Below are 288,358 nucleotides of genomic sequence, written 5' to 3'. Positions count from 1 at the left end.
GCTGGTTTCCTCTTGGCTCTCACGTCCGGAGCCCTCCCGGGCTGAAGGACAGATAGCGCAGCGCTCCCACCCGGCCGGCCCCTACAGCAACTGCACGGAGGGCCGCTGCCGAACTCCTGTGACTCCCACAAGGAGTAGATCGCCTGGGGGCCCTCCAGAGCCTCTCACCAAGTCGTCGTGTTTAGGGGAGCCTCCCTGGCTCTGCTGGCATCTCCACTTCCCAGTGGGTGTTCGCTAGTGCTCCTTTTACGTGCTCGTCTGGAGCTTCCTGGGGCAGGTGTGGGGTCACTCCTTCCCACCCCCCACCCAAGCCTCTGGAGTCAAAGGGGCAACACTCCGCCAGCACCTCTGGGAGTTTTGGACTTCTCTTGTTCCAGCTCCTGTCGTCTCCTTGAAGGGCAGGGTCCGGACCTCACATCACAAAACGCTCAGTCCTCATCCTCTGAGACAGGCACCAATGATCCCCCTGCGTGGTCTGACAGCTGGGGGGGGGGGGGGTGTTTACAGGTGACAATAAAGGGCTCAACATGGGCTCCACTACAGGTGACTTTGGCAGGCCAGGGTACTCCAGTACAGGAAGATCAGAGTCCTCCCCTCGCAAAAGACAATGGGAAGAAGGGGGACCCACCACCCAGCGCCTGGGGAACACTGGCGGCCCAAAATCAGGGTCCAGACAGGCCACAAAAAAAAAAAAAAGAGGACAGCGCCCTAAAGGCCGAGAGGGGCAGTTCCTCCTGGCAGTCCAGCAGTGCCCAGGGGAACCCAAGTCAGGGAGCAGGCGGGGAAACAAGCAGGAAAGCAATCCAGATGAGTCCTTTGTATCACCCAGTAGGTACGAGGCAGCAGGGCAACAAACAGTAGAGCAGTCCAGATGAGCCCTTTGGTGCCGCCCAGCAGTCCTTCTGATGGAGGTTCAGTCCCAGTTCTAAAAGTGCTCTAAAAATGTGTGGGACCATCACCTGTACTAATACTCATTTTGCGCAGCCTCCACAAAAGTGAGAGAGGGTGTTCCAACCAGCACTAACCGGTTACAGGAATGTCCCTCCTTTCCTCCAGCACTGGCCCCAGACATCAGTGAGGAGGAAACAAGCGCTTAGTGTGAGGCAAGGGCGCAGCCTTTACAAGCCTTCTCCCAGCCCAGGAAGACCAATCAGTATGCAGATGCACTCTTGTGACACCTCCACACTCCCTGTGTACAGACTGTCTGAAAAGTATGCACAAAGCCCAACTGTAACTCTGCCCCTGACGTGGATAAGAGTCAGGCTGCAAAACACCAGAGTCATTAGCACAGAGAAATGCTCACTTTCTAAAAGTGGAATTTCTATAATAGTAATACAAAATCCACGTACACCAGTAAGCAGCATTTCTCACTACCATTACAACCATACCAAACATGCCTATGCCACCCCTCATAGTTCAGACAATACCACTTAGACATATGTTAGGGCATTTCCAATGCAGTCCTGTGAGAGAGACAGCATTCACAGTAGTTAGAAACCAAATAGGCTGTTTGTCACTACTAGGACTTGTAGTGCATAAAGACATATGTCATACCTTTTACATACACAGCACCCTGCCCATAGGGCTAGCTAGGGCTTACCTTCATGTAGTAAAAGGGGAGTTCCAGGCCTGGCAAGTAAATGTAGATGCCAGGTCCCTGTGGCAGTAAACTGCGCATGAAGGCCTTGTGGTAGCAGGCATGAGACAGGTTTGAAAGGCTGCTTCTTTGGGTGGTGCAAGCTGCGCTGCGGTTCCACTAGTATCATTTAATTTACAGACCCTGGGTATAGGGATACCACTGTACAAGGGACTTATAGGTTAATTAAAAGTGCCAATCAGGTGTAAGCCAATCATACCAAGTTTAGAAGGGAGAGCACATGCACTTTAGCACTGATCAGTAATGGTAAAGTGCCAAGAGTCCTAACATCAACAAAAAGAGTCAGAAAAAAATAGGAGGAAGGTAAAAGGTTTGGGATGACCCTGTAAAAAGGCCAGGGCCAACATGTGGTAACACTAGTTCCTGTATTTTTGCCTATTACTTGGCCAAGCAGCACAGGATAATTCTACCACTCCTCAGTGACTAATGTTGCCTCTGTGGGATCACTGACATGGTCAGGCCACACCTCTGATCCCTTCTGGAGATTAGCAACTGTATTTACCGCAGGTTGGTTAGAGGCATTCTTTTTGTTTTTACAGCTAGGATCTCCAGTTTGGTGCCCTCTACTTTTGTAATCATAGCACCAAGCCTTGTTGGAATCAACGTTCTTTTCTTTGTACCCACCTCTAGGATATGAGAAGTCTTGGGGCACACATTCCTGTGCAAGTTTTTGAGACCCTTGAGAAGAATATTTTTGTTTTGGCTCCCATCTTTCCCTTAGGGGGGCTTTTTGCCCTTCCTCTTTTGGTCTCCCCCACCAGTGGTAGTTTTGGTTACCCTTGTTTTGACCCAGTGATCTGCCTTCCTCCCCAACGTTTGAGGGGAAGTGTACCTTGGTCTACCAGGTATTGATGTAGCCTTTCATTGTAACAATTACTTAGCAGATGCTCTTTCATGAACAGGTTATGCAGCCTATCATAATCTTGTAACTTGTTACAAGCTAACCAACCACCCAGCATTTTTACTGAATAATCCACACTCTACCCAAGTTTGGCTCTGGGTTTTTCAAGCTGCGCTGAACTTTATGCAGTACTCTTCAGTTGTAAATCTAAGGTCCTCAATCAGGGTATCCTTGATGAGGTCACAGGATTTAGAATCTACCTCATTCAGTACCAGGAGCCTATGACTGCACTTTGCTGAGAATAACTCCCATAAGAGTGTACCCCAGTGTTTTACCTCAATATCTCACCCAATGCAAGCTCTTTCAACAGCAGAAAACTATTTCACTACATCACGCCTGTTGTAAAATGCCCCATTTTGGATGGTCACCCCCCACCTCTTGCTGTTTGATGCTGTTGTTTTTGACCTGCCAGTATACTGAGGCCTTCTAACCAGGCCACAGTACAAATGCTCTTTCCCTTAAATTGTATGTTGAAATGCATTGGCCAATTGGCAAGGACCTTACTACTCCTGGAGGTCCCTTGTAAATTGTACCCAGGGCAAGGGTGGTAAAGGGGGTCACCAGGGCTGAAGCACTGATTATGCCATCCTGAGTAACCCAAGTACAAGAGAGACTGCAGAGCTACCATGTAAGCCTGCACGAGAAGCCTGCTGCTCGAGTGAGTCTCTGCCCACACCAGGTGCAGGCAGAGTCCCTGTTACTGCCCATGGAAAGGTCAGTCACCCCTCAGCCAGGTACCCTCTAGCCCGGGAGGCAGGGTGCACTGTCCCATGAGTGAGGACATATGTGTAGGAGCAAATATCCTCCTGAGTAACCGTCGGTCCACTGGATAACAGGGGCTGGCACAGAGCAGCGTCAGGATTGGTTGGGAGCGCCCAGCCAGGGCACTCCAAGGCAGACTGGGAGCCTGTGCAGGCTCTCTCCAGCCCAGACCCTATTGCGCATGCGTGTTTGGCCGGCCCAAGACAGCTGGCTGAACATACATGCGCATCGCTGCTCGTCACTACCGTGGCCGCCCCTTTCAGGTAAAGGTTCCGCAGCTACCGCTTCTGGCGGGGGGCAATGCTCTTCCGCCCTAACGGAGGAGCCACCTCTGCCTGCCAAGCCAGTGGCAAAGCAGGTGGACACTTAAAGGCCCCCTCCTTAATGCCACTACCTATGGTTGGGGTTCCCTTTGAAACACTTGGGGTTGATATTGTTGGCCCCCTTGACCCTCAAACAGCATCAGGACACAGATATATCCTAGTGGAAGTGGATCATGCCACTAGATATCCTGAGGCTATACCCCTTAGGATCATCACTGCTCATGGCAAAAGCCCTTCTGGGTATTTTTACCAGAATAAGGGTCTCTAAGGAGGTAGAATCAAACAGAGGTTGTAATACTGCATACTTAAAACACATGTGGAAGGAATGTGGCGTGACTTATAAGTTTCCTACCCCCTGCCATCCACAAACAAATGGGCTGGCTGAAAGGTTTAACCAAACCCTAAAAGGTATGATTGGAGGGCTCCCTGAAAAATGCAGAAGGAGATGGGATGTCTTACTTGCATGTCTGTTTTTTGCCTACAGGGAAGTGCCACAAAAGGGAGTAGGATTCTCTCAATTTTAGCTTTTGTTTGGGCATCCTGTTAGGGACCTCTAAGTCTTGATAGGGAAGGCTGCAAGAAACCTCTCAAAGAGCGCAAGCAAGACATTGTGAACTATAGCACATGGAGAAAGTAAAGCCAAAATCTTCAGGAGCTGCCAAAGCTCTGGAATAACCAAAACGCTGCTATGGTGGAGTTCCAACCAGGGCAGAAGTTTGGGCGTTGGAGCCTGTTGCTCCAAGGGCATTCCAGGACAAATGGTCTAGGCCCTATCCCATTCTTGAAAAGAAAGGGGAAGTCACCTATTTGGTGGACTTAGGCAGTTGCAAAACCCCCAAAAGAATCATAAATGTCAACCACCTAAAACCCTATGATGACAGAGCTGATGTGACCATGCTCATGGTTACAGATGAGGGACAGGAAGAAGAGAGTGAGCATCTCCCTGATCTCATCTCCAGCAACCCACAAGATGGTTCTGTGGATGAAGTGGTCTTGCCAGACACCCTTTCAGAACAACAGCAAGCTGAATGCAGGCTAGTCATCTACCAGTATGCTTAGTTATTCTACCTGATCCCTGGGAAGACTGATTGGTGCACCCATGATGTGGACACTGGTGACAGCTTCCCTGCCAAAGACATAATTTACCGACAGTCATATCAGGCCAGGGAGAGCATACAAGCTAAAGTCAAAAAGATGTTGGATTTGGATGTCATTGAACCCTCAGAGAGTCCCTGGGCTAGCTCAGTAGTTTTAGTCCCCAAACTTCACTCTAAAGGAAAGAAAAAGGAGATGGAGATGAGGTTTGGTTTTAACTACAGGGTCCCCAATTCTGTGACAAAATCTGATGCACACCCAATCCCACGAGCTGATGAGTTCAGTGAAAGACTAGGGGCAGACAAATATCTGAGTACTTTTGATTTAACATCAGCATACTGGAAGATTAGCCTGACCCCAGGAGCAAAAGAGGTCAGCATTCTCCACTCTCAATTTACTGTTATGCCCTTTGGGCTAAAGAATGCACCTGCCACCTTCCAAAGGTTGGTAAACCAAGTCTTTGCTGGGCTGGAATACTTTAGTTCAGCTTACAAGATGGCTATAGCTCCACCTGGCAGGATCACCTGATCCACATAGGGAAGTTTCTTGAGGCTCTTCAGAAGGTAGTCCTCACCACCAAGACCAGTAGGTACCAGATAGGGCAAGGTAAAGTTGTTTACTTGGGCCACCTGATTGGTGGAGGCCATGTTCAACCCCTCCAACCCAAGATTCAGACCATTCTGGCCGAGGAAGCTCCCACACCCCAGACACAGGTCAGCACATTCCTTGGCTTGACTGGGCATTATAGATTTGTGAAGATTGTGGCACCATTGTTTCCCCCTCACAGAGTTAACCTCCAAGAAAATGCTCAAAAAGTTTAACTGGACAGTGAGTTGTCAAAAGCCTTTTACGCTCTAAAGAATTCTACGTGCTCTGCTCCAGCTTTACAAGCTCCAGACGATTCCAGGCAGTTTATTGTCCAAACAGATGCCTCGGAACTGTGGGTTGGAACGGTTGTAGCCAAGAAAAATGATGATGGACATGACCAGACTTTTGCTTTTATAAGCAAAACACTACCCCCTAGGGAACAAAAGTGTGTCATAGGGAGGGAAGCCTTTGCTGTAGTTTGGGCCCTGAAGAAGCTGAGGCCACACTTGTTTGGCTCTCACTTCATAGTTTGGACTGACCACAGGCCTCTCAGGTGGCTACAACAAATGAAGGGTGAAAACCCCAAACTGCTTAGGTGATACATCTCCCTCCAGGGAATGGACTTTCGAGTGGAACCACAGACCTGGTACTACTCATGCAGATGGCCTTTCCAGGTTCTTCCACTTAGATGATTGAAGACTCAGTAGGGAAAGCGTAGTCTCATCCTCTTTCGTTTGAGAGGGCGGACAGTGTGAGAAAAGGCCTCTTTTGTCATGGTTAGCCCCCACTTTTGCCTGGTATTTGATATGGCCTTAAAGTTGTTAGTGCCCAGGGTCCCTGCTAACCAGGTTTCCTGGACCAGATTTCTTTCCCTAAAACTGTTGTGATGCATTGGCACAATTTTAATGCATGTGCTGGACACTGGTCAGTATGAGTTTCACAGCTATATGACGGCTACTCTGAACCCTGGGTTGTTTGGTATCAAACAACTCAGAATGATAAACCCAAACTGGTATCAGCATTGGGTTTATCTAAAAATTTATCAATGGGACACCTTAGAGGTGCCCTCTGACAAAGTTATCTACCCTGGCATGGTTGCAGGCCGGTCACCAGACAAGATTCTGGAACCCTAGGGTGAGAGATCCTGCTCCCTGAGTAGAGGTCAGGAGCGTCGCCCCATCCCCCCACCAGTAGCAGCAGCTGCAAAGCCTTCACCAGAAATGATCATAAACTTATGATCATTTTCGGGTAAAGGAGGTGGGGCCACAGGGGTGAAGAGCAGCGAGGGGGAGTGCCAAGCACTCCACATCACTGCGCATGTATGTTTGGCTGGCCGTCTCGGGCAGGCCAAACACACATGCGCAGTAGGCTCTCTAAAGCCCAGCAACATGGTTGCTGGGCTTAAGAGAGCCTGCACAGGCTCCCAGTCTGCCTGGGAGCACCATGGCGTGGCGCTCTCAGCCAAACCTGACGCTGCTCTGAGCAGCATCAGGATTGGTGCAGGGCAAGCTGGGAGCCTGTGCCTGCAGCATCCGGCGACAGAGAGGAGCGACGTGGCTGCGGTGAAAGGTAAGTTTTTTAAAAATTACAATACATAAATGTTTATACCAAAGTGTAACACCCCCTACCCCCCCCCCCCGCGCAGCCCTGACCCTTAAGCGCCACGTGAGCCGCTACTGGTAGAGGTGCTATCACACCTCCCCTCAGGAATATGCACTGCCCCACTAGCAAACTTCAAAGGGCTTACCGCCCGTGGAAGTCTACCCCCAAGCCTGCTGCTAGCAGCAGATGGACGCCCCCATTGCAAAACACACTTTTGGCAGGAGTAAAAGCGGGAAAACGCATAAAGGACAGGAGGAGTGGTCAGCTACAACTTGCCCCACCCCTCCATTTCATTTCCTTCCATCTTACATGGAAGGAAAATAGCCAATTAGGTGTAGGGAAGTGACCTCTGCCCACAGGAAGTGGTCACTTAGTAGGTGTAGCCACCATAAGGCAGATAAACCCATTGGTCACTACTAGGTACTTCCCTAAACGCCCACTAAATACAGAATTTAGTGGGCATCCCTAGACAAGAAAATCAGATTCCAAGCACAAACGAAGACCAGCAACAAAGAAGACCCAAGGCTCGAGAACGTAAGTCCTGCTGCACCAAGAGAAAGGCACCAAACCCTCCTTGCTGCACCTAAGACTCAACAATCAGCGCAGAGGCATATCTTGGACATTGGATGGACTCTACAAACCCCCAGAGGACCTCCACACATCAACAATCGCCAAAGATCTCCTTCCAGAGTGAAGGCATCACTCTCCTGCAAACAAAGACCAAAGACCCAGTGAATGCCACTTCACTGACCACCTGCTGACCAAGGCACCGGACACCGCAGCTGGACCAAATTTCACCTGACATACTGTGAGGACAAACCCTGCAAGTGTGCCAAATGTGGTGGCATTGCACCCTCCAGCGGCCATACTGCACCATTACCCCAGGTAGTGTCACCTAACGTCCGACAACCAGAAGGACAATCCACTCTGGACTGAAAAAGGGTCGGGGGAAGCCCTAGTTAAGGGACATAGAAACCACCAGGACCTCCCACCAGAGTGCCCCTGCTGCCCTGCAAGGGACTCTTAAAAGTGACCTACCTCCTGCTTCCAAGGGCACCTTTGTGCACAGCTCCTGGTTCACTGTTTCGATTTGCACCCAACTGTGCCCTAAGGGTCCCCCACCCCTTGCGGCCTCGACACTCCAAGGGGACCCTCCGGACTTACTTTTAAGTCTACATGTGCAGTGCTTTTCCAAGTGGTCCCCCGCAGTGGCCTGGCACCAGCTCTGACGGCCTTCTGCAACTTCTCCAGCCAAAACTGGAAACCGTCTGAACTTCTCCAGTAGGTCCATAGTGCCCACCTGTAGGAAAGTAGCTTCTTTCTAGCTTGGTTTCCCCCACTTTTGGCCTATTTGTCAGTGTGTTTGACTGTATTGACTGGGATCCTGCTGACCAGGACCCCAGTGACTGTGCTCTCCCCTCTAAATTTGGTTACTAATAACTTTTTATCCCCACAATTGGCATACCGTGCCCCCATGTAAGTCCCTAGTATATGGTACCTAGGTACCCAGGGCATTGGGGTTCAAGGGTATTCTTATGGGCTGCAGCAGTTATTCTACCACCCATAGGGAGGCCATGCAAAGGGTTCTGCAGGCCTGCCATTGCAGCCTGCGTGAACCGGGTGCACGCACCCGGTTTCACTACAGGTCACTGCACCAGGTCACTGTAAGTCACCCCTATAGTAGGCCCTCTCAGCCCAGAGGGCAGGGTGCAGGTACCTGTGTCTGAGGGCACCCCAGCACTAGAAAAGGTGCCCCCACAAACTCCAGCTCAATTTACTGGACTTCGTGAGTGTTAGGATGCTACTTTATATATGTACTGGACATAGGTCACTACCTATGCCCAGCTACATAATGGTAACTCCGAACCTGGGCATGTTTGGTATTAAACATGTCGGAATCATACCCCAATACTATTGGAAGTATGATTCCATGCACCCTGGGGTCTCCTTAGAGGACCCCCAGCATTGCTACCACCAGTCTTACAGGGTTTTCATGGGCAGCCCGGCTGCTGCCACACATCAGATGGGTTTCTGCCCTCCTGCTGCTTGATCTGATCAGGCCCAGGAAGGTACAACAAAGGATTTCCTTTGGGAGAGGAGGTAACACCCTCTCCTTTTGGAAATAGGTGTGACTGGTTTGGGAGGGGTAGCCTCCCCAAGCCACTGGAATTGCTTTGAAGGGCACATTTAGTGCCCTCCTTGCACAAACCAGTCCACACCAGTTCAGGGACCCCCAGTCCCTGCTCTGGCGCAAAACTGGACAATGGAAAGGGGAGTGACCACTCCCCGTCCATCACCACCCCAGGGGTGGTGTCCAGAGCTCCTCCAGAGGGTCCCTGGGTTCTGTCATCTTGATTCAAAGGTTGGTAGGGAACTCTGGGAGAATCTGAGTGGCCAGGCCAGGCAGGTGACGTCAGAAGCACCCTCTGATAGGTAGTTATCTGGTTAGGTGACCAGGCCCCCTCTTTGGACTATATAGGGTCTTCCACGGGGGGTCCTCAGATTCGGTTTGCAAGACGCCAGCAGAACTTCTCTGTAACCTTGACTTCGACTTCTGGCCTCAGGAACCGCGACTGGACCCTCCAGGAACCTACAAGCTGCAGATCCACGAGGAAGACTCTTCTGCAACATTGTATTCCGAACTCCTACCAGCTTTGCAACATTTCCCCAGCTGTGCATCCTAAGAAGACTGCAACTCTTTAGCCTGCACAAGAAGAAGGAATCTCCCTTGGGGTGAAGGCATCCCTCCCCTGTAACAGGTACCTGGTTGAATCGACGACCGGCTGCGTGGCTGTCCCCTCATCCTGAGTGGCGTGGGGCCTGCATCACGGATGGTGGTCCGGAGTGTCACCCTTGGTCCTCTCTACCAACTATTGCACTGTGGTGGTGGTAAGTCCTTTCCACTCCAAGCAAGACTGTACCCCGTGCACCGCATCCTTTGCAGCTAACAAGGCTTTTTGCTTCACCTCCAAGGGGAACTTCAGGCAACGTGTAGCTCCAGCCCCCAGCACTCTCCCTCCTGCAACTTCTGCACCACTGTGTGGTGATACAGCGACGTGGGAGCAACTTCTGTGGTGCTGCGTGGGCTGCTTCAACAACTTCTGTGTCCCTGTCCTGTGGGACACCTGTGGGTGCTGCCTCTGCTCCTGTGGGCTTTCTGCAACATGGAGGCTCCCCTGTGACTTCCCCCGTCTGGGTAGAGTCCTCCTGGATCTTGCTGGTCCCCGGCAGCACCTCTTTTCCTCCAACCACGAGTTTGCCTTTGCCAAGGCTTGTTGGTGGAAATCCCTCCCTGACACCCATCTGCAATCCAGCGTGGGACACCCTTTGCATGCATCAGGAACTCTTCTCTGGCTTTTGTGCTGCGGTGCTGACCTGTCTTCCTTCTTCTTCAACCAACTCCAAAAGGTACCTTCTGGGTGGGTAGTATCTCCTACTCCCCCCTGGACTCCACAGACACTTCTGGACTTGGTCCCCTCACTCCACAGGTCTACATTTTCGTTTTTTCCACTGCTGGTTCCTTGCAGTCTGTTCTGGGTGTCTTCATTTTCTTTTCATCCTTTGGGGTGTTTTTGGGGGAAACCAGTATTTTACTTCTGCATACAGGGTCGCTGGGGTGTACTCCGTTACTCACCTGTGTGGTTTCCTAGTACCCCCAGCTCCCCTCTACATGATTTACTTACCTAGGTGGGGGCCCTGTGTTTGCATTCCACTTTCTTAGTATATGGTTTGGGCTCCCCCTAGGGCTACTATTACATATTGCTATTTTACACTGTTTTCTAACCTTTTTATGCCTCTTACTGTGTACTAGTGTGTGGGTGCACATATATATATATATATATATATATATATATATATATATATATATATATTGTATATACTTACCTCCTATTGGACGGTTACATCTCTAGGATTTTCTGATATTGTGTTCCAAAAATAAAGTACCTTTATTTTTGTACAACTAGGTGTTTTCCTTCTTGTGTAAGTAGTGTGTGACAGTAGTCGTTCTGGATGAGCTTTGCGTGCCTCATAGATATGCCTTGGTTGCTCATCCACAGCTACTTCTATAAAGCCTGGCTTCCTGGACCTGGTATAAAGTGTAAGCACCGTAAGTACCCACCACACACACCACACACCACACACCAGCTTCGTACATCACCAATGACCTCGACGTGCCTGCAAAGGGAGACGCTGGCAAACGCATTGCCTGATTTTATATACATTTTTTAAGTATTTCTCCATTGATTCCTATGGTGCATAATTACACACTAAAAAGACTATTTTTGCCAAACTTCAAAGAATAATATCTTAAAAAGTACTTACCTGATTTTAATTATCTTGGCCTTAAACATTTTATTAAAATCTGAAGTATGTTTGTAAATGGGTCTTGAGTTATTCTTTTGAGTGTGTCTTGCTTTATTGATACTGTGAGTACAACAAATGCTTTGCATTTCTCCAAGATTAACCTAACTGCTCAACCAACCTACCACAAAAATTAGAGCACTAGGTGGTCTAGTGTTTACCTCTGTAAACCAACGTGTGGGTGCCTGGATTCTCTACACAGTGTGCCTAGCTTTGCACACTACATAGCGAGCACTCCTCTTTCGCCTTCATTGATATTTAGTCGCGTAATAGGGTTACCAGACGTCATGGATTTGCCGAGACAGTGCTGGTTTCTTTTTACCAGCTGTCCCAGCAGATTTTGCCAAATTTCACACACTGTTTTTGGGGAAGGTTGACTGAAAAAAGAGTTAGGGAGGTTTATTAGAAATTAGGCTATTGGTTGACTGAGGTATAAACCTTAGTCAAATAGCAAGCACAAAAAAAACATTTCTAGCTAACGCGTCAAGAGTTTTCAATTCTATTAAGGACACGGAGGTGAGGATTATGCTTCTCCTCCTTTGCTGTTTATTAAACATCAAACCACTGCAAACAATGAAAATAAACGTTTTCATAGAAACTACATTTCCCGTAACAACAGTGTAACATCATGTCCTTTGCACCAATCACAACACAAAACTCATCTGTGCCATTATACATCCTCTTTCTTTGCCCATCATGTAATGAACAACTTTGTGATCTGTGCTGGAACACTCAGTAATGTTATCCACAGAAATCGCCACAGAAACGGGGGGATTTTGAACATTAAGTCATTGAAAGACCAACCGGGTCCGGAAGAAGATGGTTTAAAGAAACCTGTGCTTCATTTACCCATTCTTCTGGTCAGAGTCTAGGGAAGGGAGATACAATGCATCATAATGTCCAGAAGACTGATATTGAAAGCATCAACAGTCATTCCAAGAAAAATGGGACAGAAACCGTAACAGAATCAAATACCATATAAATACATAACATTGTATTTTGTAGAGTAAAGGGTGGGATAATCCTTGCCTCAGTGGCCTTCATAGAAATGAAAATTCTTGACGTGTTAGCTAGAATTAATTTTATTCTATACGAGGACCAGAGGCTTCAGATAATACTTGTTTAAAGCTGTTGGAGTACTATGGAGGCCACATCTAAAATTGGCTTGTAATAGAAGGTTTTAAAAGTAGAATCGGCAGACCAGTCCGCCACTCTCATAATGTCCTGAAGATGGGACCTAAAGCTAAAGTAAGTAGATGCCATGGCACCCCTCACAGAATGGATTCCAAATTTGGAAGTGTCTGTGCCTGCATCAGAGAGAATCCATTCACCCAGCGGGCTAGAGTGGCAGTTCACACAGGATTAAACCGTTTCTGAAAGACAATCAAAGGTTGGCTATCATTGGAGTGACAGTACGCCCTGATACGGTCTTCATATTCTTTCAAACACTGAACAATACACCGTTGGATTATCTGGGAAACGTGGATAAGTAATTTGTCTAGAAAATGTCTTAGTTCTCCTTGATATAGAAAAGGTGACGCCATTTGGTGAGTACACTCTGCCCGAAATGTATAAATCTTTGACATCTGACTCCCTTCCACATGAAGCCAAACATAGTAAGATAATAAATTTAGCTAACAGCTATTTCTTAGATAGGTCAGAGTTGGCAGGCCATCTTTGAAGAATCCCATAGGTTTAGAGTATTTTGGGAGAGGAGGATTAAACAGACGAATGCCTCTCATGACCCTATTTACCAACGGATATTCAGCGATCGGTTTCCCTTCAATACCACAATGCCCTGCAGAGATTGCCAATCTGTATTTATTGATGGAAAAGTATCCCAAACCACTGGATGCCATTTCTTCTAGGAAGTTGGTTACAGATGTAAAGGGGTCCCACAGGGGACTGAAACCCAATGAGTTGCAAAAACCAACCATTTTTGCCAGACCAGGATGTTGCAAGGAATGAGAGACACTGTCTCAAAAGGTCTGGCACAAACCAGCTTGCCATGAAAAATCGGTAGGCCATGAGTCAGAGTTTGTCCTGAAGAAGAGGATCGGTCAGGCCCACCGGGTCTGTCAAGAGATCCAGAATCAGGGGAATCTGGATCAGAAAGTCTGGAGCTATCTCCAACAGAACTGGGAACCAGGGCTGAGCTCTCTATAGAGGTGTAATCAGGATGAGCTTTGGTCGTTGCCGAAGAGTCTGAGAAGCGACCCTCAGGATCATGAGGAAACGAGGAAAAGCAAAATGAAGAGGGCCTCCTTCAATGCTGGAGAAAGGAGTCTGTGACAATAGCCATGGGATTTGGTCTCCAGGACTAAAAGCGGTTCAGCTGGTGAAACGGACGAGACGCGAAGAGGTCCATGTGACATCAGCCCCACTGCTTCTGAAGAGCTTGGAAGAATGTGCGATGGAGCTTCCATTTGCTGGCATCCCTGAGAAACCTCAAAATCCAGTCAGCAACTACGCTGCATTGACCCAGGAGATATTCTGCTGTCACCAAAATGCAGTTCTGGAGACAGTGGCAAAACATTTGTGCAATATCCGCTAGAACCTGGGATTTCATACCCCTAACTTGTTTATGTAACAAACTGCTGTCCATTCGCAGCAGTATGCAACAACTGGAGCGGGGTGGGCGGGGGAGTGGGGTGATGGTGGCTATGGCCTGTATTGCGAAGGACCTGGCCAAGAGTTCTAAATATTTGAAGCATAGGAGGGATTCTTCTATGGACCAACATCCTCCAGTGGACAGCTTGCCACATCTGGCACCCCAACCCTACCAACTGGCGTCGGATTCCAAGACTATGTCCGGACAGGAGCTCATTATGGGTTTGCCATTCCAGGCTGACATGTGAACCAACCACCATTGTAGCACGCTCCTTGTCTCGGGGTGAGAGCTATGGACTAGAATGAGGAATAAGGGTTTGTACATCTAGGGCCTTGAGAAGGATATCGTCTAGATAGACAATCAGGCGTACTCCTCTGGAACGGAGATTCTCCACTACCGGGCCCATGACCTTGGTGAAACACCATGGGGCTGAGGACAGCCTGAAGGGGAGAACTTTGAAATGGAACCACTGGCCGTTTCAGACAAACTGAAAGAACATGCGGTGATGAGAAAATATTGGGATAGAAAGGTAGGCATCTTTTAAATCTAGGCAGACCGTCCAGTCGCCCTCTTGAAGGATGGCCTCAAGGAGATGGATCCCTTCCATTTTGAAATGATGGTAAAGGATCAAGCTGTTGAAATCTCTCAGATTGATCACCAAGTAGGAACCTCTCCCTCTCTTGGTCACCACAAAGATGTTGCTGCAGAAACCTGGAGGGTCCATGTGACAAGGGCTTGCTGCATGCTTGGCCAGGAGTTGTCCATTTCTTGCTGACTAAAAGACCTGTTGAGTTGGGAAAAATGAAATGGAGTTGAAAGAGATGTTTGTTGAGGAACTCCAAAGAACTCCAGTTTGAATTCTGAAATCATGGCCAACACCCATGGGTCAGAGGTCAGGGAGGACCAGTTGTTCAGAAAGAATTGAGTTCTGCCCCCCAGCATGTCTGAGGAAGGATAGACTTACCTTGGGTTTAGATAATGTGGTGTAGGTGTTCTGTGAGCAGAAAGATCCTCTTCTGTCGCGATTGTGGCACCTTGTGCTCTGCTGGGATAGGAGTTCCTATTTTGGGAGTATCATCCTCGGCCTCTGGCAGTTGTGGTATACTGGGGGCTGTAGGAACAGGATGAGTTGGACTGGGACCATTGGTACTGACTGACCCTGGTAAAAAGGTACTGGTGGAAGACCTTAGTGAAAGAGGCTTGGGCTTTGTCAAGGGCTGGATAAGAATGCTCAAATTTCCCCAGGTCCTTTACAAATTTATCTCCAAAGACTAATCGGTTAGCCAAGGGACATGGTTCTGCAGAGGCTAGCTTCATTAGCTTGGGTCAATGCACAGCAATATTGAATGCAGTCTGTCCATGGATACTGCGTGATTGGCATTGCCCATTAGGCATTATGCACATTGCACCCATCCAGCCAAGGTGTTGAGATGAACTGGGATGTCACTTTCTTTGATGATGACCGCCATGTACAAGATTTTACAGAGTAAGCCAGTCAAGTTGAGGAGCTTATCCTGGCAGGACTTTGAGGACCGGTCAATTCCTCTTTTGGGGTCTATGGGTGACCTTTTAAAGAAGGTAGCAATGTTGGTGTCCAGTTGTAGGGTGAAAGCTACCTAGTCTGGGATGTCTGGTCAGAGACATTCAGAGCTGAGGCGGCTGCGGACATCTTTATCAAAACTTTTCCTGAGCCGGTTGGGGGTATAGTCAGAAACTGAGGGAAGAGGGGTCTTGTCTGAAGAATGGGGGTGGACAATAATGTCAGGATCAAAATTCAAGGTGGATTGAGGGTCAGGGAAATTACCAGGAGGCGCAGCAGTGTCTTGGTCAGGGTTGGCAGTGTGACGACATTCAAGGCCAAAAATGGAGTCGTTGTCTGAGTCTTAGGGGAGCAGATTGGTTTCATTAGAGACATCGTCTGGAAAGGCACTAGGACCAGAGTGGACACTAGTATATGGGTGAGCCGCAGAATAGTTGTGGTCAGTGGATAGGGACTGGGTCAATCATACCATTGCTAATGAGTGGGGCCGGACAGGGGGCTGTGAAGGGCTGACGTTGCGTCATGGGGTTAGAGGACTCGGACCATAGGGAGGGACAGACAAGGGTGTGTCTTTTAAGCTGCTGAGAAATGGGTTGAAGGGCCACAACTAGATCTCTTTTGACATACTGAGTGACTGAAGCGTCCAAGGCGTGGATGATATTCCCTGACAGGAGGAGGTCCTCTTGCTCTTCATTGAAGGGCAAGGGAGTGGAGTCATGTGGTTTGGCCATTGCTCCTCAAAAGATAGGTAATAGGCAAAAGGCAGAGTACAACTTAACTGGGGAGGGGCAGCCTTGAGAAAAGGCTATGTGATTAGGCTCAGAAATGAGAATGAACCCATGCAGCAGAAAAACTGCTTATGGAAGGTTCCAACCCCTCAGTATGAACCTGTGTTAGCCAATTGTCTTGCCCAGACAGGCGTAGGGGAGACGTTCGTTTTCACAACTGAAAGGGAAAGGAGCCGACTCAATGCGCTGAGTCAGGACTTGAGCTCGTTGGTCTGATACAGGTTGAAGAAATCAAATGCCCGACGTCACGAAGAGCAGTTGGGCAATGAGCGAGAGAGAGGACTAGAGTCCTTGCGCTATCGCACTCCGTCTCCCTGCCTCCGGGCACCCCCGTCAGGTGCCTAAGTGTAATGAAACAGACTCAAAAAGCTGGATAGTGGGGAATTGAAATGAGAAAAACAGTCAGGTGAATAATGGCCCAAAATAACAATTACAATGAAGAAAGACAAAAACTCACAGTACTCCGCTTGTTGCAAAAAGCAGCAAAGAAAGAGGACGTATAATGGATCCAACAAGTTTTATAAAGGATTTTTGTTGTGATTGGTGCAAAGAACATTATGTCACACTGTTCTGAGAAACGTAGTTTCTATAAAAAGTTTATTTTCATTGGCTGCTGTGGTTTGATGTTTAATAGACAGAAAAGAAGGAGAAGCATAATCTGAGGCCTCTGGTCCTGACATAGAATTTCCAATTTTATTACAAGAACGGAGGCTCCTATTATGCTTCCTTTTCTTGCTTTATTCTGAATAGCAGCCAAGATAACATACACAACAAGAACTACATATCCCATGAATCAAGAAAAAATAGATGTCATACATGAAGTCATAACAAATAACCAATAGAAAGCGCCCAACCCCAATAATTATCTTAACTGCGAACAACAAGCCCTCTTTTCTTGCTGCTCGCAGTCAAGATAAGTTCTATTTCCCTCATTACATAATATTTGTGTTGTTTTTGTATATTAACTATACTATATGTATTTTAGGTGTTTTATTATATATTCTTTATGTTTTAAATTGTCTTACTGTGTCTGCCGGTTTAAAAAATGAGCGCTTTGTTCGCGCTTCGCTGGGTGAACCGAACGCTCTTCAGAACGTTCGGCTCTCCCGCCTCGCTCTTCTGAGGTACGCGTCTCATTCGAGCGCTTACCTCAGGAGAGCTCGGTTCGCGGCGGCAACGCGTCTCCACAGGAGTTTCCCCTTTGAAGATTTTTCTTCGTTCGCTCCACGGCTGATCGCACCGCGCGCCTGGAGCGTCTGTCAGCAAACAGTTCCTGCTTCGGTGAAGAAGAGGAGCGAGTCACGCCTCCTCAAACCTTTTTTGGTTGTTGGAGGAGTGTCATCCATTTTTACACTCCTCTTCCACACGCCCACAATATTTTAACCCTTTTTTTACTGGTTTATTCTTAGTCCTCTGACTACCTTTTCAATTTGTGAGCTTTTCTGTCTAGCGCTTTCTTAATATTTTCAGACAATGTCTAAAAAAGTTTCTGAAGACTCTAGTCAGGTTGACATTGATAATTTACGTGCTGATTTGAATTCTTTTATTCAAGATACTGTTCAGCAGGCTGTGTCAACATCTATGTTGCATATGTCTAAAAAACTGGAATTATCTTTTAAAAAGTTGACCTCCCAGAATACCAATGTTTCTGAACCAATCAAAAGGAAGAAGCGCACTATTTCTAAGGTACAAGCAAGGTCGAGCGCTGACGAGTCTCCCCAAGTTGCTGGTCCTTCCCCCCGTAAGGAGTTTAATACGGTGGAAAAGGGTCTCTCTCCTCTTAATATCACACAGTTGAGGGACACTGATGATGATATGGAGTATGATGATGGGGAAAATGACGATACTCAGGGTCTTGATGATCCCTGGCAAGGGCCTCTAGAGAAAAGGCAAAAAAATTATCTTTCTGATTCAGACCCGTCTTCATTTATTAATGATTTTACTGTTCTTGATGCTCTGGGGGAACCAATGTTTTATCCCACTTTGATACACCATCCAAACTCCACTGAATGGTTCCCGTCTGAACATGTGGCGGAATATGTTTCGCTTCATTTAAGACACTCTTTGGACAAATCCACGAGAAATAAATTGCGCTCTGAATGTCCCCGTCCCTCCCTTCCTCACAGCATCACTTCCACGCCCGTTATTGATCCTAATATGGTTTTATTTTTCTCCAAGTATGGTAAGGATCCTAAGAAAGGGGTCGACAGAGCATGGTCCATTTGCCAAGACAGACTTTTAGAGTTGGTTGGTCCTCTGACCAGAATTCTTGATTCGGCTGAAGAGGCCAGGTTGGAAGGCTCACAAATTGATCCTGATACCCTTTCTAACTGGGCCCAGCGGGCAATTTGCATTTTGGGCAATGCGAACACAGCTATTTCCCAGGAGAGACGAAAGAGTCTTTTGCTTAAAATGGATCCTAAATTGGGCAGCCTGGCCGCCAGGGAAGAAGGACAGCAAGCTAACGGTCTTCTTTTTGGGGACTCGGTTATTAAGGAACTCAGTAGATACGTTTCTACCTTTGCAACCTTGGATAAAGCTCAGGTCTCAATGAAGAAGCTCAAGGGTTTTTGGCAGGACCGGTAAAGGAAGGAGCCTCTTTACTGGCTGCTTCATCTCCTGTGGTGGCAGTTCCTTCCAAGGCTCCTCCTTCTACTCCCCTGATTTCAGACCGCAGTTCTATCCTCAAAGAGGGAGAGGGTTCAGGAGCAGAGGTTACCGCCAGAGAGAAGGACAAGTCTCAGGTAAGAGATTACAATTTTGGCCCTCTTCCTGTGGAAGGTCAATTAGCTCATTTTCTTTCAAATTTGGATCAAATTACTGCAGATGCTTGGGTTCTTCAGACCATTCAGGGGTACTGCATAGATCTGTATCAGGTTCCCAGCCAATCTTGTCCGCCTCCCCCTGTAAAGTTTTCCCAGGAATAATCTTGTTTGATAAAATTAGAGATTTTATCTTTGATTTCAAAAAATGTAATAGAAGAAACATGCTTTCACCCCTCGGGTTTTCTCAGTACCATTTTTCTGGTCCAAAAGAAAAACAAAAAGTTTCGGCCAGTGATAAATCTAAAATTGTTCAACAACTATGTTGTTTACAACCATTTCAAAATGGAGACGATTCTCCATCTCGGGGACATCTTGATGGAAGGCGATTGGTTAGTTCTGCTGGATCTCCAGGACGCTTATTTTGCGATTCCTGTCCATCCTTTTTACAGGAAATTCCTACAGTTTCAATGGGAAGGTTTGATTTTCCAGTTCAAGGCTCTCCCTTTTGGCCTCGCTTCCACTCCATGGTGTTTCACAAAGGTGATGAAGCCAGTGGTAGCTTATTTAAGAGCTCAGGGAATAAGATTGATCATCTATCTAGACGATTTTCTCATTATGGCTCAGAACAAGGACACCCTGTTAGAGCATTTACACATTTTCCTTCATCTTCTACAGTCCCTAGGTGTTCTGGTAAACATGGAAAAGTCTTCTCTGGTCCCCTCGACTCAGGTGGAATTTCTGGGGTTCCTTATAGATTCCAAAACTACATCTCTGTCTCTACCCCAACAGAAGGTGAGTCAGATAAAACACGAGCTTCGGCAAGTCCTCAATCTTTCCCATCTTTCTCTTCGATCTCTGGCAGGAATTGTAGGTGTCTTGGCCTCATCCATTCAGGCCATATTTCCAGGTCCGTTACATTACAGAGCTCTTCAGGGGCTAAAGATTAGTCATCTCCTCAGAGGTCTTCGGTACTCGGATGTCATTCAGTTGGATCAGGACTCTCGTGCAGAGATACAGTGGTGGCTCGCCCATTTAGAAGCTTGGAACGGAAGAGCAATTTTCTCTTCGGCCCCAGATCTAGTATTAGAATCCGATGCAAGTCAGACAGGTTGGGGCGCAAGATGTGGCAACATCTCGACTGGGGGCGTATGGTCAGAGAGGGAGTCTGCTCTGCACATCAATTGTTTAGAGATGCTTGCAGGCTCCTTTGCACTAAAGACTTTCGCAAAGGACAAGGTAAGTTGTTCTATTCTTTTAAAGATTGACATACTTTACTGCGGAAATATTGTCCATCATCTTGGAGGAACGAAATCCAAGCCTCTTGCGGATCTAGCCAAAAGCTTTTGGGAGTTTTGTCTTCTTCGAAAATTGTCGGTCACAGCACAATATCTACCGGGCAAAATGAACACAATAGCGGATTGGTGTTCAGCCACCTAAAAGATTCCAGTGATTGGCGGCTTCATTAGTGTTCAACAAAATTTCTTCGAAATTCGGTGCCATGTCGATAGATCTGTTCGCTTCTCAATTGAATTCTCACCTCCCAAAGTTTTACAGCTGGAGACTGGATCCACAAGCTCTTGCCATGGACGCTTTTCTCCAGGACTGATCTTGCCATCTCAATTATGCCTTTCCTCCTTTCATGATGATAGGCAGAGTCCTGGCCCAGGTTCGTCGTCAACGAGCCTCCCTGGTATTAGTGACTCCCTTTTGGCAAACCCAGCCTTGGTTCCCTTCGGTTCTGGAACTGTCAATCGACTTTCCGGTCCTGATTCCTCTTTTTCCAGAGCTCCTTCCCAATCCAGAGGGTCGTCCTCACGATATGGTTCTCAACCACACCTTAACTCTGATAGCATGGAAGATTTCAGGTCAGCCTGGAGAACCCCCGGAATTTCGGAGGAAGCTGCCCAGTACATCCACCACTCTTGGGCTCCAGGAACGACTAAGGCTTACAAGTCTGCCTGGTTGGTCTGGTGTGGCTGGTGCTTGGACAGGAATTCAGATCCCTTTTCAGCCGGTGTGACTTTAGTCATTAATTTTTTAGCGTCTCTAGCCTCCCAGGGGAAAGCATACAGAACAGTGAATACTTATAGATCTGCTATTTCTGCAGAACATATTCAGATTGATAGGAAACCTGTTGGGGAACATCCTTTGGTGTGCCGTCTTTTGAAGGGAGTAAGATTTTCCAATCCCCCTGCATCTAGATATACTCATTTATGGGATGTGAATTTGGTTTTGAATTTATTCAACTCTTGGCTCGATAATGAATTGCTCTCTCTGAAATGTCTTTCAGCAAATATAACTATGTTGTTATGCTTAGTTTCTTTGAAACGTGTTTCTGATGTTAGAGCTTTAGATGTATCCTCTGTCCAGTTTTCTCCTTCTGATGTGTCTTTCAGGGTTCTTAGAAGAACTAAGACTAACATTTCTGTGATTCAGTACCCGTATTTTCCTTTGCATCCTAAACTCTGTGTTGGTAACTGTTTAAAAGTTTACATTGCTAAAACCGCAGATTTAAGAACGTCCTCCTCTCCCCAGTTACTTATTTCTTTCTCTAAACCTCATAAACCCGCCTCTTCCCCTACCCTTGCTCGATGGGTTAAATGGGTTATGACCCTTGCGGGTACTGACACCAGTTCCATTGGAGCACATTCCACCAGAGGTGCTATGGCTTCTAAGGCCCTTTGGGCTGGAGCTTGCTTGGAGGACATTCTTAGATCAGCAGATTGGTCTAATGTTTCCACTTTTAGGACTTTTTATTGCAAACCAATTTCTTCTGTGGCCGATTCGGTTATTAACATGCTTTAAACAAGCATAATAGGAGCCTCCGTTCTTGTAATAAAATTCAGATTTTCCTAGGTTTAGTGAAGGAAAGTATAGATTTTATTAAAGACACAGAGGCAAGTATTATCCCACCGCTTTTTATTAACACACCCATTTCTATTTCAGTGCCGGCTCCCCCTGCACCACTCGCTTCATCTTGAAGATACTTGTTCGGTGTCTAAGACCCATCCTCAGGAAGCCTTTCCTTCTGGCACTTTCCACGATCATCGGTTAATGCTTTCCAGATGTTATGAAGACCACCTGAGGCCAATTCCTCCGTCAACCCTAGACTTTGCAAAGGACTTCTTTACGTTATTGATGTCTTTTTCCAATTTTTTGGTTATTATCCCTTTGTTTCGTCCACCTTGATCTGCTCTTGCAAGAAAAGAGGGCTTGTTGTTCGCAGTTAAGATAATTATTGGGGTTGGGCACTTTCTATTGGTTATTTGTTATGCCTTCATGTATGACATCTATTTTTTCTTGATTCATGGGATATGTAGTTCTTGTTGTGTATGTTATCTTGGCTGCTATTCAGAATAAAGCAAGAAAAGGAAGCATAATACTCGCCTACGTGTCTTTAATAAAATCTAGACTTTCCTTCACTAAAGCTAGGAAAATCAGAATTCTATCAATGCATCATGGCTCCCACCCGCTCCTCTCTCTCGGTCTCCGCCAGCGTACAGTAGTACATCAGCCAGTCACACTGCCGATCTGTAGCTTCAAGGGGCATCTTCTTTTCTCCAATTTGCCCCAGTGGAGATCTCCTTACAGCCAACAGCATCAGAGATCAGTAAGCCGCCATTCTCGTCAGCGCCTCGCTTCGCTTCGCTCCGCTCCGCTCCGCTCCGCTCCGCTCCCCCCATATTACATGCTAGGTTTCTATCTGCTGGTGGGTGGTAATGGAATAGTGTCACCAATGTCTTTACTATAATAGCACAAGGCTGGACACACAGCGCTGCGTGTTCCACTCACATGCTGAGCTCAACATGCTTGACTGTTAATCTCCAAGGTATTCCTGTATAAATTCAAGAGCCATTTTCAAATTGATTGTTTGCAATGCTCTCTATATAAATGATTGTTTTAATAATGTTCTTTCTACTTCCTGCAAGAGGGTTTTTGACAGGCTTTTATTATAGGTATTGAAAAATTCCAGTTCAGCCTGGTCATCCCAGCCATTCAGTTGTAAACTTTTAAAACTCATACTCTGAAAGTATTTTGCTTTCATCAACAATTTCTTCCAGTTGCCTCCTTTCTCTGGCATGCGTGCTTTCTCTATAATGTGGAATGCTAGCTGGTTAGGGGTGTGTCATGCTTTTATCTGGTGTACAGCAACTGACACAGGTACAGTTGTTGCTTTTGTGTTATTTGAACCATAGCTTTTAGTTGTCTCTTGGCTTTACCACATTGGCATTTAATCAAATAAAATACACACTGTCACAAGGTATTTGATCATGATTGGTTCACTCATAGCATTATGGCGTTAATCCTTGATTATATTTGAACAGTTGTTACAAATTTCACATGAGTAACAGCCATTTTTTTTTTTTTTTTTTCCTGATTGGCTGCATTTTTGGGGTATGGAGATTCACTTCAGATTTGTATTTCTTTTGCATGAAAGTAAAGGTTTGTTTGGAAACAGCTTCTTTAATTCTACATCCCAGTGTGCATTTTCTTGCTGTATAATTTAGTCAGCCCTGCTGCATAATTTGGTGCTCCCCTGTAGCATCAGGGATGTATCTCGACCCAGAAATTAGTCCTGGCAGACGGTCGCTCAGGTGACTATTATACATCTGTACTGATACCTACATTCTATACCCCACGTTTTGCAGTTAATTATTCTATTATCATTTATAGTAAAAACTAAAAGAGCATATCTACTCCCAGCCCTCTTGGTTTGCAGGGCCTGCTCTCTCTTTTTTAACTTCATAATCAAACAGGAACATTAACCATCACTTAAGCCCAGTTGCAGGGACTGGCATTGCTCACTCCATCGTTTTGGCCACACAATGAATACCTAATGCTTATTTCTTTATAAAAAAATTGTAAATCATGGTACAATTGGTCAGAAACTGCACCTAATGTATCTCCTGCACACTTGAGCAGTGTAAAACACACCTTGATTTTATGTCAGGCCTGGCCAGTATCCAGGAGCTGCCGTTCCCACCCTTGGTCTCGAACAAGTTACTTTCCTTCAGTAATGCTTCTTCTGGTAGAAACATTATTCAGCCGCAGATTCTGCACCATTTGGATATTAACTAGGCGTCAGACAGGATCCCAAAACATTTACACAGTACCTCCGCGCATGGGAAGGCGGCGTAGTGAGGCTCTCACTGTCACCATTCCGTTCCAGAAGGAACATGCAGGGCCTATATAGGCGCAACTCCCACGTGCTGGTATCAGTTGCTTTCAAGAGTATTCACTCCCCTAGATGCGGAGCCTCAAAAAACATTGATAGATTAGTGTGCAGACCACTAGACTTTTTGATGGGTAGAGTCCAGTAACAGAATGGGGTGGATGGGAGGGTCGGTGAGGAATCTGCAGCTAGAGTCTTTACCAGAAAGTGGTACCAATGATAAGTAACTTTTTCTTGTGCCAGAGTCTTCTGAGATTCCTCACCTTTTGAATAGATACCAAAGCAGTCCTTTGGTGGAGGTCAGCTAGGAATGGGCTCAAACCAGAATGTCCTTCAGGAACCAAGCGGGCAAAGCGTCTTTCTCTGCAGGCTTGTCAGTCCAGACAACAGTGCTTCGTGAACGTATGGAGGAATACTCACATAGCAGCCTGGCAGATGCCTAGGACAGGGACTCTGCATGCCAACACAATGGTAGCCACTTTGGCTCTGGTGGAAAAGGCACGCAATCCTTTTGAAGACTGCTTCTTTGCCATTGCGTGGCAGATCTTAATGGAGAGTATGATACAGCGCAAGCTGGTATGCTTCTGCCCAGCCTTGCCCTTTTTTTGCTCCAGCGAACCCCACAAAGAGCGGATTGTCCACACGGAGACGTTTGGTATGATCGATGTTGAAGCAGAGTACTCTTTTGGGGTTGAAACAATGAAGTCTCTTCTCCTCCTTAGAAGGGTGAGGGGGAGCATATAATGCCAGCAGCGGGGTGGTTTGCCCGACGTGGAACGGCAGTGACCACTTCGTAGAAAGGTTGCCGTAGTCACCTGGTGAGCTTGACCAGCAGGATGCAGAAGGCCACCAGACCCAGGAGCCTCAGTTGACCTTGCTAAAAATCCAGCACTGAGGCTGAAAGATCAGGATCATAGCCCGAATATCCTGAGCTCTCTTTCCTGGCGGAAAGACACAAACCCAACCATGTCCATAATGGCTACAGTGAAGAGATTCTGGGAAGGAGTCGGATATGACTTTGGCATGTTGACAGCAGTTGACGACTGCCTTCAACAGCCAGTTAGTGGTAGGGGAGGTCTGGTACCCCTGACCTCAGAAAATGCTACTACCACTGGCATCAGTTTTGTGAACACTCAAAGGGTACTGGTGACACCAAAAGGGAGCACAGCAAAATTAAAATTTTCTTCTCCCACCATAAAGTGCAGGTACCACTGATGGGACGGCAGGATGAGGCTATGGAAATAGGCATCCTGCCGGTCCAACACCCTAATCCAGGCTCTGTGGTCGCGGTACACAAAACCTGACCAGGAGGAGCACTTTGAATTTCTTCTTCCAGAAGCGATGTCAAGGGTGCAGATCTAACATAGGGCAAATACTTCCATCCTACTTCTGTACCAAAAATTTGTGAAATAACAACCACATCCTACTTCTAGTGCTGGCACACTCGAGAGCCCGGTTGTTCAAAAGGGCTTGCAATTCCTGCTGCAAATTTCCGACATTGGATGAGTGGTAGACAGTGTGGCAGGGATGAAAGGAAGAGTTAGGCATATTCTATGCAAAGGATTTGAAGGACCCACTTGCCTGATGTGATCACTTGCAAACCCAGATGGAATCGGTGGATTCTTCCTCCTTCGGGTAGCTGTGACCCTGTAACAGTACACTAAAGACATTTGGCAGGTGAGGCTGCAGGTGGGCGGTGGACTGAGTGGCAGAATCAGCTTTGTCCCTGATCAAAATAGTCTCATTGAACAGCATGTCCATCAAGGAGGCCTGGACATCTCCCTAGAACCCAGTAGATCGCAGCCAAGCCTGGTGACGAATGGAAGCAATGGTGTCTACAGCTCACCCAACGAAGTCAGGGGTGTCCAAGCCACAATGAATTGTGAACTCAGCAGCATCATGACCATCCTGAATTGCCTCTGAAAGAACAGGAGAAAAGTCTTCTGGAACACCGGAGAGTACCTGTGCCGCAGAGTTCCAAAGGTAATGTGTATATTGACTCAAACAGGAGTTGTTGGTTGATGGCAAGGTCAAACTGGCTGACGACAATAAGGGTTTCCCAAAAGTCTCCTCTCTCTTTGATTACCTGTCAGGGGGAGTGGTAGGGAAATTGTTGGGGTTGGCCGCCTGGAGAAAGCTTGCACCACGATACTCTCCGGTGACAAAAAAGGCTGGCTCTCCTGGAGCAGGTCAGTATTGTCTGCCACTTTGCTGGTTAACTGGAGAGCTGGAACAAGGTTTAGTACAAGCCTCTAGGAAGTTTATCAGTCAGTGCTTCATTGAAGGGAAGGAGAGGCTCAGAAGCAGTCTTGCCAAGCTGCAAGATTTCAGTTAAAACGTCAGTTTTCACCTCAGAAGTGGACGTCAAGGACTTCAGCCACTATAAGGAAAAGCCTCATTTTGCATGTTCACCCCCACATTTCTGGACTGATGCTGCTGGTTTTTCACTGTGAGAGTGCACTAAGGCCTTCTAACCAGATCTCAGTCCTGATATCTTAACCCCATACAAATTGGAAACACCCAATTGGCAAGGCTTTGCTTACCAATAAGTCCCTAGTATTTAATACCTAGCGCATGGAAGACAGTGTTTCCATTCAGGGCTGCAGCACTGGTTGTACCATGCTTCGTGTGACAACGTACAAAGTGGCTCCCAGCCTGCCACTGCAGAGTAGAAGGGAAGTGCTTTCACTGCCAGTTCGACTTTGCCATTTAAACCTATGGCAAAGCCACCCTATACCTTATCATTACATGTAAGTCTCCCTTAAAGAAAGCCCACAGAGTGCTATGGCTGGGAGCAATATTTTGCAAAGACAGACATATTGTAGAAGATATGTCTTAGCAATAACACTTGCAAATTGTTAGTTTGCTGCAGGTAACGTTTGTAGCCCCGTTGGCTAGTTAGGGTTACTGCATGGCATCCCCACCGGCTAACTTTTGATGAAGACAAGGTATCACATTAATCGTGGCATTCAATGTGACCTGAAACCCAGGTCGAAATTAATGTCACTATTAATAGTAGGCAGCTTTTAGAAAGTTATCCCTCTGTGCTCTGCTTGTCCAGCAGCCTCACTAATCCAGATACACTCAGACAGGTTTCTGACCACCAGGGGAGACGAGTCCCAGGCCTGAGAACAAATGACAGTTCTGCAGTAGCGAGGTGTCACCTCCTCTGCCCAGATGGCCACTCATAGGGTTTGCCCAGACGAGAGCATCAGAGGGAAGCCCCCTTTGATGGGCCACCTGGCCCAACACCCATGAGCAGAATTACTTTAGTTCCTGTAGACAGCATGGAGACAGGGCCAGAAAGGGTAAACTCACCCCCAAATCGGTTTTACCGTAGGCAGGTTACCCTCAGGTAGTCACACCTCTAGGGTGGGCTACCACGTTTCTCACAACCAAGAAAAGGACGTGTCATCTTGAAAAGTGTAAAATGTGGCATTCTAGGATAGCCAGATGCCACACATCACATGAACTTCATTACTAGGTAGGAGGGGACACAGTAGCCCATTGGCTAGTGACGTGTTTTCCTTTACGGCACTTTCATGAGATAAGTATGGCACTCCTGCCCAGTACTCGCTGGACTTTGAAGGAGAATGAGAAGAAGACCATGTTGCACCCATTGGAAGTGCACAAAGAGGCTGCAACACCAGAACAACTGGACCCGTTGCACTTTGGGCTAACAGAGTTTGGACCCTGCTCTGTATGCCTGGCTTGGGGAAAAGTTGATTCCTATCCCCAGTCCAAAGCAGAGACTTCTGGAGGCCATTGGCTGGCATATCTCCTCCTCCTCCTCCCCCCCCCCCCCCCCCAAAAAAAACAAAAAAAAAAAAACACAACATTAAAGCTGGAAGAGCCCAAGTCACCTCTCTGGTAGTCACTGTAACAAGTGGCCTGGGATGCCAAATGACAAATCAGAGATGGCCAAAAGGTGCACCTGTGTCTGCTGGACTCATGACTGTTGGTTGGGACAGGATTCATCACACAAGACCGGCACCAGCCTCCACCAAAGATTTGCATTGTGACTGCTGTGTTGCAAAAAGTACAAGGTCTGCATTAGCAGCCCTTGGAACCCTCCAAAGAGGACTTTGATGGAACCCAAATCCATGGAGAGTGTCACCCCCTACTCACCTGTGGACTGAGGACTCAAGCAGACTTCACCCCCATGGACCGCACAGCATCAAGAGCATCCTTGAGCACCTTTAAGTTTGCTTTCCTCAGCATCCAAACCACTACATTGTCATCTAAGGTGGTCACCCTGTAAAGTTTTGATCTTGCTTTAAAAACACTCTGGTGGCCAGGTAGCTGTCCAAAGTGTCCACTTTGGACCCCTAGACCTCTGTCCTGCTGGACTTGGTCACCCATCTCAGGCCAGTTTTGTCAAACTGTTTCAAACTTTTCAAAAGTTTCCAAACTTTTGTTTGACCAATGCTTGTTTGCGGATCGTTTAAAAATGTATTCTAAAATCTGTATCTCCAGAACCCTCCAGTGGATTTAAATGATTAAGGTTCCTAAAAATTAATAAATATAAGCTCTATGTTTATAAATTGGTGTCTTGTTTCTTTCCTGTCATGTGACTATCTTATTTTGTTGTTTGGTGCTGTTAAATGCTTTACACATTGATCCTTCGCTAAGCCTAACTGCTCCAGCCACAGCTACCCAGGGTTGAGCTTAAGGTTAAGTTTACGTACCTGATTGGACCCAAGACGGCATTTGAGAGTGAAGCACAATAAGGCTTCCCAGCCATATCATGTAGTATACCCAAATCCTCACAGACGCCCTATACATAATCATGGAGTAGGAAGCATAAATATCCATGGCTGGGCCAGGAGTAGAAAAAAGGGATGTCCCAGGGGACGTATCTAGCACACTAGCCTCTTACATCTGATCCCTATATATACCACCCCAGACTGCACGCATTGCTGCTCACCATGCTAGGTGTCCTATTCGTTGAGATAACCACTGGAGACACTAATTGTGTGTGGGGTGGGGGGGTGGATGGGTGAATGATGTGGACGACCCAGACATACATAGGAGTACCAAGAATGCATCCACAAGGGTATCAGGCCCACTGTGGGACTTTAAGGTGGCTATGGGCCTAGCAGACATCTGGCGCAAACATAACCCTAAGATGTGACAATTTACACATTTGTCTGCATCACATGGTAGCATAGCCCGCCTGGATTATCTCCTCACTCGATAAATGTAGGCAACTTTAGAGCTACAACACAAAGCCTGAGGTATCTCTGATCACTCACTGGTGGAGCTGACATTCTGTGGCCCTGTTAAGGACCACATGCTACTCTCCAGAATCGATCCTTGTCACTTAAAGAACAGAACATTAAGAACTCAAATATGCAACTGGACAGACCTATATTTTCAAGGCAAATAAAGTCTGTTGCATCAGCCTGCGTGCTATGTGAGGCCTTTAAGGCGGTTATTTGAGGCCACACAAGCTTTGATTGGGGGACAAAGGAAGGAACGTAAACTGAAATGTGAGGCTCTGGAGGGTGAAAGTGCCTCGTTGGAGGCTCGTTTTGTGGTTTGGGATTCAGACACTTCCCCCACCTCAGCAACAACTTAATTTAAAACAACACAGGCTGAGGGAACTGGCAGAAGAAAGGGAGAGCACTCATGCACTAGCTATCCAGCATCACTTATATGATGTTGGAGAAAAAGCTAATAAGCTGCTTGTGTGACTAGAGAAACAAGATTGTAGTGTCCCTCTCGCTGTCAAGAATCTCAATGACCCAGTTCTCTCCCAGACGATGGGTGCAGCCATTGCTGACATATTTGCTGCATATTATTAGGCTCTATACACCTCCTCAACCACTGTGTTGGATGTGGATTGCACGGACTTCCTGAGAGATCTTACTCTTCTGACACTCGCTGATGACAGAAATACACTAGATCAGGACCAGACGGTGGAAGAAATAACTAGGGCAACAAGAGCCTTACAGTCAGGGAAGGGGGCAGGCCGAACAGCCTGCCTGTGGAACTCTATAATTGTATGACTGACAAAATCATGGAAAATTTGTTGAACATGTTTTAGGCAGCTAGAGCGAAAGGGAGTCTCCCGGAGGATCAAAGAACTGCTACAATGGAAGTCATCCCTTACAAGAATAAGCCAGCGGCAGAGTGTGGGTCGTATAGACCCTTTACACTGCTCAATTTCGAGGCTAAGGTCCTGGCGAAAGCCTTGATGACAGATTGTGGGGGTAATTGATACTGTTGTCCATCTGGACCAATCTGGCTTAATGCTGCATAGAGGAACGAGGCTGAGTCTATGACATCTCTAGAGGGTACTACATATAACCAAAGCTCCATTCGCTGAACAAGCCGCACTGTTGTCACTAGACGCCAAGATGGCGTTTGACAGTGTTGAATAGAACTGTTTGCCAAGCTCGAAAAAATGGGCATTGGACCCCAATTTATTGGCTGGGTCAAACTCCTCTCACAGGCTCTCTGGCGCGAGCCTGAGTTATTAATACACTGTCTCAAGTCTCTGCCCTCCAGAAGGGCATGAGACAAAAGGTGCCCACTGTCCACCATGATCATTACACTGGAGCTTGAACCCTTGGCTTCCTTGGTTCGCCAGGATACCCTCATATGGGGCACTGAGGTTGACCGGGGATGGGACGAGCGAATCTCCCTATATGCAGATGACATCTTGCTATAAGTCATACAGCTGGTGCTCTTGATTGATGGAATTTTGCAAATATTCGGAGATCACTTTGGATATCGCATTAACTGGGAGAAATCCTTAATATTCCTATTAGCAGGGACAGGGGGGATTCCACAGCTGCCCTGGAGATGCACAACCCCAATAGCAGTGCGTGACTTTAAGTACACAGGTGTCCATGTCATGAGAGCCCCAGGAATTTTTGGACAGGAACCTACTCCGTGCAGCTGGATTGTTCCACAGAGACACTCCACATTGATGGGCACGTCCACTATCCCTAGCCGCGCAGACCTCTTTAAAATGACAACTCGACCGCGCTTACTGTATATTGTACAAAACACACTTTATAGAATCCCCCCAGATGTCTTCAAAAAGATTGATCATGAGCTACAGAAACTGCTATAGAATGGAGGAAGCTCATGTATAGCTTTGCACAAGCTACAAAGGAGCATCTATGAAGGAGGTCTGGCAGTTCCTGACACACAAATACTACTGAGCCACCCAATTTGTGACTGTCAACGATTGGGTGTTTACTGACCGCATTGAACCCGCTTATCGAGTGGACAGAATGGCCATGGGCACTAGGGGCTACCTTCCTGTTCTCTATCAAAGGAGGCTAGAACGAGACTTGCCTACCCATACTCAGACTGTGGTGAGAATGGGGAGGGAGGCCACAATATACCCAGGGGATTTCTTGTCACTCCTGTCCGATTATGGACAATACAGTTGTGAATGGGTAAGTTTAAACTATGAATGTATTGTAGCCAGGAGCCAATAATTTTAATTGCTGGACGCGCGAGCCACACAGCCTGGTGAAGGGACTTTGAGTCCCAGGAGCAGAGGAGGCAGGGGGTGGAGCCAACCATCTGTGAGCGCTATAAAGCTTTAAGCTCTGATTTTGACTCCACCGCACGGGACGCATGAGCTACGCAGCCTGGTGAAGGGACTCCGAGTCCCAGGAGCAGAGAAGGAAGGGGGCAGAGGCAACCACCTGTGAGCGCTATAAAGCTTTAAGCTCTGATTTTGACTCCACCGCACGGGACGCATGAGCTACGCAGCCTGGTGAAGGGACTCCGAGTCCCAGGAGCAGAGGCGGCAGGGGGCGAAGCCAACCATCTGTGAGCACTATTAAGCGCTGATTTCTACACCGCCACACGGGACATGCACAGGCCAAGGGCGGGCCTGTCCTTTGCCTGTCATAGACTGATAGAGGCCGGGCTGGATTACCCCTCTTAATTCCTGCACAGAGGGTGATTGTGTGAACATCGTTTTGACATTTAAAGGCATTCGTGCCATGTTTTAGTGCCTTCTGGCTCCCTCCCCAGCTAGAAACCATTATCCTAACTTTTATTTTTGACTGTAGTTGACTTGCCGTCCTATAAAAAAAAAAAGCTATCCCCTGTATATTGTGAGGATGGGCAGGAGAAGGGGCCTACAAACTGGGGATCAAAGTGGTGGAGGGCAGGGAAGCTAAAAAACAACTCTGGACTACTTTCTTGCCAGAGCTGTTGGGGTAGTGACCAAGGAGATTGACCTTGCCGAGAGGAGGCTGTCTCTGGAAATGGGTGACTGGCCCCAAGCTTCTATAGCAAGTGAGGCTCTGGGGGTTCTGGAAGATGGGGCGGTTTCTTCCGGGAGAGCGCAAGGTACTGTTTCTGAAATACCCCTACCCGCACAAACCGGGGCTAGTGGTGGGTCTGGGCCTTCAAGGAAAAGTGAGATGCCCTTGATGGTCACTCCCCCGGTTTGCCACCTGGATAGCTGTGGCCCCCCTTGAAAAAAAAAAGGCATTGAAATTCTGCAAATTCTGTGGGCCTAATGGATGGCACGTACTTTAGCCAGCCCCCGGGTTGTGGTGGGAATATCTTACTGACTAAGTTCAAGGAGATGATTGAGGCCAGTTTGGCCAAAGTTTTGGCAAAACTGCTGGTACTTGAAAAAGCAGTCTCCCGGTTGTGTGAGCAGGAGAGGCTCAGCCCAGTCACAGAGGAGGGCGGCCCCTCGGACCTTAGTTGTCAAAACCAACCGTGCGAGGGGGCATTCCTATGTGAGGGCACTCCCAGGGCACTGGAGAGAGCGACGCAGCAGCCTGCTAACTTTGTAAATCCAGGTGCTTAGGGTTTTTGTGTGGAGGCTGTTCCGGCTGCACCAGCTGACCTATTGACAGGAGCTAGTGGGGGGGGGAAACAGGCTAAGAGGTGGGAGGCAACTTGACAGTGGGCCTGTGGAGAATGGGAGGGAGTCTCAACATAGTGGCAGAATATAAGACCTGCACTTGAAGAAAAGTTCCCCACTTGATTGTCTGGAGCTCCCTCCGGCTTGTGCCCCCCTATGTGGTGGTGCTGACGGACGTTCCTGCTCTTGCTCCAGGCTCCAGCGAATCTACGGATCAATTAAAAAATAAGACTGGCCATTGGCTGAGTAAAAACGGTGATTTTGCTTGCAAGGACCTTAGGGATATCTTGTTTGTCAGAAGAATTGAGTAGGTTGGGCCCCAAGAAAAAGTGGGAAACGTGGATTGTATCATTATAAATTGTAGATATTCCAGTTTGGCCCAACCGCTCCTCTCAACACAGTTTGGCTTCCCAGGGAAAGGGAAAGATTGGTATGGTCCCTTTGGGTTTCTTTTATGATCATACTTAGCAGTGTTCTGAGTCTCCACTAAGGAATCGTAGGAATCCCCATCAAGGCCAGAGTGTTCCACCGCTAACTAGTTGGAGGAATTATATTGTTAGCACTCCTGACTTGGAGGGGGTGGACTGACGCTACGTAAGGCGCCATATAGAGGGCTTAGCGGTACCCCCAAATGCTGTTATGTCCAGGGAAGACCAGGGTGGGAAGACCACAAAGTGCTGTCTTACTTCATGGAACGTTGCAGGGTATGACACAAAGTTATTAGACCAGGAATGGATAAGGTGTCTGGCTCAGTATGATTTTATTTTGCTTCAACAAACCTGGTCAGATGGGCTGGCAGCCTGGGATGGATATCAAAGGTTTGCAGTCCCGTCTGCTCGGCCCCATAGAAGCCGCCCCAAAGGTGGTCTTGTTACCCTAATCGATTCTCTAAAACAGCCAGAGTGTACCAAATTATTTGTAACCATTAGGGTATACTGATTGTCTGGGTAGTTTTTCCTAATAAATGTAATGTCCTCCTGGTAAATTACTATACCGCTGTCTGGGGCTCGGGGTGACAAATTAGGGTCCTTTTTTCAGTTCTCCAGATACTGAAGTGCAGAATGGAGGAGGCAGAGATGGAATTCTGTGCTGCTCTGTTAAGAGATAGTAATGCCAAGATAGGATGGCAGAGCACAGTGGTAAATCCTTTAGAGTTGGATCGCAAGGTTTGTTCAGCTGAGGGAACACAGGATCCCAGGGGCAGGGTCTTGATTAAGGGCCTACGGAATATGGGTCTTCTGAATATTTGTGATATTGAAGTGGTGCGCACATATCAGTTCCCAACCTTTGTAGGCAGAGGGGCTGGTACAACAATTGATTATATTTTTGTTTCCCCACCTTTAAAAATGTGGTGAGAGGTGGTAGAGAAGCATCTTAGTGACCATAACCACCTCACGGTCCACTTCAATTTTCCAGAGGCTTTATATAAACCCGGACGGGGGAGGGCCAGTTTCGGTGAGGATAAAAGACCAGGGCAGGAGAGTTGTTTGGCGGCAGGTCAATATCGAGCAAGTAGTAGTAAGGGCGGTGAGTGATTACAGGTATACTTCTGGCAGACTCCCAGTCCAGAGGAAGTTATGGATGCGATGCTTAGAATCAATGAAGATTTTAAAGATTGCTTGACTCTAGCTGCTCAGTCCTCCCGTAAGCATAAGGGTGGATGGTTTAGTAAGCCCTGCTGTAAGGCTAAGAAAAAACTCTGAGGAAGGCCTTAAATGAGCACCCCAGAGATAAGGACCATGTTAGAGATGCGAGGGCTCAGTATATATGGTCTGAGGGCAAGCAAGCTAAAGCTCAAGGTGCTAGCCTGGGAGAAATTGGAGCGTGCAGTAGATCACAAGAACCCTGGCCTGTTTTGGAAGGTTGTAAACAGGGGTCTCTTTGAAACAAACATCTGAGGGCCTGGGCTGTAACATTGCTCCTGAGGTTTGGGTGAATCATTTTTGTAGAATCTTTCAGGAGAGTTCTTTTCGGAAATAATCAAGTTGAACAACATGATGATCACCCCAATTTAGCCATCATGTCCACACTCCACGAGGTAAGGGAGGCGCTTCATGACTGTGCTAGCAATAAAGCTCCGGGCCCGGACACAATTCCTATGGGTCTTTATAAATCGTGTCCCCAGCTATGGGCGCCCATCCTGCTAAATGTCCTTAATGCAGCAGTTAGTGTGGGAATCCCTGCCACTTGGAGATCAGCTTGTATTTTTCCTGTGTTCAAAAAGGGGGACCAAATGATCCCAAGTCATATATGTAGAAAAGTACCATCTTGCCTGGCATGTTACCCCCATATTTCACTGTATATATGTTGTTTTAGTCTATGTGTCACTGGGACCCTGCCAGGCAGGGCCCCAGTGCTCAAAAGTATGTTCCCTGTATGTGTTCCCTGTGTGATGCCTAACAGTCTCACTGAGGCTCTGCTAACCAGAACCTCAGTGGTTAAGCTCTCTTTGCTTTCCAAATTTGTCACTAACAGGCTAGTGACTAAATTTACCAATTCACATTGGCATACTGGTACACCCATATAATTCCCTAGTATATGGTACTGAGGTACCCAGGGTGTTGGGGTTCCAGGAGATCCCTATGGGCTGCAGCATTTCTTTTGCCACCCCTGGGGAGCTCCGACAATTCTTACACAGGCCTGCCAGTGCAGCCTGAGTGAAATAACGCCCCCGTTATTTCACAGCCATTTACCACTGCACTTAAGTAACTTATAAGTTACCTATATGTCTAACCTTCACCTGGTGAAGGTTGGGTACAAAGTTAGTGTGTGGGCACCCTGGCACTAGCCAAGGTGCCCCCACATTGTTCAGGGCAAATTCCCCGGACTTTGTGAGTGCGGGGACACCATTACACACGTGCACTGTACATAGGTCACTACCTATGTACAGCGTCAAAATGGTAACTCCGAACATGGCCATGTAACATGTCTAAGATCTGAGATCATGGAATTGTCCCCCCAATGCCATTCTGGCATTGGGGGGACAATTCCATGATCCCCCGGGTCTCTAGAACAGTACCCGGGTACTGCCAAACTGCCTTTCCGGAGTCTCCACTGCAGCTGCTGCCAACCCCTCAGACAGGTTTCTGCCCTCCTGGGGTCTGGGCAGCCCTGGCCCAAGAAGGCAGAACAAAGGATTTCCTCAGAGAGGGTGTCACACCCTCTCCCTTTGGAAATAGGTGTCAGGGCTGGGGAGGAGTAGCCTCCCCCAGCCTCTGGAAATGCTTTGATGGGCACAGATGGTGCCCATCTCTGCATAAGCCAGTCTACACCGGTTTAGGGATCCCCCAGCCCTTCTCTGGCGCGAAACTGGACAAAGGAAAGGGGAGTGACCACTCCCCTGACCTGCACCTCCCAGGGGAGGTGCCCAGAGCTCCTCCAGTGTGTCCCAGACCTCTGCCATCTTGGATTTAGAGGTGCTGGGGACACACTGGACTGCTCTGAGTGGCCAATGCCAGCAGGTGATGTCAGAGGCTCCTTCTGATAGGCTCTTACCTCTCTTGGTAGCCAATACTCCTTCCTTGGTAGCCAAACCTCCTTTTCTGGCTATTTAGGGTCTCTGCTTTGGGGAATTCTTTAGATAACGAATGCAAGAGCTCATCAGAGTTCCTCTGCATCTCCCTCTTCACCTTCTGCCAAAGGATCGACCGCTGACTGCTCAGGACACCTGCAAAACCGTAACAAAGTAGCAAGACGACTAGTAGCAACCTTGTATCGCCTCATCCTGCCGGCCTTCTCGACTGTTTCCAGGTGGTGCATGCTCTGGGGGCAGCCTGCCTCCTCTCTGCACCAGGAGCTCTGAAGAAATCTCCCGTGGGTCGATGGAATCTTCCCCCTGCAACCACAGGCACCAAAAGACTGCATCACTGGTCCTCTGGGTTCCCTCTCAGCACGACGAGCGTGGTCCCTGGAACTCAGCATCTCTGTCCAAGTGACTCCCACAGTCCAGTGACTCTTGCCTCCCCACGCTAGACTGCATTGCTGGGTACCGTGTGATTTGCAGCTGCTCCGGCTCCTGTGCACTCTTCCATGATTTCCTTTGTGCACAGCCAAGCCTGGGTCCCCGACACTCTATCCTGCAGTGCACAACCTGCTGAGTGGGACTCCCTTTTGTGACTTCGCGTGGACTCCGGATCACTTTCCTTCCAAGTGCCTGTTCAGGTACTTCTGCGGGTGCTGTGCTTCTGTGAGGGCTCTCTGACTTGCTGGGCGCCCCCTCTGACTCCTCATCCAAGTGGCGACATCCTGGTCCCTCCTGGGCCACAGCAGCATCCAAAAACCATAACCGCCACCCTTGCAGCTAGCAAGGCTTGTTTGCGGTCTTTCTGCGTGGAACACCTCTGCAAGCTTCTTCACGACGTGGGACATCCATCCTCCAAAGGGGAAGTTCTGGGGTTCTTGCAGAACACCAAGCTTCTTCCACCCGGTGGCAGCTTCCTTGCACCTTCATCTGGCATTTCCTGGGCTCCTGCCCACTCTCGACACAGTCGCAACTCTTGGATTTGGTCCCCTTGTCTTACAGGTACTCAGGTCCGGAAATCCACCGTTGCATTGCTGGTGTTTGTTCTCCTTGCAGAATCCCCCTATCACGACTTCTGTGCTCTCTGGGGGTTGTAGGTGCACTTTACACCCTTTCAGGGTCTTGGGGTGGGCTATTTTTCTAACCCTCACTGTTTTCTTACAGTCCCAGCGACCCTCTACAAGCTCACATAGGTTTGGGGGTCCATTTGTGGTTCACATTCCACTTTTAGAGTATATGGTTTGTGTTGCCCCTATACCTATGTGCTCCTATTGCAATTCTACACTGTTTGCATTACTTTTCTTGCTATTACTTACCTAATTTTGGTTTGTGTACATATATCTTGTGTATATAAAACGTATCCTCATACTGAGGGTACTCACTGAGATACTTTTGGCATATTGTCATAAAAATAAAGTACCTTTATTTTAATACTTCTGGGTATTGTGTTTTCTTATGATATTGTGCATATGACACCAGTGGTATAGTAGGAGCGTTACATGTCTCCTAGTTCAGCCTAAGCTGCTTTTCCATAGCTACCTTCTATCAGCCTAAGCTGCTAGAAGCACCTCTTCTACACTAGTAAGGGATAACTGGACCTGGCACAAGGTATAAGTACCTCTGGTACCCACTACAAGCCAGGCCAGCCTCCTACAATATAGCCCTATTTCTCCAAAATTCAGGGCCGGATTATTTTAAGGCCCATTGAGGCATGGATGGCTGAAAATTCAATCTTGCGCCGGGTACAGGATGGCTTTAGGGAAGGGCTTGGTACCCAGGAACAGTGTCTAAACCTGTTGATGGTGATTGGGAAATATACACAAGCCAGGAAAGGCACCTTATATCTTGCATTTATGGATCTTAGCTGTGCCTTTGATAAGGTAAATCGGACTAAGCTGTGGGAGAGGTTAAACCGGTTGGGTATGGATCCCTAAATTGTGGAATTGCTTTGGTACCTCCACTTAGGAACTAATGCAAATGTGAGAATTGGGACAAATGGGGAATGCTCAGATGCATTTGAGCTTAACAGGTGTGTGCGCCAGGGTGTCCTGGCCCCCACCTTTTTCTTTTGTATACTAATGGATTGTTTGATTTTCTAGTGGAACGCGGTGCTCATGGCCCGTACAATGAATGGCCTTTGTGAGGCAGTTAGAGCCTATGAATCTTTTATGTCAGCCTTAGACCTAGAGATAAACTGCACGAAATCACATTTTATGGTCTTTGGGAAACCACTCAACAGGGTGGGGGGGGCTGAAGATAAATGAGCAAGTAATTAGCAAGGTTCAGGAATTCCCCTACTTAACGGGGTTAATTCTGATCATAAAGGCACCTGGAAACCTTGTATTTCCAGGAGAGGGGTGCTTTTCAGTGCTACAGTTGGTGCTACATTCGACTTTGCCACAAGGTTGGGAAATAAACCTATTACGCCCTTGCTAGAAGTTTATAGGCACAAATGCCTCCCAGTCCTGCTGTATGGGGCTCCACTCTATGGGTACACAGATATTAGGGCCCCAGCTAAAGAGGAAAATCGTTTTTACAGAAGGCTGCTAGGAGTTGGTCAAAATACCTCCAGCTTTTGCCTGCATGATGAATTGGATCTAGTTTGTACAAGATATCATCCAGATTGCTCCCTTCTTGTTAGGATCCCTATTTGGACTACTGAGTGTGCCTCTTTTAATAGTGAGATCCTGCGGGACTGCTTGGCATGCAAAGGATATTCCCCGGCTGATGTGTATAAGAAAGGTAACCTATGTATTGGGGCGGCCGAATATGTTAGAGACTCCAGAGGGTCTAACCAGCTCTGATAAACGTTGGGCAAAGGTGAATTTCCTGACAATCCTGGGGGCTAAGAGGGAGGAGGAGGATTTAAGGAAAAAATCTGTAAGGGATTTTTTTTTTTTTTTTAAATGCTAAAGATGGAGGTGGGTCCTGAGCCCTATCTCTTGGAGATAAGAAATGTGAGGGAAAGGACTCATCTTGCGATTCCGTCTAGGGGTTATCAAAAGCAACTTACGTTTCCATGAGCTCAGTATGATGAAAAATCCATAAAACTATGCCCCTGTGATGGAGTGTCTCTGCAGACTTTAATTCATTTTATTTTGTTCTGTGACTTTTCTTCCCCCTTTTGAGGCCTATGGGTTTTGTGCAATATCGCCCAGCTTTTTTGTGGCTGCGTATGGCTTCTGATGCGATGGTGTCGCGGGGGGATGTATTTTCTTACGGGAGCTATAACCTGGCGGAACAATCTAGAGTATTTTTAAATGATCTTAAGGTTTTAACTTTATTGAATTATTCTTTTAATGAATTTTGGATTGCAATTTTTTATATGTGTAAATTTGCTTAGTAGGGCATGAGGGGATATACATATTGGCCTAATGAATCTTGTTTTTATATGATGTGTTGTTTATTTATTTATATGGTTGATAATTTTCATACCGAATAAAGCGTTTTGATGATGAATCTCCTTGCCTTTGAAATGTTCCAGAACCTCTTCCTTGAGGCTCATGTGTTTCATGGTCTCCTTCCCCTTTCAAGGATTCACACCCACTTCGGTTGCATGGCTTCTATGTTAATCCTATAAAACAATAGCATGCCCGATGTCAATTAACAGGCTCAATAGGAGTGAACTCAATTGTGATGATGGTTCATAACTAGATCAATGTTCCTCACCTATTTCAGTCTTGTGTAAAGACAGAAGATGTATGTTTTTATCTTATAGGTATGTAAACGATACTTTGTTCTAAGATGTGAATATGTATTTTTAAACATTTTTATTAGAATAAATGTATATATTTTTGTTAAAGAAATTTGGTATTCACATTAGTCTTGCATATTGTTCACATAAGTAATATGTAATGGATACGAGAAGGGAGATTGAGAGGGGATTCCCCCCTTTTTCTACAATATACCCAGGGGATTTCTTGTCACTCCTGTCTGATTACGTACAATACAGTTGTGAATGGGTAAGTTTAAACTATGAGTGTATGGTAGCCAGGAGCCATTAATTTTAATTGCGTAAGTATGGGATTCAGAATAACCATGTTACAAGAATCACATTGTTAATGCTTTTAAATTGGGGACAGAGACACTTATTTAGTTAATAATTTAAAAATGTGAAATAAGATTTTTCGATAATAAATGGGCAGGTCACACAAAAATGTTACCTAGTCAGCAAATATATTCATGTACGCACCATGAAGTATATACATTTACATTGCTAGCTTATTTTCGTTTGTACTAACAGTTATCAGGATGACAATCCCAAAACAGCAGAGTTGTGCTACAGGTATTCAAAAAGGTACACAAGGCCCCACAGTGTGATAGAGAAGTTTCCAGACGAACGAGTTGATTCATTTACACCTAAAATCAGACTACTACAAACAGTTACTCAACCTGCAAAAGACTTCAGCACTGGAAGTCTGAAAGCTCCTCACATATCCCACACAAGGTGGAAGTCAGCAAATCTGCCTTGCTTTGCCAATACTTGTTGTTTGCTGCTATTTGCTTTGCCAGAGCTGATTTTAATGTACAAGTACTGGCAAAGCCAATAGCAGTGGCACTCCATCTTGGATTACTATACCTCTAGTAAAAATGTGGAAGCGTTTTTGATTGGTTCAGTGACGCTGCTGAGCCAATCAAAACTGAAGAAAAAACCTGCACGTTCCAAGAACAGAGGAAAGCTAAACCATTGAATCAGGAGCAAAGAATGTACGGAGAAACAAATCTTGCATTTACTAGGAGGTAGCAGCTCTGAAACCTACCAATAGGTAAAGTGGTTTGTAGCAAGACAGTAGAAAACCATGCATCTATTCCTCCAACGGAGCAGAAGTCTTCCATATTAGGGGAAATACTTTGTTAATGCTCTTAAGGATGTCCTTAATGGTAGGGATCGGGATGAGGGTGTTGGTGAAGGACATTTTCATCACGCAGTAAAAGTTGCTGGTGAACTGTGATGGATGAAAATTGTAAACCTGACCAAGGTAAGTGAAAATTATATGGTAGTAGAGCCTCTTAATAGGTAATAGGATCAGATCTGTTTCGCGAACACCAGATGCAGAAGCTCTTCTGTTTGCAAGGATAAGAAGCTCTTGTAGAAGCTTCTTCCATAATGGCCATAATGGGGGAGAAAAAAGGTACATCATCTCAACATCTGATGAGGGATGTCTGTTTTCTTTACGTAATTTTTTTTTTGGGGGGGAGGGGGAGCTCCCTCTATGGAAGTACTCTGAGTTAGCATAAGGCCCAACTCCATTTTTTTTTTTAAAAAAATTTGCAGAACTATCAACATGTCTGCCTGTGATGCAGATGTCAGTCCTTAGCTTGCCCAGAATTGTGAGTGTCAAGTCATTTAGATATAGACATCAGCAAGACACGTGATGCACCAGTCTGGAACAAGTGCCTTGTTATCTCAATGTTAAGGTTGAATAAGAACAGCTAATACATAGTGTGAACTAGTTTATTTCGGAAGCTTTCTGTTGCGACAGGCAATTTTTGATAAAGCCTGTTCTCGCGCCAAGCTGTAATGGTCATTCTTTTTTTTTGTTTGCCCAGATTTCTGTCATGCTACAGTGGAGAGTGGCAGCAGAGGCAACTTATTAAGGTTATTCAAGATTGGGGAAGACAAGCTTTTTGCTAAATCCAGCTTGTTTGGAGATTTTTTTTGATGGCAAGACGCAGACATTCTCTTCAGAGATAAAAGCTTTAGGGTTATGGTGTGGAACTGGACTTTTGAGCGGACATTACTTTTGGATGAAGACTATATACAGCACATGAGGGGCTGAATGTCAGATTTTTTGGAGATCAATCGAGGGAGTTTTTCCTAGGGTTCGGTCTGGGAGGTTTTGAATTGGGAAGGGGGTACATAGGGAAATACTGAGCTTTGGTCTGAACCACCAAAAGAACAAAAAGTTGCTACTCAGAGCTCTTGGGGAAGCTAAATCCCAGTTAGTCTTAGCAGCCTGTGAATGGGTTGATTATAGATGGGGCTCAAAACAGGGTAGTACCGACTACGGCAGCAATTACAGATAGCTCAGGTAGGAAAGCCTCTGAGAAATACAGGACCTGGAAAAAGGGAGTGCTATGAATATAGTGAGCAGGTGGGTCACATGCTGGCCGTCCGTGCAGGCAAAATAACACTTAGTCTGAGATAAGGGACTCCCGTGGTAGTCTGGTCTCCGATCCCAGTGGCATCCAGGAGGCATTTCGTTTTTATTAAATACACAAGAGGTTGTATGAAAAAGAAAATGACAGTCTAGAAGATGACATAATGTGTTTCCTTGTTCCCTTAGGGAGACTTAGGGCCTCATTATGATCTCAGCAATGAGACCACCAAAACAATGGTGGGGAGGTGGCTGCCTCCCCACCTCCATATTATGATGTTTCCACCAGGCTGGCCGGCAGAAACAGTGCAACAGCATTGGCTTCAGCTCTCAGAGAGGCCCTCAGCCAATGCTACTGCACACTCTGAATGCGCACTGTCCTCCATAGCAGACAGTGCGCATTCAGTGTGCTGACAGCGCGCGCGCGCGCACACACACACACACACACACACTCAGAAGTGGCAGACATTGTGCATTCAGAGTATGCTAATAGGCCCACAACCCTGCCTTTCTGCCAGCCTTTTCATGGCAGTGGCACCGCCATGAAAAGGCTGGCAGAAAGGCAGGGTTGTGGCCATGGCTGACCACGACTTGCACCTCTGCCAACCCACCAGGATCTCGGATACTGGCAGTGGCAACGGTGTGCTGGCGGTCTGACACATCATAATGTGGAGGTCAGACCGCCACTGTGGGTACGACCGTCCACAGACCACCATACTCCTAATGAGGCCCTTAGTGTGGAGAACAGGGTCCTACTTGAGGTCCATTTCTCGCTAGAGGAACTGTTATATCAGACTTGCCTTCTGGAAAAGCAGTAGGAGCGGACAATAACGCGCTAAAGTTTTTTTTTTTTTTTTTTTTTAAACAAATAAAATTACATTAGTCTCTACATTCCTGCAGATCCAAAAGGGTCTGCCAGCTCCACACTCATGGTCTTCTTTAAATATTATTGTTTTTCTGAAAAATGGTAAACCAGAGCCAGGGTCATATAGGCCGATAAACCTCATTAACAGCAATACCAAAATCTATTCTAAAATCTTAGCCTCACACTTGAGCCGAGTGAAAGGTAAATTAGTCTCGCCAAGAAAGCATGTGTTTATACCCGGGAGCGGAACTACAGATCACTTTGGGTATCATTCTTTTAGATGAGGAAAAGGCATTTGATAGGGTTTCCTGGAAATTTCTATGGGCAGATTCAGACTAGTACCTGGGTATAGTAAGGCAGTGAGTGCAGTGTATCAAAGTCCAACTGCTAGATTGCAACTGATAAGGGGGGGGGGGGGATAGCAGTCACGGTAAATTTAAATCAAAAGAGCCACAAGGCAGGGGTGTCCTTGTTCCCCTTTATTATTCGCGCTCTATAGAAAATCTTACATTTGGAAATTAGAGCAGAATCCTTTGATAGTACCCATAAAAGAAAAGAAAAAAAAAAAAATCAGGCCTGGGATACTAAGGTGCTCTCTTATGCATACTTATACCTAGCACTGCAGAGGTCTTAACACAAATTGAATGAGAAGCATTAGGGCACCTCTCAGGTTGCCTGCTCCATCAAAGTAAAACTCTGGTAGTAATAGAGCTCTACAATTTAGTGATGATAGAGTAGTTGGGAGCTCTGTGTACTTAGGCGTTACCATAACAGCTGAGCCATTTGGCTGAAGTGTATCGAAGTCCAATTGCTAGATTGCAACTGATTTGGTGGGTGGGTGGGTGGGTGTGGGTGTGGGTGTGGGTGTGTGTGTGTGTGTGTGTGTGTGTGTGTGTGTGTGTGTGTGTGTGTGTGTGTGTGTGGGGGGGGGGGGGGGGGGGGGATTCAAATCCAAAGGTCAATTGGTTGAATTCAGTCTACCCCCAGCTATCAGGAAGGCAAATAGGGATTTGCATAGATTGGATAATTTACATCTACAGTAGGCCGTAGCAATAATATTAAGATGATCTTTTTGACGAAAGTGTTATACCTGTTAGGGCAATCCCTCTTAAATTTAATCATTGTCGGTTTAAGGCCATAAACAACATGATCACACGGTTTATTTGGGCATACTCCAAGACCAGAAGAGCCCTCAAATAGTTAACCTTTCCTAGGGACAGAGGTGGGTGGGCAGTACTGAATTTAAAACTATTATTGGGCATCTCTTCAACATGGATGCTCACTTTTTTAGGGCTCAGCACGTAGATGGCAGGACCTCCATTTATACACAAGGGTTTGCTTGGGAATTAAGCCAGAGGATGGTTTTTTACAAGTTGAACACAGCTACTTTAAGAAAACTCGGTTCAAGGCCTTAAAGGGAGCATATGGGAGTATTGTCTTTCTCTGTAAAAGATCGGTGCTTGGGTGCTTTCATCATAGACCCCCCTACAAAGAAACCAGTTACTACCAAACATTCTCCAGGGTTTTCCAGTATTGGACTGGGAGCTGTGCTTAATTTGTAAATAAAAAAAAAAGGTGCTGGTGCTCAAAGCCCTCCTCTTAAACACCTGGCTGCTGCAATTAAATGTGTGAACATGGAATACTGAGGCCACGCAATCCTGGCGCCATCTCAGGCCTCTTTAATCCATACAAAAAGCCACTCCCTGCCCCTTCAGCTCACTCTTGCAGCTTTCTACTTTCTCCTTTTGTGACGCTTTTTCATTTTTTCCTTCATCCATCTTTCTCATGTCTCTTTTGCTCACGGCAAATGCTTGAGGCAGAAGAATAAGAAAAAATATTACACACAAATATGCTTTAACTAAATAAAGAGGAAGGAAAGGACAGTGTAGCTATATATATATATATATATATATATATATATATATATATTGGATTGTAGTCAAAACACTGTTACAATTTGGTAAATATGTATATAGAAAAACGTTAAATTTTTCTTTGTTAAAGTATATATATTTAGTGATGTTATGGAGTAACTCTTGATAAGTGGTGTAACTTGAGTATTTTTTCTGTTACTTTGGAGTACTTTATTTTAAGCTCCGAAATTAGCACACAGGAAACACCTGTGAACAAGGTCTGGTGAGACCGAAACGAGTCAGGGGATTCCGGTTTGTTTGTTTATGATCTCACTAATGTATTAAAAGTTAAGGTATTTTTGGCACAACGACAGTGCGGTTTTATCTTGCTAAAACAGAAAGAGAATCTTGTTTTTAAAAAAAAAAAAAAAATATATATATATATATATATATATATATATATATATATATATATATATATATATATATATATATATATATATATATATATATATATATATATAGAGCGCGCTAGAGAGAGATCTCTCACAGCTGGGCTTGCAGAGGGTCTGCCCTGCAGACACCACACCAGGCCACAAACTTGTCCCAGCATAAATCAGCTTTGTGGAAAGGTGCCTGGCGGTCAGGATGACCTCTACAGTTTTTATCAGGTCAAACATTCACTTGCTGGCACTCACGCTCCAAGCATGGAGGCATAGCCTGTGCAGGTTCAGATGGGAAACCCTGCCCCACAACAGATCTTCCCAAAGCTGGAGCCCGATTGGAGGGTATACACCAGTTTTCAAAAGTTCCAGGTATCACAATCTCCTGGCCTAATCCAAGCCACTAGGATAACAGCCAAGTCATTCCTGATCTTCAGAACTCTGGACAGGAACGCTGGAGTTGGGAAGGCATACAGGAAACCTGGGTCCCACCAAAGCACAACTCCTAGAGAGTTCCATCACAGGAACTCCAACACACAAAAGTGTGGACACTACACATTCTAAGAAGTGGTGAAAAGATTTAGCCAGGGTTTCATTGCCAGACGACCCCCTGTACCACCTCAGGATGCAGCTTTCACTCATGATCTGTGGCAGCCTCCGCTTGATGGGAGTGATGACAAATGCTAGATGAATGCCCCCCCCTCCCCCCCTCCCCCCCCCCCCCCCCAACTCCAACAGATTCATATGGAGGCGTTTTTTTTACCAGAGCCCTCATCTCCACCTCTCCCAGTTGAGCTCACATCCTGCACTGATGTATCAGATGTCACCCTTTTAGCTTTGGGTTGTGAAAGGAGAGTGATCTGCCACTGCACAAGAGCTGCAGAAAGGCTCGACTGCAATCCATTCATTCTCTTCTGAAACCTAGGACAGGTGTCTTTGGTGCCAGGCCCCACTGAGGCTTCAAATACCACTGCAGAGCCCATATATGCCACCAGCTGAAGGTAACAGAGGAATGCACAAGACCAAGAAGCCTCAGAACTGCTCTCACAGATCCACAGCAGAGGATTCGCTGGCCATAGGGTTCTTAACCCAAATGTCCTGGACTTTCTGTGACAGAGAAAAGGCCATGAACTGCACCATGTCCTGAAAAGCTCCTACTAATATAAAAAATTTTTTTTTTTAAAAAAAAGCATCTGTGAAGTAGTCCGGTATGGCTTCGGCTCATTAGTCAACCCCCAACAAGGTCAGTTGTCCTACAACTGACTGTGGCAAGCATGCCACCAGCCACTTGTCAAGCTAAGGGGGGGGGGGGGGGGGGGGGGGGGGGGAAGGGGGGTGTCAACTGGTGTCCCCCAACACCTGATGATGGGCAGTGATCACTGCCATTGCTTGAGGCACTAAGGTTGAAAGGCGGCACTACAAGCTTAAAATGTGCTTGGCCAACCTTAAACTGTAGGTAATGTCTGTGGGAGTGCAGGACAGGCACATGAAGTTACACAAAGTAGATCCGAAGCTAACATCCCCTAGGCCAGTGTGAGCCACAGATAGGTGCTCCTCTGAAAGTCACTGAGGTGAGGAAGCTGTAGTGGGTCGTAAAGCAATGGAAGATCATAGCCCCACTGAACGATCTGTAGAATTCAACTGTCCTGTGTGATGGTTTGTATCTTGGTACAAAGAGTTTGATCCTGCCTCCCAGTGTGGTTGTGTGCCTTTAGGCCAAATTATGGCAGTTTGAAGGCTGATTGATAGCAGGGAGACTTGGAAGATCAGTGCCCCTAGACACGACATTGCATGCCAGATGGACAAGTTACTTACAATCCATAACAACTTTTCTGATAGAGACTCAAACCACATATTTCCTTATATCATTCCACCAGGTGCCAGAAAATCTTGATTAGTACCTCTGCACACCAACACAGAGGTACTGAGTCAACACTAGTCAGGCCAGATGTGATGTACGCAGTGCCTATATAGGTGCAACACCAGAGTGATGACATCAGTAGCTTTCATGACAAATTCTGCACCCACAGATACAGAGCCACTTCAGAAGTGTTGTGACCAGTGTGCTAAAACTAAGGCAGACCTTCCAGAGGAGGAAGTTCAGTTCACAAATCGTCAAGGACGGGAGGGCAAGGAGGGACTCTAATTGTAGAGTCTCTACCAGAAACATGTGTTACAATAAGGTAAGTAACTTGTTCTGGGAGAGACTTCTAACCACAGATTCCTTCCTTTAGAATAGACACCACATTGATAACCTCCCCGGAGGAAGGTCTGCAAATTAGCTTAAAACAAAGTCCTACAGCACCGTGCAAGCAAAATGCCCATCTTGATGGACCAGACTGTCCACACAATAGTGCTTTGTTACCATGGTGTGACATTCACATGGCCACCTGGCAGATTAAAGGCCTAGTGCCCCATTCGCTAACGCACTAGTAGCAGCCCTTTGCTCTGCTGGAGCAAACCTTGGTACAATCAGTAAAAAAAAAAAAAACTTGTTTTTAAATTGAGGGATCTTGTATCCAAAAGAGGACACCTCTTTTACACCTTACAAAAGGTGAGGGGAAGCAAAGAACATTGAAGAGAGGGCGGGGCAAAGGGGTGAAAGGGGAGGGCCGGGGTTTCACCACTTTGGATAGAAAGGAGGCACGCATTCTGAGAACCCATTTGTCCTGGTAGAAGGAAGTATACGGTGGACAAACAGGGACCCCCCCTGAGGCTCACTCTCCCTGTGGGCTGATGTAATGGCCACCAAGAAGACCGTCGTAAGTGTCAAAGTCTGAGATAACAATTGTGCATGGGTTTAAAAGGGGGAACACATCAGATAAGACAACAGCAAATTAAAGTCTCAATGGGAAGGATAAAACATGCTGCACAACTTTCAAGGAACAAGTCACAACAGGTGACACACAGGGAAAGCTCAACCAGCAACCACAGAAAGGCAGATCGAGTTGACAAAGAACCCTTAAGTTTGCCAGGCAAACAATACAAAACAGCAACACCTCACAGTTTTGCATCAAGTGGGTCAACATGCTTGTCTGATCACCAACCACAAATGTGTTCCAGTGGCAGGTGTACACAATATTTGAAGAACACCTGGCTGCCAGAACATACACGACCTCAGGAGGAAGATCAAAAACTCAGTTGCTGCCACCCAATCACCAAGCATGACAATGGAGGGTGCACAAATTCAGGTATATAACCTGGGGCCCTGCTTCTGCGACAGGAGATTCTCTCAAAGGGGCAGCCTGATTGGAGGTCAGATGCTCATGCCCAGGAGTTCAGGATACCAAACTCTGCCAAATCCAGAGCCACTCAGATGACTTGGGCCCAGTCAGTCATGATCCTTTTTGAGAATTTAGGGAAGAAGTGGTATCGGCTGAAAGGTATACAGGAGTCCAGAGTTACACTCCAAGCTGAACACATCTCTGAGCAAGAGCTGCTTTAGAAATTCCAACACCCAGAAGAGCAGACATGGAGTACTCAGGAGTGGAAATAGATAGACCCAAGGCTCTACCCATTCACAGAAGAGACCTTGCACCACCTTCAAGTGTGGATGCCATTCATAGTCCACAAGGTGTCAGATGAGTCTGTCTGCCCTGCTGTTCAAATATCCAGCCATGTGTTGCATTATCAAGAATATGTTCAAACATACCTGCAACAACCCCAGATGCAGAGCATCTTGGCACACAGGGGCCACAACACTGTCCCACCTTGCTGCTTGTAACAGTGGTGTGGTCCATGAACACCTGCACCATCGTCCCTTTGATAAATGGCAGGAAGGATGGCCCTCAACTCAATCAGGTTGATGTGGGACCAGGTCCCTGCCGGAGACCAGACTGCTCAGTTCCCCACCTCCCCAAGGTGGCCACCATATACCAGGAGCATTGTATCAGTTACCAGTCAGCTCTGGATGTGCCACTGAGCAGATTGCAATTCAGAAGCCACCACTGCATAGCTCTTGCAATCTGGATGTGATCAGAGAGATTGCCCTGATGCTTTACCAACAGACTTAAGACCAAAAGGCTTTCCCTGGCCTAGTCTTTCCTCAGGAAGACATGAGGGAGGAGGGAAAAAAAAAAATGTCTAGAATAGGGCAGAGACCTTCATTTTATTGGCACCAGGAAGTAGAAGTAGTCGTAACCATGACCTACTTCTGTTGTTGGAATTCTCTCAATTGTTGCCCCCTCGCTCCTCCTCTCCCCCTTTTTGAAGGAGGGGGGGGGGGGGGGGGGGGAAATAGCAAGAAAGGTGGAGGACTGGGTAGTATGGTGTCAGAGGTCTGCAGGACACTGCCATGAAAAGGGTGGTGCTACTGGTATTGACAGGGCTGAAGTCAGCTACTGTAGCCACAGGGGGACCAAAAGGAGAAATGTAGTCGGCGAGGGGCAGCAGTCACATCCAAACAGCAAGCAGTGACCCAATAGCCTTAAAGATCTGCAGTGCTGTATCTGCCTGGTTGCCAAACAGGTGAGAGCCATCAGAGGGCATGTCCATAAGGCTCCCCTGGACATCCATAAAAAAATCTAGTTGAGTGAAGCCAAGCATTGGTTTCGGAGTAGACCTGTCCCTAGCACACTGGGAACTATTAAAGAAAAGCCTTAACAAATTTATAGAAAAAGTTTATTAAAAAGGACTGAGGTAGCTCTCCAGAACAGTGACTGTTAGCACAGACTGAAAGGAACTGATGTTAGCAAGCTGGGTTGGCACCAGTGTAGGCACTGTGGAGGTCACATTCAGCGTGGAGCCATTGGCCCCCCATCTGCCAGCACACAGAGGTACTGCATGAGGTTTTCCAGATTCAGTCTCACATCAGGTAGATATGGTAAGTTCAGGAATCTGCAGTCCTTCAAGAACACCAGCCACGAAAGGGCTGAAGTGACTGCAGGCGTTGCCTAAACACCAAACCTCTGGAGGATCCTTAAAAGGGCAAAAATTGAGAAGGAAACCCTGCCAGAGGTGGCGCGAGCCAAAGAACCTGCAGAAGTCTGGCTTTCCTTGTAGTGCTCTAGGGTAGAATCAGCCTTTTCTGTTTATAATAAAAGAAATAGGATCCTTCTGGATCCCTGCACAATTACAATTAAAAAAAAAAACAACCTGTGGATCAAATCCACATATGGCAAAGGCATACCTTACAAGTGATAACTGCTACCCCCACAAGCAATCAATAGTATTCAGACCACCCCAAATCACATATTTGGCTGCATTCTGAATGGTTTGAGACAAGGAGGCCCTAAACTCTTCCAGGAGTGGCAGCAGGATCACTGGCCATGTGCCAGAGTGCATACTTTTAACAGTCTAGTAGGCAAACTATATCAATCAACTGTAGGGCTAAAATGGTAAAGGAGGACATCCATTTTCCAAACACTTTAATCCTGTTAGACTTCCCATCTGTGGCAGAAGTTGTGGGGAAAGAATAAAGATTGCCTACTCCTGAGTTTGGTCCAGGTTTTCATTAGCAGTCTTACAAGAAAATCAGGGGCACCAGTCTATGGCATTAGGGCACCTGCCTATTCACCAATGGTTAAGAGCAAGGCTTAGACCAAGTGACCATTAAAGTGTCAGTTAGGGAGTCATTGAACTGGAGCAAGGGCTCTGGCAGCAGGTACATGCTGCATAACGTTTGTAATGAGGTTGGTCTCAATTTCAGCAGACGGTAGTTAATAGGCCTGGGAGATGAAATGCTGAATTCACATGGAATTCTGCTATGATTTTCAGGAGGAAGCGTGTATTGATCTGCATGACTATTTTGTCCTTGAGTATTTGCAGATAGGGCTCCTGTGAGGTTAACGTTTGCTATTACATTGCTGTGCAGGGTGAGCAGCAATCAGGAAAGCTGTCACTACAGGTAAAAAAAAAAAAAAAAAAAAAAAAAAAAAAAAAAACACATACTGCTTGCCTTGTGGAGCAGTTCAGAGGGTTCCTTCTTTGCCAGGTCAGCACCAAGTTGATTCCATATGGGGTGTGGATGCAGATCTGTGTAGGAGCTGTTCTTTGCTCCTTCAAGCAACTTTTTAATAACTGGTGCAGTAAAGCATGTTCTCCCTATAGGTATTCTTGTGAAGGTTACTACTGCTAATAAATGTACTTTTAATGAAGCATCAGTTAAACTTTTATTTATGAAGTAGTTGGGTACCCGACTCAATATTCCCTGTGCCTCAAGGTCTTTTTACTTGAAGAACATATCTTATGGCTGGGAGGCGCAAGCTTAATCTGCTCTGCCTCCTCTCTTTTTACCCCCAAACACTGAGATCTGAAACTCTTGAACGGATGCATCAAAAATAACTTTCTGTAGGATTGCCAGTGTTTCTGCACAGATGAGTCTCTTCCACTCGACTTAGACGTCAAAGCTCCCATTCCAAAGAAGAGGCCACAAGCGACACTGAAGAGAGGAGGTTCCATTTTTTCCCCCGCTCATCCTTCAATGTTAAGCATTTCTCCAAGGAATTCCCTCCACTAGGACATATGGGGCTTCTTGGGTTGAGTCTTTCCTTCAGTCAACAATACTTCAGGTGCTGAGGAACTGTGCAATTTGGAGTAGACTTTTGTTCAACTCCCCCTTGTTTTTTTTGGATGTTCTCCAACAGTGTTTTGTGGGGGTCCTTCCTCGTTTTTAGGTTGAGCGCACAGGCACTGACGTGCTGTAATCTGAGCTTTTAACCACACCCATCGCCATCACTCCTTCATTGGCTTGCCTTTCAAAAAACCTTTATCATCTTTGGTAAATGCGTTACGTTTGTCCCTCCTTGGGGGAGTTTTGTTACTGCCTTTGCCATCAACCCTGTTACATGGATAATTGCACACTTGCCGATAGGTTGGACTGGGAGCGAACTTCATTTTCCTTTTGTATCTCTCCTTCACACTCATGGCAGCCATGTCTCTCTGAATCAGCTCGCTTACATCAACCGTTTTCATTTTCAAATTATGTGGCAAGAAAAGTCCAGTTATGCATTTACAACACTAATAGCGCTAACACAACACCCAATGCAAATGCTTGTTCTTTCATGGAACCTCTAACTCCTTACTCTGCCTGCGCCACCTCTAGGCCTACATTGTGGGCTTCTTCACTTAGCTATGCGCTGTGGTATCTGGCAGAGGTTGTAGAGCTAGTGGGTGTCCTGGGTGAAATTTGGTTGGCACTTGGGACACAACCTAAAAGGAATATTCTCCATTTCCCTCAACAGTTCCTACCACTGCATTCTCCACCCACGTGGTTGGCCACTCACATGGTCCACCTCCTTTTAGTGATCCTCTGTGGCTTCTCTCTCTTCACAGGTGTCTTTCATGGTGGATTTTTTTTTTACCCCCTGCGGTCTGACAATTTGACAAATTTCTTGCCCTTTTTTCACCCCGATGTCCACAGAGCTGCAGCTGAAAAAACCCAAAACAAAAACATGCTGCTAAAAGAAATAACTATTTACCAGTAGTAATTTTGCAGCTGGAAGAATGTTCTGTATTCACATGCAACCCACCCACCTCCCAACAAAAGAGATGCAAAGCGAAGACTTCCATGACTTTCAAATAAAATGGAAACCAAAAAGGACAAGACATGGGGTGGGGGCTTCTGGGCGTTTGCCTGACTCCGCACCAAATGGCCACAGACCATGGCAAACAGTAAATATAAATAAGAAAAGAGTTCCAAACTGAATTACTAGGTGGCAGAATAATTCATAGAATGTGAATCCAGAAAAGGTCTTCAAACTGAAAAACTACTCCTAATAAGGAACCATTTAGTTACTTGACTTACCTAGAACTGCTTGATCAGTGGTTTGGATTTCAAAAGGCTACATTTTAATTGACATTGTCACTCAACTTTATCACTTCACCCTGGTTATGTTTTTTTTTTTTCATTATTATACATCTCCCTTCTGGCCCATGTTAATACCATAACACTCCTGGTCAGCACCAAGTTTTAGCTTAATCATCTGACACTCCTACAGGTTTGGTCCATGTCTCACTCTTTTGTACAAGAGAAATAGGCCATCACCAACTGATCAGGCATTGAATAACTGAAAAGATCTGTCACATACCGACACTCAACAGGAGTAATCCCATCTAGTCCACCACTTAGGTCCCAACTAGCTACATACTATGACCGTTTCTTTACACCACAGTGACATTGACAATCACAAAACAACTTTCACAGCAGATCATTGCTCTCTACAACCATGCCTCCTCGGGTCCATAACTTAAGAGGGGAAAAAAAATAAATCCGGTTGGAGAAGCCAGTGCACTATGCAGCTAAGTAGACTACAATCAAACACCATAAAGGGACCTGCAGAACTGCTCAAAGCAAGCAAGGATGCTCAATTTACAGTTTTCAAACACCTCCTTATCAACCGCACTAAGTGCTGCATCCCATAACAGACTAACACCTCAGCGCTGATCACTCACCACAAGGAAACACTTTATATATGATCTCAAAGATGGCACCCTTTCAACCACACCATACGTGGCATAGCTTGCTGCCAATGTAGGCAAGCTTTTCCACTGATCCCATATAGGAGTAGTAAGCACAATATGACTGCAGTAAAATAGTGCAATCTTCTTTGCTTTGATGTTTGGAGGCCTTCGCAGCAATTCTGTACAGTATCCAGGTTTATTAGTATTTAGACTCCTCTCCTCCATTCCTAAAAGAATCCTTAGATCTAACATACTCTATTTCACATCTCACATTCTTATTGCCCTGGTGTTGGTCCGGGTGGGTGCACCAGCTCTTTTGCATTCCATGAGCGAATTTGCTGGCCTTGATGTAGGCAGGATGCAAGAATGCCTGCGCTTCTCCACCTTGGCTGAGGCTGGCTCTATAAAGGCCTCGCACCCTTGGCCCAGGATGCAGGGAAGCATTGGATGAGGTTTCTTCCTTTGGGAAGAAAGCAACTTTGCATGTTCCTATAGTTACACCCCTTGAGTGTCAACTGGACAGTTTACTAGGGCTTTGTACATCAAGATGTCAGGGGTTGCTGAAGATCTGGCAGGGTATTTGTCGACCCTTTTTTCATGTGAGTTTGTTTACACGTCCTGCAATCCCCCTTCTCTGCTGACCCACGTCACGAAGTGAGCCCTGTTCAAATGGACCTCCTTGCGGGATACCCTTCTCCATGAAAAGGGTTCTTATTCCTACTCTCCTTGGGTAAGGACCCTAGCTCCACGTGTTTTCTTCAGATCCCTCACTCCAAGGGTTCAGTGGGATGTGAAGCCCTTTAAGAAGTAGTTAAGTCCTAACTTTTCATGAGAGCTACATCTTAGCCTCTACTCCACATTTTTATCCACTAAACACCAACTTCTCTAAAGGCTTTGTACCTGCCTTACACTGGACCATTAAATTAGATGCCAGTTTTGATATTTACCAAAAACAGTGACTTTCTGCCAGGTTTTGTGCTTGCCCTTGATCACCATATGGGGAGGGGGGGTTGGTGGCTTGGTAGACTGAGTCTAAACACTTTAGTGCACCCCCATGCATCCCTGTGATAATACAAGTCACTTTTCAATCTCACGATCCTTGGATCTATTTCTCTGTTTCAGCAACCTCCTCAACGTCAGAGCCTTTTCCCGATATTATCCGTTTCCTTTTGGTTCTCCTTATAGCCAAATGTCATTGTGATGTCTGCTACAACTGTCATGCATAGTGGCCACACCTCAGTTTCTGCCTTGTCTTCAGGGTCTTAGGCAGGCACTCCGTACGAGTCATTGCCTTCCAAACTGTAGACCTTTGGCAGACAAAGGCTGCAAACCTCATGGTGGTCCTTTCAGGTGAACTTCTGGTGGCAATTCAAGCAGAACCCATGAGGGTATATTCCATCTCAGATGTCCATTTTGTCCCCCATGCATGACGTCCTTCCAACAAGCTCCAAAAGAAACTGATTTTCTTCACTGAAAACGGTTCCTTTGAGGTCTTCAGTTTAGGTTGGCAATTCCTTGAAACAGTTTCTCCAATGGCTTCAGCACTCCTCATTGCGCAGACACACAAAAACAGGCATGACAAGTAAAGGTTGCAGTGTGAATGGGCAGAAGAAAAAATAAAAATAAAAATAAAAAGTCCTTTGAGGAACGGTCAGAGTTGCTCTTAATCTGTTGTCATTTACTAGGGTACCCAAGGTAGCATAGCCTTTCAGGAACAGCCACAAAGGAAATGGTCCACAGATAGTTGTTGGCCCAGCCAGGTAATAAAGCAGTCACCTCTTGCATGTAGAGCAAAGTGTCAGAGCAGGGCCCAAGAGGTGCCCTCTATTCAAGGAGGGACACCGATCCAACAGTGTAGTAAAGTACTATGCAATTGACACAATAGGCACATTTTTAAAAATTTATTATAAGTATACAAGGTTAAAACACCTGCAAATAATAGTAAGATAACACACACTATCAATTCTGCATACTTATAAGAGTGCATGAGATCCAAAATCAAGCTGAGTATTAGTGATGATGCGCTCATCAGTTCAGAATGGCCTTTCAGGGGATTTAGATGCCTCAGCCAGCTACATATGAATTACCTATATACAGAGCTTGTAGATGGTCCCCACTCCATCCTCCAGCCCAACTATGTACACAAAATAAAAATCCGCTCCAGATCCATTGTGGAGCACCCAGAGCTCAACTGAAACAAGTAATGTCCTTAGTAGTAAAAGTGCCGAGATACTAAAAGTTGAAAGAAAGAAAGAAAAAAAAAAAAAAAGAAAAAAAAAAAAAATCTATTACTCAGCACTGGAATCGGTCTGAAAAGTTGGGTGATTTGGGAACAGTCAATGGCACCACACTGGCCTTCACTTCCACAGTCTTGTACTTTCTCACTGGTTGAGCTTTGTGTACCTGTAAGAGAAGAGTAGGCAATATGAAATGATGCAGTCATTACTTTACAGTCCATCCCAAACACACACACACAACTATAGCACTCAAAGATCCTTTAATTAAAGGCAGTCCAGATTTAGATCATGGAAATGAAGGCTGGACTTTTACCGCCCCTCTCCCCATCACCACCACCCACCCAAGAAGACAAAGCAGAATCAACAATAAGCTTATGAAACCGGCACCCTGGCAATCTTTGCTCAGCGTACAATGTGTGGCAATGGGGGAAGCCACAATTAGAATTTTGGGCACAGCAGTATATGCATTGAGGTTGTGGGTGGAGGACTGCAGTAAGAGGCACAGCTCTACCCTTGCATTTTTTCCAGACTGTAAAGTTTACCACTTCACATTGGAAAGGCGAGGCCACATATCCTGACCAGAGCCTCCCCTTTTGCTATACAGCTGGCATAGTGGAAACATCCAAGTCTATGAAAGCTGGCGCCTCCAGGGCATAAACATCCCCCAATGCCGCCTCCAAACAGCCATCTAGCTCACTGCCCTTGTCCCTAGCAAAAGCCAAAACCACGAACCTTGAAGGTTATGTTGGGAAATCATAGGAAGGGATTCACTGCTCAAGTTGGGAAATCGCTAAGTAAACATGCATCCAAAAGCCAGATTTTTATTTTTTTCTTCTCTTTTTTTTTTTTTTTTTTTTTAAGTGATAATTCTATATTCAAACTTTTGGCCAAACATTCAGTTTGCTGGAGCCTTTGTAAATGCATAACATTTGCACTAAAAAGCTCAAACAGCAACCTTTCAAACAATGCTCCTATATGAGAGACTGGCACCAACCGATTTGGCAAAGCTTACATAAACAAGCAAGAGGCAGAGAAGTTAGGATTAGCTCCCGGGGCAGCAGGAGAAGAAAACCAGGTGTAGCAATGCCCAGAAAGCCAGCTTTCAAGGATAGGTTCCACCACGTGGCTCGGAGACGGACCATGAACTGACGATCACTGTAGTCTCAAGTTAACACAACATTTCAAAAGTACCGTAAGAGCGTCTGTAACCTTAGAGGAAGCACAGTTCAGGCAATACACTCCAAGCAAGTCTCGGAAAAAGCCTGTATTTTAATGTTTGGGTCTCGATGTCAACCTAAAGAAAAAGTAAGCTCTCCCACGAAACAAACTGGTTACTTTCCTGTAATAGATGTTAGATAAACATTTCGTTCTAGTATTGCATTCTACCTCTAGCCACTGACCTCAAACATTAGAACGGTTCCCACTCTGTAACTTTTAATTCACACCATCTAAAGAGGAAGTACAAATTAAACAGGTCCAATAAAATCAGACACTTTGAATCCCATGACCGACCAGCTCTGATGGGTTTTAAACTTCTCTAATAAATGCGCCATTCCAAAACTACACTGGAGCACCCAAAGACTAAACTACTCCTAAAACAAATTTACTGAAGGTAAAAGGAAGGAAGATTGCCTTTTATTTTAACCCCCTATATTATGGCTGTCTCTGGGCCTTTAAAAAGGTCTAGATACGTCCAGCTGCAGAATGCAAGTTTAAAAATTGTGTTACTTCGTTATTTCATAATTACAAAAATGTGCTTCATGATGCCACATAACTTGGCTTTTCTTGCAGCATAATTTACTCATCCCTGCCACATAGTTTGGCCCTCTCCTGCCACTTAATTTTAGTGACCTTAGTTATAGATGTAAGTTCTCACGGACCAGGAACTAGAGGTACGCAGTGTGTGTAGATCAAAGTTGTAGGGTCTCAATCCACTAGGAGCACCTCCTACTGCTGTCAGTATGGTGTTCGCAGTTGCTTCAAACAATTCTTTTTGATGGATATTTAGTGCCGCACCAAAGTAGTTTACGGACATTTATCATCATGGCAGAGAAAAACCTGTGGAGGATTGTCATTTAATCTAACTTTAGAGTAGCAAGCAAATTCCTAAAAATCTATGGCGCCAAGTAATTAAGAGATCAGAAAATGTACAAGGCTACCAAGACTATATTGGACATAGTACAACCAGACTTTGGCGGGCATCTTGATCAATTAGTCAGCTTATGTCTAAATCAAGACAATGGTGCATTGTAACTAAAAAGTTTTCATGGGGCTGCTTTACAAATTTCAGCAGAATGTTTAACCAGGTCATACTGGCAGCTTTCTCTATAGTTGAACGTGCTTCACATGCAGTGGTTTATTTGCCAATTGGAGGCGTTTTTTTTTTGGGGGGGGGGGGGGGGGGGGGGGGGGGGAGGGGGGGTAAGGACTTAAACAGATGAGGCAAAATTTGATACGCTGCTAGCATAAACAATTTCTCGACTAACTGTAGGAGTAGGGTGGGCCTAGAGTCGTTTTCTAGTCATTTTGCTCTGTCTCAGTGGGGAAAAAACCTCTATTCAAGGTACTTTCTGATCAAACTGGTTCTTATTGGGGTGGACTATGTGAGCTGTGGCAGTGATCTTAAGTATACATATTGAAATATTAATGGCCATTTGGCACGTGTAATGCTTCAGCTAGTCTTCGAGATTTTTATTAAAAATAAACATACAGCCTCGCACTGAATTAGTGTCCAGAAGGTGGAAGGGTGAAAACAGCCAGGTCTCTGGCCTTAGACAGGGCTGTTCAAGCTAATTCATCAATTAATGCAGACAGGAGGACTTTGTAGATAGCAGCTTTAGGTATCGCTAGGGACACTGGAATTATGAGATTATACGGCAGCTGTAATTATTTTTTTTAATGTAAATACCTGTAAACTATATACATTTATTAGTTATGAAGGCAAAAATGAAGCACTTCTTCTAAAGTGTGATGAAAGCAAATATTTTAATAGCATCAAGACACTTGGTGATGCACAAACTATTAGTAACAAACCCAATGTCATCACATCATTTGTATCTCATCTAGTTGCTCTTTTCTAAGAATTTAGTGTAGTAAAATAATTTACTTCTTGTTTTGCTCAACCTTGGCTGTGATGGTCTCCTGGGGTAGCAGCCCCATCTCTTCTCTACCCTGGTCACCTTGAAATTCAAATGAAGTGAACTGGTTGTACAGAGTGCTATAAGAAATGGAGTCTCAGAAAGAGATCTGTTTAATATTAGAGCTTCAATATCTTCTGCAGAATGTCTTACTGAGAGTTTCTCATGTGGCAGACGGGCAAGGGGATCCGAGATCCATCGTTAAAGTATAACGAACTAGAGTGCATTCAATTAGGCACAACACTTTGGTAGCACTAAAGGTGAGAGCAAATGGGAGTGTTCAGATTGAATCACATCAAGTTTCACTTACCAGCTCATGCTTCCTCCTTTGGGCCAGCTCTTCCCTCTCTTGCTCTTCTTTTCTAAGGCGATCCTCTTCTTCCATCTTCTCCTTTATGGCCTCAAGCTCAGCAATCCGCTTTTCAAATTCCTGTCTCTCCTTTGCACGTTTTTCAGTCGCCAGTTCAAAACTTTCCTGAACTATTGAACCAGAAAGGCCCTCTAAGTTTGGAGACAGATGAACAGATTGGTGCAACACAGAAAAACACACAAAAGTGATAGAGTCACTCTGCAGGTACAGGTAGTATCTGATTCAATCTCAAATCCAACCATGTTCATACTATGAAGAAAGAGGGAAAGGCATCAAAAGGGCACACAGAGTGCAAGGAACACTAATGAAAATAGGGAATAGCAACATACAGCAAGCTCCCTAGTAGTTCATACGCCCTACCCACCTCAACAAGCCTAAATAAATGGTCAACTGCTCACCAGTCAAAACTCTGCTTTCCCTCTTTGGCACAAAAGGCTCCTGGTGGATGACTGTGTTGGGACGAGCTTTAAAGCAGGCTGCTTCTTTCTGCTGTTTCAGCTCTTCTTCAATCTGCAGACAAAGGTTTCTTATCACTACTTACTTAGTCACCACCTCTACTCCGTAAACCAGCTAACACAGGGAGAGACCTGGGAAACCCAACATGCAAAGCACTGTCCCTGTGAAATCGCAGACACCAGAATCGTGACTAGTGATGCGTAACAAGAAGGCATTTTGATGCATTTTAAATTCCACATTTATGACTCAAATATATGTACACACCTGCTGCTTCCAGCGCTGGGATTTAACTGCTGCTCTCTCTTCTATCTGTAGGTGAAATGGTTCTGGGTTTGTTGGACCCTTAACCTTTTTCTCAGGCAAAGATATTTGATCGAAGTGGGGCAGAGGCAAGGCTTTGAATACAGGAACCTAAAAAAAAAAAAAAAAGGAAAAAAGTTAAGCCCCATGCTGCCTCAACTAGGGTTGCCACCAAGCATTGCATGTTGGGTTAAACTAGGACTGTAGAAGATACGTTTGTTATTAGCCAGTAATACCATAGATAAACCACTGCTTAGATAAATATTGCTGCAACATGGAAAGACTCACCTCCTCTTTCCTTAGTTCTTCCAATTTCTTCTCTTTCTGTGCCAGACGTTCTTTATCTCTAGAGTCAAAGGAGAAGGGCGCAGGTTCGACCACCCTTTGCTCTGGCACTTTGGGTTTAAATGGCACACCATAATGTGGCATTGGATTTGCCTTGATTACTGGCAGCTCTTCCTAGAAGAACCAAAACAGAGTTAAAAATGTATTGTGTTGTGTTGTAAAGTCTTAAAGCACTAAAGCGACCGATTTATATTGCACCTGCTCTTCTTCATGGGCGGGTCTACGAACTCGGTTCTTCAGAGCAAATGCAGGAGACTTTGGGACGGTTGGTGCAAGACATTTTCTCTCTGGAACACCCTATTAATGAAAAGGAGTACAGTTACTAGAGGAATGTAAACGATAAAAATACCTAATCATGGAAAGAGATTGCTAGAGGAAATTTCCCTATTTATCATAAACCAGGTACTTTCTACCCTGGCCGCAGATTGATGTAGTTAAATTTAATCTCTAGCACAGGACTGTGCCCATTAATTACCACTATAAAACTGGAAGCGAGGGAATCCAGACAACTGCGCGGAAACCGACGAGGAGCAATAAAGCCTGATCATAAATTTGGTTTATTGGTTGGTTACTGTGTCAATGGGCTCTTCAGTGCTTACGCCAAGGAGGCCGGATATTCATAAAACAGGATATATCAAATTGGCATTATCCCTTTTAAAGCCTTAGTCCTGGAAACTGGTAAATGACCCAAGAAAGCCATTACATCTTACCACAACTTCTTCAAGCATTTTAGTCGGACAAGGTCTTGAATGAAAAGTGAATTTTTCCTCCTCTGGCTCCTCTCTCTTCGCCTCACGCTCTTGGATCCGCTTTTCAAGTTCCAAATTAAAGCCTACAGCCTTGGTGGGCTCCTTCACACACTGCTTCTTTGGGAGGATCAGTGCCCCATCCAGGACCCTGTGATCCAATTCCTGGGCTCGAAACTTGTATCTGTAAATTGAGATCACAACTGCAGTGATCAACAGTATTGTAGGATTTAACTATACAGCATAAAATCAAGCCAGAGCATTTAGCCAGCAAATAAAACTATAAGTCACTGCTGCGATGTATCAGACACTTACTGTTGCAACTTTTCCAGTTCCTCAGCCTCTATTTCAACTGTACTTTTGCAGGTCACTGGGCGGTGACGCTTTTTTGTCTCCAGCTGTGGTGTTTTAGGATTAGTCAGCTTAGGTTTCATGCATTTCAGTGGTGATGGGCCTTCACAGAAAACAGCAGTTTGTAAAGATCAGTAAGAACTGCAGAATACAGACTTCAAAAACAGTAGCCCCACCCAAGCACCCAGCAAAACAGACGTTTGACCAAGTTTTAATGCAGCTGCTTACTTTGGGGCTTAAGTGCCAATGTAGGAAAATGGATTTATATGCAGTGTGGTTGTAAGTCCTCACTATGTAATAATGTCAATCTCATCAGGTTCAGTTACGTTCTTTAATGAAACCTTTGGCTCAGTCATGAGTAGCTGTGGCACGGAGCAGTCCGGTTTAATCTAAGGAACATGTGTAAAGCATATAGAAGTCCCAACACAGTCAACAAGTAACAAACAAAACAAAAACAAAAAAACACAAAACAAAAAAAACTCAGACACCAACTAGTGTGTGTGTGTATATATATATATATATTTTAATCTTTAGATGGACACTAATGACAAGTCCATGAAGGGAAACCTGATAAGAGTTTTCAAAATTAAAATAAATTAATCACTGTAGTTCAATCATAATGCAGTGAATCATTGCAAGTAGCTTGGTAGTCTTTCTATCTTGTTGCCCTAAAACAGCTAAAACGTGCATATGGGCCACAATGGGCTGGAAACCAGCCACAGGAACCAGTCCAGGGGTGGGGACAGTTACTTGCCAGTCACACAGCCTCGGGGTCTTTCCCAGGATATTTATCACAGTCCAGCAAAGAAGTGATCCGGATGCTGTGGAGAGCGGAGAGTCTTCCTGTAGCCACACTAGGCTTTACTAGCGTCTGGTATTGTCTCCACTCTCAGGACTATCTTCCACAATGCACCAGTGGAGTCAGTGCAAATCCAGTCACAACTGGTCTCCAAGTTATAGCTGTTCCTTGCAGGTAAAGAATTTTTTTCTTCTTGTGGGTCCAGTGTCAACTCAGACTTCTGTCATGATTCCAGCGACCTTGGGGGTACCTTGCAACAGTCAACTGTGTTCCTGGGCACTTCAGCTCACAAGGGTGCTGGTTTCTTTAAAGTTCGTATTTCTGATGCTTAACAGGGAGTTAGCAATTTATCCCTTGGAGTCCCTTCTATCCTGGCACAAGGAGAGTTTTGTTTCAATAACTCGGCACAGCAAGCACAGTCCACTTAGCGGGTCACTAGGGTGTAGCCCAGTCTTTGCTGGGTCCAGGGAGTGGAAGGGAAGTCCTTCTCCAGTCTTCTTTCTAGTAGTGATGTGAGGACTGGGTGCCACTTTTATGACAACTTAGGGTTTGTGGGAGGAGAAGACCAACCAATGGGGCAACAATTCCCAAGAGGTAACCCTGTCCCACTTTACATCACTTCCTGGGGGTGTTTGGCAAGGAACAATGCCATATGGCTTAAGCCTTCTTTCCCTGTGGGGAATTCTTGGTACATCCCTTGTTAAACAGCCCCTGCCACGGGTCCCAGCCCCTGCCCCTCCCAGCAGAAATGCCTGCCTGTGTGTCTACAAAAAGGAGCTGGCAGGCTAAGGTGCAACTGGCATTCACTTCACCGAGGCTGTAGCCTCTTTGAAGCTGGGCCATCTGTGGCCACTGCCTGCAGCCATACTGATGGAGGTATCACACCTCCTCCTACCAGTAATTCTCTGTCGCTGATTTCTGAGACAACGGAACACTTCCTAGCAGGGGAGGCAGTATACAGTCTCAGGTGACAACTGCTGCAGAGAGCAGGAAAGGGTGACCAGTGGCCTGGACAACTAAGTTGTGACTCAAGTCACCTTCCTACTTTAAACCCAACTCATTTCAGAAATCTGATGTAATGAGACAAATAATTTGATACCTTGGAGTACCTAAAGACTAATTTTCATCTAGTCACTGCAGTGGTGGCACAATTAAGCGCTACAGTCAAGTAGTGACTTACTTTACCATCCCTGGTTACCTCTTGAATCATATAGTAGGGACCTATAGGCAAGTTAAGTATGCCAATCAGATATTAGGCAACTGTACACATACATTGTGGAGTAGCAATTCGGGACAGCAAGGCCCAGTGCACTTGAGAGTCAAAATAACAGCATCATCACTCCACAACTTGGGGTGATAATACTGAAAGAAGATCTTTCTTATAAGCCAGGTAAACAAAACAATGTACACATTAACTGACCTTCATTCTGCTGCAGACGACTACGTAGGTGATAGCGAGATGGTGTCTGCTTTTGGAAAGCCTCAACCTGTTCAGCTGTTGACACAAACTTGTTTGGTCCAGTTTCTTCCTCCAGTTTCCGCTTGTTTCCCTGGGACAAGTTGAAAGGTTTTGGAACAGTGTGGCCTCCTTTTGGAATACGAGCCTACAAGGGGGTGGAGAAAATATTTTTAAAAAGGGAAGGACTAGCAGTGCCAAATTCCTTTCACATCACATGATCCTCTTGCTTTTGTATTTGTGATCCAGCACAAGTCAGTCAATTTTTGCAACCCCTCCCCTGCAGAAGAGTGGAGGTGATCAGGATGGAACAAAAGGCACTGCTGTAGCACCCAGAAGACACAGAATATAGCATGGACAAATGGAGCCAGCAAGCAGGCCTCAAGAACTCTGCAATATAATAAGTCATTTGAGACCTGGCAAGGATTACAGTGCAGCAATCCCAGTCAAGTTATATTTCGCCATAGGACAGAGGAACTCCATACGCTACAGCTAACCACCTCTCTAGTTATCATGGATAACTAAGCACATTGCAGGTGGTCATGACCAGGCCATTGGCATTATGCACCCTCTGTGTTTTTCACATAATTCTAGGTTTGCCACATTATCCATCTGCTGCACACACTGAACTAGAAACAGTTGAGTTAAAATCTGCAAACGGTTAAAAAATGAGTAACGTAGAGACATGCTGCTGCGCAATGGAAACCCCTTTGCAAAGGCTCACTGTTCACCTTTCTGATGCGTATTGCCATACTGGGGTGTAAAACAGGTGCGACCAATGCCAAAACAGTAAAAGTGACAAAATAATGAAGTATTATTTTATGAGGTGCAATGCGGCACATTTGCTAATTTGCCTTTGTTACATAGCTTACCCCTCCCTGCCTCTGGATTTGGTCCTTGCCTGCCACATAATTCCAGTGGCCTAGGTCATGACTGACTAAGGGACAATCGATGCTGATCCTACCAGTTACCCTCACCTGACCCTATTCTCTGGCTTCTGGACAACCACTGCAACACAAGTAGCATCACCACATCCCGGCATTAGAGTGAGAAAAGAGAAATCACATGCCAGCACCCCCATGACTGGGTTACAAAGCATAAATGCTAACATTAAAGACGGGCTTCAACAGGGAGCAATTTGAAAGAAGTGTTAAAAATCTTGGAAGGGGAGGGAGTGTTAACCTTCCACTTCTTCAAACGCTATACATATCAGGGACTACAGACATACCAGACAATACATCTAAACCAGGTGTCTCCAACTTTCCCATAATAAGAGCTATTTATGTTCAGTGAAAAATCACCCAGAGCTACTAATAGAACTAGTGTTGTAATAATGGCCGTATCAAACAAGACTATATTACGGGTCACCAGTGGCTAGCAGTGATCCTCAACGCATCAGGCAGGGATGTCAGCAGCAATATAAAAAAGGCTTTTTCAATTTGGAATGTGTGCGCATGGGTACTGCATAACGACCATGGCAGCAATACCTCATGTACCAAGTTCATAATATTAGTATCGTCTCCCTAGCGCCACACGATTTATTACTCGAACTATCAGCTTTAAATTTAATTTTGAAAATTTTGAGGTCTGAAAAATAAAAGTTTGTCCAGAATACACACCATTGGCTTTTGGCCAACATAATAATTCAACTAATCAAAAGCTAATTTAGTAGGCTTGGCTCCACACAGGAGAGCTACCAGTAGCCCACAAGCTACTTATTGGAGAAGCGCGATCTAGACAAACGTAGCAAAACTGACGTAGCGAGCCGATTTAAGGTCTTTTATCCCTAAACATAAAACTTTTCTTGGCTTCTGCCATGCAGCTTTCCAGACATATTCGACCTTTGTTCTGTAAAGAGTTGTTGGACCGCAATCTCCAACATGTTTACTATGTCTCAGGGTTGAACCAGTGACAGGTGTGGATCGTCAACTCCTAAACTCAGCTAAAGCCACATGCTTTGTACCTCATACTACTCAATATCACTGCTTAACAAAAAAAATCTGATATAGCCAGGAAGTTGAGATGCTCCCCGCGTTATGACCTGTGAGCAGTTGCTACAGGGCTGGAATTATTTTTTATTTAGGCTCTGCCTACACAATTTTTACCTCTAGGCAGGGCTCCATCCATGCTCCACACAGACCAATAGAGTTTCACTTCTTCCTGCCAGAGATCGAATTGTAACTAGTGCTATTTTAGTCTATTATCAAGGCCCATAATTAATGGGGAAGAAGCTGGAGTGTTTATAAAAAATAAAAATAAATAAAAAATGGGGACCCTGCAGGGCCATTTGAGCACAACCATGCCTATGCATTTAATTCATGGGTGTGCCCTACAGTTGAAGCCTTGGTTTAGGCCATCAGGCATTGCCTAATGGGGTTTGCCAAGCACCAGTATTTTGCTTTAGGTTCTCTTTTGGAGGACATTAAGAGCGGCCGATTGGTCTTCTGAGTGGACTTTCAAGTCCTTTTATTGTAACCTATTATGGACATTGCATCTGCTGTGGTGATGCCACTTTGAACAAGCCAAATCAAAGCCTCCGGCCCCGACATAGAACTAAATATTTTCTAGCATTTGCGTCAAGAATTTTTCAATTCTATAAAGGACACAGTGGCAAGGATTATCCAACCTGCACTTTGGTTATTTATATAACCAAAATACATCTATTGTCAAGTCTTTTCCTGCTAAGAATTATTACTGCTAATGTGCATTTTTCAGTGCTCCCTTCTCTTTTGAGGACTGGTGAATTGTTTTTTCTTTGATTTGGAGCACCTTTTATGACTGGCTTTGGTCACTCCTTAAGGAAAGGACAAGTAAGCCTTCTCTGAGGGGTGTTCTGAGCAGAGCTGCGTTCCTGGTCCCTCTCTAGACATTCACCTTCTGGTCGGTGTGGAGCTGCAGAGTTCTGCGAAGTCTATCTCTGAAGTCTATTGTTCAAGGACTTGGAAGTTTATCTATGGATGGTTATTACTGCACAGCAAATGAGACTGTTCAGTTTCGCTTTGTGCAAAGAAAGAGGAGTGGTTTATGCGGTTAGTATGTTATATAGGACTGCGGTCTCTATTGTTAAAATTATACCTATGATTAATGGGATTTGTAGTGTTTTGTTTTACTTGCTTCTAATTGGCTGAGGAGTAATTAAAAGGCAAAGAAAGAAGCATAATCCTTGCCTCCATAGAATCGAAAAATTCTCAATGTGAATGCTTGAATGTTTTTATCCTCCCCCCACTTTCCCCGACAACTACCAGCACCATACATTTTTGGTACTGCTAGATTCTTATGGGAAGTGCTACCTGCCCATCCATGACCAATCATGGCACTATTACCCAAGGGCTGGTCAGGGGCCAAGTCCAAGATTGTCAAAGACTAATTCCACATGCATCAACAGGGATCATGAAAATAATTTGGAGAAGTGAAAAGAGTTCTCTATATGAAAGAACGGCTGTGCCTTTCAATGTTCCAATCCGAGGTGAAGGTGGAAATAAGGAGGCCTATCTTTCACAAGTCATAACCCTCCAAAGCACCTGGCCCATAGATTCTGATTTATAAGTCTCAGCAGCCATATTGCAGACTCTTAATGCAATTATGACGGGAGAGGTAACCTGGCACCACTCGATACAACGCAATGGAAGATCTTTCAAATGGCCAAACAACTTACTAGTCACACCCAGGGTTAAGTGGTGGTCTATAAGAATTATAGAGCTGGAACTAGAGATGTGCTTAACTACATACAACAAATAAGATGAAATCCAAGGGCTGTGTCAAAGCAGGGATTTGGGAGGAGGCAGGGTGTCCTGTCAGACAATTACATATATTCATTTCCCAAAACTAGCTACATCTAGTGCAATATCATAGAATAGAGTAAATAAGTGAAAATTAGGACTATTGTAAGGAGTCTCTCTCTTCTTCCTCCCCCCCCCCAAAAAAAAAGGAAGTAGGGAGAGTCAATCAAGTGCATGTCAGTGGTCTTGACATAGGTCAAAGAAGCATGGCAGATGTGTCAAGGCAACTAATGCGGAGCTAGTCTCAAAGCAGGACTATAAAACACCAGTAGGGTTGGGGAGAAACCCCTTATGTTAAGCGCACTTCTGTTAGCGAGGAGGAGTCATCCATTTGTGTACTGTGCACCTCCAAAAGTCAAGTACGGCCTTCCTATAAATATGGTGCCCGGGGTTTTTTCTACTCGGTTGTTGTGTCTTAAGCACTGACAAAGACAACATTTCTTGACCTTAGCCTCAAGTGCATATATACAGCATAGCAAGATAATGACAGGCGTTCATGTGCACAAGCAGAACACCCTATGAACAGGCACACACACACTCTTCATCAAGCAAAAGGGGACACAGATGGCCAGAGGGGAAACTGTGGCAATAACAGTTCAGTTCTGCATGCAATCTAATAGTACCTTCCCTGGCCATTCAGAAACTGCAGTGTAAGCAACTATGGTTGATGAATGTGGAATAACAGTACAAAAATATTTCTTATACAAGGTCAAACAAAAATACTAGGCAGGATTGTCAGTTCTTACTTTGGGGTTCACCTCTGAAGGGAGATCTATTACTAAAACTACAACTTCTGCTGCATAGAACTGAACGTGGCTCTTAAATCTAGTTAAATATGGAAGGCTTTGGCAGAGAGCTACCCCGACTATAAGCTCACCAAGGCTGCATGGAAGGAGGAGAAAGACCACACAAAGCTTATATTCCCAAATATAATTTAATTTCCTCATGCTATTTATAAAAAAAAAAAAATCAGTTTGTCGTACAAAACGTTCCTAGATTGTTTCCAGTAGGACTAATAAAATGTGTCTAATGTATATTTCTAAACAGAGGCACTGGTAGGGCAGATGCACTGGTTAAGCAGCGCCCATTTCTATAAAGCACACATTCTACTTCTTGGCATGGAGTGACAGACGGTTAATGTTCAAGTAACCATGGAAACTGCACACCCTGAGCTGTAGCTGCAATGAAAAGTAAATGTTTTCAGCCTAATGGAGTAAAATGATACAGAAGCCGGCGCGCAAGCATCCCAAAGGTGAGGTGGTGCAAATGCCTTACTGGGCTTCTCTCCCTTGGGCTCTTCCAAATTAATATTTGGAGAGAAGTAGCACTTCAGTTTTAGCACAATGGACCGCCTCCCACCAAAAAAAAAAAAAAAAAAAAAAAAAAAAAAAAAAAAAATTGCATCTACTCACTGGGGACGGAGGATGCTTCCTTAGCACTGCAGTGAAGTCAACCTCTTTAAATCCATCACCTGGCTGGGACTCCGGAAGGCGTTTCAGCCTGTCATCAGTGCGGAAGTGAAAATCAACAGGTTTTGTTATTTGGGACGTGGTTTTCTTCACAGGTTGGCCTGAAGAGTTTAGAGGGGAAAAAAAAAAAAAAAACACACAATGTAAACAGTACTTGGCAGGCGTAATGCTTCCTTCTATACCTTCATGTTCTTGGCTAACCTGCGCCTGCAATAGCAGCTCTCAAGCTCTCCTCATTCTTCCGACGCTGCTCAACTACTTCCTGCTGCAACTGCTGCATCTTCTCTAACTCCTGTTCTTCTGTGCTCTTCAGTTTTGTGTTTAGAGGTTTGCGCCTGCAAGAACATCACAAAACACTGGTTCAAAATAGATGGACTACAAAAACAGAAAAAACAATCAATTCCAGAAACGTTCACCTGCAGCATGTCCCCAAATCAGCAAGTAATTGCACAGATTTCTAATCATATTAATAGATTTACACGTTGTAGTTTGACAGACTGCAAAGAAAGCAATACCAAAAATAAAATACCGCTAGCTGCTTCTAGATGCCCATCCTTCATTAATCAGAATACAAAACTGGTAGAAGTTTGAACATGCTACAACATGGCTGATGAGCATATTCACCCTTCTGGGATGATCCTGTCCCTTTTGTACTACTTAAAAACCTTGAAGACCACCCTGCCTCATCCAGTCACCCCTTAATCCTCACCTTTGAGACAGTGATCACATTTCCTTGTACGTCACAGCTTTTTGCACAGGAAAACTGAAGCTCTAAAGGCATCAAAAATGTGTTCATCCCTCACCAGGAAGTAGGGACTTGGTTTACCCTGCATTTTAGTGACAACAAGAGATCACTTTGTAATTGATTGAGGGCCAAGGGAGTTTCGAGGCAATGTTGTCTTACTGAGCAGGAGAAAGTGAGGGTGTGAACATATCCTGCTATAGCAAGCCTTCATTCAATGTTCTTTAAGTGAGCAAAGCGAGTTAACCAATATCCTCCTTCTGGCAAGATAGCTGCCCAGTTTATCATTTCCCTTATCAACTTAATCCAGTCATATGTAGCCACCACTATACATCCAATACCCTTCATGCAGGGAAGGAATGAAAGTGAATGCAGTAGATTTCCACATTGCGCAATGTGTAAGACATGGGGATTCTTAGCATAAGAGGACGATCTATCCAATAAGACTGGAAAATGAACCTGCAATAGTAAATATGGAAAATTGTACATGAACTTCTGAAACCGCAAGCGGTGGCACAGACAGACTTGTGCCTGCAAGACTATGGGCATGATAAAGAAACTGGCTGTCCAAGGACTGCCAGCCTCCAGTGACGGTCGGACCTCCGAAACTGTGGCGGTCCGACTGCCACATTACAACCCTGGCGGGCGGACCCACCTAGAGATAGCCATCCCCATTAGGAACATGGTCCAGACTTGGTGACGGCAGTCTGAGTTGTACTCAGCCAGGGCAGTGCTGAACTCCCCACTGCCTGGCTGATTATAACTTTGCTTTACTGCCAGCCTTTCCATGACAGGGACCCCACAAGGGAAAGCCAGTGCTGGGGCCATACAGGGCCCCCCTGCATTGCTTATGGCATTGGCAGCACCAGGCACCATCGGAACACGCACTGTCTGCTTGGATGGTGGCTTCCTCCCTTCAAATTGGTACATCCTAATCTGCAGCAGGGATTACAGAAAGGATGGGAAAACAAATGAGACTAAAGGGGTAGCCAAATACACGCACTCCTATTAAGTACTCAGAACAGACTGAATACCAATGAACTGGCCCAATGATCAAGTCTATTTCCTTTGAAGGGAGGCCACAATTAAAATCCTTCTCAGAGAGAACTACCAATTATTTGACAAATGTAGAATTTCTCAAAAGGTAAAAGAACCAGCGGCATGCTGTGTAGGAGACAAAAAGTACCTCAACTCCAGTTTTATATTCACTTGGAGATGAACTGCGTGAAAAACACAAACATCTGATATGCTCAAAACTAAAGGCTCCCCCTTCTAAAGAGGCCCAATGATCCACGGGACATCTGTAGACTCTCTCCCCATGCAGTTTTAAACATGCACACTACTATTTATCACCCCTTCTCCACATCGTAAACTGTTCCAATACTCTTCATTAGCAAGACCAAGAGGCAGGACAGTCTACCTATTTTACTCTAGGTTTCATGGATACTAGAACAGCCCCAAGACTTGAAACAAAATTATGTTCATTTGAAACCCTCAGGTTAGGGAAGCCAATTACACTTTCAATACTGCATTGCAAACCATATGCTTCAGCCAGTCCTCTAAGGCAGCCTGGTGTTCCTCAGGAATTTCTCTTGACTAGAGCATCAAACCTCAAGGGCCAAGATATTGCAGACTTGCCACCTTATTAATTATTATTATTATTATTATTATTAATTAGAGCCACACTGAAAGGTCATGCACCGACTTAACTACTACTCTTGAAATCTCCACCTCCTGCAAAAATAATCTCCTTGATTCTACTACAGCTCTTGCATTTTGTACACCCCCCTCCCCTTTCACTTTAGTTGCCAGGCCCTACTCTAGTAGGAGATGCCTCACCTACAATATGCTACACATCCATTTCCCAGCTCACCCTCATGGGAAAACAGGTCATGCACAAACTATAGTGGAGCTGCTACTTGGTTTTAGTTGGCATGTGACTTGCTGGATCAAGTTTCCCCACACAAGACTCCTCCTCTAAACCACAATCATGCATATACCACCCCCCCCCCTCAAAGCTACTTGCAAGTTGCACTTAAATACTTCAAGCTAGTAGACAGTTAATCAGGCACCAAAACATCAAGGCAAAGCAGACCCAAGGATTGCATTTGTTGGACACCATCAGCAGACCATGCAATCACTTACTTCATGACCATTGGTGTGACTGGGATAGGTATGCGAGCCTTGGACTTCAGACCATCAGCATCATCTCCAGCCACTCTGTTCATGGACACTTCTGTCAGCTTCCCCCTGCTCTGTGTACTTTTACGGGAGAAAAGCAAATGTTAAAAAAAAAAAAAAAAAACACACTTCAACATGCTAGACCACACCAAGTGCCACCATCACACCAGAGATTGTTTGTTATTTACTCTAGTGACTTCAAGTAATTGTTACTCCGTGACACGAAAAGCCTAACCTTTTCTGTTAAGTGGGTCACCCAGTGAGCGTATCCAGTTCACTCACCTTATGAGCAACACTTACCAGGGAACACGGTGAGGCCTACAACCCTTCTTTTGCTCACTTCTTTTAAACACACTGTAGAAATGAAGCTCTTGTTATGTTTTTGCAGCTCACCAGTAAGCAAAGCCCTGAAATATTAGTTTGGCTCCTGCTATGCCTTGAACCATTTTTGTAATGAATTTGGCATTTGATAGAAGTACAGTTTCAGCACATAATCACTAATAGGCAACGTGAAGGTAGAAGCTCTGCCACATCAGGACCGCTTACACTGCGTAATCAACAGCCTTGATCTAATTTACATGCACTGGGTCGGATTTTTCAAAGTGGGAAACCTTGAAAAGTTGGCTGGGGCCTTGCTGTTATTGCTCATCATCAAGTATGTGATGAGAGCAATAGTAATCACTGTGGGGCAAATGTATGGTCATTAGAATTATGCAATTCTGTAGCTACAGCTTTGTCTACATAAGCAGTTTACCCACACAATCCCATCAATCTGAAGATTTGTTTAAGTTTGTTTCTAGCTCAAACGGATCACAAGTTATTTTAACATGGCCATGTGCGTTTGCGCACAGTGGAAGGCCCTTTGCAAAAGTGACTAATCATCTTTCAGTTGATCATTTCTTTGTTAGTTATACATGTACTAATGAGGTGAAATGGCTGCAGAGACAGTATCATGAATGAAAATTGCAAAATAATGAAGTAATAGTATCAAAATGTGCCGCCTAATTTGCCTCACTTTGCCACATACTTTAGTCAATCCTGCCCCATAATTTAGTGCTATCCTACTGCATAATTCCAGTGGACCTCGGTATAACCTACAGCAGTATTCCAAATCGCATAGCAAGGAATTTTTATACAATTAAGACTGAAACATTATTCAACACTAAAAGTGTGGGTCTATTTGCAAAGTATCTATTTCAGCAGGTATTGTTGCAACCAGTGCCCAAAACTTTCAAATAGGGCCAGTAAACAAAAAGTACCAGCAGTGTACTCTGAAATCATAGCATTTTCAGCAGCTTATGACAGAATTCCCTCTTGAAAAGTCACCTCGGGAAATAACCTAGAAACCGCAATAAAGAATTACTGTATCTTTTAGGAACTAGGTATTTAAGCAGCACCAGTATCGCAAAACAGTGCAGTGGTTCCCAGTCTGTGGTCTGGCAACCCCTGGGGTCAGCAGAGCCTCCTCAGGGGGTCTGCCATTGCTTAGAAAATTAAAGTTAAATGGATTAGGTCCCCAACTTTCCGGAATGACTCAGTTGGGGTCCCAGGAACCCAATAAAGATTCAGTGGTGGTCCCCAGGCTCCTGTAACGATAAGTCAAAAAGGTTGGGAACCACTGCCTTACATCAAATATCACTAAACATAGAAGATACAGGAACCACTCAAATATGTGTCCGCAATCTAAACTATTTTAAAGTTAAACCACCCTCACAAGCATATTTAACAAAGGTTGCATATTGGGCTTCTGCTTGCATCGGAGCAGGCAGAGGACTGCCTCCAAAAAGGTTTGGCCCCATTTGAAACCTTGGCTTGTGCGCACCTTTTTACCTGACTTCCAGAACTATGTCCAACAACAGAAACCTCAACCCCCAGTTCACAGACCCCATCCATGCGAACAACGTACAGTTTCTGTTTCTTTATGGGTGGGTGTCCTTCAGCAGTCTGATGAGGATGTGCTTCAGAAGTTGGAGTGTTGACAGTGCGTCTACCCTCTCGAATCTTAGCCAACTGTTTCTTCTTCTGTTCAAGAGAAAGTCTCTTCGATGTCCTGTTAAGATAATTTAATTTCCAATAATAATTAAAAACAAAAATCTGACATAACCAGCAACTTAAGGAGAAATCAAACTTGGTGGGTTACAACATCTTCACCTCTTTGGCTGAGTCCCGACAACTGAAGTTCCTGCTGCAGGAGCCCTTTGTGAAGTGGCACGCCACCCTTCAAGTGATGTAGCTATGTTGTCCGATTGCTTGGTTATCTTCACATCGGAATTGCTTTTCTCTTCTGTAGGGTAAGAGACAAGAGCAGAATATGCAGCATGTGAAGCGGACTTTACATTAAAATCAGAAACGTACACTATACCAGGACCTTTAAAGATTTGGTTAAGCCATTTAAAAACTAATTTCACATATCTATCTATCGGACAGCTATAAGCCAGTAGCTGACAAAGTGAGAGAGATCTATCTATTTATCTGTGCTTCACAAATACACTATGAAGAAAAACCGATCTTTTGTAATTTCATTGCTCTTAAGAGGGGCAATGCAATATTTTAGACCCTGGTGTCAGTGCCAATAGTATTCTGTCTGTCCCCCATGACACCCCGTTTTGCAATTGCACGTTTAATCCAGAGGAACCTCTCCCCACTGCACTTCAATGGACTTTACATGAAACAAGTAAACAAAAAGATAGAGACTGAATAACATATGTACCAGACTTCATAATGGGCGTGACAACAGCTCGTGGAACATTTCCCTTAGTCCCAGGGGTCCTGCCAGGATGCTGAAATGATCGATCCTGTGGAGGAATATTCTCTCCATCTGTCACGTTATCTGCAAAATAAATACAAAATAAAAACAAAGTCACAGTAGTAGATCCTTCTCTGCGAGCATCTAGGGGCAATATGTATATTTGGTTAACATGTATTTAAAATAAAATAAGGAGAGGGAATCAGTTTTATATAGGTGTTTGTTTTTTATGGGTTGGCAGGTTCACAACTGCTGCAGGATGCTAAGTTACCAACCAACAGCTGCTAACGAACAGAAGGCCTAGAGGGGCTAAGACAATCAGTCCAAGAACGGTCTCAGGACAAGCGTTTAATGTATGGGTTAGGAGGTTTTGTCTTCCAAAGACAAAACCCATTCCTCATAATTTCGCCTCGGGGACTCTAAAGCAGCCAAATTAATGTAAACTCTGGACATGCAAGAGAACAAATAGATTACCTCTACAAGAATAGTGCCCATTCCTGGATATGGCCATTGTTAGATCAGTTTTCATTTTGATCACAAAGGCTTGGGTTAGATCTCAAACTACTTCAGCTACACTTCCATCTAGAGTGTTAAAGGACACCTGAGGTAATATACTTCTCCCACCTTAACAAAAATACTTAATATGTGCAGGGTGTGTTAAGCAGCCATGCTATTTTAGATTCTTTCATCAGAATTCCAAGTGTTTTGTAATACATTCTCGTGCATTTACCTTCTTTGGAAAAGGGGTGGACTTAGGAAGTTTGTGAAGTATAAGACTCAGCCTTCCCTCAGGGCAGGTGTTTCTCCCAAAAGGGTTGTCAAACTATGCATTTAATATTCTATTCGCTACAAGGATAATCTAAGCCAACTTCACTGGCTTAGTCATTGCAGCCACCAAAGACTCAGACCAAACTGATGAAAGGGTCCTGGCAGACGGACTATTACGTGCCTTGTCTTGACTCTGTTGAGTCCGTGTTGGATGTGTCAAGTCAGAGCCACCACACCCAAAAGGATTGCACTCTCTCGGGGAGAGAGGCAGAGGGTACAGGAGCAATGGTGAAATAATCTATAATTGCCAGTTGGAAGGCCTTGATCTGTGCAAAATCAGCTAATGGGTTTGGAGGCTCAATGTCAGGACTGTATCCATCTAAAAGGGAACAGTCTAGTTTTGTACAAAGGCATCAAGGCTCCAAATGATTTTAGGAAGCCTTTTGTTGATAAGAGAATCACTCCTTTCTATGGCACTGTTGCTTTTCTTAAAGCAAACCTTTTTGGCGACACTTTCTATCATGATACTTAACTGAAGGTGAATGAAGTGCTTAAGTGTATTCGGGCATGCCTGTTTCTGCGTGACTTTTTTGGTGCAGCAAAGTGCAGAAGTCACAAGCTACAGCATCATGTTGAAGCCTAAAAGCCACGTGCAGCCAGGACGTTATGCAGGTCAAATCAGAACATTTTCTTAGTTCTAAGATGGGGGAATTGTACCAGGTTTGTGTCAAAAAGCTGGGGAATTCCACCATGAACACTCTGGACCCATTTTAAGGCATGAATACATGAAATGACATTAGCTGGTACCCAATATACTCTGATGTCATATCCAAAATGGTAGTCAGCTCATGGTGGCACTGCAAAGATAGTGCCAGGAAAAAGGTTTTCAAGGCCAGTCTGATGCTTGGAAGGACATTCGCAATGCGACAATCCTGCTGCAGCAGAGCTCAAGGTACCTGACAAGCTACAGTAAGAGTTAACAAATATTTGTAACTACTACAAAGCCATTTTGCTCTTTCACAGACCACTAGCCGGAGTTGAATACATCAGTTACTGTACTCCATTACAGATGATGTAGCTTAATGCCTTAGAACAAGCACTGAACAACCCTAATTTCCTAAGTGTCAACAGTTAATTAAGCATTTTTTCAAGTGCACCCCTGGAAAACACCTGCCTCACGATGCCACAATTGTGAAAAGAAGTCATATCTTGGAAATTCAGTGGTGCATTTTAAAAGTAGAAAAGGCTTCGATGACTAAGATGTCTTCCGCAAGGGAGTACACTTCAGAGTGGACACTACTGTAGACAGTCGTTACTAGATCCAATTTTTTTTTTATTAAAGCAAATACCATTAAAAAACAATTAAAAAAAACAATTCACTACAGCAAACTTACCAAACCAGGAATCTGCATTGTTGTCATACTGTTCATTCAATGCTTCAAAGTTGACAAAGTTTGGTGCATCGAAGGAATATACTGGCTCCGACATAGTCATAAGTGAAAAGCCAGGGACAATAAGATGGCCACAATCGAAATGTTCTGTTGACAAAAAGAAACAAAACATGTATTTTCAAAGGAAAACAAGTTACTAGCACAACATAAGCTGCATTAGAGGGCAGACACTTCACATAAAGGCTACTCTAATTTTGTTTCACACGGGCTCTACATTATACAGCATGGCCTGACAGTTCATTCTAGAACCAGAGTCAAATTATGCACACAACCTTAAAGTGATTTGTACACCGTAGGCATAAGATGGATAACTACAGATAGCAGCAGTTACAGTCGTAAGTGATGACCAAATGTCTTGGATTCAAGAAGGGAACAGCCAGAAGAAACAGGACATTAAGTGAAGCAAAAAACAGCAGCATGTTACACAGTTATGATCTAAGCTAGGCCTGGGAGTTAAGGGATAGCATACGATTAATAGCCAGGAATTATATATATATATATATATATATATATATATATATATATATATAAATAAATGCTTAGGTTTATTAGAAGGGCACTCCGTCTCACTTCAGTAGCATCTGAGCCGAAGTAGCAGTGGCTAAACCCCTGAGGTGCAATGGTAACAGACTGTATACATCCCAAAAAGGATATTTCAAACCCTACGGATTTAGTGACTGATAAAAGAGGAACAGCAATTGACAAATAAGTTACCTTGAAATACACTATACGAAACTGGGTTATAGGTTGCTGAGGGAAAGTACCCACATCATGCAGTAATCAATTATAAAAAAAAAAAAAAAAAAAAAAAAAAAAAAAAAAAAAAAAAAAAAAAAAAAAACACACAACACACACCTTTCAAAATTACTCCTTTAGTGATTTGGTTTTTTTCCTAAACATTTCAAAACGCCCAAAAATCAATTTGCAGCCGTTTCCTAGGCAGATGCAGCTTTTAACTTCATATTGTATCCTAAGGCTTTCCTGTGGATTAGCCAACCCTGCTACAGTGAAAATAGCTGTTTCACTGTAAGGACCCAACATTCAACTTTTACACATTCTACTCTTAATTACAATGAGCCCTTCCTTATGGGCAATAAAGGTATACTTAAGAGGTGCTTAAAATATTTAAAAGGAAGGTTGAGGCCTGTCTAAAGAGGTGAATTTTACAGGTCGATTTTGCAGTTAAAATCTGCCCAGCAAGAAGAGGCAGACTGAAGAAGTGCTTGTGTGGCCTCACACCATAGCCATTCCAGTGTGCCTACCACGACTGACCCAATCAAGTTATTACACATAACCCAAGTCACACCCGTGCAGATCTGGAAATCTGGCAAACGCTCATCAACTGCTGCCGGTGTCTTAACCTAGAGGTGGAAGTTTTTCCATGTGGTTTAGTCTTGCCCGATAATAGCAAAATACTGGGACAACAGACGTTTTGGGGAGGCCAGCAGAACTCATCCCAAAAGTAGCCGTGCTAGGCATTTTGCAGGACCTGGGTCTCTCCCAGTACAAAGGGAAACTACTAGTTACTGCCACACTCCTAGCGAAGAGGGATATAGATTGCTATTGGACTACCACTTCGGCTCCAAGCACTGAAAAGCGGACCTCCGCCACGGACTGGTGTGCTAAACTCAAATAACCCATATACAGAGCCAGATGTCTGTGGAAACATAAGAAATTGGGACAGTGGTGGAACTACTCTGGTATACTAAACAATCACTGATTGGGAGGAGGGAAGGAAGGAACTGCCAGGAGCAGCAGTTGTGTGGGCCAGTGGAAGCGTGGAAAACAAGTAGTGCGTCACCGTCAAAAAAGGGTTGTCCTGGTGTATGTTTAAACTTGGTTATGGGAAAAACCAAACCTGGAAAGTTTAGTACGAGTCTACATACAGTGCTCCCAAAATGCAAACATGTGCGCAGAAGCTTGTAAGCAATGTTCACAAAAAAAAAAAAAAAAAAAAAAAAAAAAAGTTTTGCAAAATTACTGTGCAATTTTAGGTACCATTTCTTTGCAGCATTATTTAGTAAAGTGTGTTGATGCATGGCAGTAATTCCAAAAAAATAATTGAAAACCAGTTTCAACAAGATTATGGGAAACACGAAAATAAACAAGCATTGGCAACAATCAATAGGCACGACATTGTAAGTCAGTTATGGTCAGTGACACTGGAATTATGCGATTGCGCTGAGATTTTCGTACAATTCGAGATTTTCCACATAATCCACCAACGTCCAAAATCTGAGGTTAAAAAAAAAATGTTGTTGTTGAATTCTACAAACGATTCAAAAGTTACTAATGTGAATACGTGTTGACACTCAGTGGAAAGACCTTTTCAAAGCTTGATTAGTCACTTTTCTATTGCTCTTTTTGGGCGTTAAACTGGTACTAATGAGGTGCAACAAATGCCCAGAGTGTTATAATGAAGTAATATTACAAAACGTGGCACATTATGTAGCATCATTTTCCTTTTCTTGCTGCGTAATTTACTCAACCCTGACACGTAATTAGACTCTCCTGCCGCATAATTCCAGTGGCCCTGCTTATGGCTTTGTCCATGCAGGTCTTATTTCTAAATGGATTTTGTATATATATATAAAAAAAAAAAAAAAAAAAAAAAAAAAAAAAAAACTTTGGGGGTGGGGGGAGAGGCTATGCCCCACCATTGTCACAAAGCAAAAACACACATTGCCACAGTAGTTCCTGGCACTGAACACAATTATTCTGTGTGCCGCTATGCTCCTTGTGAAAGAGCAGGTTGCTGTCACACAGTGAGAAGATTTTTATAAAAACATTTATTGGTTATAGGGGCCCAATTATTAAAGAAAAATCACAAAGTGCACTCATGGTACATTTTCTTGTATTAGTACAGTTTTCCATATTTCATGAATTCACAGTTTACAGAATTAGGCCAGTAAATCATAGTCTCAGAATGAGACAACAACCCCCCCCCCCCCGAATCCTGGAAGAAGTTTGACTTTTGCTCTTGTCAGGAGTATATTTCCAACCTGTCTCAGTATGGGAAAAAGGTTAGAAGAGCAGGTGAAAACCCTTAGAACATGCAAGTTAGTAGATTTGCAAAGACTCAAAAGGCAATTTCAACCCTGAAACGTTTGCTTGCCTCTACCTCCAACACCAGTTTGTAGATCTTCAGAAAGGTGGAAAACCAAGGAAATTGCTAGTATTTAAGCCCTATTATAGCATTAGCCCTGGCATAATCAGAGAGGCTAATATCAGAGCTCTTATATGAGACTGTTGTCATAATTGGTTGCTTCACAACGGAAGAGCAGATTTTTTTATTTTTTTTATTTAAACATGCAAGTAGATTTATGAAACAGCCTCTCCTATGGAGAGGTAGATATTAAATCCACACCCCTGGGAGACCTCTGAATTTATACAGTAATGTCTGGCAAATACATGGACGTTGGTTGATTTCTAAGACAGGAGCTACAGCTGCAGGGTTTTCTTCATCTGAACTGGAGTAAGCACCCCACTCATGTACACCAAAACCTTGTGCAAAGAGGATAGAGTCAGACTTCATCATACAAATATACAAAAGGGGGTTGTATATTGTACCGGCTACATAACAGGGGTATTTGTGAAGATCATATTCACCCTCATGCATATCAACACTGAACTAACAGACGTTTAGTGTTATCCATTTCAATGCTGGATATTTTATTGACCTCTAAATGATGAAAGGCTGAGTGAACCATCTAGGCTTCAAACCTGGGAACAAGAGATTGAACAGTTCCCTGGAGTGGATACATTATACACTTAACACTAACACACTGATGGCCCACAAAGCACACCAGAATTGCTCAGGGACATACTACAGCATAAGAAATCCTTTATCTACACTCTGCACACTAGGTCTTTAATTTTGTTCACCCTGCAGGTCTGGACCACCATATCATCCAAACATCTGTCTGAAAGGATGCCCGAGTGTAGACTATCAAGCTAAATTTGCACTTTTTCCTTACTCCCATATTCAAAAGATATTTGGATTGACCCAACTGCTGCATTTAGTACAGGGATGAACCTAAAATAACGTCTGATAATTTGCTTTGCCCTGACCTTCAATGAGTATGAGGCGCTCTATAAGTACTACAACAACAATTAGTTATTATGAGGCCTGTACAGGGAGACTATCCTCCCCTCTGTATAAAGGGTTCCACTTTGGCTTGATGACAATCCCAGTAGTTAAGTATACTGCTGCAGGCACCTCACTTAAGATCATAAATTAGGTTTTAACTGCTCTACGGTATTTCTAGTTGGTAGAACTTGCAGCAGTCATCCAAATCAGACAGTCCAGCTTCATCTTCTTGGGCAAGCCTTTCCATGTCAGCACTTGGGGGATTTGAAGGGCAAGGTAATAGCAGGATGCGAGTTAAAGATGTGCCACATACTCTGTGGAATGAGTGTAGAGCATCTCACTTGTGCACAAGTTAAGTGACCTCTCGTAGAACCTGCCTTACCTTTTCACGTCTTGCCTATAGACAGCTCGTGGATCATAACTAAAACTTATTAGACTTTGGGCCTACCCATTCCTTACCATTGGTTGGCTTCCTCCCAGTTCATCTGGGAAAGTACAGCAACCAGTATATTTGACAGGATATAAACTAAACTTGACAGACTTGGAGGTTTGTTTCATCTTCTAAACTCCACAAGTTGCGAAAGCTTCTGGGTGGGCAGGATGGTGGGGGCAGGGGGGAAATGACTGGTGCTGCACTCAAGTGAATAGTGTTTTATTTTTTTTCCAAAGGCCAGATTCAAAATATTTAGTTCAATGTAAAGTTCTGAAATACAAGTTGACATTTTCTCTAACTTTTTTTTAAATGTTTTTTTCAAGTCAATGCAGTACTACCCACTATTAGTAACACTGGAGGGCCATTAATATTGTATAGGTGCAGTATACAGCAGGAATTCCCAAAGTGTGGTCCCGGGACCCATGAGAATCTGCAAAGCCTCCTCAGGAGGTCCATGACCACTTAGAAAATGTACTAATATTAAACAGATTAATGCATTGTATCTAAGTAAAGTGGCTAATTGTATAATTGACAATTTTAAAATATACTGTAAACTGCAACGAATTTGAAATTGGAGGCTAAAAATTAAACTATCCTCAGATTGATGCACCTGCACTGCTCACACAAATCAAACAATATAGTAAGGGTGATGTGCGGCTTCAATTGAATTTAGAAAAGCTCCAACCTTCCTATTTAAATGTAGTGTTTTATTTGCTAGCAAGTTAAATAAAATGTGTAATCACTTGTGTATGTGTTTGATGGAATAATTGTTTTTATTAAATATATTGTTTTGTGGTTCAAATCATCAACAGTGTTTAGGCCTGAGGTCCCAGCTTCCAGTAATGACTCGGAGGGTGGACCTCAGATTCCAACACGGATTCAGTGGGGGTCCCCAGTAATGAGAAAGTTAGGGTCCACAGAAGTCAAAAGGTTGGGAAACACTGCTGTACAGAATGCAACACTGCAAGAAATTGGATTATTTGAGGTGGGGGGGGAGGAGGGGGGGGGAAGGAACTACCCACCTCAAAGAAGAATATCAAACCTTTTCAGGGTGAACCCTCAAAGCCACTAAATTAACCTGAGCACCCCCTTTGATAGAGCAGACAGGCTTAACCAAGAGCAATGTGTAAACCATCTATGCAGTACCAGAAGATTAATAAAGTCAAAATGAAAAAAAAATAACTATTAAGCAAAACGTCACCAAAATTACACAAATTCATGCAACCTAGCCTGATGAGTACTTAAGAAACATTTGAATCCCAAATTCTCAATTAATGCCCAAGTGGACAAAATAGTAACAGCAAGCTTAATTACTGTGAAGACTCAGCAACACATTTTCCCCCACAAGGTCCAGACTACTCTCTCTTGTAGTGTCTAAACTGGATTATGCCAATGCCTCTACCACGGATCATTTTTTATCAACCATGAAAAGACTACAACGGATTCAGAACTCTGCTGTCAGACTATTCCTACATGTGAAGGAACAAGCCCACATCGCCCCTGCCTTGAAGGCCCTACACAGGGTACCAGTTGCCAAAAGAGCCACCTTCAGACTGCTTTATATCACCCACAAAAAAAAAAAAAAAAAAAAAAAAAAAAAAAAAAAAACACAGCCACACACACACACCCCCCTTAGGTAGCACATCTGTCTCCATTCAACCAGCAAAACTATGGAATTTATTACCCCAAAACATAAGATTCACGGATTGACTATCTTACCTTCAGAAGACTACTCAAAAGATGGCTTTCCCACATAACCACCATACTCAAAAAGCAGTGCACAACATCTGTGTACATAAACATTTACAGTTTGACTATGTGTGTCTCTAGATAGGTGTATTTCTTTGTACAGATATGTATAAAGACGTATTCTTAAAAATATACAGATACTCTTTAGGACTGCTCAACAAAAGTATATATTACTAATGGCTAAATACAGATTCTGCTATCATGTGTTACCCCACACAATGAAAAGGTTTAAGAAAATGTAATGTGGGAAACATTTATTCTTTGAACTAGTTTCATGTGTGATGAAAGCTGCTGAAATTCACAAAAAAAAAAAAAAAAAAAAAAAAAAAAAAAAAAGGCAGTGAGGCGTTCCATACGGTTTTCATGCATGCTAGCAACGGCTGAATCACTCACCAAGAGCCTGTTGTGGGACGACATGGCACTTAAACAGCCATGCTACTTGACTTTTGGAAAACTACAAGGCCACAGTATTACAATAGACCCCACTGAGGTGAGGACTAGGTCTGTTCTCCCAGAGAACCTCTGGTGAAAAACTCAAGACTGCCAACAGACAAGCGGTTTTGGGCACAAGTTACAGCTATCAGTCATTATAGACTATTCAGGTACATTACAGTGAAAGATAATGAAGCCAACTTCTAGGGAAGCACAGATGGAACCCAAAATATAGAGAAGTCTTTGGTACGTTTCAGCCTCAACCAAGGGGGAGGAGCTAAGACTTGGTGCCACAAATGTAATTATGGGTCTTTTACTTTAAGCTTGCAAACAGACATCAATTAGGACGTATTGGAAATGGCCTTCTTTGCGGGGTCATCCCTTAACGTTCTGCCTCCTTCCTCCAATTTTTTCTGACCAGTTTGTTGGCTTTAGGACTCTAGGCACTTTACCACTACTAACCAGTTATCAAGTGCATATGCCCTCTGTGGAAATTGTATTGTTGATTAGTTTATCCACGAATGGCATATTTGATTTACTAGTAAGTCACTCGTAAAGTGCACTAGAGGTGGCCAGGGCCTGTAAATCAAATGCTACTAGTGGGCCTGCAGTACTGGTGGTGCCACCCACGAGTAGCCCTGTAAACATTGCTCAGAGCTGCCACTACAGTGTGTGTGCAGTCTTGCAATGCCAATTCAACTTGGCAAGTGTACCCACTTGCCAGGCCTCAACCTTCCCTTTTCATACATGTAAGGCACTCCTAAGGTAAGCCCTAGGTAGCCCCATGGGCAGGGTGCAGTGTATGTTAAAGGTGGGGCATGTACTGATGTGTGTTACATAACGGTGAAATACTGCTAAATTCAGTCTTCACTGTTGCAAGGCCCATCTCTCTCATAGGTTAACATGGGGGCTGCCTTTAAATATTATTAAAGTGGAGATTGCCTTTGAGAGCAGACAAATATGGAGTTTGGGGTCTCTGAACTCACAATTTAAAATACATCTTGTAATGAAGTTGGTTTGAAAATGCCACTTTTAGAAAATGGGCATTTTCTTGCTTTAACCATTTTGTGACTGACTGTTTGTGGATTGCCTGTCTGGGTCAGTTTGACAGTTGGGCTATTTGTGAATCCCTTCTAGACAGTGAGACAAAAGGGAGCTGGGGTGTAGCCTGCATATCCTAATGTGCCATCTGTGCTAGAGTGGAGGGAGGGGTGGTCACTAACATATGAATGGACTGTGTGCCTGCCGTCTCACAATGCAGACTCCAACCCCCTGGTGTGTGTCTGGGACCTGGCCAGGGCAAGGCAGGATCTTGGGAACAAGAGACTCCCCTTTGAGGTTTGCCAACTTCAAAAAAGGTATAAAGGGGTAAAAGTATTGGACCTAAAACCCCTGAAAATCAGATTACTTCTGGAACCAAGAGGGACCTCTGCCAAGGAGAAGAGCAGGAGGAGGAGGAGTACTGCCACTTTGCTTTGCTGGGTTGGCCTGCAATAGCTGCTTCCGCCTGAAGGACAAAGACCGACTTGTGTGACTTCCCACTGGTGAACAATCTCCAAGGGCTTGAACTGAGCTTGTTGAAGTCTCAAGGACAAAGATGCTTTCCGCCAGCACCTAGACTCTCTGCGGAGACTCCTGCCTTGCCAAAGTGATGCCCCCACTTGTCTCTGGGCCCTTGAAAGGTGAAGTAGGTGGAAAAGGACAGAAGTCAACGCACAGACCACCATGCAGGGAAACTTTCAATTGATAAACAACTTACCGCGGCATCGCAGCTGGAGACACATCACAGCTGGAGAAACGACACGCTAGCGGTTGCTGATAACGCAAGCCACACTGTTTACTGACACTGTGCAACCGGATTTTGGAATGCAACATCGCTGAGTGCGAAAAATCAATACAAAGCCTGGCCAGACCCGAGGTGTCCCATCTGGGAATGGAGGCATTGCTCTCTTGCGGGAGAAAAGAAATGATGCACACCTACCTGACTGGAGAAGGAACAGTGCATGGTCTCGCTTGTGAGCATTGCTGGCCTTTGACTGTGCGGCTTTATTTTTTACACTAACCATGTACATTGTATAACAGCATTCTCACAGTTTTCTAAGGATTAAGACTTATTCTTTTAAAATTCATATCTTGACATTGGATTTGTTTTGGTCTAGTCTCGTTTGATTTAGATAAATATTACCTACTTTCTAAACTGGTGTGGTGTCCATTATGTAGTGTTCTCACTGTATTACTGTGTGTTGGTACAAATACTTTACACATTGCTTCTGAAGTTAAGCCTGCCTGCTTGTGCCAAGCTACTAAGGGGGTGAGCGGGGGTTAACCGAGGGAGATTCTCCTTTACCCCAACTAGAGTGACGGTCCTTGCTTGGACAGGGGGTAGCCCGACTGCCAACCAAAGATCCCATTTCTAACAAGATTACATTAAAAGGCAGAAGAGACTGCACCAATCGGTCTCGGCTGCTATACCTAGGCTGCACACGCATATACTTAAGAGGGCAATAGGTCCACAGGGGTGTGGAATTCCTATAGCCCGACACCCAGGACATACTGTTTGGGGTCAAGGACAACAAGTTTACATATTTTGTCTGTGGGACAAGTGAGTCCCACTCCCTGCAGCACAAGCCCTTTGGCTGCCAGTTTACAGGGAGGAGAACGGTCTGTAGTTGAAGTAATATTTGTGTCTGTATATTGATGCTGTTAGAACTTGTATTTTTGCTTCATTAATGCAAAGCCTTCATTACTAAGGTGAGCAGTCTAAATAAATGTGAGGTCACACTGCACTACCGACAGTGGTTGCAGTATTTAAAAAAAAATAAGTATGTACGCACAAAATGAAATGTTAATACGAGGCTTCTAGAATGCTCTTCGATTAGATGCAAGTGTTTGCAGAAGCTTGTAAGGAAGACTAATGATTCTTTGCTTTCAAAATAAAATGTACAGAACAAAAATCCAAGTAGAAAAAAACATTTTGCTAAATGACTGACATTTTAGGTACTATTTCTTTGAAGCATTTAGTAAACTGTTAATGCATGCTAGTATTTCCAAAAATATTCAAAATGGAAAAACAGTGTAACAATTTGTCAAGATTATGGGAAATCTGAAAATAAATAAGCCAACCGATCAGTCATTGGTGGTTACTTTTTTGGTTTTGTCTTCTGTCTTGACATGGCTTTTGTTTAAAAAAAAAATAAAAATTATAATAACAATAATCTTTGTTGTGGGAGCTGCCAGGCCCTCGCCATTGTAACAAAGTTAGGCAAAAAAAAAAAAAAAAAAAAAAAACAACAAGTCTCAAAAAGCACACATTACCTGGCACCAAACAAAACTACTGTGTGTGCCAATATGCTCTTTGTGGAAGAACAGAATGCTATCACTCACAGTAAAGCCATCAGATAGATGGATAGAGAGAAACAGAAGTCTAGTGTAAAACAAAAACAAAAAAAACAAAAAAACAAACACACACACTTGGTTAGTGCCAGACCTAACCGAGGGCCCAATTCTTAAAGAAAATCACAAAAGTGTGCATGTGGTACATGTCTTTGTATTAGTGGCTTTCATTAATTCACAAAGGTAGATCAGGAAACCATTCTCCTTGAACATATTTGTGAACTGTATTTTAGCAGGAGCAAATATGCATGTGTAGATTTGCTCATGAGAAAATCTATTGAGCGTTTACAAGTTCACTTTTCCTCCAACCACTTTTTCCCCCCCTCCCCAAACCCTGGAAGAACTTATACTGTCATCAGGAGTACATTTCCAACTTCTCAGTACAGGAAAATATTAAAGAAGAGCTGGTAAAAGTCCCTAATACAAGCATTTTGGTAGGTTTGCACAAACCCAAAGGCATTCCAGCCCTGGAACTTTGCTTACTGCTAGCCCCAGTATGTAGATCTGCGGAAAGGTGACACAATAAGGAAATTGCTAGTATTTAAGCCCTACCGTATATTATTAGCCCTCGCATAATCAAAGAGGCTATTATCAGAGCTCTTACATACTGAGATTGCTCTCAGTTTGTTGCAGCACTACATAGCACCAAAGGGACCAGTAGATTTATGAACTAACCCGTCCCATTGACAAGTAGATATTTTATTGAATTCCACACCCCTGGGTCCATGACTGATTCTCTGTACTAGAATAGAAATAAGGAGACGTTTTGATCCTAAAATGTACCTCATTTATTGTCAAGAGTGTTGGGCATCAAGGTGCGACATCATCCACATCCGACCCAGCTTCCGAACTTGGAGATTTTTGCAGAAACACTCACCACAGGGGCCAATACTTATTAAAGGCCTCAGTCTTCAGTGACATTGCCTAAATACACACAGAAGTTACAGGCCCTCAACTGCAAAGTTGTTCTAAAGGGATGCAAGTATTAAATTCCCCCTGCTATTTTATCATGCCAGCGGATCTGATGATGCCAGATTAGATTTCAAAACACTGGCATATTGATTCCTCAACCAGCTGTCTATGGAACCACCTCAGGAATCTACTGGTACAGACAGTAGGAGTCTTCCAGTAGAATAAACGAGCTGAAGATTGATTAATCTCCTGTTGAAGGAGTTGAAAACCATTCCTGTTCAACATCCAGCACTACCTCAACCACTTCATGCTCTTTGGGGGAAAGTGTTTATAAGGGAACTAATTAGTGATGCCGGTAGCAGTTATTTCCAGTGCCAGCAAGCTGTTTGGTACACGGGTATCTGGGGTTCTCTAGACCAGAACTATCTTGAGACAGTGTGGAGATGGGACAACTGTTCATATAGCAGGTAGGCTGGCAGAACCCTATCTGAACTCCCCTTTCTGCTCCATTAGGTGGTGCCAGAAAAAGTCAAATAAAGCGGCACTGCAGTGTTTCACTACCTTGCCAACAATCTTCATGCAGGAAAGGCCAATTGCCAAAGAGTACAAGGTTCCATTTTTTTTTATTTATTATTATTTTTTTATCAGTACTCTACATGAGGAATCTGAACCACAATAGATTTGGGACCTGACCTACCTAGACTCCTCAAGGTCACTCCAGTTAACTTGCTTCTAACAGCTGTTAACATACTTTGTGTGCAAGAAACATGGCTCATGAACCCTTTGGCAATGCTTGGATTTATTGAAATTCACAAGTCAGTGACGGCCTTTCGAGCTACCTTAATATTAGCCTTGACTTAAAGGAGACACTTGTAGGTGACAATGACATGTTTCAGTCAATCAAGATAGAACCAAAGATCACGCAATAAGAATTCTATTAATAAACCTATACCTCAATTTCTTTGAACCAGGGAGGCTGGAGAAAACGCATCATTTAGCCTAAGTCCTAGAGGGGGTGTTATGTGATCATCCTGGGTACAGTGTGATTCTCTGTGGTGATTTTAAGCTCAAGTTCCTTGGAACGGCCACCCAGTTTGTCCAACAAAGCTACTGCAAACTTCCTCGCCAGGCACGGCTTAGTTTCTATTCAACATACTCTGGAAGGGAACTCCACTGATGTAAATTACCCATGCACTATTCTGTGGAAACACACTCTGGACTACATCTTAGTCTCTCCTTACTGACTGTGGGAGTCAAATGAAGATTAGCATCTACAGGCCATATGTCGCATAAAATGGGGGCCACTTCCTTCCGCAAAAAAAAAAAAAAAAAAAAATATTTGGAAATCAGCTAAGGGCTCCACCCTCTTGGCACAGTCGGGTGAAAGCTTGCTGAACAACTGATTGGAAATAGTCAACAATCTACTGAATAATTTAAGTTCCGCTCTTCCCCCTCAAAAACCAAAACCATATCCCTTTCAGTCATCTTTGATAAGGGACAGCAAGCAGCGCATCCAGAAGCTACAAAGCTGACCCCACAGAAGTAATCATCTGTAGTGTAATTCTGAACACCTGGCACAACTTCAAGCTGCAAAGAAACATAATAAACTGGTCTGGTCCTTCAAACGCACACAGGCAGAAAAAGACTGGTTACACATTTACTCTCTTGCGCAAGCATAACCAAGCAGACTTATGGAAGTTCATTAAAAACAGGATAAATGCCATCCAATATGATCAATGAGGAAAACTGGCTACGCAATGTAAGTAAGTTATACGTAACTAACACCTTTTCCCCTGCTAGTTCAAGGAACCAGGGGAGCCAACAAGTGCAGCAACAACTTTTTGTAACTGCTCTTACGCCTTGTCTGCAAAAAAAAATAAGGGCTTTGTGTGTGCTGGGCCCAATGTCATCCCTGCCCATTTGTTCAAAGATGATATCACTTTGTGGTCAGCTACTCTTTCGACTTTGTACAATGCCTGCCTGCTATCCCAATCGATTCTAAACAGTTGGAGGGGCTACATCCAATTTATAGGAAAGGGAATAGAGAAGATCGCCTCATCACCCTTCTTAATATTGAGACTTAAGTGTTTGCCTCTCTGCTGTTAAGAGCTGGAATGCTGGGAAGAAGCTAATATTATAATTCCTGCTTCTCAGACAGGGTTCGGGGCAAAAGCAGACAACATGCAATATAGTGGCCCTTTCTTATTTAATACAACAAGCCTCTAATAATAATAATAATTAAAAAAAACTCCACCACTCTGCTTGTTTTGTGGGCTATTCCGCTGCATTCAATTCTGTTGCTAGAAACCACGTATGGGCAAAAGACCAGCGTTGGGGTTTACCAAGTAATCTGTTATGGTCGACAGAAGTACTTTCTACAGAGTCTTCTGTAAGAGTAAAGCAGTCTACAACTGCCTTATGCAGGAATATCTCTACAGACAATGGCCTAAAACAAGGATATGTCCTTGCCCCGCTCCTCTAACTTGTATACCGCAGGCATGTCGTCAGCTCTAAAGCTACAACTTGATCCCACCTAAAACTGGGAAATTAAGAATACAGTATGCTGACAACATTGTCTTGCTGGATCACTCTAGAGTAGGATTTCAAAAAGCACTATGTGTTCTTCATAAATACAACGTGGCAAATAAGAGGACTGTGAATGCTTCTAAAACAAAGGTAATTGTCTTCAGGAAAGCTTCTAAACCCAAATCGTTATTGGTCTATGGGCCCCCTTAAGATCACTGGGGCAAAGTCATACAAATACTTAGGACAGTGGCTGACAGCGAATGGGAGGGCTAAAGTTCACCTTTGCCATCTTAAAACCGAGGCTAACTGGATAATTCCAAGAGTGTCAGCTTAACAACTTGATCGAGAGCCCTTCAATTCCCATTTGACGAGTGCTTGCAGCTACTCTTCTGCCAACATTAAATTACAGTCACAAAGTATATACAGGGCAGCTCACTAATTTAGCAGACTAAGCTCAAGTTAAAGCCTATAAAAGGGTGTCTAAGCTCTCACGGCATGTAAGGGGTTGCCTAGTAAGATTAGAGCTGGGAGTAGAAAGTCAGAAATGGGACCATTTGGGTGCTTTTCTAAAGTACTATTTGGGTTGCCACAGCTCCACCTAATACATTGAAATCAGCAAATCGCTGAACCTTCACTCTAAACAATCCCTGGGCGAACTTTCTAGGCACCTCACTGCACTCCTCACACGTTAACCATTCAGCCTTAGACTCGCTGCTTCTCGTGCAATCCACCCTCAAAGCTGCTCTGAAGAAGCAGATTAGACATATTTCAATGACAACAGATCTTGAAAAATTAAATACTTCTCTTGTGGTAGGTGCCCTGAAACCACCCTATGAGTCTAGCTGGGATATGCGGACAGTGTGGCAATACTGAAAGTGTGCGGATGGAAAAGTCTGCTTATCGCGAATTATAACCACAAGGATGATGGCTCTGGTGATTAAAGAGATGAACGCAAAATGGCAATCCCTCTCCATGATAACCAATTGCAGGCTTTGTGAGTATAAATATGAGTTGTTTAGCCATCTTCTCTGCTGTTGCCCCTCTCTGAGGATTGCACGTTGCTCAAACTTTTTAAGTCAAGGCATAAGGGCGTGCGCAAAAGCAATTAACTTAGTTTTTTACTAAGTAAGTACCGACTGATTTAGGAAAATTCATCCATCAACTACAAAACCTGCTGGACGCAAGTAGAAAAGTTGGCCAGTCTTCACTATACTTATGCTTACATTGCACTTATGTCAGTAACTTTTGAATTCCTGCCAGTCTAACTAGTTTGTCACATTTGGCTATATATATATATATAAATAAATAAATAGATAAATCTTAGGACAGTGCTAATTTTTATAGGCTGCAGTACAAGATTTGCTGGACAGATATCCTTACCTGCACCCGTTCACAACATGATCAGACTGACTTGGTGAACCCTTGCATTTTTTACTGTAATGTAAAATATTTTAATTATTCGATATTTATTGATTCATTTTAAATTGCTATAATCGGAAGATTCTTCTTTGTAAGATTTTTATTAATCATACAATAAACATTTTTTTATCGTTAGATTTGGGAGGCTTACTGGTACAGGCGGGCAGCATAAGCTCGCACGTTTCTTGCACATGCACGGTTTACTAGACTGCCCAGTGCAACATACTCAGTTTATCCAAGCAAGTTTCATTACAAAGTAAGCAGTGGCGCGGGGGGGGGGGGGGGGACACCTGAATCTCAAAGTTCGTAAACGGAGAAAACGGCATTTTTGGAAGTGTATGTTTTTTTTCTTCCTACAACCGCACAATGAAGTTACCCAGGGGTTGAATACAAAAAAAAATAATATGAACAGGTTTAGCAGCCAGAGAATGCACTGTGTAACAAAGTGATACATTAGCTTACTCTCAGAGCAGATACCAGTACCAAACGCAAAACAGCAGAGAGCATAAACATCGATGTCATCTGCACGTCCACCAAATAGTACTTTAGAAAAGCACCATTGCAAAAGATAGGTTGTTTGCGGTCAGGTTAATAAAAAAATAAACACACAAAGTAAGGCAAAGAAACAGGCGTGGACTGGATCAAGTCAACGCTAACCTTTTCAAAAGTCTGAAGCAGCGAGAAAACGGTTAACTTCTCTAAACGCATCTAAGAGAAAATATTGAACTTGTGATGAATAGATGTACTTCTGAGATGCGCTGAGTTCCGACACGTCAGGGCCGTTGGATTGGTACACAAAAAAGCCAATAACATTAGGTGCGGGAAAATATACTTCGTTGGGCGGAGTCATGGTCCACACTCTATACTTTCAAGAATCGTTAACTATAGGCCAAACAGACACACGATGGGCAGGCACACCTGAAGCGTACGGTCTTTAGCTTCTCGTAAACAGACAATGGGCACGGGGGGGACTTTACCCTAAAACACATCATTTAAAGTCTGTAGGAGGAATTTGCACTCCAATAGGGAGCTGCACCTCCAGCCCCCGAAGCGATAACCTCTTACACAAGCTCTAAAAGCAACTAATTTAAAATAGAAGGGGGGTGGGCGTTATCACGTGAACATTTAGCTACATCTGTCCTGCATGGAAGCAAACTATATATATCCACCTATTACTACATCGCCCTGAACTGCGACGTAGGACCCGCTGAAGGACCTATTGTGTCGTCTGCGGACTAAGAGGCAACTACAAGCACGACCACCCAATCTGGACTCCCTGTGGCTGATCCACGCCAGCGACTCTGACGTTAACTCACTGGCCTGGCTGGGGCTCGCTGACGCTGTCTGGGACGCCACAGCACCCCTACCCACCGCGAAATTATCTTGAGGCCAGGAACTTAATTCAAAACATTACCCAGCCCACCGCTCTCCGGGAGGCTCCTCTGAACGTCAGACACTCGGTCCTCGCTAGTCGTCTACCGAATTTCTGCGCCGGTTAAATTTGAAGTCCTTACTGCATCTCAACTGACCAATCGTTGCACGCTAAGTCACCATTGGGCGGTGTCGCTCTCTAGCGCCTTTGGGAGATGTAGTTCACCAATCGCACTGCTGCCGCTAGTGGCGTCGAACGAAACTACAAGTCCCAACACACAACGGGACAGATGGACTGAAAGCTTTCACCCCGGCCAGTAGCGGCGCCTTCGATAGTTTTGAAAACAGACTAATATATGTAGATTACTGACTATAGGACTATAAAAACTTCAAGCTGCTTTAGACTTTCAAAAAACATACTACGTACATCACTGCGCATTCTGTGAGTAGAGGAAATACGAAATCTATGTTTCAAAAGAAGGAACTTATAAGGGGCGTAGGAGACATTACATTTTGGGGGAGCGGGCGGAGATGTGCAGACTGCAATGGGAAGAGCTGATCCTGCAGTCTGTCTTGGTTCTAAAAGCATTAGCCGAACCATAAAAAGTCAGAAAATGTCCTGGAAAAATTATGATCCAGTACGGATTTATAGTGCTGTGTGGTTAGTGCACGTGTGCATGTCTGCTGGGAATTAATTTCATGTGAGATTTAGTGCATTGGAGTTCGTGCTCAATGGAATCATGTGCTGAGTGTGTGTGCTTGTGTGAAGTACTATACATAAAGGCTGGGCGTGTTGTGCAGTGAACACACTCTGAGTGTGTGTGTGTGTGCTGGCAGTGTCTGTGTAAATAGCACACCCTAGCACAATAGAGAAAGGCTGCAGCGCTAACGCATACAGACTGTGTGTGCTGTATGCATGTATGTAATGGCACAAAGCATCAAGTTAACAGTACTGGAGTGTGTGTGCTGTTGAAGTACACTGAGTGAAAGTGTGCATGCAGTGGCACATACATGGAGGACACTGGGTTCCATTTTGGGAAGCCCAGGCCTGCCTGGTGAAGTCAAGAGGAGGGTAGGATTGGGCCTAGACAAAGTTGTGTATTGCTGCATTCCTGTGAACTAGATGGGGCATACTGAAGGTTAGCAGGAAGAGACTCTCTTTACATTTCAAAAGGTTGCTTTTTGATTCAAGGACAGATCACAAGGAAGGGACCTGGACACATCTCAGGAAGGGAGAAGGGGCTGGTAAGGGGACCATAAAGAGTAGGGCTGGGAGCCCAGGATTAACCTTTTGATGCACATATCACTGTGGCTGACCACCAGGTGTAAACTCTGGTCACTCCCATGTATTGTTTTGTGGGTCCATCAGCTTCAAAATCTTGCCTTTCAGGAGGAAAGAAGAAAAAGAAAAATGGACACTTCAGAAGAAGCAGAACCCCAACATAAAACTTCAAAGACTCAGGCCATAAATCACATTTGGTGTCTGGAAAAGGAGTATAGGAAGGGGAGGTTGAGATCCAAGAAAATGTCAAGTGACCAGCAGCTAGATGGGCTGTGTGAGAAGGGAAAGATTTGCAAGACTTCTGCCTTTAACCAGGACTGGTGTCCAAGGCCTGCTAGTTTCTTATCTGGGTGGGGAGACATCACCCAAGAAAACGAAGAGCACTTGCCTGGAGCACCAGTGCCTGCCTGCTTGCCAATACTGTGGGGAAGAGGGGAGTGTTTGAGGGAGCAAGGTTCAGTGGGGAGCCCTAGTGTGAGGACCCTCTACACAAGGTGTGATAATTCAGCTGTGCATCCTGATCGGGCCGTAGCCTGTGTGAAGGATTGTTTTGGTGAACCTGTATGCCAGGAGAGGGCAGCCTTAGACTGATCAGTGTTTTAAACACCTTGCAGATCTTGCTAAGCCTGTATCGCCCCTTGCAGTGACTATGTATGCCAGGACGGGCCACTGGTAAAGTTGCTCTGGAAGAACACTAAGACTTGTAACTGCTGTTGTGGAGGTGTTTTCACTCGATGAGTCTGCGACCAAATTACCAAGTACCTTGGCAACCCCGTATGCTAGGAGGGCATAGGGGGCTGCTGAGGTACCTACATTTCCAAGAAGTATGGTCTGTCACCTGTTAAAAAGACTGAGGTGTGCGTTTGGATGGTCAAGCCCGCACAGTGAGAGAACTGCCCTTAACTGTCCCCGAGGACTGCAGAGGACACCGTGGACGACGACGCATCCATGCTTGGCTCAGTAAGGAGCTGAAGGAAGGATTCCCCCTGATGAGCTGCTCCAATAACTGGAGAAGTCGTCAGTGCCGCTCAAGAGGGAGAGCCTGGGCCTATGGGTGCTGCTGCGTGGGCCACAAGCAGCCCAACGTCTCCAAGCTGGATCAGAACTCGCGGGTGCCCTCGCAGAGTACGGCTGCTGCAGCACTGAACTCTCCTGTGCTAAAGGTGCAGATAAGACATGAACTTGGCCTGTTGAGCCCTTGGGACTCACTACTAAAGGTGCTACAGCTCCCTAGACACTTTTGGCTAATTTCTGAAGATTTAAAGGAGAACTCTTGAGCACAGCCTACTAGTTAGCATTCCCTGGTTGCCGCAAAAAGTGAATGGGGAATAACCCCAATCATATTACAAGGAAGAGGGTGGGACAGTAATTTGCCTGACAACTTCTAAAGCCCAGACCTCAAGGAGACTGTGTTATTGCTTGTGCATATCATTATTCCTTTGTATATGCAGAGTTACAAATAAAGTACTTCTTTTTCTTATAAGAGCTAATATTTGACCTGACATTGATTTATTTTTCGTACTGTGTACAGTTTGAGTTATGAGTCTTGTTCACTTGACTGTATCTACACTTTCGGCCCAAGGAAAGCCTTTGACTGCTCATCCATAGCTATTACTGAGATTCAAGTGCAGATGGGCTACTTGGCGCTGTTGCTCAGGATCCACAGTAGGTCGGCCCCATGGACATCAGGTGTAAAAGACGTCAACCACCACAGATGGGCCCAGTAACTGTGTGCCCCGTGGCCCGCCGAAAGGAGTTCTGGCAATGTGAAACAAGATTCATTTATAATACCCATACATGAGTGAGGTTTTTGTGGGGCACATCCGGTACTGAGCTTTGTGCTCAAATTGGATGGTTAAGGAAAATGATCTCTAGTGAAGTAAAGCGATGTCCAGGATTTCTTATTTTCCAGTTCAGAAACTGTATGGTTACATCATTCTCTCTTTCATTTAACGCCAAAGATCAGTGCTTTGTGTTCACTTATTCAATTATTGTTATTCAATGAATGTTAATTTATGAAGTTCAATAAATACACTTATCACACCTTAAATCACATTGACACTCTGCATATATGTATACAATTGTGCAGTCATAAGATCCAAAGGCGTGATTTTCTGTGTTGGAATTTTGTACCAACAATGAAGTTCAAACACAGTGACAGAACACACCTGTCTGAAATCATGCTGTTCATCAAAAGTGTCTCTTTGAAGAGCTCTAACTCAAGGTCAAAATCCTGTGGGGGCTCAGAGGCCTCTTTGTTTTTTGCTGATTATTTAACTGAGGTGGTTGGGGTGTTGAGTGTCTCCTAAAATTATGTTATTTGATATCAGCCACGTCAGCAGTAACATTAATATAAAGTAGCATCTCCTCACTCACTTAGTCTGATGGCTCACCTGAGTTGATAAATACAGCGAATTAGGAGAGGCTCAACTCCTCAATGTCTGCATTTTATTATTTCAAAAGAAAAAAGAGGCCTAGGGACCCCTACACAGTTGCTTCAAGGAGATTTAGGTGTTGTGCATAATTTCTTCAGACAGCCATGCTTTGCCTGCCACTGTTCTTCACTTTCCACTTTATAAAATCAGGGGGGAGGGTGTGTATTGTCCCCTCACTCCTTCCACTCCAACAAAATCTTGTTGGGGGGGGGTTGGGTAAATTTCCCCTGTTCTCCTTGGATCCTAGCTTGTGTCCTGAAGTGCGATGTGCAAGGATGAGGGAGACACTAAGGAGCTTATTTACATGCCCCTTGCACCACTGTTGCATCATTTTATTTGACACAGCGGTGTCCCCTACACTCTGCCACATTTACAAACTGGCGCAGTGGGACCATTGCACCAGTTTGTAAAGCCTTGCATCAAATTATACCTGCGCCAGGTATAGTATATGCAAGGTAGGCGTTCCTGGGCAAAAAGCCACACAGAACTGGCAGGGTGAAATTGACATTTCACTGCTCCGTTCTGCAACTTCACTGTATCAAAAATAAACACCTTCTCAGAGCAGGGCTTTTTCCTATAGGAACCTTCCTTGCATTGCTGGAGTAGCGTCATTTTTTTATGGTAGTCCAGCAATGCATGAGTTTAGCGCCACAGATGCATACACATTTCTGATGCATCTGTGGAAACGTGTGCCATGGAGCGCTGTATTGTAAATGCAGCACATCCATGGCATCGTTAGAGGGTTGCAGGGCAGCGCAAGAAATCTGATGCATCCAAGCCAATGCGTCAGGCTCTTGTAAATGAGGCCCTACATTTTTTTAAGGGCACGTGGGCAGCCTGAGGGAGATCTGGACAGGGGTCTGGTTTGGATCAAAGAGTCAAAGCACTAGCAGAGACATCACAAATTGTAACCCCGGAAACAAATGCCTTGAAAAATATGACAGACTCTTCAAAAACAAGTTTTTTAATTTTTTAAGTGTTTCAGGTATATACAGTTATATAGTATTAATATTTGGGAGGAGATGTGACCTATGGCTTGAGGTTTTGATGTTGGAACCGGAGTACCAGGTTCAAGTCCTAGCGATGCCTCAACTCCTGTGATTCTGGACAGATCACTCAGTCTCCCTGTGCCGGAAAAAAATAATCTGAGCTTGTGTACTGTAACATGATGCTCATGATAAGCGCTTTAAGTTCGTGCTATGTAGAAATGCAAAAAAACAAAACACAATTGACATTTGTTGAAAGTAGTATTTTTAAAAACATAATCATTCAAAGCTGGCCCAAGCCCTGACAACATTGCAGTGAGTTACCAAAGAGGTGTCAGTTTGTCGTGCTTGCTGTTTTTATAGCTTGTATTACTAATGAATGTTGTTAGACCTGTCAGTACTTGTAGTGGTTTCCCCTGTACTTTTTGCTTCTGACCTGTTTTTTAATGTGTACTGAATTTCTTTTTCTCTGGCTTTAGGACTCTGGGCACTTTACCACTGCTGACCAGTTCCAAAATGCAAGTGCTTTCTATCTAAATTGGATTGGTGATTGTTTTTCTCCTGATTGGCATATTGGATTTACTAGTAAGTTTGTTCCTAATAAAGTGCACTAGAGGTGCCCAGGACTTGTAAATAAGATGTTACTTGTGGGCATGCAGCACTGATTCTGCCACCCACATGACTAGCCCTGCAAACATGTCTCGGACCTGCCACTGTAGTGTCTGTGTGTGCAGTTTTAAACTGCCAGTTCGAACTTTCAAGTGTACCCACTTGCCAGGCCCAAACCTTCCATTCTTCTACATGTACGTCACCCCTAAGGTAGGCTCATGCAGCCCCATGGGCAGGGTGCAGTGTATCTGAAAGGTAGGACATGTACTGATGTGTTTTACATGTCTGGATAGTGAAATACTGCTAAATTTGGTTTGCACTATTGCAGGGCCTAGCTGTCTCCCATAGGATAACACGGGGATTCCTTGAAATATCTTTTAAAGTGCAATTTCCCATTGGAAGCAGATAGAGTGTGGAGTTTGGGGTCTCTGAACTCGCAATTTAAAAATACATATTTTGGTAAAGTTTTTTTTTAGATTATAAGTTTGAAAATGCCACTTTTAGAAAGTGGGCATTTCTTTGCCTCTGCTTGGTTACTGAATCCACGTCTGGTCAGACTGACAGTTGGGCTGTTTGAGAATTCACTCTAGACAGTAGCACAAAGGGAGCTGAGGTGTATCCTGCATATCCTGATGGATTTTCCTGGGCTAGAGTGGGAGGGAGCAGCTGACACCTGCCCTTGAAATGGCTGTGCCTGACCTCACACAATAGTGTCTCCAACCCCATAGCGTGTGGCTGGGGCAGGACAAGGAAGAGGCAGCGTCTTATGCACTACAAAGACTTTCCTTTGAAATTTGCCTACTTCAAAGGCAGAAATGAGTATAAGTATTGGACTGCTGACCCCACAACTTCAGAACACGTCTGGATTAAGAGGGGACTCTGCCAGAGAGAAGAGCTAGATGCTTGTGGAGGACCTGACACTCTCCCTGTTGCTTTGCTGTGTTGGCCTGCCGCTGCCGCTTTTGCCCCAGGAGTGAAAGGACTGGACTTTGCTTTCTACATCCTGCTTGTGAAGTTTCTCCAAGGGCTTGGACTGAACATTCCTCCTGTTGTGAAGTCTTAAGAGACATCAAAGACTTTATCTACCAGTGCCTCGGCTCTTCTGCTGAGAGTCCTGACTTGCTAAATGGTACCAAATCCAGTCCCTGGGCCCTTAAAAGTGGACCCTGAGTGAAAATCCACGCACCGGAGCTGTTGTGGCAGAAAAATCAACACAGTGCCGGTTACGCGACTGAAAAATCGATGCAGCGTGTATTCATCGTTGCTGTGCTTCTGGAATTTCCATGCATCGTTCATGGGTGTCAAATCTGCGACATCATTGCTTAAATACAAGGCTACGCGTCTAGAAATCAACGCATTGCCCTCCTGCGGGGAAAGAAACAATGCATTGCCTGCCCAGCGGGGAAAGAACCGATGCACTGCCTTACTTGAGAGTAAGGAATTGACATATCACTTGCTTTTCTGACGCATCACCTCCCTGGCTGCTTTATTTTTGACACTTACCAGGTACTTTGTGCTAAAACAACGCAACCATTGACTTTTATGGATTAAGGCTCTTTTAACTTTTAAAAGTAATATCTTTTCTTGTGTGTGTTGGATTTTTGTCGTTTTGGTCTTGTTTGGTTTAGATAAATGTTTGCTATTTTTTTTAACTGGTGTGGAGTCTTTTTGTTGTGTTTTCACTGTGTTACTGTGTGTTTATGTACAAGTACTTCACACATTTCCTCTGAGATAAGCCTGACTGCTTGTGCAAAGCTACCAAGGGGGTGAGCAGGGATTATCTGAGCTGTGTATCTACCTTACCCTGACCAGAATGAGGGTCCTTACTTGGACTGGGTGTAAACTGACTGCCAACTGGAGACTCCATTTCTAACAAACGTGTAGTAAGATGTTACCCGTGTAAAAGTGCTTATGCAAGTGAGGTTTTTGCAGGGCACAGATCCTGAACTGAAATGCTTCAATGTGTTCTCAAATTTGTTGGTTAAGGAAATGATACACAGTGAAGTAAAGTGATGTGCTGAGGATCACACTTTGCTCAATCAGAGAAGCTGGAATTTGAGGCCAGGTTTCCTTGTTGTAAATTGTCCATTTGAGCCACTGTAGGGTTACAACATTCGGTCTTGCCTTAGAACCAAAAGTTCAATACTTTGTATTCATTTATTTCATGTTTTACTGCACAGAGTTCAATATATACACTTATCACACTTTAAGTAAAACTTCCAATATACTCAGGTTTATGTGTCCATAGTCATGGGATTTACCACATGATTTTCTGCTTGGAATATTTCCACAGAACTGAAGATCAAATGCTTTTACAGGGCATGCCTTTCTGAAGCCATGCTGCACATCTCCTTGAAGTTGTGTAACATAAACAGCAAACTCCACGGGTCTTCACGACGTCTTCATTTTGTTAATTATGGTCACTGAGGCGTTAAGCCTCACCTTAAATTGTTCTGTTTGTTGAGTCAAACAAGGGGCAGTAACATTAACCCAACAAAGTCAAATCCTGTCTTGCTTTACACTATATATTTGAAAAAAATACCATTGCCACACAGGCTGCACCACATCAACTGATTTTCCGATAGCTGATATACTGAATAAAATTACTTGGGATTACATTTTGAATACAGATATATACAAAGCAACAAAGTAGTCACGGAGCTTCCACAAAGTCTCCTCCTCAGATTACATATGCGTTGTGCAGCATGGCTTCAAAGAGACATGTTCTGCCGCTGTTGAAACTTTAATTTGTACTTCATTCGAAATCTGAGAGGATAGTATCCCCTATAGCCACCACTCCTGAATCCGGAGAGAGGGTTTGTATCCCCATGCCGCCTTATTAAACTGCCTAAGGTGTGGTGCCTGTATTGTTTGACGTGAGATTCTTGTCATGCTGTTCAAGCATCAAGCAATGCAGTGATCCACTACTGGCAAGACAGCTACATGTACAAGAAAAGTTGCAGATTGTATATTTACAAATGTTCTTTGAACTTGAGGATTTTTATATTACTGAAAGGACAGATGTACAAAGCCAGTTTGCATATCTTAACGGTCCGGATCACTATTTCGAGCTGCTAAGAAATGCAAAATGGGCTTTTCTGATGAACAAAAACCCTTTTTGGGAATCGCAAATTGTGATTTCTACCAAGTAGAAATCGCAGTTTTCCATCCTCTGAATAGGAAATCGCAAATAGGGATTACCTATTTGTGATTCCAATTCAGATGTGCAAAGCATCTCCTAAATGTGAATTGAGCATTTAGGAAATGCAATTACCATCATCTTCAAGTCGATGGTAACTATGTGCAATTTAAAAAAGCACGCCAAAATGCATTTTTTTGAAAATTGCAATAGAGCACACATAAGCCCCTTGCTCTACATGTGCACCACTATTTTGGCCTCTAACAATTTTTAAGAGAACAATAACAAATAACCACTGGATTAGCCACTAACTATGGGTTATGGAGTAGCTTGCTACCTGCCATAAAATGCGTCAAAGCCTCATCAAGGGTAGGAAGTGCTATATAGAGGAAGTGCTATATAGATCTGATTACACTGTAAAAGTAAAATAAGCATTTAGGACCCCCTTCCTGTAGCCCCCAGCCCTGGCTTTCCACCAGTCTTTCAGTGGCGGGTAGATCACTATGTAAAGGCTGGGGGAAAGTGGAGTCGTGATCAGTACGGCGGCACTGACTTCAGCGCCTCCATGGCTGACCACGAATCCGATCGCTGTCAGCCCATCGGGTACCATGCTCCTTGTGAGGATGGTGGTCTTTCAGCGGTACCGCCCGCCGAAGTTGTAATGTGCCAGAGTGAGGGGGGTCGGTCACCGCGAGGCTGGCTGTATCATGATCGGCAGCCTTGTAATCAGGTCCCAAGTGTAGGCCTGAAGTCTAACTTAAGACCTGGGTCTAAACTTAGACTTCAGGTCGAACTTAGACTTCAGGACCAAGACTTCAGGTCTAAACTTAGAATTCAGGTATAAGGCTTCAGATCTAAAGTTAGACATTCAGGTCTAACTTCTGTGCAATAAATTTGAGGTGCTTAAAAATTGGGTTGAGTAATGTTTTTGTAGATTATTCTGCAGAAGTGAGGCAAGAGGGAATGCAATCACCCACACACTTAGTAAAATGCTCCCAGATGTTCCAAAGTTTTGAGAGTGGTTAATAATTTTAACCTTCAATGACATCACAGAAAGTTACATCATGGAATGTTTATATACTAAAATTGTAACAATAGTAGGAGAGGATCCTAGGTACAATAGTATATAACAAGGACCAATGACATTCATCTGTCTCTTACATTGACTCTTGCTCCCAATCTAACCAGAAGACTCCTATCATGTCCTCTTCTCTAAGTGGGTATCACATCAGGTGTCAAAAGCAACTGTAGCAGCCAAGGAGGGTCATGATGTTAAATGCTGATGGCCATCTCTTAAGTTCATTAATTACTCCAAGTTGGAGGAGCCAAAGGCTGACTTCCATGCTCTCCGGTCTATCAGCAAGAATATGCAGCTAATGCCATACTATTAAGAACTGACAATTTAGAAAATCAGGCTAAGTATATTTACAGATGGGGAATACTATATCATCATCTGGTACTGTTGGTGTTTCCCCTCAATCATTGTAATGAGAAAGAAGATCTACACTCTCCAAATGAATGGATAACCCTGAAACTGGGATGCTGAACAGGATGTTCCCCCACCAGTGACATAGTACTGGGTACCCTACTGGTGTAATAAATTTGCTGGGCATTGATGACTTTGGCTATAGAAGTGTTTGCCTCTCACATAACAACTAAGGACCTGATGGACAAAGGATGAAATAGCGCTTTTCAAATTGTGATTGTGAACCACAATTAGAAAATCACTATTGTTAATATATCATAGTGACTAGTCTTCAATGTGTGACTCTGTAGGATTCACATTTACAATTTTGTGATTTCCTAATTCCAATTCAGTAAAGAGCAAATCCCAGGTTTGGAAATCGCAAATTGTGAAGGTTGCGTTTAAGAGCAGCTTGATGACCTCACAATGAGGAAGTGTTTTCACACATGCTCTATAGAGCACTGTAATTCACAGGGGAATGCAGGCTGTGTGAGCAGAGTACCTTTCTGAGTGGAGAGTTTTGCAGAACATATCCCAAGAGGATACTGACAAGGAAGCAGCAGAGCACATATGAAACTCAAGTTCAACGAGAAGGAGCTGGAGATGTATATTGAAAAATGCGTGATACATCACAATTCGTTTTTATGATCATTCCTTTTTCCAGAAACCTAGAAAAGGAAAGTCTAAAATTACATCTAACATGAAATACGTCCTCTTGGAGTGACACAGCATACCACTGAAGAAATAATGAACTGCTGGTATAATCTGCGTTCATGCCCCGGAGATAAGGAGCTGAACCCACTGATTCAGGGCCATGCCGCAGGTGATAATCCCTCAACCATCCCACCTCAAACACCCTTGAAAGACCTCATTGAAAACAGCTTTCAGCCAAAAAGTATTTTGGGGCTTTCTAAATTCATACCCGTGTTCCGCAGGCTACATACACAGGTAGGACAACATTGTTACTCTAATTTCTTGTCCTCTCTAATAGTTATCCTTTTTGCGAATTTAAATGACACCAACAAAGAAGGCGTCCTGAGCAATGTTTATTATTACCTTCCTGAAGCCTTTTAAGAATTGTAACCCTAGACTTTACATTAGGTTTAACATTAGTTTGTGACATTTTTGACATCTTTGATAAACATTTATTAATGAAATTAAAGAAGTAGGGAAGTAGGAAGATTTAAAAAAAAAAAAAAACAGTAAAAACAAAACATGAATTTAATATTTGGATAAAAATCAAAATCTTATATGTCCCACAGATGTCCCATCCACACGAGTTGAGAAATCTAAAAATGAGGCAACTCAGGACACTCTCCCAGACATGTAGGAAGATAAAGCTACCACACCCACACCAACACCACCTGTGTCACCCAATTGCACAGTAGCAGTTGCTCCACTGCCTGATTTTCCGTAAGAGTCAGAGAACCAAACAATAGGCGGCCTAGAGCCCATTCTGCTACAAGAGATAGACAAATGCGTGAGACCCTTTTCTTTGCTGACACAACGCAACCAGGAGGCAAGGTTTAGGTGTTGGTATATCTACAGATACGGTGTTAAAATCCAGGAAAGCAAAGCATAAGCACAGTCTCCAATAATGTTAGAGTAAATATTAAATCTGAAAGAGACATCTAGCCGCAGATTCCTTACTTTAAAATCTTCCCCAGGTGCAAGACTGGATCAGGAAACTTTTTTCCCATAGCACGTCTGCACGTAGGAAGAGTGCATTGCGTGATTCTGTATCAACATCGTCCACCAGATGTGACGTCAATGGAGTCCATAAAACCCATACTTGCAATTCAGATCCAGGACCGGTTGGTCAGGTCGTTTTCAGCCTACTTCGATGTTTTCATTGACGGAACAGTGTGCTTTTTCCTATCCATGTCTTCGGGTTCAAACCCTGTGGGTCCTGTGAACGACAAATGTTGGCTACGGACCCCACTCGATTTGTATGTGGTGCCTGGGTGAGTACCTTGATGCCAAAGAGTTCGACTCCTGTCGTCAGCTTTGGCCGAAAGCTCTGCAGGAGCATCGTATAAAGCTCCATGGTGCCACGGAAGTCAGAGCCGTCCAGGACTTGATGTCGACCATGGTCACCTTCTCGTAGTGAGGTCCGTTCACGGGCCCATTCAAGGAGTCATTCTCATGGACATCATTCTCCATCAGCTTCATGAGGTAAATCACGAAGCAAGCGGTCGAAGTCACAGAAGTTGCCGACTTCACCGCATTGATTGATATGCCTTTTGATGGTGAGCATTTATTTGTTGCACAAGTTGACTTTGCTTTAAGGCGATTTCGTACAGGAAGGGTGGAACAGCAAATTAGCTTGGTTCCTCTCTACCCTTTTGCCTAGCTAATACCTCTTGTACTGGCTTGTAGGGGGTTATTAGTCTTCACTTATTTCACAAATGAACCATGCTTTGGCAGTGCTGTGAGGCTTTTGCAGTTTTATGTCTGTTCCACCTAATGGTGGCACCCAGTGGGTGTTCCTGCTTTTGGAAGGTGTTATTTTCCTTAAACTAACCAGAATAGATTATTGGGGTGTATATTACCCTGGGACTGTTTGGAGATTTCATGCCTGATGCTTCAAGGCTACATTTGTTATTATTAGTGGTGTAAAAGTGGTAGTTGTCCACTTCAAGTTTGTCAATGACCACTTCTTAGTTGTTTATCTCTTTTTGATTCTTTACAATACCTGATATACAAGTGATGTAGTTTACCTTACTCTGAAGAAGAGCTGGTGCTCAAGAGTTGATACCTTCATGGTATGTACCTCAATCTAAGTGGAGCATTGTTTTATCTGCCAAGTGAGCATTTATACATATATGCACAGTCGGGATTCTTTAGCTTGTGGGCTATTATACCTTCATTTGGGGGCACAGAGTTGCTCACTCTGCATGAAGTTCATTTGCTAACTTGTGCAGACGTATTTAAGATAATCTGCTTATTACTCATGGTCGTTGTGGAGACGTGCTTCTTCTTCTTCTTCTAATTGGTAATGGGTGACCTTAGGTTTCTTAATAAGGATTATACAGCACTAAGGGTATCTGTTTGCTAAGTCCTTTTTGTAATGTCAAACAAGGTAGCACCATTTGTTAGGTACATTCTACTTTTACCTACTATATGGTAATATCAGTTTTGTACTTTTGCTAGATTTGATACATTAGAAACCAGAAAGTATCATTTTGGGACTTTAAGACTTTCTTTGTTTTGCTCTTAAAGATTTTATATCAGATAGCCATCACATTTAGTGTAGACATTTGTATGGTTTCGACATGTTCTTTGAACATTATTGCTTCTTTTTCCTGGCATATATCAGATTATCATGGGTCTCCATTGAAACATATTTTTCTCTGTAGACTCTGTTCACTCTTTTGTATAAAATAATTCATATTATTGACTCTTTAGTTGTTCTGTGCTTTTGCATTTACAGCTTTACCCTCTTAAGGGGTACTTCTTCTTCTCTATGAAGATGTTCATATCTGTTGTGCATGGGGAGGTTAGGTGTTTGCCTCATCTAGGTACAACTGTTTTCATCGTTTACATGACTCTAGGTTGTAGTTTGGGTTCACACTTTGTGATGTGTTGTCCTAAAACAGAATATACAAAATTGGATGGATTATTTTTATTTCAGAATCCCTTAAACTGTTTGTTAAGTATTTGAGACCCTTTCTAGCTCATCTGTAGATAAGTCTTATTCATGTTTCTTTTTCATTCTTGCTATTTTATTCAGCTTTTATATATATATATATATATATATATATATATATATATATATATATATATATATATATAAAAAAAATAAAGATAAAAATATATATTTTTTGTTTGTTACTCCATAGGCGTTTGTTTATTTTACTGCTATGCCGGTATATATATTAGGAATATCTTGACGATATTTTATCATCTTTAGGTACTTTTCCTGGGGAAAAGTCTATTTCAATGCCAAATGGTTGCTATTGTTGTCTTCGGCTTTCTTTTAAAAAGGGCAATTTTATGTTTTTTCTACAAGAGTTAGACATTCTCTGTGTTTATTATAGAGTAGGTCTGGTTAGGATATACATGTACATGGCAAGAGGTATTGCTCAATGGCATGTTATGCTGCTCTGTGTTCCAACAGTGTAGAACCTGCAGTTCAAGTCTACATACAAGAAAAAATAGATTTATCTTCACTAGGTCATTTGGCAATACTGTCATGAATAGTGTTTTTACCCATGTTTTCTTTGTCTATATGACTTTTATTGCTGTGGTCCTTTCCAAAGTACTTATGGGGTGCTTGTGCATGTGTTCAAATTCCATTAAGGAAGCGAATAGTTTTATATTCATTTTGTTAGTTCGCCTCTGACAAGGTCAGACTAACATGAATATTTTTTAGTCCATTTTTTTTTTGTTTTAAACTATTTTTATTGAGGTTGAAAATTATAATCAACAATAAACATAAAATGCAGTGCAGGTTATTGCAAGACATGTCAGTATCATTATATCACAGTACCAAATGGTATTATTCAATGAAGTCCAAGCCAAGAAACAGTTGCAACCACTGCAATAGAATAGCCCTCCAGCCCGCCGTCGCATCAAAGATCCCCATGAGACCAGACATGATATAGCTTGTGGAAAACAGAAACATGTTGAAACCATGGTTGGCCGTCACCTGCTCAGTAGGTTCAATGGGTAGCCTCACCCCCCTCATCCTTTGTACTACCTGCAGAGCTTAAGTCCTCCACACCAGTAAACCGTTCCAGTAAGGTTCCCCAAGCCGCCACATCAGTGAGTGCCCTCTCATCCCTTCGTGCCAGGTGCATATGTTGTTCCTCGGCTGCACCCCATTCCATAAAGCCCCGTATCCAACCAGAAATCAATGGATTCCGGGTGCTCATCCAACCAATTGCTACCCTGCGCCTAGCCAACACCAGCGCTAGCTGTGCCAGTTTATATGGAATACTCCGGCCACGTGGTCTCTGCACCACTCCCAAGAGACAGGTCATTGGCGTTGCCTCCAACCCCAGTCCCGTAATCTCAACTTTCGCTGCCACTTCCTGCCAGAAGTCATACACCGTCCTGCAAGTCCAAGCCAAATGCAGGAAGGAAGCACCAAGTGTACCACACCTAGGATATCCCGCTCTTCTTCTCGGGTCAATCTTGTTTAGTCAACTGGGTGTGAGATACGTTCTGTGTACAAAGTTAAAGTGTAATAACTTAAACCTATCATTACAAGACACCGTACGCACCAGAGACAGAGCCAAATCCCAATCAGCATCTGCTATGGGTTCCCCCAGGTCATACTCTTATGCCCTGCGCCCCACACTTATCACACCCGGTTGATCCTCCCCAAGGGCTTTATAAAACCGGGTAATTAAGTGCGTCCCCCTCACCCCAGTTAATCAAGCCATTCAGCACCACAGAGGCCCTAGGGGCTACCAGAAAACCACTCCAAATCTCACGTGCCACACTTTCCATTTTTGCGTATTGCAAGCATTAACCAGGGCCCAGACCAAACGAATCCTTAGCTTCAGTAAAATAAATGAACTATCTATTGGGGTAGAGATACCCATCCACCTCACATCCTCCCAATCTCCAAGCCTCCACAGACATCAACTTTTCCATGTCCCGAAAGGGTGCTAAATTCCATATTCTCAGCTCTCTGTCGAAAGGGGCTCGTCGGAGCACAAGTTTAACTGCCTGCTCCCAGATCCCAGCAGTGGTCTTGATCAAGTAGAGAGCGGAGTGGTCAGATCAACCCTCCAACATCAATATATGCACCAATGTCCGCCCATCCAACATTCCTGGAAGCAATCTCTTCTCCCAGTTATCGGTATCCGTCATCCACTTGGCAGCATATTGCAAATGTGCAGCATAATAATATTGTCTATTAGGAATCGCCAACCCTCCCCCCTCAAAACCCCTTTGCAACACCGGCAGAGGCATTCTGCTTTGTCACCCGACCCACACCAAAGAGATCAGCAGACTAACCAAATGACGGAAGAGCCGAACAGCCAACGTATATAGAGAGTTCTGGACCAGGTATAGACACAGCGGCAAGAACACCATCTTTGCCCCAGCGGCCCTGCCCATTACAGAAAGAGGTAATCTGTTCCTGAACGATACCAAACGTACGCAGCCTGTGGAACACCACTATGGGACCCCAAGGGGAACAGGAGCGATTTTTTCCTATTTACCTTGAGACCAGAGACGACCCCAAAAACATCCAACCTCTGTAGAAGCATCAGCACCGAGACATGGGGTTCCCGAAGATAAACCAATGTATCATCTCCATACAGGGTGAACCACATGTTTGGTCTGCCCCACCTGGATACCCTGCGGTCCCAGCTCCTCTTGAAGCCAGATCGCTAATGGCTCCACCGCCAGAGCAAAGAGGAGAGGCGAAAGCGGGCATCCCTGTCTCGTGCCCCTACTAATCTCCCAGGAGTCCGATAGCTCTCCCCCACCCGTACTTGTGCCGTGGGGGCAGTATACAGTAACCGCACCCAAGCGCAGGTACCGGGGCCAAACCCCATGCCCTGCAAAACCTCTAAAAGATAGCCCCTGTCAAAGGCTTTCTCCAGATCCAAGGACACTAGCGCCAATTCAGTTTCCTCACCTTCAGTCTCGTGCAGAACATGTGTCAAACGATGCAAGTTGCAGGACGTGCTGCATCCAGGAGTAAACTTACATTGATCCTCGTGCACCAAACCCTGAATCACCCCGCGGACCTGAGTGGCCAAAATCTTACAAAGTATCTTGACATCGCTAGTTAACATGGTAAGCGGGCGATACAAGGAAGGGTCACTAGGATAACCTCCCAGTTTGAGCATCAAGCACCCAATGCCCTGACGCATAGTTTCTGGCAACATGCCACGCACTCGGGCTTCCTCAAACACCTCCAGGAGCCTCTCCCACAGAGACAAGGAAAACGTCTGATACAACTCAACAGGAAAACCATCACCACCCAGGGACCTAGACTTGGTCTTCGCAGCAACTGCCTAACTCACCTCCTCCACAGTAATTGCAGTCTCCAAAGCATCCCTACTCTCTAATTCCAATCCCGGAAGCCGCATCCACTTCAGGAACCCCCCCTACCATCCTCTAGGTGTGCAGCACAATCCCTAGACACCCCTTGCAGATACTCCGCCAACACCCACAGAATGTCTGTGCGCTTTGTGAGCATTTCACCGCAATTATATTCCTAATGTGCACAATAGGAGGAGCCTCCACCTCCCGTTTCAGAATCCACGCCAAAAGTTTGCCAGATTTATCCCCTCTCGATGCAGTCGCTGTCTGTATGCTCTAAGTGTGACCCGACTCTGGGTATCCAAAGAACTGTTAACCTCCCTTTATAACCTGAGTTCCTCCCTTTCAGCCATTCTCGTGTCTGGTAACTGCTGCTGCAAATCCCCTAATTTCTCCTCCAGAACTCTGAGTTCCTGCTCCATTTGTCTGCATACCCCGCACGCCGTACCTATACACACCTGCACTACCACCTTCATAGCCTCCCACTCCAGACCCCTAGACGCTGTCGTGTTCCACTTCAAATCCATGTAACCTTTGATGGCCTCACCCACCCTCTCCCAACACACCACATCAGTGAGGAAATCAGCAGGCAACCGCCAACTACGTGCCAAAGTGGCAGCTGCCCCCCATTGCAATTGCATCAGCACTGGAGTGTGATCGGACAAGCATCTACCCAGATGTGAAACGTGTGGCACCTGCAAGCTGTTAAGACCGCCCAGAAGAAACCTATCAAATCGAGTATGTGTATTACGTGTTCTGGAATGACAAGTGTATTCCCTGCCCTCAGGGTGCAGCCTCCTCCAACTGTCCCATAACCCTAAATGGGTCATCACCTCCGCAAGAGATTTCACCATGAAAGGGTTAGTCCCCAGCTTCGGCGGGAGGCAATACAGTTCCCCATTCAATATACAGTTATAATCCCCCACCCAAACAATAGGCCTATCCACACTTTCCCCCAAGATCTCTGGTATTTTGGTATAAAAGGAGTGATCATCAGTATTAGGTGCGTAAGTGATAAGGATAATGATAGGTGATCAATCCAACATACCTTCAGCTAGAACATATCTACCCTCGACATCTACTTCACTATACATGTGGGTGAATGGAACCCCTGGAGCCACCCATATAGACACACCCCTCGCACAAGAGGAGAAGGAGGATGAGAACATTTGACCCCGCCACTTCTTGGACAGTTTTTGTTCTTCCTCCTCGGTCATGTGCGTTTCCTGAAGACAGGCAATATGAACCTTATGTCTCTTTAAAAAGGAGTGTCCCCTATAGTGCTTGGTGTATCTCTTCAACCCCCTGACATTTCACGTCAACATATTAATCTGATGATCCATATTAGTACTGAGCTTCCATCCCTCCCACTTTATCGTCACCCCTGACCTCCCACCCCACCATGGGAAGACAAGGAAGGTACACATTGCATATCTCGCCATTATAACTGCACTGTTGGAACAACTTCAAATATTGATGAACTTTGCCAATCAAACCCCTCGAACCCCCACCCTGGATATGCAGTAAAACAACTGTAACAAACTATACTGTGAATCCATGCTACAGACGCTGCCAGAACAATAGCCTAAACCCCAACTACCCAGATCTGAAATCCTACCACAGCTGCGGAGTGACCACCCCCCACCCCGGCATTAATCTGCGAATTGCCTGAATACCACCCCAACGTAGCTCACTTTTGTCATAAGCCCCCCGATGTCCAATATATTCCAACGCTTAGGTGAGGCCCTATCAGGACCTTATCCATGTTCTAGTCGCATCTCTCCTCCAGAGAGGTACTCCCACTTTAACACAAGCCCCACAAGCAAGGGCGAAACAGCCATCCTGGTTTATTAAGGACATAATCAGGCTTGTGCGGAGACCCTCTCAGCTCCCTACTCCAGCCCCATATTCAAATCCCCAGCCATCCCGGAAGGCACCACCGCCATTGTCCCATCTTGTTGTATCTCAACTCTACGAGTAGAGTCCGTAGCCGACCCGCAAGCCCCAGTATCCTCCAGCTGACCATCGTCACAAGACCTCTAGTCCACCCATCCACTACAGAGGCCCCTCCAGTTATTTCCGGTCTCCCCAGCGTCACCTTATTCCACATTTCCAGCCATCTCTATACCTCCTCCGCTCAAAGAAGTGTGATCTCCCACCTGAAAGCACCTTTAAGCGTGCTGGATACAGGAGCATATGTCTGATGTTCATGGCACAAAGCATCACCTCCATGAATCCCTTTCGAGAACTCTGCACCTTGTTCGTGTAATCAGGATAGATGGTTATTTTGCAGTTCTCAAGTATTGCCCTGTCGGTTTTGCAGGCAGCCCGCAACACACAGTCTCGGTCTTTATAGTTCAGAAGACGGGCAATGATAGCCCTCGGCCATGCCCCAGGCCGAGGAGGTGCAACAAGGGACCTATTGGCATGCTCCACTACAATTACCCTGGAGAGCCTGGCTGGTTGCAGTACATATCTAATCCAATTCTCCACAAAAGTTTCTGCTGCGGACCCCTCCGCACACTCTGGGAAACCCAACAATCTGACATAATTCCTCCGGGACCTCCCCTCTGTGTCCTCCAGCCTCACCTCCAGCCATCCGACTGCGGTGTTGGCCTGCACCATTTGTTTCCGCAGGACCTCCACCTCCGTTTGCAGCTCCACAATAGAGCCCTCTGCCATTTTGACCTTGTCAGACACCTTCCTAAGGTCTGCCCGGAGTAGGTTAACTTCTACTGCCACCATTTCTATCTTGCCCTGCAGGGCCACCCTAGAGCCCTGGATGGCTGCAAGAAGCTCTGCTTGCGAAGGCTCCTCAGATTCTCTACACGCTCAAAGCGTCTCCGTTCCCCTCCCCTCTAATCTGGTCTGATGTTGTGGCAAGGGCTCCGGAGTGGTATATTGCTCCATGATGTTACCTTGTGACGCTTCTGTCCGCGTATGCCGCCCCATGTCACTGCATTCCTGGATCAAAATGATGTCCCAGTTTCAGCTGTTGCAGTGAGATGGCAAAAGTGTCCGGATCACAAGGCACCCCAAGGCACCGCACCCGCTGTAGCGCACCACTGTACACTGCTACTCCGAAGTGTTATCAAAGCAGAGGTCTTAGATACCCCTGATAAGAGAGAACCACTCTCAGTGAGTCCAGAGCCAAGATGCTCAGAAAGTAAAAAAATCAAGGCCCAGGGTCCGCCGCGCGTGCACCCGTTCAAGTGTGCGCCGACCAGCAGCCTCACCCAGTCAGGCCTCAGCGCGGCTCTCCAGAGCGGGCCCAGCCAATCCTACTGGTGCCCTCCCAGGACACTGCCCCCGTTCCAAGGCCCGGGGAACCTCCACTGTGGACCGGGGGCTGCACAACCAGCAGGCCCACCACCAGCCCGGCCAGACCAGATCGGCAGCGTGGCCACGCCGCCTGCACACCGCCACCACACACGCCCTTGGGGCCTGGCAGCTGCTCCGCGCGCGGTCCAGGAGAGGCCCGCAGGCATGGCCTCGGCATCTGCCTCCACAGCCTCCAAAAGGGGACTGTGCCGCACCCGAACACTCAGTGTGCCATCCCACAGCGGGGGGGGGGCACTGTTAACCTCAGGCTCCCCAGGATGACCAAAGGATTCAGCCGGGAAGCGGGAGCTCACTAGGAGGGCGTCCCGCCGGCCATGTTGCTTGGCCACACCCCCTATTACATGTTTTTTTAATGTTTATGATTTTCTTACCCATGGTTCCTTCCACAAGTTTTACATTGTGGAATATGTTATGGCTCACCTGCATTATTATGAATGTCCGGTCTTTTTGAATTGTTCTAGATTGGTTTTGTCCTAGTGAGAGATTTTTGTTGGTCTTGATCATGGGTGCTGTTATCTCCATGCTCTCAATGTTTTATGACTTTTTCTTACTTTGGTCTTTTACCCAGTTGTTTTAGTTAGTAAACACTCATGGGTATTCTTATGAACGCCTGGTCTCTTTCTTTTGTGCTAGATGGGTTTTTCGTCAGGTTAGAGACTCAATATGGTTGGCTCGCTTCTAACACACATTTGTCATACTAACATGGATGAGCTTATTCCCATGTTTTTAATGTCTTATGGTTTTATTTATCTGTGGTTCCATCCGCAGGTTTTTATGTTGTAGAGTATTTTAATACTCATCTAAATTATTAGGATTGTCTGGTCTTTTTCTGTTGTTCTAGACCAGTTTTGTTATACTTAGAGACTTTTTATAAAGGTCTCAGTATGCAGTCCCTCCTCCGGGTAGTATGATTTTGGTATTTGATTCTAAAGTAAGGAATCTGCGGTTAGATGTCTCTATCAGATGAACAAGTTACTTACCTTTGGTAACACATTGTCTGGTGGAAACATGATCTAGCCGCAGATTACTTAATGATCCTCCCTGCTCTACGAGCTAAGGGCCTTATTACGAGTTACAATACGTCAAGCTGGCGGCCTCCCCACCGTCGTGTTACGATCGGTGGAAGCAGTGCAGCGACATCAATGCCGTTGCACACAGCACCCTCGCAATGCGCACTGTCTGCCATTGTGCATTCTGAGGGTTCTGACAGGGGGCCACTGCACTGCCCACAACATGGTCGTGGGCAGTGCAGGGGCCCCCCTGTGGCCCCAAATCTGCCTTTCTGCCAGCCTTTTCGTGGCAGAGACCCCACCATGCAAGGGCTGGTGGAAAGTTGAGATCACCAAGGCTGTGCCGAACTCAGCACCATCGTGGCTGTCTACTGCCACCAACCCGTCGGGATCACTGATGCTAGCGGTGGTGCCGGTCTCTTGGCAGTCTGACTGCGGTATCGTAATCAGGCAGTCAGACCACCATGATTGTGGCAGTAAGACCGCCACCACGAGTTTGGCGGTCTTAGGATTGCCAAACTCATAATCAGGCCCTGAGTCCTTCTTTGTCTCAATTTTTTTTATGGAAATTGAATTGAGAATTTAGTAGCTATTTGACACAAGGGTGTCTCTTATTTTAGCACACTGTTTCCATAGGCAGTTTCTATATGTGGCTCCATGTTTTGAGCCTGGAAAATAGTCACAGAAGAAACTGATGTCAGCGCGACGGTGTGGTGATTATATAGACTACATTTGACGCAACATCCTGTGGACGGCGTTGATAGGAAATAGCGCAACGCTCCCTTCCGACATGCAGACGTGCAATTGGAATAAGGTTTCCAGATCCAGTCTTGTGCCTGGGGAAGATTTTAACGTAGGAATCTGTGGCAAGGTCCTGTCTCTAACAGATAATGTGTTACCGAAGGTAAGTAACGTGTTCTTTAGGAACAAAATTCATGTACATCTTCACCAAATACTTATGCAAATATCTAAATAGTTGCCAAGTAAATGTCCAGCACCCAATTCTCCTCTAAGAAGACCTGTGTGAATCCCACTATGCAAAAAAATAAAGGAATTATGTGTACCTTCTTGAAATCTGGCCACTATATCATCAATTATGTTCCAGGCATTGAAAACAACTTGGAAGTTTAAAGAATTAGTATTTTTTATTAAATCACAATTTCAACTCATTCTCATATGAAGGACATATTTAGGCATGAGTCCAATCAATATAGCCTGTGTCATAAGAAAACTGACCCATCTAAGAAAAGCGAATTTTGTTAACAGTGGTTTCCGCTGAGCCAGTGAGAAATTCGTAATGGGCCTGGCGGGGAGGCAGCCACAATGGCGGCAACCTTCCTGTTGGGATTTCGGGGGAAGGCTTTTCCGTCCGCCGAAATCGTAATGATCCCCTAATTGTTAAGGGATGTGTGATGAAATATGAGTAGGCATATCTAACATTTGCCATAAAGTACATATTACTTTCTGAACTGTTCCTAATATTTACATTCTTATTCAAGTAATCTGTATAATAATCAGTTAGTATAAAATGCAATTAGTGGTGTGCGTCTACTGATTTCAGCAATCGGGATGGAGCATTATGGTATCACCTGCAGAGAAAAAATTATTTGACAGGTTTTGCCTGACCACCAACACTCTAGTCTACATGAGCATAACTCAGAGGGGAAGGGTAAGGCACCTGCCAGTTTTCCTTTTCTCCTAAAATTTTGTGGTTTCTGATTGAACATTAACCATTAATTTAAGTGTACCAAAACATTAGTGGGGGCATTATCTGTGGACCTTATAATGGTCAGTTTAGAGTTTGAATGAGAAGAGTTGCAGATAGGGAGGGAGCCTGTTAGGACAAAGGTTGGCCATAAAGCAGTCACAACGCCCTTCTTCTTTGAAGGCTCACAGGAAGCATTTGGAGGTTTTTGCAAATGTGGTGACCAGTGCAGGTATTAGACCTCACTTATGTTTCACAGTGATTAATATTTCCCCCTGTCCTCTCTCTTCCTGGTAGTGCTTAGTATTGGCCACTGACCTCCTCAGCCATTGCGAGCTGTGCTATGTGTTGGCACTGTCCACCTCACACGTTTCCTGCAGTGCAGTTTTTAGTACTTGCCACTCTCCTCATTCACCCCCTGCTTAGTATTGCCCACTGCCTTCCGGACCCAACCCATACAATGCTTTGTAATCCTCCTTCATCAACCTCCTTTCTCACTAGTCCTGCTCTGCCTTCAGGTGAACTCCACACTCACTCCCACCTAACTTAAACTCCTCCCTCCTGTTATTCACACCTCACTCATCTTTCCTCACTTTTCGGTGTGTGCTCATGCAGTTTAGCTTTTATGCTCTTCATGAGTCATTCTCCACACTCCTCTGTCATCTTCCTTCTTCCTGTGACATTTAAGGTTAAGTATTTTTTTAAAGTTGCAGACATGTTTAATTTATTTTTGTGGGTTATTGGTGTTTATTGGGTGATTTGGTGGGTCTTTTTTAAGTATATGTTAATTAATGTTGATTTATATATTCATTATAAATTTTTTTAATTATTGCTCTTGTTTACGTGTTTAATTATTGTTTTAATGTAAGTTATTTTTGAGTTGTAGGGCTTATTACGGATTTGGTGGGTAATATTTAATTGAGACATATATTAATTGATAGCAATTGCTTAGTTCATTAACAATGTTAATTTGTAAATAGCTGGCTAATTTAAGTTGTTTAATACTTTTTTCCTTTCACATTGTTGGGTTTATTGGGGGATTGGGTGGGTAGTGGTTTTTAAATATATAAACGTTAATTGATGAATATGTTAATTCTATGTTTTAATTTGTTATTTCATTTTACTTGTTTATTTCATTTTAGTTTTGGATTGTGGGTTTTCTTGGGGTATAGTGTGGGAAATATTTTAATTGAAATATATATTGCTCAATAATGAATTAGAATACTGATTATTATATAAATTATGTACCTTTTAATTTATACAGCAGTTATTCATTTGCATATATAATTATTTTATTAAGTTATTCAATTATTTTTTCATTTTGGGTTGTGTGGTTTATTGAGGTAAATGAATAGTTAAAAGAAATATTAATAATAATTATTATTGTTTAACAGTTGTACATTTATTAAATTGTTTTGGTTGTGCAATTTATTTTACATTGTTATAACTATTTTTTAATAATATTTCACTTTTCACAATTTTTGGGGGGCTTGATTTAGAACAGTGAATTTGCCCTGCCCCACCCGATGCACCCGATGCCCCCAGTCCCTAATCAATACACTTTTGAAAATATTAGCTTGGACCTGATTTAGAAGAGTTAATCTGATGCCCTCCCGCACTCCCCGCCCCCAATTAAATGCACTTTCTTCAGTTTTTGTTGGAGTGCAGTTAGAAGAGTAAATCTGAGCCCACAAAATACATACATTATCCCCAGTATTATTTGGTCTGGAAGTAATATTAAACCTGATCCCACTAAAATATTAATATATGTGATTTTCTTTTTAATTTATATATTACGATTGTATTTAAAAAATAAACACACTACGAGGCAAGGTGGATTCAAGGAGAAGGTGACCACATACACATACATTCAGCTGGACATGGTGTCTGTTCTGTTGGAGTGCTCTTCAGGTTCAGGAACCTTTCAAACCAGGCACTGAATGAGTGACAAACCTGGCACTGAATATACTAATGGTTACTGCAATGTGTCTATATTAATTGCCTTGTTATATTTTCAAGTTGATGGATGTTTACAAACATTTTTTATAATATATTGTTAATGGTGCACATAATTTGCATGAACTCCCAATACTTTATAGTAGTATAGTATTTAATATGGAGCAATGGGTATCTAAAAAGATGCACTTATTTGTTGCACTGTGCTTCCTTTTTTACTGTGAGAAGTATCTTTAAATGAAACTATTTCTTTCAACAGGTTTCCATCCACAAATTGCACACAAAAATTCTCAAACTGTTGTATCCCTTGAACTCCTGCATGAAAACTGACCTTCCAATAACTTGCTTTTTAAATCGACCTCTGCTTCTTTCTACCTTGTGTCCCTCATCTGTGTACAAGTTAAAATCTCATAACTATCTGCCTTAAAGCTCTTTTGAAACCATAACAATATTAATTCCAGATAGTAATTGTGCCTCATGTAGCCCCTCTAATAATCACATCAAACGAAACAAGCCCCCACACAGCAAACTGCAAACTAACCCTAATAACCAATTGACTGACAACTAACTAAGCTCTGAGCAGCGTGCTACTCACCGTAAAGCGCTTTGACGCCTCATCAGGGGTAGTAAGAGCTATACAAATACAATATATATAATATATATAACATATATATATATATATATATATATATATATATATATATATATATATATATATATATTCCTATTCCCCCTCCCGTTGCACTAATTGCACTTTATGGAGGAATTAATTGAACAAAAAATAACATGAAATGGAAAATCAAGGACGAGTCTGCGGTGCAGTGTTTCTGCCCTGGAGGTAGGACGGACATTAATGCATATATTTATTTATTTATAATGTAAATTATGTTTTATATTAAGGGCTGATTAGGAGTTTGGCAGTTGAAAAACCCGCCCGCCAGACCCATGATGAGGAGACCGCTGTCGAGTTGGCAGTCTCCCCACCGGCCCTATTACAACTTTCCCAGTGGGAAAGGTGCGGCAGCATTGTTTCCGGCTCATAATTCAGCCGTCGGCAGGTTTTAGACAGTGCGCATTTCAAGGGTGTTTGTCAGGGGCCCCCCTGCACTGCCCATGCCAAGCGTCTGGGCAGTGCAAGGGCCCCTCGTGCCCCCCTGCAGCTGTCCTCTGTCAGCTTTTTCGTGGGGGTAAAACCACCATGAAAAGGGTGGCGGAGAACGAGGTCATAATAAGAAGGGAGGTGCTGCATGCAGCTCCACTCTGGCTGGTTGTGACCTCCACCAGCCGTCAACCCAGCGAGATCTCCAATCCCAGTGGAGACGGCGGAACTCTGGTGGTCTGACCGCCACGGTCTTAATGTGAAGGTCGGACCGCCACAGCAGTGGCGGTCCTGACCCCCATCGCAAGTCTATCGGCCTCAAGACCGCCAGCCTTGTAATGAGGCCCTAAATGTTTAAAGGGTTTAACTAAATTAAAATGACTATTCATTTATATAATGCTTTTGAAGTCAATTACGTCCCTACTGTTGCTGAGACAAGAGTGGGAACAATACATCTAATCCTTTCTCTACTGTTGCTTAGACTGGAGTAGGAATAGTAGATCTAACCCCTCCAAAGTTCAATACTTTCCCTACAGTTGCGTAGACTGGAGTGAGAATAGTAAATGTATCCCCCCAAAATCCAACACTTTCCCTACTGTTGCTTAGAGAGGAGTAGAGGTGGAACAGCAAATGTAACCCCTCTGAAGGCTAACAGTTTCTCTACTGCTAATTAGATTGGAGTGGGAATAGTAGTTTTATCCCCTCAAATGTCAAACACCTTCACTACTGTTGCTTAGACCAGAATGAGAATAGTCAAAACTAACGCCTCAGAAGTCCAATGCTTATCCTGCTGTTCCACAGACTGGAGTGGGAAAAGTAAATGTAACCCCTACAACATCCAACAGTTTTCCTACCGTTGCTTAAACTGGAGTTAGAACTGGGGGTGTGGCTAGCCGTTGAGCAAGATGGCTGCATAAATAAGCAACTCTTGCATCGCTGGGGATATCGCCTCTGAAATACATCCAACAAATCCAGCATAGTCAAAGGCTAACATCGGTTAACGTCGCAGAGGTGGTCCACACTCCTAGGAACCTGGTTGGCGAGAGACGGGGGAGCCACCAGAGAAAGATCTGTAAGCTGCGCCTGAGGAGAAGTTCGAGGCCGGAGGAGGAGCGCCTTACTAAATGAGTGTAGCGGCCCGGGGACTGCAACTGTCTCCCCGCGTGGCACAGCTGGAAGGGGGGAGAATTCAGACGCTGGGCGCTGGACCAGAGGTGAGAGCTGTTGTGCCCGCCTCACTGCGCTGTCTCCCTCCTGGGCGTGAAGGAAAATCAGAAGACGGAACGGTAGGGCGGGCCTGGGGAGTAGGGAGGCCGGGCAAGTGTAAGGGGGCTTGGGTAGCATTTGGGCCCCAGAAATAGTGAAAAGGACCTAAGGAGCACTACAAGTAACACGCCGAGGGCCCAGTGAAGGCGCCCACAAGAAGAAAGAGGATGACTGGGCTGCCCGGAATTTGGGGGCAGACTCTCTGACGGTCGGCTAATGCGACGACCGTGGAAGGGGGGTTCCTTGAGGGCCCTTGGGGGGCCCCAGTGTGTGTCACAAGTAGTGGAACAGGAGCCATGGGATGCAATAAGTGTCTGGGAGGAGCACAGGCCAACATCGTGGATGAATACACTGTCCCGCTGCGCACAACGAAGGTTGAGAAAGACTCACATGCACAGGGCTTAATGACTGAAGGGGGGCAAATGGAGTGGGATCCATCACTCTGCAAGATCTTGAACTCCATACAAACGCTCAGAAGCACTTTGGGGCCGAAAATCAGACGCAGTAATGGAGGACTTCAATCTCCTTAGAACAGAGCTGCGGAAAGTTACAGACAATGGCACCATGCAGAGACGCAAATTCATGGACTACAGGCGGCGTCCAGAAGGCTGAAAGACCAGGTGAAGGTGCTCACGAAACAGCACGCCGCTTTCGCAGTGACACTGGAGGACCAAAAAGGCCGGACTCAATGCAACAACATTTGAGTTACGGGAATTCCGGAGGGGGCAGAAGGGCCCAGTGCAAAACTGTTCTTGGATGACTTCATCCTGCACATTCTGTGCCCAAAGAGATTTCATAGAAAGGGCCCACAGAGTGCCGGCGCGAACACTTATTGTCAGAGTCTTTAACCACAGGGAACGGAATGGAATCCTGCAAACCGCCCGCATGAAAAGGGACCTCCAGGATGAAAGTGCAACTGTCCGATTATTCCCTGACTTTAAATTACAGGTCCAAAGATATTGTCGCAACTTTGATGAGGTGAAAAAAGCATTGCCAGCCAAGGAAATCAAATATATGATGCTCTTTCCAGCCAAACTGTGGATGGTGGCAAATGGTAAGGCCTGGCTCTTCACCTCCTCCTTGGAGGTGTGGGACTGGCTTGAGGGATGGCGCAAGGTGGGATGAGAAGGCCAGGGTAAACAAGGGAAGTGAAGATCCCTTGGGTCTGATGCTACGGGATGGAAAAACCAACGGGGAACAGAGGTGGCAGGTGCGAAATGCCAGACCCAGCACTCATTTGACTCCGAGATGAGACCGGTTCCTGGAGGGTCCAGAGAGGACTAGGAGAGACCAAGGCGACATGGGAAGGAGAGAGTGATAACCTAGGCGAGACACAAAGATGTGCCTCGATGCCTACCTGTGAACTTGTGATACATTCTCCTGATAACAAGGGAAGTGTAACACCGAGAACGGAAGACTATCACATATGTTGCCTTGGCGATGTTAGCCCACCTACGGTTGTGCTTCCAAGTTATGGGGCGACAGGCGCTCTGTAAATTTACGCAGTGGGTTGTTGGGGACCCATGAAGCAGGGTAGCTGGGAGGGGGATAGAAGTTGTTTGGGTAGTTTGTTTGAGTTATAAAGTTTGTGGCCGGGGACTTGCAGTGGCATGCATTAAGCAGGTGAAGTATGATGGGACGAAGCGTCTGAGCGAGGTATGAATGGTCCCTCTGGGAGTTGGGTCCAGGGAAAAGAGAACGGGCACTTAATTTTAGGTGTACTGCATGGAAACAGTGACACAGAGGCAGGTGCGGGTCTGATCTGGTCCTGGAATGAGCAAGATTAAACATACAGTAACGTTGCAGTGTCTCCAGTGCCACTCTCAGGATTTGGTCCTGTTGCAGGAAACTCACCTGCGAGGCAATTAATATAAGGCACTAGACAGGTTTTGATACACCCTGGTGGCAAATGTGGGATACTCGACGGACGCCAGAGTGGTACGGATCCTGCTAAAAAAATCTTGGCCTTACAGGCTCACCCACACATGGGCGGACGCCGTCAGCTGCTAGATGGCGGTCACAGGGAGCTGGGAGGGTATGACTATTAACTTAGGTTCACTTTACATCCCACCAAGCCTGCACAGAACGACAATTCCGGACATTGGTGCCCAGCTTTTGGAGTTTAGCTCTGGGCATTGATTTGAATGCAGTGAGTAGCCGGTTGTCCTCAAAAGAGGTGGGTGAGTTGCAGTCCTTTGTAGACGCTTTGGGCCTGTTGAACGTGTGGCGCACCCAACATCCACACCTCCAGGGATACATGTACTACTCAGCTCCGTACAGGAGTTTCTCCTGCATCAATCATATTTACACACACCATCATCATGAGGGCCTATTCTGTGATGTGAGTCACAGAAATAGGGGGATGTAGGCTTATCAGAGGGCAGTGCAAAGCATTTGTTGTACACACACAGTCAATGAATGATGTACACACTCAATGACTAACTCCATGCCAATATATTTATATTGGGAAAATATATTTTGTTTTATTTCCAGAACCAAAAGGATCTTATTGCAGGTAAGTACATTTGCAAGTAAGAATCGAATAGATGTACCAATAACACTTTGTTTAGATGTGGCAAAGAAAACGATTTACAGGCAAGTAACACTTTTAACTTTTAAAAGTTGACACTGCAATGTTCAGAGCAGGTCTGGGGTGAGGGGAGTGTTAGTGCAGTTTGGAGGTAAGTCCTCGACTTACAGTTCCAGTCTCCGAGGGTTAGGATGTCCACTGGACGAGGTTAAGGATGACCACAAACTTACACCGCCAGCTACACGGGTCCAGCCAGGTGCAGAGGTCAAAGTTGAAGTTAGATATAGAATGGGATCCTAAGGAGACTGGGGACACTCGGAAACAGATCTGCTAGCAGGTAAGTACCCGCGACTTCAGAGGGCAGACCTGGGGGTTTAGGTGAGCACCTGGGGGGCACAGGTCAGTACCAAACACACACCCTCAGCGGCACAAGGGCAGCTGGGTGCAGGGTGCAAACAGCGTTGGGCTCCCAATGCTTATTAATTGGGGGGCCCCAGGGTCACAAAGATGCTGCAGGCTGGGTCCAGGGGGTCGGTTCCAGAAAACCACAGGCTGGACAAGGAGGAGGGCCACCTGTTGAACGTTGCTGGACCAGTGGTCGGATTCCCCAAGGCCTAGAGGCTGCGGGTGCAGGGGTACCTTTCAGGCATTGGGAATCTTCGTCTGGTTCTTTTGCTGTCAGGGGGGTCCTCTGGATTTAGGCCGCAGGCATTGTCTTGTTGGCCAGGAGAAATCAACTGAGCGTGGACACAAGGTCAGAATCGCTTGGGGACCTGCTGTGGACTGGTGGGCCACCTGGACACAGGCCGTGGGCGTCAGGTGCAGAGTGGGCAGGACTCGCGGATCCGGGGCAGCTCTGGAGTCCTTCTTAGTGTTTCTTGTGGACAGGGCCACTGTCTTCAGGAGTTCTTAGTCCTCTGGTGGGTAGGCAGTCCTCTGGTGGTTTGAAGAGGTCGCTGGTTCTGCAGGATATGTTGCATTTTTGTAGCAGGGCTCCAGAAGCTGTTGCGGGCCGGTAGGGCTGGGGCCAAGTCATTTGGGGTCTGGAGTCTTCTCTGCTGGGGTTGGTTTAGCAGTCCTTCTTCTTGCTTCTTTTATCTTCTTGTTGAAGATACCAGGGTAACGGTGAGCTAGGTTCAGGGGAGCCCTTAAAACCTAGATTTACGGGAGTTATAGGTGTCAGAGGGCAGTAGACAATGGCAACCGTCCTGAGGGTGGCTACACCCTTGCTTTGCCAACTCCCCTTAGGGAGAAGGCACATTCCTAACCCTATTGGTCGCTGTCCTCCAAACCAAGATTGAGGATTCTGCAGGGAAGGGGGTCACTTCAGGTCTGGAAACCATAGGGGTAGTCCTAGTTGGAGTGGTCACTCCTCATTGTTTTTCCTAATTTTCCCACCGGAATTGCTGCCAAAAGTGGGGCTTCAACCGGGGGCAGAGATCTCCACTAGCTGGAGTACACTGGGGCACTGTAACAGGAAGCCTGAGCCTTTGAGGCTCACCACCAAGTGTTACAGTTCCTGCAGTGGGGACGTGTGAAGCACCTCCACCCAGAGCAGGCTTTGATTCTGACTCCAGAGGGCACAAAGGCCCTCACCTCATGGGGGTCAGAAACTCGTCTTTTAGTGGCAGGCTTACACAGAATGGTCAGCCTTACACTAAAGGGTTGGTTAAAATACAGGGGGCATCTCTAAGGTTCCCTCTGCGAGCACTGTACAATAAATCCAACACTGGCATCAGTGTGGGCTTATTGCGCTGAGACGTTTGATACCAAACTTCTCCGTTTTCAGTGAAGCCACCATGGAGCTTGGAGTTCATAATGACAAACTCCCATCCCATACTGCACATACAATGTCTAAGAATGGACTTAGACACTGTAGGGGCATATTGCTCATGCAGCTATGCCCTCACCTGTGGTGTAATGCACCCTGCCTTGGGACTGTAAGGCCTGCTAGAGGGGTGACTTACCTATGCCACAGGCAGTGGTTTGTGGGCATGGCATCCTAAAAGGGATGCCTTGTTGACTTTACCTTTTTCACCCCACCAGCACACAAAATCTTCAATGGCAGTGTGCATGTGCTTGGTGAGTGGTCCCTTTGGGTGGCACAATACATACTGCAGCCCTTATGGACCCTCCCTGGTCACAGAGCTCTTGGTACCACTGGAACCTTTTACAAGGGACTTAGCTGTGTGCCAGGGGTGTGCCAATTGTCTGATCAATGATACAGTTTTAGGGAAAGAACACTGGTGCTGGGACTTGGTTAGCAGGATCACAGCACACTCTCAGTAAAGCTAGCATCAATATCAGGCAAAAGGTGTGTGTGTGGGGGGGGGGGGTAACCATGCCAAAAAGGCCACTTTCTACAGTAACTCTGATGGGGCCGATACTGGACCAGGCGTTACCACCCAGGTTGGACACATGGTATTTGAAGGAGGGTGTGGTTCAGAAGAGGCTCAGGGAGGGGACTGACCTGTACTTCCAAGAAAATAAGGGCACAGCAGCCTCTTGTTGTGTCCTTTGGGAGGCATTTAAGACAGTGATCAGAAGGCAGACTCAGGCTCTGATTGTGGGCAAGAAGAAAGAAAAGAAAATACAATTTGATGCCCTAGAAAGAGATATACGGGTCCTTACGGACCGTCTCCCAACTGATACTAGCCTAGAGCTACGGCGTAGCCTGCAGGCGGAGCTGAGGGACACCCAAGCTACACAAAGGTGGTTATATGACATCTGTGACAAAGCAAACAGGCTCTTAGCATGGTTGGGCAGGAGGGATCAGAACCAGAGGTGGGTTTGAGAGGTAGAGAATGAGGAGAGAGATACAGTGGACTAGTGTGGACATAGCAGAAACCTTTGCCTCCTACTATGAGTGCCTATATGCTTCTGGGACGACGGTGAAAGACTCGGACTATGAAGATTTCCTAAGAGACATCGACTTAGCGACTCTTACGACAGATGATAGGTTGGCCCTGGAGGAAGACCTGACAAGAGAGGAGGTAGGGCAGACACTTAGGGCACTGCAGTCTGGCAAGGCCCTGGGGCCCAACGGGCTCCCAGTCAAACTGTATAAGGGGATGGTGGGCACAGTAGTGGAACACCTGACTGACATGTACCATGACGCACCGACTGTCCACAGCCTCCTGGTGGACCAACATATAGCCACAATTGTAGTCACCCACAAGAAAGTTAAACTGCCAGTAGAGTGTGAGTCTTTCAGGCTGATATTCCTCCTGAACGTGGAGGCAAAGGTGTTGGCCAAAGTCCTGGCAAATAGATTACAGAGGGTCATCTCCTCGATTGTCCATCCTGATTAATCGGGCTGGATGCCCCACAGAAGCACCCAGCTCATCTTGTGGTGCCTTTATGGGGTGCTCCACATAACGCAGCCCCTGTGGAGTGCCCCAGCGTCTCTCCAAGTGTTAAATGTCTGAATGGCATTCGACAGCATCGAATGGAGCGACATGTTTGGGGTGTTGCGGAGACTGGGCTTCAGACCTCAATTCTGCGGGTGGGTGCAACTCCTATATCAGGAACCCCTGGAGAGAGTGAGAGTCAATGGTGCAGTTTCTTGCACATTTGCCCTTTAAAAGGGCATGCAGCAGGGGTGCCTTTAATCCCTGATGTTGTTTGCGCTGTCACTAGGGCTATCGGCGGCATGGGTGCGGCAGGATCCCTTAATCCGAGGGATTCCGGCCCAGAGGGATGGGAGGAGCGTTTCTCACTGTACACTGACAATGTGATACTATATGCTATGGATCTGTCCCTTTTGATTGACAGACTCCTGTAAATGTTCTGAATCTTTGGGGAACATTCAGGCAACTGCATTAATTCGGACAAGTCCCACCTCTACCCTGCGTGATTCTGGTTGAAACAGAGGGATTTAAATATCTTGGGATATATGTCACACAAGATCCCAGTGAATTCCTCTGTTGGACTCTGGTACCACAGCTGGAGAGACTGCAAACAGATGTGGCCCATTGGAGGATGCTTCCGCTCACGCTCATGGTCAGAGCGGCGTTGTATAAAAGAATGACTGTGCCTCGCCTGTTGTCCCTTTTCAGAATGCACCTTTCCGACTGCCAGCCGAGACATTTTTGAAAATGAATCAAGCAGTATGTACACTGTTACGAGCTGGTGTGCCCCATGGATTGCGTTGTGGATGCTCCAGAGGGGAGTTTATGACGGAGGCCTAACAGTCTTAGATGTACTCTTGTATTATTGAGCGACGCACACGGTAGTGATAAACGACTGGGCATTTGCAAACCAAGCACAGCCAGCCTACCAAACTGATAAAGTAACCATGGGTGCCAGGGCCTTATACAGCAGCAGAGGAGACAGGGCTCTACCAACACACACTTGGATGGTGATACAAGCCTGGACAGATGCTAATCGTCACTTGGATGCGAAGGGAACACTCACGGCACGAACCCCACTCTGGGACATCATCTTCTGCGGGAGGTGGGTAGTCTGAGCGGTTTCTCTAAATGGACGTTGATCGGTATAGAACACCTTGGAGACATACGGAGAAACAACGCTCTTGTCTTTTTTGAGACATTGCAGCAGGAATATGAACTGACGGGGACTGAACAGTATATTTACAATTGGGCCACGCGCTCCGGAGACACATATTGGAGGGGAAACAACTCCCAGAGGCGAGGACAGGGTTCTTGCGGAACCACTACAAGCACATGCAGTCTCGACCATCTACAGAAAATTGATCAATAATTCACCAGACCCCATGGGGAAATTGAGGGAAGCATGGGTGGAGGGTGTGGGACCCTTGGATGATGAGGACTAGGCAGACACCAAGATGAGTGCACGTGAAATAGCTATACGGGCCCGCTTACAAATACTACAGCTCAGATTCCTGCATAGATCGTATCTCTCCTGTGTGAGACTCCAGAAGATGGGTCGGGCTGCCACAGAGCAGTGTGTGAAAGGGTGAGGGATGGTGGGTACATTCCACTATATGCTCTGAGAGTGTCCCCAAATACATCTCTTCTGGGGATCAGGGGTGCGTCAGATGTCCCAGGTGCAGGGGGTATCATTCCTTTGTGAACCCAGATGGCTTATCCTGTCAATAACAGGGTAATCCATATGAACAGGACACCAAAGCACATGGCTGTGGCTGGCAGCTGGGGTCGCCAAAAGTAATGTGGCCAGGGCATGGGGGGGCCCCCAACCTCCAAGTGTGGCAGAGTGGAGCTCAGACATGGATTTGTGCCAACTGACAGAACAAGTAGTTTATCAAAGTAGAGGATGCCCCCAAAAATGGGAGAAATTGCAATTGATGGGACTTGAGTGAGGGTGGGGTGGGATTCGATTGGATGCTCCCTGTGCTAGGGCGGAAAGGCTATAGGCTTTCGGGAGCCGAGACCAATTTCCTAACACTTAAGCACCCTTGGGATGCGCACTGCCTGCAAAGCACACAGTGCTCTTTCCGACAGTGCTTGGCAGGGACCTGCACTGCCCACAACATGGTTGTGGGCAGTGCATATCCCCCGTGCCCCCCAGCACTTCCTTTCAACCAGACTTTTCATGACGGGCTCCCCGCCATGAAAAGGATGATGGAAAAAGGGGTTGTAATCAGCCAGACGGTGCTGAGTTCAGCGTCGCCATTGCTGGTTGCAAGCCAGACCGCCGTCATGCGATCGGGAACCATGTTCCCAGTGGGGACGGTGGTCCTTTGGCAGCTCGACCACCAAAGTTGTAATTTGGCAGTCGACCACCACTGCGAGTTTGGCGATCTCATGACCGCCAAACTCGTAATGAGGTTCTATCTCTAATTTTTCTGGAGTCCAACAGATTTCCTAATATTGATGAAATAGAATTTGTAGCATCTTTTGATGATATTATTTTCAGCAATATTTTTTTTAATATTTTTGTAATTTCCATTATAAGTATAGGAACACAATATAGTGATAAACAAAGTTTTTGACACAATATTTTTGTAAATAGTATTGTATCCCACTATATTGTGTCATTGATGCCCACTAAATATATCCATTTTCTCCAATGTTTAATGGATAGGAGGTAGTTTAGTAAATCTGGCCCCCAAAATGTATGCCCGTCACCTATTGCTAGTGTTATATAGAGTTAGAATAGTAAACATGAACCCCTAAAGAGAACCTCCTATCCCAATGTTTGATGGACTGAATTAGAATAGCAGACCCAGAGACATCACCCCTTCCCAAACATGTGCACTTTGCCCAGGGTTTGTTGGATTGGAGTTAGAATAATAAATGTGAACCCCATTGAATACATCCATTTTCCCCAGTGTTAGTTGGACTGGAGTTAGAATAGTAAATCTGGATGCCCCACATATATCTCCAATGTAAGTTTCACTAGTGTTGGAATAGTACATCTAACCTTCTTAAAAATATGCACTTTCCACAAAGTTTGTTGGGCTGGAGGTAGGCTATTCAATCTCTCACCTCCAAGAGAATATATGTTTTCCTCAAGGTAGTTGAACTGAAGATAGAATAGTAGATTAGAGTGTTGCATAGTAGACTGCAGTGGTGAGAGTGGAGTGTCACAGAGTACAGTAGCACACAGCAGAATAGAGTGACGTAGAGTGCAGGGGCATAGAATGGAGTTGTGTAGAGTAGATTGGAGTGGCCTAGACCGACGTGGCGTAGAGAGCATTGGCTTAGAGTACAGTGGTATAGGGTGTAAGAAAGTGCCCCTTTTTGGCATGGTTACCTGCCCACTTTTTGCCTCATATTGCTGCTGATTTGACTGAGAGTGTGCTGGGATCCTGCTAACCAAGCCCTAGCGCAAGTGTTCTTTCCCTAAAGCTGTCCCATTGTTCCCACAATTGGCACATCCCTGGCACACAGCTAAGTCCCCTGTAAAAGGTACCAGTGGTACCAAGGGCTCTGTGACCAGGGAGGATCCTTAAGGGCTGCAGCATATTTTGTGCCACCCTAAGGGACCCCTAGCCAAGCACATGCACACTGCCATATTGATTGTGTGTGCTGGTGGAGAGAAAAAGGTAAAGTCGACATGGCATCCCTCTCAGGGTGCTATGCCCACCAACCACTGCTTTGGCATATGTAAGTCACCCCTCTAGCAGGCCTTACACCCCAAAGACAGGGTACACTATACCACAGGTGAGGGCATAGTTGCATGAGCAATATGCCCCTATAGTGTCTAAGTCTATTCTTAGACATTGTAAGTACAGTGTTGACATATTAAGTACATGGACTAGGAGGAGTTTGTAATTACAAACTGCACAGCTCCATGATGGCTTCACAGAAGGCTGGGAAGTTTTGTATCAAACTTCCCAGCACAATAAACCCACACTGATGCCAGTGTTGGCTTTATTGTACAATGCACCCAGAGGGCAACTCAGAGATGCCCCCTGTATTTTAACCAACCTTTTAGTAAGGCTGACCAGTCTGTGCCAGCCTGCCACTAAAATACGAGTTTCTGACCCCATGGGATGAGGGCCTTTGCGCCCTCTGAGTCAGAAACAAAGCCTGCTCTGGGTGGAGGTGCTTTACACCTCCCCCCTGCAGGAACTGCACCACTTGGTGGTGAGCTTCAAAGACTCAGGTCTCCTGTTACAGAGCCCCAGGGCACTCCAGCTAGTTGAGTTGCCTGCCCCCGGACGAAGCCCCACGTTTGGTGGCAAGTCTAGCAAGAAAATTGGGAAAAACAGGGAGGAGTGACCACTCCAGCTAGGACCAACCTTAAGGTGTCCAGAGCTGAAGTGACCCCCTCCCTGCAGAATCCTCCATTTTGGTTTGGAGGACAGTGATCGTTAGAGTTAGAAATGTGCTCCTACCCAAAAGAAGGGTGTAGCCACCCTCCTTGATAGTAGCCATTGACTACTGCCCTCTGACCCTTATAATGCTCCTAAATCTAGTATTTAGGGTCACCCCTGAACCTAGCTCACCAGATTCTTGGTGACCTCAACAAGAAGAAGAAAGGAGCTAGAAGAAGGATTGCTAAGTCGACCCCAGCAGAGAAGACTCCAACCACCAACTGATTTGGCCCCAGCCCTTCCAGCCTGTCTGCAGCTTCAGAAGCCCTGCTACAAAAAAGGCAATGCATCCTGCAGAACCAGTGCCCTCTACAAACCCCCAGAGGACTGCCTGCCCACCAGAGGACCAAGAACCTCTTAGGACAGTGGTCCTGTCCACAAGAAACCCCAAGAAGGACTCCAGAACTGCACCAGATCTGCAAGTCCTGCACACTCTGCACCCGACTCCCATGGCCCGAGTCCAGGTGGCCCACCGGTCCAGAGCAGGTCCCCAGGCGATTCTGACCTTGTGTTCACCCTGGGTTGACCCCTACTGGCCAACACAACAACGCCTGCAGCCTAAATCCAGAGGACCCCATGGACCGCGAGAGAACGGATGAAGATACCCGATGCCCAAAAGTACCCCTGCACCCGCAGCTCCCTGGCACTGGGGAATCCGATCGATGGTTCAGCAACGGTCAGCAGGCGGTCCTTCTCCTTGACCAGCCTTTGGTTTTCTGGAACCGACCCCCTGGACGAAGCCTGCAGCATCTTTGTGACCCCGGGGTCCTCCTATTGAAAAGCATTGGGAGACCAATGCTGTGTTTGCACCCTGAACCCAGCCATCCCTGTGCCGCTGAGGGTGTGTGTTTGGTGCTAATCTGTGCCCCCCAAACCCCAGTGCTCACCTAAACCCCCCAGGTCTGCCCTCCGAAGTCGCGGGTACTTACATGCCTTCAGATCTGTTTCCGAGTGTCCCCAGTCTCCAGAGGATCCCATTCTAAATCCAGCACCAACTTTGACCTCTTCCCCTGGCCGGCTCCGTGGTGCTAGTGATACATGTTTGGGGTAATCTTGAACCCTGACCAGTGGACATCTTAACACCTAGAGATTGGAACTATAAGTCAAGAACTTACCTCAAAAGTGCACTAACACTCCCACCCCCCTGGACTGTTCTGAAAATTGCAGTGTGAACTTTTGAAAGGGAAAAGTGTTACTTGCCCGTAAACAGTTTTATTTGCCAAACGCAAAAAGTACAATTGATACATATGTTTGCTACTTACTTGCAAATTTACTTACCTGCAGCAAGATCCTTTTAGTTCTAGAAATAAAGTAACAAAATATATTTTCCCAATATAAATACATTAGCCTGGAGTTAGTCATTGAGTGTGTGCCTCATTTCTTGACTGTGTGTGTACAACAAATGCTCTGCACTACCCTCTGATAAGCCTAATTGCTCGTCCACACTACCACAAAAGAGAGCATTAGTGTTATCTACTTTAGCCTCTGTTAAGCCTCGGTTAAGCCTCTGGGGAACTCCTGGACTCTGTGCACACTATATCTCATTTTGATGTAGTATATACAGAGCCAACTTCCTACACAGGGTAGAGTAGAGAGGCGTGGTGTGAAGTGACATAGAGTGCAGTGGCGCAGAGTGAAGTGGTGCAGAGTGCAGTGGTGTGGAGTGGTGCAGAGTAGAGAGCAATGATGTGGAGTGGTGCAGAGTAGAGTGGAATATTTATGGTGTGGTAGCACACTGCTTTTACAGACAATGCATTTTCAATCGAAATGACCATTACATTTGCACAAACTTACAGTTTTACTATTAAAACTATACAGTGTATAGACAAAAACGGGTGGAAATTGCATCACCTAGTGTAAGGATTTGTTTTGATCATAATAAAGTATTTGTTTCCAACACACTTCAGAAACAACAAAAAATTGCTTCAGTTTTGTTACTAATTCTGATATATTCTGAAATACTTACACAGTTCATTTAAACGTTGTCATGTGCTATAAAAAATCTATTTCCTACCCCCAATATGCAGCAGGATTGTCACATAAATCCTCATACTTTAAAGTCAGAGAAAGAAAAATAAACACCAAGCTCCCTGGAAGAGAGTGCCTGACATTTGACCTCTGTCTATGATTACACAGTAAACGTGACAAAATAAGAACAAGATTTAAGGGCCTATTTACAGAAAGCGAGTTTGTGGAACAATACAGAAAACACGGTTTAAGCTATAGAAAGGATGACCTGAACCTGAAGAGCTTAAAGCAAATGAAGACAGCAAATTACAAGTCAGATAATGTGAGTTACAAATTACAAAGCCAGTGGCAAGCAATGACCGGAATTCATTCCTAGGTCAACTTTCTGAAAGTCCCCAAGATGTCTTTAGCAAACCAGAAAGCTGTGCTGTCTGGTAGGCTGCGACCTAAAAAGAAAGGGGAGGCAATAGACATCTCCCTGTTGCCCCACCAAAGATGCGCAGCAGAATTTTGACACTGCTCAGCAGACCAATCAAGATGACAGTTCGAGCCCAGAGTGTAGTGATGTCATCCCGCCATAATAGAGAGCCATCCGCCATAATAGAGCAGTGCATAACCGCAACCTTTGGCAACAACACGCAAGCGACCTCTAGCCATGATCAATCAATCAATACAAATAAGCACAAAGGAATCAACAGAAAGTATCCCAACTAATACCTGACCCTAAAAGGAACACTGGCAATATAATTGCACCAGCATAGTTTCCAAACTTGGGAAGTCATGCCCATCTCTACCAACAACCCAACTGCACGGCACACAAGCACGAGCCATTCAGCTTGACAACACATTGCACAGCCTGTGCTTCATAACATCCAATGAAGTGATGTAGCTTAGCAATGTGTTAGTCTGACCACCAGAGACTAAAGCCAAATGAACCAGAATGGAGCGGTGGTTGTCCACAACGCTCTCCAGGAGCCAGTCCCTGGTGTGTCCCCAGACATTCTGCAATGGGTAGTCAATCGCAACCAACAGGTGAAGTGGCAAACCCTATGCTGCCATTCAGTGATCTAAGGACCCCTGCGACGGCAGCGTCCACATGATGCATCTGTGCCGCTCGTCTTAACAATTACTTCAGGGCGACAAAAAAATGGATACAAAAGTCAAGAAATCCCTGCTATTACACAATGCTGGAGAAGACATATTCAAACTCTTCAAGAGCCTGCCCTCATAGGTGGTGATGAGGACTAGGATGGTGTGAAATCCATTTTGATTCAGTTTCCATTTTGTGACAATCAGTAGGAGTGAGCCTGCAGAGCATGCACGGGCCTGTTGGCCTCTAATTAAACATGGACGCTCTGTAACACTGCTGGAAGTGTAAGGTCTTGAGAAATAAGGTACATCATGAGTTATATGTGTGTAATTCTGCTGCCTTACTAGAGTTGCACATTTATAAATATGCCAAAATATAGTTTGAAGTCTGCAGTCTACTTATGATTGGATAAATGAGCAAAAAACTATTGTTTGACTGAGCAACTGGCTCTCATTGGTTGTGTATCATTTGTGCAATGTGCATTGAATTCTATCAACTCCCATGTTAACTTCTGTAAATTGAGTAAGTCCACTCTGGTATTTAGCTCCCTTCAGCTGTTGAATGATAAAGACACATTTTGATTCTCACTGTTGTGTGTCTTTATTAATTTTAGGCTACTATAATGGTTCTACCACTGCTCTGAATATGTACTTTGACCCCCAGATGAATCCAGACTTCAAGTGCTTCAAGCTTCACCCAGAGCTCCAACAGGAAGGGGACTCCTTTGCAGTCGCGGCTTGCCAGAGTTACAGGGGGCAGGGAGAATTTTAATAAACTTTTTTTTAAAAAAAATTTAAAACATACCCCTGCTTTGCTTCTTACTGCGCCGCTCCTCTCCTGCAGGCTGCAAGCACAGGCTCCCAGCCTGCCCTGCGGCCAATCCTGATGCTGCTCAAAGCAGCGAGAGGATTGGCTGGGAGTGCCCAGCCAGGGCACTCCCAGGCAGACTTGGAGCCTGTGCAGGCTCTCTCCAGCCCAGCAACACAGTACCGGGCTTGAGAGAGCACAGTGCGCATGTGTGTTTAGCCAGCCCAAGACAGCCAGCCAAATATACATGTGCACTGAGGAGAGTACTCTGTACACTCCCCTCCATGGCTGTCATCCCCAATTCCCAGCCCCTTTTACTACAAAACGATAATAAACATAATTTATTATCGTTTTGTAGTAAAAGGTTTGGAGCTGCTGCTGCTGGCGGGGGGCGACGCTCCACTGTCATAGCAGAAGAGCCACTACTGGTCCTTTCATGTGTTCTGTGCTTGACTATGTGAACTTGCTTGCATGTGTACAGATGATGACACCCAAAAGGAAGTGAGGGCGCAACTAATATAGGGTTGCGGGTCAGCTGCTCTCAAACCAGTGCTTAATTTGTGCTTGTTGTTTCCGGTGCTGAGCACCGGCACTTATTTTTGAGGGCTGGGGCTTATTCTTCGGCCTCAAGCATTTGCTGCGAGCAAAAGACACATATGGGAAAGACGGATGAAGGGAAAAATGAAAAAGCGTCACAAAGGGAGAAAGTAGAAAGCTGCAAGAGTGAGCTGAAGGGGCAGGGAGTGGCTTTATAGGGTTTGAAGAGGCCCGAGATGGCTTCAGGATTACGCCACCTCAGTATTCCATGTTCACACATTTATTTGCAGCAGCCGCGTGTTTAAGAGGAAGGCTTTGGGCACCAGCACCTTTTTATTTACAAATTAAGCACTGTCTCAAACCACACATTCTCAGAAAAGCCAACATGACCCTAGATGCAATCCTCATACTTTCTCTCATACATGAACTGTCAAACGAACAAGTGGAGCAAATGGAGCTGTCCTTTAGCAATCTAACCGCTCAAAGCTGATCAAGACAAAAGCTGGCTTTTCTATTACTACGGGACATATACCACAAGCACCACCTAGACCGATGGCCACTGACACTCTGACATGGAATGCATGCAGGTTATCAACACACCCACACCAGGAATGCCCTGCAGAGGGCAAGAAATGCTCCAATTGTCACCACCTCAATCCCTTTGCAAGTGTCTGTAGATAGGGCTGCTGTCTTTCGAATGTACCAAGTGCAAGATGTGCCACTCAGCACCAAGGAGCATGTGACCTCATGATATCTATCAACAAGGTGGTTCCAGTATGGGACTTCCACTGCACAGCTGCCAACTAGAAAATGAAAATGAAATAGAGATATTTCTCAACTCCTTCACAGTAGGGAACCAAGAATAATTTTAGGAATCATAAGCAAAATGCTGAATCCAGATAGTCGGTACAACAGTAAGATTGCTAACAGATATCGGTGTCTTAGTCAATGTAATAAGCAAGCACCCGTTTGAGACACTGTAACCCCAGTCAGCCCACCCACCCACTCGAGTCAAAATATTTGCCTAGGGAGAGACTGCCCCTTTCCCCTAGAAGGCATCCTCTAATGCTTTGGATCCCACATCAACACAATGTTACCCCAGGAGAGTTAGAGCTTTACTCAGGTGCTCCACTGCCAAGGAGCTCAAACTTGGCCAATGCTCAACCACCATGCAGATAAGAAGTGTAGTGTAGATGAAGTAATAGTGAAATTCCAACACCTTTTCAAAGAGCTTGGTAGACTACAGGCACGTCTTGTGTCACTCTACATTGATATGACAATCAAACTGAGAGCTCTTCGACTTTTCAGAAGGATCACTTTCCTCCCTCATCCACAGGTGGAAGCATAACTGCAAAATATCTGAGGACTCAGGAGGCATCGAAAAAGTCTCTGGCTACACCCTGGGTAACATCAAAATCTGCATTAATATGTGACTACCCAACAGAGCAATTAGGAGGCAGCAACACATCATCCTAACAATACACATTGTCATTAATGATCTCAGTGAGGTTTGAGGGTTCTCCAAATGCAATATGAACTGAGGCCACCACCAGCTCGAGCTCAGAGAATACTGCAACTACATAACCACTTTCTTGATCCATGCCGGTCTCAGGTGATATTGCTGCCTCCATTTTGACATCTCGTCAGTGAGAGAAAGCTCCCAAATTGAGATTCGAGAAGTCTTATCTAGGGTGGAATGTGTCATAAATGTCAGTGAAGACATCATGATTTATGCGCCCACCATCTAGGATCATCAGAAAAGGCTGAAAGCCACCTGCAGAGGATCAGCAACGGGGCACCCAATCCTCAACAAATCAAAAAGCCAATTCTTGCTACAAGAAGTAGAATTACTTGCCTACATTTTCTCTGTAGGAGGGATTAGGGTGGCTATGACAAAAGGGCCTGACATTAAGGACTTTAAACTCGAGCAGTCCCCCTCAGAAGTCAAGAGTTTCTTGGGCCTAGACTTCTTACTGTGAAAGATTCATCCCCAGCCTGGCGACACTGCGCAGCCCACTCACGGACCTAAAAAAAACATCAACACCCTGGGGAAAGCAGGAAGATGCTCTCCATGGCATGACAGGTGCCCTACTCCATAATGGCATCCTTCAACCCAGCCCAGGAGACCGAACTCATCACTGATGCCAGACCTATCGGGCTTGGTGCCATCCTGACGAAACACACCAGAGCAGACAAGTGGCAGGCGATTGCCTTCATGAGTAGGGCATTCACAAATACAGAAAAGCGATATGGGAAGCACAAGCAAATAAATCGGGCTGCGCCCATTTTCATCTCTCCCTGTATGGGCAGCCCTATAACATCATGATGGACCACAAGCCACTAATTTCTGTGTTCTCAGGGACATCACCACATCCCCCACCGCGAATAGAGAACTGGGTATTGCAACTGCAAAAATATCAATTCACACTTGGCTACCACCAGGCTGCAATAATCCTGCTGACTATCTCTCTCGACGTCTTCGGACGCCGGGTTCTGCGGATAACAGTGGGATTGCTAGAACTGCAACTACATAAACTGCTTGCCTTCATAAATTTCCCCAGAACCACCAGACTATCCGAAATTGCAGAGGCAACAAGGAATAACCTCTGTCTTCAGCTGCAAGTGCAGCAGCATGCTATAACCAATGGAAAGACTCTCTGCACAGTGTAGGCGGGCGAGAAAACAAAGCAACTGAGAACTGAAGGCACCATGGAATGTGCGCTACAAACTCAGCACCACAAACAATGGTGTTCTCGTGCACCGGCCAAGACTCATCATCCCCCAAATCCAAAGACATCAAATAATACGTGTAGCGCACACCAGGCATCAAGGTGCAACCAGAACCAAAGCCTGGCTCAGAGAGAAAGTGTGTTTTTCGCCCATGGATATCTATATATACGAAGTAATTGCAAGATGTAATAGTGTTAAACAAATAGTGCACTCAACAGGCCTGCACCCGTTATCACCGAAGATCCCAGCGGCAGTCTATGACACAACATCAGTGTGGATTTCGGGTCTTTACGTGATGGGGGTGCCACATGTTCGCAGTACCAGATGCATACTCCAAGTTCCTGGTCGTAGAGACAATAGTCAGCACCAACTTTGAACAAACTAAGGGGCATATTTATACTCTGTTTGCGCCGGAATTGCGTCGTTTTTTTGACGCAATTCCGACGCAAAACGAACTCCATATTTATACTTTGGCGTTAGACGCGTCTAGCGCCAAAGTCCATGGAGTTTGCGTCATTTTTTTGCGTGGACACCTACTTTGCGTTAATGATATGCAAGGTAGGCGTTCCCGTCTAAAAAATTGACTCTGAGGCATGTGCGCCGTATTTACACTCCCGGGCACAATTCACGCCCGGGAGTGGGCGGGTCAAAAAAAATGACGTACGGCCGTTTTTTAGCGCCTGGACAAGGCAGGCGTTAAGGGACCTGTGGGCTCGGAAGGAGCCCAGAGGTGCCCTCCCATGCCCCCAGGGAAAACCCCCTGTCACCCTTGCCCACCCCAGGAGGACACCCAAGGCTGGAGGGACCCATCCCAGGGACATTAAGGTAAGTTCCGGTAAGTATTATTATTATTATTTTTTTTGTGGCATAGGGGGGCCTGATTTGTGCCCCCCTACATGCCACTATGCCCAATGACCATGCCCAGGGGACAGAAGTCCCCTGGGCATGGCCATTGGGCAAGGGGGCATGACTCCTGTCTTTGCTAAGACAGGAGTCATTTCTATGGGGGTTGGGAGTCGAAAAAAATGGCGCAAATCGGGTTGAGGCGAAAAAGTTGCCTCAGCCTGACTTGCCCCATTTTTTGGCGCCCAAGCTCCATATCCCCCTACGTTGGCGCTGCCTGGTGTACGTCATTTTTTTCCACGCACACCAGGCAGCGCCGGCGGCTAATGCCGGCTAACGTCATTGATTAAATACAGCGCCCGCATAGCGCTTCAGAATGGCGTTAGCCGGCGCTAATTTTTTTGACGCAAAACTGCGTTAGCGCAGTTTTGCATCAAAAAGTATAAATATGGCCCTAAGAGTAGGCTGGACAAGATCTTCGTAATGTTGGGACCTCCAATAATGCTAAAGACAGATAAGGTCCAACCATTTTAGGGGAGTGATTTTGGAGAACACCTAAATTCCGTAGGTATTGCACATCAGAGAATCACATCAAAGTGGCCCTATGCCAATGGGGAAGGCAAAAGACCCATGAGAACATTAACAAACCAATCAGGATCAGTGTTGAACGGCAGGATGAAATCACGAAATGTTTCATATGTTTCTGGGAGCCTGCAGGCACCACTCATCGAGCACCTGCTGACATCATGTTAGGCCGAGCTGTGAAAGATGTGCTTCCTCAGGTGGAATTGTGGTCCCCAGCACCACTGGACATGCTTGCCAGCCAATGGGTAAGGGCGAGGAACAATTCCTGTGTGAGCCAGGCATGCCACTTGTGTGAATCTGACATTGCTGTCAGTGACTGGGTATTAGTTTGCATCAGAATCATCTGTATGAAGTTCTTTTTCTTTTTTGAGAGACACAATCTCCCAGGGACCAAAAGATAGGGCACAATAACAATGGCGAAAAAAGGGTTACAAACTAAGTTACTAAGAACGGATCTACCTTTCGGAAATGGAGAGTCGACCAAGGTGGAAGAAAAAATTACCATCACCACATGGGGGGATGAATGGGCAAGCGACCTGGACCAGTCCTGAAATACTGAGACCCTGGTGTGCCAAGGACTGCTCCCTTTCAGGTGCGACTGAGTCCTAGTTCCACCCAGAGAGTGCAAGTGTACAAGTGGAACCAGCGACCACATCCCATGTGCAGCCATATCACCTGGGACCACAAATTTGGTGACCACACAAGCTGAAAGGGGCATAAGCTATATGCTAGATTTTAGCTATGTTTTTTCTTTTTAGAAAAGTTGGAGTTGGCAGGGGTAAAGTGGTTCTAATGAAAATGCATAATTGTATTAACAGAGTATGATGAACCTAATGAGCTTGAGATATTTTACTGATAAATGGTTGTTATTTTAGCATGGAAACTATAGACCTTGATTTCAAGGTGGTTGTTGCTGTTTGGTTCCATCTCATCCTTTGTATGCAGTCAATTGTTTGCCCTTTTCCCCACTATGTATTCAGCACACGATTGTGCCCTTTCCTGGCCACTCAGTCAGCATTATTGCTAATTTGTAAATAATGTTTTGAAAAGCAATACAATTCTCTCATGTATAACATGATGCTTGGTTCCCAAGCAATGGTTTCCGGTTGTGTTAGCTTGGTAAATGCCTTCCCAAGGTCTCACGTCCTGGGACCACATAGTGATTCTCATAAGAACTTACCTTGACTGTAACATAATTTATACTAACAATACGGTGGGTAACAAACTGTGCTCTAATAATAAGGTGTCACAGGAGCACCGTGGATGGGAACTATGCTATATGAATCTATAGGACACTGCTGACAAATGTGATTTTAAACTGTATCATACTTTGTTTGACATGATTGAGTGAGATTTGTGTATTTTTGCATGTTCACACCAAATGTCTAAGCCTTGCTGTTTTTACCCTATAAAATGAACCTTACCCTGAAGGTATTGGGTTCACTCTCCTCTGATCTTCAGAAGGTGACACTCTGCCAGTCTGATATCTGATTTATTTACTGGGCTCAATGATACTGTGTTCTGCTATTTAATTTTTTTCACCTTATTCTGAGCTTCATGCTTGTATAGGGCAACTAACTAACTGGCTGACACTTTGCCATTGATTTTACTTTCTGTAATGCTTTTCATTTTTCAAAAAAAAATTCATGGTTTTCATTATTATGCTTGGCAGTCTTTATTGTGAAGTCTAATGCACATTACATTTAATTCTGGAAACTTATTTGATACTGAATTTACATGTCGAACTAATCCAATTGTAGAGCAACAAAATCCTTAGAGGATTAGCACCGATCATGGTTCATCAGTAGTGCTTCAGAATGGAGACCAGAGAAAAAGTGCTACATCGGCAACAAACCAAATCTGGGGAGGAATGTAGTGTGCCACATGACACACTGGTGATGGGAACTTGCACACACGAATGCCTACATCCTGACACTGCTGAATTAAAGAAGTGTGCAAGACAGTGCATGGACATCGCTAGCTCTTGCACCAGATTTGCCTGTGTTCATCCCATTTCTGGACCCAACCCAGCCTGCTCCTGCTTGATTTCCAATTAAAGTGACAATGAGAAACATATTTGAAGCCGGAAGGCGCACTTCCATGTTTAATGTAACACACAGAAGAGATGATAAATAAATGTATTTGATTACATGGGAATGAAAATGGAAACAACAGACTGTACACGGGATTGAGGGTATTGGAACTATATTTTTTTGATATTGAATTTAGAGCATTTCATATCCCACGGAGCCCCAGCCCAACTGCTTCCTCTAAGTAACTGCACGGTCAGAGCACCACTCTCTTTCAGTGTCGCGGAACTAACTGAAAGTAGCACTCAGAGAAGGGCAGCGAATGAGGAGGATCCCGGTTCCGGCATGCACTTCTAAGCTGGATATGGGATCCGCCCTACCCGGTAAAATATGCTGAATAAGCCATGGTGTCATTTTCCAACACCAGGACACAATTCAGCATCACCTTTATCTGCTTTCGGTTTGGAGCAACAACCTACTGCCATGGAAGGAACTCTCTTATCTTCTCTTCCAGCTGGGCCCAAAACAAAAGCTTGATTTAAAGGGCCATTAGTTTTTCTTTTGTTCAAGTATCATGTGGGTTAGGGGCTATCTATAACCTATCACCCAGGAGCCAATGCCATGGAAGGAAACCAAAAGCCCACTGCTTGTTATCACTTCATAAGCACTTAAGTGAAACTTTGATTTCAGGGCTGGGTTTTTACTTTCTTCACAACTCCCCATCTAAAAGATATGCATGTACTGTAGGAATGCCAGCTGTATCTGCGTGTATGAGCAATTACACAAATAATGATTTGGATGGCACTTACTCATTTTGGCTTTTAGTTTTTTATGGTGCTCACTCACTGTAAGGTGTCAGAGCTGTATCCATCACATACATAGAGACCAGAGATCACACAAGTGTGTGAGTCGAGTTATAGGAAATGTTACATAAAACAATGAGGATTGTGAGTTGAAGGAGTACCCATACTTGTAGAGATTATTTGTTAAAAGTGCATTGGGGAAACACAAAGTTAGGATTTAAAACATAATGCAACGATGGGGGGTCCATAGAAGACCTTATTACCAGTGCTTAATTTGTGCTTGTTGTTTCCGGTGCTGAGCACCGGCACTTATTTTTGAGGGCTGGCGCTTAGTTTTCTGCCTCAAACATTTACTGTGACCAAAAGACACATATGGGAAAGACGGAGGAACAGAAAAAACAAAAAGCGTCACAAAGGAAGAAAGCAGAAAGCTGCAAGAGTAAGCTGAAGGGTAATGGAGTGGCTGTAAATGGATTAAAGACGGCCGAGATTCAGGATTACGCTGCCTCAGTAATCAGTGCTCGCACATTTAATTGCAGCAGCTGGTGTTTAAGAAGAGTGCTTTCAGCACCAGAATGTTCTTATTTACAAATTAAGCACTGCTTATTTCCAAACTTAGAATAACAGCAGATTGGGAAAAAACAATAAGGATTTAAACCCATGACTGGGCAGGTCGCATGCAGAATTCTTGATGCTGGTACATAGCTCACTGTGGTATCACTGAAGGGTTACAATTTATGAACTGGGAGTAACAAAAGAATCTGTGTCAAAAGAAATAACCTACATACCTGGCCACATAAAATACAAATCTGTGATCTGCTTGTTACACCATGTGTTTTTAGAAGGCACATTAACCCCCATGCTAATTTAAGAGTCAAAACTGGACAAAACACAAAACTCTTCCAGAATTGCCAACATTAACCACCACAGTTATCTAACTATAATCCCTTGAAGTTTGCTGGACACGGAAAGATCACTGCAGGAGGTGTGTTAACCCCGTAAGCAGTTCCTTTGTGGCCAACCACGCCAGAACGGATTGACTGTAAAGTTTGCCAATTTCTTTGCAGCAGATTCGTTAAACATAAATGTGTAAATTGACTGCCAGGTTCCGCTTTCCATGACTGCACCCCTCGTGACAGCTGCATTTGCTCTGCCACACCATGACCCCCAATTTATGGGTTTCCGGAGTGCATTTTTCCAATTCCCGCACTGACTCAAAAGAACGCAGTCTTTGTGAACGAAGCACACAGTAAATAGAAACTTGGCAGCCTCCACCTCACATCTCGGAAAAAGAATCGCTGGGAACGTCAGGGAAAGTCCAGCGGACTTCCAGAACTGGACTTTTAGCGCTCCGACTGACTTCCCACGCGCGGGGCGCACTGGTATATATTCCCGCTCCCTTCACAGGCTCTCGCAGACACTTGGCTAGGAAAGGTTGGTGCCTTTTCTCAGCCGCTGTGGTCGGATCCGCGAGAAGAAGGGGCGCCCCTGGTGTGGAAGATGCGGATTATACGGCAGACTGAGTCGAGAGCGAGCTAAACTCTCCAACGTCGGCGTGGCCAGCTTCCACACCAGCCACCACCACTTCCGCTCCGTGGCATCCACCATCGCTTTTTGTTCCCCAGGCTGCTCCACGTGTACTGGTAAGACTCGGGCGGCCACCAGCCGATTACCCCCATTCGCAGCCTCATTTTCTTGGGAAAATGCTCACCTTCTGCAGTCCTCACCCGCCAGAGGAGAGAAAGGGAATGCACAAACACGCGTACAACTTTCTAGTTAGAGAGAGTCTACGTGTCTAGCCATTTATGTATACATAAGTGCAGTGCTTTAAATGGGCAGGTACTGTCCGGTACGGAGTACCTGCACTTCTTTAATTTAACAGAAAGAGTACCCGCACTTCTTTAATTTAAAAGAAAGAGTACCTGCACTTCTTTAATTTAACAGAAAGAGTACCTGCACTTCTTTAATTTAAAAGGAAGAGTACCTGCACTTCTTTAATTTAACAGAAAGAGTACCTGCACTTCTTTAATTTAAAAGAAAGAGTACCTGCACTTCTTTAATTTAACAGAAAGAGTACCTGCACTTCTTTAATTTAACAGAAAGAGTACCTGCACTTCTTTAATTTAACAGAAAGAGTACCTGCACTTCTTTAATTTAAAAGGAAGAGTACCTGCACTTCTTTAATTTAAAAGGAAGAGTACCTGCACTTCTCAGCACTGCTGCAATACATTTAGTGGGAGAGTATTGGCACTTCTCAGGAGCAAAGAGGTATCCTAAAGACCGAATATCTGCACTTCTATATTTCCATTAAAAGCACTACGTAAGAGTACACACATACAAACCAGACAAGACAGAAAAATCGGTTTGCCTAAGGTAAACGCAAACCAGAGCATACGTATGAACCAGAGTTCAGAACCAGATGAATGGTCTATGTTGGTGCCAAGGAGGGAAGTGTAAGAGAAATGAGTCCTTGCAGAATGGCCGCAGACCAGTAGGGTGAAGGACGTCTTAAATCAGTCCCTTTGATGGTTGCTCCCACTGTGGTCTTTAGGGCAAAATGAAAGGAGTGGTGCAACTTGACCATAGTTGCTCCAAACCGCTAACCTAGTTTAGGCAAATTATGACTGTACCACAGCGCTCAATTTGTAAAAGGGAGGGTTCCAGCGCCCAAAGCTTTTCCTAAAAATCTGGGGCCAAAGCTACTCCATGTTGGCGCACAGAATACTAGGGCTGCAAAGCCTTGGCTCCACATCATGACTCTTTAACCCATTACCAACACTCCCTGCTCCTTTTATCCCACTCTTGTAGGTTTTTACTTTGTCCCTTTATGATGTTCTCTCAGTCTTTCTCTTCCTCCCTCTTTCCACTTTGTTTTTTCCTCTCTTGCGCTCTGTAAATGTCTGATTCAGATAAATAAGTGCTGGTCTCCAAAAAAGAGTGCCACTGGCCCCTGGCAACCACTGGTTCAAATTAAGAACAGCTGTAATAATTAACCTTCCGAAGTAGTGCTTGCTCTATCAGTAGCGGATAGACACACTGAGGCTTAGAGCCAAGGATCCCTTCCAATATCTCACATTTCCTGGTGATGAACAGAGGGAAAAAATCACAAAGGACAGCATCAAATGTATACATTTACTAATTTAAATCTCTTATTCGACTCAGTAGTAACTTTACACTTTTTTGCCACCTACTATGTTCTGGTAAAAGTTACTCCAAGGTACAGAGTTACATGTGTGTACTCCTTGGTGGAGCCTCCTCCATCAGGAATTACAAGTGTAAAGTTACTACTTGTAACTTTTCACATATAGGAGGAGGCTTCCGCACTGTGGTGGTGATCTTCCTATGGGAAAGCATAAATAAAATGTTTAGTTTATTAATTTTTTTAAATGTATTTACATTTTTGTAACATTAAATATTAATGTAAAATATCTTTCTATATTTATTTTACATTTAGAATTAATACAACAAAATGCTACAGCACTTTTACCTAAATGTGTGATAAATAAACACAATGTATGTATTTCAATTCTAAATAATAATAATAAAATCTCTTCTACAGTACATTTTTTATGTTTAATAAGTATTACATGATAAATAAAGTTACGGTAATGTAAAGGTGGTAGTGTAGAGTGGAGTGGCGCACATTGGAGTGGCGTACACTGGAGTGGCAAAGAGTGGTGTGGCGTACTGTGTAGCGTTGTACATTGGAATAGCATAGAGTGGAGTGCTGAAGACTGGAGATGGGTAGAGTGTAGTGATGTACAGTGTAATAGTGTAGACTGGAGGGTAGAGTAGAGTGGTGAAGTGTGGAATAGCATTGAGTGTAGTGGCACATTGGAGTGGTGTTGAGTGGAGTGGCATACAGTGAAATGGAGTGTAGCGGTGTATAGTGAAATAGCGTAGAGTGGAGTAGCGTAGAGTGAAGTGGTATACATTGGAGTGGGGGTAGAGTGGAGTACAGTGTAATAGCGTAGAGTAGAGTCTCATATAGTGGAGTGACAAAGAATGGTGTGGCTTATAGTAGAATTGCATACAGTGGAATGGTGTACAGTGGAGTGGCACAGACTGGAATCGCGTAGAGTGGAGTGGCATACAGTAGATTTGTGTACAGTGAAATAGTGTAGAGTGGAGTCCTGTATAGTGTAGTGGCACACAGTGGAATAGAATACAGTGGAGCGGTGTAGATTGGAGGGCGTAGAGGAAAGAGGTAGAATTAAGTGGCGTACAGTGGAATAGCATACCTGGGAGTAGGGTAGAGTGCAGTGGCATAGAGTGCAATAGTATACAGTAGACTAAAGTAGAGTAGAATGATGGACAGCTGTGTGGCGTAGTGTGGAGTAGTACAGTATAGTGACATATAGTGGAATAGCATAGATGGAGTCGTGTACAGTGAAGTGGCGTAGACTGGAGTAGCGTAGAGTGGAATAGCAGAGATTGAAGTGGCATAATGGGGAGTGGTGTATCGTGGAGTCGTGTGGAGTGGGGTAGGGAGAGTGGCGTACAGTGGAGTGGCACAGTTGAATAGCATACAGTGGAAAAGTGTAGATAGGAGTGTCGTACAGTGGAATAGCATACAGTGAAGTGGCGTAGAATGTAGTTGCGTACAGTGGAATAGCATACAATGGAGAGGCGTAGAGTGTAGTTTTGGACAGTGAATACCGTATAGAGTAGTGGCGTACAATGGGCTAGGGTACAGTGGAATGGCCTAGACTAGAGTGGTGAATAGTGAAGTGCCATAGAGTGGAGTGTCATAGAGTGAAGTGTCGTAGAGGGGAGTGGCATAGAGTGGAACAGCATAGAATGGAGTGGCGTAGAGTGTATTTCCATACACTGGAATAGCGTATAGTGGAGTGGCATCTAGTAGAGTGGTTTAGACTAAAATGCAGTACAGTGTAGCGGTGTAGAGTGGAGTGGTGTAGAGTTCAGTAGAGTACAGTCGAGTTTCATAGAGTGGAGTAGCGTACAGTGGAGTGAGCTAGACTAGTGTGGCGTGGACTGGGATAGCATAGAGTGTAGTGGCAGAGAGAAGATTTGCATACAGTGGAGTGGTGTGTCGTAGAATGGAATGGCATAGGATGTAATAGTGCACATTGCAGTGGTGTAGAGTGGAGTGATGCACAGTGGAGTGGGGTAAAGTGAAATGGCTTACAGTGAATTAGTGTGGATTGGAATGACACACAGTGTAGTGATGTAGAGTGGAGTAGTGTAGAGTGGAATAACATCAGTGGAGTGGAGTACAGTGGAGTGGCATACCGTGGAGTGGTGTAGAGTGGAGTGTAGTAGTTTAAACAGAAGTACCATGAATATGTGTGGCTGGATATAGATGTAATGTGGCAGGAATTTAGATTATGGTGTGTAAATTATGGTATGCATAGTAATATTTGGTAGTAGGTGTAAATAGTTTAAGTAGTGTAAAAGTTCTAAGTGTCAAAACTACTTAGTTATATATTGTGCTGAGGTATACCACAGTAACTTTTAATTGTTATTGTATTTATATAGCGCTCACTACCCCTGTCAAGGCGTCCAAGAGTTTTTCAGCGAGTAGCATGCTACCCCGGAACCCAAAAAGGATCAGTGGTAGATTAGTATAGGGAAATATGAGTTAATTTGAGTGGTGTCTGTTTGTTGGATGGAACACAATAATGGAGTCTAGTTTAGTGTTATTTGGGAGATCGTAGTATGAAGATGAGGCCTGGGATGAGTAAAGGAAGGATTTAGGAGGGAAGAGTCTCTAAAAATGGATTAGGGAGATCATACTAGTGAAATGAGGTTTGGGATGAGTCAAAGGGGGGACATATAAGGGAACAATTTAGAAAGAGTTGTTCGGGAGATCATAGTAGTAAAATGAGGTTTGGGGTGATCCAAGGAGGGAAGAACCTAAAAGAATCTTAGGGGAGGTCATAGTAGTAAAATGGGGTTTGGGATGAGTCAGAGAGTGGAGGCAGAGGCTATATTGAGAGAGGTATAGGGTGAGACATAGAGTAGTGCATTGCAGAGAGTCAATGTTTTTTTTCTAGAGTAGAAGTAAAGTAATAAATATATAGGTACATAAGTACATAGAGAGGGTATACATGTATAAGGAAGAGGTTATATAGTAATATTTAAAGTAGTATTTTATAAACATAGACTTTCAAGTTTTGCTGTAATTTAAGCCATTTTGTTTGGGAATTCTTCTAACTAATATTTTTTGTATTTCTATTTTTAATTTTATATTTCCTCAATATTTCAATAGGTAAGCACTTGCAAATAAAACAGTTATGATACTATTTACATATTGTGATATATATATATATAACAGAGGCCCATGAGCATGTATTCAAATAACTTATATGTCAATTATGCAGTGACCTATATACGTCAAGCAAAGCATAGAATTATATATATATATATATATATATATATATATATATATATATACACTGAAAAAGCAAAGGTTACAGGGACGTTATAGTTAGGTTCTGTATTTACTCGTACAAAACCATAGAAGTTCAGCAGTTATAGTTAGAAATCTTTTAAGGAACTATAACTTGGACCCTAAGGTAAGAATAACTCACGCCTTCGCCATGCCTTCGGCAGCTAATTACGCCACATATTATATCATTGAGGAGATATTGTATGGCATCTTTGATATTAATTCAAAACACAAGGGGGGGGGGGGAAAAAAAAGGAGAATTGGGCGGTCCAGTGTACGTTCTCCCAATAGTATGCAAATATAAAGTGGTACACTGTTCCGAATAAGAGGAAAGAAAAGGAGTCCTGAAATTCAGGAGCAATGGTCCTCACACACCTTGGTTGGTGTCATGCTTCATCATCGGACAGCTCCTCGTCAGACCGGCGCTGCAATGTCTGACGGGCACCCCCCGAGGGGGGGCTCTTTGCCGGAGATCTTTTTATATATTCGATGATGCCGTGGGACCTAATATGGATCTGAGAAAAGAACAAATCCACAAGAGAGAGAAAGATAAGGATAAAATTGGCTCAAATCCCTCACTCAATGATTTATTGTTTGCTATTGGGAGATGGTCAAAAATAAAAAAATGTAGGGAGTGGAAACAGAGGTAATGCTCGGACACTCACACAAAACATTTAAGAAACGAGGATAGTGGAAATAATCCACTCCTCATTAGTATGCGGTCGACATGTTTCGCGTCTGTGATGGTCCAACAGGATCCAGCGACGCTTCTTCAGGACCTACTAAATCAAGAAATCACTCTCAAAATATCAATATACCTATACTCCTGCTGACTATCATACACAGTCAAGGCGTCATCAGTCACTTACTGAGGTCAAGCCGGACTGGCTTCTCTTTCCTACTAGTCACCCCTCTTTACTGAAAGAACAGGTTCCATGGGATCACGTTGGCCTCTTGCCTGGCTTACCGAAAATTTTTCAAGTAGCCGAAGTCCTCCGTAGCACCTACCCTGGGGTTCGCGGTAGTAGGAAAGAGAAGCCAGTCCGGCTTGACCTCAGTAAGTGACTGATGACGCCTTGACTGTGTATGATAGTCAGCAGGAGTATAGGTATATTGATATTTTGAGAGTGATTTCTTGATTTAGTAGGTCCTGAAGAAGCGTCGCTGGATCCTGTTGGACCATCACAGACGCGAAACATGTCGACCGCATACTAATGAGGAGTGGATTATTTCCACTATCCTCGTTTCTTAAATGTTTTGTGTGAGTGTCCGAGCATTACCTCTGTTTCCACTCCCTACATTTTTTTATTTTTGACCATCTCCCAATAGCAAACAATAAATCATTGAGTGAGGGATTTGAGCCAATTTTATCCTTATCTTTCTCTCTCTTGTGGATTTGTTCTTTTCTCAGATCCATATTAGGTCCCACGGCATCATCGAATATATAAAAAGATCTCCGGCAAAGAGCCCCCCCTCGGGGGGTGCCCGTCAGACATTGCAGCGCCGGTCTGACGAGGAGCTGTCCGATGATGAAGCATGACACCAACCAAGGTGTGTGAGGACCATTGCTCCTGAATTTCAGGACTCCTTTTCTTTCCTCTTATTCGGAACAGTGTACCACTTTATATTTGCATCTTTGATATTAACACTGCAACATTTGAAAAAAAAATATTTATTATTTATTTATTTATATTTATAGTTGCCTTAGGGCCCAAGTTATAGTTACTGTTAGAATGGCATCCTTGGCGTGGTCTCCCCTAACTTTTTGGCTCTGGTTCCCAGGTTGCTGATGTGTGCTGGACTTTGTTTTTGTTACTCTGGGCACATTACCACTGCTATCCAGTGCTAAAGTGCAAGTGCTCCTATGTAAAATGTATGTGTAATTGGCTTTGCATGATTGGCATATTTGATTTACTAGTAAGTCCCTAGTAGAGTGCACTAGAGGTGCCCAGGGCTTGTAGATCAAATGCTACTAGTGGGCCTGCAGCACTAAGTTTTTCACCCACATGAGTAGCCCTGTAAACATGTCTCAGACCTGCTACTGCAGTGTCTGTGTGTGCAGTCTTGCACTGCCAGTTCAACTTGGCAAGTGTACCCACTTGCCAGGCCTAAACCTTCCCTTTTTATTCATGTAAGGCACCCTTAAGATAGGCTGTGGGTAGCCCCATGACCAGGGTGCCGTGTATGTTAAAGGTGGGACATGTAGTTATGTGTTTTACATGTCAGGACAGTGAAATACTGCTAAATTCGGTTTTCACTGTTGCAAGGCCTATCTCTCTCGTAGGTTAGCATGGGGGCTGCTTTTAAATGTTATGAAATCACAGATTCCCTTTGGGAGCAGAAAGAAATATGGAGTTTAGGATCTCTGAGCTCACAATTTAAAAATACATCTTTTAGTGAAGTTGTTTTATAGATTGTGTGTTTGAAAATGCCACTTTTAGAGAGTAGGCATTCTGTTGCATAAACCATTCTGTGACTCTGCCTGTTTGTGGATTCCCTGTCTGGGTCAGTTTAACAGTTGGGCTGTTTGCACCTCCCTTTAGGCTACAACCCAGCCCCCTAATGACACAAAGGGGGCTGGGGTGTAGCCTGCATATCCTGATGAGCCATCTTTGCTGGAAGGGAGGGGAGGAGTGGTCACTCACACCTGAATGGGCTGTGCCTGCCCTCACACAATGCAGTCTCCAGCCTTCTTGTGTTTGGCTGGGGCCTGGCCTGAACAAGAAAGGATCTTACAAACACTTGAGGCTTTAATTTGAAGTTTGCCAACTTCAAAGGCAGAAAGGGGTATAAGTATTGGACCCAGAACCCCAGTCTTTAGATTACTTCAAGGATTCAAGAGGAATCTCTGCCTGGAGAAGGGATGGAGAGCTGAGGGGAAGTGCTGACCTGGCCTGTGACTGTGCTGTGTTCAGCCATCCTGCAGTTGTTGCTTTTGCCTGTGCAAGGGGACAGAGACTGGACTTTGTTGAATTCCTGCTTGAGAGGTAACTCCATGGGCTTGGAGTACAGCTTGCCTCCTGTTTTGAAGCCTCAGGGACAGCAAAGGCTTCACCAACCAGACCTGCGTCTACTTGCTGTGGACTCTAGCTCACCAGAGGGTGCCATTCCAGTTCCTGGAGAAAAAACAGTCTAACAGCGCCAGATGACGCTGTGCGACTTCGCAAAGGACGCTGCTGCCCGGAATCGCAACGCCGCTTGCCCTGCGGCCGTGGACCTTGCTGAGTGTGACGAATCCGATGACCCTGTGAGCTGACCCTGGAACCGCTACGCCACCTGCCCTGAGCCGTGGACCTCATAGAAGTCTGACGACCCTGGAGGCCTCACATCACTGCAGCCGCTGATCCCACCCGACTTCATTGACACCGTAGTGCCGTAAGTCCAACGTCCGTGATGATCTAACACCATTGCGGTGCATGCGTACCTGTGACATCATCGCGACCCAGTGAGGTTGCCCGCAGCATCGTGACTCCGCCGGACTTCGCATCTGCCGGAGCCCAGGGACCGAATGCGCACCTGACGCTGCTTCACCTCTACCGCCATGTAGTGAAGACGCGACGCCGCTGCATGATGCCACAGTCGTCCTGCCCGTGGCACCAGAACCAACGTCTCACCGGACCCAGCGAAGTTGCTCTCCCCGACTCCATGCACAGGCCTGTTTTCTACTTGTTTTTTAAGGTACTGTACCTGGGGGTCGAACGACTCCGTAAACGGCACCATTGGCGTCGCATTGTAGGAAACGACTCTGACACGACACCGCATAATACCAACTTGCAGTATTTGTGCCTCAAGGCACTGTTTTCTTGCATTTAAGTGCTAAATTCGTATTATTTTTTTTTAATTATTTATTATTAATTAGTACATATTGCACAACAATAAAACAACAAGACTGGCCCACCAAGTGTAAGTACAAGTTATATCGAAATGCAGCTCTCTCCTGATTTCAAAATACAATTTATACAGCAAGGCACAAATTCCCACCGCACGGGTGCATCATAGGTAGAACTGGTAGTGTTGGCAGAGTTCACCAGCCTCCTCGATTAGTATGGTCCAAGCAAAAAGTCCAGGAGAGGGGCCCTTTACCAAATACCGTGGAGCTAACAACAGAAAATAAATAATAAGAAGAAGAAAAACAGAAGGCAGGCAGGATATGCGCCCAGAAGCGCCCAACCACAAACATCCATACACAATACACAACTTAGGAGGAGGACTGTGGGAGATAGAACCACCTGAGACGCGAGCAGTCACACATCTCTCACACCCCCCCACCCGAGGCCGCCAAGTAAACTCGCAGCGGAGCCCAGATATCCTTTGGGCGGGAGCCCTCAGGAGTCAACTCCCAAAAAAGCATCAGCTGTTCCTTGCAATAGGAGGCCTCGCGCAGCCATTCAGACCCACGAGGGGCCCGCCCCCTACCCCAACACATGGCAACTCTGCACTTAGCCAGCAAAAGAAGCCTTCTATGAGTCCGGCAGACCTCGTTCACACACCCAAGCAGTGCGATTTTTGGGGATATAGGTAGCTCCGACCCAGTCATCTCAGTAATCATACACATTACCTTCACCCAAAAAGCATGGACATCAACGCATTCCCACGCAAGATGTAGAAATCCAGCATCAGGGGTGCGGCAACGCTCAGTGTGCATCCGCGCGCAGACCCAAAGAGCAAAGTCCGCTAGGCGTGTAATAGAGGCGGTGCAGCAGATGCAGCCTATAATTAGGGGACAATACTCTCATGTGCGCATAGCAACTCCGCCACGTCTCCTCCACATCCATCTCCCATCGAAACCAGGCAGACCTTCCAAGTTCACCCCGCTGCTCCTGGATGCAATTATATAATTTTGTAATTAGTTTACGCGGCGACTGAGCACGGCACATCACCTCCAGAGCACGACACTCCGGTGGAGCCTCCGAAAGACCAGGGAACCAAGCGCGCAACATAGCACATACACGCAGCACATACATCCGCTGTAGCGCAGTGGCGCCTTCATCTCCAATCGTCTCACCAGGAGGAATCAAACGACCGTCCACAAACCAATCGCCCAACACAGTCAAGCTGGCTTCCTGAAGAAAATCATGTAACCCCCCATCTCGAAAGATCTGAACATCAGCAACGGCGAGAACAGGTAACGAAGGGGCAAAGGGTAAGGAAGCTCCGGAGCAATGCATCAGTGCCGTCCACGCTTTGGCCGTACACGTCACCGTGTCAACACCCCGCGGCCCCGGCCGAGACGGATTCCCAAGCACACGTGCCAAGCCATCTGGCCAAACCGTGTCACTTTCAGGCGCCAAATGAGGCAGATACTGAATCGGACGCAGCCAATAATATGCAAAGTGCACCTGTGCACAATTATAATAAAGCTCCAGATCAGGGGCAGCAAGACCACCCAACTCAAATGGCAGCGTCAGCTTCTCCCAAGCGATACAAGGTTGGCCGCCCGCCCAAACAAAACGAATCAGAACAGAGCGAAGACGCCGCAGAAAACTCTTTGAGAGTATGAGCGGAAGGTTCACAAAGAGATACAAAAATTTGGGGAGCACCACCATCTTTGCAATAGCAATACGCCCAATCAGCAATAGCGGCAATGAACGCCATGCCTCGACCTTCTCCTCCAGCCACAAGATCGCCGCGCCATAATTGGCCGTCCAGAGGGTCTCCGCGTCACAACTCAACTGGACTCCCAGATACCGAACCCAGCCTTCTGCCCACACTATAGGGTACCGGGAAGAAAACTCCACCACACCCAGAGATAGAGGCAGCAACACTGACTTAGACCAATTAATCACGATGCCGGGAAAAAGTACCAAAGTGCACAATCCCATCCAACAGAACATCTAAATTCCGGCAGGGATCCCGTACATACAGCGCAATGTCATCAGCATACATGGATATCAAAATGGGCTGCTGCCGGAACTGCAGACCCTTATCATTATGCTGCTGTCTCAACCCCGCTGCAAGGGGCTCCATCACAACCGCAAAAAGCAACGGGGACAATGGGCATCCCTGACGAGTCCCATGAGCGATCGGGAACGAAGCCGAAACATTCATATTCAAACGCAGTCTAGCAGTCGGGACTAAATTCGTAATTTTAACTGTATATTGTGGATTTTTATCGTATTTGGTCTTGTTTATTTAGATAAAATATTTACTATTTTTTTAAACCTGTGCTGTGTCCTGTGTGTGTTTGTATAAATACTTAACACATTAGCCCTCATTATGACTTTGGCGGTAAATCCCACTTACCACCACGCTAATTGCCACCAACTTACTGCCGCTGGAGCGGATATCCGTTCACCATATTATGACACACACACACCAATCCGTCACTGTTCAGCCACAGACACAATTCCGCCACACCAAAGGTCAGTGATAAAGTGGCAGTATCAAAATCCACACCGTTACGCCAACAGAATAACGCCCACCACATTATGATCCACGAATCACCACGGCGGACATTCAATGACGGTAAACCATTGGCGGTACATACCGCCGCGCTCAAAATTCACACACACATACAAAAAACAACACATTGGACAATTCAAACAACACACACCTGACACCCATACACACACCACACCACTATAAAACACACACCCACATAACCCACAACCCTTTACCATTACAAACAGTTGCCACCAGAGAGACAGCAAGTACACAGACACAACCAGAGCCACACACTACCTACACCTATACACCATCCACGCACCCCACATCCCAACACATCACCCTACACACCCTCACCTACACACCTCACACAACACCCATAGCACCACAAAGACACCTCCGATTCTCATAGCAGGAGCTAAGGGTCATGGTAAAGGAAATCATCAGGGTAGAGCCACAGCTGTTTGGAGCACAGGTGCAGCAGATATCAATAGCCAGGAAGATGGAGCTATGGTGGAGAATCATGAACAGGGTCAACGCCGTGGGACAGCACCCAAGAACTAGGTATGACATCAGGAAGAGGTGGAACGACCTACGGAGGAAGGTACGTTCCATTGCAGCAAGACACCAACTTGCTGTACAGAGGACTGGTGGCGGACCCCTACCTCCTCTCCCACAACTAACAACATGGGAGGAGCAAGTCTTGGCAATCATGCATCCTGAGGGCCTGGCCAGAGCAGGAGGAGGGCTGGACTCTGGTAAGTCAACTCTATACAACTATCACCCCCCTACCTGCATGCCATCACACACCCTCACCCTCGCTCCCATCACATCACCAAGTCCCCCCCCCCCCACCATCACATCTCACTCATCCCAATGCCAAGTCCTGCATGCCATACCAATGCATGGATACCACTCACAGCCCTGCATGGACACCTATCACTAAAGCAAGCACACTAGAGAGAAACAGCTATCCCATCATATACCGACGTACACAAGTGAAAGCTCCCAGAGCAAATACAACCAAAGAGGGCAAACCACGGATGCACAATATGCCAGACACAGAAACCATAACACATCATTTACATCTCCACAGGTACCCCAGCCAATGTCAGCGGAGAGGAGATGCCAACAATATCCAGTCCCCCCACAGAAGAGGCCCACAGTGATGACAGCAACTCTGGTCTTCAGGATCTGGATGACCTACCTGGCCCATCAGGGACCTCCGGACAGCCGGTTACCCAGGGCCAGTCACACACCACCACAGAGCCTCCCCGATCAGGAAATACCACCACAGCACCCACCCAGCGTACCCATACCTCTGTCCATAGGTCACATCAATCAGCAATGTGTCCACCTCTACAGGGACCCCAGGGCACACCTCATACCCAAGACAATCAGGGACCTGGGGTCAGTGGCAGTGGGCACACTGTTCAGGGGACAGAGGCACAGGACAACAAGGAAACTCAGAGGACTGCTGTGTGCCAGGGGGAGGACAGGCCCAGGGAACTGACCCTCCAGGAGGCACTTGCAGAGATTTGGTCACAATGGGTCAGATCCTGGACAATGTGCAGGAGAACAAGCAGCTGCAGGAGGGACAGTACCAGAAACACTACCGGGGGATCAGGGAGGACTTGCAGTCCATCAACAACACCCTGATCTCTATATCAGACAGACATGGCCAATATTATGAGGGAGACAGTTTCACAACAGCGGGCCCCTGCCACGAGCCACACATCTGAACTACCTTCCACCTCCGCTGCCACTAGTGGACAGGAAGCCCCGCCACAGGACCAACAGGCCACCAGCATCCCTCCCCTGTAGAAGGAGAACCACCCGCAAACATTCCCTGTGATCCAGACAGAAGCCAGAGACACTTGCAAAGACCCCTGCCAGGAAATGAGACTCTCCTGATTGTTACCCTTGTGTCCCATTCTGTCACCCTGTCCACCTTGAACTGCCATTGCTCCCCTTCCCATGTCCCCTTGGACAATGCATGTCCCCTTCCTATGTCCCCTTGGACAGTGCATCTGTGCTACAAATAGACTGGAACAATACCCTGGAATTTCCTCCATCATCACGCCATCCCATTGCACTTGCCCCTCTCTTTCTTAGCACTTCAATAAACACCCATTGAAAAAATAGATGTATGGAGTATGTCAAATTTTTCAAATATGTATCCATTTAACCAGGTTCAAACATTGCAATTCAACTGTACAGTAAATGAGCATATGTTAATGACCTGTAGCTGGCTGTAGTGATCACACCAGGAACTATTGTGAGGCACCAACATCTGTAAAATTAATAGCTAAAGGGTACAGTAAGTGGGCATAGAAGTGGGAAATAACAGCATTCCAGTGCCACAGAAATTCAAAATAATTACAATGAAATGTGAAGTAACCCTATCTTACCTGTGTGTCAGTGAAAGTATTGTTTGATGACTGCTGTTCTGTTGTCCTCATCCTCATCCTCTGCCTCCTCATCCTCACTGTCCACAGGGTCCACTGCTGCTACACAGGCATCTCCAGCCTCCTCCTCCTGCAGAAAAGGCACATGGCGTCTCAGGGCAAGGTTGTGCCACATGCAGCATGCCACCATTATCTGGCAGACCTTCTTGGGTGAGTAGCACAGGGACCCACCTGTTAGATGGAGGCACCTGAACCTGGCCTTCAGGAGGCCAAAGGTCCGTATTATAATCCTTCTGGTTCGCCCATGTGCCTCATTGTAACTTTCTTCTGCCCTTGTCCTGGCATTCCCAACAGGGGTCAGCAGTCAATATAGGTTGGGGTAACCAGAGTCACCTGCAAATATTGAGGGACAACATTTAGCCACACACTATCCCATATGGCCCACACCATACCCATACACCAGCATATACTGGGTGGGGACCAGGGCTTACCCTATGCCTCTGTAGTCGGCCCATCACATTTAGAATGCTGCTATTCCTCAGGACAAAGGCATCATGCACCGACCCAGGATACTTAGCATTGACGTGGGACATATACTGGTCCGCCAAGCACACCATCTGTACATTCATAGAGTGGAAACTCTTACGATTTCTGAACACCTGTTCATTTTGACGCGGGGGACAAATGCAACATGCCCCTATTATTTTGGGGATATGTCCCATTGCATAGAACTCGTCCTTCACTGTGGCCAAATCTTCCACCTGGGGAAATACAATGTAGCTGCACATGTGTTTAATCAGGGCAGACAACACTCTTGTCAGCACTATTGAGAACATTGGCTGTGACATTCCTGCTGCCAAGCCCACTGTCACTTGGAAAGAACCAGTTGCCAGGAAATTGAGCACAGATAGAACTTGCACAAGAGGGGGGGGGGTCCCTGTGGGGTGACGGATAGCAGATATCAGGTCAGTCTCCAATTGGACACACAGCTTTGTGATTGTGGCCCTGCAAAGTCTATAGGTGAGTATTATGTACCTGTCCTTTATTGTTGCCAAGTCCACCAGGGGTCTGTATACGGGGGTATGCCTCCATCTCCTATTCATTCGCAGTGGTAGCAATCTATGGGGCAAAAGAGTGAGGAGCTGGTCACAAACTGAACAATGGGGCTACAACAGAACATTGCATGCTGTTAACTTGTTATAGGTCAGTGTGAAATGTCCAGTATGTCCAAATTTAAAGGTGTGACGCAGCAATTATCCAGGGCTTGCCTCCCACCCCTGAAATGGAGTCCGCCTGTCTTTGTGGATGGACAGGTGGAAGTGAGTTAATTCTGGTGACATTGTACGCCGTTGAGGGAGGCGGTCGGGAACAGCTGTGCAACTCCTCATTGGTTAACATTGGGCTCTATGGGTTACAGTGGCCAATGGTAATCTACGCCGGCAGTGACGGTATGCACCGCCGCGGACGTGACCGCCATTTTATATCAGATTCCTCACTTGCTACCTGATCTTCAACAGGAGAGGACCTAAACTGCATGTGCTGCTGTGACCTGTGTCTGGAACCTACCATGGCTCATGTGACTGGGGAAAGGGCCCCTGCCTTCACCTCAGCGGAGTTGGAGAGACTGGTGGATGGGGTCCTACCCCAGAATGGACTGCTGTATGGGCCTCCAGACCAACAAGTGAGTACACTGTGGGCACGATGCATGTGGTATGAATGCATGGAGTGGTGTGTGTGAAGGCCCTGTGGAAGGGAGGTGGGTGGATGTCCTCTGGGCGGCGTATTGATTGTGTGCTGGGCCATGTGTATGCAAATGGTGATGTGAAGAGGTATGGTGGGCCATAAGTGTAACAGACAGGACTGTCTGACTAATAGTATTTTCCTGTGTGTGTTTCCTCTGCAGGTCAGCGCCCATCAAAAGAAGGGTATATGGCAGTGCCATCGCCAAGGACGTGCGGACCCTGGGGGTCTACGGCAGGCAGAGCATCCACTGTCGGAAACGGTGGGAGGACCTGAGACGCTGGGCACGGAAAACCGCAGAGGCCCAGCTGGGGATGGCCTCCCAACGAGGAAGGGGTGCCCGTCGAACCCTGACCCCCCTGATGGCCCCCATACTGATGGTGGCCTATCCAGAGCTGGATGGGCACTTGACATCATCACAGCAGCCACAGGGGAGTGAGTACAGTGCCCATCATTACTACTAACGCCTGGTGGGGTAGTATCCGGGTGGTGGATGTGTGTCAGTGGGTGCCCCTAGGCCAGGCTTGACATTGCAGCATAGGTCCCCTGGTGGCTAGGGTTCTGAAGGGATAGTCCTGCTACCTAGTTCTTAGGCATCCACTACTGGTCAGGGCTACATGGGTCCCAGGTGTGCTGCATTTGCCGGTATGTGCCCCTCCCATGCCTTGGTGGCTAGCAGTATCACTGATAGTGCAATGCATAGTGCGTAGGCCTGTTCCCTGTGTGTGACGGTGCTGTGTACGCCAATGGTGGTGTTGGTGCAGCCATTGACCAAATGTGTCCTTTGTCTCTCCCCCCCTTCTTGTTGTGTCACCCTGTCCTTGTGTGCATTAACATTATCTGGCGGAGGAGCAGAGGCACCAGTGATGGAGGGAGCTGCATCCCACAAGACCCAGGAGGCAGAGTCCACCGACGCTGAGGGCATCAGTGGGAGGGAGGGCGAGGGAGCACCACGGTGGGACTACAGTGGACAGTTCTGACACAGATACCTCCTCCGATGGGAGCTCCCTGGTGGTGTCGGACATCTCTGTGACCACCCCAGCTACAGGTACAGCCGCCACCCCCGTACCAGCACCGCCCTCCCAGCAGCCCCTCATCGAGTTGCCTGTGCCAGCTCACGCAGGAGGGTGGGCATCTCCTTCGCCCCAGGCACCTCAGGCCCTGCCCCAGTGAGCCCTGCTGCCCTGAGTGAGGAGGCTATTGACCTCCTGAGATCCATCTCTGTAGGGCAGTCAACCATTGTGAATGCCATCCAGGGGCTGGCAGCCCAGATGCAACAGACTAATGCATTCCTGGAGGGCATTCACACTGGCTTGGCGGCCCAACAGAGATCGATCCAGGCTCTGGTCTCCTCTCTGATGGCAGCCATTGTCCCTGTTTCTACCCTCCCCCCCAACTTCCTCTTACCAATCCCATTCTCCTCAACCCCAACCTATCCCAAGCACACAGGCAGACGAGCATGCACACAAGACAACACACAAGAGTGGCACAGGCAAACACAAGCACCACACTTCATCCCACAGGTACTCACACAAACACCATCCAGATGCAGACACACCAACATCCACAATTCCCACTGTCTCACCCTCCTCCTCCTCCTCCTCCACCTCCCTCCCAGTTCCATCTACACTCATACCTGCATGCACTACACCATCATCCACTACCAGCATCACCCCCACACCTAGCAGAACACACACCTCACTGGCAGACACCTCCACAGCAGCCATGTACATGTCCCCTGTGTCCTCTCCCACTGTGTCTGTCCCCCCTCCTAAGGTACACAAACGCAAGCACTCAGACACCCAACAACCATCCACCTCACAACAGCATCCAGCCCATGCACCTGCACCCAAAATCAGCAGACACCTCCAACAACCACTCCCTCTTCCTCCACTCCCAAACCTTCTCCTTCTTCCCGCCCCTGTGTCCCTAAAAAACGTTTCCTATCCACCACTGACCTCTTCCCTACCCGTACCCCACCTCATCCTGCACGTCTGGCCAGGGTGGGAAGAGCCTAGCCAAGCACCTCAGCCACCCAGTCCACGGGCCCAGTCTTCACCACACCCACTTGTGGTGGAAAAGGATCCAGAGCACATGTCCTGAGGGTGAAGAAGCCTGCCCAAGCTGCTGCCAAGAAGGGAAAGGAGCCTCCCCAAGCTGCTGCCAAGAAGGGAAAGAAGCCTGCCCAAGCTGCTGCCAAGAAGGGAAAGGAGCCTGCCCAAGCTGCTGGTAAGAAGTTTAAGGAGCTTGCCCCAGCTGCTGCCAGGAAGACTAGGGAGCCTGTCCCAGCTCCCAGCAAGATCAAGAAGCCAGCACCAGCAGGCAGGAAGGGCAAGGGGCAGGAACTGTGATGGAGCCTACACAGCCAACCATGGTTGTGCAGCCGTCCGCGGCTGCAGGGGATGGGCAGGAGCCTCCCCTCTCCCAGCACCACCACCTTTGAGCAGCCATCTGAGGCTGCAGGGGATGGGCAGGAGTCCCCACACCAGCACCACTACCACCATTGAGCAGCCGTCCGAGGCTGCAGGGGTTGGGCAGGAGCCTCCCCCCCCAGCAGCACCACCACCGCCATTGAGCAGCTGTCACTGCTGGCGGACGGTATGTAATCCTGCCTCCATGGGCTGCTGTGCGGCCTGTCCCCTGCAACTCCAGTGGGTATGACACCCACCTGAGAGACTGTGACCTTGCACTCCCCAGGATCAGGAGCACAGGGCATGATGCCTCCTCCAGAACCAGTGGGTAAGACACCCACCTACCCCAGCCTCCCCAGGATCAAGAGCACAGGGCATGATGCCCCCTCTAGAACCAGTGGGTAAGACACCCACTTGTGAGACTGTGGCATTGCACTCCTCAGGACCAAGCACAGGTCATGTTGCCCCCTCCAGAGCATGTGGGCAAGTCACCCACTTGACAGACTGTGGCTTTGCACTCCCCAGGATCAAGCACAGGGCACGTTGCCCCCTCCAGACAATGTGGGTAAGTCACCCACTTGAGAGACTGTGGCCTTGCACTCCCCAGGACCAAGCACCGGGCATGTTGCCCCCTCCAGAGCATGTGGGCAAGTCACCCACTTGAGGGACTGTGGCCTTGCACTCCCCTGGACCCAACACAGGGCACGTTGCCCCCTCCAGAGCACGTGGGCAAGTCACCCACTTGAGAGACTGTGGCCTTGCACTCCTCAGGACCAAGCACAGGGCAAGTTGCCCCCTCCAGAGCCAGTGGTCGTGTTCCATCTGCTGGCTGAGGTGTCCCCCGTCTCCCGTCCCCCTGAGGTGCCTGCCTATTTCCAAACTGATGACCCTGCAGTGTTCTCTCTGGGTTGAGGCAGGTGCCATGTGTGGCCTTGGAAATTGGCCTGTGGCCATGCGGACAACGTACATTGTGGACTGGGCTGTGTCCCTTTTTATGTACATATGTATATATCGCTTATCTTGCCTCACTTATTTATCTTGAAGTGTTGCTCTCATTACATTCACTTTTTCTAAAACATTTTGTCCTTGCAATATTTATTCGAGGTATGGGGTAATAATGTTTTAGTAATGCAGCTGATTGTGTGTATGGTGTTGGGGGGGAGAGGTGTGTATTGTGTGTGTGTGTGTGTGTGTCACTCTCTTTTTTTCTCCCCCCTCCCTTGTGTGCTAGGCGGTTGAACTCACTGTCGTCGTCTTCGCCATTGTTGGTGTTCGTGGTGGAGCAGCAGGTAGAAGACCATGGGGAAGACATGCAGCTCGGGCTCCATGGCGGCGTGGTTGTTCCCTGTGTCTCCAATGGTGAGTCCTTTCACTTCTGTGCTCTGTTTCCGCCAGCCTTTTGATGTCATTGGTACCGCCCTAGAAAAGGTGGCGGTTTGCAGGATCTTAATATGGTGAACAGAACATTGACTTCCGCCTGGCTGTAGGCGGCTACCGCCGTGGTGCCTGTTGTTTCCGCCCTGGCGGTCGGTGTGGTACATTGGCTGTCTATCGTAGATAACACCGCCATGGTCATAGTTTGGCGGTAATTACCGCCGGCCTGTTGGTGGTATTACCGCCACTTTAACACCAACCGCCAGAGTTGTAATGAGGGCCATTGTCTCTGAGTTAAGTCTGCCTGCTCGTGCCAAGCTACCAAGGGGATGAGGGGGGGTTAACTGAGTGTGATTCTCCTTTACCCTCACTAGATTGAGGCTCCCTGCGTGGACAGGGGGTAACCTGACTGCCAACCAAAGACCCCATTTCTACCAGTTACTTTCCAAGACAATGTCCCCAGTGTGAGTGGGACAGTGAAATCTTGTGGATTCCGGGATGAAATTGGCCTTCCACAGTTGCTTGGGAGTAAGATACGTGTGGGTGAGATAATTGAACTGGATTAGCTGCACTCTTGCTGGAGCAGCCAGTGTGTGGGGGGGCAATCCAGGCATCGCGCGAAACACTGTCACCCAGGGATCCCAGCTTCCTTTCCCATCAGGTCCCCAGTCCGTGTTAAGTCTGGTGATTTAATGGTCATCATCCTGTAAACATTGGATATCCCCCTGGACCCATTAGGAATTTTTGCTTCAGGTGGGCTACATTTGAGTGGGCCAGCAATGGGTTCCCAGTGGCCAGTAAAGGTGCAATGCAGCCGTAGGTAACAATAAAAGTGAAATTTGTCCCCAGCTCAAACATCCCCAACATTTGACATCTCAGTAAGGTTGAATACCTCAAGGCGTGCACTGTATAGTGTGTCAACCAACAGCCCTGCCAGAGGGGAACTCCTGAGCCACTTTGCAATCCTGCTCATTCTATCGCCGCGCGGACCTCCATGTAAGTACATCCACCCCAGTGACTTCCGGAAGGGCTCGGGGAACAGGATCACCATAAGGAACCCTAGGATATTCTCATGGCCGATCATTGCCACCTTCCCCCAGAACGCAGGATTGTTTCACCAACCCACTCTCCTAATCATTGAGGGTCTCGGTGTGTACCACCCAATATTACAGGCGTAGATCAATCTTGGCCATGCCTCTATCGAAGGTAGATAGCATACATTTGCCAGAAGCCATCTGGTGAGGGCAGTTCACCCAAAGCAATGCATGCACCTCCGCCTTCAGCTCATGGAGTCAACTCTGAGGAATAAGTAGGGGAATGTTCTGGAGCATGCAAAGTATTTCTGGGAGGGGGCTCATCTTAACCAAAGTCTTTCCAAAATATTGAGAGGTAGTTTTGACCATGTATCTAGGTCAGCTTGACTTAGAAGCATCAGTGTTTTCAAACTGAGGCTCCAGGTGAGTCCTGGCTTCAGCTCATTTCACCTTTCACGTTTTACCTTAGATCTCTCCCTACCTCGCCTGTCTATCTACCCATATCTATTTCTAACCCCTTCTCCCTCTAACCTCCTCTCTTGCCACCCTGTTGTCAAACTCTTGTCTTCCGCCATTACGATTTCTGTCACATAACAGAGTCAGACGTCACTGTCTAGTCAAAGAAAGAGAATAACAGTGGCACAAGAAAATGTTCCTCTGGATGGATTCACATTTTGTCGAAACTTTACAATTACAGTTTTCAAGTGAAGTGCATTCCAGAGACAGAAAATGTTAGGGAAGATTATTTATCGAGGTTACCATTTGTCATCAATAAAGTTGTGCTTCTGAGACTGTTGAAGAATGCATTGTTGTCAGCGTGGGTGGAGGCCTTAACAGAGCATAAAGGTACCTTTAGGCAAGATCCCTGGGATTAGACAGTGAACACAGTTGACATTCTTATCAGGGTCAAGGAATACGGAAAATCTGGGTGGCCAAAATAGAAGACTGTTAGTTGATGGATGCAGTTTTTCTATACAGTTAAAGGTCATCTTTTTCATGGAAGATGATTTGATTTTGAAGGTCGCTCTTATTGGTCACTTGGGCGAGACGGCTACCAAACGCAAAATGACATCCTCGTTTTGGTGGTCTCACACGGCAGTGAAGTTTCTTTGTTCAGGTCTACCTGGTTGGCGCCAATGCAGACAAATGCTTTAAATTGAAGAGAGTTGATTTTTTGAAGGTTCTTTGCAGAAAGACTGGGCTGATTTAGACCTTGACATCATAAAACTGTATGATGGTCTTTGGACTCTACCGAAGGTGTATGCCGTAATAGTAACAGGCTGTCTTTAGAAATGGGTACAGTTGAGGTGCAGTAAGAATCCTGATTCAGATAACATTAACACACTTTATTAGGTATTTTTCAGAGAGTGTTTCCCCTCTAATATTACTTCTATTCATTTAACACCTGTGGAAAAGGCTGATCAGTGGTTGTTCAAGTCAAGAGGAGAGGCCATATGCCATTTTTGCATATACATTTGTGAAGTGGTCCTCATTTAGAAAGCGGAAGCAGGACTTCACATTCATTTATGTACATTCTTTGGAGTGAAGTTGCACTGCTGGAAAGCAACACTAGATTATGAGAATCTACCGAAGGAAGCTGAATTTGACCAGCTCTTTACACTCTTTTGTATTTGAATTCATACAAATTCCTTTTGTGACCCTCCATATTATCCCATCAGTGCAATGCAATTTAATCTGTAAGTTCAAGTATGGCCACCATTTCAATGTAAGGGGAGGGGATCCTCCATAAAACTCAGAGGGTTGATAGCTATATGCAGGCTGCATCACCTCTGAAAAGGGCCAAGGAATGATATGAACAAGGTTTGTTTGCATATGGAGATGCTGATGGGGTAACAAATCCACACGCATCTGAGTAACTTGTTCATTTCTGACTGTGCCTATGTGTGCATGTTTGTTGTTTTGGGTGTGTTTATGCATGGTGTTTTGTATTGGTCTAAAGCCCCCTCACTGTGCATCACAGTAACTAGCACTGCATTGCATTACTTTGCATGAGATAGGTGTTGCATAGAAGGCGCGCGGGCATCTCTGTGCCTCCAACTATGGATTTTGATGCAAACCCATGTTTACAAAATGGTGCCTCTGCATGAGACTAACGCAACGAGGAGAAACGTGTTCATTTCTCCTTGTTATTTCCTCATTGTAAGTTTGCTGCATTCTGCACACACATACACAGGTGAAAAAGCCTCTAAGCAGGGGTGGCTCCTCCGGCAAGGCGGAGAAGCATAGTAACACTGGATTGTGGGGAAAGGAAAAATAAAATGATAATGCTAAGTTATTATCATTTTATTTTTGCCTGGGAGAAGGGGCGAGGTCCGGCTCGGCTGGAGGGAGGGGGCCAGAGGAGGGCTTTGTGCACACAAAGTGCGCATGTCTTTTTGGCCGTCCGTGTTAGACCTGCCAAACAGACATGGAACTTTGCATGTTCTCTACCCGGCTGTATTGCACAGCAGAGTGGAGAACATGCCCAGGCTCCCACTCCCAGTCTCAGCAGGCCGCTCAGACCAATCACAACACTGCTGTCATGCTGGTGACAACAGCATCGTGATTGCCTGGAAGCCTGTGTGCAGCCGGAAAGAGGAGGACGACAGAGGTGAGACGAACGCGTCTCTCCCACAGGTAAACATTGTCTTTCCATTTTTTTGTCAGTTCCCTCCCCCGCCCGTCCCCCATTGAGTGGCAGCCGCCACTGCCTCTAAGCACAGAGCAGGAAGGAAACACTACCTGTACAAAAACAAACCTGACCATCACATAGGCACCTTTGCACTATGGCGCTAGGCTGCCTGCGTTGGCGCTAGGCTGCAGAATGTGCGCCAGCACAGGGAGATAATTTGGTGCGGTTTTACTCGCTCCCATTCACACAACTCAGAAACTTTACTTACTGTGCTGCGTGAATTCTTTCTAAATATGTTCCCAAGCCTTTGTTGTCTTTAATGTATTACAGTCTTCTCATAAATAAGTGATTTACCTAATTACCTTGCTCTATCTGGAACGTGAGAAACCTATTTGAAGCCTGTAAAGCAAATGTTCACATATAATGCACAGATGAACTTATGCATAAATGTGTCTGATTACATGGGAATGAACGCTGAAGTGACAGGCTCTACAAAGGAATATGGGTATTGTAATGATATACTGTCATTCCATGTCTAGCGTCTACCGTTTCATTAGTATCTTAGGGAGTGCTCTCCTTGGAAGAAAGTGCACATACAGCATGCATAGGCCCCGCCGGAACGGTTTCCTTCAAGTGGAGTCTGGCTCCCTCTAGCGCCTTTTCTCACTAACCGCAGCGTGAGAGCCCCAGCTCTCAGTGCCTCCGAACTGACGGAAAGGGCACTCAGAAGTTATTTTCTTGCATATTCTGATAAAACGTTGATTGGTAGGGCATGATTAGGTATAAAGCAGATTCTCATTAAAAAGTATATACAGATCCATGGAATGTTGGTGGCTGAAGGCAAACTGGCTTTATGTTGCAGGTCTTCCGCTTCTAGATAGACAGAAAAGAACCCAGTCTTCGGCAGTTATATATATGTTGCCAGGGGCGTAGCTTCCGATGTGGGGGCCGGAGGGTGGTGGTGGAGCCTTGTGGGGCGCTACACCCCCCTCATTAAATGAGTTTTCTTATAAATAGTTAGGTCCAGGTGCTTTCAGTCGGATATGGTGAGATGTCTGTCGGAATTCACACAAATATTCATATGTATTCAGACAAAAACACACTCAGTTTTTAAAGTCCTCGAAAACATTGTTAATTTTACAAAATATTGTGTTTACCCTCACTTAGTACCGTACCAATCCGCATCCCTCTCTCTTTCCACTGCCCCTTAGACCTCTCCCATGCACCGTGCGTGTTGTATAATGTATTTAAACATTACATGCCGGCCTGATTGTAGGAATATCTGAAGCTCACCCCTCCAATCTTGATAACTAAGCTACGCGCCTGTATGTTGCATTTCTATTGCGTCAGTTGAGTTCCTGAAGGCTGTGATTTGTCGGTTTGTGTATTATTACATTCCCTTCGTGTCTTGTGGTTCTGTTCATTCCACGATCTTTGAAGTGCTCTATAAATGGAAATATGACGCAGTGTCCCGCAAATTACCACCAGATCCTGAAGAATATTTGCATAATTCCACAATCAGGCACCTCGACAGCGTGCACCAAGATTCCATACAAACTGTTAAAATCTGAAAAACATATCTAATAGTGGCCCATGCAGCCTATAGAGCAATCGTGCAGTGCCCGATGGGCAGGTCTGACAGATCAGGTTGTGGGCCCCTGTTATGGGCAAGTGGGACGATTTTCACTGTTGATTTCCCTGATTTTACCACAAATATTGCCTGTAGTAAACACAAATGTATGCCGTCCCTTCTACCTTGCAAAATACCCATACAGCATGTTTTTACAAGTTGAAAACTCGCCTGATTTGGAAATGTGGCCCACTTTTGTTTAGCTATCTGATTCACTAATGGTGGCCACATTTATTTTAGTGCCTCAGCCCATTTTTTTGTCCCACTATGCCCCATGTATTTCATCCAATACCTGGCGATTTTCAACAATGCCCTGGAAGTATTGGTGAGCCAACATTTGGCAAGTTGACATAACGGTCATGCCAATGTAATGCTCTCCACGCACTATTTGCACAGAGGAACTATAAGAGCTTGGGCCAAAAACAAAGCGCTCCAGCTGTACTATGATTGCAGGAACCAAGGAGTAGGCCACAGCGCTCACCCATGCTGGATTCCTTGGAGATACAGAAGGGGCACAAAGGGGCAGGCTGGTCAGCACAATAGAGCAAGGGCTATTTGTTGGTTCCTCCTGGCCACACCGCAGTACCTTAACTTGGACAGGACAGCGTCAGGGAACATGCTGGCCGCAGGGCAACAAGCAGAAAAGCAATCCAGGGAGTCCTTTTTGCCACCCAGCAGGTAGTAGGTCAGCCACAGAAGAGCAGTCCAGCTGAGTCCTTTGTGCAGACCAGCAGTACTTCCGGCAGATGTTCAGTCCCAGTCCCAAAAGTGCTCTAAAAATCAGGGGTCAGGCCCATGTACTTATTCTCAAAAATACCTTTGTTCATGGGGTAACTTCAAAAGAGCCCTATCAAGTGAATCACAACACCCTTTCAACCCAGCCCTGGCTCCAGATATCAGCAGGGGGTAATCCATCCGTTGTGTGAGGGCAGGACCCAGCCTATTCACATGTAAGGTGTGAACAACCCTCCCTCTCCCTAGCCCAGGAAGACTATCAGTAGGCAGAGGTCTCTTCTGTCACTCCCAGCCCCTCCTGCGTGATGGCTGTCTGGAAATTATGCACCAAGTGGAGCTGTCACTCTACCCAGATGTGGATTTGCGTCAGGCTGCAAAGTACTAGCGTTATAAGCACAGATTAATGCCCACATTCGAAAAGTGGCATTTCTACAATGGTATTAAAAAACCACGTACACCATTAAGCAGGATTTCTTACTACCTTACCAAACATGTCCACGATATTCCTCATGGATCAGAAGATACCACTTAGACATATGTAAGGGAATTTCCAATGCAATCCTATGAGAGGAGCAGCAGTCACATTAGTGCTACTAGGACATGGATCACATAAAGACACGGTTGTTTTACTTTTTTGAGAACTGCTGGAGAAGTTTGTTGAATTTTATGGGCTCTCACAACCTAACAAGCACTGCTACCGCTAGGGGGAAGAGGGCGGCGTTGTGAGGATGATTCATGTTGGCGAAATATGTTTTTATATGCACACAGCTTTTTAATAGATGAATGAAGTAAAACACCATACATTGTTCTTACCTTATGCAACTGTGTCTACGTTTGTAATGTGCGGAACACTAAGGATTTTTAGGGTGTTTTATATGGTATGTTCAGAAAATAAACACAGTACATGAATTCAAGGAAATGTGTCTTATTTTAATTTTCTATTGATAAAGACATATTTTGAAATACATTAACATCTTTGAAAGGGGGTAAGCATACTTTTAACACTTGTTTGCTTTAGACGTCTCCTTTTAGAGTCTCCTGATCCCTACCAACAAGGTTACCGAATGTCATCACTTTAAAGGCAAAAGACAGAAAAAACAACTTTTATAAAATGAATTGAATCAGTTTAAAAGGCCTCTTCGCAACCTGTGTCCGTCCTTCACTAAACATTCCGCAATTACTCTATTAAAAAAACACTTCTGGTTGCATCTAACTGCTGATTTTCCAGTTCACCCACACCCCTAGCCACCCCCTCCCTCGGGGTCATCTGGAGCACCCCTAGCTCCCACTCCATTGTTTGTGAGTAACACATACCGGTAAATGGAAACTTAAGCTAGGTGCCGCTGAACACTCATTAATTGACTAAAAAATCCTCGGGGCCCTCAGGGGAAATCCAGACGGCCAGGCCAGAGGATGCACAGAGGGACTTTCTGTGATGTCACAGATTTCCCACACTTGGTTGCCATGGTACAAATCACTCCCTGCTTTTTAAAGGCTTTCTCAAACACCTGGCAAGTGTTGATACCTTATCTCAGTCATTGATGCTTGAATAATCGGGGAGCATTTCCATAAATATAAATGACCTCTGCTGAACAGGCTCACTTGGGGTCGGAGGGCAGAACCTAGGGTAGCCACCTGGCCAGAACTTTACTGGCTCGGCCAGTATTTCCATGTAAAGGACGGTAAAATATAGAAATAAATCTGCAAAAGCGAGTCTCTTCTACCTTGAAATTTTAAGCAGCAAATACAAGAAGAAATCGGATAAAAATAGTGTGAAGCCAGCTTTCCTGTACCTAAATGATTAAAAATGCAAACAGAGATCAAATCTTACTATTAAAAGCAAACATATAGGGCCTCATTACGACCCTGGCGGCCGGCGGTAAGCTGGCGGTAACACAGCTAACATGCTGGCGGTGTACCGCCAGTGTATTATGACCGTGGCGCATTAGCCACGGCCGTACCGCCGGCCCCTCCAACATACCTCTAGGCTTCCGCCTGGCAGTCTTAATCCCCAACCGCAAGTCTGTCCATGGCGGTAAACACTGCCATGGAAAGGCTGGTGGTAATGGGGACTTGGGGTGCCCCTGGGGGCCCATGCACTTGGCATGGGCAGTGCAGGGGCCCCCAGGCACAGCCCCATCGCACATAAATTCGGGCAGTGAAATGCGCGACGGGTGCTGCTGCACCCACTGCACATCAACGTTGCCGCCGGCTCTATGATGAGCCGGCTGCAATGTTGATGTGACTTTTTCGCTGTGCCAGCGGAAAAGTCAAAATAGGGGGCCACATATACCGTCAGCACTGGCGGTATAGTGGCGCCCGCAGCTCCGGCGGTCTTATTAAAAGAACGCCGGAGTTGTAATGAGGGCCATTGTATTTTATACATAGTCAAATACCAGTTCCTGACCCTTCCCAGACTCCAGAACATGCAAGAAGAAATTACTGGCATTTTTCTTGGAGAAACGTGGGGATCCTACCCATGCCTCAGTCTGTACAGTAGCACCAACAGCATCAACTCTGACAGTACACCAAAAAGCACAGGTAGAGAGCCAAAGTGAAAACAAAAAATCAGCCCTGGTAAAATGTTCAAAGCAGCCAGAGTCTGCAAGACTCAGCAGCTCGAATGGGGTCATTGTTGGGTCATGGTACCCCAACCAGCTCGGGAAGCATCCACCTGGAAAATGCTAATGTGGCAGAATGGACAGTCCAGGGCTTCAGATGTATAAAGGCCCTCTCAGCAATAAGGCTGTGCCTTATAGAGGCATAGATGGCAAGTGAACCTATGTCATCTGTTACAACTTTAGCCAGTTTCTTTTTTGTAGTAACAGCATTGGTGCTCCATTTTTTGCCAGTAATTACAACTTTGAAAAGGACAAGTCCCAGTTTGCAACATGTTTTGTTAAAAAAATAATCCAATCAAGATGACTGGCTGAAGATAACATACATGTCCTAGACATATCTGTTACCTTAAGCCAGAGAGAAAGGAGTGACCTTTTGAAGGATGTTCGCTTCAAGCCCTGCCAGGTTTATTACCTGATGATGAAGACAGCTGAGAAAGCAGCTGTGACGGGGAACTAAACCCCGTCAACGTAGATGTGGGACCGGGGCCGGGCCGACTGAAGAGTGCCCCAGGGGGACCATGAAAAGTCGTACGTCCCGGCATAGGGACGGAACAACGAAAGCGGAGGGGCATGCCAGAGGAGGGCAGAAGGAAGTCGACGACAAGGAGCAGACGGAGAACGCCGACAAGAGAGAGAAAGAAGACCCTGGAAAAGAGGAAACGAAGGCAAGCGTTGAGCAGGCCGTGAAGGTCAGCAACGAACAGGAGGAGAACGCGACAGGAGAAGAAGAAGGAGACAACACCCGAGATCCAGAAGGAAATGCGACCGGGAAGGTGGACAGGCGTGCAGGAGAGTGGAAGAATGAAGCGGATGAGGAAGGAGCAGGAGGGGCCCCCGTAAAAATCAGCCCAATGGAGGAACAACGAGGTTCCAAGAAACAGAACCCAGCCAGTCCCAGGAGGGACGTGGCTATCCCAGGTACGTGCCTGATTGCAGCGCTCTGCGTCGTCCATAATAAGAAGGGGAAAGAGGAGGCGGGAGAGGAGGAGAAGTAGAAGGTGGGGTATATCCCCATGTTATGGAGGCAGAATAAGGAGGTGATTTGGAAGAGTGAAAAAATCTCACTGGGGAAGCATGCTGACTGGTGCATGATAGGATACACAGTGCATGTAGTCACATTTATTTATTTATTTATTTATTTTATTATTTTTCTGGGACATTGACTCTCACCCTCCTCACTAAAAAAATCCACTCTTCCCCTTTGATATTAATGTATTTTTTTCCTTTGGGAAAAAACACCACATACCGAACAAACTGACTTACCTGTCATTGGTCCTTTTCTCTTTCCATCCTTGTTGTACACGTGACCGAGCGCTGATGTTTGCCAGAAGACCGGAACCACCTGAGAAAGAGGAAAGAGAGAACAAGAAAGACAACTAAGTGGTGGACTAACTAAACTAAACTAAAAATGTGAACTATTATTGACAAGACAATAAATCCCTTCAATTAACACCCATTAAAATCTATTATTTGGCCTATGTGGTACTAAAACACCTGGTATAGGCAGGAACCTCCCTGGAAACTTCTTACAGCGCCATCACACGTATCTTCTGATGTGATCCACAGCAAGGAGAGCTCACACACCAAAGAGATTCATGCTCAACCCCGGATGTTGAAGAAAAGTGTCAGAGAAAAAAAGCATGTTACTCGCAACTACCATGCTTAACTTTCCAGCCTAAAGTTGCCACCAACCAATCAGCCCACATTTACAGCTTCATTTTCTTCCGTACAATTCACAAATCCTTCCTTAGTCTGTTACATAGGAACAGTAAAGGAAAATATTCATTTGAATTGATTTGCATTTTGCTAAACTTTTTTAATGCAATTTTCAAGCGAAATACATTCCAGGGACAGAAACATGTCAGGGCCAATGAATCAACCAGATTACCATTATATGATAAACAAATTATCACTTCTGAGATCGCTGAAGAATGTTCTTGCAAATGTGGTTGGATGCTTTAGGGCAATAAACAGGAACACGAAGTTCCTGGGAAGTGGCTGTGACAAAAGGTAACATTCTTATCAGAGTCCCAGGAGTGCATTGATTTTGAAAGGCTAAATGAGAAAATATTAGTTGCTGGAATGCAGATTTGCCTGAAGGTGAAAGGTGACCTTTGTACTGAAGGTGATTTAACTTTGAAGCTGGGAAATGTTGTTCCTCCAAAATTGATTAGGAAACCAATCATTCAGTTTGCTCATGTTGGCCATTTGGTTGAGACCGATGCCAAGCACAAGTAAAGTCCAATTCTTGGTGGAGTTGTATAGACCGTGAAATGTCTTTGTTTGTTGAAGGCTGCCTGGTTTGTACCAAGGCAGGCAAATCCGTAGAATTTAAAAGAGCTAATATTTTCCAAAGTAAATTTTCCAAACAATTGTGCGCATAATACAACTGTCTGATGTTCTGGGGTCAAGGCAGGGTGTGTGCAGTAATAGTAATTGACTATTTTTCAAAACGGGCAGAATTGAGGTGGATTAAGAATCCTTATTCCAATAAGGTTTTGACACTTTACCAGGGATGTGTTTTCATAGAAGGTTTGCCCGCTAATATAATTTCTGATAATGATGTTCAGTTTATTTCAGAAAAATCCAGGGGATGTTTAAAGAAAAGGAGCATCACACATACACTCTGTGCACCAAGTACGAATGGTTTGGTGGAACAATTAAGCTGAGGGTGTTGAACTAGCTTTGAAAGTCATACAGAATGCTGAGCAACATATCAGGAAATTGATAAAAGCTTATAATTAAACTCCACACAATAACACCTGTATGAATTGCTTTGAAGCCTTCCAAAGTTGGAAAATACGGGTGGGGATGACATAATGAAACGTTATCTGGTCCTAGAAAATAGTTTCTTTAAAAGATATGGGAGGTTGGGCCATGTAAATGCCAAATTTAAAAACAAAAAGAAGGTAGGCTCTTTTTTAAGGAAAACATTTTCAGTCTAATAGGTGGTCTCACAATGTCAAGATTTATGTTGGGGAAGTAGTAAAGGTTCAATTACTAGAATTTCCATTTTTGAAAGGTTTTCCTTGTCAAACCCAAAAGGACATCCTATGTTTTGTTGAACAATGGCTTTTTGGGGGTGAATTTTAACAACTGTAAAATACAGAGGATTAGGCTCATGTTGTCATAGCACTGTGTAAGAATGAAAAATGCCAGACTTTAGAATATTATGTAAGGAAGTCCATGATACCACTGAGGAAAATGTACTTATTTTGGGAAAATGCTTCCCTGGCTGTTTTTGTAAAAGGGTTCCACACAGGTCCAGTGTTCATAAGTTTATTTTCATAAATTAGAACAGATAGGTACAGCGTGTACAGCGACTCAGACCTTCATCTCTCAACCATCGCTCTCCTCACTCTGATCTCGCTCCACCACATTCCATCTCCACGCACACATCTAACATGCAACATTCTAAACGAGTATGCTTGGTAAACAATAAGTGCTCTACATAACACATCCCCTTTCTATATATATTTATATATATATATATTATTATTTTTAAATGTGAAAAAAAATGACAGTCAATCATGAAAAATTAGAACCAACCCAAACAAACAACTAAAAAAAAGGTAACATTTATATAAATACATATATAAATGTCCAATCACAGTTAGAACATCAAAACTCCATTATACATATTATAAAGGAAATGTTTCAGATATATAATCCTTCAACCACATAGAAGGTCTTTTTTTTCTGGATCCTTTTACTTCACTTCTATCCTTAGAAAAATTGCATTCTTGTGATTCTAAGTTGTTGACTTCCTCGTTATCTCCCATCTCATCATATTCTGGTTGAGAGTTTCCCCTGACGTCTTTGTTTGACTTAGAATCATCAAAAATACCATCCATTACACATTCCCTATCTTGAATTTGATTTGCTTGCTCACAACAGAGGGAACATGGCATTTAGCTACTCTCTTTAAATTCCACACCTTTCCGTCACTCAGCTTTATTGCATTATTATCTTAACAACCTCCAAGCGTTCATAGAATTTGCTTTCTTCCTTGAGTACTTGGCAAGGTTTCTTTACTCTCACCCACTGTCCTACAGCAACCTCACATTTCCTTGTAACATGTTTCTTATCATACCAATTTTTTTCCTTCATGTTGCACAGATTCAAGTTTCTCTTTCACAGAACTCTCTGACCATTCTACAATACTGGATTTGAATAACCATCCTGGTGTGTATTTCGTCCTCGGATTCCTACCTCTTATAAGAACAAAAGGGGAATACCCAGTTGCCTCATAGGTAGTAACTCTATATGCCCACACCATTTTTTCTAATTGCATTTCCCCATTCTTTTAGTTGTGGACTGCCCTCTGTATAGTGTTCTTTATGACTCGTTTAAAGCGTTCAACCATGCCATTACTGTTTGGATTCTACAAACCAGTAGTTCTGTGCCTAATAACTAGCCTTTCAAAATATTCTTTGGTTTTGTTGGATGTGAATTGCATACCGTTATCACTTAACAAACATGCTGGAATGCCTTCCCTTTGAAACACATGGTCTAAGAATAACAAAATCTCATTGGTGTCTACCTTCTCCAACATCTTAATAATAAGCCATCTGGAGAACATATCCATGAGGACTAAAATTTTCTTATTTTTCTTCCCAACTGGTCCCATGATATTAATTGCCACTTTTTCCCAAGGTGATTCGGGTAACTTACAGGTAGCCATGGGGGGTTTTAAAGTTACTAGCGTTTTGTCAGCTGTTTTACACACCTCAGAGTCACAAATATAATTCTCTATCTTCATGTCCATGCCGGCCACAAAAATGATGCTTTAACAGCTTGCTTAGTTCTGACAATTCCAAAATGCGCTTCATGGCACACCGCCATTACAGTTTTCCTCACCCCTTTAGGAGGAATTACTCTGTCACCTCTCCACACAAAGTCCTCCTGCACATTTAATTAATTTCTGACTTCCCAAAAAGGTCTTACTACATTTCCCACTTCCATCTTATTTTTTCCACCCTTTAACCAAATGATCTTTTACGACAGTTAGTTGCTTATCCTTAGAGTACTTTAATTCACAGGTATCCTTCGTAATACAATGTTTTCCTTGATCATGGATATATGCAAACTTTTCGGAATTCCACAATGCATCTTCACACTTTTGCAGTTGTTTAGGCATTCTAGACAGAAAATCAGCAATCACATTATTTTTTCCTGCAACATACTCTACACTGTAATTATAATCTTGAGGTCTGGCAGCTAATCTGGCTACTCTGGCTGAAGTATTTTTTGTTCCTTCTGGCGTTAACACTTAACAGGTTTGTGTGCACACCTCAACGTTTTTTACCCACACAAATGCTTTAAAATTATTTAAAATGATTTGTCGCCCAAACACAAGCTAAGGCTTCTTTTTCTATTAAGGAATATGTTTCTTCCGTAGGTGATAGAGACTTTGAAGCATATGCAATAACATTTCTTTTCCATCACTCCGTAGTTGAGTTAGAACAGCTCCCAAACCCTTGTTGCTACTATCTGTTCTAATAACACTGTGTTCTTCAGGGTCAAAACTCTTCAAAGAAGCTACCTTGATAATACAATCTTTCACATCACGAAAATCCACTTCACCTTCAGATGACCATTCAAATGTGTTTTTAGTTTTGAGTAATTGTCCTATACTATATGTTCTGGTTGCACAATTTGGAATATATTTGGAACAAAATTCAGTAAACGACCTGACCTCGTCTTTACACGTCAGTGCAGGTGCCATCTTAACAGCATCAATAAGTGTTTTTTTTTTAGGTGTAATCTCCTTACTACTAATTACATGACCTGAGTATTTGACAGAGCTCTTAGCAAATGTGCATTTGGTATGTTCTGTTGTTAAACCACATGCACACAAAATTCTTCACACCTCATCTAAGGTTTTATCATGGTGTTACCTATTTTCTCCAAAAACAAGTATGTCATCGTGAAAGAATTTTGTGCAGTTGACCTTCCCAAATAGTTGATGCATTAATCGCTGAAACACCGCAGCTGCTAATGCCAATTCAAAAGGCATCCTGCTGAATTGATAGCAGCCCTGCGGTGTGATGAATGCAGTGTACTTTTTACTGTCACTTGACAAAGGTATCTGGTGATTTGCTGCAAATAAGTCAATTGTCGAAAAATACTTAGTTCCCTTTAACATAGACATCATTTCGTTTATCTTTGGTAATGGAAATTGATCCATAATAATGTTGTTATTCACATGGGTAAATCAATGCACAATTTTATTTTTCCATTACTCTTACGCACTACTACCAGTGGCGAAACCAATTGTGGAGTCTCAACTGGCTCAATTATTACTGCAGTCAACAGTCATTCTAATTCAGCTGTGACTTAATTTCTCAAAGAAATAGATACATTTCTGGCTTTATGAATTTTTGAAATAGCCCCTACCTTGAGTCTAATTTTGTGTTCAAAACCTTCTAATTTTCCAATTCTGTTTTTTAATACAGTAGGAAATTTCCTTAACATTTTATCTCCTAACTTTATTCCCTCGTCCATAACTATTACTTAACGTTACTATTGAATCAAGTATTATGTGTAGTTCCTTTTGATCTTAACACCCAAGCACCGATGAAACTTTCTTAGATATGTACAACTTTCCATATGCACTACGATTCTTAAACTTGAACTTAAACCAACAACACCCTGTAATGTCAATTTTTTCACCCCCATAGCTTTCAGGATCGATATCAGAGGAAAATAATTTGGACCCCACTTTAGTCACAAAACATGTCTTCCAAATATCTTCATTGATGATGGAGTATGGTGATCCAGAATCAGCATACATTTTGATTTCAACTCCTCCAATCTTCATCGAGCATTCAGGTTTGTTCTGCACAACCAAACAACTGTCCTTAACATTTAATACCATTTTCGTCCTGAAATCAGAACAACATTCTGAGCTACGATCCTCACTACTACTACTGTCTTTCTCAGTCCCATTGTTATCTCTCACACACTTAATAGATTTTAACCTCTTCCTGCATCCTTTCGCATAATGTTCCAGAACTCCGCACGTACCGCATTTTGCATTCTTGGCGGGGCAAGCTTTGGCAAATGCTAGATGTTCAGCACTTCCACACCTATAGCACTTGATAGATTTGTTATAAGCTTTTTTCACTTCTGATTTTACATCCAGCATATTTATATTTATATTTTCTGTTAGCCTTAACTTTTGCCACAGTCTCCTTTGGTTCTTTTAGTTCAGTTTTTAATGCACTCACGCTAGACGTCTCAGCCTTGCGCACAATTGCAAATACATTGTTGAAACAGGCATCACCATTCATTCATAGTCTCTCTTGTATTGCTGGGTTAAAAGCATGCATCACTACTTGATCGCATATCAGATCTTTTAGCAACCACCAAACGCGCGATCTGCACCAAGTTTTCGTAGTTCGCTGACATACTCATCAATTGACTAAGATTTCTCTTGTTTTCTTTGAAAACGTTTAAACCGGGTTATGCCCATGCACACTTTTGGGGCAAAATGCTTATCAAAATTGCTTAACACCATAGTGAAAGCTTCATTATCACCACAGCCTATAGTTGTTTTTTTCATCTGATTATACGTCTTTAGCCCCTGGGAGCCTAATGAGTGTAAAAGAATGTGAGGTTTACGTTCTGGTGTCATTTTTTTGTCTGAATCCACAGTTTCTATTTAATTCAGAAAGTACTCTTTCCACTTCATGATAGATAATGATATCATAAACTATATTTGTAAGTATGGATTTATTTTTTTATATATATATATATAGATATGGAATTGTTCAGTGTACACCACTACTAAATGTACCACCATCCTATCTTCACCACATATATATATATATTTTTGTAGTATTAAAGTTATGTGGTATGCCCATCACCTTTGCAATGCAGGCACAGTGATCTAAGGTGTGCCTATCGCCGCTTTACAAAGGTTCTCCAGGGTGTGCTTCCTGCAGGTGTAGACACTTTCTTTCAAGGTGTGCCCATCACCACTCACCACTTCACCGCTGTGAATAGCAGGACTTGTTTTTATTTCCATAGAAATGTGCCCAAACTTGTAAAATGGCCACCAAATCAAAATGGCCTTTTACTCTCAGGATGGAATCAGATGCACGTGATGTCCACTGGCTTCAATGAATAGAGTTCGCGCCAGCCACCACAGCCTCCAACTCTTGTATAGTCAACCAGCAATATAATAACCGTCTGTACGCCAACCTTGGTTTCACTGATGTGCATCAGTCGATGAACGTTGATAATTCTAATTAAAGCTCCTTTCTTGCAAAATTGCCTCAATGTTGTTAATGTTGTACTTGCCGCTTCTCAGTCTGCTCCTTGGCTTTCACAATGTCCTCCACCTGTCGCCAATTTTGTTATGAAAAAGGGTTCACAAGTTTATTTCCATAAATTAGAGCAGATAGGTACAGCTACTCAGCCCTTCCATCTCTCAACCATCACAGTCCTCACTCTGATTTTGCTCCACCACATTCCAGCTCCACGCACACATCTAACCTTCGACATTCTACCCGGGTACACATGGTAAACTATAAGTGCCCTACATAACACGGGCTTTCAGCGTTACGAGTCCACTCTTACATTGTGTGACAGAAGATAGTTTTGGAAGTGCTTCCAAAGTTTTGGAAATGTTCTGAATGACAGATTTCTCCCTGCAGTTTTTGGTAGAAAATAATTTCCATTGCCTTTGGTGCCTTAACCATAGCAGGAGAATACCATGTAGACTAAATAACTGTTGTTGTCAAACGATGATTTCATATTTTGTGACCATCCATTTTATTCTGTTCACTGTAAGTGGGAGATGGGTAATGATATGTGATGTGTGACATTTTCCTTTCCTGTTTGCTTCTCTTCTTCCCCCTGTAACCGCCTAAGCATTCTATGGTTCCTTCAGGTCAGGTTACTAGCGCTATCATTTGAATGTGGTTCCACGTTCTATGTTCAGTTGACCAGAGGCTCTCCTCTAAGCTGGCTGACTTGCAGCATCGAATGTGTTCCTCCAACATATCTCTTACCACTTTCTTCTTCGAGTACCGTTCATCGTTGCATCTTCCTGTACCGGTTAACACTTAAAGGATGTCAGAGAACATGAAGGATTGCATCAGGGCAGAAGTGGCCATGGTGCCAGACTCAAAGGCCATAGAACAGCAATAGACTCTAGGGATGCACCAAGCCGTTTAAGTTCCATAATAGGACCTAATGTCATCATTTTTCCACTGCAAAAACAAGGTGATTTGGAAGGACTACTTGAATTGATCTTAGCCACTGGCAATCGCTAAAGGCCATATTCCACGTTTCCATGACATTGTCTGAGTACTGACCAGTGATGTAACCAAGACCTATACACTAACCACTGTAAGACCAGGGTAAGTTTGTGGCGAAGTTAATAGACTCAAGGTTTGAGTCTTATTTTATTTTACCAGTGGAAAAGAGCTGGTGTACAGAGGCCTGAACACCAGTGGGCCTCTACCAGTTTAGGGAGCTGGTCTGGCACTTTGGATTAATGAAATCCCCATCAATTTACAGAAGCCTGTGGACTTTGTCCTAGCTGGACTGAGGATAAGACTGCCTTAAGTTCCAGTTAGAAGTATAACCTGCTCCATAAGAAGATGGTCTTCAGATTTTACAAACAGCCAACCTATCAATAAAGAAAATTAAATACCAGGTTAGTCACAGCACTGTACATAAAAAAAAAGATTGCTTCGCTATTGTTGGAGCGTTAAAGCATTTTTGCCCTATGCGTTATGGACCATTTTCGAAGTCCTCATGGTAAAAAATCCTCTGAAATGGCTTATTACCATGACATTTAAAACCCTAAGAGCCTACATTAGTCTGTCTCTCTGTACTGATTACACTTCACAGTGGAGCATAAAGTCATAAAGTTGGGACATACAATGTTTATAGGCTTTCTCGAAAGTTCATCCAAGCAGAAGATGGAGTATCCGCTGCACGTAAATATGACCAGTCCTATCTATGACTAGCAGGGTGTTGGAGCAAAAGTTTACCATGACATTATGAACTGTGCCATCCTGCCTTCATTTTGCGCATTCAGTCTGTCCTAGTTCTGAGTGGCTCAAATCTTGAGCGTAATGGGATGTGATATACATGTTCCTTATTTTGCTTCCCCTATAAGAGATATAGGCTCGGCAAGGCAGAGGCTACACTACCGTGCCTCCATGTCTACTGGAGGGTGGATAATAATCCCTCACCAAACTCTGTGGAGGCTGACGGTTGAGCTTATAGCGGACTGCAACAGCGCATACCTTTTCAATAAAGCTCTGATTTCTTGATGTCCTGATTTTGTTAGTGGTTTCTGTGCAGTATTAATTGGGTACTATCATTTACTACTAGTGTGCTACGTTCACCAGTTCTCCTGCAGTTCAACTAGATAACTAAGCTACTCCCTTTGGGCACTTTCCTCTCTAGAGGTAGTAAATTATGGCGATGAAGGCTTACTCTAAGAGGCATCTGGAATAGTAGCCCAGATCCAGCAGGACACTTTAAATAACACGCAAAATCAATTCCAGTCAGTATTTTACCTCACAAAGAAATTGTTATCCAGCATAAGCATATATAATTAACAATTTTTCATTGTTTATAATTAGACTACTAAAACAATCATAGAAATTTGAATATTTATTCCATATCCCATTAAAAAAAAATCTAACCTATTTCTAGGTCAATATGTGATCTTTCCATTGTTGCCAGCTAAGAAAATTCACTGACTTAATTTTACAACTTCAACTAACTCTTTGTCATGTTTTTAAATTAAGCTTCCAAGTTGTCACTAATACTTTCTGAATCCAAAGTCTTGTCAGAAAATCTTATGACTAGTTTAGAGGTACCACTGAAGTTGTTGTGTTTAATATTAGCTCATTCCTAATTATTGAATGTAGTCTTTAGAGCACCAACTTTTGCAAAGACACCCTTTTACAAAACACAAATGTGTGCATAGTTGCCAATCTCCTCTTGACAGCTCCAGCAAACATTCGATTGCAATAATTTTGTCTATCTCGCATTTACTCGTGTATCGAACATTTTGAAGTAGATTTTCTGTTATGACAGCCTTCCTGACTTATCCACCTACACTTGTCTGATTCTACATACTTAAATAGGGGCAAAATGTAACCACATGTGTAGTGTTGAAAGCCATACTGTTTCCCTTTTTTAAATTCTGGTTCTGGGAGCCAATGTTTGTCAGGATATTTCTTGAATGTGTGTTGTGCTGCTCAGAGATTTTGTTGGACACAAATTGGGATTTGTTTAATACATTTCCATCTTTCATGTGCCTCTGGGCTAGAGGGATCCTCTACCAAGACGTCTGGGAGACAGCATGAATCAAGCAAGTATGAAATAATATTGGGAATCCTCTAGATCCATGAATTGCATTTATATCTACAAAATTCACAATACTTATGTGATCTATCCAAGAGCCTGGTGACAAAGCAGGTACTGTTCCATGGATTGATTAATCCTCTCAGACTGACTGCCTGTTAGTGGTTGCCAATCATTTTTCTAAGCAGCTATGTTATGTTGATTGCATAGCACTCTAATCACCTGAGAGGGTAACCAGGCGCTGGGGCATATGTCTAGTTTTGTGTTCCCCAAGGTGCTTATTTGAAGAGCCAAGTCTTTAACTTCTTGTGGAGCTCAAGAATTGAGTATGAAATGAGTACAAAAAGTATTGATAAATGGTTATTTGGCAAAAAACAAAAAGCATCAAAGTTGTTGTGCTGTTAAGGCCTTTGCAGATTTTAGAAACAGCAAATTTTGAAGATCATTATATTCCGTCGTCTCATTAAGGGTCCTTAGTAAATAATTTGGCAAACGGGTCCTAAATAGCTAACAACTCCTTGTCCACAACAGTATAGTACAGATAGATTTATTTAATGGAAAGGTACTGGATGTAACTCTAAACTAAGATGATCACTCTAGGACAGCATGGCATTGTTAAAGGCATCCACTTCAACAATAAATGAGAAATGCATCTGAGGATGCCGTAGATTTGGTTCAGTGGTGGAAGCCTTCTTCAAAGTGTGAAAGGCATTTTCCATTTTCTGAAGTCTAATTAAAAGGTACTCTTATTCGTAGAAACAGTGTAATTGAAGAAACAATGTCTGAAAAGTTCTTAATGAAAAATGTATAAAAGTTAGCAAAGCCTAGACATGACTAAACCTTTTTAACTGACTTTGTAATTGACCAATCATCACTGCCCAGATTTTACCTTGATCCATCTGACTTCCTAAGGGAGACACAACAAAGTCCTGAAGGTCTTCTTCCACACATTCCTTCTTGAATTTCTATCAGCTTATAGGATCATAGAATAGCTGATTTGAAATAAATAACACCTGATTTAACCTGATCAAGAAGGAAGGAAATGAGCGCAGAGGGTATCTTTTTTTAATCGTGACCTTATTCAAGGCTCGATAATTGATACATGGTTGGCCTTTGGAATCAGGAACGGAGGTGAGGTGACCGGGGAACAAGAAGAATGGATGAATCCATTAACCAGATTTTTGTCAATGTATTTTGTGAGATACTCATTCTCAGCCGCAGTGGACATGAATTCAGTTGTATGCTTTGGGATATTGTCATTCAAATCAATTCAGCAATTATAAGGCCTGTTGTCAAAGACATCAGAAAATGAAGAGTAGCATTCGGGAAAATCCTATGTTGGTTCCTCAGTAGCGGCTATTGTGTAATCCCTACCATTCTCGATGGAGATTCCTTCCTGGCTTCATATACCCTTGTGCAGTGTTCCAAATAGTATAGAGCTCAGAAGATCAAAGATTTGGCCTCCCAACAAATATCAGGATCATGCTGCTTTAACTAGGCAATATCTAGCAAGATTTCAAATTGAGGAGGATCACTAACATTGAAATACAAGGTTTCTTAATGATCCCTATCTAATCATCTTGAAGTTATGTCTATAGTTTTAAAACAAATATGGCCCAGGGTGAGTTCTGTTCCACATATTGCCTGCACTTTTTCTGGAGCTGACATGAATTCAGAGGGCTTTAGATTGTGAAGGCTAACTAATTGTCAAGTAACTTTCTGGTTATGCCAGCTTTCTCTGATGGTTTTCTGTGCAAAACCCAAGAGCGTTTGCTGTTTGTTCGGTAGGAGACATTAACTCACCCAACATAGTTCCCTCCATGACTGTTGGATATTGAGGTTCCCCATCAGGTTCCCATTGGGCTTGGTTGGAAACTCTGTAACAAAATGTACTGAATTCCCACAGTAATGAGACAGGTTACTCTTCTTACATCTTTCTGTGTCTTTCCTTCTCCTTCTTGGTTAATGTACTTTCTTATTTGAATAGTCCATCAATGCATGATATGGGTGGATCCTTCTTCACTCTTCTGATTGACTTTGGCAAAGGACATTTTAAAGTCAATCCCTTTTTCTTTCTGTGATGCCATGACCTAACCCCAAAACTAAACTGATTAACATTGTGCATATTTGTGGCTGAAGCTCAATATGAGAAAGAGCATCCTTCCACTCATTTCTTAACCCTCTATAAAGGACTGATGCCTTCTTTTCCTCCAGGCAACCACAATCGGACACAAATTGATTTAAGTGGGCCAGATGGGTTAATATATCCTGTTTACTCAGTTTTAGACCCATTTGTTTGATGTCCACAGACTAAATCACTCATCGCCTATCAGAAATGCAACTAATTTTAACCAATAAACCTTGCCTACTATATAAAATTGGGTCATTGGCTTGTATGAATGGGATGGCCCTGACTCTGCATCCCCTGTGAAAAAGAAATCAAGAATGCCACTGAGCCTGAGCATCAGGGAAAGATAATGGTCAACATACAAAATGAAGCTGTATTTGTGGCAGGGGCTGGTGCAGCCAGAGGAACTGGAAGTGTTCTTACCACTGCAGAATTTCCAATAAGTGTGCCCACTCCTGCCAGCGAAGGAGAAAGCAAACCTGTGAGTGTTCAAGAGGGACCAAAAGTATTAACAGACGGCCTTCCTACCAAACGGACAGAGGATGTCATGAGAGATCAGGATGGCATAGGGGTTAGAAGAGTTAGCTTTGCCTGTAAATATTTGAAACTAGGTTGAAAAGCAGCATTCTCTGTATGATATGCTGCTAGCTCTCTCTGGACCTTTTCCAAGGCTTTGTAAATGGGGTTTCATGATGCTAAAAGTGCTTCATTCTGCTCGAGTGTATGATATTTCTTGGGTTACTCAATCTGTCAGATTCTATATACTATGTTGGAGCCGAATATAACGACTCTTAGCACAACTATCACAATGAGTTAAAGATTTCAAACAGTGATCAAATCAAGGGGGAGGGATTAGATCACCATTCATTCAGTCTGTGAATTATAAAGGATATAGGGGGTCATTTTGACTCCGCCAAGGTACCGCCGCTGAATGACCGCACCGCGGTCAAAAGACCGCGGCGGCCATTCAGACATTTCCTCTGGGCCGGCGGGCGCTCTCCAAAAGAGCGCCCGCCGGCCCAGAGGAAATGCCCCTGCAACGAGGACGCCGGCTCAGAATTGAGCCGGCGTAGTTGCAGGGGTGCGACGGGTGCAGTTGCACCCGTCGCGTATTTCAGTGTCTGCTTAGCAGACACTGAAATACTTTGCGGGGCCCTCTTACGGGGGCCCCTGCAGTGCCCATGCCATGGGCATGGGCACTGCAGGGGCCCCCAGGGGCCCTGCGGGACCCCCTACCGCCATCCTGTTCCTAGCGGGAGACCCGCCAGGAACAGGATGGCGGTAGGGGGTGTCAGAATCCCCATGGCTGCGGAGCACGCTCCGCAGCCATGGAGGATTCACAAGGGCAGTGGTAAACCGGCGGGAGACCGCCGGTTTACCCTTTCTGGCCGCGGCTGAATCGCTGCGGTCAGAATGCCCTCGGGAGCACCGCCAGCCTGTTGGCGGTGCTCCCGTGGTCGGTGACCCTGGCGGTCACCGGCCGCCAGGGTCAGAATGACCCCCATAGTGTTATGCATACCACAAATGTCTGACGAGACCATTCCATGGTTGTCTAAATATGAGTCCTTGTGAACATTAGCATGTACCTATGTACCAAACTTGAAGTCTATAGGTTTGCAAATAAACATCACCCAAACACGACTCAGACTTTGAGACTGTTACTTTGCACGAAAGAAAAGGTAGTGCAGATCTGCATCTTCTGAGGACCAGAAGAGTATTTTACTGGTTATTCAGTATGCCAGGAAATCACCTCTGAAAGTATAATCATGTCACTCTGCATTCCAAGGATACTGCTGCTTATTCAAGAGGTATAAATTCTTCCTTAATAAAATTTCCACCAAGACAATCAGATAAATGTAGGTGCTCCAGGTAACGGTGCAGTGCAACTGCAAAGATGAGCCAAACAATATAACACGTAGACTGTAGGACGTTTTCAATACATACAAGTAAAAGGACCAGCCCAAATAGGAGTAGAACATTTTTTAAATCAGATGGTAAGAGAATTTAGATTTGAATAGTCCAACAATGCATGATAAGGGTAGATCCTTCATAAGTCGACATTGTGACCCCTAACAAGGAATCAGGTGGGGTCTTCATCAGGACAAACGGAAAATTGTAGCAACCTGACCAATAAAACTCTATCTAGTCACGTTCATAACTCCTAGTCAGTCATGATTTTAAATTAGTCTCCATACAAAACTCTATGTTGCAAGCTCACTCTCGCATGTCGAACTTTAGCTGTTTTGTAGGCTCACTCTAGCCTGTTGGACTTCAATTCATGAGATGTGGTGCATCATCATGAACTGAAGTCCGACACGCTAGAGTGAGCCTACAAAGGTTTGGTCTGCTCCTCTTCTGGTACGCTTGGCATACTCAGTGAGTTTTGAAGACCCAGAAGACACTGTCCTGGCAATTAGCTGGGGTAAAGGATGTAGAATCATTCCTGGTGGTTTCAGGATACAGGCGGAGTTGTTGGGGGAAGTAGAAACTGGTCCTGTCTACCCAACAAGGAAGGGGACACAAAGTCAAGCTTGAGGGCCGATAGACAGCAGAAGAAACGCGGAACAGTAAGATTGCTATGAGATATCCAGCCCTACACTAGTGATCTCTGGGTGCAAACTGGACAGCTCTGTGTTTGAAATTCCAGCGGCTGAGTTTCCAGCATAATCGCTGAAAACGTTCTCAAACTAAACAAAAACACCACACTAACAAAAAGATTTCACCCAAGGCAGAAAGAAATGGTGAGTTAAAGATGCCATTTTTTGGTGTACTAGTCTAGGTGTCTATCTGATATCATGAAGCTGGTCTTGCAAGGGTGGGGACCGATACAGCAGTGGATCCACATCTACTATTGCATTTCTTGAGGTAGCACACTTTAGGGGCCAATATATGAAAAGGGCCAATCGACCCAAAGGTTGGTAACTGGGCTGCAAGTTTAGGGTTGCTCTGCACTTTTAAATGGTGTCACTTCAGGATCAGTAAGGACTAGGATTATTGAAACGGTTCTAGCAGTGCAGTCAATGGAATACAACTGCAAAGGTAGAGGTGTGATGAAAAACCACTGTGACTCTCTGTGGCAGGCTGCCTATTGGTACAGGATGGGTGGGGGAATGGTGAAAGATCATCCAAAAGGAAGACAGCAAAGACTTTCTGCAACTCCATGACCCAAGTGATGAACTCAAGTTGCTTCAGTGACTCTACCAAGTTTGACAGCAAGAATTTCATGGCTATTGTAAATTTCAGTACACTGAGGCTATCTCCATGCATATCTGAAGTCACCAGTGTCCTGTGCAGGTTTTTGTGGTCACCAGAGGTTATCCTCTCTCCACAATCAGTTCATCTATCCTTCGTTTGAGCCGTCATTGTAGAAATTATTCTCCGGGGCTCATACTTTTTGCCTACCATTAATAAAGGACGGTCATCGGCAAGATTTCTGTCCCTGTTAAGTACTAATCTTACAATGGTGTTCATCCCGTATTCCCTCTACTTGGAAAATACCCCTTCTTTGAATATTACCACATCAACCTGGTAAGAGTTAATTGTGGGCAAGAGGAAGGTTACGGACAGGCTAAAAAGTTTCACCTTGGGTATGTAAAGGATTTGAGTTAAGTTTAAGGTAAGATGGGGTCTGGATAGTAAGATATAGGGTTACAGAGTGACTGGGGTTAAGCATAGCCTTTGAGGTTACTATTGGTATAATTTGAAGGTACAATGCTGGGATCAGGCTTATTCTAAGATGTTTTTGTACTGTACAGGCTGCAGCATCATTCAGTATTCCTTCAACACTCTGGGGGTGATTCTGACCCCGGCGGTCACGGACCGCCGGGGCCAGGGTCGGCGGGAGCACCGCCAACAGGCTGGCGGTGCTCCGCAGGACATTCTGACCACGGTGGTATGGCCACGGTCAGAACAGGAAAACCGGCGGTCTTCCGCCGGTTTTCCGCTGTCCTGCAGAATCCTCCATGGCGGCGCAGCTTGCTGCGCCACCATGGGGATTCTGACACCCCATACCGCCATCCTGTTCCTGGCGGTTCGCCCGCCAGGAACAGGATGGCGGTATGGGGTGTCGTGGGGCCCCTGGGGGCCCCTGCAGTGCCCATGCCAATGGCATGGGCACTGCAGGGGCCCCGTAAGAGGGCCCCACAAAGAATTTCAGTGTCTGCTGAGCAGACACTGAAATTCGCGACGGGTGCAACTGCACCCATCGCACATCCTCCACTCCGCCGGCTCCATTCGGAGCCGGCATCCTCATGGAGGGGTGTTTCCCACTGGGCTGGCAGGCGGCCTTTTGGCGGTCGCCCGCCAGCCCAGTGGGAAACCCAGAATCACCGCGGCGGTCTTCTGACCGCGGAGCGGTGTTCTGGAGGGGGGAACTCTGGCGGGCGGCCTCCGCCGCCCGTCAGAGTTAGAATGACCCCCTCTATGTTCACAAACTTAATTTTTATGGTATAGACTGGGGCATCAGTTGGAGGTTGGAGCTGTACATAGAATATTGGGTGACCATAGCTATACCAAGGGAAATCCCGGGTAAACAAATAAGATCGGACTTTACAGGTTTAGGGTCGACGTGCTTAATTTTATTATGTACATATCTAGTTGATGCAGTGGCTCTGACTGAGTTTTCGAGATAGTGGATATGAAAGTAATAACATACAATATCCAAAACACTTACATTTGTTTAATGTCACAAACATGACAGAAATCCCATCCGTCGTATTACGATCTCCATAGGATATTATGGGATCGTAATATTGTGGACGGGATATCCATCACGTTTGTAACAGAGTAACTCGCTCCATCAAACTCTAAATCAGGCCCTAAATTAAAAAATAACCACTCCCCCCAATGGTGATTAAGGGGTGGGATTCTCAGCTACGTGAAGACTGATATAATAGCAGGATTTTGTAGTTAAACAGACTTTTTTTAAAACAGATTTTATTGATTTTGCAGAAAAAAAAGACATTGCCAGCTTCGATATGCATTTTTGTATTTCTTCTCCGGTGATATTCACCTCACAATAGCCAAAGCAATGAAGAGTCAACCTCCCCTCTAAATTACCCACCCTCTGCCATGCACCGAGGTTATCGTAAATTAGATGAAATGCTAAGTGTCACTGTAGACTGCGTTGTTAGGTTATAATTCAGGTCCAACTCCTATATATCAATACGTAATCTCTGCTCCCCCTAATCCCAATGCTGGAATATCGTCCACTCAGTGAATGGGTATGTTCTGGGTGTGTTCAGCGATGATTCTGGTGGGGGAGGGGCCTCTGTGTTGTTCAGCGCTTCTACTAATACTTCCCAGGCTCTGGCTAAGTCAATGGGTCACCACCTGTGTCTAGCCTCTCGGAGCAACACTGTACCTTGGTAGTCAGTCCATCGCTCTAGTTCCTTTTGCCAAGTCAGCGATCTAGGTGCCCCCATTGCTTTCCAGTTCCTTGTGCTTTCCCTCGTTGCCAGTATAAAAGCTAAGTCCTGGAATCCACTGTTAGCTTTCGTTTCTGCTGTGCAGGAAATCGTTCAGAAGGCACAGGGCCAGCTCACATGGGAAATCTGTTGCAGCAATCTCTTCTCAAAAAAGGAGCAAGACTCGGGCAGGACCCAAAAATTCTGCACCGCTTCCCCACATCTTTGGCATTTTTCATCTGCTATACGGAAGGACCTATTTATCCTCCCAGGTGTAAGGTATGCTCTGTGTAACACATAAACGTTTATGAGTTTGAATCTGGCATTCCTTGATATTTTGGGTACTCTCTCTAATACGGTTGCCCATTTCTTCTCAGCTATGAGATTCCCCAGGTCTTCCTCCCAACGGGCGCGCAGTGTCCTCAAGGGCAACATCATGTCCTCCTGTATCGCCCTGTATAGGAAGGTAACCACTTTATATGTCCCTGACAATCTTATAATATACACACAACTCTTTTGCTGTGGGGGTTTTGCTAACCCTGTTCGCCAATGTTTACAGATGGCAGCGACTGTGGAGTAAGAAATCACTAGAGTGTAGGTTGTACTCTGCCAGGAACTCCTCAAACAGGAGGAGCACCCCTTCTCTGTAGAAGTCCCCTAGGGATATCACTCTGACTGACACCCACTCCACAAGCATTCTCCAGTTTCCCCCAGGGGGAAGAATCTCAGTGTTTTAAGCGGCATGTCAGGGGAATATGGAACTCCCACCGTGTTTTCTAAAAGCATCTGATCCAGCAGTGCCTTAGCCATGCAAATTTCGTGGAGTTGGCCTCAGTGGGATATTTAAGCCACAATAGTACTTTGATCCGATGCCCAAGTTCAGGAACTTCCAATCCCATCTTCTGTTCAGGTCAGTCTCCCCACCACCCACTGCAACAGCCATTGGAGCTGTGCAGCCAGATAATAAGATTCAAAATCTGGGACAGCCGAGCCTCCATCCCCCATCTGTCTCTGTAGTGTAGTCAATGCCACTCACCTTCACCCCGAACCCCACAGGAATGCAACCACTAGCAACTCAATTTTCCTCAATATCGCCCGCAAGATCCATACGAGCAAGACTCCAAAGTAATATATCTGCTGGGGCAACATGACCATTTTCAATAACATTACTCGACCCGGGACCGAAAGGGGGAGCGTTCTCCAAAACTCCTTATTTAGACAGAGGGCCTGAATCGCCCGGCCAACATTTCCCTTTAAGAGATCAATAGGGTCATAAAATACCCACAACCATAAGTATTGTAGGCATCTGGGTTCCTACTGTAAAGACGCAAGGTCTTGTGGTCACTCAGTAACTAACCTCACTGGAAATACCAGCTAACTCTCAGCCTGGAAAACATTCTGAACTGATCCAGGAGCCTCTTGGAACCTGTGAAGGCCTCAGCCCTATCATGAAGAAACAGCAGGAGATTGTTGGCATATAAGGCCATATGGTGGGCCCAACCATCTATCTCTATACCCCAATAGCTACTACCCATCCTTTCATGGCAGGCCAAGGGCTACATTGCTGAAGCAAAGAGTAGGGGTGATAAAGGGCACCCCAGGTGAATTCCTCATCCGACATGATAACTCTCTTAGATAATCTTACCTGTCCTCACTCTGGTTATAGGGGCCATTTATAGCAACTTGGTCCAGTCCAGAAACCCGTGTCCCTATTGGAAGCATTGCATAGCACCAGATAGAAAGGCCCATTCCTGGCTGTCAAAGCCTTTTCTATGTCAACGGCGAAAATCGCTGTTTCTAACTGATTGTTAGTGTCAGCTTCTAGTATCGTAAAACTTTGTCAGATATTAAGTTCTGTGTTGTGGCTAGGGATAAACCCCGCTTGGGCTGGATAGATAAACTTGCGCATGTGTGGGGAGAAGCCTGGTGTGTAGAATTCTACGAAGGATTTTGTAATAGACAGTCTCCTCAACATCGTCAAAGAGCTCTCCAATCCTAACGCCAACTCCAACTCCATCACGCCCTCACAAGATCTCTGCAACTCCCTCGCTACCTTCTTCCATTGAAAGATCACCGACCTACACGACAGCTTTGGTCATCAGACCCAGCCAACCACCACAGAACCCACAACCCCAGCCATCACCCTCAACACCTGGACTCACATCAGCGCGGAAGAGACTAAAGCTACTATGAACACCATCCACTCCGGTGCCCCCTCATACCCCTGCCCCCACTTCATCTTCAACAAAGCCGACGACATCATCGCCCCCCATCTCCAGACCATCATCAACAGCTCGTTTGCTTCTGCCACCTTCCCCGAGAGCTGGAAACACGCGGAAGTCAACGCTCTCCTGAAGAAGCCTACGGCGGACCCCAGCGACCTGAAGAACTTCCGCCCCATCTCGCTCCTCCCCTTCCCTGCCAAAGTCATCGAGAAGACCGTCAACAAGCAACTGGCCAAATTCCTTGAAGACAACAACCTACTCGACCCCTCCCAGTCCAGATTCCGAGCCAACCACAGCACAGAAACCGCCCTCATCGCAGTCACAGATGACATCAGAACTCTGATGGACAACGGAGAAACAGCCGCCCTCATCCTCCTCGACCTCTCAGCTGCCTTCGACACCGTCTGCCACTGAACCCTAATATCCCGCCTCCGCTCCACTGGTATCCAAGGACAGGCCCTGGACTGGATCACCTCTTTCCTCTCTAACCGCTCCCAAAGAGTCGACCTCCCGCCGTTCCGCTCGGACCCCACCGAGATCATCTGCAGCGTCCCACAGGGCTCCTCGCTCAGCCCGACTCTCTTCAATGTCTACATGAGCCCCCCTCGCCGACATCGTACGCAAACACAACATCAACATCATCTCCTACGCCGACGACACTCAGCTGATACTTTCCCTCACCAAGGACCCCACCAGCGCCAAGACCAACCTGCAGGATGGAATGAAAGACGTCGCAGAATGGATGAAACTCAGCCATCTGAAACTGAACTCAGACAAAACGGAAGTCCTCATCCTCGGAAACACCCCGTCCGCCTGGGACAACTCTTGTTGGCCCACGGCCCTAGGCACTGCACCTACCCCCTCAGACCACGGATGCAACCTCAGATTCATCCTGGACCCGCTTCTCACCATGACCAAACAAGTCAACGCCGTATCGTGTTCCTGCTTCCTCACTCTCCGCATGCTCCGAAAGATTTTCCGCTGGATCCCCGCCGACACCAGAAAAACTGTGACCCACGCCCTCGTCACAAGCTGCCTGGACTACGGAAACACCCTATATGCAGGAACCACCACAAAACTCCAAAAACGTCTTCAGCGAATACAAAACGCCTCCGCCCGCCTCATCCTCGACATACCCTGCAACAGCCACATCTCCGCCCACCTGAGACACCTGCACTGGCTCCCCGTCAACAAAAGGATCATCTTCAGGCTCCTCACCCACGCACACAAAGCCCTCCACAACAAGGGACCCGAATACCTCAACCGTCGCCTCAGTTTCTACACGCCCACTCGTCAACTTCGCTCCACCAACCTCGCACTCGCCGCCGTCCCTCGCATCCGCCGCACTACGGCAGGTGGGAAATCCTTCTCCTACCTGGCGGCCAAGACATGGAACTCCCTCCCCGCCAACCTCAGGACCACCCAGGACCACCTCGCATTCCGGAGGCAGCTCAAAACCTGGCTCTTCGAGCAGCAGTAACCCCCCCTCCCCTAGCGCCTTGAGACCCTCACGGGTGAGTAGCGCACTTTATAAATGTTATTGATTTGATTTGATTCAAAATCAACAGAGGGCTCTACACTTGTTTTTCATGGGCTGGCTTCCCTGGTTTCAAAAGTGGCACTACTAATGCTTCTCGAGTGGAGTCTGGTAGTTTTCCCACAACCCTGGCTGCTTTATATAGGCCCATAAACATGGAGGCTAAGTCCTAGGCATATGTAGCATAGAATTCCAACGGGATTCCTTGTGTTCCAGGTTTCTTTCCCCTGGCCATATTTTTAATAGCGGCTCATATTTCTGGCAGCGTAACCTCTCTGCCCAGCTCTTGGGCCTCCTCATGTGTTATGGTCAGGAAGTCTTGGATATCTGCCTCGCTCACTGTGGTCTCTCTCCTATAGAGGCTCAAATAATAAGTTCAAAATTTGTGATTGATGTCTGATTGTCTAAAGAGCTTAGCCTCTGATTGTCTAAAGAGCTTAGCCTCCTGATCAATCTAAGGCTCAGCTATCCAGATCCCCGATCGGCAGGGTTAGCAAGCCAGGTCAAAAGACGGCCCATGCAATCATGTTCTGCATGAGCTTTGATCATATAGGCTTTCTAATCAAAGCAGTGAAGGCGTTCGACTTGCTCTGTGACCTTCTCCTTTGTTTCTAGTAGGGAGGTTTAGAGGTCCGGGGAGCCCGGTCTGTTTAATTCAAAGGTGCTCGAGGCACACTTAGAAGCTAGTACTTCTGTCAATAAAGTATGTCTCACACCCACTGATTCAGCTATGCACCTCCCCCGGAGCACCATTTTAAATGCATCCCATTCCACCCGGGAGAAAGACGTCTTATCTGAGTTATCCTCAAAGTATTGATTAATACTCTTTCCTATTAATTCTGGTTTCAATCTCCACATGGATATACAGGGAAGAGACCCTCCCCATCCCAGGTGCAGCAAAATCGGGCTGTGATTGGATATGGTCCTAGAAAGATATTCTATATTATGTACTAGGCCATGAACCTCTGGGGCGCAAAGGAATGCATCCAAAAGCACATAGAGATCATGTAAGGGGGAGAAAAAGGAGTAGTCCAGCTTTTGCGGGTGACGTAGTCACCAGTTGGAAAAAAGCCGGGATGTTCTAGTAACCAGAAAATCTCCCAAAGGTGAGTGGGACTGATCCAGTGTCTAGTTAGCTACACTATTGTAGTCCCCTCCCGTAACAAGAGAACCCACTAAGTAGGGGGATAATTTCTTTAACAATTCAACTAGGAACCCTGCCTGATCTGTGTTCGGGTGTATATGCTAATTATGGTAATGTATCTACCATCAAAGCCACCTGTGATGAATACATAGCAATGCTCAGTATCTATGATATTCTCAGTGTGCTGAAAGGGGATCCCCGGGCACACCCATGTCAGTATTCCCCTGAAAAGGCCCAATAATAGGTAGAGTAAGCCTAGGTTCGCCATCCACGGTGTAGTACCACCGCTTTTCTTTAGCAATGAGTGTGACTCCTGGAGGAGTGCTATCTGGACAGACCCCCGCTTACCCCCTCCCCCCGGTCTGGAAAGATATGAAAAGACTTTGTATCGTTTGGCCATTGTGTGCATTCCCTTCACATTCTAGGACTCAGTTTTATACTTCATGGAGGCAGCCACTGCAAGTAAAAAATGGAGGACCCTATTCCCTCATTGGTCCTAAACACAGTAGAATTACTCACTATCCAACTACATCTTAGAGCTCTATGTATCCCTGGGTGTGACATGGATATCCCTCCCAGATATCTGAACAATAAACATTCCAACTCCCACTCTCCAGGACAAGCAGGTAAGTACCTCCCATCCAAACTTATACTAAGAACACAAACACTAGTTGTTGAACCCACATAGATACAAATAGAGGGGTGTTAGACATCTGGAGCGGCCTGCTTTGTCCCCCCCCCTTTTATAATCAGTCAAACATTAGGCGGGAAGATTCTTTTGTTAATATGTCAATTGCATACTCTGCAGGCAGTATTATATTACATCCCTCCCATGCCATTATGAGGTCTATATCCAATTTACTCATTCCCCTCTTACCATACCGTGGACCTGTCAAATAGGTTCATCTGCCATCCCAGATGTCCCCACTGGTAGCTCAGTGTCCAAGTCCTTAGCAGAGGAAGACCCTTAGTCAAGTTCTGAGGCCTGTTCCTCCTCCTCACCCAACAAAGTAAGTGGACTCACCCCACTGCCACTCAATGCCACCGCTGCCTCCAGTGCCCTCTATTGCTCCTGCTGAACTTCTGCTCCCGATGGGATCCCCTCCCCTGAGCTCTGGTCACCACTGAATGCATTACTCAAGCAAGATTGACAGTACTGACCACATTAGTTAGTATGTGCGGCAATCGCAGTCTCTCTGAAGGCCAGAAGTCCCCATGCATTGGGCAGTCCTGTAGCCACTTATATATAGATAGGCCAGCTAGGCTCAGTACAGGGCCCTGCAGGAAACAGTGTGCCTTGGTGGAGGGCAGTGTGGGGGCCTGCGACATGCCATTCATGGCTGCGCGCAAGTCCCATGATCCAGGAAGGGCACTGGTGAGCTCAGGAATCCCTCACCTCAGTGTCACTCACAGTGCCTGGTGCCCCACGTCATCCTCTTCATCCTATTCCGGTGGGGCCTCTATCTTGAGGAGGAACAAAATAGTCACTAATGGGGATAATGCTAGTAATAACCCTTCCGCCCAGGGCTGCCTGGGTGGAAGACAGCTACAAGTCCGACAACAGTGAGCAGCTTCCAGGCCAGGGGGATCCAGCAACGGCGGGAATCATGGGGGCCATTTCCTCCAGTGCGGTCTGTTCAACAGTGAGCACACTCCTGGCAGTGTGCAAAGTTCACTGTTGAATGCATGACCGTGCAGGTCTCAGGGGTAGAGACTCCCCTGGCCGCTGCAGTCACTGCTCTGTATTGACCAGGGCTGTGCAAAGTATATTCGTTTCAGCTGCTGCGTCCGCGCCGCTCCGTAGGTTCTAAGCACACTTCTACTGCCCCCAACAGCTACCACCAGGCAGTCAGGGCCTTCAGGAAGAGTTTCCCTTGATTGCTGCACTCTCACAGGGCTGAGGGTTTTGCAATCCTCCTCGTTGCTGGGGCCTCTGCACCAATTCAGCCCTATGGTAGGCAGTGGATTGCCTATCCAGCACAATCTCAGCTGCCCCCTAGCTGCACCCCCTCGGGGGCTCCGCAGGGCCACCCAGTTTAATTGACAGTGAAAATGCAGTAGGGCGATGCAGCCCGGCCTGTCTTGAGCACATCCTGCTAGGACATCAATGTAGGACCACCTTGTGGATGATCAGCAGACCGCAGGAGAGCCCTGCAAACCCTCTGTTCAGGATACACCTTCATGGGGGGTAAAGGGGCAGTTGTGCACGTAATTACGGACAACTGAGTCGCGGATGCCCAGGATTAGAAACAGGATGCTTGCGGGCCTCAGCGGAGCTCCTCACAGCACAGCTGACTGTGCCGCCATCTTGGCTATGTCCCAGTTGAACATGTGTAATGCTGCATAAGGTCTGTGTGGTCCCAACATTAAAGTTCAAGAGTTGAGTTTTTGGAGTATTATGGAGCTCAAAGATGAAGTCATCTTTGAGCCTCGGTTAAACGTTTTAGCGGTTATCAATATGGTTATGCAAGTTAACCAAGCCAGATAATGCAAGTGGCCAAAAGGAGCACGAAGCTGCTTCTTACAGCTTTTCTTATACCCATAGAAATCTGCAGATACCTTTCAACAGAAGTTATGAGAATAAACATGTCAAACAAGGTGCGATCTAACGATGTCTACCCTGCTCTGTGACACAAATGAAGTTAAAAAAATATATATTAACAGAACACACTTACACTAAGACTGATTCCCACATCTGTATAGAGATCCATCCAGCCCACTAAAACATGACCTTGAACTATATATTTAAGTCATAATTCAATAATTATCACTGGGAAACTGTAAATCTTAAAAAATAACACAAGAATGTATAGGCCGCAAATCTTGATTTTGTCACTACAAATTAAGAAAAATAATAAATCGCAATTAACGATATGTAAATTAATATGTACTAGTCTAAGTCAGGTTGTCTATTTTATGGTTGAGAGAGTAGTATATACAGGAAGTTGTTTCCAATGATTACGAGATAAAAGTTATAGATGTCAAACAAGGTGGATAAGGAGGACAGCCTATGAGGATGGCCAGCTATTTGAAACTATGATTAAGTTCGGGAACAGACATATTGTAGGCAATTACTATGTTTCAAAAAGCATAGCTGAAAAAATGGGTAGAGTGATTTTGTCAACAGTGAACTCTTTATTAATTATTTGAAGATTGATTCATAAACACCACTAAAAACGTGTCTTCTGGGTCACCACCACGGGAGCACTGACATTTGTCATGGTGTCTCTGCTCTTACAATGCAGCATTTCAATCACTAAGGATTTAGAAGAAGTCAACATTTAGAAGAAGCATCATTAGCCAGGGTAGGATTAGTAAATGGCACCTCAGCTAGAAATTAAGTCAGGCAATAATAGGACCCCTTCCCGCAATCCAGGCCAAATATTCTAAAGCAGTGTTTTACAACATGCAAGCTTCCAAGACACTACAAGTATTTAGCAAATAGTGACTTCAAAGTATTGATAATCGCTAAGTCGCACTTTTTAAATAGCAATTCTGTTCGGTTCACAAATTTCTAATTGAGAGTTGCAAATAGAGATTGTCACAGTGACGGATGACGTCACACATCCATTAAGAGAGCAAGAAGCATTGCAACTGAAGAGCAGCACACTTCCCAACCACTGTAGTGCAAGCCAGATTGAAAGGTATGTCAAGCTAGGAGCTAATACTAATTTAATATAAGATGGGGGGAAAGACTGAGATGGTTCAATAGAGATCTGAAGCTATGAGGTCACATCTTTCCAATTCAAGGTCCAGATTTCTCACAAACAACTTGTTGGGAGGAGACAGAGAAGAGAAGAATAAAATACAACAGGCACAGGCAATTGAACACTTGAGCTGCCAAAGGCACAGCAGGCCCCCAAACTCACCTCTGCACCCACCATCAACTTCATTGGATCCACCTGAATGCCTACGGAACTGCAATTTGGCATAGTTGCTGATTGGCGATGCTACTGCTGTATGGCTGTGCTATCAAACGATGATGGTACCATTGGTCTCTTAAGGATTCCTCTGCATGAAATAACACTGCCAGTGCCTGAGTGCTCTGCTGCTTGGATGAGGAAGGCTACACTTGCGTATAAGAGAATGCATTGACGTCTATATTAGGATTTGTTGTGGAAATCTCTTTGTAGATCTTTCGAGCTTAAGACTAATACCAGCATCAGCTCTACAATTGCAAAACAATCTGTTTATTGTGCAATCTTATACATTAGTAGGCTATGTGGTATAACAGGACCACCAGATCCTTGTAAATGGCAACGTCATACAAGTCGTCTAAATGGACGCATATATTAGGAATTGCTTCTTGGCGAGCACATGGGTGCTGCCTAATTTCTGAAATATTTGGAGTACCCCCTCCTCAAATACACTGTCCTTTTGGGATAGTCTTACCTCCTTCCAATGGCATAATCCTTCCCATTGTCCCAGATGTTTCAGGCTACAAACACTGAGGAACCGCATATCAGGAGTATAGGGGTCTCTGGTTCGAGTCCTCCGATGGCAGTTGTATTAGCTTCCCACCAAATCCCAGGACAGACGTCGCCCTGTACCTTTAACCCTCAACAATATAGCCTGGTCAGTGTGGGTGTGTTGTACCTAGCCTGACTGTCTTGATAGCCTGTCATGTATGCCCGTGGCAGTCCAATACTGAGCAGCTATATAATATGCCTCGTGCTACTAGGCTGCAAGGCTCCCTTCAGCTGTCTGAAGCTTAAGTTTTATTCGCACCACCCGTCATCGCCCATGGACCCAGATTAGATCCGTCAACATTATGCCCAGCTCTTTAAAAATATCCCTTGGGATCTTCACTGGCAGAGTGCCATAATCGTAAAGTAGCTCTGGAAAGATCATCATTTTGGAGATCACCACCTACCCTGCCACCGATATGGGTAGTGTATTCCAGAACCCAATACTCATACATAGCAATGACATGGCTCTTCTCACACTGTCATCCAAAGTATCAGGTTCTGGGCTGTAGATCTGAATTCCTAAACATCTGAACGTGGTGTCCTCCTATTTCAATCTGTCTACTGCAGGTGGTAAAGTGTTCTCGCATAGTTCTGGGTGTGTTGGTAATATACTAGATTTGTCCAAGTTCACCTTAAGCCAAGGCACTTTGCTAAAAACATCTAATGTCTCAATTACTGGGTTATATGCTCTGAATGTCTTCTGGATAGAGGAGCATATCATCCCTGCTGAAGGAAATGTATTGTTACATACTGGTCACAGTGCCCTGGCAAATAACATATGCAAACAGTTTAATTGCGTTCAGAAACAGGAGTGGAAATAGTGGGAAACCCTGTCTGATCCCCCATCCAGCCCAGTAATCTGCTGAAATCACTCTGCCTCTTTTCACTCTAGCAGGGAATTGATATATAGTAATGACAGCCAAGCTTGGATCCTAGCACCTATTCCCATCTTCAGTAAAACTCTGTAAAAATAGAGCCAATTCAGGCAATCAATAGTTTTTTTGATTTCGCTGGCCTGGGGAGGTAGGTCCATAGACACAACGAACAAACCCAATAAGCATTTGACGTCAATGGCTGTATTTCAACCCGGGATAAACCCGCATTGGTCATTGTGAATTAAATGGCCGCATAGGCAGAAACAGTTTATCCGCTTTGCTGAAAATGTATAATCTGGGTTTAACATTCACAGCGGATTAAAGGAAGGTAGCTCCCGGGGGCCCTTCCCTGTTTGTACAAGGCCACAATTGCTTCTCTCTTCGAGGGGGGGGACCCAATTTCTGCTAGGAAGTAGTGTACTCCTCTTCTAAAATTGAAGCTAAAATGTCAGCATGAAGCACCTACAATTTCACAGAAAAATAATTTGGTTATGGGGACTTCCCCTAGGCAATTTCCTTCATAACCGTCTTCATTTCTGGAACAAGGATCTCTTAACCCAGACCCTCATACCTGCTTCCTCTAGGTACTCCTGCAAAACTCTCTCATCTCGATCAGGCCCTCTTTCATAAAACTGTGTATAAAATTCTTCAAAGGCTGTACTTATTTCTGATTGGGAGTGTATTGGGTGCAAATATGGAGGATCCCTTTTCTCATGTTAAGTATTCAGACAAGAAGGCATCCCAACTTGTGTACCTCGACACAAACTATGGTTCTATGTGCTCTATAATTTAAACACCTAAATTTCTTGAATAACTGAGCTAGCTTCCCTTTTCCTCTACCAAGTGACCTGCAGAGAGAAATTAGTTAAATGTATCTTTCCAACTCCTGAACTTTTATTTCCTGCTTTGTGTTGTCACTTTCAGTGGTGCATCATACACCAACTACTGAATTTGAATCTACTTGTCATACATCCTAATGCGGATGTGCGAACATTAAGCATCAACCACCAACTTTTGTTTGAGTCTGAATGCAGTTGCCTTGTATGACTGTCTTGAAGGTTTCCCGCTCAGTGAGTATCGGGGAGCAGTATCCTTGTTTTCTTCAAAGAAGTGTTGAGTGACCTTCGATGTTTGTTGTCAGAAGGCCTACTCCTCTAAATTATCAATCTGCATCTCCAGGTGGGGATGGGACTCTTCCACCTGTTCTACTCCATCGTCAAGAACAGTGCATTGTGATCAGAAATAGCTTTTCAGAGGTATTCTGAGCTTTTGGCCTATGTTTGTAGTGTTGGTGTGTATAAAAAGGTCCAACTTGACATGCAAATTACGGACCATCAAATAGAAAGAATATTCTCTGGTCAAAGGGACTGGGACCTACAAGTATCAAACAATGGGATTACCATAATTTCACTGCTATATCATTTCTTGCCACTGGAGCGGATGGCAAAGAAGCGTATGAGCAATCTGCTTCCAAATCCACCACACAGTTAAAATTCCCACCTATAACGCTCGGGTACTGCGTAAGCCCAGCCAGCAAGCTTCAAAGGTCTCTGAAAAACTGCCCCTTGTTCTGGACATGGATGGTAATCAGGCCAATATCTGCTACGTCTAGCCTGCCCCGACCAGTACAAACCTCCACACTTTGTCGATCTGCATGCTCAGCTCCAGGAAGGGGGCGCTGGGTCAGCAATCCTCTAGCATACGCTGTGTATTGCGTGTGACAGAGCTACCCTCTCCAATCTATTAATAAGGCTTAGATGTGAGGTGTGTTTTCTGTAAGAATGGAAGATGGAATCCCGTCCTGTTAATGTCGGTAGGGACCTTATATCTTTTAGTCAGTTTATTGAATCCCGTGACAGATGATTCATTTATATGACCCTACGTTTCGAAGAGGCGTTTGGAATTGTAGAAAGTGGTCTGGTGTCCATCACCCCAACATATACCACTGACATATGTGCAGGCTCATCTCCCACTGTGGACCAGCTCCTCCCCTGTCGACTGTGGTGAAGGTGATGTGAAATCACTCAATTGTCTATTAGGCACCAGAATAAAACACTGTCCCAACTCTACATTACAGGGACTGAGAGAAAATATCAACTTGTCCATAACTGAACACGTAATCAAAGCAAACTACTTAGCAATTCAAGTCCTATGTTTCTGACCATACCACATGAGGGCCTGTTATCAATTTGTTCTTTCCCACTGGCCTGTAAGCCCCACCCACTCTCTTCCCTTGAAGTCAAACATTTATAATACATTACAAAGCGTTCATGCGTTTCTGAAGTCCAGGCCAGAGCAGCCCCAATGTTCGGTGGCTAAGGGCTCTGCCCAGTTCCATATTAAATTGTCAGCCTTTTGAGGGATCACAGCTGCAAATGGGGTGCCACTGTCCAGAGCGTGGGTGAGGTCAGTATTAGGTGTTGTATCTTCTCGTGATGATTCGGTTGTTTCAGCATAGGTTACTTTCTCGCCAGTCTGCACTGCCATCGCCCAATCTCGGTCACATTGGATCTGGAGCCTTGTGGACCTACGGAAATTCCTTCTCTTCCGCGTGATTCCAAAGGCTGTGCATTTCCTTCTTTGCTGCTGTCAGTCTACTCTGGCCTAACCCTGTGACTATCCGTCCAAGACTTCATTGGGGGGGGGAGTCTATGAAGAAATATGGTTTATTGTCGGATATAGTTTTTAGCTTGGCGGGAAATAATAAGGCATACAACAGGTCAATATAGAGGGGTTCCGCTGGGCCTCCAGGAAGGAGGCGCACTGTTGTTGAACTGCTTTTGTATAATCCAGGAAAGCCATTAGTTTTCAACTGTGCCCACCCCTCTTTCCCTGGCTTTATGGATAATTAGGTCCCTGTCTCTTAAATTCAGAGCACGGGCAACAACAGGTCTTGGTGGAGCAAGACGTCAGCGGTATCCACTTGGCTCTTTCCTATGTGTTAAAGTATGATAGGCCCTCTCCCACCAGCTCCTAACAAATCTAAGTTTCCAAGAATGGCAATATATCTTTGCTTTTTGCCTTTTCAGGTAGCCTCACTATACAAAAATTACTCCTCCTTGATCTCCCCTCTGCAGTGTCAGCTCTGTATTCCAGGTAGAACACTGTCAGTCACGTCTTGATACTGCTTATCAGCGGTCACAGTCAGCAGCCTTCATTGAGAGCCTGTCTCAATTTTCTGGACTCAGTTCGATATCTGCCTTTGATCATCCCGGAGTAGACTAATGACCCACCACAATGGTGTTCATCTTCTGTTCAGTGGTCAGTTTTTATCACCAGCCGGATCATGTCTAGCTTGTTGCCCTAACCGTCCCACAGGGATTCCCCATAAGTTTCCCCCATCACCTGAAGGACGCCGTTGAACTGGGACTGTGAAGAAACAGCATTTTTTCCTTCTTGGTTTGGTGTCTCACCATTGAACTGGAGACAGAATCCAGCCACAGATCGCTCTCTGGGGCCTGCTTGGATCCCTCTGCACATACTTCAGTGACAGGTTGTCAATAGGAGTCCTTCCGCCAGTTGACTTACTGATACGCTTCACTCACCCCTTCTAAGGAGGTTTCTGCTTGTCAGTTATCCACCAGAAACCGTGGGGGCGAGCAACCGCACACTCCAGTCAGGCCCAGAACCATTTTCTCCTGTAGATGCCTTAAAACCCCCTCATCTGAGGGTCCCTTATTGAATTTGCTTATATCATGCCCCTATTTATGGATCTATCAGATGGGCTCATTCTGCTGGTGTATTCAATATATTGTTGTCAGTGCAGAGGGATTTCCCACCTGCTAGTTACATTCAACAATTTCCTATTATTGTCACATGATCTCTTAGGCAGTATTGCAGGTGAGACGGGAGGTCATCAGTCCCCAGGCAGGGACAGGGTGTAGGGGGACTCACCGCTACTGCTGTTTCTCTCCAAGTTTGGTTGGCTGATAATCTAGAGGCTTAGTGTTTGTTCGCTCCCTACACCACCAAAACTCTGTACTGGAAGGCGCACCTCCAATTCCAGCCCACGCTAATTCCATACCTCAGCTGTAGTCCAGCACTCCTAATGGCTCTCTGTAGAGAGGTTCTGATCACGTTGTGTATCGCTGCAGGATGGACTTTGCCTTCCCCAGATCCAAAATTTGCAGTGGCCAGTCTTCTCTCCGTGATTACAGGCACAGCCACTGACCACTAAACCTCTGCAATTGAGTGCCTGTCACTGCAGTTCCCGTCAATGCTTTTTGCAGTTTGGTGCAGGGCTCCGTCAACTGTCTTCTTTTTCATTTAAAAAAAAATGCCCCTTTCACCAAGGAAGGGGAAGGATTATTTGACTTTTACTTCCCCTTACCGCCAAGATTTGCCTGGTGATGACATGTAGTAAAATAAAATGTCTATATGTGCAGCTAGCCTAATTGGGTGGGCGGGCATAAAGCCAAATCCCTGACAGCCAGTGAATTGTCAGGCCATCAGAGCAGTTTGGCCGTAGCAGATACGGTATAGTCTCCGCCGTGGTCAAACTATGGTCCATCCGCTTTTAAATTCGGGGGCAGACCATAATGTTGGCTGTAAGCACACTCTGTTGCCACTGCAACACAGTAGGCTTACCACCAACATTTAAACCATGCCCTTTATGAGAAGAAAATCATGACTGATACGTTTTTCCAGATGTAAAAAGAGGTTTAGAAGTACTAAATATTTTGAGTGCCAAACACTATGTTACTCAGACATCTTATGCTATTCTGTATAGGGCAATGAGTTAAAATCACAAAATAAAATGATGGATGAAGTGCTAAAACTTTTCAAACACTCAACCCCAGTCACAAATCTGGGAGCAGGGTAAAGACTGATTTGCATATGGCTGGTCTAAACTGGAACGGTGTGACGAGCAAAACAATGATGGATTAAACCCAGATATGTGACAGGGGTGAATGTTTGACAATGTTCAACATTCCGGCCATCATATTTTTGTGTTTAAATGGGTTAAAATTAGAACCCTGGTCAGTGAACTGCTCCTCCATCAAGTGCAGCCTGTGTCTGACTGAACTCTGACCCCTGTCAGGATTTCGAGGCACTCCACCACCCGCAGACTCCTACCTGTGCCTCATCCCTGGAGTCTAGTGGGAGAGCTTTACTCTTCTGCTAGGCTGCCCACTGGCCCTCGGCCTCTCTTTCTCTGTCTTCCCCCTTTCATGCTCTTCTGATCATTGTATTGTGCCTTTGCGGTTTCTGTGCTTTTTTTGGTCTGTTTCCCCTTTCTCTGTACTTTTACTCTCATTTTGCTTTCTACTCGCATTCTTTCTCTTTTCCCCAACTCTCTCTCTCTCCCCTCCCCGCCGGTGCTGCCCCTGCAACCCCGCTCCCCTTTTTTGTGCTGTTTTCCCATTCCCGCCTCCCAGCTGTTCTCTCCTGCCCCCTCTCCCTACATAATGGTGGCCGCTGCGTAGCTGCGCCGCTGGTGCGCCAAAGACATGCCTGCCTGCGCCCATCCGCGACCAGTGCCAGAACCCCTGGACCTCCCACCGCCACCTCTACACTCCAGCAGCTCTCCTCGCACTGAACCCAGGATGCAACAACTGCAAGCTTGTATCACCAGCCGACACCCATGGACCCTTCAGCTGCCGCTGCTGCCGCCAATCCTACACCTCCACCAAGACCTTGGACCCAGCACAACCCACCCACAACAACACTCTGACACCCAAGACCCTGAAATGCATCCTCCTCAACATCTTCTCCCTAAATAAACACGGTACCGAAATATGGGACCTCCATGACAGCACCACCCCAGACATCGCTTTCCTCACCGATACCTGGACCAACACCACCTCAGGCCCGGATATCACCATTGCCATTCCCCAAGGATACAAGATCACCAGGAAAGACCGCCCCAGCCTCCCGGGTGGGGGGGATCGCCATTTCCACAAGTCTAACATCCGTCTGAGCACACACTCCGAAGACCCTACAAGCCTGATAGACCACCTTTATTTCAAACTACAGAGCAGCCCGACCTCCACCCTCAGGGGAACCCCCATCTACCGCCCCCCTTGTCCCATGCACCCTTCGCCGACTCCATCACTGACTGCATCACCGCACAAGCCATCACAGCCACCAACTACACCCTGCTGGCAGACCTCAACTTCCACCTCGACACCCTACAAGACCCCAACACCACATCCCTCCTAGACAACCTCCACAGCATAGGGCTCTGACAGATTGTGACAGAACCAACGCATTCAGCAAGACACACCCTCGACCCCATCTTCACTACAGGAACCCCTGTCACCATCAGCCCTACCTCCAAACCTCCATGGACAGACCATTGATGCATCCATTTCATCTTCAACACACCCACCGTCTTCAGACCCCAGCACCGACCAGCTCGCAGAAGCTGGGCAAGAGTCACCGATGACCACTCACCGCCACCATTGCCAACTCCGCCCCCCATCACACACAACGACGACCCGAACACCGCAGCACTCATCTTTCACGAATGGATCGCCGACTGCGCCAACACCATAGCCCCCCTCAAAAAGAACAGCACCCACGCTAAGAAAACCTGCTTGTTCACTGCAGAACTCAGAGAATCCAGATGCACTTGTCGATGCCTCAAGAAAATCTGGAGAAACACCAAATCCAAAAAAGCCCAAAGCAACTTCAGAGCCGCCACCACCGCACATAAACAACTCATCAGAAACACCAAAAATAAAGCGATACAAGATAGAATCTCCTCACACACACACAATAGCAAGGAACTCTTCAGCATCATCAAGGAGTTCACCTAACCCAACAGTGAAACAACGGACATCCCACCCTCACTGGACCTCTGCAACAGACTCAACACTTACTTCCACCACAAAATCAAGACCATCTATGACAACTTCAACTAGGACAACCTACGCGCATAACCCCCTCCACCGGAACCCGACACCAACAAACAACCGTCTCCATCAGGACTTCCCTCACCACCAAAGATACACTGAGGACAATGAAGTCCATACACTCTGGAGCCCCCACAGACCCATGCCCTAACCACATCTTCAAGAGAGCCGCCGACACCATCGCCCCCAATCTTGCCTCACCAACCACTCCCTAGCTGACGCCTCCTTCCCCGACAACTGGAAACACGCCGAGATCAACCCCCTCCTCAAGAAACCCTCAGCAGACCCCACCGACCTCAAGAACTTCAGGCCCATCTCCCTGCTCCCATTTCCAGCTAAAGTAATTGCGAAAACCATCAACAGCCAACTCGCCACTTTTATCAAAGACCACAACATCCTCAACGCCTCAGATTCTGGATTCAGAAAAAAACCATAGCACCGAAACAGCCCTCCTGGCTGCAACAGACGACATCCGCTCCCTGCTGGACAAGCGAGAGACGACGGCACTCATCTTGCTAGACCTCTAAGCGGCCTTCGACACAGTCTCCCGCCACACTCGATACGCAGACTTCGCAAAGCCGGCATCAGAGACAAGGCCCTTGACTGGATCTAATCCTTCCTCTCAGGCAGAACTCAACGAATGAGACTCGCACCGTTCCTCTTGGACCCCACACCTACAACCTGCGGAGTTCCCAGGGATCCTCCCTCAGCCCCACGCTGTTTAACGTCTACATGGCCCCGCTGGCCGCCATCGTCAGAAGCTACGGAATTAACACTGTCTGTTACGCCGACGACACCCAACTTATCCTCTCCGTATCCAACTAACCAAACACAGCCAGATACAACTTCCTCAAAGGCATGGGAGCAGTCGCCAACTAGATGAAAAACAGCTGCCTTCAACTCAACGCGAACAAGACAGAAGTACTCATCATGGGCCCTCAACCCGACGCGCGGAATGACTCCTGGTGGCCACCCACACTCAGAAGCCCACCCACCCCCACGAACCAAGCCAGCAACCTCGGGATCATCCTGGTCTCCAAACTCAATATGGACCACCAAATCAACTCAGTAACATCCACCTGCTTCCGCATCCCCCGCCTCCTCCGCAAGACTTTCTAATGGATCCCCCTCCAACACAGAAAGACCGTCACACACACCCTTATTACCAGCAAACTGGCCTACGGCAACGCACTCTGCGCCGGGATCAAAAATAAACTCACCCACAAACTACAGAACATCCAGAACACCGCCACAGACTGGTCCTCGATCTGCCTCGACGCTGCCACATCTCTCAACACCTGCGCACACTACACTGGCTTCCCATAGAGAAAAGAATCACCTTCGAGATCCTCACCCACGCACACAAAGCCCCCCACGACACTGGACCAGCCTACCTGAATAGGTGACTCAGCTTCCACGTACCCCACAGGACCCTACGCTCAGCCTAGCTCTCTCTCGCAGAAGTACCCAGCATCAGGAAAACTAGAACAGGGAGACGCTTTTTCTCCCACCTCACAGCCATAGCCTGGAATGCCCTTCCGCTCCACCTCAGACGAACTACCCCCTCCTCAACTTCATGAAGCAGCTGAAGACATGGCTTTTCGAAGAACCACTTCACTGATGGACGCTACATGCCCCCCCCCCCAACCCCAGCGCCTTGAGACCCTTGCGGGTGAATAGTTGCGCTTAATAAACATCTGATTGATTGAAGGTAAAACGTGGATCAACCCCACCTTTGCGTAAATGACTTTAGAGAGGCAGAAAATGACCATGGAGCAGAGATACAACTACAGTCAAACTTTAAAGGTTGGCGTGGCGAGGAGGTTGTTGGGACTAACATCAAGTAACAGGGATAAGCTAACACATTAAGCAATGGGGCAGAGGTATCTTTAGAGCCAGTACAAGAAAGACAAGGGTTATAAATTGTACAATTTCAACAATATACTGTTCAAACCTGATAGAAATACAACCAACATGTTTTAGCAAATGCTAGAATCTGTATAGGCTACTGACACAGTTCAGGCCTCGAAAAATCATAACAATGTTACTAGACCTGCAGGCTGAGTAGTTTGAATCATCTACTCGACCTAACTGGAATGTACTTGACCCGGAAACGGTTTCAAATTGTGTGATCCTAGGCAAATATTGTATTTTACAGTCACCTTTTTCTTTATTCTCACATGAGCGCACCTTCAAATATGTGAATTCAGCATTTCTGCTGTAAAAAAAATCCTCTTTTGTTTGATTAAATACATTAATCGTTTGCTCCATGTATAATACATCTAGCCCATATATAGGGTACACATGATCCATGCATGACTTGCCTCTTAGTTTACTAATAGCTTTGCCATCAGGGCAGGAGTGTTTCTCAGTTTATGGTTAAACACTCACTTTTAATAAATATATCAGTGAAGCATGATGTAAGAGCACAGTCTCATTTACAAACAGTAAATTTCCAAGAAATGTCCAAAAACCTTCCCACTAACTTGCAGCTTTACTGATAAAACTATATAGTGTATTAACAATAATCTGTGAAAATTGGGTTTAAACAAATATTTATCATTTGCACATCACCAAGCATAGTGTTCTGATTTTTTTTTCATTCTATTAAAAAAAAAAATCATCACACAGAAGTAGAAATAATGGTCTTTCACAGATACTGAAATATATTTTGAAATGTTTGTAAAGTTGACTTAGTTATATAGATGTTGTGTGTTAGGAAAAACCTGATACCAAAAGCCTTTCATTTCACGTCGGTCAGACAGTTCACCTTACAAAATCATGGAACTTTACAGTCACAAGGAAAAGTATTTGCATTGCAAGAAGACAAACTGACTTTCGACCTCTGTCTCTGTCAGAGCAAATGTGACAAGAATAAGATTTAAAGACATCTTAATTGCTAATTCAGTTTCTAACTGAACAGAACACCTGTTTGTCCGCTCGCATCTAAAAATAGCTCGACCTCATAAAATAAAACTCATCATTGCGAGTGGTCGAGTAGATTTTTCAAGCCCTGCACTTCTTTAAAAAGGGAACTGAAATGTGGCAACTAAAAAGCAGCTTCCACAGATTTCAATACAAAACACTTTAGAGACGGTTTTCACAGTTATTTCAATGGGATGACCCTTTTTGAAATTCCTGCTGTAAAATGACAGTGAACTTATAAAATATTTGTAATTCCATCTTCAGAAAGAAGCTCCTGCCTGACTGTTGACCAACGGTACACTTTCAGTCTGTCCCTCAGGACATTACAACATATGCTTGTTTAAGGTGCATCTTAGTATGGGTCTCAGAATATTGAGCTTAGTGGATTAAAACACCTGATGTTGTGATGTGTGACTTTCAAGTGACACGTTTGTTTCTTAATGTGTTTTTCATTCCTCCTGAGATTGAAAAAATTAGTACCAATCAGTTGGTAGAATTACCACCTGTTAATTACTCCGCCAGGAATCTGTGCTATCCTAAATGAAAATAGATGTTATCATCTCATACTGATAAGCAATCCTGTGAAGTGATTGAGCAGCATTCATAAAAGAAGCCAGCAGGCCTAAAAAACTGGCATAAAAGATAGCTGTCTTGAAATAACTTTATCACTAATTGTGTTAAAGTGTGCATTTAAACAGGGCTGTGTACTCCTAATGACCAAGGTGTATTTGTAGAGCAGTAGCACGCTATTTTGTGGAGCTCCTTACAGGAAACTGCTGTTTGATGTGCAGCCTAAATGTGGAGTTTTATGTCACGTGTCAGAACCAGAGTTAGGCTCTTAGTAAGTTTTATTGATGTGCCTTTGCGTGAATACAAAGAGAAAATTAGTGAAAGATAGGTTGTTTAAGAAGTTGATTCTAACTGAAGCACAGAACTGTGTGAGTGCAGTCTGGCCTGTTTCAAGTATTTGGTGTGTGGAAATGGATGAAACAGTGTCATAAACAAGCATGTAACTGCACTTACTCATGAGTGTAAGAGATGTGTGAGGTGAAATGAACAGTTTGCCCAACAAAGGAAGTGCACAGAGAGGGAGGCAGATAGCCTTGGGAGATCCAACCCTGGGTATTATGTAAGTTATGAGGCCGGAGAGTGCATTCATTCAAACCCAAAACAGTATCAATGGACGCAAGTAATCCAATGAACTTTACAGTACAATGGGGGTCTACAGCAGCCACTCTACACTTTGCTTAAGGCAGCACCTATGACAAGAAAAGGCCATGGAGGCCTGTGGCTTTAATTCGAATAATTAATAAAAACATGGTGAAAGCATTTATCATTTCTGTTAATTCAGTTTGTTTAAAGCGTTCCTAATGTGAATGGGTTAAAAGCTTTAAGCAAATAAAACAACGCAAAATTTCTGCTATAGCTGCGGTTCGAGCATCTCAAGGGTTAGGAAGGTGCTACACTGATTATAATACTATAATATAATACTGTATCTTTCTAATACGTTCTGAAGGATTCTTGCATTCTTTTTTTGTTGAAGTTGATATGTAGTGAAGTGAGCCTGCTTACATTTGTAGATGTGGGGGATGTGATAACTGGTCCTTCCATCCCTGTTGATCTATTGCCAGGCACTTCAGCAGCACACCATGGCCTTAGTACAAGTTGAACGGTACTGGGTGCTAATTCTGCACCAGTAATTAGATGGTACTATGCAGTAACAACCCACCAGAAGCATGCAATTATCAGTTAAACCTCACAGAATGGGTACTTAAGAGTGCAAGTGGAATTCTGCATGGCATTTTCTTTTCCTTGGGGTTTAACACACACATTTCCCCCTGCTCTGGGCAGCTGGCAAAAGTGTATGAGATTGTGGTAAAAGTGTGCAGGGGGCTTTTTTTAATATGGGAGTGAGGATAGAGCATGAGAGGGGTGAAGGAAGGACTGAAGAATATTGGCTGACAAAAGGAGGCATATACTGCTCACCCAGTATGCCCCCCCTGTGCCTTGTCTGAGGTCCGGACGGGGGCCATGGTAGATGTCCACGCTACAATACAGCAGTTTCCCACTGTGGTTTTACTTGATGGGTTTTCCAGCTGGTAAAATCGGGTTTGTTGTTTCTGCACCAAGTAAATTCAGGTGCATGAATACCACACCTCTTATAATTGTGTGGAAGGGAATTGCACTCAGGAAGTTCTCTTTGCACTGCTCCCAATTGGGGCCCCATGTCTTTGATGGGCACCTTGTAAGTTGGCTGATTAGCCAGAAAGAGTGCAACACCATGAGGAGTGAGAAGCAATGAAAAAACAAAGTGCCCTCTAACTGTAAATGGCTAATGGATGACCAAAGTGGATAGGATCCGTTTGAAATGATTCCCAATCATTTTTAATTGTACAATAACGGTTTATATCATTGTTTTGGTTAAAAAAAAAGCAACCGATCCAGAAAGAAGACTGCAGACCGTCAAGTAGCTCTGGCTGAAAGGGAGAGGAGGCCGTCTCCTCTTTTTAGAGGTGGACAAGCCACTGAAGGCTCAAACCAAGATTGACCCTGCTTTCTGACTCAGCTTCAGCTTGACGTCCTCTTGGACCCTTAAGCTGAAAGAGAACTAAGTTTTCATGTGGTCTCTGCCTCCACCCATGCTCAAACTTCATGCACAAGAAATAATAAAAATCAAAATGGTGACATTTGATGTGAAAAATAGATATTTTTTCATCTGGTGGCAGAATTGCACAATGTGAAACCAGAAAACCTGGAATCAGTCCCACCTTGACCAAACTATGTGTTCTAGGCAAATATTTTATGTAATTGTGCCTTCGTTTTCATCATTGTCAAATATGAAAGCACTTTCAAATAAGTGATTTCAGGATGTGTGCTGTAAAAAAAAACTTTTGACTTTGATTAAATAGACTATAGTGTTGGGCCATGCATAAGAATCTGCCACATATAGGGAACACATGACAACTGACTTGTCTCTTAATTCACTAGTGGCACTGCTGTCATGGTGGGGATCTGGGAGACAGGAATGTGCCCAAGTTCATGTTAAAACCTATGACTATCGATTTAAAAAAATGCCTCTCAATACAGTGATATAATTTGATGTACTAAGGTGAAACGCTGCTGCATGTTAAAGAAGTACCTGACATCTGTAGCTTGATTTACATGCCAATTAATTTCATGGCTCAGCTCTTACTACAGCTTCTTCAGCCAAGGCTGACCCTTGGTTCAATTCTCCCTGTTAATTTGCTAGTTCAACCAACTCTACCTGTTCAGTGAAACTAAGGGACTGGCAGACAGTAAAAGAAACGAGCCTTCTCACTAGAATCCATGCAACCTGAAAGAAATTTAAATGTGTGCAGCAGGTTATGCCGTAAATCTAAAGGCTGCTTGGAAGCCACTACATGGCTTTAATTGATGGAGCCACTTGTGGATTCACGGTGACAATGATTTATACTTTTTATTTTTTTTTAATCTTCTTTTTATTGATATTTTATAATACAGTACAAGCATACTTAATCAAGAAACATCCTAGACTATTCCATACAGCTCCATTTCCTTTGTCTTTTGTCCTCCGCTGGAGTAAGTGTTACATTGTGCACTAAGAGAGAATTTCATTCCAATAGGGGCGGATCGATGGGCAGTACCACCATATGTGTTTAAAGTCTCCCACCATGCCACAGCCCCTCCAGCATCTATCTGACACCTGGGGATAAAGCTTCTTAAGTTTCTCAGGATACACGTACCAATTATAGAGTAATTTATAGTGAGCCTCTCTAGCTGCCATGGAGCGGTTGTGCTTGTGTATATCGTGGTACAGATAGCGCCATTGCTCCTCCTCCACCGAGACACCCAAGGTTTTCTCCCAAAAAGGGATGTGTCGAGGGGTCGGTGCTGTTTGTGCTGTAGCTAATATAGAGTATAGCGTTGAGATACTGCCTTTTGTCGCTCCTCCCCTTTGCACAAATCTCTCTACTGGTAGAAGATCCCTGGTAGCTGCTTCCTTTATATGTGGCTGTGTGACCTAATGCACTAGCTGTGTATAATGGTAATGTTCGGATTGTGGGAGTTGGAAGTCCCTACAGCAATTATTGAAGGTCCTAAGTTGGTTTCCATGGTATAGGTCTGCAATGCATAAGCAGCCCCCTTTTCTCCATCTATCAAATGGTCCCGGTAGTTCCCCTGGTGGGAATGCTTTGTTAAGGTGGATAGGGGTGTGGACGAAAGGACGTAAGCCCATAGAGTTTAGTAACTTTGTCCCACACTCTGAGGGTGGTGGCGGTGGGTGTGCTAAGGTATGCGTTTGGTGGTCGTGCCCCCTTGGGCTTCCATGGAATATCCCACAAGGTCTTGCCTGTCACCGCTCTGTCCATGTGCAGCCAAATCTTATCTGACTGTCAGAGGGACCACTCAGCTAGTTCGCGCAGTTGTGCTGCTCTATAATATAGCAGGAGATCTGGGAGCGCCAACCCTCCCCCCTCTCTGGGGCGCTTCAGTATCTTGTATGAGACCCTAGCTCTAGTACCTTGCCAAATAAATTTAGTGAAAAGCGTTCAAATCTCCGCAAAGAAATCTGGCGGGATCTCAACGGGGAGGCTCTGAAAGAGGTATAGTAATCGTGGGAGCACCGTCATTTTAATACTATTGATGCGCCCTAGCCAGGATATCCATAACGGGGACCACCTCTTGAAGTCCTCTCGTAGAGACCTAATCAAAGGGGGGTAGTTTGCTCTAAACAACCCAGCCACCTGGGGAACAATCCGAATGCCTAAGTAAGTAATATCTTTCTTGGCCCAAGTAAATGGGGTCATGGAGACTATCTGGGTCATCACACCCTCGGGCAGTGTCAGGTTTAGGAGATAGGACTTCCCCGTGTTCACCTTGAACCCCGCAACTTGTTCAAACCGAGACAATTCTTCTTTTATGGCTGAGAGGGAAGTAAGGGGCTCAGTGACAAATAATAAAATATTGTCTGCGAATAGAGAAGTTTTATGGGAGTCTGCACCAAATGTAATGCCTGGGAACTCCGCGCACCCCCTCACCCGCGTCGCCAAGGGCTCAACACTGAGCGCAAAAAGCAGAGGGGAAAGGGGGCATCCCTGCCTCGTGCCTAGTGATAGATCCAAGAATTCAGAAGTTACCCCATTGACCAACACATGGGATCTGGGGCAGGCATAGTTGCTCATCACCATGGAAATAAATTGTTCCCCAAATCCAAACTGTCTCATGGTTGCTACTAGAAAGGACCACTCAACCCTGTCAAACGCCTTCTTGGCATCTAAAGCCAATAAGAGTGCCAGGACCTTTTTCTTTTGTACCTTTTCCATTAAGTGTATGACACGCCTTAAGTTGTCATGAGTCTGGCGACCTTTAATAAAACGAGACTGGTCTGGATGTATCAGCTCCGGCATCACATCCTCCAGCCTCTGCGCCAGGATTTTAGAGTATAATTTGGCATCTAGGTTCAGCAGAGCAATGGGCCTGAATGATGCACAGAGTTGAGGGTCCTTTCCGGCCTTGGGTATGAGAGTTATCAGGGCCTCCCCCATGGACGTGGACACCTCACCCCTCCCCTGTATATAATTGAACAGAGTCGCGAGTTGGCCCGCTAGTTCTGCCCCGAAGGTCTTATAAAAAAAAAGGGCTGTAAAACCATCAGGACCCGGAGCCTTATGCAGGGGAAGGGCGTTGATGGCCGCCTGTACTTCCTCCGCTGTAAAGGGTGCCTCTAGCATGTCATTCGTCTCCTGGGAGACCTGCGGTAGGTGGACTGAGCGCAAATAGGTCTCTTGGGCGTGGGCGGGTGGGTGGTCCGATTGATAAAGACGCTCACAGAATCGTCTAAATGCCCTCGCCTTTCCCTCTTCAGCGAAGTGTTCCCTGTGCTCGTCTTTGACCTGCTCAATGTAGTTGCGGGCTTGTTGGACTCGTAACTGTCTAGCTAAGGGGGTGCCTATTTTATTGCCTTCCCATCTTGAGTTCCAGATTTGATGTCCCAAAATGTAACCACGAGTGAGATATTTAAAGCACCTGATAAATACTAGATGCTGTAAATGCCACCTACTGCAGCATGCATAGCTCAGCGCACATAGGGGTTTAGACTGGGGTCACAAAATTCTGACCAATCAGTGATAAGGGCTTACATTTCTCTGGCCGTTTAGGGGTAGCTCAATGGACATTTTGTGCCAGACCAGGGGCACGTCATGTCCCATCAGTCTCTGTTCTGTTTCTCTGAAATGTTTTGCGAGGAGGTTTTGTCTCCATGGAGCAACTGGAGATATCTTGTTAATACTTTCCCAACACCTATCACTTACTAGTGTGTGTGGCGTGTCTCGGAATTTCCTGTCCTTCTGCTCTCACTCGGGGCACAAGACGACCATATGCAACGAATAGCAGCAGGTACTGCCAAAGAAGTATCATTCCGGTTGACCTTTGATTTGCAGGTTCTGTACGCATTAGACAGATGTAACGCTATCAAATGTCTCAAAGAAGCAACTTAATGTCCTTACGTTGTAAGACATAATTATCTTGCAATGCGCCCAAGCTAATCAGAAATATTTTGGGGATGGGGCAGAGAAGGGTACATTTTTGTTATAACTCTTAACCGACCAGGAAAGAACTGTAAGGTTTTACAAAGATTTTCGACACGAATCTTAACGTTTTTACCTTTGGCCCTTTAATTACCACTCGAGGACAAAAATGTAAACACCAAAAGGCCTAAATGTGTAGTGAGCGCAGTACAAAGTTGAAAGAAAATGTAAATGTGCAATATAAAACTACTTTTTCCACCAAGAGCAATGCTTTCGTTGGACAAATTAATGAACGTTCCAAAGCCTCGGGTAAATGGGAGCTTGGCTTGAGACCAGCACGCATAAATGCCTTCTAGAGCAGAGTCACTGTGAGGGGCAGCACAGCTACCAAGCGGCCTGACGTCTTGTCTGAACACCTACACTAATCCTAACTGTTCAAACAGTGCATCGCAAATTGGGATTAGCAGCCACCACTGACACGATCTTTAACCACGGAATTTAAACAACCTCGTGAATCCCAGAAACAACTAAGTAATGCGCTGGGCAGGAGCAGCTAGTGCGGAAAAAATACACAGGAAATTGCGTACTGTTTGTAATCTACAGGCCGGGTGGCTCTCAGCAACGGATGTCGTCACTAAAGCTGCGGTGGAGCTGAACTACGAGTCAAATTAGACTAAGGCCGCCTTCTAGATGGTTTGATCACGTGCGGCGATTCTGTGCACACGGTTCCTTTGCCGATTGAGACAGAAACAGATCAAGTTCTGAAACGAAGAAATGGAAAGAACATCTGCTGAAGGAATGAGATTAACTGTCCTATGTTGGAAATTTCGGTAGCAGGGTACGTAGACGCTCAACATTGCCAGCCAATTAACAACTGACATGCGTTTATTAAGCCAGTGGCGAGCCACTGCACAGCCTCAGAGGCCTCGTGTCCAATGAATGACCAACAAGAACGTCTTTCTCCAATCATGTGATAAGGGTTCCCCAACCAATACAAGGTACGCACGCTTTCATCTCATCAATCCATTATGTTTCCTCTTACATGATTGGTTTTGAGTTCCTTGGTGTCCCCCAAGTTGCGGTTCTCAGCTCTCCTGTAATTACCAACAGAAGACGTCTATAAAAGGAGTATTAACGGAAAATGAATTCCAGTACCCAATAACGGACTGTCGACTAACGGGGGTAGGAGAGCTATTTCTAGGGTGCAAACCTTGCAGGGGTTCCAAGTGACTGTTAAGAGCAAGGTGAGACTTTAAGAAGGGATGCCAGATTGCTGAAATACAGGATACTGTGTTTCCCGGATAGAGCTTTCAATATACAGTTTATTGTTTTTATCTACACTAGTTCCATTTGAAATCAGCGAGGACTGCAACCACCAGAAGGCACTCGTTTATAAAATGAAATATAAGACCTGGAAACGTGTTGTTGTGGGGCTTGAAGTGATCAGGCCACCGGTTGGGGGCGTTTTATCGCTAAGGGGGTGATATTTTTAGACCGCTAGATCTGGGGCGGAGGGTGAAACCTCAAATACCTATCCAATGGCGTGAGCCAGGTAAGTGTACATGGAATTGCTTATCGGATCTTATCTGTAAAGAAAATATGTTCCATGTGTATTTTTCTTGATATTTCGGTTACAGACCGAACACAAGACGCAGATAGCAAGGTTTCAGTCCTCTAGGTTTCTCGATCTTAAAACAGTGGGGGTATATATATATCTTGTTACGGTGAATCTTCCTGTTGGCAAATTTTATGTTGCAACAGTAAATAAACATATTAGAGTGCAAATGTGATTTGGCCTGTAAGTTCCTTATTTGTTGCATTGAAATGTAGGACAAAGACGACGAGGCAAATTTGCGAGTTACAGGGTATTTGTAGATTCCCTCTGTAAGGTGAGGTGACACAACTCGCCTGGTACATCTTGCCACATAAAAACGTGAAGTAGCATTGATAGGAACCTAGTCTGCAAGACAGAGGAAGGAGACAGAGATCGTTCAACTGAAAGACCTCCTGGCAAGTTGTAATGGGACATTTGAGCACCACATTGGAGGTGTAGCTTATTCCATAACCACATTAATTGAAACTCGGATCTCTGCTTGCCTCTTAATGTTGTGTGATCCAGAGCACACCATTATTTAACTTAAGTTCCACGTGTACCAAATGTCGGAGCGCTTAGAAGACTGACTACCTGCAGTATTACGTTCAGCAGTGTTTCCAAAACTACTTATTATTTTATTTGAAGGACTGACTGATGGACAGACCTTGATGTATTGTCCTTTAAACTGATTAAGGAGACGCTGTGCGTTTTCAGGATTTTATATCGAACTTTGTATTTCAACTTTTCAGTTTAAGTGCTTGCTCATGGGATGATTTTCCTGTTTCTCTTAAGATATAGTCCAAATTTACTCATCTGTACGACATTTGAACACAATGCTTTTTTCGTTTTTTGAGTACATTCTTCCTGCCTCTTGAAGACATGCACATAGTTGTGCCATGGGGCACAGGGATAGAGAACTCTCTACTGCCTTCCACCCCAACTTGTACCTAGTGTTCTGGGTGCTTTAAATCCTCCTCCTGGAGGTTCACGGAAATTTGTAAATAGTATCAGTGACCTATTAATTATGGAGATCTACCTGCTCTAAAAACTGTACATGATCTTTTTCGCTTGCTTTCCCTGTTGAGTGTGCCCTAGCGGGCTTTTAAATCCACAGGTAAACATTCAGAGGATAAAGTAACTGGAAGAGACCAGGCCCCCAGAAAGTCAGCATTGAAATATCGCAAGATTGTGGTTCGTTGTTATGAACAGGGTTACAGCAAGGTCTCATTTTTGACCTGGATCAGAAGTTTCAGTACACGCTTGAGATTGAACTCTCCACGGAGGGTTTGTATGTGGCATTGGAGTCGTGGAAATGAAGTGAGAACTGACTGTAGGTTGGTTGGGAACATGGTATGTACTCTGTCATGCGAATATTACAGACATTTAAGGAAGATGGCGAAAAAAACCTACATTACTTAGTGACAAATTAGGCATTGGATGAGAAAAAACTGAAGTTGCTGAGGCCCTCGGACTTGCGCAGCATGTATCTGTAGGCTTGGCACATTTTCAGTTATGTGAATTGTATGTATTCAGTGCTACCATTTTTACTATCTTCTCTGGTCAGAATTACGAATTGAGTGGATAATTTAAGCCCAACTTGTTTTAAAAGGTTTTATTTATACGAACAATTGCTTTGCCATATGATATGTTTCATTTATTATGAAATCTGTTTTTTTTAATATATATATATATACACATACATACACACGTTGAAAGCTTTTTTTAGATTTCACGCGCACTTTAGAAACAAAAACAGCACATTTTTAAGACACATGAAAAGGCAGTTTTATTAGACTAGCTATGCACACCCTAAAGAGTTAATTTATTTGAGGTGTGATCAAGTACCCACACGAAGTTTACATGCTGGTGTGGGCCGGTTACATTTATCCTATATACACGTTTCTCGTAATCATCTGAAACGGTTTTCAGCTAAGAACCACGGCACATGCCAGCATGGTGGTGAGTCAGAACATTTACCTGCTCACGTAATATCTTCGTGCCTTGGTTTAGGGGTTCTCTTGCTAGTAAAGCGCTGCAGTGGGTGCTGCGTGTGTCTGTGCTTAAGATCATGCTGGGTGATTTTTCTTGACTTGTTAGCCACCAACAATTCATCACGCTGAGGTCTTTAAGCCCATAGTGATAATGAAGTACGTGAAAGTAATGTATTTTAATCATTGTATATGTTGCAAAGCAACCTGCAATTTAGTTGCATGTTGTGCTTTTTTGCCACTATGACGTCAGACAATTCGACTGATATTTTTAAAAACATTAAACTACAGGCCCCAGCATGCAATTGCTGTTGGCTAAAAAGCCAAGACTGGTCTCAGATGTCACAGATCAGCCCGTCCAAATAAAGGGGCGTGTTGATAGGGACGGGCAGCTCAGTAAGAGGTCGAGGCACCGGTGCCTGCAAGCAGGGGCCTCCCTTTCGCCCATGCCCCGGCTGAAGAATAGCAGCCTTGTAGTGCTGGCCAGGGTTAATGATCCGCTATCTCGGTGACTCAGCGGCAGAACACGCACCGATCTCCACTCCTGGGCAGGCTCCAGGACACATTCCGTCCATTGTGAAATCACAGGCGCAGCACTGGTGCCTTCCAGCAGCAGTCGGAAGGGTTCGTCCTGTGCTCACATCCTGTACCACATTGTCATCCTCGAGGCGGTGGTGGCAGAAGGGCGGGCGGGGCCGCTGGTGCCGTGCACTGAGCACACTCCCTTATCCACGGCAGAGGCGGGGAGGAGGCAGAGCCACCAGATCCCAAGGCGGCCGAGACATTGATGGGAAGGGGAGGGCTGCCTTCTGCTGTCAGAGCAGGCTGGGCCGCTCCTCTTCTGGGACACAAGCCTAGTGACTAGGGCTCGGTAGCCACCTGAGACCGCCTAGCCTTCGGTGACTCGCAGAGCTGCCTTGTATCGGCGCCACAAAGCCAGACCTGTTTGTTATACCGGGACACGCCTGGGAGATTGCAGGTAGCTCTCATGTTACCCGGCAATTGTAGCGGTTGGTTCAGTTGTGGTTAGGGCTTTGAGGCCCATAAGAACTGGGGTATTTGCATTTCACAGTGGCCTATCATTGTGTGGCTAGGTTGTGTACTTGATCGTTCTTTTCTTGCTTCTGTCTCATTCACCTGGTATTTTCTGGGAGCTTCCTTTTTAAATCATAACCTTTGTTTTTTATCTTTGCAGTCTTGATCTTGCCCTCCAAAGGACATTGCAAGAGAACCCAGGCACTGAGTATTTTGCTCAGCTTAGTTTTCTGAACAATGGACCTTCGGATCCCACATGCGGTGTGAATATGTCGGATGGTAACCGAGAACTCGTGATTGACTTTCTATCCCACAAGTTGGAGCAGAAGGGATACTCCTTCAGCCTGTGCTATGCCAGTGGGCATGAAAATGGAACACAAGTGCCAGAGTCGGGTGAGAGCGGAGGTAGGCCTAATGGGAGTCCTTCCTGGGAGTCTTCTGCTGCCCAGGTGATGACAGACGTCTCCCTCCCAAGTACCAGCACCGACACCAATGATGCGGTGAAGATGGCACTCCGAGATGCTGGAGATGAGTTTGAACTGAGGTACTGCAGGGCATTCAGCGACCTCACCTCCCAGCTTCATATCACCCCAGACACGGCGTACCAGAGCTTTGAGCAAGTTGTGAACGAACTCTTTCGAGATGGGGTGAATTGGGGCCGCATTGTGGCCTTTTTCTCCTTTGGAGGCGCCCTTAGCGTGGAAAGTGTTGACAAGGAGATGGAGGGACTTGTAGCGAACATTGTTTCATGGATGTCCACGTACCTGAGCAGGAACTTGGATCCTTGGATCCAGGAAAATGGAGGATGGGTAAGAAATCCATTCTTGTCCCTTTGAACGTTTAGTTAAATTATGTCAGTTGTATTTATTGAACCTTTAATTGCAGGAGGTCAGTCGGCAATGGATTTTCCAGTTGATGCTTATTCTTATCTCAGCTTTGCATATCATACCTGTGTGACAGCACTCATGCAATGGCCACCTCTCCAGGACCTCGGTGACCTCTAGATTCATATTCTCTTGTCGGCCATGGGTGGGGCTTTGGGTACTGTGAACCTTCTTACTGATGGTTGAACAGGGCGTAAATACTCGTTACATACAGTAGAATTTACCCTCTAAAAGGAATAAAGTAGGGATGTCCGATGATGGTACAGAGTACATGCTGTATTTTGTGGATAGTGACTTATTTTGTGAAAGAGCTTCATGTGTATTGCTAGATATGGATATCCCGATAATCTGAAAGGATCTACCCTCCGGGTTCTAAGCTCGACCACATGAAATAAACATTACAGATGACATGCTCCGTTGGTTAGAGGTCACTCGCATTAAAACTGGAGTGTGCATTACCTCAGGTGTTATTAGGTTTAACTATAACTAGTGATAAAACTGTAGGACATTTTCTCTGCAAAAGTTATCGGAGTGAGAGCTGAGAGTGTGAAAAATTCTATAATATGTCGTGAATGGGAAGCAACTGCGTAGGTTGGATGGGCTTTGCTATCCCTTGAAGATGCCAGAGTAGTCGGGACCAGAACGTTCTCGGTGTGGGTCAGTGTTGCAGAATATTGCATGGATCCTGTCACATAACAGGGGAGTTGTTAGGAACTGAGGTGACCATTAGAGGCTTGTGTTTTGCGATCGCCTCTTTATCTATTTTTTTCCCTCCATTTTTGCCACTCTGTTTGCCAGATGGTGTGTACGGCGCTGCCCCGGGTCATGGGAGCAAGGCTGTATCAGGTGACCTTGTGGGTGGCAGGTGTTCTCGTGGCAGCGATGCTTTTAAACACAATTCAATTTCAGTGATTGCCGAAACACTGATTTACATATATAATGTAAGTATGGTCGACTTGCACTGGGAGGAGAAGCATTCTGGATTTTAATGCATCTGACATAGTCTGTTCTGTGCCTGGGCTCACTGCAAACATTTGTCGTTGGAAAAATATCGAATACACTGTGTTGATATTTATTTTATTCGTTTGTATGCCAAAATATGGCTTCAAGTGTCTTCGTTCTAATATTACTAAAATGCCAGGAAAACCTGTTGTGATATTACTCGTGCAGTCACCAATAACTTGGAAGAGGATGGTCACATTGACAATTTTTATCTACCTACATACTTCATCTACACGTTAGCTCTATATATCACTTTGTTAGACTCCACGTTATACTAACAAATGAGGGAAAACTGGTTTTATGCTAAGGCAGTAAATCTAAGTATGACCCAATAACACGTTATTTAGAGCAGCTGTAATAGTAAACACACCTACACGCATTTATTACTAAGGTTCAAAGGTCAGTTTCGGGTCTGTTACCACGGTACGCCTTAGATTAGTGGACAGGCTGGATGGGGTTCCTCTCGAGATAGGTGCCAGGAGAAATCTTGTCTTGTAGAAGTGTACTGAGTCACGCCCCAGGCTCTGCCCCACCCCATCAACCGTGAGGCGAGCCGGCCTGTGGCCCACCCTCTCAATTCCGCTATCTTCCAGTGAGCCTCTCGGGATCCTTTCTCCCGACTAGTTGCTTATTCAGCAGAATGTAGAGGGCGAGTGACTAGTCCCTTGGGCCAGCGCCTCTCCCTTCTGCTAGCCTTAGCTACTGTGCCGTGGTTGCTATGAACAGCTGCGGGAGGGAGCCTCCTGGGTTCACGGCGCTGCCCAGGAGATGGGCTTAAAGCTTTGCTAGATCTGCAATAAGTGACTTATTGAAAGGGCGGAAGTTGAAAGGGAGTGCGTGTTCCCCTGCACAAAGGAATGCCTGGAATGCCATTGTTCCGTGTCCTTGCGGGCAGGGCGATCCAGTAACCACAACTAGCACGAGTTTAAAAGTCCCATCTCGGGCCTCGCCCGACGTCTGACGTGGCTGAGCAAAGGTAGCCTACCACTACTGGAGCCTTCTTGGAGTTGCGCTGCGGAGTATGCTACTTTCAGGTTTGAACTGGGGCCTAGCAGTAAAGTTCCTCACGGTTCATGGGATTGAGTAAATCCTGTGCTTCGTAGCCCTGCAGGTGAGGGTGCCCCAAACACACCATCCACACTTAAAGCTTGTGATCCCACTGCTGTTTTATTTTAGCCTCACTACACGACTGTTTCTTAAAGAGCCCCCAGTGTGAAGAAATAGAGGTAGTTCTCTTTACCCAGTCTGACATTGCCGACAATAATGAATAGCAGGCATTCCAGACTGTTCCTTTGTTTTATGATGTAATCCTGGGGTTTGGCACTTATTGAGCATCCTTGACTGGATAGCCCTTCAAAGTCGTGCTAGTCATCCACTTCTTGTCAGAGTTAATGGTGAGGGCTTGCTTTAAGTGCTTGCATTTGTTTTATAATTAAAAAAAGACCACAACAGATGACGAGGAAGGCTGGCTTTTGTTACTTTCCAGCTCTGTTTTAGTCTCTTTATGCTGTTAATCGATGTGCTTTTGGAGTAAGGGTCCCTTCTCCCATCTTGTCCAGTAAAGCGTGGCCACTGTACATTTCCTGTGTATAGTTGAGTTGTGGGCTGGTTACCCACACGAGAAGCTGGTAGTGGAGAAGCTCAGGCCAAACAGCCATGCAGTAATAATTGCAGATTGAGCGTAATATAAATGAAATATAATGATATCTACCATCCCACTCCTCTTGCATTCTTCATAAGGCACAGATTGTAACAATTCACCAAGCATTTTTCATGCTTTTAGAAAAACAAAACATTTTTTACCCTAGACACTTCTGCTGGAAAATGATTCCTTTCAGCAGCAGCTCCTAAGTTTCCCTTTAGCCTCTTCTGACAAGTCATGTCTCATGGTCAGTTGAATGAGACTACAACTCTTGAAGAACATGTTCAAAATCACAACTTTAATGTGTATCCGTGAGATACTTAATGCTGTGCACCCTCTCTCTTCCACACTGTACATATTTACTTTCATAAACCATTCATCGTAAGTTTTCATCTACACACCTTGCACTGTAGTGTCCTTCATTTTCTGGAGATGCAGCCTTCAGATCTAAACGCGCTGCACCCGGTGATGCCTCAGCAGTGATCTGTTCAGTGGCTGAATGTTGTTGGTCACCCAATTACATTGTTCGCTCTGGTATGATGGATCAGTCATATGCATATGCTCAAGGGCATAGTGAAGCACTCGCTATATCTGCTTGAGCAGCAGTATCACTAGACAGATTTAATTAGTTTATGGCACTTCTGAACTTTGAAATATGTCTCCTTAGTCTAGGACAAAATAAGAAGCAGAACATAACAAGTAACAGCAAGAATATACCATTAAACAGCTGTGGGTGTGTGCTGAGGGTGGGAAAATAGTCAAACACAGAGACTGAGAAGTAGGAATGATAAAAAAAAATGGGGTGAAAATATATGGGCGAGGCAAATGGAGTTTTGGGTGGTCTGGCACTTTCTTTACAATTGTTTGAATACACGTTTCACTGTGCTTAATTCTGGGTTGTACCAACTGGCCTGTCTATTGGGTCTGTGTAGTCTGGCTGGTTTGGTAGGTGCCACTTAGTCTGTGGCGCAGGTGATTCAGGTGTTGAATTTCTCTACTGCCAGGTTAAGGACTGCAGTGTCATTGTGTAGGATTGTGCCGAGGGCATATTCCCATTTGTGTTGGGTGACCTTGGTCCAGCCAGGGGGGGAGGGGTGGGTGGTCCCTGTGGTTGTTGGTGTTGGTGTGGTGGGGTGTGGCAGTGGTGAAATGCACGAAGGAGTGGTCTGACCAGGTGAGTTCTATAGTGTGGTTGTAGCTGTTTCTGTTCATGAAAATGGGGTCCGGCATGTGCCCTGCTTTGTGGTTGGGGTCTGTGACCAGTTGTTTGAGGCCTGCGTTGCCCATTCGTTGGAGGAGGTCTGTGGAGTTATCTGTGGGGTCGTCGAGGTGGAAATTGAGATCTCCCAGGAAGAGGTAGTGTTCGGAATCGATGGTGAGTGGGGTAATTAATTCAAAGATGACGTCACTGATGCTAGATCGGGTACCTGGGGGTCTGTAGACGAGTGTGCCTTTGATAGTTCTATTGTCACCGGGGTGGAGCTGGAAGTTCATGTGTTTCATGAATGTCGTGGTCTCGTCTTCTGTGTTGGTGCAGGTGATGGATTCTTTGTGAATGATAGCAAAGCCCCCTCAGTGTTTGTTGGTGCAGTCGCTGTGCTTCATCTTGTAGCCACGGGGTGTAGTGGTGGCAATATCCTGGGAGGAAGCGGAGGTGAGCCTGGTCTCTGTGATGAAGGCTATGTCCTGTGCATGGGTGGAGATGGTGTCCCAGGCTTCCGTTGCATGTCTGCAGAGTGATCTGGCGTTGATCAGTATGCAGTTTAGTTGTTCGGTGGTGGCATGGCATAGGTCGCAGCAGTGGCGATCGTGGAGTGGAGGTGAAGGGGCAGTGGATGCAGGTGAAAGGTACCACTGTCTTGTGGGGAGATGCAAGGTAGCCATTGCTGCTTCTTCCAGGGATCAGGATGATTGTGTCTGTGGTGGAATATCCATGGGGGTGTGGCGAGCCAGGGTTCATGGTGCTGGTTGTGGTCCAGACGCAGACTGGATTGCCCTAGGCTCTCCCGCCTGCAATGCAGCCTTCATTTTATAGGTCAGGAGAGGGGCTTAGGTGAGGTGGTAAGCGCAGAATGAGGACGGGAAATGGAAAAGGCGCGGGAAGAGCAGTGCAGGGGTGAACAGTGCTGGCCTGGCCCCAGGAGGCCTTGTAGTGGTCACTGGTGGCCTTGGGTGGCAAAAGGAGCCTGGGCAGCAAGAGCCTAGCAGTGCCTGGTTAGTGAGGCATCAGGGGGAGTTGACTGCGACCTGCTCACTTGGGCCACGCTGCGGCCTTCATTTTGTAGATCGGAGGCGGGGCTTAGGTGAAGCGAGAAGCGCAGGAGGAGGACGGGAAACTGAAAATGTGGGGGAAGAGCAGCGTAGGGGTGAACAGTGTTGTCCTGGCCCCAGGAGACCTGTAGAGGTCCTGGGAGGACTGGGGTGGCAGAAGGAGCCTGGGCAGGAAGAGCCTGGCAGTGCCTGGCTAGTGAGACAGTATCGAGGAGCTCACTGCTGACTATGGCTGCGCTGCCATAGTCAATGAGTTCACCTGCCCCAGAGCCACAGAAAACTCCATTCCCCCCCTTCTCAGGAACTTTGCGACGGCCTCGCCTATCACTTTTTCTCAACAAGATTTAGACCATCTACAGAAACTTCGATACCCCCCTTCCCACTTCCTGCTGACTGCCCCGAAACCACAGTCCACCCACTCACTGCAGGGGAGCTGCTCACCACACCGAGCACAAACGCCCTCATGAACTCCATCCACTTGGGGGCACCCACCGACCCATGCCCTCACCGACTCTTCAACTTAGCAAGTGACATGATCAGCCTCTAGCTTACCACCATCCTCAACACCATCACCACAGCGACCTTCCCGGAGGCCTGGAAACACACAAATGTAAGACCTCTCCTCCAAGTAGCCAATGGCAGACTCCAGTCCACTCCAGAACTACCGTCCCATCACTCTGCTCCCATTCCCAGCCAAAGTCCTGGAGAAGGCCGTCAACCTCCAACTTACGCAGCACCTGGAAAGAAACAACCTGCTGGACTCTTCACCATCCGGATTCAGAGCCAACAACAGCACCAAGATAGCCCTCATCGCTGCTACAGATGACATCCACACCCTGCTCGACAAAGGAGAATCAGCCACCCTAATCCTGCTGGACCTGTCTGCGGCCTTCAACTCTGTGTCCACATCACACTCAATCCACTGACTGAGACAGATCGCAGTCACAGACGACGCGCTCAAATGGATTGCAGCCTTTCTCTCAGGGCACAGCCAGAGACTCTGGCTCTGTCCATTCACTTCTCAACCCAAGCACACCATCTCCAGTGTCCCTGAAGGCTCCTTCCCCAGTCCCACTCTCTTTAACATCTGCATGACTCCTCTCGTAGACATCATCAAAACCCACGACATCAGTGTAGTTTTCTATGCCGACGATACACAGCTCATCCTCTCGCTCTCAGCAGACCCCACCACTACGAAAGCCAACTTCCATAACTGCATGAAGAGCAGCTCCACCTGGATGAAGAACCACTGCTGGAAGCTCAACAAGGCAAAACAGAAGTTCTGATATTCTGCAGACACACCTCCATCTTAGACGACTCCTGGTGGCCAGCAGAACTCAGCACCACCCCTACTCCCAAAGATCACACCCCTAACCCCAGTACCATTCTGGACAGCAAACTCTCCATGAAAAGCCAGATCTACGCAGTCACCACATCCTGCTTCCACACCCTCCACCCGCTCCGCAAAGTCTTCACGCGGCTCTCAGCCAGCACCAGAAAAAACAGTGTTGCAGGCTCTTGTCACAAGCAGACTGGACTACGGCAGCGCACTCTGTGTGGGTACCAACACCACACTCATGAAAATACTCCAGACGGTACAGAACTCAGCAGCACAACAGATCCTCAACCTACTCAAAAGGTCCCACATCTCCCAGCACCTGAGAGACATCCACTGGCTCCCCACCCAGGAAAGATGTAAATTTAAGCTCCTAACCCATGCCTACTAGTCCTCCCCCATGACCTTGGACCCATCAACCTACCTGACCCACCGGCTGAGATTCCAGCGACCGCCCTGAAACATCAGCTCCACTCACCGAGCCCTCGCACAGGTACCACGAACCAGACACTGCTGCACCAGAGGTCGCTCCTTCTCCTACTTAAATGCCAAGTCCTGGAACACCCTCCCCCGCCACCTGAGCACCTCTCCTTCCCTAACCCCTTTTCAGGAAGGGGCTCAAAACCGTGGCTATTCCACCAACTCAAAAGCACAGCACCTGCATACCTGTCCGAGTAACAAGCAGTGCTCTAGAAATACAGATTGTTTGTTTGATTAATTGATAGTTTGAAATGGAGAGAGAGTGTGAAAGAAGAATGCAGAGAGAAAAATTGAGGGGAAAAGAGCACCGAAAGGAAATAAGTCTGTAAGGAATGAAACAAAATAGAAAGATAAAAAGTAGAAAAGAGAAGGAAAGGAAGAAAGAAGAAAATAAACTTTCTTTAGGGAAAACATTTCTGGGGACCTAATGGTGGGGACTGCATCCTTCGCTCCCTCACTCATTGGCAGCCATATATTTGAAAGTGGGGGTATTTCATTTTTTCTGGCTGCTCTCTTGCATACAATTGTGTGCATTAGGCAGCATTGTGATGATTGGACCCGCATGCTTAGTTGGCTAGGGCCATTCAAGCGCAATTAATATATAAGAAGTAACTTTTTTAGTCAAAACTACTACAGGCCTTTAGGCTTTAATGATGATGCCTATAGAGAAGATGTTACGCTCGTGGCTTAGTTGTGGCCTCTGCCCTTGGCAGAGGCAGTGGACAACTTAAAAAGAATGTGCCAAAATCTGCAAGAGTGGTGTGTGTCGTCAGTGGTGAGTGAGGTTGTTGCTATGCTAGATGGGTGCATCAGAGCTAAGGTTTTGTGAGTTCTGTAGGTAAGGCCAGAAGCAAAGACGAGAATGACTGGTGATTGACTTCAGTTTCTCTCAAATTACTTTATTTACATAAATATTCTGCCGGGATTCTTTATTTGACAGGTAATCCTTGCTACTAGACATCACTTCACTCCCTGAATTATTTGTCTTCTGGCTAGCTTTGAGGGCATCCATACTCGGCTAATTGGTCCTGTTTCAGTCTGCCCTTACGAACACCAACCATGCTGCCTTCTGAGACTGTCTTACTCTACCACCTGATGACTATCATGAGCTACTTGTTTATCGAATCACTGACTTACTCAACACAATTGACTTGTTTGTTTGGAGTCCAGTGCATTTGTGTAGTCCTGCAGCACCAGTCAATTCTCCAGAGGCTTCTTGGTGCTTAGTGCTTTAATCTGTTCACCGGTCCTGAAGATGACCCCTCACTTACTTTGGGGGACGAAATGCCATCAACGTAGACTCCCTGCCCACCTATGTTAAATAATTTCCCGGAGTCCTAATTAATTTATCTTCCTGTGTATGCACGTCACTTTTTTATGTTTGTCGCACAGTGCCATCTCTTTTCAGAGTATTTAACCCGTGATAATACTGCATATGTACAAATAAATGTATTTAATAACTTAACTGTTTGTACAAATGTTCTCACTTTCTGGATAAAATATGCATCTGCATATTAATGAATGTAATTTTGAAATGTCTTCTATCCAGATCTTGGTTCACTGTGGCTTACCACCTAAGCGTGTCCCTTCTTTTCGTATTTGTGAATTACCCCATAGATGTGTTAATTGCTTTACGTGCCATATATCATGTAGGCCGGGGTTGCCCGGTGAACTTTGACAGTGAAGGAGCTTAAATCATTTTGTCAAATGAAGACAGAATGAGCGTTAATTATCTTAGCAAGTTGTGTGGGGGCATGGGGATGGACTTCCGTCAGTGAACATTGTTAGAAAGGTTAGGGCCAATTGGTGCTTTTACAGTACAGGTGTCATAAAATTGGGAGAAAGCCACGTGCTCTGTAGGAGCTGTAATAGCATATTCCAAAATATTTGTGGTTTGCCAGATGACCACTACAATCCTCGGAGGTGTATTGGAGCTCCATCTTGCCCCTTCCAGTTATGTTCCTAATCATATGTATGACTGACCTTGAAGGATTAGCCAGATGACCATTTATGCTTCTTATATTGACCCTCCCAAAGCAAAAGCAGTGATAACACTGAAAGCTTTTCAATGTAGATAATAAAATTCCTCCACACATGGCATAAAATATCAGTTGTATAAGTGTGGAGGCGTCAAGTATCCATGATTTATGAATTTTTTAAAAATATTTTAAAAATGAGTTGATAAACTGCATGATATTACAGGCTTGGCACTCTAGCCGACAATACGATTATGTTGTTTGGGCTTAGTGCCGTGAACCAAATGCACCAAGCGTACAGTGAATGTGCTGGAACTGGGGCTAGCAGTGGCTAAGTAATATATAGCTCTAAAATGGATTACGACTATGGTCCCCACCACAAAACAGTGGCTGTGGGAGTTTGACAAGTGGACCCGGGCAGACTGCAGGGTTTGGCATAGATTAAGGTATAGAGGCATGACCCAGTGTGGCTTAGCGGTGTGGGATATGGCAGAGGTTTACCTTCAGGGAGAGCTGGAGGAGGATATGGGGGACGGGCAGTGAGAGTAAAACGAAGGGTTCATGATGGTGTGGCTGAGGGAACGCAAGTACTTATACACCCGTGTCTGGAGCAGAAAAGATGTATTGGACTGATGATGTGTCGATTCCCAGGTTCCCCAATAAGGGGATGAGGGACTGTAATATTAGCTTCTGCTGAGGGAGGGTGAGGGATGTTAAGCCTTGTTGATTTTGCATTTAACTATGTACAAAATAATAAAAAGTATATATATTTTTTTAATTCATTAATTTTGTACAAGACAGTGGCACACCATTTCTGTAAATTCCAGCCAGCAGTGCCACCTTTGTTGTAAAGATGCCAGCGAGAAACAGAATGACACTAACAATGGGTAGAGTATGTCAGGCGAAGATGGTGGCGGATGCCAGAGAGTGCTTGCACATCTGCAAAGTGTATGTCAATAGTGAAAACCGAGCAAAGTCATAAAATTTAAACAATATGGTGTTGGGTGCCCTGCTAGCCCTATCACCTGCCACCACAGGTGTTGGAGGGCCACACACTGAAGAGTGGGTGGTTGCCTAAATATTGAAAGAAGAGTGGCCAGGGCACACCAATAGCATGAATCCTGATCCTGATAATGTTCAAGAATAAATAGAAAGTTCGTTCTTGGAAGATGATGTGTAGATATTTATTATAAGTGCAGGTAGAAAGTAGAAATCTCAATCAAAAGACTGCGTTGTACAAAATGACCATGTGTCCAGAGCAGCCAGATGGTGATAAATGGTCAAAGTTACAATAGGATGTTCGAATGTAACAATAAGTCCATACAGCAAAACAGCCAACACGTGTTTCGTCTTCAAGACTTTGTCAAGGCTTCAGGTGTATATAAAACATTCTATGTAAACATGAAAGGTACATAGATCAAGCTGCTGGTAGTCATGAGCGTATAAACCCGCGCGTGCAGAGTGTATGCCAAAACCCCGACTCGCACGGCACGGGTTTATTCGCTCCACAAATACTTGAGGCTTCTCATGGCCATCATTTGCCTATACTATTTGATTTCTCCCAAGGACTCAAGACTACCAGCAGCTTGATCTGGCTGCTCTGGACACATGGTCATTTTGTACAACGCAGTCTTTGGATTGAGATTTCTACTTTCTACCTGCACTTATAATAAATATCTACACATCATCTTCCAAGAACGAACTTTCTATTTATTCTTGAACATTATCAGGATCAGGATTCATGCTATTGGTGTGCCCTGGCCACTCTTCTTTCAATGGGTAGAGTATGATGAGGATGGGCCACTATTGTGCAAGATATAGCCAGAATCTCGTCCCCTGAATTATGTTCTGGTGGTGCCTCAGATGGTCCTCTAGCCCTCCCCTGGTTCCAGGTTGTGGTCCAGTGGCTGTGGACCAGTACAGCAGCAAGGACTAGCGGACGTGGCCAAAGGTTGACCTTAGGGTTGTCCTACTGAGGTCTGAACCTTCTCTTCCAGGCTGTCAATGAGGCAGAGGTCCTCGACGGCATTGCCTGAGCAGCAGGTGCTGAGGCTTGGCCACTTCTAGACCCGAACCTTAGCTAGTAATTTCCTATGTGAGGTGGCTGGAAAGCATTCGATCTCTGCCACTAACCCTCTCATGGCCCAGCTGCTGATACTGTAGACCTGCCTTCTCGCGGCTTACCTGTGTGGTGCCTCATAAATCTTTCCTTTCTCTTGTAACTTCTTTGTGAAGTATTTCCAGCTCTGTTGTGTGGTACTTCATAGGTCTGTCTCCTCTTATATTCAGTGTCGACCTTTCCCAAAACTCTGGAACAGTTACATCGAGTCTGCGACTTTAGTAAGCATTTTTTCTTTCTTTCTTAGCTGCCCCGGGCCCTTAATCTTCACCTCAGGTCCTGCTTCCTTCTATTTTATCCCTCCAGTGCCTTTGCTTGTTAAATCGCACCCACTGCTTTCCCAGGGCACGAGTGGCCTGCACTTCCTGTTATTGAGCGCTTTATCAGCTGCCTTCCGCGTGCCCTCGATGCTGCTAACAGTCGGCGGTATTGATCGAAATCAAGTATGCTTCCAAGGACAACAGCAAAAGCCACTGTGAAGCAAATGAATGGGCCCCTCCCTCCCAGCGAGCCCATGTTTTGGATCTGTGTACAACTAACCACACCTATCTCTGACCTATGACGTCCCACTTGCAATTTTCCAGACATTGAAGTGGTATGATATGTACTCTTGCTCTTTTCCTGTCTTGATCGCCACACCCGCATCAGCTGGGGGCTTGCAATTTTCCAGGCATTGAAGTGGTATGATATGTACTCTTGCTCTTTTCCTGTCTTGAACGCCACACCCGCATCAGCTGGGGGCTGCAGATGAGAAACATGAATTGAGTTATGGAATCGCTGTGGTAACAGCCACCCACACAGTAGTTTTTGCCTGCTCCTTTGAAATGACAGACGTCGTTGGAGATTTTGACACAAAGGTCCACTCAAACTAAACTCTTCTTGGGGGAAGAGTTTTGTTTCCGGATTCAGTGGCTGTCCTCTTGCCCAGGGGGTAGTACAGACATGTTTCCTCATTTGGCTTACGCTCAGTGTTGGTAACCGGGGGTTTAACGGGGTAAACCGGAGACTGGTTGCTTACTTGTATTAAGAGGATGTGGTAACTAACAGAAAGCTTTGAGCATGTAGTCCACATGAGAATGGAGAGCTGTCAGCTGGATAAATTATTTTGCCTCTTATGCCTTTGGCGATTCTTCTATGCTTCCCATCTTCTCCTGAGCATTCTTACTGTATATAAAAATAATATTCTTTCCCACTCCAGTCAGTGGTGCCCTGTGCCCTTCTTTGGGTTACGACGTTTCATTTCAATGAACTGATTTTTGTTAAATTTTACTGATATGCTTTGCGATGATACCTCTTGTGCACGTGCCTTGCCTTCCCATCTTCATTGAGCTAAAGTGGTTACCTCGTTTTCTAGACTGCCACATCCATCACCCGAAGAAATGGTGTTGAAGCCAAGTAGCAGGGTTGCCTCGTAATTGAAGGGTTGCCTTGTACTTACAGTGGCTGTATGTCTTTGCACTTGTTGGTTCATTGTGAGGCGTTGTTATGATTCTACGCTGTCTACGAAATGCAGCCAGCCGCCCTAACTAACCTGCACCTTTGGATGCTGGTTCTTTGTTTTCTGCCTTGACCAAGAAATCTAATCTGGTGAGTGTTTGCATGGTCACAAGCTATCAGATTTCATGCAATCCTGGTCTTCTGGATGCCTTGATCCTAATGGGTTAGGGAACTTGAATATGCTTCTTTTCCTGGTTAGCAGAGGTTTATATCGCAGCCGCTAAGTCAGCTGTCCGCTGTGTCACACTGATAATGGTGCACTGACTTTTGATCATACTTGGGACTTACGATTTAGCTAGTCACAGGATACCCCTGGCTTGACTCTTGGGGAATTTAACTATTGTGAAAGCTGTGAATGTACATTTTCTGTGCAACTGCCATTTGTCATGTGATTTCTCCACCCCAATATTTGAAAAGGGCTGTGTTTGTTCTGTTAGAAACTAACTAAAAGCAGGAGCCTACATGGGCACAGCCTCTTCCTGGGAATGCATAATTTCAGCACCAATATGTAACCACCTGCCCTTGACTGGGCTATTGATTGTCAGCTGGAGGCAGCAGTGTGTGCATGACGGGCCCTGTCATGGGGTGCAGCCTAACATCCGTTACAAGCAGCAGCTTGTCTTACCAATCGCACAGCACTCATAGGCAAAGTTAGGTGCGACTACACACCCCTCCCCCACCTTCATTCATTCCCTCTGCTCAGGGTCTCGTCATTAGGGTGCACCAGGCTGTCTGCTCTGAGAACGGGGTCGGGCTTTGTACTGTTGAGTCTAACCTGCTCCTCAGGCGGTGGCCCCTCGGCTCCCCTGCAGGCTCGTGTGGTTACAAAGAGCAGCTGCCACGGGAGGCTTTGCTATTTGCATAACGGCTCTGAGACAATCTGACCTGAAGGGCTGCACCTGCAGGGTAAGAAGGGCGAAAAGGGGGTTCATGAAAAACACGGGGGCTGTTAAGATGAGCCAGAGCGATCGGAAGAGGGGACGAGCAGAATTTTCACCTGCCACCCCCCGCGCGCCTGTAGGAGGACCACACCACATGTATGTTCATGAAACAGTGTGTAACACAGATAACTTGGAGCAGAAGAGGCGGCCTGGTTACAGTGATTTTGAAGTGGCCGCTGGAATCTACATTGACCTTCTTTCCTGTGCCTCGGTGTTCCTTTGTGCTGAGTTCAAAGCACTCGCAAAGCTTGCGACCTGCTGGTTCACACTAGAATCTTAACTCTGTTAAACCGGCAATTCTTTGTCTACCCTGTGACTGCTTAAATTGCCCTCGTTTAGACAGCACACAGCACGCTGTGTACAACCTGTAGAGATGCATTAGCGTTTCATATTTTTTACCGAAAAATAATGTTCTAATTTTCTTCTTACTGTAATAAACTTTGTGCTAGTGTGTGGCAAATTCCACTTAAGTGAAACTCTGACCTAGAGCAAATTCTGCTTGTGGCGTGGTTCCCTATGAGGGGTGCCAACTTGTTCATTAGACCCGATTGGTGCAGGGACTGTCCCCACGGGCAAGTGGCCAGGGTTGGAGATCCTTAATGTAGACCAGGAACAGGGAGCTGTGGGAACAACGGCATGAGATTTGGTATGCCAGAAAGTGAGTTCCACACTACTGAAAAAGGTGGCTAATTGTCTTGTCCCAAAATTCATTGATTGGCTCATTTACGACTTGAAGTTCCACCACTGTTATTGGGTGTTAAAAAAATTAAGCCAGACTTTGACCAGCTGCTCTTGAGCATCTTCTGGACACCACCTTGTGCCATCTCCCAGCCTAAACTGATTGCTTCCCGGATGATATCATCCTGTGACAGAGTACAACTGCTGCTAAGGGCTGAGCACTTGGAGGCCTGAAGAAGCCGTACATGGGAGTTGTAGTGCGCTGGCCCTCACAGCTGTAAGGTAACCACGTTGTCCGTTTGCAGTTGTGATTTTTTCTGCTTCATGTCACAATCTGTTTGTGAATGACCTGTCTGAAATCCTCTTCACTCACAGCTGGCGATTCACCTGTTAGCTTAGAAATTGACCCATCGACCTGCTGCTAGAGGATCCTCACTTATTTTTCCATTACCTAAATCTTTGTTTAACATATCCTTTTTTTAATATGTATATATTAACTCAATCCCAACCTAATTGTTACTAACCAGCATCTGTAGATGGTGTTTCTGATTAGCTCTGTAACACCACAGCAGTGGTGAATAACACATTTTATGCAAGTCTTGCTTATGATTTAAAACTTCAACTCCTCCTTCAGTCTTATAACTGTTAACTACAAACCAAAATGGTGCTACCAGAAACCCTTCATGCGTTATACCACATGGGTGATTTCGCATGCAGTCCTGCCCAACGAAAGATCACTTTGTTGCAAGAATACATAGATACAGAGCCTGGGCATGAACCAGGCAGGAGCCCTGATCTTCCTTTCAGTTCCTTGTTTTTCTACGCACAGCTTACCCACCTTTGTGCACCAAGCCTAGTGCATGGAACATGATAGTTTTCAGCTCAGTATGCCAACTAGCACCAGCATACTGTGCCTCTAATTTGCACTAATAAGTCGTCACTCCATTAAAAAAAAAGAATCGGTAAGATCTTGGTAAGATCAAACACCGGCACCAAACCATGAAGGATACACCACAAAGCATTGAATGCCATATTGCCAAAAATGTACCGTAAGTAAAAACTCGAGAAAAATGAAAACAGCTACATAAACCATAACTAATCCTGACCCTCTCGTAAGAAATATCAAACAAAATAACAATTCAACAAGTATCAAAACATGCCCATGGAGAGATTGAAACAGATACAGAAAGGCCATGCTCTAAGCCAGTGTAATAATGAGAGATGGAAACTAGCCCAAAGAGGCCAGGCTCTGCTGCCAGTTTGACAGGGAGAGATGGTAATGGGCCCAAAGAGGCCAGGCTTTGCTGCCAGTTTAACTGGGAGAGATGGAGACAGACCAGAGAGATCACTGTTACTTGAGAAAGATGGACATGGCTTCGCAGAGGTCAGGTTTTGCCAGTAGTGTAACAGGCATAGAAACAGGACCAAGGGGAAATTAAACCCAACAGAGGAAGGCTAGGCTCTCTGGAAGCAGATCCGTTCTGCAGGCAGGGCAATAGAGAGACATACAAGCATGGCAGGCTTTGGATCTAGAGTAATGGAGAGCTGAGGGTCTTATTAGAGAGGTTAATCTGCGGACAAAATATGGCAAATAGACAGATCGGGCCGTTAAGGTAGTATAACAGGAGCAACGTAGAAACTGAGCAAGGAGGGCCTGACTCTGCAGTTAGAAACAAGCACTGCCAATGCTGATAGGTCTGGCTTATGTATGAAAGTGCCTTTGTATCATTGATAAGTCTAAGCACTGAATGTGTCATCACAAATGCACTCAGTTATTCATATATCCACTGATTACTTCATACATTCACCCTCTGGCACAACCGCAGTAAACATCCTTGCAGTAACATATGCAAAATAAATGAAAAGAATGTGTTTAAAAAAAGAAAATGTGCTGTTGTCTCAACATGGCAGGCATATGTTTGCAATAACGAAACCAAATATATTTTGCAAAATTATTGTGTATAGTCTAACATTGTTTTAAACTTCCAGTATGGCCACCATGTTCAATACCACTGTTTTGGCCATCTTGGAATGGTAAAACTATAATATATTCTGGACATCAGCATTCTATAATAATAGCCTGGCTTAACCCCTGCGCTGCCAGGCCTTTCCCCCCCTCAGGTGCCAGGCCTTTTTTTGGCTATTTGGGGCAGGGCGCGCTTAGGCCCTCATAACTTTTTGTCCACATAAGCTACCCACGCCAAATTAGTATCCTTTTTTTACAACATCCTATGGATTCTAGAGGTACCCAGACTTTGTGGGTTCCCCTGAAGGAGACCAAGAAATTAGCCAAAATACAGTGAACATTTCGTTTAAAACAAAAAAAAAAGGGGGAAAAAAGGGCTGCAGAAGAAGGCTTATGGTTTTTTTCCCTGAAGCTGGCATCAACAAAGGGTTTGCAGTGCTAAAATCACCAGCCTCCCAGCTTTCAGGAACAGGCAGACTTAAATCAGAAAACCCAATTTTTCAACACAATTTTGGCATTTTACTGGGACATACCCCATTTTTAATGATTTTTTGTGCTTTCAGCCTCCTTCCAGTCAGTGACAGAAATGGGTGTAAAACCAGTGCTGGCTCCCAGAAACCTAAACATTTCTGAAAAGTAGACGCAATTCTGAATTCAGAAATGGGTAATTTGTGTAGATCCTACAAGGGTTTCCTACAGAAAATAACAACTGAAATAAAAAAAGTATTGAAATTGAGGTGAAAAAACAGCAATTTTTCTCTGTAACTTTTTTCTGTAATATCAGATTTTTGAAAGCAATATACCGTTACGCCTGCTGGAGTCTTCCGGTTGCAGGGATATGTAGGGCTTTTAGGTTCATCAAGAACCCTAGGTACCTGGAGCCAATAGATGAGCTGCACCTTGCAGTGGGTTTTCATTCTACGCCGGGTATACAGCAATTCATTTGCTGAAACATAAAGAGTGAAAATAGGTATCAAGAAAACATTTGTATTTCCATAATGGGCACAAGTTAAGGTGTTGAGGAGCAGTGGTTATTTGCACATCTCTGAATTCTGGGGTGCCCATACTAGCATGTGAATTACAGGACATTTCTCAAATAGACGTCTTTTTTACACACTGTCTTATATTTGGAAGGAAAAAATGTAGAGAAAGACAAGGGGCAATAACACTTGTATTGGTATTCCATGTACCCCCAAGTCTCCCGATTAAAAATAATACCTCACTTGTGTGGGTAGGCCTAGTGCCAGCAACAGGAAATGCCCCAAAACACAAAGTGGACATATCACATTTTTCCACAGAAAACAGAGGTGTTTTTTGCAAAGTGGCTACCTGTGGCCTCTAGCTCAGCCAGCACCTATGGAAACCTGTGCATTTTTTAAAACGAGAGACTTAAAGGAATCCAAGACTGGGTGACTTGTGGGGCTCTCACCAGGTTCTGTTACCCAGAATCCTTTGCAAACCTCAAAATTTGGCAAAAAAAACCACCTTTTCCTCACATTTCGGTGACAGAGAGGTTTGGAATTTGAGAGGAGCCACAAATTTCCTCCCACCCAAAGTTCCCCCAAGTCTCCCGATAAAAATGGTACCTCACTTCTGTGGGTAGGCCTATAGTGCCCCCCACATGAAATGCCCCAAAACACAGCGTGGACACATCACATTTTCTCAAGAAAACAGAGATGTTTTTTGCAAAGTCCCTACCTGTGGATTTTTGCCTCCAGCTCAGCCGGCACCTAGGGAAACCTACCAAACCTGTGCATTTTTTAAAACTAGAGACCTAGGGGAATCCAAGATGGGGTGACTTGTGGGGCTCTCACCAGGTTCTGTTACCCAGAATCCTTTGCAAACCTCAAAATTTGGCTAAAAAAACACTTTTTCCTCACATTTCGGTGACTGAAAGTTCTGGAATCTAAGAGGAGCCACAAATGTCCTTCCACCCAGCATCCCCCCAAGTCTCCCAATTAAAAAATGATACCTCACTTGTTTGGGTGGGCCAGGTGCCTGCAACAGAAAAAGGCCAAAACTTGTAGAAATTGAGTGGATAGCACAGAGAGTTGATAAGCACATATTCTTCTTTTATACATCTTTAGGCGGACTCAGCTTTGGGGACCCACACAAGTGAGGTGTAATTTTACTTGGGAGACTGAGGGTAACACTGGGGAGTAGGAATTTTGTGCTAGAGCGGCGATCCTACTAAGAAAAGTCAGGAAAATATGCTTTTTTAAGCAAATTTTGAGGTTTGCAGAGGAGTCTGGGTAAGAAAATGTTGGGGGATCCACACAAGCCACACCTCCCTGGACTCCTTGGGGTGTCTAGTTTTAAAAAATGGGTTTGGTAGGTTTCCCTAGATGAAGGCCACACCCAGGACCAAAAACAAAGGTGCCCTCCCCTCCACCCCCAAAACACAGGTAGTTTTGCAATATAACATTTTGATGTGCCCACGTACGTCCGTGATGTACCAAACACTAAAATTGTGAAAAGAAACACACTTAGGTTATGTGAAAAAGACCCCTCACCCACCAACCAAGTTGGTGGCATGCTTCATCATCGGGGTCCCACCTGAGACACGTAGCGTGTCACAAGTGTGCTGCGACGCCTGCTTACAGTGGAGCAGGTTTTGTCATTTGTACCACACATACTGGTTGGTTTTGGCACGAGGGTGAGTGATGGTTCAGTATATCAAATTTTATTAACAAGAGATTTCACAAAAGTGAAATGCACTGTTAATAACTGAAAGGCCAAAAAACTGAACCAATTCATCACAGCTCGTGAGCTGTAAAGCCGCGTCAAGGCACCAACCGTTTTACAGTCCATTCACACACCTTTCATACATGACATGCACAAGACCATTCACGCCGCCAGCCACGGGCCCAGCACATTACAACACTCGCATCAACAGACAGCGCCACTCAAGGGGCCATCACTTACATACGCCCACATACCTGATACAGCAGTCACACTAGCTGATGGGAGTGTGTGGACTGATGTTTGTCTGGCACCGCCAGCCAAATACCACCCCACGCACACCGCCAGCCAAGCGCCACCCCACGCACACCGCCATCACTTTTTTGTTTGTTTATAAACCACAAAGAAACCACTAATTAAGTATAAAATAAGTACAAAACTGCAAACACAAAAGCCCTAACTAAATACATGACAGTAATGCCAACCGTGAAAATGAACATATGAAAATATAAAATAGGCAGTTTACGCTCATGGTATTTCCCCAAAAAACTTTCTTTGTGTGGTCATTTCTTAAACAGTCGGCCACACACAGCCCAGGCTTTGAAGGGCAATCAGGGCAGTACATTCGGCTCTCCCTCCGGATACCTCTTCAGGCACATACTCTACATTTCTTAGTGGGTAAGTCTTTTTTGGGAGTGGGAGGAATGCGATCTGGAAAGTGGCGATCTTTCAATCTAGCCACATTCTCCACCTCTGCTACTCTAGGAACTATTGCCTGTTCCACCACAATAAGGCTCTCTATCACTGACTCCTGAAATTTAACAAATTTCATCCTTGACTCAGGTGAGCAATCCTTGAAAACACTAAAAGCATTAAAAGTTGCCAAATGGAATAAATGTAGTGCCAACTTTTTATACCACACGTAAGACTTACGAAGAGCAGTGTAAGGTTCCAACCTCTGATCTACTCTATCAACACCACCCATGTGCCTATTGTAGTCCAAAATGCACGCAGGTTTGCGCACTTCGGCAGCCTGACCCCAAACAGTCACAGGGGAAGTACTCTCATCATGGATGGTAGATAGCAGGTACACATCCCTCCTGTCTGAAAATTTCAGAGCTAGCAGCTCATTATTCCGCAAGGCACTGCACTGTCCCCTCTCAAGTTCTTTACAGACAAGTTCCCTTGGATAGCCTTTCCGCTTAGAATGGATTGTGCCACAAGCAGCAGTGTCCACTCTAAACAACTCCTTGAACAACTGCACTCCAGTGTAGAAATTATCTACGTACAAATGGTGACCTTTGTTAAACAGTCATCTACCAAGTTCCCATACAATTTTTTCGCTAACTCCAAAAGTGTCCGGACAACCAGGAGGGTCAATACTGGAATCCTTTCCTGTGTAGACCCGGAAATTATACACGTATCCTGTACTGCTTTCTGACAGCATATACAATTTAATCCCATACCGTGTCCTCTTACTAGGAATGTACTGCTTAAAAACTAAACGCCCCTTGAAAAGCACCAAAGACTCGTCCACACTTATCTCTTTGCCTGGAACATAGACCTCTGAAAAACGATCTACAAAATGATCAAGGACAGGTTCTAATCTTAAAAAGACGTTCACAATCAGGGTGATCTCGTGACAAGGCTAAAGCATTGTCCACAAAATGCAGCATACGAAGAAGAAGCAAATAGTGATTATGTGTCATAGTTGCAGAAAATATAGCTGTTGCCATCAAGGGACTAGTAGACCAATAAGAAGCCAGTGACGGCTTCCTTATCAACCCCATCAAAAAAGTCAAACCTAAAAACTTTTTCATCTCTTCCAGATATGTGGGAACCCACTGAGTAGCTCAAGACTGAGGCCTAAGTCTGGCAGCGTTGTCCCTGAAATATTGCTCCGCACACAAATTAGTCTGCTCCACAATCTCTTCCAAAAATACATCGTCCATAAACAAGTGAAAGAAATTGACTGGCAAAATGTTTTCCGTATTTACTCTACACCCTGGGAGACCAGTAAATGCAGGTAACTGTGGCTGCTCCATGTTTGGGGCAATCCAGGTGTCAGGTCTTCTAATGGGAAACCCTTCAGCCCCATGCTGATGCACTCTTGGCACATCAATGTCCTCCTCTAAAACAGGCCCTTCATCTGGACTGACAGTGGCTTTCTCATCAAAAGAATCCTCTTGGACAGAAAACTCACTGCCAGAATCTCTCAGTTCCTCCTCTGCCTCAGATGCAGAGTCAGTCTCGTAATCATGGTCTGAAGACGACTCAAAAAGCATGCCAACAACCTGCTGAGGGGTCACTCTGCGGCCAGCCATGATCCTCACTAACAACTAATGGATTGCCAACAACAACCAGCACTAAAATAAGTAATAAACAAAGTGTAGCTTTATCACAAAGAGTTATGTACTAAAAAACTATACCACTCACTAGCCTGAAAAAGCTACTCACCAGCAACTACTCTGCACAGACACAGCAATCACCAATGATATCCCACTTAAAAGAAAAAAGCAAATTAGACATATGACAACACAAATATCATTGTGCTCAAATCTAAGGACATTTTCACACACAATACTGCATTTAGTACACCACCTACAAACATGTCATTCATGCATGTCAACAATACTCTTTTGGAGTAAATTGCTTTCACTTACCTAAAACATGCAACTATGCAAACCGCAGGACAACTACTGCCAAAACTGCAAGGATCCACAGCAAAGGAAGCAAAAGCTTTGAACTGGAACAAAAAGAAGAAATAAACTGTTATGATCACGATTACAAATACTTCGCCAGTTGACAAACACCCCGCCACCAAGAACTTAGAAATTGTCCCTGGTGCCTAAGTGGCTTCTGCCCCCCTTCACGGCAGAGGGGCCTAAACAAAATAGGCCGAACTGCCCCCAAGGGGGGCTGAAATGGCCAACAGCTCTGTACCCTGTTTGGGGGTGGCGACCCTTGCCAAAGGGGCGGCCCCCAGCCCCACAAAACTAAGGGGAGCAAAAAAAAATAATCCCCTCATGTCTTGGTGGCTTCTGTCCCCTTGGGGGAAAGTGTCATCAGTAATGTGCCCCCCTTTGGGGAACGACGCTTGCCAAAGGGGCCGCCCCCCCACCCACACAAAACACATACACACACAAGATCCCTGGTACCTAAGTGGATTCTGCAGATAGGCCTAAAAAAATAGGCCAGTCTGCCCCCTGGTACCTAAGTGGATTCTGCAGATTGGCCTATTTTTTTAGGCCCATCTGCCTCCAAGGTGGGCAGAAATGGCCATCAGTAATGTGCCCCTTTTGGGGGGGGGGCAACACTTGCCAAAGGTGCTGCCCCCCCCGCCCCCCCCCACACACACACACACAAAACACACAGGATCCCTGGTGCCTATTCTGCCCCCCTTGGGGGCAGATGGGCCTAAACAAATAGGCCAATCTGCCCCCAAGGGGGGCAGAAATGGCCAACAGCTTTGTGCCCCCTTCAGGCGGTGACCCTTGTCAAAGGGGGCACCCCCAGCACACACAAAAAACTAAGGGAACCAAAAAACAAAATCTCTGACATCTTGGTGCCTTCTGCCCCCCTTGGGGGCAGATGGGCCTAAAAAAAAATAGGCCGATCTGCCTCCAAGGTGGACAGAAATGGCCACCAGTAATGTGCCACTTTTGGGGGGGGCGACACTTGCCAAAGGTGCCGCCCCTCCCGCACAAAACACACACGCACAGGATCCCTGGTGCCTAAGTGGATTCTGCCCCCATTGGGGGCAGATGGGTGTAAAAAACACTGGCCGCACAAAACAAAAAAAAGGGGGAAAAAATAAATCCCTGGTGCGTATTTGTGGCAGATTGGCATACAAGCCTAAAAAAAATAGGCCCATCTGCCTTAAGGGGTGCAGAAATGGCCAATACAAATTTTCCCCCCTTTGGGGGGCGGGGTGCCCCCAAACACACACACATATAACATAATCCCTGGCGCCTAGTGGGGGGGCGAAACATATAAAAAATGTGTGCCCCCCGGGGCAGCAACCCTTGCCTAAGGGGTCACTGCCCCAAAACTTACTGAAAACAAAATCCCTGGTGTTCTAGTGGTTTTCGACCCCCCCACCCCACGGGGCAGATCGGCTGAAAAAACGGAAATAGGAATACTAATAGCCCCCAGGGGAATGACCCTTGCCCAACGCTCCATCACATGATTATGTTCACATTCATGGCAAAATTGTAGCCTAGGAACAACACGAACAACCAGAACATGAGTGACTGTTTGTTGCACTTGCTAAATGATAGCTTTGCTTTTTGTATATTTTTTCCAAACCTAAGCACAAGTACACTAAAGCACATTAGTGGATTTTGCCCAGTTCTACAAATTACCTGCCTACAGCCTTTAGCACTGAGTAATACAATCCAGCCATAAAAGCCTATAGCCTTTAACATGTGCTTTCCAGACTAAGTAAATCAGATCTACTTGCTTTGTCATAACATTTTATTATAAACAGATCACCCCTAAGGAATTGGAAATCATTTTCCTAATGAACTTATAAGGTCTATAACCTTTTACCATTGGCTTGACACTTACCAACACAGACCCACTGAAGTAAGCATAAACTGGTAATCACCAGCTATCCAATTATAAAATTACAAATATGTACAGAATTACTATTGTTAAAGCAATATTTAAACCCTACAAGTAAAGCCTAACAAGAGTTTGTCAATGTGTGATCCTCACCAAAATACTTCTCATACTATGGTAATCTGCGAGATTGCATATTGCATATGACCAAATATCTGTCTGCAGCCTATGGCACTTTTGTAACAATCCACTATTAGACGTCTATTTGCTTTAAGAAATGTTGTTCACAATATATAAACCAGGACCATTGCCTTTGTCATTTTTTCATAATAAATGTTCCAAACCTATGGCATCTTATATAACATATCCTGTACAGCACCAATCATACTTACAGGTGTTATTATTGGATTGTCACCTTAACCAGTTTATGCCTACTGTACTGCATAAGCATTCCTACAGTGTAACCATCAGACATACTGTCAGAACATTACAGCTGGCAAAGCAAACACTATTCCCTCTTAAGATGGCTCAACAATGATTTCATAGTGCAAATCTTCTACCACCAACAGTTTGTCAAAGTAGGTAAACCGCACCAAAGCCCTTGCCTACCATGGTGATCTGTGAGATTCCATGTAATGAAATACCTACGTGTAGGCTTTAATGTAAATTTTCCTAGTAAACTATGAAGGAAAGTCTTAATTTTATTAAAGACACGGAGGAGAGTATTATGCATTCTTTTCATGCTTTAATAAAACATCAGCAGCCAAGAACTACACTTCCCCAGAGGCTTAGCAACAGGCTAGCCAATGGGAACAAAAACATAGGCATATACAGCACCAGTAGTATAACATCAAAGACCATAGAGTACCCACTTGACTGCAAGCAGCCCTCTTTTCTTGAGTAAGCAGGTCAAATCGAGTCATGAAACAAAGGTAAGATTGAACCAATAATAGCAATTGCCAGGATGAGGGATAAAAGTTCTTGGCAACAGGAGACAATCCAGGCGTAACTTGGAGAAATCCAAGGGTCCTGAAGGAAAGAGATCCGGGAGGCCTGCGGTCCAGAAATGGAAGAAGTAAGCGAAGAATATCTGGCATCATCCGGAGGCAGGAGGCAATGCCGGATTCGCAGGGAGGTAAAAAGAAAACATGTTAGTAGGGACAGCGGTGGGATAATACTCGCCTCCGTGTCTTTAATAAAATTAAGACTTTCCTTCGTAGTTTACTAGGAAAATCTACATTTTATGTCAAGACCGGAGGTTCCTATTATGCTAGTTTAAAGCATATCAACCACCAAAGAAGTTGCAGTTTTAACAGGTTTACAATAGAATGTTCTGAAAACATTGTCAACAATCAGTCGACCTCAGAATGTCCTCTAAGCTAGAGCCTATTGAAAAGGCTTTGGAGGCCATGGCACCCCTGGAAGCATGGGCCTCAAAGGTTGAAATATCGATCCCCGCTAAGGACATGACCCATTTAACCTAACGAGCTAAAGTAGCAGAGGAAACTATTTTGTGGGGTTTGCGGAAGGAAATCGGGAGCTGATGGAGGGAGGACATTCTGAGGTTGAGTTTGTTTCTCGTATTCCTCAAAACAAAGCCCCACACAGAGTTTTGGTTTGTCAGGAAAGAAAGTATATAATACTGTATGTAGATTGGTTTTTGTGCGCTTAGTAATGTGGAATAAGACTCCTGTATACATAAATTGGCGAGAAGAAACCTCTAGAGATTTAACATCACACACACGTTCAATGGAAATAAGGCACTATAACATGGACTACTTAGCTGAGAGAATTTTTAAGGAAAGATCTGAGTTCTTGGGCCATGAGAGGAACAAATTTAGAACTGGTGATACGTCCCACAGATATGTGTATTTGGATGAAGGCAGTTTGGAAAGTTTAACTCCCTTTAGTAGTCAGCAGACTAGGGGACGTTCTCCAACGGGCTTGCCGTTGATATGTTGATGGTGCATGGAAATAGCTGATCTGTAGAGATTTATGGTTCTGTAAGACTTGCCTGAACTGGCTTCAGCAGCCAAGAAGTTAATAATAAGATTTAAATGTGTTGAAAAGGGATTGATACATTTTCCCACACACCAGCTTGCCCAAAGAGTCCAAGCTGATGTGTAAGCTTTCCTTATGCCGGGAGCCTAGGCGTTGTTAATGAATTCTGAAGCTTCTGCCAAAATAGTAGTGGTTTGTTGGGATGTCCTGAGACCCTCCAGGCTGAAAGAGTTAGGGACTTGTTGAGAATTAGGTTGTTGGGAGATCCTGAAGGATCTAGAAGGAGAGAAGGGAACGAAGGTAGAAGAAGAAAAAAGTCTGTTGATAACTCGAGGAGAGGGGGAAACAAGACTTGAGACTGCCAGAATGGGGTCACTATGACTAAAGAGGCTTTCTGGTGTCTGACTTGAGCTAAAACTCTGTTGATTAAAATGAAAGGAGAGAAAGTATAGTTGGTTGTCGGGGACCAATCCTGTAGGAACGCATCTGTTGCCATCGCCAGAGGATTGGGACGCAAACTGAAAGAGTGGTAATTGAGAATTGAGATGTGAAGCAAAGAGATCTATATGGAAAGGTCCCCATTAGTTCAGAAGGATCTGAAATATGGAGGGATGGAGTTACCAATCACTGAAATCCTTGAGATGGCGGGAGTGCCAGTCTGCTATGGAATTCTGGGAGCCTGGAAGATAATCCGCTAGAAGAGAGAACTTGTGGGACCGGCAGAATTCCCAAAGACTTTTTTGCTAGAAGAGCTAAAGGTCTCGATTTGGTTCCTCCAAGATGATTTATGTGTCGGACAGCCGAAACGTTGTTCAATGCTTAGGAGGATAGAACATTGTACTTTGTGTTTTGCGAAGCTTTTGATCGCAAAGGAGCCTGCAAGCATCTCTAAACAGTTTATGTGCTGTTTGGACTTCTCTGCGGACCATGTACCGCCAGTCGATATTGGTTCACAACTGATGCCCCAGCCCGTGAGACTTGCATCTGATTCTAATACAAGATCGGATGCAGAGGGGAAGATAGTCCTGCCGTTCCATGCGTCTAAAAGGTGTATCCACCATTGAATTTCTAGGCGAGAGTCTGAATCTAGAGTTATAAGATCAGAAAAGTCGAGCCCTTTGCGAAGATGCAGAATTTTTAATTGTTGTAGAGCTCAGTAGTGAAGAGGACCTGGGAAGATCGCCTGAAAGGAGGAAGAGAGGATTCCTACCACTCTTGCAAGGGACCTGAGGGAAATGTCATCTTTGTGAAGAGTGTGAATGAGTTCCCTTTTGATCAAAGCCACCTTTTAAGGGGGAAGGTGGAGAGTGGCTGTGGTGGAATCTATTAGGAAACCCAAGAATTTTATTTGTTGAATAGGAATCACGATAGACTTTTCTAAGTTTATGATGAAGCCCAGATCTGAAAGAAGTGAGCTTGTTAACTGAAGATGGGAGTAAAATACATTGTACGTTTTGGTGCATAAGAAGGATATCGTCTAGATAGATTATCAGTCTGATACCTAGCGATCTGAGAGGGGCAACAATTGGTTTAATTACTTTTGTAAAGCACCAGGGGGGTGAAGAAAGCCCGAACGGAAGGGAAGAAAACTGATAGGTTTTTGAGAGCCATTGAAATTGTAAAAATCTTCTGTAAGAAGGGTGGATAGGAATGGTAAGATAGGTGTCCTGTAGGTCCAGTCTTACCAGCCAATCGTTTTGGAGTAAAATGTCCCTGAGATGAATAATAGTTTCTATTTTGAAATGGCGATAATTAACAAATTGATTGAACGATTTGAGGTTGATTACTGGCCTTAACATTTTTTGTTTTTCTTTTGGACCAGGAGCAAAGAGCTCATGAATCCCGAGGGATCGGGAAGAGAAGGCTGGATAGCCTTTTTTCTGTTGGAGTGACTGGACTTCTGTTGTAATGAGAGAGCACATATATGTATAAAATTTTGGAATGGAGGGCAGTATAGCTCTATGTGATAACCCTGGACTGTGTGTAACACCCACAGGTCTGATGTAATTGAACGCCATTTTGGAAGAAAATATTGAAGCCGCCCTCCCACGGGAAGGCCAGAACACAGGCTTACCTTGAGAATTGTTTGCTTTGGAATATCTTTGCCTGCGGCTGCGGAAGGCTCTGGATCTCTGGGGGTAGATCTGAGGCTTGTAGTCTTGGACGTTGTTGAAGGAGCCTCTTGCACCTTGGTTGCGGTAGGTGCGGCCGGTAAAGCGGCTCCTGCCACTACAGGCCCGTGCAAAAACACGTTGGTTGAAGACTTTTTTTCAAGGATTGTTGAGCTTTATCAATAGAGGAAAACATTGTAACGTATTCACTAAGTCTTTAGTGAAGGAATCTCCAAAGAGTTTACCATACGCTTGGATGCCTGGATGAAGAGAAGTGAGATTTGCCAGTTTGGGGTCCAGCTTCAAAAGTAAACATTTTCTTCTCTCATGTATAATAGCCGAATTGGCATTTCCCAAAAGGTAGAAGGCTCTTTGTAACCAAAGAGAGAGATCTGTAGGGTTAATAGTTGTATCCTCTAATCTGGCTGATTCAGCCTGGTAAAAAATGCGGGCCAAAGGGCCAACCACATTAAGAAGTTTGTCCTGGCATGTTGTCCAGGCCTTATCAGTCCCTTTATGAGGGTCTTTGCCAAATTTGGTAAAAAAGGTCATTAGGGATTGGTCAATGGAAGGAGTGATAGTTATATTAGACGGTAAAGAAGGCCTAGGAGGAGAAGGGGAAGAAGAGGAAACATTGTCACCAATCAAATCAGATTGAAATAAGTCATCCATATCATCATCATCATCATCAGTGTCCAATACTTTTGATATAATAATCTTTTTTGGCGCTTCACCTATATTTTTTTATTTTGACTTACATTTGGGAGGCAAGGAGTTGTTAATATTTTTTAGAAGAATTCCCCTCCTTACATGGAGGCTTGGGAGGAACCGAGTCTTCAGTCTGGTGTGAGGAAAGCTCACTTGTCATTCGTGTGCCAGAGGAAGAAGTTTCCTTTTTTATTAAAGGAGTCAATTTCGTTTTCTGCTTTCCCCCGCAGAATGGGCCAGTAATGTATTGGACATCATACTTTTGACAGAATTTTCAATATTTTTTTATATTTTGTCCACAGAAGCCTTTAGGGCTTGTTCAACATATGACTGGATAAAAACATTTAATCCCTTTTTAAAAGTTCCCCATCATCATTGATGGTGGGCATCAATGGGGAACTGTCAGATTCCATTATATATGTAAGACTGTAATAAAAAGCAGAGCTGAGGGGAAAAAATGGCAAGGAAACAGTGAACTGGATGGAAGAAAGAAGAAGACACTCCCCTGAGGCGTGTGAGTAAGGAGGCCGGTGACCAATGAAAGCAGAGGGCGGAGACTGAGGCCACGCCCCCTGAAGCCAGACGGATGCTGAATGTATGAAAGTGAGGAGGCTTCGAAGAAGACTCGGGCCAGAGCAACAAAACGGCCCGCAGAAGTGAAATAAGACACTTCACTGTGAACCAGCGTCGCGCTCAAAGAGCTGTGTTGTGATTAAAAGCGCAACAGCACGACGGTTACAAACGACCGTTGCAGCGCGCACGAGCCTAGAAAGACGGCACTGTGGAAGGAAGAAGGGGAGGGAGGGGGTGAAAGCAGTATAAGCGCAAGTGGTTCAGCTCAACTAGTGAACGGAAAGTGTGCTTTTCGAAAATACAAAGATAAGCAATAAAATATGATGTAATACAATATAACATGCAGTAATGAAGAGACCAAAGAAGAGTACTTATCTTGTCTGCGAGCAGCAAGAAAAGAGGGCTGTTTGCAGTCAAGTGGGTACTCTGTTGTATTTGGTGTTATACTATTGGTGCTGTATATGCCTATGTTTTTGTTCCCATTGGCTAGCCTGTTGCTAAGCCTCTTGGAAGGTGTAGTTCTTGACTGCTGCTATTTTATTAAAGCATGAAAAGAATGCATAATAGGAGCCTCCGGTCTTCACATACAATTTAGAGTAACTACAAGCCATTCTGAAATGCCTAGTGACTTTAACATATGTTTTCCACCATAAATACATCAAGCCTGCAGCCTTTTTTTTCCTTAACATTTCATAATAAACAGATTAGGCCTATAGCCATGATCTTTGGGTTGCCACGGTGACCAACTTAGTCTTGCTGTTTTGATTATAAGCTTTGCGTCAAGCAAAAATGCACTGCAAATATTCTTTGTAATGGAAGCACCCAACTTCTGCCCAATCAGAACTGCTACTCAGGAAACTAACATGTAGGTGGAGCCTAAGCCACTGTCTCAGTAGTACTCTAAAAGCTCTTTTTTGTTGGTCGCATGAGGTCAGATGACAGCTGCGCCATCAAGACAGACCTGAAAATGCATATGGATTACTGTAGGCCTGGGCATCCCATACTGTTCTCAAAAATAAAAATGCAATCTGAAGTCTAACGTTAATGATGAAAAGACATGTAGCCGTGTGCTGCCAGAGAAAAACTAACACTGTTAATTATCCACTTACCAATGACACTTTAACAGTGCCATCTGCATGCCTGCCCCGGATGTTTAATCTCCAACCCTATGTAAATTTGACGGGTTATGCGTGTTACTGAGCCTTCTCTAGGCAGTCCTACTGCTGCTGACTTATTTTGCTAGTTAAGCAAACGAAATAATCATAGCTGTGTGGAGGAGAAGCATTATTTCTGTGGAAACATACACCCTCTACCCAGTCGAAACCTATTCCAATGGGGCAGAGCCGAAGTACCTCTCTGGAAGCAGTTTTTTTTATGTTGATCATATAAGTTGTAGCGACAGCTGCTCTGTCTGTCTGACATAAATAGTGGCGATGGAAACGAACCCAACCTGCTCGGGCCAAATTTGCCCTGTGTGAGAGGATAACACCAGGCACTAGCTGTACAGGTAACATAACACGGATATTGACAAAAAGTCCCATTCCGCAGCCCAGTGCAATGGGGTGACAAGGTGCTATAGACCCTAAGTGGCCAGACTTTTCGCTGTATCACTGGAGACATGAAATCCGACTCCGCAAATGGGCCACACAAGTGCATCGACAAGGAAGCCCTGAAACCGGAGAGGTGTTTCCTCTGAGCTGCCCAGAATAGAAAGCACCTTAAATCGAGTCCTACTGCAAGACTGTAAAACGGTTTCCTATTTAACACCGTAAAGGAAACGGCGTTGGCTGACCCCGGGGCAGGTGAAAGAGCAGAGATTTCTGGCGGGTGGACTATATCCGGCTCCCTGACAGAATGAGTAAATCCAGGCTGTCCTGAAGTTAACCTGCGAGCTTCCACACACGCCTGCTGACGCAGCAGGCCCGTCGCGAGGGTGGAGGGCACACTGCCCCGAGGACACGACATGCGCGGAAAGGGCTCCATGGCGAGAGAGAACCAGGAACAGGGCCGAGGGTATCTGGTGCAGCAGGTGCGGTTGCACCGGGACCCAGAGTTGTTGGAGCTCACGGTATTAAAATCACCACTGTCTTGCTACCCCAAGGGCTACCGGGCCCTTTTTCTTGGTTACATTATGACCCACGGAGCCCATAGTACGCCGCTGGTCCAGGTTAACCCCACAGCCGGGGTTCCTGACGATGGATATGTTTTTACTGAATCTTGTGGACACTTCGATTTACTTCATTAATTCGACACATTCCTTTTGAACGATTGATTGTAAATTCAATTCTAACCCCTCCACTAATTTTGGCCGCGCCCTAACATCGTCTGAAATAAACCATACTCGTGGTAAACACACGTGCACATTTTCTGTAATTTGATTTATGACCACCTTATCTTCATGTCACTTTAATCTAATACTGATGGCATCGGCTTTCTATGGAACACAGGTGGTTTTCTTGTGACCAAGTCCAATGCACAGGGGCAGACATTGCCTGCACTCTGGTCGTGTCCCCGTCAACTTGAAGCAACTTAATCCTCCGCTTGGGTTGATAGATATTTTGTTTAAGATGTGCATTCTCTGTGTTATAAATGTTTTCTCCTCTTTTTAGAAATACCAGTCGCAGAGCTAGAATCTAGACCCTGCTCTAAAATGACTTGGCGAAGGGTAAATCCCTTCTATTTTTCCTGTTCTGGTACTTACTTGGGAGGTACAATGGAGTTTATCGCATAACGTGCTCTCGGGATGACCTACTCAGTGCTTAGGCTGACCTGTCTTTGAACTTTGTTTATACTGCATACATTTTCGGGATTATTCGATCGCAAATCATCTGTTCTGTGAAGATTCGGTCATGCGGCTTGGCGACCCTGGTTCCCCTTGTATTCGGAGAGTAGAATTAGCAGTTCTCCTTTATTCCGCCTACCCCTTCTCGTGAAACCTGATGTCACATTCACCATGTCTGTTTGGTTCTATGAGCTGCACCTCCATGCCTTGGTGTCTCGCTGACATGCAGTTTCTATGTGCCCTGGAAAGCTGGACCAGATACTGGACGCCTGGTAGTTGTACTGATGGAGTCCCACCGCCTGAGGTGTGCCCATGCCTCTCCATGTACCAGGTCACTTGCTCAATTTTTTAACATTCTCTTTCGCAGTCTACCTTTGGGACAGGTAGCAAGACAATAGATTTGGAGTATCTGTGCCTTTGGGATTTATAGCCATCTCTTCTAAACAAGGTAGGCTTCAGCAGTTCTGTTAAGATGTCAGGGGTGTTATTTATTTATGTATGTCATCGATTGAAGCCTGCTCGTAAGCAGTTTTTGAATCACCTGTTTTTAAAAATTAATAGAACTGTAAAAGATGCCTCCCTTGGCATGGTTACCCCGTAACTTGTTGCCTTTTGTTGATGCCAGTTATGATTGAGTGTGTGCTGGGACCCTGCTAACCAGGCCCCAGCACCACTGTTCTTTCCCTAAACTGTACCTTAGTTCCCACAATTGGCACAGCCCTGGCGCACAGATAAGTCCCTTGTAAATGCTACCCCTGGTACCAAGGGCCCTGTGGCCAGGGAAGGTCTCTAAGGTTTGCAGCATGTGTTATGCCACCCTGGGGACCCCTTACTCAGCACATGCACACTACCTCACAGCTTGTGTGTGCTGGTGGGGCGAAAATGACCAAGTCGACATGGCAGTCCCCTCAGGGTGCCATGCCCATATCCCACTGCCTGTGGCATAGGTAAGTCACCCCTCTAGCAGTCCTTATAGTCCTAAGGCAGGATGCACTAGTCCACAGGTGAGGGCATAGTTGCATGAGCAGTTGCATGAAGAAAGATCTTCCGTTGGATCCCCGCCAACACCAGAAAGACTGTGACCCACGCCCTCGTCACGAGCCGCCTGGACTACGGTAACACCCTATACGCTGGAACCACCGCTAAACTCCAGAAACGTCTGCAGCGAATACAAAACGCATCCGCCCGCCTCGTCCTCGACATACCCTGCAACAGCCACATCTCCGCCCACCTGAGACACCTGCACTGGCTTCCCGTCAACAAAAGGATCACCTTCTGGCTCCTCACCCACGCACACAAAGCCCTCCACAACAAGGGACCCGAATACCTCAACCGTCGCCTCAGTTTCTACACGCCCACCCGTCAACTTCGCTCCGCCAACCTCGCCGCCGTCCCTCGCATCCGCCGCACCACGGCAGGTGGGAAATCCTTCTCCTACCTGGCGGCCAAGACGTGGAATTCCCTCCCCACCAACCTCAGGACCACCCAGGACCACCTCGCATTCTGGAGGCAACTCGACCTGGCTCTTCGAGCAGCAGTAACCCCCTCCCCCTAGCGCCTTGAGACCCTCACGGGTGAGTAGCGCGCTTTATAAATGTTTTTGATTTGATATGCCCCTACAGTGTCTAAGCCAAACTTTAGACATTGTAAGTGCAGGGTAGCCATAAAGAGTATATGGTCTGGGAGTCTGTCAATTACGAACTCCACAGTTCCATAATGGCTGTACTGAAATCTGGGAGGTTTGTTATCAAACTTCTCAGCACAATAAATGCACACTGATGCCAGTGTGGGATTTATGGAAAAATACTCTCAGAGGGCATCATAGAGATGCCCCCTGTGTACCAGTCCGACTCCTAGTGCTAGGCTGACCAGTTTCTGTCAGCCTGCCACAACCAGATGGGTTTCTGGGCACATTGGGTGAGTGCCTTTGTCACTCTGTGGCCAGGAACAAAGCCTGCACTGGGTGTAGGTGCTTCTCACCTCCCCTTGCAGGAACTGTAACACCTGGCGGTGAGCCTCAAAGGCTCCTGCCTGTTGTTACAGCACCCCAGGACCTCCCAGCTAGTGGAGATGCCCACCCCTCCAGACACAGCCCTCACTTTTGGTGGCAAGTCCGGAGGAGATAATGAGAAAAACACAGAGGAGTCACCCACCAGTCAGGACAGCCCCTAAGGTGCCCTGAGCTGAGGTGACCCCTGCCTTTTAGAAATCTTCCATCTTGAGTTTGGAGGATTCACCCAATAGGAATAGGGATGTGTCCCCCTCCCCTCTGGGAAGAGGCACAAGGAGGGCGTAGCCACCCTCGAGGGCAGTAGCCATTGCCTACTGCCCCCCTGACCTGAATACACCCCTAAATTTAGTATTTAGGGGTGACCCTGAACCCAGGAAATCGGATTCCGGCAACCTAAAGAAAGAAGGACTGCTGACCTGAAAGCCCTGCAGAGACAACGGAGATACCAACTGACTTGGCCCCAGCCCTACCGGCCTGTCTCCAGACTCAAAGAATCTGCACACCGACGCATCCAGCGGGACCAGCGACCTCTGAGGACTTGGAGGTCTGCCTTGCACCTAAAGGACCAAGAAACTCCTGAGAACAGTGGCACTGTTCAGAAACTGCAACAACTTTGCAACTTTGAAACAACTTTAAAGAGACGCTCACTTCCCGCCAGAAGCGCGAGTCTTCACACTCTGCACCCAATGCCCCTGGCTCGAGTCCAGTACAACCAACACCTCAGAGAGGACTCCCTGGTGACTCCAACGATGTGGACACCCTGAGTCGACCTCCCTGCACCCCCACAGTGACCCTATGCATAGAGGATCCAGAGACTCCCCCTGACACGACTGCCTGGTAAAAAAGGAACCCGACGCCTTGACCAAGCACTGCACCCGCAGCCCCAAGGACCGAGAGGAACCACCTACCAGTGCAGGAGTGACCAGCAGGCGGCCCGCATCCTAGCCCAGTCGGTGGCTGTACCGAGCAGCCCCCCTGTGCCCTGCCTGCTTCGCCTAAGTGACCCCCGGGTCCCTCCATTGCTTCCTATAGCAAACCCGACGCCTACTTTGCGCACACCACCCGGCCGCCCCTGTGCCGTCGAGGGTGTGTTTTGTGTGCCTGTGTGTACCCCCTCCGAGTCCTCTACAAGACCCCCCTGGTCTGCTCCCCGAGGACGCAGGTACTTACCTGTAAGCAGACTGGAACCGGAGCACCCCTGTTCTCCATAGGCGCCTATGTGTTTTGGGCCCTCCTTTGACCTCTGCATCTGACCGGCCTTGTGTTGCTGGTGCTGTGGCTTTGGAGTTGCCCAATGGTGGGCTGCCTCGGCCCAGGAGACTGACTGTGTAAGTGCTTTGCTTACCTGTAAAAACTAACCAAACTTACCTCCTCCAGGAACTGTTGATTTTTGCAGTGTCCACTTTTAAAATAGCTTATTGCCATTTTAACCAAAACTGTGTCTACTACGGTTTTAAATCAAAGTTCTATACTTACTTGTGTGAAGTACCTTACAATTTATGTACTTACCTAAAATGTGAATCTTGTGGTTCTAAAATAAATTAAGAAAATATATTTTTCTAAATAAAACCTATTGGCTTGGAGTTACGTCTTTGAGTGTGTTCCTCATTTATTGCCTGTGTGTGTACAACAAATGCTTAACTCTACCCCTCTGATAAGCCTTCTGCTCGACCACACTACCACAAAATAGAGCATTGGTATTATCTAATTTTGCCACAATTAACCTCTAAGGGGAACCCTTGGACTCTGTCTCACTTTGAGATAGTATATACAGAGCCACCTTCCTACAGATGCTTTTGCTTGTATGCTTATAATAATAGTATTTGTTTGAACTGTATCACGTCTTTCCGGTTTTTCATCCCAAGCAATTGTTTGGTGAAAGCTCACTTTTTAACAAAGGTCAAGTAGACTGAATAATATTACATAGTGGTGGATGGAGGTGAAGCTAAAGGCTGGTTCCCTACAGTGAGACTATTCCTCCTCCACCGTGCCAAATCTAATTGGGATAAGAGATAGCTATTTTTAAGACACATCCAGCTCACCACCTGGTAGCCAATATCTTGAATAGTGCTAGAAGTAGTAGTCAGTTAATGTTCAGGGCAGCATCACTCACAGTTGACAAAACAAAAAAGAACGTAATATCCAGTGAAAATGTTGTTTTCAAACATATTGAATTTATTCTTGTGTAGCATGCTGGCAAAATAAAGCAATAATATCTCCTGTGGGATGAATAATAAATGCAGCCATTTTAGCCCTCTCTTTAGCTACCATTTAGAATCAAAAAGCAATGGACAAATGTTTTTAGGAATGAACTGAACGCTTGGCGAGGCAAGAGCCCCTGAGGTGGGGTTGGAAGTAGGCTGGATGAGACTGTTCATCAGATCAACCTTTGACACCAGTCGGGCAAAGACTTAATGTAAGCATGTGAAAATCCCTCCAAGAAGGAGCTGCCACTGATGGCATCCAGCCAAGACTTAAAAATAGATTTTCACGCTCTATAGTCAAAAGTATGAACCTGCAGAGACAAAGTATTGCACTTGAAATTTGCTGTGAAATTTTTCTCAGGATGTCATGTAAGTGTTGATGGGGTGTATAATGTTCTATTTGAATTCTGGTTCTCCAACTTAAACAAAACAACTTCTCTTCCTCTATCACCCTCCTCCGGCTCTCTAGGTGTGCTGATATCAAATGAAAGCTCATCTGATTATCAAAGATCAGAATTTTGCCACCAAATGACATTTTTTATCGGAATTTGCCACAAACATGCAACCTTTGAGGCAAAGATTGCCTTTGGTTGTCTTCTGCAAAATGCCTGGTTATGTTATGCTGATTTGTATAGCTTGCTGATCACCCTAGAGGGTATCCAGGTGCTTCAGCAGATGTGAGGGGTTCGCTCCCCAGGGTGATTATATGGATAGCCATGTCTTCAGCTTCTTGCACTACTCAAGAAGGGGGCAGGAGGCTCTGATGTGTTGAGGGATGTTGTTCCATGTTGTGGGTGCGATGTAGGAGAATGATTAACCTTCAGTTTTGCTCTTGCGGATGTGGAGATGTGTGAGAATGAGGCAGAGGGTAGATGTCTGCTGAGTGGCTGAAAGTGTATGCCACTGCTGAGGTATTTTGCTTCTATGTTGTGTAGAGCTTTGTATGTGTGTGTGAAAAGTTTGAATTGGCTGCACTTGTGAATTGGGAACTAGTGAAGCTTCCTGAGGTGCAGTGTGATGTGGGTGTGGTGTGTGCGGTAGAGTATCAGTCTTGCAGTGGTGTCTGGGTGTTCTGGAGTCTGTGTAGTTTTTTCTTTGAAGATTCCGGCATAGTGGTGACGCAGTCCAGCCTCCTGGTGATGAGTGTTTGCATGACAGTCCGGTTGGTGTTCTGAGGCAACCATCTGAAGATATTTTGCAGGAGGTGCACACTGCATTGGCTTGAGCAGTCATGTTGAGCTTGTTGTTTAGGATTATCCCTAGATTTCCTGCGTGGTCATGGCTGTTGGTCCTAGCTCCGACGGCCATCAGATGGAGTCCCCTGGGGAAGTCTTGTTGCAGAAGAACAGTACTTATGTCTTGTCGGAGTTGAGCTGCAGGCAGCTGATTCACATCCAATATACTACCATAGTCGTGCAGTTGTTGAAGTTGTTCTTGTGGCAGTTATCTGGTCTGTCAGGAGGAGGATGAGTTGGGTATCATTGGCATAGGAGATGACAGTGATGTCTTGTGATCGGATGATGTTGGTGCATGGTGTCATGTATATGTTGAAAAGGGTGGGACTGAAGTACGATCCCTGTGGGACTCTGCATATCAGTTTCTTGGTCTCTGATGTCAAGTGTGGCAGCCTGACCCTTTGCTTTCTTCCCATGAGGGAAGGACCAGATCCCTTAGAGAGCTGATCCTTCCATGCCAATCTTGTGGAGTCTTCCGGTGAGGGTGTTATGAGAGGCACTGTTGAAGGCCACAGATAGGTCGAGCAGGGTGAGGGTTGGTGTTTCTCATCAGTGTATGATGTTTGAATGTCATTGGTGGCCTCAATGGGTGTTGTTGTGGTTCTTTCTGATTCCTGATTGAGTGTTGTCCAGAAGAGAGTGAAGTTCATGGTGGTATGAGAGCTGCTTGTTGATTGCCTTACCAATCACTTTGTCTGAATAGAGGAGCAGGGACAGAAGTTGCTTAGTTGAAGCGGGTCAGTTGTAGGCTTCTTGAGGAAGGCATTAATTTCTGCAAGTTTCCATTCACCTGGGAAAGTGCTGGGCGGGCTGGAGATGTTGAAGAAGGGCGTCAGGGTGATGCTCATAAGTGATGTTCCCAGGTTGTAGATTTAGTGGGAGCATGGGTCTTTTGGGGCCCCTGAGTAGATGGTCCGCATGATTGCCGGTGTTTTGTTTGTGGTGACTGTTGTGCATTTGGTCAGGTGGCTGTCTTGGTTGGTGGTAAGTAGGTTAGCATTGACTTCTCATGGGTTAGGTTGGTATGAGAAGTTTCCATAGACATTTGTGATTTTGCTTTGGAAGAAGTTGAATAGGTTCTTGCAGAGTTGTTGGGGGGGGCAGCCATGTTTACAGTGGCTTAGAGTGAGGTGAAATCCTTAACATTCGAGAATATCGCCTTGCAGCTGTTGGAGCTTCCTTTGATGTGTTCCACTAGTGCTTTTTTCTTGGTGTCTCTTATTTGCTGGCAATAGTGTATGAGTGCAGCCGTCAAGGTAGTTCTGTTGGTGGTGTTGTGTCTGGTTTTCCATTTCCTTTCAAGCTTTAAAGTGTTGTTTGGTGTCTGTGAGAATTTCTGTGTACCTACTAAGCTGCTTGTTTGATCGACTATGCTTGTTGGGTTTGATGGGTGCAAGAGAGAGAGTCCACACAGTTCTTGATCCATTTGTTTTCCTTGTAGAGGTTTTCTGTGGGGCTAGGTTGATTGGTACTGAGAGGGCGTTGAGCCAGACTGCTTCTGTGATTTTGCCCGGCTTGCAGTTCTGAACCTGGTAGGGGTGTTGTGGAGCAGGGGTCAATTCAGTCTTCCTGGTTTGAAAGTTGCAGTCACTATGAAGAATGTAGGCTCTGGGGTTCATGGTGTGCGAAGCAATGAAGTTGATGATGAGGTTGGCAAAGAGGGCTTGTGGTCTGGGTGGTCGGTAGGTGAGGGTTCCGTTCAGGGTGACGTTTTTGTAGATTTGCAGCTTGAAGCTCAGGTCTTCCATGGGAGGGTGGTGTTCTCTGTGGATGTTGTGCATTTGATATATTCCTTATAGATGATAGTGAGTCCTCCGCCTGGCTTGTGAAGACGGTCCTGTTGAGTGCGCATGTAACCTTGTGGGATTGCTGTAGCCATCTCGGGTGATGCCAGCTTCTAGGAACTGCTGGCAGTACTCTCCACAGTTATCTTCTGTCTCTGACTGAGGCAGTCTTCTTTTGTTCTTGACTCTGGAAGCTCTGGACTCAAAGGAGTGTAATAGGATTCTCCTTGAGTGTTGACATCTGGTGAAGCAAGTTAAGGAACTTGGTGCAGGACTCTTCATCCACATCAATCAAATGTAGCTCTGTTAGCTTGCTGATTTTGAGGCCAAACTTGTTTTGTAAGGAAATAATCTTAGCCTTGACTAAGACTGTTGGGATAAAGAACTCTTAGTGCAGAATAGGACTAATGCAAAATGATTTGTTTCTTGTCCCTATCAGTGTCACGGTTCGAGCAGAATAGTACATTAGGAGGGTTTGAATTTTCAAGCACTATAGTGAACCTTCTAGGGAATTTCTCTAAAATTGATCATATTATTCTGAGGCAAGTGGACGAACAACTTAAATTTCTTCTGAGCGTTCAGATTCCTCCAATTTCAGACTCCTCCAGTGACTTCAGAAACTTTTTTTTTGCAAGATGCAGTCATATTTTTCAGCCAGTTCCAACAGGGTGATCTAGGAGCTTTCTGGAAAATGCACCCAACTTTAACAGAACTAATGTAGTTCTGCTTGGCAACATGCCATCATTTATTATAATCTCACTGCTCACATCCGGTGTGATATGCTGAATCTCAGCAGGGTCACCTTATGCTTTCATCCTTTAGAGGCTGATAAATGAGTGCATTTGTTTCCATAATTATAAATCTTTTTATTTGCACTCTAAAATTGTAAAACTGCAGTGGTAAGTACTGTGTAAAATATTACTGTAGAAGTAAAGTGTGTTAAATCAACATTCTTGTGTTTTGAACTGGACTGAATGTGGTTAATTAATAAATTGACTGTTGCAGATGGAAGACCAATGGTTAAGTCCAACGAATCTTTGGTTGCACCAATGTTTGTTCTTGTACCAGACAAATTAAACAGCTCTCTGCCAATTGTTCTTAAGATTGTTGCCACTGAAAGAATAATTCCTCTCTGGCAGAGCTGAATGGTAATGTATGGAGTCAATCTGTGAGTAGTTTATTTCATTTGACAATCCACCATAAAAACAAAGCAAGATTTACAAAATATTTAAAAACCTAATACATAATCCGCAAAAGAATACTGAACATACTCATTAACAAGGCTGTCATTTATATCTATTTCAAAGCACTGGCTGGTAAAAATCCTTTTCTGTCTTTGCGGTTCTGGGCTCAATTCTGGGGCAGTTAGGCGACATGCAGAAGGCCTAAGTAAGTTAAGCAGAGGCTCCCTTAAGGTTTGGTGAAGGCACAGGGCAGAAGCAAAGCCAAGAAGTCACCCTGTGACAACCAAACGTGTCTCTTACCTGTTCAGCAATGTTTGATGTTATTAGGGTGGAAGCTATACTGATGTTTCTAACATGGTGAAAAGGGAATTTGGCAAAACAGCTGATTTTTCTAGATCTACAGATTAAACTCTTATCGGAAACAGTGGTGGATCACGCTTTCAGACTGAAATCCTCCTAATATTAACCTGATGAGGATAATGATGCAGTTAATAATCCTGTTCATGATGACCCTCATGCTTGAACGTTTTAGAAGGCACCAGTTAAACAGGCAAAGCATACCAACATTATCCAAGTAACAGGGCTCTAAAAAGAAAGATGGTGCCTCTACTCTGAATAAACCACTATTGTTGCTCTTTTGTTTTGAGTGCTGGTTTGTTCCCATTGTAAGGGAGAATCCAGGCAAGTATTCTTAAAGTAACATTGTTCCGTAAATTACATTAGTAATTTATTAGAAACTTTATGGGCTTTGCACTCTGTGCCTCAGTTGTTAGTTATCACAAAAGACAGAAAGGTGGTTACATGTAAACCATGTCTTTTGGAGGTAGAAATTGAGATGGCTATGATGGAAGCGAAAGGATTTGTGATGTTGCGTATTGAGCACATTACACATTGTGGGTTATAGCATTTTGCCTTAGTTGCTTGATTAGTATGTGAAAGATAAACAACATCCTTAATCGTTAAAAAAGGGGAATAGAGGACTTGAGTGTCAGCAACGAGGACAAAGTTTGAAAAAGGAGTACTGTGCCTTGATTACACCAAAGAAAACAGATAAATATGGTCGAACTAAGACTGTGATTGTAGATTTGAATATTATGGGGAGTATCCAGAGCAAGCCAGTGAAAAAACTAATTTGATTATTCCACGCGAAAAATATATTACAAAGTAACACCGGTCATAAATCATTAGTTGTACGCCCAAAAACGTATATTGTGGCCTAATGGTGAAATAAGGTGTATCATGCGTTTATCATGGAATGTGGTAAGATTTTTTCCAATACAATTTTCAAGATATTAGCGACTTGCAATATCAAACAAAATAAGTTGTGCCAGTACATTCACGGGGTGCTTATAATTATAGCATCTTAGAGGAATTTTTTGTTGCGGATCTTGTTGCTTATATACATACCTTACTATGGCGTGAGTCTTAGCACCTGAGTATATGTCCCTGTTTCCTCTCTGCCGCTAAAAGGAGCCCCATTGAGATGTCTTCATCAAATTCTCATTATATCTGTAGTTTTTATGTCAATGTATTCTTTCAACCGAGCCCCTGCATTGTCATTTTTTTAGTAAGTTCCTTGCTTGAGTGAATCAAAGTTTCTGTTTGCATACACCAGTCCATAGTTCAGGACCAATTTTCGATCGGTGGCAGGATATCGCCTCTACTATCTTTGTGCACTTTTTCTTTTGGTGACAAGCAATCTTGGGCTAAGGAATAATGTTAAATACATACTAAAATCTTAGTGATAACTGTCACTGACTAGTTTGGAAACCACCTCAGCCTGCGTGAACACTTTAAAAATGTCACCTTAATACTTAGGTTGCAGCCTGCCAGACAGCTGAGCTGTCTGGTTTGTTATAGACATCTTGGGAACATTCAGAAGGTTGACCTTGGAATGCATGCTGCCCAGTTGCTTTCCATTGGCTTTGTTGTTTATAACTCACATTTTCTGGCTTTCCATTTGCTGGTTTTATTTTTAGATTTAGACTGACCAGCTTGAGTTTGGCCCTTTCCTGGCCAAAGCCCTATTTACAGAATCCTTCTGAGTTCGCCCTTTCTGTAAACAGGGCTGTAAATCTTGTTCTTATCTCATCACGTTTGCTGTGCACTCAAAGGCATAGGTCAAATGCCAGGCGCTGTCTTCCAACAGTGCTTGTCTACTTTTCTTCCTCTGACTTCAAAGTGAGAGCATTTATGTGACAATCTTGCTGGATAGTGGGGGTACAAAAGAGTTTTTTTTTCTAGTATACGACAACATTTAAATGAACTGTGTAAGTATTTCAGAATATATCAAAATTATGAACACACAAATGAAGCACATTTTTTGTTATTTCTGAAGCGTGTGAAACAAATACTTTAATATGAGCAAAATGAATCATTAAACTAGGTGATTCAATTGCCGCACATTTTTGTAAGTGCACTTTGTAGTTTTATTAGTAAAACTGTATGTCTGTGCAAATGTAATGGTCATTTCAATTGAAAATGTGTTTTTGTAATGGCAGTGTGCTACAACACCGTGCATGCTCCAGGAGTGTCTACGCCACTCCACAAAATCTTTCAAAGACCATCCCCACCGCACTGTTACTGGTGATGTACAATCACTTGCCGCAAGCTAGAACCAGCTGAAAACAGCCAGGAATAAGCAGGGAAGCATCTGAACCCAATATCCGGAATTGTGTGAGCTCTGAAGCGTCATGTTGGGCCTTTCTGCTTAGTCGGGATGCTTGCAGGTTGTCATTTCTGGGTTCCTGGGACACTGGACCTGAGGGGATACCATGGCTTCCAGCTGACTTGGCATCGTGTGGGACAGTCCTAAATGTACATCAACAGTACTCTAGATTCCACTTTTCCCACTGTATTAACGAACTTAAGAGTCCCGGAAGACCAAAGCAATTGACTCGCTTAGTGTGCTGTAAGTTACTTGGGCAGCGATCAGCTACTTTGCATCAGAACGGCCTACGTGCTGTAGTCGGCGTCGCAGAGCATCGCAGCTGCCCTGAATGAGTGTTGCAATGTCTTGCTGTCTGTGGTGGGTGTAATCACCTCCCTGCTGCCTCCGGATGCCGCGTCACGGGCATTGCTCGTCTGTGGGCCTTACAGAATAGGTGGATTCATCAATCTCATTTGTGCTTCAGTAAGAAGGCAGCACTCCTCGCTATGCAGAGCTGGCAAAGGTTGTTAGGAAGGGCATATTTGAAGGGCTGTAAGTAAGAGTGGTGCCTTGCCTTAGGAGGGCAAAGGCACCCATTTTACCAACTCTGCAGCACGCAGTTCACTGCCAGACTGTCTCTGAAATCTCTTCATCAGCAGGAGTGGTGCATAGTATGAGCATACATCTGCTCACTTGCAGTAAGAGAGCAGTTCTTATGACTACGCTGAGCTGTCCCTGGGATCTTCACTGCCCTCTGTTTCTGTACTAAGGTTTCCATGGTGATCATGTTCGTAAACCAAAGTAGATATGTGACTTTTCATAAAAGAATTTCAGGAGCGTTTCAGTTTTTTAAAACCGATTCTAGACCATTAAATTACACAGAGGATTAATATCTGAAATGTATTCCATTACACTGACACCATGGTTTATTGTACCCTCGATAATCTGTTACCCAAAGAGTCTCAAGCAAGCCATTTTAATTGCACAAACTAACACTGTAAACAGAAATATCACACAAAATGAAAATTTTAAAATATGCAGTCGGGAGTATAACATCATGCCTACACCTATGCGGGATGGGCTGGTTACGAGTGTGGTGAAGAGGCCCTTTCTGGGGAGTTAGAGGCCTGCCGACTGAAACCTTTCAAGTAATGGAGCAGCCAATGCCGATACTTAACAATCCCGGAAACAGGTGTAACCAGGCCAGTACTACTTCAGTCACAAGAGGTTGGCATAGTTGCAGGTTTGCTAGTAGGCCCACAGTTATTGATGTGCTATTCGGCCTGAGTATGGATTGCATTACCAAATATCAGAACACACCATTCAGTAAGAAACAGGCTGGCCTTACGGCCTGCAAGGAGAGTCCGGCAATACGATTGACACTGTAATGGGCGAGGAAAGAGTGTTTGTCATATACTTAAAGAAGACAGATCTCTCTCCACACTCCAGACAGGTACTAGGATATCCTGAATTTATGGAAAAGAAAAATTAGTTTGACCTAGAAGGCCATCTATGGGATGGAACCCAATTGACAGGACTGACTAAACTAAAGGACTCTTGGTGTGGGGTGGACTGGGTTGTGGTGGAGTGGATTGTGGTGGACTGGCCTTCCAGCATCACCGACCGAGCCGAATGGTCTAACATGAAGCTTTAGAGATCGTATAATTCCAGGCATTGGGTCCAGATGCTTCCCTGGTTATTCCTGGCTGTTTTCAGCTGGTCCTAGCTTGCGGCAAGTGGTTGCACATCACGGTGAATAGTGCAGTGGCGATTGCCTTCGAACGATGCAGTCTAAATTATCTATGCAAGTTATGGGGGTTTTCTTTGGTATTGACCTGTAGGCAGACTCTGGAAGACAACAAAAGAGGGCTTGGCTTGCCCTCTTTCGAAAGCCTGTGTTTGCTGCGGACGCACCCGTTTCACAATCCCCGGGTGCCAATAAGGTGCAGTTCTGGTGAAGCCTAGTGGAAAAAGTATTTCTGTAGGATGTGTCATAACCTGGTCCAGCTCTCTTGGTTTATAGCAATGAGATGAGTAATTCAGTAGGTAGTTGTACTTTCTGTGCGTTAAGTGTGTAACCATGGTTACTGGAACAAAAGTACCACCGGTGGAGGAAGGCGGGGAGTCCAGCATTTCTGAAATGTGCGAGCGTGGCCAGAGCTAGACGAGTGACGTACTCGACGTAGAGGGTATTGCGTGCGTGTACGTGCTTCTCAGGAGTGCAAGGCATCTTTTGTGTCAGTCTTCCTCTGTACACATCCTAGGGGGTGCCTGGGTGAGGCTCGGGTGTCTCTCTATGTACGCTGCATTCGTCACTGCTGTGGAATGTCAAACATTTGACTTGGATGTCCGAAAGCCTTCATCTTTGAACATGTTGGGACACGTTTGTGCTGGCACTCAGACCCCGGGAGCCTGGTTCGAACTGGCGCCGTCGGCACCCACTGGTCCAGAGCAGGTGATTGTATGAACAGAACATGGCCTCGGGCTCCTGATGTGGATTAATAATGAAGGATGCCCTGTTGTGGTGTTACAGTCTGAGTGATTGCCGCCAGTCTGCTGGTCCGTCTAGGTGTTCTCCAGGATGCTGGTCTGTACTTACACACCACTGTCACTGGGCAGGTCTGAGGCAGTCCCCAGCTGTATTTCGGGGGTGACTGTTGCTTGTAATCTTTTGCGGCCAAGTTTACATTTAGTAGTGGAAAGGATAATGGTGTGGACAGTAGAGTGGTTGATTTGGTTTATTGATGGCCAGCGTAGCCTGTATAGGGCAACCATTCACCGGTCGTTGTGAATCATTTATATGCAACGGTGAGCTTGATGAGTGCCGAACACAATCTTTTGATGGTCTCACGCCAGTAATTTTTATTTTTTCTAATGGCTGCCCAGCACTGAAGCCCAGTTGATCCTGCTATGCATTCATACAAATCCAGTTCGAGTTCACATAAGAGAGAATTAAGGAGGGTGGAGCAGGAATTCATGATTTTACACCCCCCCCCCTCAATTTGTGAGACTCCATTGGTGTTAATAAAGCCTACAAATGGCGTAGTATGAGACACTACTGCAAGTAGTGAGACGCCTATCCAAGGACTGAGTTTTGAAGTCTTTACTCTTAATGCTCATCACTCTTGCAGGGCCCGAGTCTGTCGGATTGTTTAAAGGATAGCTTTAAACACTCAGGCGCGCGGTATGTATTTATGCAAAGGTCTGCCGCTGACCACTAGAATTGGCAACCCTTGGAGGTGGGCAGAGAAGTGGTAGGAACAGAACAGCTCCTGCTTTTTTTCAGAGGGCAGCATTAATATTTGCTCCAGTACACATGGTCACTTCCGTTGCTGCCTCCTGGATAGGATCAGCTAGTCCAATTTTCATTTTTTTGTCTGCACAGGCACATAACGCTGCTCATGTCCGGTAAGGGCTTGACTTCCTAGATGTCTCTGCTGGCCATACAGTTGGACTAGAGGACATCTGCTTAGTATTATTATTGGTGGCATGAAATGCAGATTGTGACGTAAGGGGGCACCATCGAGCCAAGAAGCCAAGTGTTTGTGCTGGCCAGCCTTTGGTCAGGAGGATGTCTGCCTAAGTATGAATGTCTGGAGTAAGACCTACTAATTGCATGTATAAAAAAGTCCCCCAAGCAAGGCCAACCAGTCGTCAAGTCTTTTTTCTGGCCAACCATAGGGCAGGAGGAATGTCTGCTTAACTATGATTGTCTAGGGCAGGACATGCTGATTGCGTGTGAAAGGGAGCACCACGTGCAAGGCCAGCAAGCCACCAAACCTCAAAAATGTTGGTCATTTCTCAGGGCATCAGAGAAGTCTACTTAAAATGTCAGCGGCAAGATATGCTGATTGGTGTGAAAGGGGGCATATCCTGCAAGGTCAGTAAGGCTGGAGTCCCACATGAAACAAAAACATGTTCTTCTCTGATCAAGTACCTGATGTCTTCTATGCCACTAATCCTAACATTAAGCAGTGTGAAACGTAAGAACCTCTCAGTGACGAGTTTTGTGGATTATTTGGTTGATTGCAGTGTGGTGTCTCCGACTTGTTGGAAAGCCTGCTGTAGCTCAGAAGTCCATATACAGAAAGTGCATGGTATTTTTCAGCAGAGTTTAAGCCCCGTAGAAACATTACATCAGAATCTATTTGCCGCTGACATATAAATAGTCCTTGTCATCATTGCCAAGGTCTGGATTGAAACTAAATATGTTTCAATCGGGCATTAGGGCTGAAGAAATTATAAACGAGGGCAAGAGACTACGCATTCAGTGCTGCTCAGCTCCTATGAGTGTAATTTCTAGAGTTTCCCCTAATCTATTTGTGGATTGCATACTGGATTTTGTATTATAAAATGCCTATGATGACAGTTGCTTAAGGAACCAGTAGCCAGATTTCTTTGCTCAGTTAGTGCTTTGGGTATGTGAGGGCCCAGTTCGGTCATTTTACTCTCATGATCCTGCATCTCTAACCATGTGCCTCATTTCTCCTTGACTTTCAGAGTGCGCTCCGCCCAAACGCGTCACGGTGCCTGCACAGCCCGATAGACACCATGCTAAGACGGAGACCTTATCGCCTACCGCATCCAGGTCCTTTTCTTAGAATCGTGACTTGCTGCAGAGTCTGCTTCTCAGAATCTGCCTTCTGCTTGTTCGAGGAATCTATTTTCTGCTCAAAATAAATGCATTGCCCTCTCTAAGTATTGCAGAGAGGTGCAAGCTAAGTGCGTGCCCGAGGTACAAAACCTCAACACCGCTGTACTGTATATGTCTCATGAGCTTGCAGAACTTATCTGTCGCTTTTCGTTCTGTCTCTTGCCTACGTCTCTTTCTCCCCTGCCTCTTTGCACCTCCCCCATTTTTAAGACTGAGCTCTGAGCCATTGGAGAGTGGGGGTTCTTTAGAATATGTAGTATTACTTAATAAGTATTTTTGTTGTGCAGTCTCTTCAGAATTCTGTATTTATATTTTAAGCTCTGTTCATGCTCAGTTCATGCATATCTGGATGAAGCTGGCTGTCTTGTCTTGGTGGCGTTATGGTGCTCACTGTTGTTTTTATATAACTACTCCATGTGTTTTTAGGTCTTTTGGTAGAAAGTCCTTTTGATTTTACTAAAATTATATGTCCTATATTCACACGGTGGGGCTTTTGGCCAGCACATATTCTTCCATTGGTCTGTTATTGTATCATTCACATTTTTCTTACATCCACTACAGCGGACTGCGTTGGTTAACTCCACTGTGAGAGATGGCATTCTTTCCTTTCACAAGGAACACGTCCGCTCAGAAAAGTTCCCTCCATGGCCATAGACTTCTATGCCATTGTATCCTTTGTGAGACCCAAAAATGGTTTCACTTTTAGTACGTTTTTTTTTTCTTCAATTTATAGATGAACGAGGACCCATCCGCTTCCACAACAATAAAGTATTTCTAAAATATTGACAAGCATTAACAAAGCCAAATGGCTGCTGGCCAACGTCAAACTTATTGGCTTTGTCAATCCTTGTTTGGTTTTGGTAGTGAGTATCTGCAAATTTGGTAACTGTCACAAGTTGTCTGTAATTTTGAGTAAATAATGTGCTATGTGCACAGCCAAATATAGCCATTTTTGGTGTTTGAACTCTCTCAGCATCTGGGTTCTAAGCTGCACAGCAGTGAAAGGAAAATGTGCGAAGACGGAGAAATTCTCTCTGGGTATGTCACTCTAGTAGCATTTTTATAGCACTGCCTCTAGTACGGCAACGAATCGATACATGCTATGTAGGGGTGCCCCACAATGCTGTTCAGGGCTTTCCATCGCAGACCAATCCTTTTTTTAGTGTCTGGTGCATCTTTGTGGTGGCAGGGTAGCCTTCAATGAGCTATGAATGAAGGCATTACTCTCAAAGCAGTGCTTAATTTGTGCTTGTTATTTCCGGTGCTGAGCACTAGCGTTTATTTTTGAGGGCCGGGGCGTATTCTTCTGCCTCATGCATTTGCTGCGAGCAAAAGACACACCTGGGAAAGATGGAGGAAGAGAAAAAGAAAAAAGCGTCACAAAAGGAGATAGTAGAAAGCTGCAAGAGTGAGTTGAAGGGGCAGGGAGTGTCTTTGTATGGATTGAAGAGGCCCAGGATGGCTTCAGAAGTACGCTGCCTCAGTATTCCGTGTTCACACATTGAATTGCAGTAGCCACGTGTTTAAGAGGAGGGCTTTGGGAACCGGCACCTTTGTATTTACAAATTAAGCACTGTCTCAAAGTGATCTGCCGACGGCCTTTTACAAGTTTTTTTCGGCATCTCTTGGCTCGATAAGTTGCCCTTAGTCTTTCATTTAGAAATTATCCAGCCCTGGTGTTGCCTTTGGTCTGTGTTGGTGCACTGAAATGTTAACTTTCTGTAGTTTAAATGCTTTATCATTTAACTTAGTCCACTTGACCAGTGGCTCCTGGTGCTTGTTTTTAAAGAGCTGCCATGATCCTGTAGCTCTTAAGTGCTGAGCTGCTGTTTGATTCTGCTTTGCTGCTGTATTTTTGGAACGTGTTTCGCTGGTGCATGCCCCTCTCTCTTCCCTTATGGTTTTCATTGTCTCTTCTTCCCGACCGCTGACAGCCAGAGAGTTGCAGTGGTGTGTGTGATGGACTATCGGTTGCAGGAGCCTTGTCTGTCCATCACGTCCTTGACTGCTTTGTCCCAACAGTTAAGCAGGCGTTCCCCTTGCACTGCCTGCTGTGGTAGCCAGGAGTTTAATATTTTAGGGGGGTCAGACTCTTGTCAGAGCCTGTGTATTGTGTAGCAGTTCCTTGTTTTCTTTATTCAGGGTAAACAGTAGAATCTGTGATCCCCTATGCTGCAGACAGAAACGAGAGCTGCAGAGTAGATTGTACCGTTTTGCTTTCTTCCCACATAGCATTGTAATTAATACTCAAACATATAATTGGAGTGGGCTTTGGATTCGCTCCTTGTAAATCATTGGATGGCTTTCTTGTCTGTTTCAATTCCCTGCTCATTCTTATTAAATGGCTTACCTGCCTGTTCTTGTGTTTCACACTCTGGGGCGATTAATGAGGCCTTCCAGTGCTAACGTTAGGAACTATATTTCTTTTTAATTTTTCTTTGGAACTTGAGCTGGGAGTGTATGTCCTAAACCACCTTCTCTTTCTCTCGTTCATCTTTCTCCCTTACCTGACGCCCCCTTCAGCCAACACACATTCTCAGTATCATTGCCCCTCTTACCCATGCACTGGAAGGTCCATACAGTACTGGAACTGAAAAACTGATGTGCAGCAAAAATGAAATGCTGAAAAGCTGAAACTGTAACATTTACACGTGAGGAGGTTCGCAGTCTGCATAGAGTTCGTATAGCTGCAAATTGGAAAACACTGCGCCACAATTTACAAACATTTAAGGAAGATCTCCCAGATTAACTGATATCTACAATCATCATTACTCACTTACCTTACTACCTGCATGGACGAGGCCTCTCGCATCTTTTTTCACTCCCTATTTTTTGTCTTTCTCCTACACAGCCATATAGTCCCTCACCTTCTCTTTTTCCCCCAAGTAACTTAGGTCTCAGGCAGTTGAGCTCAGCAATTTGGATCACTTCGGGATCCAAGCACAGTAATACAGCCATTGTGATCATGACTGGTGGAGATGGTAAATTAATCAATGTATTTCCTACCTTTTTCTTATACGCCACAATACAACTGTTATGACATACTGTTTCTAAATTGTTCTTAAAATGGACCAGTGACTCCTGCCACATATATTATGCTTAACCACTTATATGATATGGGTGATGAGCGATAGTAGCCATATAACTCCTGTGTATTCAAATGTATTTGATATCTATGTACAAATCTGAAATATTCAATAAAAATTGGTTTAAAAAATCATTGCCCCTCTTACTTAACAGACACTGTATATTTCAATTGTTATTTGGTATACGTGTAAAAGGCTGCTATGCTGCATCTAGACTCAAATTGTCAGCCATCTCGGAATGCCCTTTCAAAGATGCCAATGATTTTGCTTTTAGACAAAATGTGACCGCAGGAATGGAAGTTTACAAAACAACATTCAAAGATAGCTACCCGCCTCTTTGGCGTTACCACTGCTTGCATTGCCATTCTGCAAGCGTTGGCAAAGCCAGGACCCTCAGTAAACAAGCATAGGCAAATTAAAATCAATTGGTTTAGTGTAGGAAAGTACCATCTTGCCTGGCATGTTACCCCCATATTTCATTGTATATATGTTGTTTTAGTCTGTGTGTCACTGGGACCCTGCCAGGCAGGGCCCCAGTGCTCATAAGTATGTGCCCTGTATGTGTTCCCTGTGTGATGCCTAACTGTCTCACTGAGGCTCTGCTAACCAGAACCTCAGTGGTTATGCTCTCTCTGCTTTCCAAATGTGTCACTAACAGGCTAGTGACTAAATTTACCAATTCACATTGGCATACTGGTACACCCATATAATTCCCTTGTATATGGTACTGAGGTACCCAGGGTATTGGGGTTCCAGGAGATCCCTATGGGCTGCAGCATTTCTTTTGCCACCCATAGGGAGCTCTGACAATTCTTACACAGGCCTGCCACTGCAGCCTGCGTGAAATAACGTCCACGTTATTTCACAGCCATTTACCACTGCACATAAGTAACTTATCAGTCACCTATATGTCTAACCTTCACGTGGTGAAGGTTGGGTGCAAAGTTACTTAGTGTGTGGGAACCCTGGCACTAGCTCCCACATCGTTTAGGGCAAATCCCCCGGACTTTGTGAGTGCGGGGACACCATTACACCCGTGCACTATACATAGGTCACTACCTATGTATAGCGTCATAATGGTAACTCCGAACATGGCCATGTAACATGTCTAAGATCATGGAATTGTCACCCCAATACCATTTTGGTATTGGGGTGACAATCCCATGATCTCCCGGGTCTCTAGCACAGAACCCGGGTACTGCCAAACTGCCTTTCCGGGGTCTCCACTGCAGCTGCTGCTGCTGCCAACCCCTCAGACAGGTTTCTGCCCTCCTGGGGTCCAGGCAGCCCTGGCCCAGGAAGGCAGGACAAAGGATTTCCTCTGAGAGAGGGTGTTACACCCTCTCCCTTTGGAAATAGGTGTGAAGGGCTGGGGAGGAGTAGCCTCCCCCAGCCTCTGGAAATGCTTTGATGGGCACAGATGGTGCCCATCTCTGCATAAGCCAGTCTACACCGGTTCAGGGATCCCCCAGCCCTGCTCTGGCACGAAACTGGACAAAGGAAAGGGGAGTGACCACTCCCCTGACCAGTACCTCCCAGGGGAGGTGCCCAGAGCTCCTCCAGTGTGTCCCAGACCTCTGCCATCTTGGAGTGTTGGGGGCACACTGGACTGCTCTGAGTGGCCAGTGCCAGCAGGTGACGTAAGAGGCTCCTTCTGATAGGCTCTTACCTCTCTTGGTAGCCAATCCTCCTTCCTTGGTACCCAAACCTCCATTTCTGGCTATTTAGGGTCTCTGCTTTGGGGAATTCTTTAGATAACAAATACAAGAGCTCACCAGAGTTCCTCTGCATCTCCCTCTTCACCTTCTACCAAAGGATCGACCACTGACTGCTCCAGGACGCCTGCAAAACCGCAACAAAGTAGCAAGATGACTACCAGCAACATTGTAGTGCCTAATCCTGCCGGCTTTCTCGACTGTTTCCAGGTGGTGCATGCTCTGGGGGTAGCCTGCCTCCACCCTGCACCAGAAGGTCCGAAGAAATCTCCTGTGGGTCAGTGGAATCTTCCCCCTGCTAACGCAGGCACCAAAAGACTGCAACACTGGTCCTCTGGGTCCCCTCTCATCCTGACGAGCGTGGTTCCTGGAACACAGCAACTCTGTCCAAGTGACTCCCACAGTCCAGTGACTCTTCAGTCCAAGTTCGGTGGAGGTAAGTCCTTGCCTCCCCACGCTAGACTGCAAAGCTGTGTGCCTCGTGATTTGCAGCTGCTCCGGTGCACTCTTCCAGGATTTCCTTCGTGCACAGCCAAGCCTGGGTCCCCAGCACTCCGTCCTGCAGTGCACAACCTTCTGAGTTGTCCTCCGGCGTCGTGGGACTCCCTTTTGTGACTTCGCGTGGACTCCGGTTCACTTTACTTCTAAGTGCCTGTTGGGGTACTTCTGCGGATGCTGCCTGCTTCTGTGAGGGCTCTCTGAGTTGCTGAGCGCCCCCTCTGTCTCCTCCTCCAAGTGGGAACATCCTGGTCCCTCCTGGGCCCCTGCAGCACCCAAAAACCTCAACTGCGACCCTTGCAGCTAGCAAGGCTTGTTTGCGGTCTTTCTGCGTGGGAACACCTCTGCAAGCTTCATCTCGACGTGGGACATCTGTCTTCCAAAGGAGAAGTTCCTAGTCCTCTTCTTTGTTGCAGAACTCCAAGCTTCTTCCAACCAGTGGCAGCTTCCTTGCACCTTCAGCTGGCATTTCCTGGGCTCCTGCCCCCACTCGACACTGTCGCGACCATTGGACTTGGTCCCCTTGTCTTACAAGTACTCAGGTCCGGAAATCCGTTGTCAGTGCACTGCTGGTGTGTGTTCTTCCTGCAGAATCCCCCTATCACGACTTCTGTGCTCTCTGGGGGTAGTAGGTGCACTTTACTCCTACTTTTCAGGGTCTTTGGGTGGGGTATTTTTCTAACCCTCACTGTTTTCTTACAGTCCCAGCGACCCTCTACAAGCTCACATAGTTCTGGGGTCCATTTGTGGTTCGCATTCCACTTTGGGAGTATATGGTTTGTGTTGCCCCTATACCTATGTGCTCCCATTGCAACCTATTGTGATTCTACACTGTTTGCATTACTTTTCTTGCTATTACTTACCTTATTTTGGATTGTGTACATATAAATTGTGTATATAACTTACCTTCTTATTGAGGGTACTCACTGAGATACTTTTGGCATATTGTCATAAAAATAAAGTACCTTTATTTTTAGTAACTCTGTGTATTGTGTTTTCTTATGATATTGTGCATATGATATAAGTGGTATAGTAGGAGCTTCACAAGTCTCCTAGTTCAGCCTAAGCTGCTTTGCCATAGCTACCTTCTATCAGCCTAAGCTGCTAGAAAAACCTCTTCTACACTAATAAGGGATAACTGGTACCCACTACAAGCCAGGCCAGCCTCCTACATTTAGCCAGTGCTTGTTTTTCTTTTTCTGACCACCCTAGATAGCTCCTTCAATCTCTCATCAAGGTCTTCATATGTATCCTATTAACCTGTCTCTGCAAGACCCCTCCTCACCCTAGTGCAGACTTTGTATGCCCTCGTATCTTGATAAATTGCAGTTTCAGTATGCAGCTTTTTTGTGTAGAGCGACTGCTTTTCAGAAACGGCAGATCTTGATTGAGAATTGTTGCGGGCTCATGGTCCATTTCTAGCAACCTTAAAGTTGTGGGCGCTTTGGCATTTTGAATAGAACTCCTAAAACTACAGGACGCCTGATGATTTACTTACAAGCAAAGCTGTCTTCTGAGACTGCATTCCATTTTATAATGGGGGTCATTTTCACCTAATAAAAAATGATGCACGTGATTGGTCACAACTTAAGTGCACTGTGCATCTCACTTCTTGTTTTGGAGAAGCATATGTATTTCTGGTTAACTTAAAATATTGTAAACATTTAATTGTTATATTATTTACTGGACTAAGTCCATTGTTTGGATTAATGCCCACTGTGTGCACTTTTTGAGGCACTCATACTAGTTTGAACTTATGAACAAGTCCGTTATAAACAATGTATGTGTTACTCTCTAATCGGCCCAGGTTATGAGAGATGGATGGTTAATCCATTAATTATTACTGCATCAAGCAATAAAAAACACTGCTCACGCGATTGTGTTTAAAGGCAGACATCTCAGAGGAACTAGCTGTTTGCAGGAGAAAACAGAGGTTATTAGGATAAATCCTGAAATTTGGTAAGCTACTCTGGACCTAGAGATGAAGCTAATAGAAGTTTGGAGAAAGTTGTAGCAAAACAACTGTAGTAATACTTTGAAACAAATAACTGGCTTAATCAATTTTAAGTGGGTTTTAAATGAAGTATGGGAACAAATGGGAATAAAATTGTGATGTTGGTACTTGATGATTTGTACAAACCAATAAGGAGTAACAACAGGCAAGGTCCTTTTAGACCTGTATGTGTTTTTTATACTGTGAAAGATCCAATGCAAATTCTGGATCCGGATCTCCACTATGGCCCAGATTCCATTGTTTACAGCAAATCAGCCGAATATCTATCTCGACACCCGTTCATTTTTGGATCCTGCTCTATTTTGTAGTGTACCAGATGGTTCTACTCTTTCGCCATAACTACATATTAGGATATCCCTGTTGGATGGTACAGTAATTTGTCTGAGATTTGTTTTTGGATGAGTCTCAATTATTGTTCAGAATGGAGAAACTCGATTGAAAATAACGCCTGCCAGAGGGTTGAGACAGAACAATCACCAAGTGATTGGCGGCAAGGCCTATGCCCTAACGTGCAGCTTTGTTATTGGTTTGAGAAAATATCACTGTCCTTTCATGGCATGTTGCCAGAACTTGTAGTGGGCACTGACTCAGAATGTTCCGTTTATTTTTACAGCAGACATTGGACGCAATTTACATAGGGGTCATATTAAGGCATCCAAAAGGAGCAGCAATTATCAATTACAGATCCCGGAGACATTAAAGTATTGCCGTTTCCTCACAAATTGACCACAATTAATACATTCTTATTGGCACATTTAAACAAACGTAATGTCCCCTAACTTGGTCATTACAAAACTTCAATTCATAGACTCCAGTTAATCCCGAACGCTGCAGTGTGGCCCCTCCTCAAGCTAAAGAAAATATTTGACCTATTTGTTTTGCTTTACTTCAGTTTCACTGGTTACCAATTTAGTAATAAAAGAAAATCCCACAAGACTTTTTGCGTGTATCAAAAGGGAATACCTCAAAGTCGACCACACTTTTTCTATGGAAAAAGGTAAGACTTATCAACTGTGCCAAAATCGTCAATGTTACACATATCATTATTTGTGCCAAGTCCCAGAAAGACCCTGATTAGATAAAAAACCTTTCTTGTGCTGTTTTATTTTTGCTTCCCAGCACCCCGCCTTACATAATTCCTACTCGACTAGGCATCCAGAAGTTCAGCGAAGCGCTCAAACCTTGAATGTCCCCTTTATAAATAGGATTAAACACAATTGATCCTATCCACACAAAGATTCCATCACGATACAATCTTTTAAAATTGTAAATAAAATGTAATAGCAATGGCGTGAGGGTGTAGAATTCAGAGAAACCCACAGGAGAATAGTAGTTTGTAGATATCTGCTGTTAATGGGAACTTATGTTAGTGACGTAAATGTGAAAGCTTACTCCTAAATTAAATTTATGCAGATGTCCCCTCTCAGTATTGGCAAACTGTTATGCATCAGTTCTGGAGTAAAGAGATTAATTCAAAATAGGAAGTAAGACGAAACCTTTTATACAGATATTAGATTATATTGGATGATTTAAGAACATGCTGTGACAAGAATGCCAAATGCTAGTCTCGGGGGATTAAAAGGTGGTTGCTTCCAAGTGCAGATTTGTTACTTTAGGAATATTCCCAGGTGCCAGATTGGATCCTGGGAAATTGTTTCAGCAAGGCTCCCGAAGTGCCACCCGTGTGCTGATGTCTGCTTCTTTCTTTCCGTACCGGTCAGGGATGATCTGGCGCACCAGCCACGTTTTTCAGTCTTCTGATGACTTCAAAATTCTTATACAACAGTGAGCTCGGTGAAAACGTCCTCGCTAAACATGAGAGGATTCAAGCCGTGCCTGGATTTGAGGAAACCGATTTTGGTCATGCTTGGTCTCTGGCCATGAATCCAACTCACGAAGTATGCCCTAATGCGCCCGAAGGTGGTCTGGGAATGGAAGGCCAAGTTCTGTATCACCCAACATAAGAGGAACTTCTGTTTGAAGTAAATGCTTTAAGTTATCAAGTGATGTAGCTGTTACCGCAAAAAGTCGACATATAGTTTAACCCCTTCGCTGCCAGGCCTTTTCCCCCTCATGTGCCAGTCCTTTTTTTGGCTATTTGGGGCAGGGCACCCTTAGGCCCTCATAACGTTTTGTCCACATAAGCTACCCATGCCAAATTTGCGTCCTTTTTTACCAACATCCTAGGGATTCTAGAGGTACCCAGACTTTGTGGGTTCCCCTGAAGGAGACCAAGAAATTAGACAAAATACAGTGAAAATTTCGTTTAAAAAAAAAACAAAATGGGAAAAAAGGGCTGCAGAAGAAGGCTTGTGGTTTTTCCCCTGAAATTGGCATCAACAAAGGGTTTGCAGTGCTAAAATCACCAGCTTCCCAGCTTTCAGGAACAGGCAGACTTGAATCAGAAAACCCAATTTTTCAACACAATTTTGACATTTTACTGGGACATAGCCCATTTTAAAGATTTTTTTGTGTGTGCTTCTAGCCTCCTTCCATTCAGTGACAGAAATGGGTGTGAAACCAATGCCGGACCACAGAAACCTAAACATTTCTGAAAAGTAGACAACATTCTGAATTCCGCAATGGGTAATTTGTGTAGATCCTACAAGGGTTTCATACAGAAAATAACAACTGAAATAAAAGAATATTGAAACTGAGGTGAAAAAAACAGCCATTTTTCTCAACGTTTTTTGGTCCTGGGCTCAGTAGCCATCTAGGGAAACCTACGAAACCCAGACATTTCTGAAAACTAGGCACCCAAGGGAGTCAAGGGAGGTGTGACTTGCGTGGATCCCCTAATGTTTTCCTACCCAGAATCCTCAGCAAACCTCAAATTTAGCTAAAAAATCACATTTTCCCCACATTTCTGTGTGGGATCACTGCACTGGGACAAATTTCCTACCACCCAACGTTCCCCTCAGTCTCCCGGTAAAAATGATACATCACTTGTGTAGGTGGGTCAAGTGTTTGTGACAGGGAAGAGCCAAAAACACATCGAAATTGAGGGGGAACCAAAGTGGGTCCAAAAGGGCAGTTTGAAAAAAAAAAAAACTTTTTTAGGCTGACAAGTGCAGCAGAAATGTTATCGGTATAGATGAGACAATACTGGGTGGTAGGAATTTTGTGGATTCCTGCAGATTCCGGAAGGTTCCGTCACAAAAATGTGGGAAAAATGTGTGCTTTCCAGCAAAGTTGCAGGTTTGCAGGGCATTGTGGGTAAGGAAATGGTGCGGGGTGCATGTGAAGCACACCACCCTGGAATCTTTAGGCGTGGAATCAACTAGATGTTTAGTTTTCAGATGTGTCTAGGTCTTGAGGACATGGCAGCGTCCCAAAGTAAACAAGCATTTTCAATGCAACGGATCTCACATTTGTTTGAGTTAGAGTTATTAGCGTTGTAAAGCAAAAAAAAACACAGTGCGATCGCGCTATGTAAAATGCAGCGCGATCGAGCTGCGTGGAAAATAAACAGATAAAGTAGTCCGGACATGATGTTTTCAGCCTGGAGCCTCGTATGTTTTTGGTACTTTGCCGGTGCTGTGTAGGTGGACTAAACACTGGAAAAGGCATGACGTATGCATGCCTTTCACTAGCATGCCTTTCACAAATGAAAGCAAGCGGATTTTAAAAGGCGAACCCACGAACCAATATAAGTGACTGACGTGGCATGGGCGTGCTTTCAAGCCCAAAGAGAGATTACAGAATGGACTTTGTGCTTGCCCATAAAAAAAGTGCAGCCCTCACCATTCCAAGTGGGACGATTTTGAGAGTTACCAAGCTCTCATGGCCCAAATGTAAAAAAAAAAAAATCAAATGTCCTCTTGCTTGCCATGGGATAAGATATTTTAGTGTGCGGGGGAGAGCTGAATGACTGTTCAGTTTGGGTGGGGGCATAACCAGGCCCATACACCCCACTATTTTCTTTTTATTTATTCTTTATTCCCTGGCATCTAGTAGACTTTCTGTCCCCCCCACCCCCCCGGGGTGTGGATCAGGGGTAATTGCCCAATCTGCCCACCCCAAACCTCTTATTTTGAACAAATAAATCTTCCCTGGTCTCTGGTGGGCTTTCTGCCAAGGGGGGCAGTTATGGCCAACAGTAATGTGTCCCCATGGGGAGTGATCCTTGCCCAAGGGGCTGCCCCCCCCCCCCCCCCCCCCAAACAAACACACACACTCCAATCCATGGTGTCTAGAGGATTGACCTAACAAAAATAGGCCGATCTGCCCCCAAGGGGGGCGGAAATGGCCTAAATACAATTTGCCCCCCAGGGGAGCGATCCTTGTCTAAGAGGTTGCTTCCCATACATAAAACCATAAAGTAAATAAAAAAAATATATATATCCCTGGTGTCTAGAGGTTTCTGCCCCCCCCCCCCCCCACGGCAGATCCACCTAATTATATTAGGCCGATCTGCCTCCGGGGGTGGGGGGGTAGAAAAGGCCTAAAAATATTTCGCCCCCCTTGGGGAGTGGCCCTCACCAAAGGGGCCGCTCCCCTTATGCGTTAGTATAAAAATAAAAAATAAAAAACCCTGGTGTCTTGTGGTTTTGATCGCTCTAATTACATTAGGTGGAGCTAGACTCGCCGCCAGGGCCACTGAAGGAAGTAAGTACCTCTTTGCAGGAGTGGTACAAATGGCAGCCGAAGCCTTAGACTTGCAGTTGTCTACAATCGGGATGAATGCAAATTTACTACATGAAATTCTCCAACTTGGGTGAACTTTATCCAAACCACTCTAGAAATTAGCTGAAGCCTTTAATGACACCTTGATGGGAATGTTGGCTACGCCATGTTAGTTTCCACTGGTTAGTCGCCCTGTAGCTAGGTGGGCTAAACCTGAGCCAACTATCGTGATTTCCTGACTAGATATCCTACACGGGAAATCTTGCTAGTTCAGGCTTCAGCTAATCAGGGCAACCCAAATTATTTTCCCTCCACTACTCCGAGTAGAGTAAGCAGAGAAACGCTTTTGGAAAGAAAGTGTTTGCGTTGGTCAGCCCATCCCTCCCCTCTCTCAATACAGTATGCCTTTTGGGTAGCTACAACCATGCTTTGTCGGACCTGGCAAGCGAGCTTTTGCCAGCCACCCCAGACCACCTCGGCGGCCCAAACGATACAAGATAGCCAGGACGCAGCTCCGTGCTTGCCTGGAAGCCATAGATCACGTAGTAAGTGCTATTGGCAGCATTGCCATGCTTTGAAGTCACACCTACATAAGATGTACTGGGTTTTCAGGAGACGTACAAGGGTATTTGATGGATATTATATTGATGGTCCAGGCTATTTGGCGAAAAGGCTGACTCATTAGAGTGCTAGAATGATTTAAAGTTTGTCACGTGACAGCAGCCTCTTTGGGACTGTTGTCTCCTGTAAAGCAGTTTCATCGGCGGTACTAGAGGAACAGACCCCATCCTTTCAAGGCAGACACTGCGGTAGCAGCAGAGGTATCCTGCAACTCAAGGGTTAGCATTCCTCCAACTGTTCCTTACGTGCTGCAGCAGCAGCTTCAAAGCTGTTTTAGTTTTTTTCTCACAGGTTCAGGGCCTGTCGGAAGGATGCAAGTTACATTATTCCCTCCCTGGCTGGAGATGCGTCACTTGAGATAGGTAGGTTTTGCAGATTAATCAAGGGGTCACACCCTGCCTTTCATCTTTTCCCTGCCATATATTTCTCCCACACAAGAGCATCTGTCTGAGAATCACTGTGCATTCTTCATGCCGTAAGCCATGCTTCTCATGTCCCAGGGTGCTATTGCGCAGGTGCCATACTCTGCAAGAGAGAAAAGGGTGCTGTCAATGGTTTTTAAGCCACCCTGTGAGGATTCCCTCCATTTAGCCTGTCCAGGAAACTGTGGCGATCAAGGCGTTTCATGCTGCAGCGAGCTTCAGAATGTGATTCTGATGTTTCGGTCTCAATCCCGGGCCTAGGTGAGGACGCCTCAGGCTTCCTGGACTCCTGCCCTTATGCATCCTCCTTGAATTGAACGCCCGATGATATGTCACACGTTGGTCAAAAAATAGCTTCCTAAAAGTCTGTGGACTCCATATACCTGAGCTAAGGCCACCTTAACAGCATTGAGGCGAAGATCACAGGTTTTGGACATCGGCCTGGCTCTAATGTAGGCGCTGCTGTATATGTTCACAGAGCACAACTGCTTTGATGGTTAGATCTAACGGAAAGGCAACTTAGACCAAAAACTGTTGCAGGACCGAGTGGGCCGAGTCCATTTAAACATGCCCTCGACCTTTTGGGAAGTACTGCTAATGTAACCACAAGTTCGTCACCTGTAGAACAGATACAAGTATCAATAGGAGGACACATTAATTACTTTGGTAATGCTCTTTCTAGTGAATACTCTTTCCAGCTGCAGATTCCTCACTGCTGTCTTGCCTCCCTGTTCTCATGAGTGGACACCTGCACATCATAATAAGGTTCTAAATTATGAACCTGCACACTTTCATCAGCAGTTTGTGAGTTGCGTCCGAGGGCGCAGAAGGAGAAAGATTTAAGAAACTGATGTCAGAGCGCAGGGGTGGTGCTTATATGCCCTCACCACTGCCATTTTTGGGGCAGTACAGAGTCCCTGCAGAGCTACATGGCTCCACCTATTAGCGCACAGACGTATTGCTAAAAACATTCTCTGTATCCATTCTGCTTCTGGGAATATTCTAAGAGTGTGAAATATGCGGTTAGATGGAAGATCCCATAAAGAGCGTTAAGAAAGCTATGTAATTGCTTCTTCTTGCTAGTGACGTGGGTGCTACACAAGTGCTGATAACTGACCTCACTCGATGTTGCGATAAAGTAATTAGTTGACATCTGTTAACACCGGGGTAATTTAGATCTTACTCAAGCTCGCTATTTTTATGGTTGCACGAATGTGCTCATTGCTTGCTTCATTTATGAGTTTGGCATTCACCCTAACAGCCTTTGCTTACCAGACTGTTTGCTGCAATGATCATGGGGTTGTGTCGGGCGGTTTTTGGGTTGGTCTAGACCAGTGGTTCCCAACCTTTTGTGGACCCCGACTTTATCATTACTCGAACCCGGGGACCCCCACTGGATCATAATTCAAATCCAGAGACCCCCCACTGAGTCATTACTGAAAGCTTGGGATTTAATCTTCTAATATTATTTCATTTTCTAAGACGTCACGGACCCCCTGCTGATACTTCGCGGACCCCCAGGGGTCCCTGGACCACAGGTTGGGAACCACTGGTCTAGACCATCCTTTATTTCTTCTTTCATAATAGAAAGGTTACACTTGGTGTGCATAGTGCCGGTTCTTGGCATGAAGAGTAAGGGTGACTTGGCCCAGTTTATAAGTTTTGATTTGTGCCCCCAAAAACATCCACTCTACACTGTTTAATTTATTTTGCTTGGTTTGTCGCTCTTGTACTTGAAATAGGCATTACTACAGTTTATTTGCGTATAATTCAAACATTTTTAGCTACAATCAGTGGTGTGCGAAATGAACTACGAATGTGTTTCGAGCCCTCTTGGGCTCTGATGACACTTGTCTGCGGGAGGGATTGTTTGAGGGGCCGAAGTGGCTTTGAACATTCTTCCAAGGTGTAGTAGCGTTCTGTTGTTGACTAAAGTTTTGATTCTTTGCATTTCTGATCCCAACCACTATTGGCTACATATGATACATGAGGATCTTGATGCTCCGGTCAGGAGAGCACAAGGAACATTATTCTTCTCAGGGTCGTCTCATTGTTCACTCTAAACACAGCAGAACACTGTATTCCACCACACGGTGTTGTGGTGACACGTCGCTATTTAACTTTGTGACAGGTTGGCATTCGACCTAAAGCAGAGTTTCTGAAACCCTTTGCCAGGTCTGCAGTTGAGTTGGCAGAAGACTAATGTTCAGTCAGCTGCTGGGGCCAGATCAGTCAACTGTGAGCGCTCAACCAAATTTTCATAGAAAAATGGCAGTAACTGAGGAATGGAACCGTCTAACTAACACAGGTTGCTAAAGGAGTATGAGCCACAGCCCAATAAATAGGACAACACCTCATATAAAGGTTGCCTGGTTTTGAGCCTAGAGAGCATCTCTGAGGGAGGGACATGGAGTGAAGGCGGGGGGTTGACTTCATGATGTCTCTACAGGCAGAAATGACAGAAAGTAGGCACGCAAGTGTAAACGTATAATGGCATTTTTTTGAACCATTTGTAGCGTTTTACTAACTTACAATCAAGGTTGGGGTCGCTGAGGCTGTTTGTCACTGCTGAATGGAACATTTGTGTTGTCCCACCACCCACCCTCACTTGTACTCTGTAAAAACAGGAGTGACCTGTGTTTTTCACCTCCTTGCTCTTCTCTTCACAGGACACTTTTGTGAAAATGTACGGCAACGACGCAGCAGCAGATGCCAGGAAGAGCCAGGAAAGATTCGGAAAGTGGCTGCTGACAGGGTTTACTCTTGCTGGAGCCCTCCTGCTTGGCTCCTATCTGAGTCGCAGATAGAGTGGGCCAGTCTGCCACTCATGATGGGCGTACGCACTCTGGATCCAGCACATGGGACAGCCGACTCTGGTGCCTTGGTCCTGCACACACGTGAACACCTTCTATACACAGCAGATCCACAGCTGGGAGAGTTTAACCAAACATATGGAAAATAAATGTTAGCCTTTAACCTATTTGGAATGCTTGTTTTATATCTTTAAGATATTCTCCTACGTTATGTGTGATGTGCTGTAAAGAGTTGGAAAGGTGATTCGTCCTTTTAGGGGATAGTGTTTTTTTTTTTTTTTTTTTTTTTTTTTCCAAGCAAAGATTGCTGCTCTGAATTCGTCTACTCAGGGGACGCAGGGGAGTGAGCTCTCTACCATTTTGTGCTTTTATAGCAATTGGCCCAATGAGACATGGCATAGCTTCAGCCTGAGTGCTTTCGAAGACCGCCAATATCTCTTCCCCACCAAGTATCTTCTACTCCTTGTTTGGTGTTTGCCGACACTCCTTTATATGTGTAGCTTATGGAGTGGACAACTTGCACTCACTTTGTAAAAGGGAAGAAGAGACGTCTCTGCTGCTATGTAGAGGTTTATTGGCCTGTAGCAAAACCCAGAGGTTTACAGACAGGCAAATGTCACTGTAAGGCCTTGATGTTTGTCATCATATCACGCTTTGTAGTCGTGGAGTCTGAGTTGCCCCTACTTAACTCTGAGGCACCTGTCGGTGGGAGAATCTTCTGAGTTCCTTAAAGGCCTCTTGGCTTCTGCCCTTATGCTTCAGGGTGAGGTGGAAGGAGACATTCACCCAGTTCCTTTACCCCAGAGGGTCGGGTGAGAGGTTGCAGCAGTTTCTACTTTGCAGTCTTGGCAGGGAAACAATTCCTGACCTCAAGGGAGGGAAAGACACTGATTCTTCCACCTCCTGCATGTTCTGGCCTTTTGTTTGGGGCACATTTGTAGAAGTAATTGTGAAGATAACCGTCCAATCCACCAATAAAAAAAACTGTCCTATGTTTCCTTGTGGATTCTTGTGTCGTTTCATGGTTAGAATTGTTGCCTTTGTTTTTGAAATGTGTTATTGGTGTCCACTCATGATGGTTATTGCTGAATTTGCAGGATTAGTCCTATTCCAGGATGAATCCGCTGTTATATACATTATGACCCGAAGGATAACACTACTCGACGGAGGACCACATAGCTTGCATCACTTACTTCATGTAGTAGATGTTTCTCCTATAATGCACTGCATAAGTGTTTTTATTTATTTGGGTCTAGCTGTAGTTTTTTTTTTTTTTTTTTTTAAATTCCCCTCCCTTGTGAATAATAGGATGCTCGTACCAGTACCAAGATTCAAGTCACAATTGTGCTTGGACAGAAACACCGGTACAAGTCTATCATGCACGCGCCTACCTGCAGCGAGAACAGCCCCCTCCCCTGACCCACACAACTTCCGGTTTTACACATTTTAGTTCCTCCTCTTGGCTGCATATGACTGGGTATGTTTTTCTCTAGCGCACTTTGTATCATTTTTCATATGGAACTGGGGGCTTTTGTGCACAATATTTACTTTTTCCTCTTCCTCTTGCAGTTCCCACAACTACATTTTCAGTGATACAAGAGTAACTGTGAGTTCCGGGCACAATTTTCGAGGCTTCAAAAACATTTGTAAATGCTGTGTAAAACTACGCTCATTATCCTTTAAAAAAAATAATAATAATAATTAAAATCAATTCTGTCTCGATTCCTTAGCTGCATAAGGGTCATACACACGTTTGGGTGCATGTATTGAGAAAATACATTGGTATAACAAACCATGTTTCACAGGCAGACCATGTTTCCACAGCCTGTTTATAACTTTTCTTGAGAAAATGGTGGATGGCTCAGTCTCAGCTCAGCTTGATTTACTTCTTTCCGTCTAACTAGTCTTTAAGAGTGACTGTGCATTTGGGTAATGGGGCCAGACCATAGTGAAGAGCATAACCACTCTCTCTTGTGTAATAAACATTCGGTTTATGACATTTGAGCACAACCTAAATGTTGTAAATCCAGTCAGTGCCATTGCTAGCTGCTCCTTGCAGAGAACAGCTGTAGTATTTCTGCCGTCTACTGACTGCAATTTATTTTATCTGCAAATAACACTTTTTTCTGCATTTAACTGCTTAAGTACGTTTTCTTTTTTTCTACAGATAAGCCAACGGTGTTGTCCAGTAATCTGATTTACCGTTTTAGTAAACATTATCCTGTGGGTGGAAAACAAATCACCTTTTTGTGGTAACCTCCAAAAAACACAACCAGGGTGAAAAATACTTAGTGTAATGATTATGTGGCGCTATGTTGCCATCCTGGGGATCTGGCAACATTTACAAATAA

At 45.2% G+C, this 288,358-nt stretch overlaps 2 protein-coding genes across 12 annotated transcripts; one reads left to right on the top strand and one right to left on the bottom strand.

The window, feature by feature from the left end:
• Positions 1–56,086: 56,086 nt before the first annotated feature.
• On the bottom strand, positions 56,087–94,012 carry LOC138303864 (targeting protein for Xklp2-A-like). 4 transcript variants are annotated; one of them, XM_069243363.1, is made up of 18 exons: positions 93,902–94,012; positions 77,477–77,620; positions 75,279–75,398; positions 74,720–74,852; positions 74,475–74,618; positions 72,869–72,922; positions 72,533–72,649; positions 69,847–69,980; positions 69,589–69,746; positions 64,362–64,545; positions 62,107–62,245; positions 61,756–61,975; positions 61,244–61,342; positions 60,989–61,159; positions 60,665–60,811; positions 60,343–60,454; positions 59,885–60,054; positions 56,362–56,603 (listed from the first exon to the last, which is right to left on the bottom strand). In XM_069243363.1, exons 2-18 carry the CDS (start codon positions 77,574–77,576, stop codon positions 56,493–56,495), a joined length of 2,313 nt encoding a protein of 770 aa, XP_069099464.1. In that variant the 5' UTR covers positions 77,577–77,620; positions 93,902–94,012; the 3' UTR covers positions 56,362–56,492. The 4 variants fall into 4 exon arrangements, with proteins under 4 accessions (XP_069099465.1, XP_069099464.1, XP_069099463.1 ...); XM_069243362.1 differs by lacking the exon at positions 93,902–94,012 and adding an exon at positions 92,449–92,491 and having other exon boundaries at positions 59,885–60,075; XM_069243361.1 differs by having other exon boundaries at positions 56,363–56,603; positions 59,885–60,075.
• A 50,178-nt stretch (positions 94,013–144,190) lies between these two features.
• On the top strand, positions 144,191–287,001 carry BCL2L1 (BCL2 like 1). 8 transcript variants are annotated; one of them, XM_069243359.1, is made up of 3 exons: positions 144,191–144,491; positions 222,439–223,087; positions 285,864–287,001. In XM_069243359.1, exons 2-3 carry the CDS (start codon positions 222,548–222,550, stop codon positions 285,999–286,001), a joined length of 678 nt encoding a protein of 225 aa, XP_069099460.1. In that variant the 5' UTR covers positions 144,191–144,491; positions 222,439–222,547; the 3' UTR covers positions 286,002–287,001. The 8 variants fall into 8 exon arrangements, with proteins under 8 accessions (XP_069099460.1, XP_069099453.1, XP_069099454.1 ...); XM_069243352.1 differs by lacking the exon at positions 144,191–144,491 and adding an exon at positions 218,272–218,659; XM_069243353.1 differs by lacking the exon at positions 144,191–144,491 and adding an exon at positions 218,290–218,499.
• Positions 287,002–288,358: the final 1,357 nt, after the last annotated feature.

Source organism: Pleurodeles waltl, chromosome 7, assembly GCF_031143425.1.
Source record: "Pleurodeles waltl isolate 20211129_DDA chromosome 7, aPleWal1.hap1.20221129, whole genome shotgun sequence".
NCBI lineage: Eukaryota > Metazoa > Chordata > Amphibia > Caudata > Salamandridae > Pleurodeles > Pleurodeles waltl.
The sequence above is the reverse complement of the archived record's forward strand: the minus strand, read 5'-3'. Positions and strand labels throughout refer to the sequence as shown.

Bases quoted from the DNA above. Each gene is read 5' to 3' on its own strand.
- LOC138303864 (XM_069243361.1), bottom strand. From the start codon at position 77,576: ATGACTATGTCGGAGCCAGTATATTCCTTCGATGCACCAAACTTTGTC. The intron at 62,246-64,361 runs GTCAGTTAATGT...TTTTCTGTGAAG, and splicing joins TCGTCTGCAGCAGAATGAAG to GCCCATCACCACTGAAATGC. The intron at 56,604-59,884 runs GTAAGTGAAACT...CTTCTCTTACAG, and splicing joins AAAGGAGGAAGCATGAGCTG to GTACACAAAGCTCAACCAGT.
- BCL2L1 (XM_069243352.1), top strand. From the start codon at position 218,601: ATGACCAACAAGAACGTCTTTCTCCAATCATGTGATAAGGGTTCCCCA. The intron at 218,660-222,438 runs GTACGCACGCTT...TTATCTTTGCAG, and splicing joins GGTTCCCCAACCAATACAAG to TCTTGATCTTGCCCTCCAAA. The intron at 223,088-285,863 runs GTAAGAAATCCA...TTCTCTTCACAG, and splicing joins TCCAGGAAAATGGAGGATGG to GACACTTTTGTGAAAATGTA.